This window comes from Pelophylax lessonae (genome assembly GCF_965119305.1).
Source record: "Pelophylax lessonae genome assembly, chromosome: 9".
NCBI lineage: Eukaryota > Metazoa > Chordata > Amphibia > Anura > Ranidae > Pelophylax > Pelophylax lessonae.
The window spans coordinates 76487456-76762893 of record NC_138776.1 but is presented as its reverse complement, the minus strand read 5'-3'; the positions used below and the strand labels follow the sequence as shown (position 1 = coordinate 76762893).

The window sequence follows — 275438 nt, the reverse complement described above, 5'->3', positions numbered from 1 at the left end:
CCTGATACGGGCGAGTGCGCACCTTTAATGCTAAAGGAGCCTTGTCCATGGGTCTGGAGAAGCCCACTCTCGGTTTACCAGACCAGGTTGGTTGGGATCATCCAGAAGAGGCCCTAAAAGGCTTCGAGTCCTTGTCAGTCGACCCTAAGGGACGAAAAAAATTTTGTGAGCCGAACAGGAAGGCCCACGTCTATGACGAGGTTCCTTGCCCTTAGTAGCCTACAGAAGGTACTCTTCCCCCAAGACCTTTAAATGTCATCCAGGGTAGCTCCAAACAGGCGATCTTAAAAGGGAAGATCAGTCAAGGCGCCTTTTTAGAAGTCTGGTCCGCAGACCAGCATTTGAGCCAAGAGACACGCTGAAGGACCACTGCCAAAACAGAGCCGAGCCACTAGGGGAGCCGAATTCCACAGGGGCATCACAAGCTGCAGCCCCTGGACCAGCTGGTCCGCCAGTTCAGCAAAGACAGAGGGGGAGCTGTTCTCCCTGCAGGTCACGGCAAAAAAGCTTAGCCCAGTGTACATATCACGGGCCACAGCCTCCGCCTTCCTGTCAGCAGGAGCCAGGGACTCATGGTTGCCTTGTTCAATCTGGAAACTGGAGGGTCCACCACCAGTGGAACATTCCACTTAAGTAGGGACCCCTCCTAGGGGTACCGCCTAGTAAAGCACTTATGAATCCTACGGGGGCGCTTTGGTCATCTCCAAACTTTAGCGACAATTTTGTCAAAATAGGCGGGGAAATTAAACACCTTTGCCACTCTGGATGGCTTATGAGCACCAAAGGAAACTTGCAACTCTGCCGCAGCTGCATCCTCCATCTTCAAGGTCTCATGCACAGCTACAATCAGTGCTTCCATCAGCGCCTTTTCCTGCACGGTTGCAGACGTGGGGGAATCATCCTCACTATCAGAGGATTCCGGTTGCAGACCCAGCAGGGAGACCCACGTCCACAGTGGCCGAATCGGATTCAGAATCTGATGAGAGAAGAGGCAGGGGAAGGCGCGGGGCGCTTTTTGCTAGACCGTCGCCTGAAAACCCCCTCCACCCGGGACACAAGACTCTGGGACCGCCATCAGTGCATCGATGGATGGTTGGGACCCGGAGGGCCCCGCAGTCTCCGAGGGGATCTGGTGGGGAGATGTGCTCTAAAGACTCCATGAGTCACCAGGGAGACCCCACAAAGCGATCCTCTGCAGAGGGGGAAAGCCCACCAGACTCACCATCCAGCAGAAACAGGCACCTGCAGCCACTAGTATAATCTGCACTCCACGCGTGGCGATTAGGAAGTGAAAGGATCCAGGAGTCAGCACCAAGGGATGAGGAGGGGCTCCCGCTGCCAAAATCGCCCCCCACAGGGCTCCACCATCATGGTCGCCACTATTTTCATTGACAAACCACCGCAAAATGGCCGCCGGAGCACACAAACATGGCCGCTGTGTATAGAAACAAAGGCTACAACAAAATGGCGGTTCCGCATGGCACCACTTACAGGGACCCAGGAGGGAACCCAGGCAGGACTGGTGCCATCCCCCCCCCCCCCGTACAGTCGATCATTTGGGCACCGGCGACGCGCCCTGCCCACACCCCAGGAGGTGGACCAAACCACCCAAACAGCCCCAACATTTATGGAGGGGGGGGTAGGATGGGGACAGATGACAAAGGGGGGTGCCTGAAGGGAAGGAGGGGAACCTGGGGGTCCAACTATCCCAAGGAGGGGCCTACATCCACCTCAAAACCCTCCAGGGGGAGGGGGGGGTACAGCTACTCACCATAACAGGAACCAGGCAAGCACCGTTCCAGACAGAACCCCTCTCCATCAAAATGGGAGGCACTCGGGCCAAGACCCGGTCCTATGCAGCCTCACGAGGCATTCAACTCGCAGGCTAGCCCCGGTCCAGTAGGGCTATATCACAGCTGACCTAGCACGTAGCTTAGGTCTGCGCACGCTCGCTGGCCAGACTAGGGTGACCACTGGATCTAGATTATCCAGCCCGTCGCCCAGTCCAGCAACTGAGTGTAGATCTCACAGGAAAACTCCAGGAGAAAAAAATATCTATAAAGGAAAAAAATTAATAAATAATTGCAAGGACCAAAGATCCCAGCAAGGAATTCCTACTCCTGACTAAGAGAAAAAAAAACAAAAAAAAAAAAACACGAGTATATCCCCCTGGGACTGCTAATAGGCATAGCGAGACTTTCTGCCTAGCGTCCTACTCCTGTGGGGGGCAGTATAGTCCAACAGTTATGAGGATCTGAAGCCATGTCCATCAATGAACAAAAGCAAAAATATACTTTAATGAATAAAAAAAAAAACAGTAAAGAAAGTACCCAATTTTTTTGTATAATGTGAAAGAGGTTTTGCTGAGTAAATACCCAACAGGTCATGCTTTCAAATTGCGCATGCTCGTGGAATGGCGACAAACTACAGTACTTAAAAATTCTCCATAGGCAAAACATTTTCTTCATTTTGGATAGAGCAATGGAGGGTTATAACTCGTCAGAATGTTTTTCACCATCTGTTTCATTGTGGAGATTTCCCTTCCTGTCCCATAGCCAAACAGAAAGTGAGTAAATCAATGTAAATCAAGGGAATTTCTTGGGGACCCCTAGGTATCCAAAACTAGTATACCCATTGGAATATTTCCCCTCCAATTACTTTTCTGGTGACAACACAACATTTGGGTATTTTTTTTTTTTTTTACTTTTTTTTTACACGGTCCCTTTGGCTTTTTTTATCACTTATTGCTGTCAAGGAATGTAAAGATCCATTGTGACAGTAATAGGCAGTGACCGGTACTCTTTATGGAGGGATCTGGGGACCCCCTCCTCTGCACTTGCAAATGTATTCAAAACTCCAAGATCTGCATTTTTTAATACTTTCAAATTTTCAACTGGCACGATTAAGACTATAGTACACTGGAAGTGATGTGACATCGTTTCCAGGTTACATCCAGGACCCGATCAAAGCCAATTCAGCCTTTGCTTTGGTCTCCAGTCAGCTGGCGGATGTGCCAGCTGGTCACTCCAGTCACCCAGCGGAGCGGTGGAAGGCAGCGAGGTGGACATCTCCTTCTGCTGCTTGTAACAGCCGAGCGGCTGCTTAGCTGCATCGGTTATTACAAGAAAGCCAACCATCGGCTCTAAAAACTGTACTGGAGCAGTACAACCACTTGAAGTAAAATGAAGTACAGGTACATGATTTTATGGCAAGTGGTTAAAGTAGGATTCAATTCCAAAACTAAGTAGTCTTAAAAATGCTTCCTACCCCTTTCCAACACCTATCCTGACTAACTCATCTGATATATGTATAAACTTAGCTATTTTCAGCCCATTCTGTTCACATGCTCCCCCCTGTGTTAGCCAGCAGTGTCTGCAGGGGAGAGGTGAAAGCGGACAATGGCTGGTAAAGCCTGGAGCAGTGAGATCACCCATAGGCTCCCATGACCCATATGGGTGGGTATTCATGCACATAATTAGTCTTTGTAAAACAAACAGCACAATAAAGGAGTACAAAGCACTGACACGAAAATCCCAATTCACATAAATGAAGTCAGACTAGCACAAGATTTAGAATGGTTACCATTAGATAAAGCATACTGAAAACTTAATTTAGAACTAAAGTACGAGCAGGCAGGCCATTTATTGCAGAAGAGACATGCAAGGTCTCTTCTGCAATAAAATAAACCCAACCTGCCTGCTGAGTTTAGAATATACATTGAGCTGCACATGCATAATTCAGTATACATTCCAGTGTGGTGGTGCCTGTGCCAGGACAACTCAACTCCTGCACATGCGTGTGAGTGACATCACCCCATGTTGGCCAATCAAGATGGCCAGCCAAGACCAGCATCCAGAAGAAGCCAGGGAGAAGATGCCAGTGCGAGACCTCAGTCAGGCTGTTGACACCAGTGTTAATTTTGGCAGCAAATTTCCATTTAGTTTTAGTCTTAGTCTTAGGACTAAAATGGCATTTTAGTTTTAGTCCCATTTTAGTCTTCTGCAAGTGTTTTAGTTTTAGTCGTATTTAGTCGACTAAAACTCCAGTATATTTTAGTCGACTAAAACGCCCTACATTTTAGTCGACTAAAACTCATTTTAGTCATCTATAATCAAATGGTGTCGTTCAATTGTAATTTGTAATGCATTATTTAAGCATTTCTCTACAATTTCCAAACTCATTATATACTACTGCTGGTCCTGGAGTGAAAAATCTAATATGTTATTATTTATGCTTTGGGCATGCACCAGTGTTAATTTTTGGCAGCAAATTTCGATTTAGTTTTAGTTATAGTCTTTTGACTAAAATGCCATTTTAGTTTTAGTCGTATTTTAGTCTTAAGACTAAAATGCCATTTTAGTTTTAGTCATATTTTAGTCCTCTGAATTGTGTTAGTCGACGAAAACGTTTTAGTCGGTTTTAGTCGACGAAATTAACACTGGTTGACACAAAATATAGTGAAGTTTAGTTCCACTAACAATCCCCACTAATGTCTGCACAACTTAAGCTGGTCATACAGTAGATTGTCGAATAACGTTTGTATAAACATTAATATGAAAATTGTTAGCACATTCAATGACCTGACTAATTTAATTTGAAAGTACCTTAAAACTTTTTACTCTAAAATTTGATTTTGGAATGAATGGACTTTCCAGAACAAAAACCACACACCTGGTTAGATATTCACTCCATTAAATATTTTCCATCCTGTTCTTTCAATTTTTTTTCTCAACATGGTTGGAAAGTAGCATCAGTTTGACCCCACTAGCTATTAGAAAACTCAAGAGGGTGGCTTTGTTGCTACATACAGTGGGACCATGGAGAACAAGTGTAGCCACCCTCTAACAGATCACAGCAACAAAGGAATCTGGTGATCCGAATGAGGCCGAGATATTGAAGCGTCTCTACATACTGAAGTGTTTAAAATTCAGACCCCTTTCACACTTGTGCAACTTGTCCTTCGACTTGGGACTGCAAAGTCGCATGACAAGTTGTACCCCATGATTTCCAATTCATACCATTCACAACTGTGCGACTTCAAAGTAGTCCTTGCACTACTTTGGTCAAACTTTGATATGACTTGAGGTCCAAAGACCAAGATTACACAGGCATTGCTTTAAGTCACGGCAAAGTCGCACGACTTTCAGGTCGTACAAGTGTGAAAGGGGCCTAAACCAGACTTGAGTCCCTTTATAAGTTACGTAGGCAGGCCTACATTAGTCTTTCATTCAGCCACCAAGTGCAAGTATTTCTCAGCAGGTTGGTTGTACAGAAGTCTATTGGTAGATATTCTGTACAACCAGCCTGCTCATACATGTATCAAAATGTAGCTGGTCCCTGCTGCACTAGACTATCAGTCCATGTATGGTCAGCCCTGGTCCGACGTTAGTACAGCGATCTCAATCACTAAGCTGTTTTCTTGCCCTCCCCCGCAAGAACTAGCCGATTAGTGCCAAGTCATTGGCTGAGCGCTGATTGGGAGTTGGTGGAAGTCAGTTGGCTGCTGGTTTTCCAGCATGTACGTCCGACAGAAGTCAGCCAAATAGCCGGCTTCTGTCGGACTGGCTGGCATACACAAGGCCGAATGTCAGCCAACATTCGGTCCATGTGTACATGGCTTAGAGCTTCAAGGCACTTTATATGCTATAGTTGTTGTACTTGAATGTTAACAAGCCAGCACAGGAGATAAATCTCCAAAATATAGTTTATTAAAGAGTCAAGTTACCCATAAACCATATTGTACAGCTTTCAGCCCAGAAGAGTCCTAAGGCCCATACACGATCATAAAATCATACGAAAAATACCGCTTTTGAAGCAATCGTACCAAAATCTGATTAGTACACAGCTTTCGAGAGCCAAACAGGACAACCAACACAAAATTATCTGATGGGACAAGCAGCAAAGATTCTATTGTATAATTTTCCTTTAATCAGTGGAGTGGTCATTCGAAAATACCATACCAATACACTACAACCTGGTGTTGTCCACCCTCTTCACAGTAAAATGGACCATAGACTGAAGTTGTAATTATCCCCTTTTACGAGGTAAAGACTCATCTCCATGGTTTGATGATCAGTGAAAAGCTCTCCAGTATCTTGAATACCCATGACCATTTCCTCTCCATGGTTACATTGGAACTTTCTGACCCTATGTTACTTACCACATTGTAACCAGATTCCTTGGTAACTACTCTGGGCCTGTGATGTGGACCACTGCTCATTTTCTCCCCATTACCCTTTCCCACTAGTCTGCTTAGACTCCAGTCTTCCTCCTTGCTTGGTCCTGCTCTTTGCTCTGATTTTTTCTGTCACCCAACCCTACATTATGGCCATCTATAGCCACCCCTCACCTGTTACATCTCTAGTTGTGTTTTGGTGGTCTGGTTCTGCCAAATATCTCCCTGTTCTATGGGCAGTTCACCCAATATGCCCATCATTTTAGGGCACAATCTTACCTGTGTTGGATGTGATCTCTTGTACTTTTCATGGTCCTAAAGCGGAGCTCCACCCAAAAGGGGAAGCTCTGCTTGTTCGCACCTCCCCCCCCCCCCCCCCCACTGCCACATTTGCCACTTTTTGGGAGGGGAAGGGACAGGTCTCAAAAGACAAACGGGAGCAGCGTAACTTGTGCATGCGCAGTAGGCCTAAAGGCTCCACTGCCAGTTTCCTTTACTTACAATGCTGGCGCTTGCACCCAAAGCCAATAGACGAATCGGCTCAGGGTGCCAACATCATGGGATCACTGGACAGGTAAGTGTCCTTATATTAAAAGTCAGCAGCTACAGTATTTGTACCTGCTGCCTTCATTTTGTTTTCCCCCAGACTGGAGCTCCTCTTTAATCTGCCAAATATATTTTTTACGAATCCACATCTTTTTGCCATTATTGCTCAACTCTTGTTGTCTATATTTTATACATGTATTTTGGGATTTTCCTTTTTTCCTCTATATTTGCTTTGAAAAACCGGAAAACGCTTCCCGAAAAGGAAACGGGAAAAAACGCTTCCCGAAAAGGAAACGGGAAAAAACGCTTCCCGAAAAGGAAACCGGGAAAAAAAAAAAAAAAAAAAAAAAAAAAAAAAACTTTTCTGAAACTGAAAAGGGAAAAAAAAAAAAAGCAAAAAAAACAAAGCGTTTATGAAATCGTAAAAAAGAAAAAAAAAAAAAAAACGAAAAAGGTTTCTGAAATGGAAGAGAAGAAACTAACAGCAAAACAAAAGTATTAGGCAGCCAGGAAGCGAAAAATCTGCTGAGCAGAGATACTGTAAACCAGCTGTACAGTAGACAGACACTTTAAAAAAAAAAAACACGACAACCATGCAGGCAGACACGTAGGTCGTAGCAGCGCAGGCGTATAAGTAGAAAGACAGACAAAGACTGTACAGAGCAGAGTATACGTAGTTAAAAACAAAGACTGGTTATTTTTTCTGGCAGTGTACAAGAAGTGCCACAGGCAGTGAACAGGGTGTGTCATAGTAACCATTTCATTGTAGATCTAAAGGAAAAAGTATTTACTACATCAAGGCAGAACCTTCACAACAGTGACTGCAAACATCTGCTAAAGGCTGAGAGAAGTCTATAAACTTTTTATCTATCTTGTCCATGAAGCAAAGAAACTCTCCTAGCCATGTGACATCACAGGGTACAAGGCTCCTCTGTCTGCCATTAGGAGGGATGCTGTGTGTGTATATATATATATATATATATTTATATATATTATACACACACACCCTGTTAGATAAACAATAGTGCAAATACAAACACTACTGACAAGTAATATTACCAATATGTACAAACCTACATACCCAAAAGTGCAATAAAAAATAAAGGCCATATGTGATATAAAATCCACCGGTGACAACGCAATCGTTTGTGTGCTGCATGCATCCCCACTGTGCAAAAAGTTGATTTGGCTGCTTACCAGACCTGCAAGGATCAATGGACATGTAAATGGATATGGGATGAATCCACAAACCAAAAAAAAACAATCAGCATCTGATGGAAGCTCTCCAACCCAGGAAGGAAGAGAAGTCAGGCTGCCATGCAATCATGGCTCACCATACAATTCGGAGGGATGGAAGAGCACCCCGAGCCACTTCCAGACACTGGGTGCCCATCAGATTACCTTTACCTGTGCTGTGCCGGTGGACAGGCCTAAATGAAAATGTAAGGCAAGCCATATATTATGCAATAGTCTTTTCTATAACCAGGGGTTGAAGGAAAGAAAAATCCCCCCATCAACAGTCTGTGTTATTAGGTGAATCCCTCCTGCTGTGCGATTGTATGCTGACAGTGGGAGGTTTCCCAGCCATCAGAATACAATGATCACTGCTGGAGGCTATAGCTGCAGGCAGTGATTGAACAAAATAAAAGTCTGACAGGTTGGTTGTACTGACATTGATAGACTTCAGTACAAGCCTGCCCAAAGATGGATCGAAATCAGGCCCGGTTCCTGATGAACTGGCTGAATTTGGATATTTGAATATGGTCATAATAGGAAGCATGTGGGGGGAATAAATAGGAGGGATATCAGCAGTGACCACTCCGAATCCTCGATGCCTGTGGTGACTACAGCGCTATTAAAGTATGTATATGCCCAACTTTTTATTTGTTACATTTTGGTCTGTTAAAGCCCACCACTGGGCACAACATACAAAACCAACTTGCATCGTCTCCCCCCCATACTCCGGTAGTCTCAGGTCCTCCAATGTCATCAAGATGGATGCGAGGATGCCGAGGAATATGCCACCATATAAGCCTGGGGGAGCGCTGTCTGCCGGGGGGGGGGGGGGCAGAGGATGTAAAAAAAATGTGCTTTTACCATCCCCTAGAAAATAACTAGCAATTAACCCTTGCAAGTGCAGAGGCAGCCCCATTATATAGGAGTGCTTACTTATCCCAGAGTTGGGCTTTAACATTACCATAGGCCATAAATCACTTCCCATGGTTTCTAGAGGAAAAAAAAAATCTACTCTGATTGTATAATGTATGGTCAGCCAAAAGCGTACAATCTGATTGTACAATATCCTTCAGATAAGCCAAAGCTATCTAGTAGGAGAAATCATATTGCACAGCACCCACAACCCACAGCTACCAAATCGCACAGCTCCCAATCAATCAGGCCTTCATAGTAAAGTAGAGGATGGTAGACCTAAAGGAGATGACACAATGAGATTGTACAATGTATGGTCCCCGCACAGAGAAGCATGGGATGGAGGGATGAAGGATCTCAGACAATGATGTAACCCGGCAGATGGCTGATAGGAAGCGAAGGCCCCGCCCGCCAGCATCCTCCCCTTATTAGCCATTTCACCAACCTTGGACAGATCCCCCTCCTCCCCCCATAATCTGATCTCGGTCTGCTCATCCCGCTCCGCCCCATTTACCTGGATCACCGATTCCCGATCACACACCTGCAGAGATCAGACAGCTAAGAAGAAGACCACGCCCCCTCCACCTCTTATATCCGAACCCGGGGGTGTGACGATAACCGCCGATTGGACACTCCGCTCTTTCTATGACCAATCATCTAGGTATATCGAGCCATCACCCCCTACCGGCCCTCTTCTATGTGACAGCGGAGGGAGGAGCAGGGGGCGTGGCCCCTGGGAATGCGCAGACTCTAGCGGGTCTATTTATAGGGAGTGTACCGTATACTATAATAGAGTAGGGATGACACTTCTTCCCTTTACACCAGGACAGGTTCTGTGACTGATAAACTCAGTGCCCTATGTGCATTATATCAGCCTCAGAACCTGTGGGATTTATATGTGTCCTGGATTAAAGGCATGAGGTGACAACCCTATAAAAGATCCCTTACTATGTACAATGTATCCAATCACTGTGTACTATAATAGACCCCTCACTATGTATACAATGTATCCAATCACTGTGTACTATAATAGACCATCACTGTGTATACAATGTATCCAATCACTGTGTACTATAATAGACCATCACTGTGTATACAATGTATCCAATCACTGTGTACTATAGACCGTCACTATGTATACAATGTATCCAATCACTGTGTACTATAGACCGTCACTATGTATACAATGTATCCAAACACTGTGTACTATAATAGACTGTCACTGTGTATACAATGTTTCCAATCACTGTGTACTATAATAGAACATCACTGTGTATACAATGTATCCAATCACTGTGTACTATAATAGACCCCTCACTATGTATACAATGTATGCAATCACTGTGTACTATAGACCGTCACTATGTATACAATGTATCCAAACACTGTGTACTATAATAGACCGTCACTGTGTATACAATGTATCCTATCACTGTGTACTATAATAGACCGTCACTGTGTATGCAATGTATCCAATCACTGTGTACTATAATAGAACGTCACTATGTATACAATGTATCCAAACACTGTGTACTATAATAGACTGTCACTGTGTATACAATGTTTCCAATCACTGTGTACTATAATAGACCGTCACTGTGTATACAATGTATCCAATCAATGTGTACTATAATAGAACATCACTGTGTATACAATGTATCCAATCACTGTGTACTATAATAGACCCCTCACTATGTATACAATGTATGCAATCACTGTGTACTATAGACCGTCACTATGTATACAATGTATCCAAACACTGTGTACTATAATAGACCGTCACTGTGTATACAATGTATCCTATCACTGTGTACTATAATAGACCGTCACTGTGTATGCAATGTATCCAATCACTGTGTACTATAATAGAACGTCACTGTGTATACAATGTATCCAATCACTGTGTACTATAATATACCCCTCACTGTGTATACAATGTATCCAATCACTGTGTACTATAATAGACCATCACTGTGTATACAATGTATCCAATCACTGTGTACTATAATAGCCCCCTCACTATGTATACAATGTATCCAATCACTGTGTACTATAATAGAACATCACTGTGTATACAATGTATCCAATCACTGTGTACTATAATAGACCCCTCACTATGTATATAATGTATGTGTCAGAGTCCGGACTGGTAGCAGGAGCGGTGCAGGGAGTGGATCCGCTGTGTCAGTGAGGGATTGGCGTGGACCGTACCGGAGGATCGGTTCTAAGTAGTTACTGGTTTTCACCAGAGCCCGCCGCAAGGCGGGATGGGCTTGCTGCGGCGGTAACTACCAGGTCGTGTCCTCTGGTAGCGGCTCAACCTCACCGACTGCTGATATAGGCGTAGTACAAAAGGGACAGGCAGAGGCGTAGTCAGACGTAGCAAAGGTCAGGGCAGGCAGCACAGGTTCAGAGGCGATAGTCGTTAGCAAAGGGTTCGGCAACAGGCAAAGGATTACACAAATAACGCTTTCACTAAGGCAAAAAGGCAACAAAGATCCGGCAATGGCTGGAAGGGGCAGGTCACTTATATAGGAAACAGGAAACAGGTCACAGGAAACAGGAAGGGAGGTTTGGACCAGGCACCAATTACTGGTGCACAGGCCCCTTAAATTTCAAACGACCTGCGCGCGCGCGCCCTATGGTGCAGGGGCGCGCGCTCCGGGAACCATGTGAGCGGGGAGCGGAGGAGGGAGCCAGAGCGGGCACAGGTGAGTGGATCTGGAGCGTTACAGTACCCCCCCCCCTTTGGTCTCCCCCTCTTTTTGGTACCCAGAAACCTGAGGATGAGGTTACGGTCCAAGATATTCTCCTCTGGCTCCCAGGATCTCTCTTCAGGACCGCAGCCCTCCCAGTCCACCAAAAAATATCTTCTCCCCCTGACCAATTTAGAGGCCAATATCTCCTGAACGGAGAAGACATCCGAGGTACCGGATACAGGCGTGGGAGGAAGATTCTTGGGGGAAAAGCGATTAAAGACCGCAGGCTTGAGGAGGGAGACATGAAAACAGTTGGGAATTTTAAGGGAGGGAGGGAGATGGAGTTGGTAACACACAGGATTGATCCTCTTCTTGACCTTGTAGGGTCCCAAATAACGCGGACCAAGCTTGTAACTAGGAACCCTGAAGCGGACGTACTTGGAGGAGAGCCAAACTCTGTCCCCAGGAACCAGGACAGGAGGAGACCGACGTTTCTTGTCCGCTTGGATTTTCATGCGGGATGAGGCCTGTAAGAGGGACAGGCGCGTCTCACGCCAGATGGCAGAAAAGTCTTGCACCAGGTCATCCACTGCAGGTACACCGGAGGAGGAGGATAACGGCAGAGGAGGCAGAGGATGACGACCGTAAACCACGAAGAAGGGAGACTTGTTGGTGGCGGAAGAGTCTTTGTGGTTATAGGAGAACTCCGCCCACGGGAGGAGGTCGACCCAATCGTCTTGACGGGAGGAAACGAAGTGGCAAAGGTAGTCGCCCAAGATTTGATTGACCCGCTCTACTTGTCCGTTGGTTTGGGGGTGGTATGAAGAAGAGAAATCCAGCTTGATTTTAAGCCGTCCACAGAGAGCCCTCCAGAACTTGGACACAAACTGGACTCCTCTATCGGAGACAATATGTGGAGGCAGGCCATGTAACCGGAAGATGTGTCGGAGGAAATGCTTGGCCAACTGAGGTGCGGATGGTAAGGCTGGCAACGGGATGAAGTGCGCCATCTTCAAGAAGCGATCTACGACGACCCAAATTATCGTTTTCCCGTGAGATGGTGGTAGGTCCGTAACAAAGTCCATCGCGATATTGGACCAAGGGGTCTCTGGTATGGGAAGTGGCTGGAGAAAGCCGGCGGGTCTTTGGCGAGGGGTTTTGTCTCTGGCACATACAGAGCAGGACTGTACAAATTCAGAGATGTCCTTCTCCAAGGATGGCCACCAATATCTCCTGGAGATAAGTTGTAGAGTCTTTCGGACGCCAGGATGTCCTGCGAGAAGAGAAGAATGTCCCCACTTAAGAACCTTTAGGCGAAGACGGGGAGAAACATAGGTCTTTCCGGGAGGGAGGTTACGCAAGTCTATAGGTGCCACAGTGACCAGACATTCCGGGGGCACAATGTGCTGTGGCTTGACTTACTCTCCTGTGACATCAGACGAACGAGAGAGGGCATCGGCCCTGAGGTTCTTGCTCGCTGGACGAAAGTGGATCCGGAAGTTAAATCTGGCAAAAAATAGAGACCAGCGAGCTTGGCGGGGATTTAGTCTCTGAGCAGACTGGAGGTAAGATAAATTTTTATGATCCGTGTAGATGTTCACGGGATGTACCGATCCTTCCAGTAAATGCCGCCACTCTTCCAAGGCCAGCTTGATGGCGAGTAATTCTCTATCCCCAATAGAATAATTTCTTTCAGCGGGAGAGAAAGTCTTAGAGAAAAACCCGCTAGTAACCGACTTGCCTCTCGTAGTCTTTTGCATAAGCAAAGCACCAGCACCAACAGAGGAAGCGTCTACTTCCAGGTAGAACGGCTTAGTAGGATCCGGTCTGGACAGAACTGGGGCGGTGGGAAAGGCAGACTTAAGAGCGCTGAAGGCCTTCTCGGCCTGGGGCGGCTAAGATTTTGGGTTAGCCCCCTTCTTGGTTAGGGCTACAATTGGTGCCACAAGGGTGGAGTAATGCGGTATGAACTGTCTATAATAGTTTGCGAATCCGAGGAATCGCTGGATGGCCTTAAGGCCAGAGGGACGAGGCCAGTCCAGGGTGGCAGACAGTTTGGCAGGATCCATTTGTAGTCCCTTGGCAGAAATGATGTAGCCCAGGAAGGGAAGGCTGGTACGGTCGAACAAACACTTTTCAAATTTAGCGTAGAGACGGTTCTTTCTGAGACGGGAGAGTACTAAGCGGACATGAGCACGGTGTTGATCCAAGTTAGTAGAGAAGATGAGGATGTCATCCAAATAGACCACGACACAGGTATAGAGCAGGTCTCGGAAAATGTCGTTAACAAACTCCTGGAAGACCGCTGGAGCGTTACAGAGCCCGAAAGGCATGACTAAGTACTCAAAATGCCCGTCTCGGGTGTTAAAAGCCGTCTTCCACTCGTCACCCTCTCGGATGCAAATAAGGTTATAGGCCCCTCTGAGATCCAACTTGGTGAAGTACTTGGCGCCTTGTAACCGGTCAAAGAGTTCCGTAATCAGGGGAAGAGGGTAACGGTTCTTTACAGTAATGCTGTTGAGACCCCGAAAGTCTATGCAAGGCCTAAGGGTACCCTCCTTCTTCGCAACAAAGAAGAATCCTGCTCCGGCAGGAGAAGAGGATTTCCTGATAAACCCTCTCTGCAGGTTCTCCTGGATATACTCTGACATGGCTAGAGTCTCTGGAGGGGAGAGAGGATAGATTCTTCCCCTTGGCGGCGTAGTGCCAGGTTGCAAGTCAATGGGGCAGTCATATGGCCTATGTGGAGGTAACACCTCCGCCTGTTTCTTGCAAAAAACTTCTGGAAAATCCGCATATGGTTCAGGCAGACCGGGAGGAGGAGAAATAACAGGTGTAGACTTGACTCGTACCGACTTGAGACATCTGCCGAAACAAGCCGAACCCCAGCTTCGAACCTCTCCGGAGGTCCAATCCAGAACGGGACAATGGCGCTGGAGCCAGGGCAGACCCAAGAGGAGTTCTGAGGTGCAATGGGGTAACACAAAAAACTCCAATCGCTCCGAATGCAGGACTCCGATGTCCATCTGGAGGGGTTCTGTACGGAACTGCACCATACCGTCGAGTCTCTCTCCATTAACTGTGGAGATGAAGATGGGCTTCAGTAAATGAACCACAGGGATGTGGAACTTGTTCACCAGCGAGGCGTCGATGAAGTTACCGGCTGAACCGGAATCCAGAAAGGCAGAGGCAGCAAAGGAGATCTTGGCGGACACGGAAATCCGCACGGGTACCGTAATGCGTGGAGAGGAGGTATTCACACCTAGCAACGCCTCTCCCACGTTGACTAGGTGCGAACGTTTCCCTGACGCGGTGGACGGAGAGGACAGTCCTTTAGAAAGTGCTCAGTACTGGCACAGTACAAACAGAGGTTCTCGTCTCTACGGCGGTTCCTTTCTTGCGTGGTCAGGCGAGACCGATCCACCTGCATGGCTTCCTCGGCGGGAGGCCCAGAAGAGGGTTGCGGTGGAGGCTGGAAGATAGGCGCCAGACGAGGAAAGCATCTGGGACAAGCACTTCCCTTTTCCTGTAGCAGTTCCTCTCGTCGCTCAGCAAAACGCAGGTCAATCCTGGTGGCCAAATGGATGAGGTCACTCAGGTTGGTAGGGACTTCTCGTGCGGCCAGGACGTCCTTTATGGCGCTGGACAAGCCTTTCTTAAAGGTAGCACAGAGCGCCTCGTTATTCCAGGAGAGTTCCGAAGCCAGGGTGCGGAAACGGATAGCATAGTCTCCGACAGAGGAACTCCCCTGGGACAAGTTCAATAACGCAGTCTCTGCTGAGGCAGCCCGGGCTGGCTCCTCAAAAACACTCAGGAATTCCACAAAGAAACTCTGGACACTGGCAGTGGCAGGATCGTTGCGGTCCCAAAGTGGTGTAGCCCAGGCCAGGGCCTTCCCCGAAAGCAGGCTAACGACAAATGCCACCTTGGCTCGCTCCGAGGGGAACTGGTCAGCCGACATCTCCAGGTGAAGGGAGCATTGGGATAAGAATCCGCGGCACAACTTGGGATCACCGTCGTACTTGGTCGGCATGGACAGACGGACTCTAGAAGTGGCGGTGGCCACAGGCTGCGGTGGTGAAGCAGATGCAGGTGGTGGAGGCGGCTGCTGCTGTGCTGGAAGAAGCTGCTGCAGCATGGCGGTCAACTGTGCCAGCTGTTGACCTTGCTGAGCGATCTGCTGCGACTGCTGGGCCACAACTGTAGTAAGGTCCGCGATACTAGGCAGAGGCACATCAGCGGGATCCATGGCCGGATCTTACTGTCAGGGTCCGGACTGGTAGCAGGAGCGGTGCAGGGAGTGGATCCGCTGTGTCAGTGAGGGATTGGCGTGGACCGTACCGGAGGATCGGTTCTAAGTAGTTACTGGTTTTCACCAGAGCCCGCCGCAAGGCGGGATGGGCTTGCTGCGGCGGTAACTACCAGGTCGTGTCCTCTGGTAGCGGCTCAACCTCACCGACTGCTGATATAGGCGTAGTACAAAAGGGACAGGCAGAGGCGTAGTCAGACGTAGCAAAGGTCAGGGCAGGCAGCACAGGTTCAGAGGCGATAGTCGTTAGCAAAGGGTTCGGCAACAGGCAAAGGATTACACAAATAACGCTTTCACTAAGGCAAAAAGGCAACAAAGATCCGGCAATGGCTGGAAGGGGCAGGTCACTTATATAGGAAACAGGAAACAGGAAACAGGTCACAGGAAACAGGTCACAGGAAACAGGAAGGGAGGTTTGGACCAGGCACCAATTACTGGTGCACAGGCCCCTTAAATTTCAAACGACCTGCGCGCGCGCGCCCTATGGTGCAGGGGCGCGCGCTCCGGGAACCATGTGAGCGGGGAGCGGAGGAGGGAGCCGGAGCGGGCACAGGTGAGTGGATCTGGAGCGTTACAGTATGCAATCACTGTGTACTATAGACCGTCACTATGTATACAATGTATCCAAACACTGTGTACTATAATAGACCATCACTGTGTATACAATGTATCCAATCACTGTGTACTATAATAGACCGTCACTGTGTATGCAATGTATCCAATCACTGTGTACTATAATAGAACGTCACTGTGTATACAATGTATCCAATCACTGTGTACTATAATAGAACGTCACTGTGTATTCCATGTATCCAATCAATGTGTACTATAATAGACCTTCACTATGTATACAATGTATCCAATCACTGTGTACTATAAAAAAAACAACTACCCACTAACTGCCCCCCCCCCCCATCCCAACACTCTTACCTGGCTCCTTTCACCACTCCAGCACTGTCCTGGAAATAGCTCTGCTCTCCTCTCTTCCTGATTTTCTCAGGAGACACTGAGGGCATCAGAGCCATAGGCTCCCGCTGCTGTCAGTCAAGCTCCTCTGAGGAGTAGGCAGGATAGGGAGGCATGGCTAACCGGTGCTGTGTGTGTCTGTGGATGCACATGGCTTGCTAAGGGAGTACCTGGAGGAAGAAATAGCGGACAATAGCGGGAACCACCAAAGAGGAGGTTTTGGACTGCTCTGTGCATTGAGCATTGGTTACAACCACATAGAAGTCATCCCGCTTCCGCGTACGCTGCCGGCATGCGTTCCACGGTGGTTTACAGGAAATGACGTTGTGCGTTGCCCCACTGCCCGGAAGTGCGTTGACGCGTTTCACCCACCTTTTTTGGGCGTTATCAAAGACGTCGGCAGCGTACACGGAAGCGGGATGACTTCTATGTGGTTGTAACCAATGCTCAATACATTCTAACGCTTGTGAGTAGTATGCTTTATTTTTTTTTTAAATAAAACACAGATAATGTCCTGATCAATTTGAGTAGTGTTCTGGACTTTTCTTTTGTCAAGGAGGAACCTCCTGCACCTGCACCTCCATATCTTCTGTCAGCCATTGTTTCGCCTTAGCCAATACATCATCAGAAGAGAAAGCATGGTTCTTGTATCGAGGATTCAAAAGACTTGCAAGCACAACATGTTTAATGTCTTCATGCTTCTCAAAACATATATCAAGCAAAGCTCTTTGGCTTGACACACCGTCATTTGAAAGTTGGAGGCCAATGTGTGCCATGATGACACAGAGGTCTGACGTATCAGCAAGCCTCACTCCTTTAGGCATGTTTTGCTGGTCATACACAATACAATTTTCTAGAAATTTACCTTCAAATATGTAGTACAAAGGCCTGCCTAATTAGATACAAGTGAAAGTGTTGTTTAGCTTTGACCTCATATTATGTGGTTTGTGGTAAATCTAACAGAAAGTGTACAACAAAAGTTGAACATGTATGGCCAGCCTTAGCTCCACTGTCTCTAAGTTGCTCAAGCATCACTCGGTCTTTGTTGATTCCCCATTCTTCAAGCATGCCTAGAAACATTTCTCTACTGTACTCTGTGTGGGATCCTTGCATCACTTTTGTATTCAACACCAATTGCCTTTTGTCCATCCACTGTCAATGAAGTGGCATGTAAGAATGAGTAGTGACTTGGACTCTGTTTGTGACCAGCAGTCCGTCGTGAATGAGAGAGAGTTGCCAGCATTCTCTGCTTGCAGCAAAGCCTTTACTTTGTCAACTACCTTTTGGTGTAGCTTTGCCAGCATTTTGGTTCGATAATGCTTCTCACTCTTCAGTGTGTAGCTTGGCTCAAGCATGGACATCAACTGCTTAAATCCTGAGTTAGACACCATTGTAAATGGCTGGTTATCAGTGACAATCATCTCTGTGAATACTCTGTCCAGCAGTTGGGATCTTCCATCTGAATCTAGACAGTGACATCTGTTTTTTTTTTTCACAAACATATCTGTTATTGTTGCCTGGGATTGGGATAGTGGAGGAGGTATTTCAAAATCACATTGATATTCATTTTGTTTTTTTCTGTGCTGCATGATACAATTGAATATGATGAACTCTTAGATGGGCCCAAAGATTTGAGGTATTTTTGTTTTTTGCAGTTACTGATCCCATGCTTATGTTGCTTGTACATGTGTTGCACACTGCTGCTTTTCCTGGAGATGGTTGAGACGAGAAATTGCTCCAGACCACACCTTTACTCTTTCTCTCCTCATCCATCTCCATTTAAACTTGAAAGACACAAAATAGATTAAAGAAATGGGCTGCTGAAGCTGAAGTTGCTGCTGATGCTGGCACTAGCACCCTGTTATGGGTTGGTGGTGGCTGACGCCTGGCGGTGTGGCTGGCTTGGTGTCACCCTGTTCTGGATGACTGGCTTGAAGGAACACTGTGGTGGCAATGGCTGGCTGGATTGGTGTCACCCTCTTATGGGTGGCTGGCTTCCAGGAACACTGTTGTGGCTGGCTGGCTGGCTTGGTGTCACCCTATTATGGGTGGCTGGCTGGCTTGGTGACTGGTTTCACCTTGTTATTGGTGGCTGACTTTCAGGAACAGTCTGTGGTGTGGTGTGGTGTGGTGTGGTGGCTGGTTTGGCGGTGTCACCCTGTTATGGATGGGTGGCTGGCTGGCTTGGTGACTGGTGTCACCTTGTTATTGGTGGCTGGTTTTCAGGAACAGTCTGTGCGTGGTGGCTGGTTGAATGGCTTGGTGTCATCCTCTCATGGGTGGCTGGCTTGCAAGAACACTGTGGTGGGTGGCTGGATTGGTGTCAGCCTGTTATGGGTGGCTGGATTGGTGTCAGCCTGTTATGGGTGGCTGGCTTGCAGGAACACTGTGGTGGCTGGCTGGATTGGTGTCAGCCTGTTATGGGTGGCTGGCTGGCTGGCTTGCATGAACAGTCTCTCTGGTGCCTGGTTGGCTTGCTTGGTGTCAGCCTGTTATGGGTGGCTGGCTTGAAGGAACACTGTGGTGGCTGGCTGGCTGGCTGGCTTGCAGGAACAGTCTCTGTGGTGCCTGGTTGGCTTGCTTGGTGTCAACCTGTTATGGGTGGCTGGCTTGCAGGAACACTGTGGTGGCTGGCTGGATTGGTGTCAGCCTGTTATGGGTGGCTGGCTGGCTGGCTTGCATGAACAGTCTCTCTGGTGCCTGGTTGGCTTGCTTGGTGTCAGCCTGTTATGGGTGGCTGGCTTGAAGGAACACTGTGGTGGCTGGCTGGCTGGCTGGCTTGCAGGAACAGTCTCTGTGGTGCCTGGTTGGCTTGCTTGGTGTCAACCTGTTATGGGTGGCTGGCTTGCAGGAACACTGTGGTGGCTGGCTGGCTTGCAGGAACAGTCTCTGTGGTGCCTGTGCCTGGTTGGCTTGCTTGTTTCAGTCTGTTATGGGTGGCTGGCTTGCAGGAACACTGTGGTGGCTGGCTGGATTGGTGTCAGCCTGTTATGGGTGGCTGGCTTGCAGGAACACTGTGGTGGCTGGCTGGCTGGCTTGCAGGAACAGTCTCTGTGGTGCCTGGTTGGCCTGCTTGGTGTCAGCCTGTTATGGGTGGCTGGCTTGCAGGAACACTGTGGTGCCTGGCTGGCTGGCTTGCAGGAACAGTCTTTGTGGTGCCTGTGTCTGGTTGGCTTGCTTGGTGTCAGCCTGTTATGGGTGGCTGGCTTGCAGGAACACTGTGGTTGCTGGCTGTATTGGTATCAGCCTGTTATAGGTGGCTGGCTTGCAGGAACACTGTAGTGGCTGGCTGGATTGGTGTCACCCTCTTATGGGTGGCTGGCTTGCAGGAACACTGTGGTGGGTGGCTGGCTTGCAGGAACAGTCTCTGTGGTGCCTGGTTGGCTTGCTTGGTGTCACCCTGTTATGGGTAGCTGGCTTGCAGGAACACTGTGGTGGGTGGCTTGCAGGAACACTGTGGTGGGTGACTGGCTTGCAGGAACACTGTGGTGGGTGACTGGCTTGCAGGAACACTGTGGTGGGTGGCTGGCTTGCAGGAACACTGTGGTCGGTGGCTGGCTTGCAGGAACACTGTGATGGGTGGCTGGCTTGCTGGAACACTGTGGTCGGTGGCTGGCTTGCTGGAACACTGGGATGGGTGGCTGGCTTGCTGGAACACTGTGGTGGTGGGCTGGCTTGGGGGTCACCCTGTTGTTGTGTGGGTGGCTGGCTTGGTGACACTCACTCACTCACCCCCTGGCGTGTTGTGGGGGGTAGCTGCTGATGGCTTGCTCGCTGGGCTGGCATCCTGTTGTGGTGGTTGGCTGAGGCCAGGGCCTGTGGGTGGATGGATGGCTGGCAGTGTGACCGGACCGGACTGCAGCTGGCTGTAACACGAGGCTGTGGGAGGCGGTCTTAAGTGCAGTGCGCGTGGTGAAATGGTGTCACGTACAGGCCGCGCAGGCGTGGGAGGCGGTGTTATAAGGCAGAACGTGTACGCGCAACATACGGAATGACGTCATGAAAATATCAGCAATATCGGTTAAAAAAAAGCCGATTCTGATATATCGGGGAAAGTCTATATCGGCATTGCCAATAATTGGTAGATCCCTAGTTTCTATTGATTCACAGTGTAGGAAGATACAACTCTAGTCCCTGCATGCAAGGTTGGCTCTGTTGGATACTGCCAGAGAAAGGAGTCACCCTGAAACACGAAAACTGGAGCAGCGATAATGACAACCCCTTAAGCCAAAAAGCAAACATTTATTATATTGCATCTTACCAATTCTTAGATGTGACGGCTGCATTCTCTTTTTTTAGGCTTCCTTTCTTCTGATTTCATATAGTGATCCAGCCAACAAGTCTGTTGGTTTTCAAAAGCACAAGCGGAACGTATTAGACTACATAGATTAAACCATTTTACACTGGCAGGGGTGCCTAAAATGATTCAATTTTATTTATTCATGTAAAACCTTTGCCCCAAAAGGAAAAAAACAGTTTGCTGTAACTAATTATAAAATGTGAGCTGAAGTTTAGCTTCAATTTGTTAGTGTATTTAAATCTAATACATTTAGCACTACCCCCACCCCCGAATGACTATGCTGCTGTGCCTCCTGTTCTCATTCGTCCAGAGATGTGTCTCACTATCTGTTGAAAGTGAAGAATTTATAAAGCTTGTCTGAGCTTCCAGAAAACAGGGGTCAGAGAACTGAAGTTACACTCTGCAGAGATCAATGAAAAGGGCTCTGAGAGCTCATTGGAGGGAAGGGACAGCACCCCCCCCCCTTCACACAGCATGCAGGAACAGCGTTGAGGCTGTCAATCACAGGCTGTGTGGAGAGATCCCTCCTCTGTTACCTTTTTTTCTATTGGCGTCAGGAAAACTCATCAAAAGTGACTGATAGCAGAGGAAAGAAGTAGGAGACAAAAATGACACTTAGTGCTCTGGACTGAGACAAGTACACATTATAGAGGGATATTCTTTGTTCATATTTCATGTCTAATGTTTACAACTACTTTAGTATACATTTTCTGTGTGCAGAGTAGGAGGGAGGGTACTTCCTGGGCTTTGTGTGAAACTGCTTGTGGTAGGCATCATTCAGACGGGTGAATGAGGGAGGATAGGTCTGCTGCGCGGCCGCAGCAATTTTAACCACCGCATGTCAAACTCACCAATTAAGGCCACATAATTGTGGTGCAGTAGTGCTGCATTATAGGGTTAAATTAATGAGGAGGAGGCATTATAAGGCCTCCTCAATGCCTGTCAAATGGGGATCGCTTTTCAGAGGTCACCACACTCCACCGCAAGTTTGAAAGAACCCATAGGCTGCTGCATTCATATGTGACTACACACAGAAACACTCTGTGCTATGACTCCGTACAAACCAATCAATTACCGCAGCCTAAAAATGGCAATGCTGGGCACAAACTGTGTCCAGAACCAGTCCCAAATCAGATGTAACTGTTTGGATGAATTTTTCCATGTGAACAGTGGCGGTGGCAGCGGCAGCCATTGATATGTGTAGCACTGCCCCCATGGGAGCTGCTTAACCACTTAAGCCCCGGAGGATTTGGCTGCTAAAGGACCAGACCCCTTTTTTCAACTTGGCACTTCGTGACTTTAACTGATAATTGCTCGGTCATGCAATGCTGTACCTAAACGAAATTTACGTCCTTTTTTTCCCACAAACAGAGCTTTCTTTTGGTGGCATTTGATCACCTCTGCGCTTTTTATTTTTTGCGATATTAATAAAAAAAGAGCGAAAATTTTGCAAAAAAATGACATTTTCAACTTTGTCTTTTAAAAAATATCCAATATACTCAATTTATGTCATTTTTTTTGGCCAAAATATATTTAGCTACATGTCTTTGACAAAAAAAAAATCAATGAGCGTATTTTTATTGGTTTGCGCAAAAGTTATAGCGTCTACAAACTATGGTGTAAATACTGAAATTTACGAAGCTTTAATTTCTGACTGCCTATCTCATTTCATGAAGTGCTAAAATGGCGGGGCAGTACAAAACCCCCCCAAACTACCACTTTTTGGAAAGTAGACATCCTAAGGAATGTTCTGAGAGGCATGTTGAGCTCATTGAATATTTTATTTTTTTGTCACAGGTGTTTGAAAAATGACTAAAAAACACAAAGTTGTCATTGAAATGATATATTGCTCACACATGCCATGGGTATATGTGTAATTACACCCCAAAATATATTCTGCTGCTTCTCCTGAGTACAGGGATACCACATATGTGAGACTTTTTGGGAGCGTAGCTGTGTACGGGAGCCGGAAAACAAATCACCACCATCAGAATTTCAAAGGGCGTACATTTTTCATTGCATTTTCTCACTACCTATAACGGTTTAGGAGGCCCTGAAATGTCAAGATGCCACAAAACCCCCCCAAATGACCCCATTTTGGAAAGTAGACACCCCAAGCTGTTTGCTGAGAGGCATGGTGAGTCCATGGAATATTTTATATTTTGCCACAAGTTTCGGGAAAATTACAATTTTTTTTTTTAATTTTTTTTTTTTACACAACGTTGTCACTAAAAGATAAATTTCTCACACATGACATGGGTATATGTGGAATGACACCCCAAAATACATTCTGCCGCTTCTCCTGAGTATGGGGATGCCCCATGTGTGAGACTTTTTGGGAGCCTAGCTGTGTACAGGACCGCGAAAACCAATCAACACTCTCAGGTTTTCTAATGGCGTAAATTGTTCATGTCACCTCTGCACTACCTGTCGCAGTTTCGGAGGCCCTAAAATTCCAAGATAGCACAAAACCCCCCCAAATGACCCCATTTTGGAAAGTAGACACCCCAAGCTATTTGCTGAGAGGCATGGTGAGTCCATGGAATATTTTATATTTTGCCACAAGTTCCGGGAAATATATATATATATATATTTTTTTTTTTTTTTTACACAAAGCTGTCAGTAAATGATATATTGCTCACACATGCCATGGGTATATGTGAAATGACACCCCAAAATACATTCTGCTGCTTCTCCTGAGTACAGGGATACCCCATGTGTGAGACTTTTTTGCAGTCTAGCCGAGTACAGGACCCCGAAAACCAACCTCCACTTTCAGGCTTTCCAAAGGCGTAAATTGTTGATTTCACTCCTGACTACCTATCACAGTTTCGGAGGCCCTAAAATTCCAAGATAGCACAAAACCCCCCCAAATGACCCCATTTTGGAAAGTAGACACCCCAAGCTGTTTGCTGAGAGGCATGGTGAGTCCATGGAATATTTTATATTTTGCCACAAGTTCCGGGAAATATATATATATATATATTTTTTTTTTTTTTTTACACAAAGCTGTCAGTAAATGATATATTGCTCACACATGCCATGGGTATATGTGAAATGACACCCCAAAATACATTCTGCTGCTTCTCCTGAGTACAGGGATACCCCATGTGTGAGACTTTTTTGCAGTCTAGCCGAGTACAGGACCCCGAAAACCAACCTCCACTTTCAGGCTTTCCAAAGGCGTAAATTGTTGATTTCACTCCTGACTACCTATCACAGTTTCGGAGGCCCTAAAATTCCAAGATAGCACAAAACCCCCCCCAAATGACCCCATTTTGGAAAGTAGACACCCCAAGCTGTTTGCTGAGAGGCATGGTGAGTCCATGGAATATTTTATATTTTGCCACAAGTTCCGGGAAATATATATATATATATATTTTTTTTTTTTTTTTACACAAAGCTGTCAGTAAATGATATATTGCTCACACATGCCATGGGTATATGTGAAATGACACCCCAAAATACATTCTGCTGCTTCTCCTGAGTACAGGGATACCCCATGTGTGAGACTTTTTTGCAGTCTAGCCGAGTACAGGACCCCGAAAACCAACCTCCACTTTCAGGCTTTCCAAGGGCGTAAATTGTTGATTTCACTCCTGACTACCTATCACAGTTTCGGAGGCCCTAAAATTCCAAGATAGCACAAAACCCCCCCAAATGACCCCATTTTGGAAAGTAGACACCCTGAGCTATTTGCAGAGAGGCATGTTGAGTGTTTTGCAGATCTCACTTTTTGTCACAAAGTTTTGGAAATTGAAAAAAGAGGAAAAAAAATGCATTTTCCTGTTTTTTCTTCATTTTCCAAAAAAAATGAGAGCTGCAAAATACTCACCATGCCTCTCAGCAAATAGATTGGAGTGTCTACTTTGCAAAATTGGGTCATTTGGGGGGGTTTTGTGCTATCTTGGAATTTTAGGGCCTCCGAAACTGTGATAGGTAGTCAGGAGTGAAATCAACAATTTACGCCCTTGGAAAGCCTGAAAGTGGAGGTTGGTTTTCGGGGTCCTGTACTCGGCTAGACTGCAAAAAAGTCTCACACATGGGGTATCCCTGTACTCAGGAGAAGCAGCAGAATGTATTTTGGGGTGTCATTTCACATATACCCATGGCATGCGTGAGCATTATATCATTTACTGACAACTTTGTGTTAAAAAAAAAAAAAAAATTATTTTCCCGAAACTTGTGGCAAAATATAAACTATTCCATGGACTCACCATGCTTCTCAGCCAATAGCTTGGAGTGTCTACTTTGCAAAATGGGGTCATTTGGGGGGGTTTTGTGCTATCTTGAAATTTCAGGGCCTCTGAAACTGTGACAGGTAGTCAGGGGTAAAATCAGCAATTTACGCCATTAGAAAACCTGAAGATGTGGATTGGTTTTCGGGGGCGCGTACACAGCTACGCTGCCAAAAAGTCTCACACATGGGGTATCCCTGTACTCAGGAGAAGCAGCAGAATGTATTTTGGGGTGTCATTTCACATATACACATGGCATGTGTGAGCAATATATCATTTAGTGACAACTTTCTGTAAAAAAACAACAAAAAAAAAAGAAATAATAATTTTCCCGACACTTGTAGCAAAATATAAAATATTCCATGGACTCACCATGCCTCTCAGCAAATAGCTTTGGGTGTCTACTTTTCAAAAAGGGGTCATTTGGGGGGTGTTTGAACTGTCCCGGCATTTTATGCTCAATCTTATCCACACATCACCCACTCTTCTAACCACTTGAAAACCAAGCCTTTTCTGTGCCTTTTTGTTTACATGAAAAAATATTTTTTTTTTACTAGAAAATTACTTTGAACCCCCAAACATTATATATTTCTTTAAAGCAGAGGCCCTATAGAATAAAATGGGGGATGTTGCAAATTTTTTTGTCACACGGTATTTGCGCACAGATTTTCCAAACGCAATTTTTGCGAAAAAAATACATTTTTTTTAATTTATTTCACAAATACACTATATAATTCCAATTTTTTTGGTAAAATTTAAAAGATGATCTTATGCCGAGTTCATAGACACCTGACATGACATGCTTTAAAAATTGCGCACGCCTGCGCAGCGGCAACAACGTACGTACATTTTTAAAAACTTTAAAAGTCTCTACAGGTTACCACTTTAGACTTACAGAGGAGGTCTACTGCAAAAATTACTGCACTCGATCTGGCGATCGCGGCGATACCTCACATGCATGCTGAAATTGCGGTTTACATATGACACTAGACCAACGCTTGCGTGTGCCATTGCGTGCAAGCACGGGGGGAAAGGGGGGGGGCTCAATTTTTTTTTTTTTTTTTTTTTTTTTTTTTTTTTGCTTTTTTATGTTATTTTGACACCTTTCCTTTAATTTTTTTTTTTTAAATCATTTTTATTGTTATCACAGTGAATTTAGATATCCCCTATGATAGCAATCGGTAGTGACAGGTACTCTTTTTTAAAAAAATTGGGGTCTTTTATACTCTAGATCTCTCCTCTGACCTTAATGTATCTGACCACGCCAAAATTGGTGTGATAAAATACTTTCCCAATTTCCCAATGGCCCTGTTTATTTCTGGCGAAAAAGAAGTCATGAAATGCTCGTAGCCTCCGGCATCTTAGGCCATAGAGATGATTGGAGCCATTCTAATCTTCAATTAGCTCTATGGTTAGATAACTGAACCACCGGCTGCACTCTCGGGTTAACCGGTGGGACAGGAGAGCCCGAGAAAAACCACGGAAGGCTTCGGAAGGCGGCGGTGGGGGGGGGGGGAGACCCCTCCCACTGCATGTAAAAGCAGTCTAGCGGCCAATTACCTGCTAGGATTGCTTTTACATGTTAGCCGACCGCTGGCTGTAAAAAACGATACCAAGATGATGCCTAAATCTGCAGGCATCATCCTGGTACAACCACTCAAAGTCCAGCAACGTACCAGTACATTGCTGGTCCTTGTTTGGCATATAGGTTTTTTTTTTTTCATGCAGCCTGTGGGCTGAACGGAAAAAAAGAGAACCTATCAGAAATCAGCACAGGAATAATGCGTAGTATTACTCATCATTAACCGCCCAAACAACCACCCACTGAATTTAATGATGGGTATACACGACACTATCCACGTATACCAAAATAGGATTTTAACTGCAGTGCTGAAATCAGAAAATCACCACAGCTGCTATCAGCAAAGGTATCCATATATGCTGAGCGCAAACGCTGTTTGTGTCAGAATATATAAAATCAATGCGTGGTAGCCGACGAGGGACCTGCAAGAGAAACAGGTCACAAAAGAATGAAAAAACAAACAAAGTACATTAAAAAAAGTACATTAGGAAGAGTAGGACATATAAAATGACTGACACAACAAAAGTTTTTGGATTCTCATCATTAACCGCCCAAACAACCACCCACTGAATTTAATGATGGGTATACACGGCGCTATCCACGTATACCAAAATAAGATTTTAACTGCAGTGCTGAAATCAGAAAATCACCACAGCTGCTATCAGCAAAGGTATCCATATATGCTGAGCGCAAACGCTGTTTGTGTCAGAATATATAAAATCAATGCGTGGTAGCCGACAATTACCTGCAAGAGAAACAGGTCACAAAAGAATGAAAAAACAAACAAAGGACATTGAAAAAAGTATAGTAGGAAGGAGTAGAAGGACATATAAAATTACTGACACCACAACAGTTTTTGGATCCTTTTATTTTACTTTCTAACTGTTCCTTTATTTCTTGATTTGGGAGGGAGTGCGATCTTCTGCGATCTTCTCTTCCAGCTTGGGTCTCTCAAAATGTCGATGGACATCCAACATCCTTCGAGACCCTGTGTTTATGTGCCCTACACTGTGTCGTGCTGTACCCTACACTAATACTCCACTAGTGTATGGTAGCGCTCAAAACATTCCCCGATGCAGAGACCAGGATGGTCAGGACATTTGGGACAATAATAACGGGTGTCACGCCTAAATCCGCGCTTGCTACAGACACGACATCGTCTTTGGGGTCGTATTTGGGTAGGGGTACTCGGGAGGGCATAAGGAAAATGCCTCTCATGCAGCCGGCTCACTGCATCTGGAAGGGGAAGTTGGGCAGGCATGCCTCCTGGGTACAGGTAGGCAAGGATGACCGCTTCCTGGAATTCCCGGAAGGGTCCAGTTCGTCCTGACGCCTTGTATAGGACAAAGGCGTTCAGCATAGCCAATTGGAAAAGGTAAACAGACACTTTTTTGTACCAGCGTCTGGCTTTACGGGCAACTAAATACGGCGCCAAAAGCTGGTCGTTAAGGTCCACCCCTCCCATGTTAAGGTTATATTCGTGGACACAGAGGGGTTTCTCCATAACGCCAGTTGCCGTAGGGATTTGGACTGTCGTGTCTGCGTGAAGGGAGGACAGAACATAAACATCCCGTGTATCCTTCCACTTCACCGCAAGTAATTTGTCCGTTTTCAAGCAGGCTCTCGCCCCCCGACTAAGACGGGAATTAACAAGCCGTTGGGGGAAGCCCCGGCGATTAGGTCGCACGGTGCCACATGCGCCAATTTGTAAATCAAGCAGGTGACTAAATAGTGGCACGCTTGTGTAAAAATTGTCCACGTACAAATGGTACCCCTTTCCGGATAAGGGTGACACCAAGTCCCAAACAATCTTACCGCTGCTCCCTATGTAGTCTGGGCAGTTCGGGGGCTCCACAGTGCTATCTTTTCCCTCATAGACACGGAAATTAACTGTATAGCCTGTGGCCCTGTCACAGAGCTTATACAACTTGACCCCGTATCTGGCACGCTTGCTGGGGAGGTACTGTTTGATAGCAAGACGGCCAGTAAATTTAATCAGGGACTCGTCAATGCAGACAACTTGTTCGGGGGTAAACAAGGCTGCAAACCGCTGATTGAAGTGGTCTATGAGGGGCCGAATTTTGTGGAGCCGATCGTATGCAGGGTCTCCCCGAGGACGACAGATTTCATTGTCGCTGAAATGCATAAATCGCAGAATTTGCTCGTATCTCCCCCTGGACATGGAGGCAGAGTACATGCGCATATGGTGAGCTGGGCTAGTGGACCAATATAGCCGCAATTCACTTTGTTTAGTTATGCCCATGTGGAGGGAAAGGCCCAGAAAGATCTTAAATTCGGAAACCGTTATAGGATTCCAGCCGAATCGTCTGGCAAGGTGCGAATTTGGGTTGGCGGCGATAAATTGTTGAGCATATAAATTTGATTGATCCACAATAGATCTGAAAAGATCTTCCGTGAAGAACAGCTCAAAAAAGTTCAGGGGCGTAAAACCAGCTGTCTCCACGTGGATTCCAGGTTGGGCGGTGAATGGGGGAAGTACTGGCGCTGTAGAATCAGTGGGTTGCCAATTGGGATATGCCAGCGCATCAGGGAGGGCACTATGGGCTCTACGGGCCTGTCTTCGAATACGCGGTGGCTGCGGGCCACTACTTGTGCTAGCCACCGCACCAGCTTCAACTGCACTTAGGGGACTCGCCACGTCACCAGGTCTTACTGCAGTGCTGGTTGTACTAGGTCCAGGTTGTACTAGGCCGCTGGCGCTTGCCAGGTCGCCAGAAGGATGAGCGGCACTAGTACCCACACTCTGCTCCATACGAGCACCCTGCGATTCCTGCATTTCAACAACACCAGAATGGGGTCGGGTACGCCTGGGTCTAACAGGGACCCATCTGTCGTCGGAGCTGTCTGTCAGGGAGCCGCTGCCGTCATCTGGTTCGTATAATGACCCTGATTCTGCCGGTGAGGCTTCCCCATCGCTCTCACCTGACATGGTCATCATACTGTAAATAGCTTCATCACTGTACGAACGTTTAGACATTTTGGTAACTAAATTTACCCGTACAGTGATGCGACTCACAGGTAATAAAAGCACCTGGTTGTCGAAGACTATTTCAAGCGCTACCAAAAAAACTGCTAATGCTAGCAGGGATCAGGCCTGACTCTGCTAACACAGCGGTTTTGTGTCTTGTGTTTTTTGTAAGTGACAGTAATCTATTGATTACTACACTTACCTGGGTGAAAGGGTTAAACGCAGGTGCTGGCCGGAATCAGTGCTGATCGTGCAAACACCGCGTTTTGGGAACCCTAAACTATGGGGGCGCTAGTATAGCTCTGATCAGATCAGATATTGATCTGTTCAAACACTATACTAGAAATGGAAGTGTAGGTGCGTGCGTGCGTGTGTGGTGATCAAGGGGTTACTTCTAAACTATGCGCCGGGGATCTGGGGGGGGGTGGCGGGGACCCTAAACCTCCTTTGGGAAAGAAACTAGCTAGCTAGAGCAACCTCAAGTCACAATGACACCAATACAAAAATACAGTAAAAACAGTATATTATGTGTGTATTAGTGCTAATGTGACAGAGGGTGTAGGGGTTAACGGGATGTGATCAGGGGGGGATCAGGGGTTTAAATCTTTATTGGAAGGGGCTGGCGGGTATCCTAAGGATAAAAGGAACGGTGGCAAGCGCTAAACCTGGTCACAAGTCACACTTATACGGGTATATAGAAAATGCTATATACTGTATACAGTGTGCGTTGTGGCAGGGGGTGTAGGGGTGATCAGGAGGGGATCAGGGGATTAAATCTTTATTGGGCGGGTGGGGGGGACCCTAAACCTGCTTGGGACACAAACTTAGTCGCCTGCGCTAATTCTGATCACAATGACACTAATACAAAAATACAAAAACACAGTATATTACGTTTGTATTAGTGCTGATGTGACAGAGGGTGTAGGGGTTAACTAGCGGTGATCAGGGGGGGATCAGGTGGGATCAGGGGCTTAAATCTTTATTAGGGGGGGGTGGCGGGTAATTCAAGTGGAAAAAGGGGGGTCGCAAGCGCTAGACCTGACCACAAATCACACTTATACGGGTATATAGCAAAATGCTATATACTGTATACGGTGTGTGTTATGGCAGGGGGTGTAGGGGTGATCAGGGGGGGGTCAGGGGCTTAAATCTTTATTGGGCGGGTGGCGGGGACCCTAAACCTTCTTGGGACAGAAACTTAGTCGCCTGCGCTAATTCTGATCACAATGACACTAATACAAAAATACAATAACACCGTATATTGCGTTTGTATTAGTGCTGATGTGACAGAGGGTGTAGGGGTTAACGGCGGTGATCAGGGGGGGTTCAGGGGGGATCAGTGGGTTAAATCTTTATTAGGGGGGGGTGGGGGGTAATTTGAGTGGAAAAGGGGGGGTCGCAAGGGCTACACCTGTTCACAAATCACACTTATACAGGTATATAGGTATATGCTATATGCTGTATATAGTGTGTGTTGTGTCAGGTGCTGTAGGGGTTAATTGGGGGGGCGATCGGGGGTGAAATGTGCCTATCTAACTGTGTATGTACGTGCTTGGTGCTGTACTTACAATTAGATGTGCTCTCCTCTCACGCTGGATCCAAAAAGACCGTTGGGAGGGGAGGGCACATCTCCTCTAAGCCTGTGTTTACATTTCACAGGCTTAGAGGGAGATCTGATTGGGCAGGACCGATCAACAGGTCCAGACCAAAAATGATTGGCCTGGACCTGATGACTGATCGGTTCTGAACCCAATCGAGTCATCGGCGGGACCGCGGGTGCGCGCGCGCGCGCGCCAGAGCGGCGAAGGCTAGTGACGTACCGCTACGTCACTCTGCCTGGCCGGGGCTGACCGCCGCAGTATATAGTCGTGCGGCGGTCGGCAACCGGTTAAAGTGGATTCCCCTGGGTTACCCATAGCAACAGAAAATTGAACTTGTAGCTTTAAGTCCTCGGCTCAGTCAATAAACAGTCCAGGGGATTTGTTTTTTTGTATTTATTTTGGAACTGGGATGGGAGAAGGGATGAGTGAGATACTCCAACTAACAACTATGCACAGATTGAGGACATCTATCTGCAGTGTGTGCGGCAAGGCCGCTGCTTCACTCTGCCACTGAGGTGAAGGTTTTAAATGATGAATAATACTTTAAGTTTCTCTTCAGGGTCTATCCTGGCACCTCCTTTCTGACCCACTGTGTGTGCTGTCCTTTGTCCTCTGACTTTCCCCAGAGTGGTCCCCTTCCTGGGCAGACCCCTGGCAAGCTCCATGCTACTCACTGATACTGCTTTCCACAGGAATCTCTGCCACTGCTCCACCGTCAGTTTCCACAGGACCTTGCATTTCAACCCCACATGTCTGGTCCACTTCCTTTCTGACAGGAAGAGAGACAGCCGTCACCCTCCTCCTGGGACTCTGCTTCCCGCCAAAGATGCCCTGTCACATGTGTCCCAGGCTTTTATGACCAATCCCAGGATGCACTGCGGTTGTGCCTTCCCACTGGGACTGTCACAAAAGCCTGTGTGTCATTGGCTGGGTTTCATCCACTGTCCAACAGGCTCCCCTATTGGATACAGTGGGGACACTCCCTCAGACCAAGTGAATCACACTTGGACACATGTAACAGGCAAAACTAGAAATCCTGCTCCCTGATAAGCAGAAGAGCACATAAATGCTTTCACCTAGCACCTGACTAGGAGGGTTCTACATATGCACAGGGTAAAAAATCTTCCTGTGGCTGTTTGCACACATTGTGCATGCAGCTAGCTTCTCCACCGACTAAATCGCTGATACTTCGCTGGTGACCTCTGTGAATGAAGTCTTAGAGTTAGTGAGCCGCATATAACATGACACGATGACTACATTAGGTAGCTGCACACTATATTACCAAAGTATTGGGACACTGCCTTTACACTCAATATTGAGTTGGCCCACCCTTTGCAGCTATAACAGCTTCAACTCTTCTAGGAAGGCTGTCCACAAGGTTTAGAAGTGTGTCTATGGGAATGTTTGACCATTCTTCCAGAAGCGCATTTGTGAGATCAGGCATTGATCTGGATGAGAAGGCTTGGCTCGCAGTCTCCACTCTAATTCAGCCCAAATGTGTTCTATTGGGTTGAGGTCAGGACTCTGTGCAGTCCAGTCAAGTCCCTCCACCCCAAACTCGCTCATCCATGTCTTTATGGACCTTGGTTGTGCACTGGTCCAAATAATTTGGTGGAGGGGGAATTATGGTGTGGGGGTTGCTCTTCAGAGGTTGGGCTTGGCCCCTTAGTTCCAGTAAAGGGAACTCCTAAAGTATAACTAAAGACAAAACTTTTTTTTTTAGTTTTGGATATAGTGTGGAGGAATTAGAACCCCTGTCAGTTTTTATTGCTGTCTCACCCCCGTTAATGAAATTCATTCACTCCATTTGTCCTGTCTACCATTATCAAATTTTGGGTTGTCCAAAGAAAAGTAATAGGAGAGGAACCTTAAAATGGGGACACTAGTTCTGGTGACCTGGGGGTCCCCAAGAAATTCCTTTAATTTGCAGGGATTTCCTCTCACTTCCTGTTTGGCTATGGGACAGGAAGTGAATGGAAATCTCCACAATGGAACAGAGATAGCAAAAAAAAAAAATCTGATAGGGGCTATAACCCCCCCCCCCCTTGCTTTGTCCAAAATTTAAAAAAAAAAAAGTTTTGCCAATAATTCTACTTTAAGGTGTCATACATTTTGGACAATTTCATACTCCCAACTTTACGGAAAAAGTTTGGGGATGGCCCCTTCCTGTTCCAACATGACTGCGCACCAGTGCACAAAGCAAGGTCCAAAAAAAGGAATGGATGAGTGAGTTTGGGGTGAAGGAACTTGACTGGCCTGCACAGAGTCCTGACCTCACCCTGATAGACTGGCCTTTGGGAATTAGAGTGGTCAGATGTGAGATCAATTAGAGCGGAGACAGCGAGCCGGGCCTTATCTCCAGTATTAGTGCCTGACCTCACAAATGTGCTTCTGGATGAATGGTCAAACATTTCCATAAACACACTCCTAAACCTTGTAAACTGCCTTCCCAGAAGAGTTGAAGCTGTTATAGCTGCAAAGGGTGGGCAAACTCAATATTTGACCCTACGGACTAAGACTGGGATGCCATTAAAGTTCATGTGCGTGTAAAGACAGGAAGTGAAGGTAAATCTTCCCAATGGGACACAGACTGAAAATCTCCAAAATAATCAAATAATCTGGATTAGTAGGCAGATTTGACATGTCCTTGCATTGATTAGGTCATACTAACCAGTGGCAGTGTGAACTTCACAAATAACATGAGAGATAAGATAAGATGATACAGAACATCAGCAGGACATTTAACTCAGTGAAGCAAATGTTCAGGAAATGGAGAACTTACATTTTTATTGTAACGTCATTTTCACACTTGGTGAAGAAAACTTTTATTTGCTTCCAATATCCAATCTGACTTGACTTCTGAAATAACCTTTTTACCCCCCACCCCTGTAATCCCTACTTACCTGCTTTTTTTCTTTAGATCCCCTTCACAGTTTTCGCTGCGTTTTTTCCTTGCAAGAAAAAACACAAGAAAAGTGATTCTCTTTAAGGGTCAGTTCTCACCATAGAAACGCAGTCTGAATGCTTTTCTGCATGCACGTTTTTGATGTGATCCAGTTCCTTTTTTATCCCTTCTTTTTTCTTAACCGTAAATAAAAGACGTGGGTTCCAGTGTGTTTTTGGTGTGTTCCGTTGCATTTCTGGTGCGTTTTACCGCATTCCAGTACAGTCCAGTGCCGAAAAAAATGCATGTTCTACTTTTTTTTCTGGAACTGGAACGCCCTGAAACTGACCACCCTCATGTGAGCTATGCCATTGAAAACCATATAACCTACTATCAATAAGTTTTTGAAGCAGAAAAAAAACACGTTGGACTGCACGTGGGGGGAATTGGCCCTAAATCCTATGGGACTTTTCACACCACTGCGTTACCAGTGCAGTGCATTTTGAAAAGTCCTGCATGCTTCATCTATGGTGCAGTTTTAAAACCCATTGAAATTAATGGAAATCCCAGTAAAATCGCAGTATGCACCACAATTTTGTGTTTTTGGCTTTCACAGGTGCAGGCAACCCAAAACGCACCATAAACACACAGCAAACACATCTGAAACACAGCAAAAATGCATATGAGTTTTTGCCACGATTTTGCTAAAGAGCAGTGCCCTTTTTCTTTATTTTTTTTTCTCTTTTCTTTCCTAAATTCGGTAATCCATGGCTGTAACCTACGGGGATATGGATATACAGTATTACTAACATCCACACTACTTACATACCCCTCCTTATTTAAGCATAATGCACAACTTATTTATTATATCACATACATACATTCTTAAAGAGTAACTAAACCCAAATACAAAAATGTTATCTATTGTAGCATACCAATCATTGGATATGGTGATTGCATTTGTTTTCTGTTTTTTCAAGCTTCTATTCCTTTATTTTTTATCTGGTGCTCAGCCAGCAACACATTTTCTGTCTAAGCACACGATACGAAAATCGGAAGTAAAATTTCGTCTGACGAACGATCTGTCGATTTTCGGATTGTTAGTACAGTGCTTTCGACAGCCGATTACGAATTTTCAGACAAAAACTGAATGTGCAGGCTATAAAATTGTTATCGTACCTCAACACAACGTCCGATTTTTGTTTAATTAGTACAGTTTTCGTCCAAAAAAAATCGTAAGAGCAAGACTAGGCATGCTCAGAAATGAAAGAACACATACAAAACAATTCAACACATGACATCACTTCTGAAGTAGAATTCTGTCGTACAAGAAATTTCGTATGAAAATAACCTCTTCACTTTAGATCTGAGACTAGCATGCAACAAAAAGCGGACGCAAGATCGTTCGATAATCTGATCGTGTGTATGAGGCTTTAGGCTGGATACACACTATACAACTTTTGTGGTTAGATTTCCTTTAGATTTACCTTCAACTATGTAGTGCAATGGCCTGCCTGATTGCATACACATTGAAAGTGTTTAGGTTTGACCTCCTATTATACGGTTTTGGTAAACCTAAAGGAAAAAATCTGAAGAAAATTGTATAGTGGGTATCCAGCTTTAGCGTGGCTACATTCACTCATCCACTGTATCTATGGAGGGCAATTGAAGCCACCCTTGGACAGCAGCATTGTCAATCAGTTAGGCATGGTTCACACTATTGCGGGTGGTTGTGTGAATCGGAAACTTACCTGCAGCCAAAACGTGCAGGGTGCTGACATTTATTCTTATTAGCGTCCCTACACATCTAAAAATGTAGCACATTTGCGGGTGCTGGAACTGCTGGGAAATTGTATATTGCAAAAGCTCCGTGCAATTTCTCTGCTGCTGCGTTTTAAAAATGGTGCAGGAACCTTTTTCCTGCATGAAACGCAGGCACAGCATCCCATTCAAATGAATAGGCTGCCATGCCCATGCAAACGCAGCTTGCAGAGCCGCAATAGTGGGAATCAGGCATTAGACACAGTAGTGTTGGATGGACTAGTTCATTTAACCACTTAAGCCCCGGAGGATTTGGCTGCTAAAGGACCAGGGGTTTTTTTGCGATTTTTTACTGCGTGACTTTAACGGACAATTGCGCGGTCGTGCGACGCTGTACCTAAACGAATTTGACGTCCTTTTTTTTCCCACAAACAGAGCTTTCTTTTGGTGGTATTTGATCACCTGTGCGATTTTTCGATCACGCGCTATAAACAAAAAAAGAGCGTAAATTTTGCAAAAATAACAATATTTTTCACATTTTTTTATATGAAATTCCCCAAAAAAAAAAGTAAAAATCAAAATTTTTTAACATTTTTGGCCAATTTGTTTTATGCTACCTATGTTTGGTAAAAAAAATCGCAAAAAGCGTATTTTGATTGGTTTGCGCAAAAGTTATTGCGTTTACTAACAAAGGGAAAGATTTTTGTCATTTTTGGTGTTTTTTTTTTTAACGCGTAATGGCGGCGATCTGCGATTTTTTTTCGGTACTGCGACATTGCGGCGGACAGATCGGACCCTTGACTGACATTTTTGACACTTTTGGGGGTACCAGTGACATTACTGCAGTAATCAGTGCTATACATATGCACTGTTACTGCAAAAATGACACTGGCAGGGAAGGGGTTAACTTTATTGGACAGGGAGGGGTTAAGTGTGTCCTAGGGGCGTGATTCTAACTGTGTAGGGACATTCCTATTGGTGTAAAAGCAAAGATCAACAGTTCTACATAGTAGAACGGACAGATCTTCACTTTTACACAGGGAGAACTGACAGGCAGCTTGTTTACACAAGCTGCTCTGTCTTTCTCCCTTCACAGGAGCGATCGCAGTGTGACTGGCGGACATCGAGTCCGCCGGTCACACGCACTGACTTGTCTGTGAACGAGCCGCGGCGGGCGCGCGCCTCGGCGGGCGCGCGCCTGCCCGCGATAGGCTCGCAAGTCAGTGACAGGCGAGTGACGTACCGATACGTCACTCTGCCTGGCCGGGGCTGACCGCCGCAGTATATAGTCGTGCGGCGGTCGGCAACCGGTTAAATTTGTTTTTTTGTAAGTGACTAACAATTTAAAGCCAAACTTCAGTTAAAAAAATTTTAAGCAGTTATTTAATGTCAGTAATAAATGGTTTGTCTTAACCCTCTAACTGCCACCTTTGCTGGACAACTTGGACTGTTAAAGGAAGATGAAAAAATAGCAGATTTACTGGCCAGTTAACTAAGTAATAAACTCTGTTAGGCCCCTTTCACACGGGCGGTGCGCCGATGGACTCCGTTTTGCTCAGCGGGGATTCATTTGCGGAGACAGACCTGTCAGATCCCCGCTCTGCTCTATGGGAGATCAGATGAAAAAGGACCGCCTGTCCGCTCTCATCTGATCTTATCCAATCCGATCCTCCAGACGGATGGAAAATAGGGTTTCCATCTGGCTGAATTTCACAGACTAGATCGGATTGGCTAGCAGCGGGTGTCAGCAGAGCATCCAACCAGGTCCTCCTGAAAAACTGACAGGTGGACGGATGGGAAAGCCCGTGTAAAAGGGGCCTTACAGGGGGACTGCTGTGTAAAAGCTAGTGGCCATAGTTACAATTTAATATCTGTACATATCAGTGGTGGCTGGTGCATGATAATGTGGGGGGGGGGGCAGCAAATCTACCACCAACTCCCCCCCAGCGGGATGGACAGCCCGCATTCTTACCTCCTCCGGCTGTGCGTCTCCTCCCTCTTCCTGGTCAATGGCCAGCAAAATCGCTTCTCTTTTCAGCCAATCAGGAAAGGGGTCTCACGATCCGCTCCCGGATTGGCTGGGAGGAGAATCAGTGTGATAATAGCGAATATTAATTCGCTATTGTCATACAACTGGGTGGGTTTAGGGCGCAGTGCTCTGCTCCCTAAACCCACCCTTTTTTTAAGCCTATTAGAGCCTCTGGCTCTAATCAGGTGCTTTGAAAAAAAAAAACCCTATTGGCCTGGAGCCCTGCATGAAGATTAGGGGGCCGGATGTATGGATGGGGGGGCTGTGCCCCTGCGCCCCCAATGGACGGGCCGCCCCTGGTACATATGTCTGTAGTTATGATTCACTGTAAATTTGCTTTATTATTGCTACTACTTCTATAGCTTTCTTCTGTTTTAATTTTACATGGTATAGTAGCCAACTCTCTTGTTAGTTGTATATTGTGAATTCTTATTTATAATGATACATTTACTGAAACATGAACAGCAAATCGCACAGAGAAATTCACATGTAGCACCTCGGTGTGTTCAAAAAAAAAAAATGCATAGTTATTTATTCAAGTGAAACTTGTGTTCTGTGCAAGTGGGCCAAAATTGCATGTTCTCATTCAATTTCCTTTACAGATCAAACGCTATTAAAGTGGAACTTTATCCAGAAAATATATTCCTGCTAGATCACTTCAGGCTGACCCCTTTTGTAGGTATAGCTATATAACCCATTACCCATTAAAAAAAAAAGTGCCTATACTGTTTAAAATCCAGAAATACACTGTATCACCCCGCTCTGCACATGCTCAGTCGCTCTCCATTTTTAGGCACTGCCGAGTTTGTAGAGGCCGATCTGCGGACAGCCTTAAAAGCGGAATGAAACGCTCCTATCCTTTACAACCAAAGGAGCTGCTTCTGTTTGATCTGCAACTGCCATGGTGCTGCACATGTGATCAGTTATGACACCAGACATTTGATGCTTTGACAGTTCGGTTGGGGACACAAGCAAATGTGACAGTTAGCAATCCCGGCATTCCAGGAATGTAACTTTTTTGAACCTGATAAATCAACAGGTTTAGTTCCACTTTATGATTTACTGCTGGGGCTTTGGGCTTAAGCAAAATCGCAGCCTCCAGCAAGAAGAAACAAGAGCAATGCTGGAGGCAGTTTACAGCATACACTATTTTTGGTGGCATAATAATATATGTAAAATGTATGTTTCTTGCTAAAGAACATTATTTTTTTGAATCATGTTGTTATGGGTAAAGTTCTGCTTTAATAGAAAAGAGTGGCATTATAAATAAATATATAGATGACTAAAATAAATTAAAATGAAAAATGTATAAAATAATATTTTAAATAAAATGGTGGTCAGTGCAACTTTTTATATCACACGGTATTCGCGCAGCAATTTTTCAAACGCCTTTTTTTGGTGAAAAAAAACTGTTTCATGAATTTAAAAAAACACTAAACTTAGATAGATTTTTTTGTATAATGGGAAAGATGATGTTACGCTGAGTAAATAGGTACCTAACACTTGTGGAATGGCACCAAACTTTGGTACTTAAAAATCTCCATAGGTGACACTTTAAAAAATTTCACAGGTTACCTGTTTTTTTTTTTTTTTTGTTAATTTTTATATTTTGACACTTTCCCTTTATTTATTTTTTTGTATTACTTCTATTCCTATTACAAGGAATGTAAACATCCCTTGTAGTAAGAATAGGGCATGACAGGTCCTCTTTACAGCAGGATCTGGGGTCTATAAGTCCCTAAGATCCTGCCTCTAGGCTGGAAAGCTAAATAAAAAGATTAAAAAAAACATCTCATGGTAAATGAACGCTTTCTGGCGGTGTTAAATAATAAAATTGCCTTTTTTGATAAAATTTGGGACCCATGGATTAAATATCTCTCGGATGCCAAATATGATTTTTATATTACTAATGTCTTGATAGGCAAGAATGCACACTTGTCTTTGTTTGGCTCTCCTACTTCCCTATTATTTATTTATTTTTCCTTCCTTTTGCTGCTCTCTAAGGCCACTTGGCCGTGTGAAGTAATGTATAGTACACTATGTGTTCATTTCTGTACACTAAGGATATGCTGCAGGGGGAGGATGCCAGGGACACTGTTCGTCCCCACTGGTCCCCCATTCATAGAGCCCTAGTACAGGGGCTGATTATTTGTCAGTACACTATAAAATCGTCCCCATCTCTTCCCCCCACGATAAACTGTTGGAGGGAGAGCTTAAATATGATTGGGCAGGAGAGGGTATATTTTCGTTGTGTACCAGGCAGGAACTTTATGAGTTCTGTGCATAGTGTAATTCATATTGACCCTATGATGATCTTTTTTTTTTTAATGTTAAAAACTTTTTTTTGTATTTTGATGCACAACTAATGTACCTTACGTTTAGTCTATGTACCTAATGAGTTCAACTTTTTCTACTGAATTTTCTTCTAAATTCTCAATAAAAACCATTGGAAACTAAAATAAAACAATCTTGGCTTCCCAGTCTAGGAAATGGCAGTGTTTTCATCTGTCGATGCCGGACGTGATGTCATAACGTCACGCCTGGCATCCGAAGGTCATAGAGATGACCAGGAACCATCTGGTCCTCGGTCAGCTCTATGATTCATTCTCCAGCTCGCTGATCGCACAGGGAAGCCGGTAAAAGCACTGTAGGGCAGTAGGAGGGGGGGGGGGGAGTTAACGTCTTCTCCCACTGCCTGTAAAAACAATAAAGCGGCTGAACAGTCATCATTCAGATTTAACCACTATACTCCAGGACCTCATAAGCCATCCACCTAAGGAGAAGTGGTTAAACTAAAGATTCAGTTGGACTTTAACGCTCATAACTTCCACTTTTTGCACGAAAAAATGTAAGCAGTATTAAAGCGGAACTATACTCACGTTCAGTCCCGGAGCTCCCCGCCAGCCGTTGATATTGGACGGTGCCCAGCTTCACCAGTATCAATAACCAGCTACCTTCATCGGCTGGGCCGGGAAAACACCTGCGTATGGGTAGGAGTTCTGTCAGCTCTGCATTGCTGAACTTGTACAATGAACTGAGCATGTGCAGCACACTGTACAGGGACAGCACTGGGAACGGAAGTGGGAGCAGGTACCTGTCAAAATCGGGTACCTGCTCCCCCCCCCCCCCCCACACCCACTCCTCAAAAGTGCCAATTGTGCTAGAGGAGTGGGGGGGGGGGGACGAGTCCTTAAAGCAGGACTTCCCCTTTTGGGTGAAGTTCCGCTTTAAGTCTCTTATATTGCATTGTCCTTTAACAGACCAAGCTGTCCATTAAAATTTGCAGTTAGAGGGATAGGAGAAACCACTTACCACTGAGAGGGGTACTTACACTGATTGGCATTTATCCATTTATGTAAAGCCTTTACCAAAGTCAATAAAATGTTGTAATTGTTTAAGGCAAGTCTTCAGTCTGATACAAAAAATTAAGTCAGCAGCTGCAAATACCGTAGCTGATGACTGCAATGTCCCCACCCAGGCCAGTTCTTTGCTGGTCTTCAGGTATCTGGCACCACCATGTTTACTGTGGGAAGCCGGCTTCCCACTGCACATGTACTAGCTACGCTGTGCACTGTGAATGGTCCCGCAGCCTCCTGGTACCGGTGATGTTTGGGGGGAGGACTTTCAGTGGAATTGCCTAGGACCTAGGTTATTCCAGTGGGAGTGGAAGCTATTGCATGCCAGAAATAGAAAGCTGCCCCCCCCCCCCCCAAAAAAAAAGTGGCAAAAAGAGGGAGAGGAGCAGGAGGATAGGAAGGCATAAAGGGGAACCTCACTTTAGGGGCAAAGTTTTGCTTCAAAAAGTGTCAGGGCTCTTTCAGACAGTGGCTTTAAGAACAGTTTACCCCCCCCCCCAACCACCCACTCAAATTGGAACAATTGGACTGTACACATGGTGCAGTTTCCATACTTTGTGGTCAGTACGATCACTTTTTACTCTATTTTTGTTTTCTCTAGCAGCTGTAAATCAGCCTAAAGGCTTAAGCAAGTTTTCCTCTTGGCATTCCACCCGGACCAGAATTTCCTATTTAGTAGTCTTTTACACTGAGTACGTTTGCACAAGTTTTCTAGCCGTTAATGTTTAATTCTAATATTTAGTATATACTATATATTTACAAACTTAACAACACACACTATTTTTCATTTTTTGATAGGCTTACCCATGTATACTCCTGATGAGTGGGCAACAGACCCACGAAACGCGTCGAGTTTCAATACATGATATGTCTCAACATGCAATACCATCATTGTAATTTTGTTATGCTTTATATGCAATTGACCAATGTTTATCAGTACATGCATTATACTCATCGTATGCTGTTACTTTATTCAATTTTATGACAAGATTCTTGACATTTATGCAATTTTGCTGCTGCAATTTTATTAGGTGTGTTTTTCTTGCACTTTGCTTGCCGGTTATGCTTTGTATATTTTTATTCAATAAATTACTATTTTTTACTTATATCCACCTCATTTAAAGTCCCACAGGGCTATCCTCTCCGTATTTGCTATATATTTACAAAAGGTCTGTTCATGATACAATTGAGGCTTGAAAATAAAGAACACTAAAAAAATACAAAATGATAAAATATTTATTATCACCTTCTCTCAATATATAACAGAAGAATACATATAAGACAATAATAAAGATGAGATTGTAAAAGTGCAGATTCCTATAGTTCTCACATCATAAGAACAAATACTGAGGGGGGATTTACTGAAACCCGGACACACACAGACCATGCAAATACTGTAAAGGTGCAGTGTAACTCTTACCAAAAATTAGTGATCAATAAATGGAACTATTCAGGCAGGAACACAAGGGCTGATATTGCTGGTATGCCTTTACAATTGATAGTTCTTTGCCTATCATGCTGATCCTATAGCTTCATTTCTTTTTGAGTAACTCAAACAGAACAAGTATGCAGATCAAAGATGCTGCATACGTTTCTCACTGGTGACTCAGAAAGTATGCAAGACACCGACAGACATAAATAGCATTTGTGGGTCATCAGGGGCAGTCCTCATTTTAGACAGGAGGTCCTTACAGAACTCCAGATGTAGCCAAAAAGCAATATATATCTGCATAGCTGTGTTGTAAATATGTGCAAAAATAATGCATTCTGGGGTGGCAACCCAAAACAGCATGATCACAATCTTTTTTATTTGCAAATCGCTGTACAGTTTTTAATTTAGACATTAAGATCTGATGAAAGGATTATTTTGAGCCCCGGAAATGTGTTGGCTTTTTCTCGTTATGCTCATAGATCTGCAGGGCGCCCTTGTCCTTCCTACTTTTTTTACACTCTAAAGCAGAGATTCCCAAACTACGGCCCTGCAGCTGTTGCAGAACTACACATCCCATGAAGCATTGTAAAACTGACATTCACATACATGACTAGGCATGATGGGAATTGTAGTTCCTGAACAACTGGTGTGCCATAGTTTGGAAATCCCTGCTCTAAAGGATTTAAAAAGAGTGAATGGAGACTCCACCAGCCCAGAGTCCAATGGACATCTTTTATTCCTGTTATGTAGTGTAGAATGCCTGCCCATTAACAGTTTGAACCGTGTATGGCCAGCCTAAGGAACCAAGTGAAGCACAATTTCATTTCCGGTCCTATGACTCAAAGTTGACTCAGGAGAGGAGGGGAAGGCTTACTGGACTCTTAACGATTCTGCATCTCAAGGCTTGCTATAGCCATTGGAGCACCATAGAGAGTAGGATATTTACATAGGTGAGGTTGCCATTTTTTCTAAAATTGCAGTGATTTTCCAATCAGTTTAGATATACACACAGCTACTTGGACTTTGTTTCACGTATGTCTGAGTACGTGTCTACCATTGTTGACTGCCTTCTAAAAATACTGGTTAATTGGTATATACCTTGCTCCTGTTTTTCTGAGTCATAGACCCAGGACAAGCATGAACCAAGTGAGTAAGGATAATGTCAGAACTCTATCTTTAGGCCTAATGCACACTGGACGTTATAAAAAAAAAGGCCAGTAGCTTTGCCATGTTAAAAATGCAATTTTTTCACGCATTAGCATTTGCTGTGTTTTTTAGCAAAAAAAAAAAGCAAATCTCTTAACCACTTAAGCCCCGGAGGATTTTCCTGCTAAAAGACCAGGGGGTATTTTGCGATTCGGCACTGCGTGACTTTAACGGACAATTGCGCGGTCGTGCGACGCTGTACCTAAACTAATTTGACGTCCTTTTTTTCCCACAAACAGAGCTTTCTTTTGGTGGTATTTGATCACCTGTGCGATTTTTTGATCACGCGCTATAAACAAAAAAAGAGCGACAATTTTGCAAAAATAGCAATATTTTTCACATTTTTTTTATATGAAATTCCCCAAAAAAAAAAATGTAAAAATCAAATTTTTTTAACATTTTCGGCCAATTTGTTTTATCCTACCTATGTTTGGTAAAAAAAAAAATCGCAAAAAGCGTATTTTTATTGGTTTGCGCAAAAGTTATCGCGTTTACTAACAAAGGGAAAGATTTTTGTCATTTTTGTTGTTTTTTTTTAAACGCGTAATGGCGGCGATCTGCGATTTTTTTGCGGTACTGCGACATTGCGGCGGACAGATCGGACCCTTGACTGACATTTTTGACACTTTTGGGGTTACCAGTGACATTTCTACAGTAATCAGTGCTATACATATGCACTGTTACTGTAAAAATACACTGGTAGTGAAGGGGTTAACTTTATTTGGGAGGGAGGGGCTGTGTGTGTCCCTAGGGGCGTGCTTTCTACTGTGATTGGCTGTGGCTTGAGCTGTAAGGACACTGATCAACGGATCTACATACTAGATCCGTGTGATCAGTGTCTTTACAGCAAGGAGAATGACAGGTGGCTTGTTTACACAAGCTGCCTGACATTCTCCCTCTCCCCCGACGATCGCCGAGTGACCGGCGGACATCGGGTCCGCTGGTCACACGCGCGGGGTGGTCCGTGACCGCGCGGGCGCGCGCTTGCTCCCCAGACCCTCCCAGGCTAGTGACGTTAATTAACGTCACTCTGCCTGGCAGGGGCTGACCGCCGCAGTAAATCTACTTGCGGCGGTCGGCAAGCGGTTAAAGAGAATATGTGTAAATACAAACAATATGTAGATACAAAAAATTCTAGTAGCGCAAACAAGGATGATAAGCTCACTCCCCAATCACAATCACTGAAAACTTGTAAAGACTGTAGAAATAAAAAATTATATAAAATATAAAATAGTCCCAACATGGATCAGTCCACCAAAGCAGCGTTGAAAAACATATGACAAATAACGATATTCACACTGATGTATCCCTTGAGAAATCCTAATCGGTGCAGAAATAAAGGATCACCTTGACCACCACCACTGTGCTCTGAAGGGGGGAAGGTAATGCACACTCACCGACTTCACTGGCCCAGTGATTCTCACCACTGAGCAAACAAGCCACAATACAGCCACTTCCGCTCGGGACTCCGGATTGGGACCAATCAGACCAATGACAGGCTCTGCTGCATCCACTTCTACACTGTGCTTGTTTAGACTTGTATTGTCTTGGATTCTTGTTCAGCTCTCACCTGTCCCTCTTCGGATAGAGAGTTGGGGATAATCTTTTGGATCCCAATATCTTTGTCTCGTTTGGATGATCAGGATCAGATAGCGTATTCGCGCCGGGATGCTTCCGCGTTCCACGGCCGATAACCAGAAGTGACGTTGTCCGTCAACGGCCGTGGAACGCGGAAGCATCCCGGCGCGAATACGCTATCTGATCCTGATCATCCAAACGAGACAAAGATATTGGGATCCAAAAGATTATCCCCAACTCTCTATCCGAAGAGGGACAGGTGAGAGCTGAACAAGAATCCAAGACAATACAAGTCTAAACAAGCACAGTGTAGAAGTGGATGCAGCAGAGCCTGTCATTGGTCTGATTGGTCCCAATCCGGAGTCCCGAGCGGAAGTGGCTGTATTGTGGCTTGTTTGCTCAGTGGTGAGAATCACTGGGCCAGTGAAGTCGGTGAGTGTGCATTACCTTCCCCCCTTCAGAGCACAGTGGTGGTGGTCAAGGTGATCCTTTATTTCTGCACCGATTAGGATTTCTCAAGGGATACATCAGTGTGAATATCGTTATTTGTCATATGTTTTTCAACGCTGCTTTGGTGGACTGATCCACGTTGGGACTATTTTATATTTTATATAATTTTTTATTTCTACAGTCTTTACAAGTTTTCAGTGATTGTGATTGGGGAGTGAGCTTATCATCCTTGTTTGCGCTACTAGAATTTTTTGTATCTACATATTGTTTGTATTTACACATATTCTCCTATTTCATGTTATTTTATTAAGTAGCAGCATCTGTTATCACACTGTATTAGAGGTAGTTATCCTCTCTAAGCGCTTGGTTGCTTGCAAACTAGTGTTGGTTCCGGGTTGTGTGTAAGCAATTTATAAGCGGTTAAAGAGGTTGTAAACTCAAATTTTTTGTTTTTTTTCTTTTTCACCCTGAAAGAGAAACACACAATGAGCTAGTATGCATCGCATACTAGCTCATTATGCAATACTTACCTTAGAACGTGCCGCCCCCTCACCTCTATGATGGGCGACATGTTCAGTCGCCCATCTTCCGGGATCGCGGCATCCGGCCATCTGATTGGCCAGAGCCGCGGTCACGGCACGGGACTCTGAAGGAACGGCACCAGCGGCCGTTCCTTTAGAGCGTATGCGCCAGTGACGTCACTGGCTGCATGTAAGGTAAATATCTCCTAAACGGTACATGTTTAGGAGATATTTACAGTACCTATAGGTAAGCCTTATCATAGGCTTACCTATAGGTAAGAAGTGTCAGAGGAGCGTTTACTTCCTCTTTAAACTCATCTAAACTATACAAAAAAACACTCTATATGAGCAATTTTTTCTGCCAAGGGAACTGGCATTTTTTTAAGCCCAATGGAGCCTAGAGAGTGTTTTTACAGCAGAAAAACACAAAACTGCTGATAACCACCTATGTGTGTACGGACACATAGGATAACATGCTGGGGAGTTTACTGGCTGTAGAAAAGAAAAAAAAAATGCCAGAAGCCAAAAACAGCAGCTGTAAAAATGTCCATTGTGCATGAAGCCAAACGAGTGAGTTTTGAGAGGAGTTTTTGAGCTGTAAAATGCTCTAATGCTTGTAAAAGTGGTAAAACGCGTCTAATCAGAGTTTTGAGCCCATAGCTTTTTTTAACCACTTGCCGTCTGAGTACGGTAGTACTACTGCGGCAAAGTGGTTCGTTATCGTCTGACGACGTAGTATTAACGTCGTCAGACACTCCCCCTTCTGGGCGGCGCTTGCGCGCCGCCGGAGGCTCGCTCCCGCTGTTTTCATTCACAGCGGGAGTCGGGCCAGGGGAGGAGCAGCAGCGATCGCCGCTGCTCTGCCCCGATCGCCGGGGATCTAGTGTGGACATCCGCCCGCCTGTGTAAACACAAGCGGGCGGATCTCCATAGTGACAGGGAGTGACAGATCGGACTGTTCAGCATAGCTGGACATCCGATCTGTCCATGACTCACTCAGTCACCTCCCCCCCTACACGTCAGTAAGCACCAGGCATACATTAACCCCTCCCTCTCCAATAAAATTAACCCCTTCCCTGCCAGTGTCATTTTTACAGTAACAGTGCATATATATAGCACTGATTACTGCAGTAATGTCACTGGTACCCCCAAAAGTGTCAAAAATGTCAGTCAAGGGTCCGCCGCAGTCCCACAAAAAAAAAAATCGCAGATCGCCGCCATTACGCGTTAAAAAAAAAACACCAAAAATGACAGAAATCTTTCCCTTTGTTAGTAAACGCAATAACTTTTGCGCAAACCAATCAAAATACGCTTATTGCGATTTTTTTTTACCAAACATAGGTAGCAGAAAACAAATTGGCCAAAAATTTTTTAAAAAATTGGTTTTTACATCTTTTTTGGGGGGAATTTCATATAAAAAAATGTTAAAAATATTGTTATTTTTTCAAAATAAACGCTCTTTTTTTGTTTATAGCGCAAAAAGTAAAAATCGCACAGGTGATCAAATACCACCAAAAGAAAGCTCTGTTTGTGGGAAAAAAAGGACGTAAATTTCGTTTGGGTATGGCATCGCACGACCGCGCAATTGTCAGTTGAAGTCGCAAAAAGTGGCCTGGACGGAAGACAGCAAAATCCTCCGGTGGTAAAGTGGTTAAGAGGTGTTTTCTTGCTAAAAACGCTAACGTGAAAAAGCAGAAAAACTCAAGTTTTTAACAAGGCCACGCTACCGGTGTTTTTAGAACGTCCAATGTGCATGATTCTTTTTCTGGGTCAGTGACTCAAAAAGCAATGACGTCATTACATGAACATGATCGGCAAGCAACTAACATTTTTATAGGCGGGGAGCTCAGCAATTGCTGACTACATATTTCTCATAGGACAGGTTTCTTTTAACTCTAGGTATGATCTGAATTGCAAGCTTAAAGTGGAGTTTCACCCGTTTTTGTATTTATGAAAAGTCAGCAGCTACAAAAAGTGTAGCTGCTGACTTTTAATAAACACACTCACCTGTCCCAAGACCCAGCGATGCAGACAGCTGAAGCCTCGGTTCTCTCCCTCTTCTCCCCGCAGTGCCGACATCTCTAGTGTGGGCACCCGGCTGTGACAGCTTGCGGCTTCACAGCCGGGTGCGCACTGCGTGTCCTGAGTGGTCGGGCAATTTTTTGGGACCGGTGATCGGGACCGAAGATTGCAGGGAGGGGGAAGAGGAGAACTTCAGCTTGGGCTGCCTAGGTGGGAGCTGGGTATCTGTCAAATTTAGGTACCCCCCCCCCCCAATGTGGCATGTCAGGGACTCAGGAGGCCTTAAAGCCGGAAGTTCCACTTTTTGATATGAGACTAGCATGCAACAAAAAAAAAAAAAATGGACGAAAATCCGTTCGATAATCTGATCATGTGTACAAGGATTTATCTTGGTCTAGCTTGGAACACTGTGAATATGTATATGTTTTTGTACATGATGGGAAGCTGACAATACAATAGTCAGCAATATAGTGACATCAACACCCCTCCAATCTATCTCATCCATTCAGAGAACATTGTGTAGTCATAAAAATAAAAAGAAAGTGTTTTATGAACGGCAGCAGAGTTGAACAAGCAGCCCCCTGTAGTCAGTGTGCAGAGGGGAAACCGTTTGACCCCTGAAAAAATAAAATAAATAAATTACTGCTAGGGACTTCCAGATTCCTTGGTGGCCCAGCAGGTAGGACATATGCAGAATTACAATGGTCCAAGCTGAACCGATGCAAGTGTTCAATAGAGCTCATACCTGGAGTTCAGTCCCTCTAGTGGGCAATAGTAAAGTTGCACCAGTTCTAAAACCCACAGCTGATTGAAAAGTCAACCTAAACAGCTTTGAAGTAGTATTAAACCCCCCAAAAAGTATATTGCAGCTTAACAATTCTTACATATGATGACTGCATTCCTTTTCTTTTTAAGCTCTTTTCTATTTGCATCTAGTGATCCAGCCTGTAAGTCTGTTTTTTTAAAGAATAAGATGTCCTGCAGATGTAGCACTTTACAGGGAGGATGCAAACAATTTAACACTAGCAGGGATGCTTACAATGATCATCTTATTTATGTAAAAACGTAATCCCAAAAAGTAAATAAAAACAGTTTGCTGTAACTGATTATAAAGTATTGGCTTCAATTAATGTATTTAAATCTGCTAGTATATCTGACACTCCCCTTCCCTCCAGACTGACAATGCTGCTGTCTGCTGTGCCCCTTCATCCAGAGTGAAGGCACTCTAATACAGGAGGTGTGCTATTGGCCAGATCACCAGGTGAAAAGAGGGGAAAAAGGCATAAAGAAAACCAATGCAGCCACCACATCTAATGTTTGGTAAGCTGCAAGATTTTAAACTTTTGGGTTTAATACCGCTTGAAGGGACAAATGTTACAATCGGATGTTATATTTGCCCTATTTTATGCAGTAATGTCACCGATAATGTTCTAATCCATATGGATCAAATGATGGCGCATGGATGGCAAACACAGAAAATGCTGCTAATGGTCTTGTACCTAAAGCACACTGTATTGTCTTGTCTGGGGTCCCTTTAAAACTTTAACGGCCGTAGTAAATTCCCTCCACAGAGTCCAGGCAGAGGACTAGAAGAGCTGGCTTTCTTGTCCATCTATCCAGGTTTCCTCTGTCCATTTAGTGCTCCATGTTGCCTGCTATAAGCAGCAAGCAATACACTTTGATGGCTGCAGGCTCCTAGGGGGTGGGGCTATAAAATGATGTCATGTTGACTGAATTTATAAACCGGGGGAATGGACAAGATGGAGAAGGTGGGAAGGAGCTGGAAGGAGAGAGGAAGAGTCTGGGAAATGGTGGCATTTGGTGGTTTGTAGTTGGGCACATGTGAGGGTGTTGTACAGAGCAGGGGAAGGATGGATAGGTTGGGATAAATTGTGGACCCGGACTCGGAGGACAACTGTGTGTATTACAGGATCTGGCCTCTGAACTTCCTGGAGGCTGCTGCTTCTTCCACTTTGTTCTCCGGTTCTGAAACCAGATCTTGACTTGAGTCTCCGTTAGGTGCAGGGTCAGAGCCAAGCTGAGCCGTTCACACACCGACAAATAACGGCTACTTCGAAAGCGACTTTCCAGGGCCACAAGCTGTTCATAGGTAAAGGCGGTGCGGGCCCGCCGGGGCTTAGAACTGGCCCCGGAGACCTTTGTGCTCTGTTGATTCTCTGTCTTCATTAACTCTTCTTTTGACCCGAAATCTAGGGAAGAAGGTCCAGCTTCTTCTTTTGGTCCAGACACAATGTCTTTGCTCACATCTATGAAGGTGCAAAAGAGAAACAATTAGTAAGGATTTCAGTGAATGATATAGAAAAAATTAAAATATTGGTGCTTGATAGTTTATACTCCTGATGCCCAACCAAGGCCTGGGGGCCACATGAGGCTCCTTTGGCACACTTTGTGTGAGCACCAAACCAAAAATATTATTCAATTAATTTTAATGATCAAAGCAAATCCCCCATCCATCCAGGTCTCCATTCTTTATTTTGTTGAAAAACACCCCTAGCACTTCTGGTTGTGGCCATCTTGAGCAAGGGCAGATGATTCATATAGCATTTTCTTCCTGGAATCCACCTCCCCTTAGCTCAAGCATGCATGTAGAAGGGTTTGCTTATCTGAGAAAATCCCTCTTCCTCTCATGAAGACACCTGGGATGTATGATATCATTTGTCTAGGAAAGAAACCCAGAAGTAATTGAAGAAATGTATAAAAAATGTTTTTAAAGCAAGTAAATATGATACTTTCCTATCAATTTACTAATGCAAGCAGCATAAGGATTAAAAATAATCAATGTTGATTGGGAGAGTGAAGCTCCACTTTAAGCGATTGAAGTACAGTCCCATTGACTTTAGTGGGTGAGTTTGACAGGCATTACATTTGTTCTCATTACAGGTGCAGACTCGACTTCCTTCTTAGAAGTACCGCATCACAATAGCTCTGCTTCCCCCTAACTTTGTTTGAGCGCTTCGCTTTCCCACTCCTCTCTCTGCATGACCGTTGTTATCACATGAGCACTGTAGTCAGTGACGGGACAAGGTCATCCAGAGCCGGGGCGACCATGCCAAATAGCGCCCCCCCCAAACAATATGAGCATTAAGCGTCAGCAAAAAAACCCCCACAAAAAAAATGAACGATAATCTGCATTCTTACCCCCAAAGCATAAATCCCCCCCCCCCCCCTTGCTGAAGTCTTTGTCCCCTATTCCCCAAAAAAATAAATAAATCACCCCTTCTAGCACAAATCCTTTACCCCTAAAATTCCCCTCCTAGTACACATCTTCTCCCCCCACTTCAAGTGCCCCCCCCCCAGTGTAAATTCCCTCAAATCCCGCCTCATAGAACAAATCTCCTTCCCTCCCAACACAGATCCCCCTAAATCACCGCTCTTAGCTTTTTTTTTTTTTTTTTTTTTTTGGGGGGGGGGGGTAGAGGGAGGATTTGTGCTAGGAGGGAAGATGGGGGGAGGGGAGGGGGATGTGTACTGTAATTTGAGGGATTTGAAGTGTAAGTATCCAACGATACTTGTTAGAAATCAGTGACTCGGAGTAAAACTGGCCATAAATCAGTCATTTTCTTTTGTTCGACCAGCGGATTGAACGAAAAAAAAAAAAAAAAGGAATTCTTGATTGACTCTTGATGGGGATGGGGGAATCCCTCCTGCTGAACTACCGTATTGTGACAGCAGAGAGATTTCCCCCACCATCGGAATACACTAATCCCAGAGTTGTATAAAGTACTCGAAACCCATACTTGGGTAAAAGTACAAGTGCTCGATCAAAAAGTGACTTGAGTAGAAGTGGAAGTGCTCGATCAAAAAGTGACTTGAGTAGAAGTACTAAAGTATTCAACATTTTTTGTACTTAAGTATTGCAAGTAGTTTTTTTTAAAAATGTTGCTACTCAAGCACTGAAAGTAAAAGTACCAGTAGTTTTGAAAAAAAAATTGCTACTCAAGTACAGAAAGTAAAAGTACAAGTACTGTGTTATGTAGTTATAAAAGAAAGAAGTCAAAAGTTTGAACATCATATTGTTTTTTATTATTTCAAATGCAGCTTTTATTCATACATACAGTAGCATTTATTTTCGTATGCGCTGATAATACACATGTTTTGAGCTTCATGAAACCTGCCATCTACTGTTCTGGCAATGGTAATTTTTATAATTATAACGAGTAACTATGCAGCACAAAAAAAAAATATCAGAGTAGAAGTATTGAAATCATCGAAAAAAATGTAGTGAAGTAAAAGTGGAAGTAGGAGAAAAAAATTCTACTCTAGGAAAGTACAGATACCGCCTTTCGGTACTTAAGTACAGTAGTGAAGTAGTTCTACTTAGTTACTATACATCTCTGACTAATCCGCACCAACAGCTATAGCCGCCGGCACTGATTGAGAGAAAAATTTTCCAGTGGGCTGGTTCCACACAAGTCAATTGATCAACTTGTGTACAACCAGCCTGCCCGTACATGGATCAAAATTTGGCTGGTCCTTGGTAAACCGACCCAATTTGGATCCATTTATGGCTGGCCTTAGTCAGGGATCAGCATGGCAACCTGCATTTTCAATAGTGGGTCAGCAATGGGAGCCTCTAACTAAAGGATTACTTTAAAGGCTGTTCGGTTTGATGTTGGCATCTTTACATACATAAATGTCACAATACTTCTTTAGGCTACATTCATACCTCTGCTTTTCAGTGTCCTGCATTAACAAAAATGGGAAATCTCCGGAAAATGAATAGAATTTGGTAGCATTCTCATCTAAGAAATTTGTCTTAAAGTGGTTCTAAAGGCAGAAGTTTTTTTATCTTAATGCATTGTGCAGCAGCCCCCCCCCCCCCCCCCCCAATACATACCTGAGCACCATCTCAATCCAGCGATGTTGCACGAGAGCCTCGACTGTCCAGGACTTTCCTTCCCGATAGGCTGAGATGCAGCACTGGGCTCCATTGGCTCCCCATGCTGTCAAAGTCAGTGAGCCAATGAGGAGGGGGGGGGGGCAGGGCCAGGCCCCAGCTCCATGTCTGAATGGATGCACACACAGCAGTGGCTCGGCTCAGGTGCCCCCATAGCAAGCTGCTTACTGTGGGGGCACTCGGCAGGAGGGAAGGGCCAGGAGTGACAGGGAGGGGCCGAGAGGAGGCGGATCTGGGCTGCTCTGTGCAACACTATTGCACAGAGCAGGTAAGTAACATGTTTGTTTTAAAGAAAAAAACACACAACACAAGATTTTAATATCACTTAAAGCTGGCCATACACAATCTGATTGTACAGTCTCTATTCAATCTCCTTTAGATTTACCAATACTATGTAACAGAACAATCCATTTAATTTGCATCAAGTCAGGCAGGCCCTTGCTCTATATCAGGGATCCTCAAACTACGGCCCTCCAGATGTTGCAGAACTACACATCCCATGAGGCATTATAAAACTCTGACATTCACAGACATGACTAGGCATGATGGGAATTGTAGTTCCTGAACTGGAGGGCCATAGTTTGAAGACCCCATCTCTATATGGTTGATGGTAGATTTAATGGAGATTGTACCATTGTATGTCCCGAGGACCTCAGAGGGCTGGTGGTATTCGTAGGGTGCAACACTGGAATAGCCCTCTCTTCTACTAGTTAGACTTACCTATTTGGAGGATAGCGCACACCAATTACATTGGTTTAGGTTTTTCTTTGTTTTGGTTGTCATTTTACATTGCGTTTCCTTATTGTCCAAGAGGAATATATATTCAATGTGCAATGTACAGGCTCTGAGAATTTATATGTACTAGAGAGAAAACGATTTCCTGTGTATTTTATACTTGCGTTGTCTGTACTTGTGGCATTTGGTTCAATAAAATATAATTTTATTTTCTTTTTTTAATTAAAAAGAGAAGGAGATTGTACAATCAGATTGTATAGTGTATGGTCACCTTTAGGTTTTAGTGGTTCTGTAAGTAAACACACATCTCAGAACCTCTTGTAGCATTTCGCTGGGACTTGTAGATCCTCAATCGTTGGAAAGCCAAAGCAATATTCAGAATATTCCTCCTATCACTGTCTTGTATAATAAGAAGACGCTGTCTGCGGTGACCTGTGTCCCTGACAAATAGGTGACAGGGCAAGCACAGGCTAGAAGATTTATTAGGCAGGGTTATTAAGGAGAAATTGCTGGCTTTCTAGTCCTGATGAAGTGACCGTCCCGTGATGAGGATCGATAGCTGTCATCTCTGCCATACAGGGTCTTCTCATCAGACAGGAAGCCTGTGCACAGAGATAGGCAGCAGCCAGTAATGGGATATTGATCACTGCCAGGGACAGCAGTCTTACAACTAAACCTACCTGCCCCTGCATCCCATAGGGGCCAGAGCAATTACAGGGGCCCTTCGCCTCCAAGTAATCAGCGAGATTTATCTCTGCTTCCGGACAATGGAAACCTAAAAAAAACGGTTGTCGTCTGAGTTCGCAAGTTTTGCAGATTGGTCCATGGAAATGTTTTTAACAACTTTAATTACTGTATTCCTTCTCTTCTGTACGTAAGGTTCACTGAATGTAAACGCCATCATTAAATGTCTCTTGATTTCTCCCTTTTGGTCTGTTAAATAAATCATTGGAAGCATTTTATTAAATCTGATGAACAAGTGCAAAAAAAAAAAAAAAAAAAATGCACATAGAGCGAATAGCTTCCTGTTCTCTCTGCCTCTGGACTGTTATCAGTTGTCATTTTTTCCTGCTACCTTTGTGGACTACAAAACACCTCCCCCTGCTATGAAGAAGTGAGGGAGGCGTTATGTAGTTTTCACATACTACCTGTTCTAGGGTGATAATGCTACTCAGTATAATTGCCACCCTTGAATAAAAGGAAACAAAGTGTGAAAAAAGAAAACAAATGCAGCCACCACATCTAAGGGTTGGTAAGCTGCAATACTTTTCCATTTTTGTTCTTGGAAAGATTGTACTACTGAAAAATCTTGGTGCCTCCTTTATGTGAAAGACACTATTTTGAAGTAGCAATGTCTGCTTTTGTCATAGGACTGTTTGATTTCTGAGTGCCGGTTCACATTAGTGCGATCACAGAGATCGCATGTAATTCAGAGCGCACTGCTCCTAAATTACCTGGGATCTCTGTGCGGTGCAAATTCAGCCATACAGTTTGTATGGCTGAATTCGCAGCACAATCGCACTAAACACACACATTTTTTTAATCTGCAGCAGAATTGGATTGCATAGTGGTTCACACTAGTGCGATCCGATTCTGTGCAAACTTGCAGATCGCACTGCGACATGCGATTTCAACTGGGGGTGTCATTAACTTTTAATTAACACCCCCTGCGTATCGTATATGGCAGTGTGAACTGCCAGGGGTGCAGATGCGATGCGGGAACACGCTGTATATTCGCAGCGTTGCCGCATCGCACAAATGTGAACCAGGACTAAAAAGATTTTGTTGCTGCAAAATCCTGCTAGAGAAAAAATAAACATATGTTGCAAATTTATTTTTCTTTATGGATTTGATGCATAGCCAACAAGGGCTCTGAGGGCAGGTAATGTCAGAGAACCCCCCCCCCCAACGTCTACAGACCAGTAGGTGAAACATCCTCTTTTAGGGGCCGTTGCACACCATGGATCATGCAGGAACATGCTGTGTGTTCCTGTGCGATTCTTATGCGATCCAGGTGCAGCGCAATTTCAGCCAATTCATTTGCATGCACTACCTAATACCATGGTCAGCAACCAGACCACATAGTACTACTATACCATGTGAACCAGTGCAGGCAAACGCACTGTGTTTGCGACCTGCGCTTGGGGTGTCATTGAGTTAACACTGACACCTGCTGCAGATCGCAACTGCAGTGAGTTTTGAACGCGGTGCAGGAAACTTGCACATATAGTGGTTTCCCCACCATGTTCTGGCATGAATTGGCCTTTTCAAATTTGTACGACCTGAAAGTCACACAACTTGAAGCAATGCCTGTGTAATTTTGCGGTCTATGGACCTCAAGTCACATCAAAGTCAGACCAAAGTATTGCAGAGAATACTTTGAAGTCGCAGTCGCACAGATATGAATGGTACTTATTGGAAATGATGGGGGAAAACTTGTAATGCGACTTTGCAGGACAAGTCGCACAAGTATGAAAGGGGCCTAAGCCAGAGAAAGGCAACCTGTAACCTTCCAACTGTTGTAGAACAAAAAAGGGTCAGAATGCCCAAAGAGATTAACCCCCTCAGTAACAGCACGTTTCTCCATAATGTCCTGACATTTATTTGATAGGTCTAGTAACAAAGTGGAAGGGACGCATTTTTTTTATATAGCAAAATAAATAGAAAATTAAAATAAAACATGGCTATTAAAGCGGTTGTATCCTCCTAAACAAAAAAACAAACCCTGCAGAAGAAAGGCATCGCATACAAACTCATTATGAAATACCTTAAAACTAAGCCCCGACACGGACCCCCGGACACCGCTGAGGGAGCGGTCCTGTTCCCTCAGCGGCTCTTCCGGGTTCGGCAGCTCCGGCGCTGTGAGTGGCCGGAGCCACGATGATGTTTTCTTTACGGCAAGGAGCCGGCAAAGAGCTCTGAAGGTCCGCCGGACCTTCAGAGCGCATGTGCCGCTGGTGTCAGCGGCTGCATGCAGGGTGAATATCTCCTAAACCGTGCATTCATTTTACCTACAGGTAAGCCTTATCATAGGCTTACCTGTAGGTAAATGTTTATTGGCGGACTATACTACCGCTTTAAATACTACCAAGCAAAAACTCTGTCTCAATAATAAATAATGTAAAACTAATTTGGGTGTCATGACAGAGTAATTGTCAGACAAACTATCACAACACTGGAAAAAAAATAGCCTGGTACCGAAGGGGTATTAGAAGCTGGAAAAAGTGTGGTTCAAGTGGTTAAAAATAACAAAAAAAAAGTGGACAAGCAACAAGTTACCTGTGACGGCCACGCAAACAAAGTGAGGCTGGATACACACTATACAACTTTTGTTGTTAAATTTCCTTTAGATTTACCTTTTCTATGTAGTGCAAGGGCCTTCCTGACTGCATACAAATTGAAAGTGTTTGGGTTTGACCTCATATTATATGGTTTTGGTAAATCTAAAGAACATTGTATAGTGTGTATTCAGCTTAGGTGCAGGAGTATGACAAATTGGAATTGGTCAGCCTCAAGCTAAAACCACCAACACATGCTCCTGTCCTCCTCCCAGGCTTTATTGTGAATTCATTTCAAAGTGAACTATTTGGGTCTAGGTAATACATCCCTTCTGTGTATGGTATAATGCAGAGACCTCTTCTTACCTAATATTTTGACTGAATATGCACAATAGAGGCTCATAATGTCATTACTCTTGGGTTGATTCATGAAACCTGGAGAGTGTAAACTCTGGTGCAGCTCTGCATAGAACCTAATCAGCTTCCAGATTGTATTGTCAAAGCCTAATTGACCAAGCTGAAGCTAGAAGCTGATTGGCTACCATGCACAGCTGCACCAGATTCTGAGTGCTCCAGTTTTAGTAAATAGTGCCCTCTAAAGCCCCGTACACACGCACAGATTGTTGGCCGTAAATTATTGGCCAACGTCCAATCTGCCTTGTTAGTATGATGCTTCCGACAACCAACTGCGAATTTTCGGCCAAAAAAAATCTGGTGTGCATGCTATAAAATTTTTGTTGGCCAACAAAGAACGGCCGATTGTTCCTCGGTCAGTACAGATTTCGGCAGACAAAAATCAGATGAGCAAGACTGGGCATGCTCAGAGAAGAAAAAAAACACGGAAAGTAAACCAGCACATGACATCACTTCTGAAGTTGGTTGTTGTTGGCCAACAAAAGTCCAGTGCAAGTCTAGAGCACATTTCAACCAACAAACAAACAACACTGGACAAAAGTTGGCCAACAATCTGTGCGTGTGTACGGGGCTTATGTCTATTTCAAGATGAAAAAAAAAAAAAAAAACAGCCAGGGTCAAAATAAATCCTAAATTCACATAGAAACATTACTCAAGCTTAAAAGCACTCAGCCAATGCACCATTTATATTATTGTCATTGGAAAAAAGGTGGTCCATGAACACAAAGAATACATTAAATCTGCTTAAAGACACGCTATTTTTATTTAGTGGGACTTTATGCTGCCCGAGATTAATAAGGCATGTTTTCCATTTAAAATATATATTTATCAATACATTGCAAAAAAAAAAACCTTCAAATTAAAGAATTGCTGTAACCATGATAACAACTATTGCAAATAAATATGTGAGACAGTAAACACATGGTAGGAGGCGAGCAACTGGGAATATTGTTTGGATTTTAATATATAGGTCTGAATTTTGTTGAATATGTTTGGGTACTACAGAAGTTCCTTTATTTTGTAAGGCTTTTACAATGTATCAATAAATATATATTTTAGAGAGGGGGGAAAATGCATTATTAATGCCTGTTTCCAAAAAGTCCCATAAATATATATTGTAAATAAATATTGTGAGGTTGATTTACCAAAGGAAAATAGAGTGTGCACTTTGCAAGTGCAGTTGCACTCGTTTTCTCCAGAGCTTGGTGAGCCCTCGTTTACATTGGAGCGACTTGTCATGCGATTTGACAGGTCAAATCGCACAAGTTGCACCCTATTGTCGGCAATGGCCATGGTCAAATCGATGCAATGCAGACTTTGCGGTGCCGCATCAATTTGAAAAAGTATTTTCTGCACTACTTTTGGCGATTTCGGGCATGACTTGAATAGACATCTGTGCATGAAACTTTAAAGTCGCACTGACATGCGGCTTTGAAATCATGCAATTTCAGATAAAGTCACATAATTTCAAAACTGCATTTAATGTGAACAAGAGCTTAATGTGGTAAAGCTCTGTTGACTTCCATCATTCAATCACGTACAAGCAAAATGCTTACACCTAATTGAGTATTCTTTACAAAGTTAATCTTTACCACATTGACATTTACTAAGAAAAAAAGAGTGTAACTGCACTTGCAAAGTGCACAGTCTATTCGGTTTTAGGAAATCAACCCCAGTGTGTCTTTGATATGGATAGGGATGTGGTGCCTATGATCACCCACCAATCCAATTCAAATGGTACATCTGCAGAAAGAAAATGTATACCACTCCAAAAATGTACTACTGATGTCTAAAATGCTAATAATGAACAGTTGAGTGCCCCACCATCTCACCTATTTCCTTTTCAGATTCTCGAGAACTCTCACTTGTTGGTCTCTTGTCTCCAACTTGATTGAGAATGTCCACAATGGAGAAAGGAGTGTGGAGATGTTTCCGATTGGTAACTTTTTCTTCTGAGCTATCACAGTTCAGCATGCCCATGGTGATCCAGCTGGAACTTGCCAAGCACTGGGGACCTGGAGTCCTACTTAGGTATCCTGTGAATCTGATGAAGAATATCAACTTGGGTAGATCCGAGTCAGGTCAGGGGCTCTGCTGATCCTTCCAATGCCCTCGGTGTCTGACTGTCTCTGATGACAGGTGTCTATGTGCATCTCTGCTTTAATGGGCATCCCATAGAGGAGGAGACACAGCAAGCAGCCACGAGACAGAAGGGAGGAGATGACACTAAACTGGAAAGAGAAGAGGGACAAGACAGGGGGCGGAGGAGAGAAGTCTATTTATCTTTGGTACCCAGTCCATTTTATTTGTCCTTGGTGTCCTGCTATTGTACTCTTTCATTGCCACAATTACCGTGCATTTACACTACCCCATCCTGTAATGCAGCTCTTTCATCTCACATCTGCCCCCCATCTCAATCATCCATTTAATTCCTCATCCATTTGGTCTTAATCTCTAAATTAGTGTTGGTTGGTTAGCTATAATGTGAATTTCAAGGTTTGGATTAAACCAAAGACATCAACTCATCATTGTTCTCCAGTTTTAGATTATTGTGGGCTCTATGTGATTCACAATAAAAGCATGCTGGGTTCGATTTCAGAGAGGGATGGGTGTGTAGGATCAATCCCGTAAGAGTTAAGCCCCGTACACACGTACCGATGGTCGGCTTACAAATGTTCCTCTTTTCTCCCCGGGATGTCGGTGTCTGCTGAAAAGTGCAAAGACAGCACAAGGACAGCACAAGAATTTTGTCCGCCGACTGCAGAAGTGATGTCATGTAATGGTTAACTTTCCCTGTGTTTTCTATTTTCTGAGCATGCCCAGTCTTGCAAATCTGCGGTCTGTCGGCCGAATTGTGTACTGACAGGCGAACAATCGTCCGTTCTGGTGTCGGCATACAAATATTTTCATGTTTGCACGAAAGACTTTTGTCCGCGGATTGTGCGCAGACATCTGTCGGAGGCACCATACTAACACGCGTACAATCGGCAGATCCTTCGTCCACCGACGTTTGTATGCCGACGATCGGTACGTGTGTACGGGCCTTTAAACAGATGCAGAAAATTTAATTAAGGGTTCTACAAATGACATACAAAAGAACGTTGTATGAAGATTTTTTTTTTTTTTTTTAATATAAAAAGATTTTTGTAAAGAGTAGAACTGAATGAATCCACTCACACATCACAATCATTTAATTTAAAGCGTTTGCAAAGGTAATTCTAAAAAAACATTATACTTACCTGCCCCAAACCTTCTCTTCTTGGGTCCCCTGCCGGCGTCCTGTCAGAATAATGCTACCCATCAGAAATTGTAACAGAAGTGACGTTCTGAGCTAAAATTCCTTAGTATGCATGCGTCATGCGTTCCTACATGGCCGCTATGCGTTCCAATAGGTTTCCTAATCTGACATAACACGAAGCAGCGGTGGTATCTTCAAACACACAGTGATGACCGCACACCGATGTAAATGAACATGTGAAGTTTATACACCCCTGTAGATTCAAAACTGGACATCAAAACATCACGGACAAGGACAAAAAGGTTGACGCGTTTCCTGAGTTTACACTCGCTTACTCATAACCACGAAGCAGCGGCGGACATCTTCTTACACCCACACAAGTCTTCAATTTCACACTTATTTTAGCAGTAAACTCACCTTATATACTGAATCACAGTATGACATTTGCATTATTATTGTATTATAGTAAAAATAGCCAGAAACCTGCAGGCAGAAGGTAGCGAAGGCCATCTTGGTACACGCCGCACTGCACAGTGACAAAGTGATTATATTGTGAAATAGACTATTTCAGTATATAAGGTAAGATACCTGCTAAAACAAGTGTGACATTGAAGACTTGTCTGGGTGTAAGATGATGTTCGCTGCCGCCTTCCTGTTCTGTCACTTTAGGAAACCTATTGAAACGCATAGCGGCCATGTTGGAACGCATAGAGCATGCACAATAAGCAATTGTGTTCACAACGTCTCTTCCGTTGCATTTTCTGATGGGTAGCAGTGTTCTTATAGAACACCGGCGCTCTTGGCTCCTCCTATTTTTTGTGTGCCGCTTGCTATGGGGGAACACCTGTGGGCTTGATCCCATGTGAGACTATGTGCGTTTATTGATGCACACAGCAGGGCTCAGCTCCACCCCTCACTCCGTACTCACAGGATTTGATTGGCAGAAACAGGAGAACCCATTGCTGCCTCTGTGAGCAGAGAGAGAGCTACTAAAGATTGGCACAGCGCTGGATCGAGATAGGACTCAAATAAGTATAAAGGGGGTGATACAAACACTGGGATATTTTTTTACCTTAATGCAGGGAATGCATTAAAGCGGAGTTCCAGTCCCCCAAATACTTTTTTTTTAAACACTTCTCCATACTTGTTTAAACATATCTAGCAACATTTAGAACATGGCCTAGTCTCTGTAGTTTGTGTTAAAATATTTAAGACTAACCAGATCTCAGAAGTAGGCAGGTTCCATGTCATCTGTGGGCATCTGAATCCCTTCTGTCTTAATTTCTGGGATTCGGTGCAGCTGGCTACCCAACATGTACCTCCCGATCTTGTGCCTGCGCACTGAGCAGCTTTCGCTCTTCCCGACAGGTTGCCATACCAATGGCGGCAGCGGAAGTTCCCGCCCCATTGCTATAGCAACCTGTCAAATCATGACATTCCGATCCTCCCGTTCACATAATTTCCGGTCTGGAAATAACGCGAGATTTTGTCACTAAGCGATATGAATGGGCTCCTGGGATACATGACACCGCCATCCCAGGAGCCCTTGCAAATTGCCTAGTGACGTAATCACCTAGGCGGTCGCAGCCGGAGGTGTTACAGATGAAAAGTTAAAAAGGTATGTACAAATAAAAAAATAAATGCTATTTATTACAGCATTCAGAATGGGCATGAGAGTAATTGGATCCTCAAAAAATGGGTGGAACTCCGCTTTAAGGTAAAAAATTCCCAGGCTTTAGAAACACTTTAAAGTGAACCTGGGATGAGTATTAGAATCTCTAGAAACAATTATTTCATGGATATATTTGTTCACACGTATCTGGCTCTCTGGACACGGGGTCTGATATACTTGAGAGCCTTTTTCCATAGATTTTTTCGAGGCAGGTCATCAGGTCTCTCCTCAACCCTCCCCAATTTCTCAGGATCGGTATGCACGTGTGGGAGGAAACCCACATAAGCACAAGGAAAACATGCAAACTCTCATGCATGTAGTGTCCTGGCTGAGATTTGAACCAAAACCCCCATTGTTGCAGGGCAGGAGTGCTAACCATTAAGCCACTTTGCTGCCCACCATAAAACATACAGGGACACATACATCACACACTCTATACATACCTGTATGCTGTAAGAAGATGATGTGATTAGTGGTGGTAGGGGCTGGTATGGAATTTGGGGGAACCCAAGGCACTGCACAGGCATTGCAGCTTACCACAATGTGGTGTATATGGACCCTTAAAGTGACACAAAACTATTTCCTTATTCTCCAAAAATAATCCATAAACATCTAAAAATGGGTGTACTTGCGAGCTGCTATGTTGTGCTATTGAGTGCTATGAGACTCCAAAACGTACAAAGCGGATCGCTCACACCTATACAAATTCTTTAAACGTTTATCAATGTGCAAAATTTTGTTCAAAAGTGGTGCTGTGCTCTCAAATGTTAATGTGCTAGTATCCCTTTAAGGGCTCTTTCACACAGGCGGACCGTTCAGATCCGCCTGTCCGTTTTTTTTTGCGGATCTGAACGGTCCCCCCATACATCCCTATGGGGCATCGGATGTCAGCGGAGACATGTCCGATGACATCCGATCCGATCTGTCAAATCTGAACGGATGGAAACACTATTTTCCATCCGTCCAGCGGATCGCAGGATTTCCCCCATAGAGATTCATGGGGAACTGACAGCTGTTTCTCCGCCTTTCTTCCACTTCCTCCCTCTGTGGCCGCGTCCTGCGCCGTCTCTTCCTGCTTGCATTGACTCCTGGGAGCTGAACGTCATTACTCCCAGGAATCAATGTACCGGCCCCGCTCGTCAGTTCCAGTGCAGGCACGTCATTCCCTACTAAACAGCTTCTGGGCATGCACGTGCAGGGATGACGCGCCTGCCCCGGAAGTGACGAGCGGGGCCGCTGCAGGGCATTCTGGGACCGAAGAGGACACGGAAGAGGATACCAAAGAAAACGCTCCTGCTTCAGCTGCCCACACCTGAGATGGCAGCGCTGGACAAGACATTTTCAAGGTAAGTATTTGTTCTAAAAGGTAAGTGCAACCTGGGACAGTTCAGAGGCTATCCATTATGAAATGCACTAGCCCTGACTGTCCTGGGGGTATTTTTATCTTAAAAACATTTCCGAGGCCAATACTCCACTTTAAACACTGTATATAGCTGGTTGCAAAGGAGCGGGCCAGGAAGCCGGATGCCATGTTCTTAACAACCGATGAGTCATCAGCTATCAGTGGGGTTGCCTGCTGACAGCTGAATGTGAAAAAAATGGCCGGAAAAAAAAAAATATGAAAAAACAGCAAGGGGTCCATACCGGGCCCTTCGAGTCTCACACCATTTTTTTAAAAAATGGTTCCCGATAGGTTGCCATACCAATGGTGGCAGCGGAAGTTCCCGCCCCATTGCTATAGCAACCTGTCAAATCAGGACATCCCGATCCTCCCGTTTGCATCATTTCCGGTCTGGAAATAACGCAAGATTTTGTCACTAGGCGGCGGGAACTTCCGCTGCCGCCATTGGTATGGCAACCTATCGGGAAGAGCGAAAGCTGCTCAGTGCGCAAGCACGAGATCGGGAGGTACATGCTGGGTAGCCAGCTGCACCGAAGTCCAGGTGTGAGCCCCCCCAAATTTCATACCAGACCCTTATCCGAGCATGCAGCCCAGGCCGCATGCCCTTCAACATAGGTGGATGGGTGCTTTTGGGTGGGGGGGCTCTGCCCCTGCCCCAAAGCACCTTGCCCCCATGTTGATAGGGACAAGGGTCTCTTCCCGACAATCCTGGGTGGTGGTTGTGGGAGTCTGTGGGCAGGGGGCTTACCAGAATCTGGAAGCCCCCCCCTTAACCACCTCCTTCCCAAGCCTATCCTGACACTTGGCTCCTACATGTAAAAATCTACTTTTGTTTGCTAGAAAATTACTTAGGACACCCAAACCCCCAAACATTATATATATATATATATATATATATATATATATATATATATATATATATATATATTTTTTAGCGGTTAGCAGAGACCCCCCTATAGAATAAAATGGTGTGTGTTGCAATTTTTGTATGTCACGCGGTATTTGCGCAGCGGTTTTTCAAAACGCAATTTTTTGGGGAAAAAACACATTCATGAATTTAAAAAAACAAACAGTAGCCCGATTTTTTTTTATAATGTGAAAGATGATGTTACGTCGAGTAAATAGATACCTAACATGTCATGCTTTAAAATTGCGTCTGCCTGTGGAAAAGCGGCAACTACGATGCTTAAAATTCTCCATAGGCGACGCTTTAACCAGGCTAGCGGTAAACCCGAGCGTGACTCGGGGTAGGAATTTCCTGTTATTATCGGTATCCCCGAGTCACGCTCGGGGTGAATGTGCAGAGCTGTGCAGACAGCGCAGCGGAGTGTCTTACCTTATCCTGGCGATCCAGCGATGAGCTCTCATTGCTGTGACCCCCACCCGAGATCTCCGCCGCTCGTCTGTTGGTAGGAGGACTTCCTAGTTCCGTTCCCTGCAGCAGCAATGCTGCATGGGAGCGGAACTAGGGAGGGAAATTATATAAATAAATATATATATATATATGCATATATATATATATATATATATATATATATATATATATATATATATATATATATACATATATATATATATATATGCATATATATATATATACATATATATATGTGCATATATATATATATATATATATATATATATATATATATATATATATATATATATATATATATATATGTATATATGTGTATATATATATATATATATACCTATATACACACACACATATATATATATATATATATATATATATATATATATATATATATAACATTATATTATTGATTCGATTATAATTCATGCGTATATATACACACACACACACACACACACACACATATATATATATACACATATATATATATATATATATATATATACACACACATATATATATATATATATATATATATATATATATATATAATATATAACGCATGAATTATAATCGAATCAATAATATAATTTTATTATATATATTATATATTCTAATTAAACAAAATAAAAAAAAATTATATTATTGATTCGATTATAATTCATGCGTTTGTGTTTCAAATTTATCACATCTGGGATGTCTACTAGAGTCTTGTTTTGGTCAGGTTTAAGTCAGTAATTACTAAGAATTGTAGGCCTATAATACATAACGCCAAATTTCCATGAAAAAAATTGTACCGCTTTTGGTACAGAATTCCTGACAGAATCATACCGCCAGGGAGGTTAAACAACTTTACAGGTTACCAGTTTAAAGTGGCACACAAGGTCTAGGGCTAGAATTATTGCTCTCACTCTGACATTTGCGACAATACCTCAGTTGTGTGGTGTGATCATCATTTACATATGCGTATTGGAATAACGTATGCATTCGCATTTGCGCGTAAGCACGGTGGAAAGGGGGCTCTTTACATTTCCTTTATTTATTTTATACACATTTTTTTTTTATTATTTTTTTGTACAAACTTTATTGCTATCACAAGGGATGAACAACATCCCTTTTGATAGCATGGGCCATGAAATGTTCTCTTGATGGAGAGATTTGGAGACACCAAATCTCTCCTCTGGCCCCCCCATGCAGCCGATCGGACCGAGATTAGTCCAATCAACTGCTTCTCTGGCTGCTGGTGGCCAGGTAAACAAAGGGGCGGAACCAGAAGTGACGAATACTCGTCTCTCCCAGTTTCCAGGGTTGCAGAATGAGGGAAATGACGTCAGTTCCTCTCTCTCTGTCCCAGGCAGCCATCACCATCGGCCGCATCTCTCCCGGCCTCCGCGATGGGAGCAGAGAGCCCAGGAGATGCGGCGGCGGGAGGGGGGTGGGACCCCCTTCCACCATCTGCAAAAGTGATCGAGTGGCTAATTAGCCACTGAGATCACTTCTGCTTTGTAGGGAATCGCCGGCTGAAAGTAACGGTACTGGGATGATGCCTGTAGGTGCAGGCATCATCCAGGTATAACCACTGAAACCCAACGACATACAGGAATGTCCTTCGGTGGTAAGGGTTTAAGAAAGGGGGCCCCCAGATCCCGGCCCCCCATGTGAATAATTATGGGGTACATTGTACCCCTACTTATTCACCCAAAAACGCAATGAAGTGTTAAAAAAAAAAATAAGAAACGGTTTTTGACAGTTCCTTATTGTAAAATGTCTCCCGTCGTAGTTCCAACGTGTCTTCTTTCTCCGGAACCTATGTCTTCTTCCTCTAAGTAAAAAAACACTCACATCTTCCTGGTGCTTAGAGTAAACCGTAAAAAGCATTCAGTTGGAGAGCACATGCGCGGGTGGACAGAGCGGATGCAAGCCTGAACTGCTTCACACACTCCCGGCACATACAGCCTTCATTAGCGGTCCTCTTCCCCTGCTCGCTCCAGTACTGTGTCGGGGCGGCCGACTGGCAACACAAGACCCTCTCCATGTCATCCCGGTCAGCGGGGAAGACCTTTAACAGTCCCCACTACCAGCCTCGTGTATCGGGGAATGGATCCAAGATGGCGACCAGCACCAGCTCCACACACACAGGGAAGGGGCAGCTGCAGCCACAGCCTCAGTGGGATAAAGTGAAGCCCCCTGGCTCAGGGGCACACACCACGGACTCTCCCATAGTCCCCTACATCTTCAAGTGAGTCGGCTGACCATTCAAATGCTCATTTCAGCCCTGCCAGATCCCCCTCACAAGCTTCTATGCAATCTCCAGGCCATGCTTCCCACACTTCCTCTGCTTTGGACAGGGGCATTGCAGACATCTTCCTCAGCCAAACCAGTAGCCAGGATGGGATGCTGACAGTTCTGAGGGGAGCTCCATTACCTGCACCATTACCATACTTTCCTCACACTATCCTACTTACCTGCTTTGCTGACATGCTACAGAGGGAATTAGAGAAAGCTACCACTAACTTAGCCTCTGATCTGAAACAAGAGTTCCAGGCACTGGAATGTCGCTTGAACCGCACTGAGTATAAAGTTGATGATACTGTCCACAGAGTGGTGCAAAATTCCTCCATGATTACTGATCTTTAAGATCGACTGGAGGAAGAGAACACTAAAATCGTTCCAGGTGGTATAACTTCCGTATACGGGGACTACCAGAAATGGTTAAAGATCTCACTTCTATCACCTACTTATTGATGCAATCTGCTGTACCAGATATTGATGAAATCCATATGGAGATCGACCACATTCACGGGGCCTTAGTTTCCCCAAAACCTGACAGGCCCCCTAGAGACATAATTGTGAAACCCCATTTCTTCAGAGTCAAAGAAGCGGTCATGAAGTATGCTAGGGTACATCCCGAACTGAAAGTTGAAGGCTATAAAATCCAGATATTTGCGGACATCTCACAAGCCATTATTCAAAAACAGAGAGCGTTCAAACCCCTACTTTCTTTGCTGATTCAACTTGACATTCGTTACCGATGGAACTATCCTTTCCGGTTGCAATTTACCTATAACAGCAGATCATATTCCTTCTCTACTTTTGCTGACGGTGAAAAAATTCTGGTAAAATTGGGATTCATCTCTCACAGCCCATGATGTCGGAATCAACCCCCCCCCCCCCCTCCACTTTCACCTCTTTGGTCTTCCCCATCATCAAAGAAAGATGCAACTCCACGCCAAGTTACCTGAGAATTTCCTGAACAACGCCAGCTGACTCTCTCTACTGTGGTGGCTTCTCAATGGTCTTATGGGACATTAGCCGCTACCTCTGCTTGATTATTGTGCTTTATATGCCTTAAACCTGGTGTTTTTATTCTTTAGGTCAGTGATGGCGAACCTTGGCACCCCAGATGCTTTGGAACTACATTTCCCATGATGTCCCACTACACTGCAGAGTGGATGAGCATCATGGGAAATGTAGTTCCAAAACATCTGGGGTGCCAATGTTCGCCATCACTGCTCTAGGTGATCTTGAAACTTTTGGTTTGCAGATTTACCTTTTTTGTTATGCACCATATACTCACTAATTGTTGACTTATAAAACTGTTTTACCCCTTTTGTTTTCTTGGCTGGTCAAGGGCTCCTAGGAGGGCCTTTTTTTTTTACTCACTATTTAATACCTGTGCCGGGAGGAGGCTATGCACTCTCCCAGTTTGGGGGACTCTTCCCATTGGTTGACTTTGGCGGAAACTCCCACATTCCCAGAACTTTGTTTCTGGACTACGTGGTAATAAAATTCACTGTTTTCAGTTGGTCAATTTAATTGCTATGCTACACTCTTTGATACTGGGCATTCTTAAGCCCATGTATCTCTTACACTATTTTCTTCTTGTTCATTCTGCTTCTAATCTTTTTCCCTCTTCCTTTCTGAGGGTCAGTTGGAATTTCTCTTGGATTCCCAAAATTTATGAACGCAGGCGTGGTGGGTAAGTCTGCCCTTTTACAGCTATTTTTATCCTTTGCCATGTCCAAATTAAATAACTCCACTGGAACCGTGTGACTGCTTTCCCCTAATGTTCAATGGGCTGGGCTCACCCACTAAATGTATTAAGTATTCAACTACTTTGGATTACTGGGTGCTGATATTGTAGCCCTTCAGGAAACGCACTTTACTTCTTCCTTCACTCCCCGCTATATACATAAAGACTACCCCCTTTTTTACTTTGCTAATGCTACAGAGAAAAAATGAGGGATGGCGCTCTGTTTGTCACGACGGCTTTCTTTTACAGAAACCAAAATATTAAAAGATAAAGAAGGGCGCTACTTATTGGTGAAGGGGCACCTAGGAGAGAACTTAGTAACATTTTTGGTTTATTATGCTCCTAATATGAACCAGGTGGCCTTTCCCCATTCCTTACTTTGATCATTAGCGCCAGAGTTTGAGGGAGATGTCATTTTGGCCGGGGACTCTAACTCAGCACCAGATCATATTTTAGACAAATCACACACATCTCGACTGCAACCCCCCCCTAAGCAGAGCTACAAATTTGCTCAACTGGTACATCATCACAAACTTATTGATGCTTGGAGGAAGGTCAATCCTACTGCTCGAGACTTCTCTCACTTTTCTAGAACTCACAATCACTACTCCCGTGTTGACCATGTATTTCTCCCTTCGGGACTATTACCCAAATTATTTTTGGCTAAGATAGTCTCGACACCCTGGTCCAACCACGACCCTTAAGTTGTATTGTTCTCTAGTTTGACGGTCAAATTGGCCAAATCTCATTGGCGACTGAATGAATCAACCTCAGTAATGAATCTTATTGCCTGGATATTATTACCCACTTGAAAACTTATTTAGACACTAATAAAGCAGAAGACACGAACCCCGCCATCAACTGGGCAGCACACAAAACTTCTATTCAGGGTTTTCTGATTCAGCTGTCATCTAGACTTAAGGAAGCTTGCAACGAGGTGATTACTACTAAACTAAGGAATACGAAAGCCCTAGCTAACCAACACAAACATTCCCCCCACCCAGATCTATTGAATAAACTTAAACAGGCCCGCATAGAACTTAATGTTTGCCTTAATACGAATGCAGAGAAATCCCTTGCTGGGCTAACCATAAATTCTTTACCTGGGTTTGTTGTTAGCATGTAAACTTACCCCTAAACACACATATACAGCTCTCCCAAAAATGAGACTCTCCGGAGGCAATCTCCCAAAAAATTCTCCCCGCCGAGTTACCTAAGAACGTTAGGTATTTTATACCGAACTATACAACCCACCTCAGGGTCCTGTTTCTGTTTCCATAAGTAGTTTCCTGAATACCTTATCCTTACTGTCTCTCACGGAATCCCATAGGGAACTCATGGACCAACCCATTACAGGTGAAGAAATTCACACCACTATTAAGACACTGTCCTTAAATAAATCACTGGGTCCCGACGGTCTCCCCATTAATTATTATAAAAAACTGTCTGAACAGCTGGCTCCATATATGGCTCTCTATTTGATACGGTGGTGAGGTTCCTTTTGAAGAAAACAGGGCCTTCATTAGCGTCATACCCAAAACAAATAAAGACTCCACTGACATCCTTAACTACCGCCTTATTTCATTGATTAATTGTGACCTCAATATTCTAACGAAATTTCTAGCTTTAAGTTTAGGTACATTTTAAGCGCAATATATCCATAAAGATCAATCCGGCTTTATAAACAAAACGCCAAATGTTGGATCAGATCCATCGGTCTATAGCATTGATTTCAGCGCTACGCTCCAAATGGGATACTCCTTTATCTAGGGAATTACTACTCCTATCACTAGACCTTCATAAGGCCTTTGATAGCCTAAATTGGGAATATTTATTTACCACTCTAGAGGCATTTGGACTTTATAGCAATCCGTCAGCCCAGGCTTCTGTTAGGGGTTTTAGGTCGCTCTCATTTCCTATTGTACGTGGAACACATACTTGAACAGATTTTTTTTAAACCAGTTTGGTGTTACTTTAGCACATTACCATGCATGACTGCCCCAACCATCAAATTCATCCTAAACAAAATATATACAGGCAAACTTGCATTATTGTACCTATAGGGGACAGAGTGATATAGGCGTGGCCTGGTTTTTGAGCTGTAAAACAAAAAAAGAAAACTAGATGCCTGTTTAATTTACATTGGAATTACTGGTTTACTGGATTACTGGTATCGGAATTGGTAAGAGCTGGTACTTGATGTGGAAAGAGCTGGTATTGGAATGGTACTTGAATTTTAAAGAGCTGGTACTAAAATGATATTGGAAATGGAGAGAGCCTTTATTGGAATTGGGGAGAGCTGGTACTGGAATTGGGGAGAGCTGGTACTGGAATAGGAGAGAGCTGGTATTGGAATAGTATTAGAATTGGCAGAGATGGTACTGGAATAGGAGAGGGCTGGTACTGGAATAGGAGAGAGCTGGTACTGGAATAGGAGAGAGCTGGTACTGGAATTGGAGAGAGATGGTATTGGAATAGTAGCGGAATTGGGGAGAGCCGGTATTGGAATGGTATTGGAATTGGAGACAGCTAGTATTGGAATTGGAGACAGCTGGTATTGGAATTGGGGAGAGCTGGTACTGGAATTGTGCAAAGCTGGTATTGGAATTCGGGAGAGCTGGTACTGGAATTGGGGAGAGCTGGTATTGGAAATTGGGGAGAGCTGGTACTGGAATTGGAGAGAGCTGGTACTTGAATTGGAGAGAGCTGGTATTGGAATAGTATTGGAATTGGAGAGAGCTGGTATTGGAATTGGAGAGAGCTGGTATTGGAATAGTAATGGAATTGGGGAAAGCTGGTGCTGGAATGGTTTTAGAATTAGAGAGAGCTGGTATTGGAATGGGAGAGCTGGTATTGGAATTGGGGAGAGCTAGTACTGAAATAGGAGAGAGCTAGTACTGAAATAGGAGAGAGCTGGTACTGGAATTGGAGAGAGCTGATACTGAAATGGTATTGGAATTGGAGACAGCTGTTATTGGAATTGTAGAGAGCTGGTACTGGAATTGGAGAAATCTTGTATTGGAATTGGAGAAAGCTGGTACTGGAATTGGAGAGAGCTGGTACTGGAATTGGAGAGAGCTGGTACTGGAATTGGGGAGAGCTGGTACTGGAATTGGGGAGAGCTGGTACTGGAATTGGGGAGAGCTGGTACTGGAATGGTATTGGAATTGGAGAGGGTTGATACTGGAATTGGAGAGTGCTGGTATTGTAATTGCAGAGAGCTAGTAACACAAGTTGCAGAGATGTCTCCATCAGTGCACAGCTATCGTCCCTGCAGTCCCTGATATTATCCTATCCAGATAACATCCATCAAAAAGTGAAGCATAATTTTCTACTAGCACAATAATTTTTCTAAAGCATGTCAGAAACAAAAGAATAGGTCTGGTTACTATGGGTAAAAACCAAGCTCTTCATAGCCTGTATCAATCATATCCCTACCTTACCTATCCTGGGAAGGGGGGCAGGTAAAGTAATCATTCTTCAAAATTATCAATTAAATATCAAGCTGACTGCGAGGTGTATTAATCTCTCCATTATCATGGTTCCATAATAGCATTCTTATTCTATTACATCTTATTCTTATTACTGATCTAATAATATACAAAATTCTTCAAGGGCTTACAAATGCCTTCCTAAAGAAAGCTGATATCATTACTGCGTCATAAAAAAGAGAATTTCAGAATAAGGTATGATTTATATTTGTTCTATTATCATCATTTCTTCCTGAGTTGAACTGATTATTTGACCGTGTACCGTCATATATATTCTGTCCCCGTGCCACCTTAAAATTGCTTTGATCCTGGGTGTGTTTCACCCCCGACCTGTCCTGATGACTCCGGCAAGCTGAAATCGATATTCTCAGCGTGTGGCGAGCTCTGATAAGAGCACACGGCGCAGCTTGGCCTTCAGAGAGGTGGTGGCCTGGCTTTCGTATTAGACATCATGTACATCAGCTGATACTGGAGCTTGTACCTACGTGAAGAACACATCAACACTTTTCAGAATGATGAACTCCCTATCAGTCACATGTTTATTTAGGAATCTTTACTTTCCCAGTACGCTCAGGCTACTGCGACAAATATACTGCTAAAAAAAAATTAAAGGAACACTTTTTAATTAGAGTATAGCATCAAGTCAGTTAAACTCCTGGAATGTTGATTTGGTCAGTTAAGTAGCAGAGGGGATTGTTAATCAGTTTTAGCTGCTTTGGTGTTAATGAAATTAACAAAAGGTGCACAAGATGGGCAACAATTAGATGACCTCCAAAACAGAAGTGGTTTTACAAGTGGAGGCCACTGACTTTTTTTCTCTACTCATCTTTTCTGAATGTTTTTCACTAGTTTTGCATTTTGCTAGGGGCATGTCACTACTGGTAGCATGAGGCGATACCGGGACCCTATAGAGGTTGCCCAGGCAGTCCAACTCCTCCAGGATGGCACATCAATACATGCCATCGCCAGAAGGTTTGCTGTGTCTCCAGCTCCCAGTCTCAAGAGCATGGAGGAGATTCCAGGAGACAGGCAGTTACTCTAGGAGAGCTGGAAATGGCCGTATAAGGTCCTTAACCCATCAGCAGGACTGGTATCTGCTCCTTTGTGCAAGGAAGAACAGGATGAGCATTGCCAGAGCCTTAAAAAAAACAACCTCCAGAAGGCCACTTGTATGAATGTCTCTGACCAAACAATCAGAAATAGACTTCATGAGGGTGGCCTGAGGTCTCAACATCCTCTAGTGGCCCTGTGCTCACTGCCCGCACGTTGGAGCTCGATTGACATTTGCCATTGAACACCAGAATTGGCAGGTCCGCCACTGGTGCCCTGTGCCTTTCACAGATGAGAGCAGGTTCACCTTGAGCACATGACAGATGTGAAAGGGTCTGGAGAAGCTGTGGAGAATGTTATGCTGCCTGTAACATCATTCAGCATGACCGGTTTGGTGGTGGGTCAGTGATGGTCTGGGGAGGCATATCTATGGGGGGGACGCACAGACCTCTACAGGATAGACAATGGCACTCTGACTGCCATTAGGTATTGGGATTCATTTCTTGGACCCATTGTCAGACCCTAAGCTGGTGCAGTGGGTCCTAGGTTCCTCTTGGTGCATGACAATGCCCGGCCTCATATGATGAGAGTATGCAGCCAATTAATGGAGGATGAAGGAATTGATACCACCGAATGGCCCCCACGCTCGCCTGGCCTAAATCAAATAAAACACCTTTGGGACATTATGTTTTGGTCCATCCGACACCGCCCGGTTGCATCTCAGTCTGTTCGGGAGCTCAGTGGTGCCCTGTTCCAGATCTGGGAGGAAATACCCCAGGACACCATCTGTCGTCCCATTAGGAACATGCCCTGACATTGTCAGGCATGCATACAAGCACGTGGGAGTACCATTTTGAGTTGCTGCAATGGAAGTTCAGCAAAATGAAGTAGTCTGTTGCATCATTTTTTCACTTTGATTTTTGGGGTGTCTTTGAATTCAGCCCTCTGCAGGTTGATCATTTTCATTTCCATAAAAAAAAGTGGCATCCTTTCAATCCTAGCACATTACCCAGTCCATATCAGTATAGATATCCAACATGAGATTTTTCCCCATTAAGATCTGATGTGTTTTCAAGTGTTCCCTTTTTTTGAGCTGTGTATATTCAACCACTCACTGTATACCATAACACCATAACAGGAAAAATGTGAATTTAGGCAGACACAGTTATACACTTTCCATTGGTGCACAGCTTCTTCTTAATTCCCATTAACATATACATCTTTATACACTCTCTGCATTATAAAAAGACCCTGTCACCATTGCAAAGCTGAAATCTGGGCACAAAAACTTTCACGAAAGCTGGTCATACATTATATAGTTTTCTTGTACAGCTTTCCTTTAGATTTACCAAAACCATATAATATGAGGTCAAACATAAACACTTTCAATTTGTATGCAATAAAGCAGGCCCTTGCCCTACATAGTTGAAGGTAAATCTAAATGAAATTGAACAAGAAAAGTGTATAATGTATGGCCAGCTTTAACCACTTAAGCCCCGGAAGATTTTACCCCCTTCCTGACCAGGGCCTATTTTGCGATTCGGCACTGCGTGAATTTAACGGACAATTGTGCTGTCGTGCGACGCTGTACCTAAACGAATTTGACGTCCTTTTTTTCCCACAAACAGAGCTTTTTTGCGCAAAAGTTATCGCGTTTACTAACAAAGGGAATGATTTTTGTCATTTTTGTTGTTGTTTTTTTAACAAGTAATGGCGGCGATCTGCGATTTTTTTTTTTGCGGGACTGCGACATTGCGGCGGACAGATCGGACCCTTCACTGACATTTTTGACACTTTTGGGGTTACCAATGACATTACTGCAGTAATCAGTGCTATACATTGGCACTGTTACTGTAAAAATGACACTGGCAGTGAAGAAGTTAACTGTATTGGAGAGGGAGGGGTTAAGTGTGTCCTAGGGGCGTGTTTCTAACTGTGATTGGCTGTGGCTACTAGTGTAAGAACAGAGATCAACGGTCCTACATAGGAGAACCGTCTGATCTCCATTCTTACACAGGGAAGAATGACAGGCGGCTTTGTTTACATCAGCCGCCTGCCTTTCTTCCGGTGTAACGGACGATCGTGAGTGCCCGGCGGACATCGGGTCTGCCGGGCACACGCGCGGGGGGAGGTCCGTGACCGCGCGGGAGCGCGCCTCCGGCGGCGCGTGCTCGCTCCCTAGAACCTCACAGGCTAGCGACGTAGTACTGCGTCACTTTGCCTGTGAGGGGCTGACCGCCGCAGTAAATAGTCGTGCAGCGGTCGGCAATCGGTTAAAGTGGTTCTAACATCAATGGGGTTGATTTACTAAAACTGGAGAGTGAAAAATCTGGTGCAGCTGTGCATAGTAGCCAATGAGCCTACAGCTTGTTTAGGTAAGCTTTGACAAAAATAAACTGGAATCTGACTGGTTTCTATGCAGAACTGCACCAGATTTTGCACTCTCCAGTTTTAGTAAATCAACTCCAATATGTTTTTCATCTTATTGCATTCCCTACATTAGGGTAAAAAAATGCCCCGCTACTGGTCCTACCCCTCCGTCCCTAAATACTTACCTGGATCCTTTCACAAATCCAGCGCTGTCCCAGCTGCAGTACCACTCCTCTCACTTCCTGGTCTCACAGGAGACACTCACTTCCTGGTCTCACAGGGGACACTCACTTCCTGGTCTCACAGGGGACACTCACTTCCTGGTCTCACAGGGGACACTCACTTCCTGGTCTCACAGGGGACACTGAGACACTTTGGGGGAGATTTACTAAAACTGGAGCACGCAGAATCTGGTGTAGATGTGCATAGTAACCAATCAGCTTCTAGCTTTTAGGTCCGGTGTGTCCCTGTTCACTGGTTTAGATGCGAATTAGGTACGAATTTGTGCCTGAATTCACACCTGAATCGTACCCAAAGACGCACAGGACCCTTTTTGAATTTGGACCGTGGCTGCCCTGGACCTGTGTAAACCGGCTCCATTAAAAGCCAGTCACACTCGCCTGTCATGCAAATTGGATGCGGGGAAACCTGCATCCAATTCGCATATATGTGAATCCAGCCTCATGGTCAAAGCCTAATTGAACAAGCTGATAGGTTGATTTGCACAACTGCACCAGATTCTGGGTGCTCCAGTTTTAGTAAATCTCCCCTTTTCAGTCAAACACCTGTGAGGAGGGAGCAGAGGTGTTGCTTACCGGTGCTGTGTGTGGCTATGCACACACACAGCCCAGCTTGGGAGCATGCACGCATGGGTGCCCTCTTATCACCCGGCTTCCTAATGGGGCACCGGGAGGAGAAAGGAGCAGATAGTGCTGGCAATATTGTTGCACAGAGCAGGTAAGTATAACTTTTTTATTTTAAAGGAAAAAAAAATAACCTTTAGTATCACTTTAAATTTATTCCTAAATAGATACAAAGATAGAAATACATTTTGTGGGCACCAAATGCCTTTGCGGACTTAGATATTACCTTGTAAAAGTAGGAATGACATTACCATTGCGTTGTACATGGCCTTTTCAGAGAGCAGAACAGTGGGAGGGAACCAGCAGCCCCCCAAGCAGCAGTGACCAATCTTTATCACAGGAAGCTCCTGCACAGAGGTGAAGTATTAAACTGGATTAGGTTCTTTCACACCTGTACGCCCTGAAAGACGTGCAACTTTGACGCGACTTGAAGCAACGCCTGTGTAATCTTTAGGTCTATGGACCTCAAGTCGCATCAAAGTCATACCAAAGTAGTGCAGGGACTACTTTGAAGTCACTGCGACTTGAAGTCACACAGATATAAATTGTACTCATTGGAAATCATGGGGTATGACTTGTCATGGGACTTTGTACACCAAGATCAAAGAAGAATGCTCCTTGTATTTAGACCAGGGGTCTCCAAGCTTTTCCGTTTAAGGGCTGCATTGTATATTTTACAGATAATCACAGGCTGAAAAAAGTCTCCATCTAGGTCATCCCTACATCTGAGTCTATATGAGAGTCCCCCATTACAGCTGGGTCCCCATCAGAGCCCACCCTTACATTAGGCTCCCCATAAGAGACCTCTAAAGCCTCGTACACACGATCAGATTGCCGGAAGAATTTTTGTCCGTTTTTTTGTTGCATGCTAGTGTCATATGGAAAGTGAAGGTTACTTTCATACGAAAATTCTCGTACGACAGAATTCAAATTCAGAAGTGGTGTCATGTTTTGAATTGTTTTGTATGTTTGCTTTCATTTTTGAGCATGCGTAATTTTTTTTTTCAGACGAAAACTGTACTAATAACTGAAAATCGGACTTTGTGTTGACGTACGATAAAATTTTTTAGCCTGCACATCCAGTTATTGTTGTACGAAAATTCGTAATCGGCTGTCGAGAGCACCATACTAACTATCCGAAAATTGGCAGATCGTTCGTCAGACGAAATTTTATTTCCGATTTTCCTATCGTGTGTCAGACCTTTACATCAGAATCTGACTCAGGAGTTCCCCTTACAACATTGTTGCCAACAGAGTCCCTCACTTACATCTGGGTCCCCATTAGAGATCACCAAAGAAGTATGACTGGCTAAAGAATGCAATCTTTCTCTGAAATTGTTTAGCCACATTTTAATGTGTGTTGCTACTTGCCAGTTATTAGCAGACTTGTAAATTTTATATATATGGCATTGACTCATGGAGTTTATTGATGTCTATTCTTTGAAGTACCTCTCAAGCCGCCCATACATGGGTCGAACTGCTGAACCGGCGGAATTTTAATCCATGTATGGGCTAGCTGGTTGTACACAAGGTGATCTATCAATCGACTTGTGTACAACCAGTCTGTCTGTTTTTACCTGAACAATCAGTGCTGCTGGCTATAGCCATTGTATTCTGTTGGCGGGGAAGGCTCCCTGCCCACAGAATACAACGGCACCCCAAGAAGGATTCCTCTATCTACATCGAATGTGTGGATGAAGGGATTGTCTCATTTTTTTATTTTTTATTCAACCTGCTGGTTGAATGGAAAAAAATGAATCATATACGGTCTCTGGTATGGTGGGTAGGTCTCCTGTGGATACAGTCTCCATATCAATCAGAGTCTTTGGAGTAGACAATACCTGAATGGGCTTTTTTATAGGTCGCCCCTGTTCATCTCCGAATACAGCCAAAGCCTCTATTAACTATTTTCCTAATAGTTAAAAATAGTTAAATTCCTATTAACCATTTGCTTCAAAATCTCTGCTTCTAAAGCCAATATAAGGTACGCCTGACTTATTCCTCTGCAAATGAGAATAGATAGCAACATAATAATTAGCCATGCTAATCGCTGAATGGTAACATCAAGGTGACTCATTAGTATCGGCCATAAAACAGCTTGAGCATATTACCTAATAAGTAAATTATACCGAGCATCAAAAATAAATCCTGATGAGGAAATACTCAGGAAAAACATATAAACATACTATATCAAAATAAAATCAGCAAATAAATCAAAATGTCTGTCCATTTTTATTAATGAGCAATACTAAAAATCACATAAAACAAGTCATAAAGGGCTCTTGCACACCCTCAAAACGTTGGCTTTGTTTGAGCCACATGATGTTACATAAAGCCTCGTACACACGCAACGATTGTTGGCCGACTGATTGGCCGTCTTTTGTCTAGTGCTGTTGTGTTGGTTGAAATGTGCTCTAGACTGCACACAAATTTTTTCGGCCAACAACAACCAACTTCAGAAGTGATGTCATGTGCTGGTTTACTTTCCGTGTGTTTTTTCTTCTCTGAGCATGCCCAGTCTTGCTCATCAGATTTTTGTCTGCCGAAATCTGTACTGACTAACGGAAAATCGGCCGTTCTGTTGACAGCCAACAAAAATTTTATAGCCTGCACACCAGATTTTGTTCGGCCAAAAAGTCGCAGGCGGTTGTCGGAAGCATCATACTAACAAGCCGACAATCGGCCGATCGGACGTTGGCCGAAAATTCATGGCCAACAATCGTTGCGTGTGTACGAGGCTTAAGTAAAAATGTGTTGTTTATTCATCTACAGAGCAGTAATGGCGGCTTTCTTCCTTGTCCTGTGGTTATGCACAGCGCCATCCACTGAGGTCACCATGGGAACCATTTAGCTAAATGGTCACAACACTGTAGAGCAGGGGTTTTCAAACTATGGCCCTCCAGTTGTTGAGGAACTACAATTCCCATCATGCCTAGTCATGTCTGTGAATGTCAGAGATTTACAATGCCTCATGGGATGTGTAGTTCGGAAACAGCTAGAAGGCCGTAGTTTGGGGATCCCTGCTGTAGAAAATGTAGCCCAGAATTATACTACAAACCATAGCAATACAGAAGATATCTAGATAATTTGAATTGTTGGTATAAAAAAAAAAAAAAAATGATATAAAAACATGACAAAACAGTCAATACACAGATCTACATTAGAACCGGTATTGAACTGTCCTCATTTTATCCGATTTTGGCTCTGTATTTCTATGGTTTGAGCTACCGTTGGCCCATTGAGGGAAGCCTTGCTGTATAGGAACCGCCTCGTCAGAGCTGTTCAACTTGTTTGACGCTTTTCTTCATCTGACTTTGGGTCCTTTCACACAGTGTTAATTTTGGCAGCAAATTTCAATTTAGTTTTAGTCTTAGTCTTAGGACTAAAATGGCATTTTAGTTTTAGTCCTATTTTAGTCTTCTGCAAGTGTTTTAGTTTTAGTCGTATTTAGTCGACTAAAACTCCAGTATATTTTAGTCGACTAAAACGCCCTACATTTTAGTCGACTAAAACTCATTTTAGTCATCTATAATCGAATGGGTGTAGTTCAATTGTAATTTATAATGCATTATTTAAGCATTTCTCTACAATTTCCAAACTCATTATATACTACTGCTGGTCCTGGAGTGAAAAATCTAATATGTTATTATTTATGCTTTGAGCATGCACCAGTGTTAATTTTTTGGCAGCAAATTTCGATTTAGTTTTAGTTATAGTCTTTTGACTAAAATGCCATTTTAGTTTTAGTCGTATTTTAGTCTTAAGACTAAAATGCCATTTTAGTTTTAGTCGTATTTTAGTCATCTGAATTGTGTTAGTCGACGAAAACGTTTTAGTCGGTTTTAGTCGACGAAATTAACACTGCTTTCACACGGGCGTTCCACCCTGCAGACTCTGCTTTGCTCAGTGGGGGATCGATACGCTGATCCCCGCTGAGCAGGCGGACGACAGCTCAGTCTCCGCTCACTGTGCTGAGACAGACCTGCCAGATCCCTGCTCTCCTCTATGGGAGTTAGGATGAAAACAGACTGCCTATCCGTTTTCATTGGATTCTATCTGATCCTGCAGACGGATGGAAAATAGGGTTACCATCCAGGGGCTGATTGGCAACTTTTGGCCCAGGGGGCAAGTACAAACCAGAAGCTCATGGTGCAGCAACTTGGCCCCCCTCCCACTCTTGCTCTTCCAGCCTCCTCCTGACCCCCAATCCAGACTGAATCTCTGCTCCATGTACTCTCTACTCACAGACCAAATCCAGGTTCTCAACGTGGCTAGCAAGGGATGGTTGGGGGGAGCTGGGACAGCTCATTGGGACTCCAGTGGGGCAGGGAACCGGCCTCTGCTCAGAAACAGTTTACACCATCCATGCTGGGGGGTAGGGAGGTCTGCGCTCTGTCCTTGTCTTCAACCCGCACTCAGTAGGTCAGCCGCAGGGACTTTTTACTTCCCTTCACCAGGAATCCTTTAGGCATGTCTGTGGCAGAAGTGGTGCCGCCATTTTACAGGGCATCAGAGCGGCCCAGGGGGCAAATGCCCCTTCCCCCTGGCCCAGTCCTCCCCTGTTACCATCCGTATGGATTTCACTGACAAGATCAGATCGGAGAGCAGCGGGTATCAGCGGACATGTCACGGCTGACATCCGCTGCCCCATAGAGGCGAACGGAGTGTCCGATCAGGTCTGCCTGAAAACAGACAGGTGGACCTGATCGGGAAACCCATGTGAAAGGGGCCTATTACTGCAAGACTAAAAATTCCCAGCACCTCTTTCTTATGTTGTTCTATATACTGTATATCACACCCTCAGCATCAAAATACCAGTATCCATCTATGCTATCTATCCTATATTAGAAAAATATTTGTATAATTACAAGTACACAAATTATGCAACTATGATTATGGATGCACCTAGTATTTGTTAGGGTAGATTCACGCCACATGCGACTGCGTTGGGTGGCTACTCCAGCGCAGTCCCACCGCATAGACAAGGCAAGACGCGTTGCAGTGGTGTGTGGGCATGGTGCGATAAAAAAAAATATTGCATGCATTACTGCACAATTTTAGAACAAATACAGTATTCCAAGATTCATCGTGAATAAAGTGGGTCAGAACATATGTGGGTTAAGACACCACTCAAAAATGACCCAGTGCTTGAGATGTGGATATGACTATGTATGGCATCAGCTAGTGCTGCTCCGGCCACGCCCCCTGATATGTTTCACCCAGCCTACCAGAGCTTGGTCAAACAGTAGGCGGGGCGAAACATGTCAGGGGGCGTGGCTGGAGCAGCACTGGCTGATGCCATACACAGCCATATCCACATCTGAAGCACTGGCTCAGTTTTGAGCGGCCTCTTACCCCACATATGTCCGCTCTTGTTATAGGTGTTGGCTATTTATGTACCTCCCGAAGTCTTGCCAAGAAATTTGTTGGACAGGATGATGCCATCTCAGTCTTGTTGCTAGGACACTCCCAGCTGTTACTGCTCATCCCCATCATCATAGGAGCAAGCTCTCAAACCCGCACATGTGTGGTCCACTATCTCTGCCATTGCAGCAATGCTGAGCTCAGAGCTAGTGCGACATGGGAGAGAGAGCGCATATGAGGGGGTTTCAATCGGCTGGGAGTGTCTTAGCAACAAGGCAGAATGGGACGATGAAGAAAAGAAATTGCTGCTATGCACCAAAAACACCTGCGCAAAGGAAAATGAATTAATTGTGTGTGAATGAATAAATGGGTGAATAATAAAAAATATATAATAAAAAATATATAATATTTTCAATGTGTGTGGAAATTATTCCTATTGGGAGCTGCAACGTAAACGTGATAAACGTAGATGTGGAAAAACCTATATAGTGATATATAAAAACCGCGCTCAACCAATCAAACACACTTAATATATTAAAAAATGAATAAATGGATGATATCAGATATAAACCATAATACAAGCGCAATAGGCATTATGCAAAAAATACATGAATAAATGATATCAAATAAGAACCATAGTGAAAGTGTAATAGATCAATACAATGTGGGATAACGAATATAGGAATGGTGTGAATAGTGTCTTGATTCCAAGATGTTCTTAATGGCACAGATCTTAATGTGTCTTCCCACCTCCACCAGATCAAGACCACCCAGTGTGCACAAACTGCTTACCAGAATGAACAGACCCCTTAATTACAGGGGGTCAGTTATAGCTATAGCTGTAGCTCACAAACTGTTAATACAGGGTAATGGCAGGCAAACCAATATGTATATTCTCCAGTGAACACCTTGGCTAGGCGCTGACGAAACGCGTCGAGACATTGGATCGTAATCACGCAACTACGCCACTTCCGGCTCCAGTTGGAACGCGGAAGCGGTGTTCTTCACCTGGAAACCGCGGCTTTTATTTCTCTATGTCATTTGCAAGCAACTTATATGTAAGTGCATCCTTTTATCTTAATAAACACCATGTTAAACGTACTTCACCATGAGAGCCTTCCTTGTCTTTTCTATCCTTGTTAATCCATGGTATTCGAGAGGATAGTCTTCTGGGTATAAGGATTTAAAAAAGTGGATGTTGGAGTTGTTTGGAGGTGTTCACTGGAGAATATACGGTACATATCGGTTTGCCTGCAATTACCCTGTATCAACAGTTTGTGAGCTACAGCTATAACTGACCCCCTGTAATTAAGAGGTCAGTTCATTCCGGTAAGCAGTTTGTGCACACTGGGTGGTCTTGATCTGGTGGAGGTGTGGACACACATTAAGAACTGTGCCATTAAGAACATCTTGGAATCAAAAGACTATTCACACCATTCCTATATTCGTTATCCCACATTGTATTGATCTATTACACTTTCACTATGGTTCTTATTTGATATCATTTATTCATGTATTTTTTGCATATTGCCTATTGCACTTGTATTATGGTTTATATCTGATATCATCCATTTATTCATTTTTTGCACATACAGTGCCTTGCAAAAGTATTCGGCCCCCTTGAACTTTTCGACCTTTTGCCACATTTCAGGCTTCAAACATAAAGATATAAAACTTTAAATTTTTGTGAAGAATCAACAACAAGTGGGACACAATCATTAAGTGGAACGAAATTTATTGGATATTTCAAACTTTTTTTACAAATAAAATACGGAAAAATTGGGCGTGCAAAATTATTCAGCCCCCTTAAGTTAATACTTTGTAGCGCCACCTTTTGCTGCGATTACAGCTGTAAGTCGCTTGGGGTATGTCTCTATCAGTTTTGCACATCGAGAGACTGAAATTTTTGCCCATTCCTCCTTGCAAAACAGCTCAAGCTCAGTGAGGTTGAATGGAGAGCGTTTGTGAACAGCAGTTTTCAGTTCTTTCCACAGATTCTCGATTGGATTCAGGTTTGGACTTTGACTTGGCCATTCTAACACCTGGATATGTTTATTTGTGAACCATTCCATCGTAGATTTTGCTTTATGTTTTGGATCATTGTCTTGTTGGAAGACAAATCTCCGTCTCAGTCTCAGGTCTTTTGCAGACTCCATCAGGTTTTCTTCCAGAATGGTCCTGTATTTGGCTCCATCCATCTTCCCATCAATTTTACCCATCTTCCCTGTCCCTGCTGAAGAAAATCAGGCCCAAACCATGATGCTGCCACCACCATGTTTGACAGTGGGGATGGTGTGTTCAGGGTGATGAGCTGTGTTGCTTTTACGCCAAACATAATGTTTTGCATTGTTGCCAAAAAGTTTGATTTTGGTTTCATCTGACCAGAGCCCCTTCTTCCACATGTTTGGTGTGTCTCCCAGGTGGCTTGTGGCAAACTTTAAACGACACTTTTTATGGATATCTTTAAGAAATGGCTTTCTTCTTGCCACTCTTCCATAAAGGCCAGATTTGTGCAGTATACGACTGATTGTTGTCCTATGGACAGAGTCTCCCACCTCAGCTGTAGATCTCTGCAGTTCATCCAGAGTGATCATGGGCCTCTTGGCTGCATCTCTGACCAGTCTTCTCCTTGTATGAGCTGAAAGTTTAGAGGGACGGCCAGGTCTTCGTAGATTTGCAGTGGTCTGATACTCCTTCCATTTCAATATTATCGCTTGCACAGTGCTCCTTGGGATGTTTAAAGCTTGGGAAATCTTTTTGTATCCAAATCCGGCTTTAAACTTCTCCACAACAGTATCTCGGACCTGCCTGGTGTGTTCCTTGTTCTTCATGATGCTCTCTGCGCTTTAACGGACTTCTGAGACTATCACAGTGCAGGTGCATTTATACGGAGACTTGATTACACACAGGTGGATTATTTTTATCATCATTAGTCATTTAGGTCAACATTGGATCATTCAGAGATCCTCACTGAACTTCTGGAGAGAGTTTGCTGCACAGAAAGTAAAGGGGCTGAATAATTTTGCACACCCAATTTTTCAGTTTTTTATTTGTTAACGAAGTTTGAAATATCCAATAAATTTTGCTCCACTTCATGATTGTGTCCCACTTGTTGTTGATTCTTCACAAAAATTACAGTTTTATATCTTTATGTTTGAAGCCTGAAATGTGGCAAAAGGTCGCAAAGTTCAAGGGGGCCGAATACTTTCGCAAGGCACTGTATATTAAGTGTGTTTGTTTGGTTGAGCGTGGTTTTATATATCACTATATACGTTTTTCCAGAATGGGACGATGGGGGAGTTTTATGGGAGTTTTTCCACGAGGCTTCAGGAGGTACGGAAATGGCCTACACCTATAGCAAGGGTCTTATTCGATGCTGGTCAAAGCTGCACAGTTTGGTTTTTTTTTTTTATCTACAGACATTCCTTGCCTGCATAGGCTGTTTTTTGGTAAAGGTGAACTACGCTTTACATAAAACACTTAAAGACATACATATCCACTGAGCCCAGTGTTGCCCGGCTTCAATTTGCCACCACATTCTGGGTCCCACTCCACCATCTTCTTTACACACATTGTCAGTGGTCAGTCATCTCTTCCAGGTTCTTGCAGCTGGCTCCTGATGGTGCGCATGCGCTGTAGCCCCCGTTCACACCGATTCCGACTTTGAAATATTGAGACTTCACTTGAAATCGCACAATTTTAAAGTCGCATTTCAGTGCAACTTGGCAGACATCTGTGCGACTTCATGCAGAGATGTCTATGCAAGTCGCACCTGAAATTGCTAAAAATAAATGCAGGAACTGTTTTTAAAACAGTGTGGCACCCAAAGTCGGCATTGCACCAATTTGAACAGTTCCATTGGCAACAATAGGGTGTGACTTGTCATGCGAGTTGGACCCGTCATAATTTTCCTATCTGATGGATCAAATCTTATATTATACTGAAAGACAATTTTGTTAGTTTTGGATCCCTGTCAGGTTTTTATTGCTATCTGTGCCCCTGTTGGGGAGATTCATCCTCTCGATTTATCCTGCTGGGGAGATTCATCCTCTCTATTTATCCTGTTGGGGAGATTCATCCTCTCTATTTATCCTGTTGGGGAGATTCGTCCTCTCTATTTGTCCTGCTGGAGAGATTCTTCCTCTCGATTTATCCTGTTGGTGAGATTCATCCTCTCTATTTATCCTGTTGGGGGATATTCATCCTCCCTATTTATCCTGTTGGTGAGATTCATCCTCTCTATTTGTCCTGTTGGGGAGATTCGTCCTCTCTATGTATCCTGTTGGGGAGATTCGTCCTCTCTATTTGTCCTGTTGGGGAGATTCATCCTCTCTATTTATCCTGTTGGTGAGATTCGTCCTCTCTATTTACCCTGTTGGTGAGATTCATCCTCTCTATTTATCCTGTTGGGGAGATTCATCCTCTCTATTTTTCCTGTTGGGGAGATTCATCCTCTCTATTTGTCCTGTTGGGGAGATTCATCCTCTCTATTTATCCTGTTGGTGAGATTCGTCCTCTCTATTTATCCTGTTGGGGAGATTCGCCCTCTCTATGTATCCTGTTGGGGAGATTCGTCCTCTCTATTTGTCCTGTTGGGGGAATTATCCTTATTACTGAGAGTAAATATAACATTTTTAGTGGGCACCAGAACAGGAATTGAATGGAAATCTTCCAATAGGGACACTAGTTGTGAGGACAACCTATCTCTTCCTGTTTTGGCTATAGGAATGGGACAGGAAGTGAAGAAATATCTCCCCAGTGGGACACAGATAACTAAAAACAAAAAGAGATGACACCAAACCTCCCAACTTTTTGAGAAGGGAACAAGAGACACGGTATTAGGAAACAAATGTAGGCATAGTACAACCCCCTCCCCCGCCATAGTACAACCCCCCTCCCCCGCCATGCCCCCCTCAAAAGAGAATTATACAAAAAATAAATTACTCAATAAAACCCAATAGTGTTTTTTTTTCCCCACTTCTATTCCTTTATATTGGCTTTTGAAATTTACAAATGCAGCAATTTATAAATCAGATGAAAGGTTTTGCACTGAGAAACACTTTTAAAAAAATAAAAAGTGCATTTTTTAACAATTCTATAGATCAGACCAAAATGAGGGACAAATGAGGAGGCGGGAGGGACAGAGGGACTTTATTCCCAATCAGGGACAGTTCCTCCAACTCAGGGACAGTTGGAACCCTCCAAAATAGAGAAAGAAAAAGTTTTGCCTTTAGTTTTTCTATACAAGACCTGTGTGTAGAGATCAGTAGCTCTGACATGTACAGGATACACTATGATCACACATCCGCCTCTCTCCTCCCCCTGCAGGGTGCTGCTCTAAGACTACATGTCCCATCATGCACCAGCGTCATTGCGTCATCAGAGGCGGGGCCGCTCCCAGTCGCAGCGCTTACCAGTCATGGCGTCCTGGGCTGGAGGGGTCCGGGCGGTGCTGCTGGATGTCAGCGGTGTGCTGTATGACAGCGGGGGGCCGGAAGGGGGCGCCGCCATCCCTGGCTCTGTAGAGGCGGTCAACAGGTGAGGGTCACGAGACCAGAAAGGTGGGGGATTGTTAATGGGCGGGGTTTGTATTAGTTAAAAGGCGTGGCGTGCTGTGAGGTGAGGGGGATTGGCCAGCGGACAGGGGCGGGGTAGGAGACACGTGCTGCTGTGTTGTTATTATAGATTGGGGTGGTGACAGAATGTATGGAGATCAGCAGACACCAATCATCATTCCTAGAGCATCACAGCAGAGTGAGGTGTGATTGGTTGTAGTAATGGCTTCCTGTGTATGAATTATATGGTGTGCACTCCCATAGGAAGCATTGTATATAAGTACTGTACATGTATCACCACCCCCTACTGAAGAGAACCTGTCATACTGCCAGCACTGCTTGTCCCTCGAGGGCGGTGCCAGCTCCTGGGCGGAGCAGCATTGGGTACAATGATACAGGGCCGCTGATAGGAGGGGAATAGCAGTCCTCCTGTAGGGGGCCCCGAACAGCGGTCGCACAGAGGGGAAATTGTAGGATGCCCTGTGCGGCTCTCTGCAGCAGCTGAAGATCAATTTCTCTTCTGCCGACTTTCAGCTGCTGTAGGGAGAGACGCAGGGCCCCCACAGAAGCTCCTGGCTTCCCTGTCCCATAAAAAAATAAATTGTAAAAATAATTTTAAAAAAATGTAAAATAATTCTAAAACATTTAAAATCTTTTTTTTTACTTATAAAATGTTTTTGAAAAATGTAAAAACCTATTTATAAAAAGGGGCTAATTCACACAGCTACTTTATTATCTTTATGTTCCCCAAGAACGAATTTAGTATATTTTCAGTCAAAATGTTGTTTTGATATATTCAAGGGGGGGCCCTGCCAGGTAGGCTATACGGGGCCCCGTGATTTCTATCAGCAGCCATGCAATGACATACCTGACCTGTACACTGCTTCTGACAATGGCAGACTCCAGAACTGGGGGGAGCCCTAGCTGTGCCAGGAGGCTTCTAACCTGACAGTTTCTCTTTAAATGCCTCTTGTCTGTAGTCTTGTTCTCAGGGTGGGCAAAAATTAATTTTTTTTTTTTTTTTTTTTTTTATCTGATATTTTTTTTTTAATTTAAATTAAATTTTTTGATTTAAATCTGATTTTTTTATTTATTTATATCAATAAAATGCTTTTGGAGTAAAAAAAAATCTATCTAAAGATAGTTTTCTTTATAAGATCCAATAATAATTGAGTTCAGCATGAAATGGAGCTTAGTGATGCAACAAATATTTACATTTTTGGTAAACTCATTCAATGAATCCAAGCTCTGCAAGCAGAGATAACATGCACTGCATTGATGCATTCACACAATTTCACACTAACTACAAGCAAGAATGAGTCTTTACAATAAAAGATCACCTGTCACTTCAGATCCATCATGGCAGCGCCTGTTAGCGGGCATCCACTCACCTGCTGCCACCAAGTCCCATACCTTGTTGTGTCACTGCCCTATCACCAGCCATCGCAATTAAGTGAATGGGACTGTCGGTGAGTCAACAGCAGGTCAGAGGAGGAGCCGCTGTGGGACAGAGATGACAGCTGCTCTTTAAAAATTATGATTTACATCGAGTTGATTTTAATCAAATCCATCCTGCTTGTTCGTTAGAATGGGAGATGGAGAAGTTGTGCTGATCGATCAGGAATTGCTGCGTAATGCATTAATAAACCCAAAAATGTAATATATTGCAGCTTGCCAATCAGAAGTGGCTACAGTCGTTTTCTTTTTTCAAAGTGTTACTAAACCCAGGAGCCTGCATTCAGTTTATCTGGTCTCCCACAGTACACAGAACATGTCCAAATCCAATTATTTTAGTAAACATAAACTGCTAAATACCTTTTCTCATCAGCAGTACAGTATATGGCAGTCTTGTGACTTCTATCAGTGTTTGGTTAACACTTGTAGGAGGAGTTTTCATTTGGCACTGACTGTCATATCAGGACCCCTGTACAGTGCTAATTGGCCTTGTGCTGATCACATGCACCCTCCTGAGAAAAAAAAAAAAACGAACTGTAGCAATGCACACCAAACTGAGCATGTGCAGCCTGTCCCCTGGCTCTATATTATCAGAAAATATTTTGGGGACAGAAGAAGGGGAGGACCAGAGTAGACAGCAACAAACAGCCTTTTTACACAATTTAGAGAATTAACCCTTTAGGGCCCTTTCACACGGGCGTTCCGCATGTCCGTATATCATCCTATTTTTTTTGCGGGTGATATATGGACATAATGTAAGTCAATGGCATTGCGGATGTCAGCGGATGACCATACGCAATGCCCATAGACTTACATTATGTCTGTATATCATCCGCAAACGGATGGGATGATATGCGGACATACGGAGCGGATGACACAAGTGTGTGAAAGAGCCCTTAGGTTATAACAATCATGCTTTACTGCATATACACACTGATATTACTGTAGGCTTTTTCACCTGGTAATTTGACCAGTAACACACCTCCTGCATTTGAGTCCCCCTGCTCTCCTGTTCCCTGATGACCACGCCATGTAAGCTTCGGCTACTTACAGAACGTCCCTGTGCTGTAATACTCTATGTACCGCGCTGAGCCAATCACAGCAAGCGGTGTATTCTATTAATGCATACAAAGCCGGCTCGGATTGGCAAAGGTTGTATAAGCCCGCGCCTCTGACTCAGCCAATCCGAGCAGGCTTTGTATGCATTAATAGAATACACCGGTTGCCGTGATTGGCTCAGCGCGGTACATAGAGTATTACAGCACAGGGACGTTCTGTAAGTAGCCGAAGCTTACTGTATACACATCCCGCGGGCTAAAATATTATTACCTGTAAGTCATAACCAGGGCTTTTTTTTTCAGCAGGAACGAGGGGGAACGCAGTTCCAGCACCTCCAGGCACAGACTATATGTAACGGCAAGAGGTGCTGGGGTGTGATGGAGGGTCTACTGATGCTAGCTGCTAGGGTATCTATTGTTGCTGGCGGGGATCTATATTTGTGTGGCAATCTATTGTTGTTGATGATGGGGGATCTTTAGTTAATGGGGGGTCAATTGTTGCTGGAAGGGATCTACTGTTTAGGGATGGGGTCTACTGTTGCTTGCTGCTGGAGAGTCTATTGATGCTGGCTGCTGGGAGATCTGTTGTTGCTGCTGGGGGTCTACTGTTGCTGAAGGAGGAGGGATCTATTGCTGCTGGTTGTGGGGGATGTATTTTATTGCTTTTCTTGTTACTACCAAATCCCATACAAATTACTTAGTGCTACAAAATGATACTTGGCTCTCTATTCTCTAAAAGGGGCCATACTAGGAGTTGGGTAGGGGGTAGAACCAAGGGTCAATGCTCAGAGGTGGGTAGGGGCAGAACTAAGGGTCAGTGCTCAAAGCTAGGGGGCGGAGACATGAAGTGGCTTAGAAGGGGGGGGGGGGTTCCTGCACCTATTCTCTGAGAAAAAAAGCCCTGGTCATAACCATTTTAATTATTTACGGTAAATCAAAACTGATGTTATGAAATGGTGTTGCCTCAGAAGAGGGGGTAGTATTATATGGCGAGTATAGGGCAAAAACCTATGTTATAACTGAAAAATTAGGGGTTCGTCTTATACGCCAGAAAGTACGGTATACTGCATAGTATTATATTGCATGGTGTGTCAAACGTGTATTTTTAGGGCGACTTCACACTCCCCCACTGCACTCCTGCATGCTGCATCTTTGGTGCAGTTTCTGAAACCTGGGGACATCATGGAAATCCATAGGAAAGCGCAGCTAACTCGCATTAAACCTGCAGGTTAGCTGCACTTTGTCCAAAGTGCAATGGGACCGCACCGGGGCAGTATGACGCTGCCTTTTGGGGTTCAAAGAATTCTACATTTTGGCTGCTTCTGTACACTGACATCTCTGTAGTAACATTAGCCTTCCCTGTACGAGAATCTCATATCCACTATATTTAGCCCTTGTCTTCCCTATAATATAGGTCAGTCAGTGACAGATGACACCAAGCCATTACAGCCCAGTTACGGTATTTCCAGTTTACTTGGCTACTGGAATAATTACTGTAACACAACCAGCAGAATTGTCTTGCTAGTGTTTGATGGGTGATTTTTTTTACATTAAAGCGGAACCACAAAGCATCTGAGCATCACAAACCAAAAATGTTATTTAACTAAATTCTAATATTCAAAGCAAACTCCTCCGTCCATCCATGTCCCCATGCTTTATTTTGCTGAAAAATCACTTTGAGGAACACCCCCTAGCATTTCTGACTGTGGCTATCTTGAATAAGGGTTCGTGTAGAATTTACTTCCTGGAATTCATCTACCCTTAGCCCAGGCATGCAGGTGGAAGGGTGTGCTTAGCTGAGAAAACCCCTCCTCCCCTCCTGAAGACTCCTGGGATGTATGACACCATTTACGCCATATATGACGCCAGGAAACCAGAAAGTAACTGAAGAAATGTTAAAAGCAAGTAAATATGATATACTTAAAGTGGAGTTCCACCCTATTTTTATACTTACCTCCATCTTCTCGCTCCGGGTCACCTGAAAAAGAAATGGATAATCGCATATTTTTTTTTTTTTTACTTACCTCGTAGCGAACAAAATATACTTACCTTACTTCCTTCTTCCTCCTTCCTCGGCCGCGGCCCGTCGTCACTTCCTGGCTCTGCAATGATTCCTGGGAGCTGGACGTCATAGCTCCCAGGAATCATTGCGCCTGCACCGGCCCCGACGTCAGTTCCGGGTCGCGCGCGTCATCCCCTTCTAAACAGCTTCTGGGCATGCCCAGAAGCTGTGGAGGGGTGACGCGCGCGACCCGGAAGTGACGTCGAGGCCGGCGCAGAGCATCGTGGGACCACAGAAGGCGGAAGAAGACGCCGAAGAGGACGCGCTGGCTTCAAGCTGCCCACATCTGAGATGGCAGCGCTGGACAAGACGTTTGCAAGGTAAGTATTTCGTCTTGCAGGTAAGTGCAACCCGGGACAGATCAGAGGCTAGCCATTGTGGAATGCACTAGCCCTGACTGTCCCGGGGGTATTAAAAAAAAAAAAAACCAAATCCAGGGTGGAACTCCGCTTTAACTATCTATTTACTAACGCTAGCAGCATGAGGATTAAAAATAGTCAAGTGTTAATTGAGAGAGTGAAGTTCTGCTTTAAGTGTTCAGTTGTCCTTATGGTCAGATTGGAATTGCCTTGTCATACCTCCTACTCTTCCTTTAACTTCTTCCCTCTGGCCGCACGCATACATGCAGCCTCTCTGTGGGTTGACTCTATTGCTGAGCAGCTGCGTATATGTAAAAAGTTTACTGTGCTGAGAGCGCCCTCCCAGCACATTAACCAACTGTAAGGCATACTTGAGATTGGGAGCTTTTGATCATGTAACTGATGTGACTGCCAATCACAGCGATCACATTAATGCCCTCGGCCTCTGAGCATTTTGATCCACTAAAAGGGCTGGAAGGTGGTGGCAGGAAGGGGTTAAAAAGTAGTTACAGATATGGATTTTTTCACATAGTCACATTGGTCTAGCTTGGGCCAATCACAGCGGCCCTTTACCATGTGATCAGCTGTGTCCAATCACAGCTGATCACAGTGTAAACAAACTTGCTGGTTATTAAAGCGGAGTTCCACCCAGTGCACATTTTTTTTAAAAAAAATACCCCCGGGACAGTCAGGGCTAGTACATTCCACAATGGATAGCCTCTGATCTGTCCCGGGTTGCCCTTACCTTTTAGGAGAAATACTTACCTTGAAAAAGTATTCTCCAGCGCTGCCATCTCAGGTGTGGGCAGCTTGAAGTCAGCGCGATCCTCTTCGGTGTCCTCTTCCTTCTTCTTCGGTCCCACGATGCACTGCACCGGCCCCGACGTCACTTCCGGTGCGCGCCCGTCATCCCTCCACAGCTTCTGGGCATGCCCAGAAGCTGTTTAGAAGGGAATGACGCGCGCGCCCCGGAACTGACGTCGGGGCCGGTGCAGGCGCAATGATTCCTGGGAGCGATGACGTTCAGCTCCCAGGAATCATTGCAAAAGCCAGGAAGTGACGAATCGCCGCGGCCGCCGAGGGGAGGAAGAAGGAAGTAAGGTAAGTATATTTTCTCTACAAGGTAATTAAAAAAAAATAAAAATTGTGATTATCCATTTGTTTTTCAGGTGACCCGGAGCGAGAAGATGGAGGTAAGTATAAAATTAGGGTGGAACTCCACTTTAACAGTCTTCTCCACATGCACTGTGACATTGTGAGGAGAAAAGAGCCACTGATTCTCACAGGAGACATCAGGGCACTGATCATCAGTGCAGCCTTATAAGTGCCAATCAGTGCAGCTTATCAGTGCGCATCGGAGCAGTCTCATTAGTGCCCTTCAGTGCAGTCTATCAGTGCCTCCTCCTCAGGGCAACTTATCAGTGCACATCAGTGCAGCCTATCAATGCCCATCGGAGCAGTCTTATCAGTGCCCATCAGAGCAGTCTCGTTAGTGCCCATCAGTGCAGCCTATCAATGCCCATCGGAGCAGTCTCATTACTAAAACAGCTGTAATTGGGGCAATTCCATACTGGGTAAATTGGACTCTTTTTAGCTTGTTGACCCTTTTGGGCTGAGGTGGAGAAGCATGCAGATGTCACAATCTCTACCTCAGCCAATCAGAGGAAGCCTTGTGTTCATTCGTGAAAATACAAGGCTTCCTGTGAATGGCTGAGCAGCGTTCAGCCCAACTCAGTTGTGTTCCGAGAACGCAACGGGAAGTCCCTGCGCCACTGCTGGAACACGCTGCTGTATATTGTAACACAAAACCTGGAGTTCATATTTAAGTAAAGGTAAATCTCTGCAGTAGATGACAAAAAAAAAAAAAAAAAACGAACACGACAGAGGTTGTAATTCTTTTCAGGTCTTATCAAAAGCTAAAATGACCCATTTACAGTATCTATCACCCCCACCAGCAAAAAGGTCAACAAACCAAAATGTTTCCTGGATCTGTCAGTAGGGTTACAGGTAGCTCTGAATCTCTGGTCCATTGTCCTCTAGAAGGGTAAATCTAAAGCATAATCTGCAAATGATTAAACAAATACCATGACATTTTAAATGATGTATGTTGGAGGTGAATACAAACAGCCATTGTATGAACAGTCACAGATAAGACAGGGGTGGAACTGGCTGAGCTCTGTCAATAGTGTGACAAGTATAGGGCTTGTTTGTCATTTGCATTTGTAAGTGTGCCAGGGCAATAGGGAGCAGAAGGCGGTGACACGCTTACAAGAGCTCTACAAGGCTCCTCTGAACATATGAATGAGCTAGTTGGATATTTACAGCGTATTGTTGGAGAGCCTGCAGTAAAGATATGGCACAAGTGAGCATCTGCTGGCTGGTGTCCATCTTTGTGTCCCACCAGGCCAAACATGCCAGTAATTGTAAAGAAGGCCACCAGACATGGCCTGTAAAGTTCAGCCACCCTTGGAGCTTCTCTACTGTGATGTGCTGAACCTAGAAATTATACCTCATAACGAGGCCTTCAAAGTGTCATGGAGGTTGCCGGGTATTGTGCTTTGTTGTTAATGCTGTCTGCACCTTATAATTGTATAGCTAGAACTCTGTGGGGGTTCTTTTATATGTAAATCTGAGGTTAAGTGGCAATAAACTAGTGATAGGCTCCTTTTTTTCCCCTTTTTCAATTTCAGCTAGTCAGGCATTGTCCTATCAGGTCCAAAGTTGTGATTACAAAGAGAGATTTCATCTCGGTGTCAGTGTACCCCAAAAATAGATTCCAGTGGTGCCAGTATTATTACTATAAATTAAGGGTTGGGTTGGATAAGGGCAGGACATCATATCCTAACCCCATTTGAAATAGTGTTGCTTGCTTTTCAGAGGTTCTAAATGGAGGTCAAAGTTTGTATTTGCCTGCCATGTAACACAATAAGTTAGTGGTTCTGGGCCCGGAGTTATGGTTTTGTGATCAACTTTCAATGTGCACTGTAAAAAAGACGCTTACACAAATAGAGGGTAGACTCTACTTGATTAAAAATTAAGGTTTTTTTGCATGCAAAAGAGGCTAAAGAACAACCGCAGCCTTCGAAGAAACCAGAAAAGACATTGCCCAAGATCAACCAAGATGCGATCAAAATTGAAAACATTAAAACAGTTGCCATTGTTGATCTTATGATTCAAGCATTATATGTGCAGTGGCTTTTATTTAGATTTACATCTGCTGCTGCTTGAAATATAAAAATACCAACCAGGACTGTGCAGCAAGAGGAGAAAAATTAGGAACTGCATGGGTTCAACCGCAAATCAATTTGGGAGTTGTAAACTTTAACATGCGATATTTGCAAGAAAGAATGGAAACAGCTGAGAACATTGAGATAGCTGAGAACAACTAGCACAACTTATAAGGCCCTTTAAAGTTCAAGAAACATGGAACATCTCTCTTTTTCTTGCTTGGTGGTCTGTATCCTAAAAAAAAGTACCTCTGCCAGAGACCAATGGCCTCCATGAGAAAGAGAGGAGAGACACTTCAACGAGATGTAACCATCAGCAACATTCTATGTATTTTTTGAGGAGATTCCCAGGAACCTAGATTCCACTTCCACACTATGGACTCTTACCTTTTAACCACTTGCCTACTGGGCACTTATACCCCCTTCCTGCCCAGGCCAATTTTCAGCTTTCAGCGCTCTCACAATTTGAATGACAATTGCGCGGTCATGCTACACTGTACCCATATGAAATTTTTATCATTTTTTTCACACAAATAGAGCTTTCTATTTAGGTGGTATCTAGGTGGTATTTAATCACCTCTGGCTTTTTTATTTCTTAAAAAAAAAAAAAGAAAAAAGACAGAAAATTTTGAAAAAAAAAAAGTTTTTTTCTTATTTTCTGTGAGTACATTTTGAAAATAAATACATTTTTCTCCTTCACTGATGAGGCGGCACTGATGGGCACTGATAGGCTGCACTGATGGGCACTGATAGGTGGCACTGATGAGCACTGATAGGTGGCACTGCTGGGCACTGATAGGTGGCTTCTGGGCACTGAGATGCGGCACAACGGGTGGCACTGATGGGCACTGAGAGGCAGCACTGATGGGCACTGATGGGTGGCACTGATGGGCAGCACCATCAGTGCCCATCAGTGCCTAGATGAGCAGGCACTGATGGGCACTGACTGGCAGCACTATGGGCACTGACTGTGGGCACTGATGGGGGGCACTGATGGCGGGCACTGTGGGCAGTTATGGCATTTTTTTTCCCTTCTTCTGTAATCAGGGCACTGGTGATCAGTGCCCTGATTACATTCCTCTGTGTCCCCTTACCGGTGATCGGCTCTCCTCTTCCTCACACTGCAGTCTCTGTGTGAGGAAGAGAGCTGGCGATGAGAGATGATCTCATATGTTTACATATGAGATCATCTCTCATTGCATGGTCCGATCACGTGGTAAATGGCCGCTGCGATTGGCCATTCACCATGATCTGTGATTGGCTGTGTCCAAGGGACACGGCCGACACAGATTTTCCCCGATGCGCGCTCGCGGGAGCGCGCGGGGAGCCTGTCACTGGGAGGCCGTATAAAGACGGCCTCCTGGAAATTAGAGCCCGCGCTGTAGCCGTCTTTCGGCTATAGCGCGGGCGGGAAGTAGTTAAGAAGATACACAATTAAAAATCAAGCTTCTCCTTCATGCAGAAGAGGCTGCTCCCTAACCTTCCAGCTCCATTTGAAGGGCTACAAATTTTTACAGATTTGTCATAGTACACTCTTCAAATGAGGAGACAACTAAAGACCATTAACAAAGCACTCCACAACCATAAAATAACCTATTCATGGCAATATCCTGCTGCACACAATCTACAATGTGCTAAAGGTATGAGACTGCTCAACACCTGGGGTATCATACCCGACCAACACCATGTCGCTTCTACTCCAACCGTCTCCAACAGGCAACCACCAAACGACCGCATCTATTCAAAAAAATGTGGATCCAAATATATGACTCTTTCGCTTATACTGTTTAATTGTAACACCACCTCCGGCCCAGACTATGGCTCATTGTCTCTTTCACTAACTTAGCCCCAAAATATCTAGCAGCTTCACCGCTATTCAGTTGCTTCATTTTTTCTGTTAAGTTTGTATCTTTTTTTCTTTGCTGCTCTGTTTTTGCTTGCAAATTTAATTCCAGTTCCAGTACTGGCAACAAATACGATTCTACAACTCATAAAGTACTAAGTAACTAACTCTCTTACCTTAGCTTTAGGTACAACTCTATACTGAACTACAACCATACCTATCTTGCATACAGAACTTAAATACTGTGCTAACTTACACAGTAAGTTCACCTACAGCATGATCTGTATGTGAAAAGCTTGTTAAGTGTGTTTTTAGCTTTTAAAACTTCTACTTTTCACTGTAAAAATTACAATATTTCGCATTCTGTTCATGCATGATAAATGCATCTTGTGATTTTTACATGTCATTTTGCTTCTTTTTTTTTTTTTTTGGTCTGAATTGAATTTAAAAGATGAAAATATATAAAAAAAATGATTATATGAAAGTTATATAAATAAATAGGTGCAAAAATCAGTGTTAGGTGAACATAAACAAGTCCTTTTAATGAAAAAGTCCTTTTCAATATTAAACAAGAATGTCCATAAAGTGCAAAAATGTGTATAAGTAAGGTTTATTGATGAAATCCACCACCAAGCACCAACACTTAGCATACTAGATGGCATGGACCATAAATTATAATGGTCATAAAAACACAAAATAACCCGGCATCCGAGATAGGCGGGGGCTGCTCAGCAGCAGCTCCAAATGGATCGGGAATAGAAAAAATGAACAAGCATAGTGAAGCCTTCTAACATTAAAGTCTTCAATTCGGCCTGCCTCTGGGAAGACGTCATCGATGACGAAACATGTCGGAGTTGGCTGTTACTTAAGACATCTGGCTTGCTTAGCCTTTACTCACAGCGTTCCTTTCTCATGAGCTGACAGTCTGCTGGTTTTGGACTCCTTTGTGCCTGTTTACAACTCATTGAAGGTGCTTCTTATATATTTTAACCACTTAAGGACCAAGCCTATTTCTGACACATGTTGTTTACAAGTTAAAATCAGTATTTTTTTCTAGAAAATTACTTAGAACCCCCAAACATTGTGTGTGTGTGTATATAGCAAAGACTCTCGAGAATAAAATAGCGGTCGTTGGAATCTTTTTTGTCCTGCGGTATTTGTGCAGCGGTCTTTCAAATGCAATTTTTTTGGAAAAAATACACTTCACTGAATTTAAAAAAAAATAAACAGTAAAGTTAGTTAGTTTTTTTGTCAATTGTGAATGATGATGTCATGCCAAGTAAATAGATACCTAACATGTTACGGTTTAAAATTGCACACACTCGTGGAATGGCAACAAACTACGTTACTTAAAAATCTCCATAGGTGATGCTTTAAAATGTTTAATGGGTACCAGTTTAGAGTTACAGAGGAGGTCTTTTGCTAGAATTATTGCTCTCACTCTAACAATTACGACGATACCCCACATGTGTGATTTGAACACCATTTATATTTCCTTGCGTGACTTAAGTATGTGTTTTCTTTGGTGTGCGAGCTGACGGGGACCCTCTAAAATTTATTTTTTTTCCTATTCTTTTTTAACAATGTTCCTTAAAGAAAAAATCTGATCACTTTTATTGCTGTCACAAGAAATGTAAACATCCCTAGTGACAGTAATAGGCAGTGACAGGTACACTTTATGGAGGGATCTGGGGTCTAAAAGACCCCAAACCCCTTGTCAGAGAAACCTTCAGCTGCAGACTGGTCATCACATGACAAGCACCACATGACTTCCACATGACTTCCTGGCTGCCTATAAAGGCTGAGCAAGTGCTCAGAGGAATTGCTGGTTTGTCTTTCAGCTTCCTGTACCTGAGTTCCTGTTTCCTGTGTGATCGTTTACCTGCTGTGACCCGGATTGACCCTGACCTGCTCTGCTCTTCTCCTGGACCCGACCTTGGCTTGTTTTATGGACTTTGCTTTTGCTTACCTGTGTTTGACCCTCTGCCTGCGACCCGGATTTACCTTCAGTCTCCTGTGCCTTGACCCTCTGCTTGTGACCAAGTCTTGTCTCCTATCTCCAGTGCCTTGACCCTCAGCCTGTGACCTGGATTGTCTGCTTACCTGTGTTTGACCCTCAGCCTGCTCCGGACTTTTACTGCTGGATCCTGATCAGTCTCTGCTCCAGCTCTACAGGACCTCCACGCAAGCTCTACCCTGCCTGCTGGTAGCTTGTGCCTCTTTGTGCCATCCACCCTCTGTATCACCTCCAGAGGGGCGGAGTGCGCTTAGTCGCAACAGCGAACCGCTCTCGGCATCTCGGCCTCGGTGAGTACCTCTATTCTGATAGTACAAACCAGCCATGTCAGAGGCCGACAGAGCGCGTTCTCCTCTTGAGATCCTGTGCCAGCAGGTCACAACCCTCACTGATGCAGTCCAGAAACTGCAGGAAGGCTATGCCCAGATTGACGGTCGTCTCCAGCAACTTTCAGGGTCATCTGCATCAACAGCCGCAGCCCCTGCGCCCACCAGCGGAGCCTCCTCTTCTCAAGTTGCATCAAGCCCCACAGTGATCATGGCTACCCCTGAGCCCAGGGTTCCCACACCGGAGCGTTTTTCAGGCGATTGCAAAAAGTTCCGGGCCTTCAAAAATGCATGCTCCTTGTACTTAGCCCTTCAGCCCAGGACTTTTTCGTCCGAAGTAGTTAAGGTGGGATTTGTCATCTCCCTGTTGACCGAAGAGCCGCAGGCCTGGGTCCACAGCCTGATGGAACAGAGGAGCTCTCTTCTGAACTCTTTGGACCTTTTCTTTGAAAGTATGTCTCAACTATATGATGACCCCCAACGCACCGCTACTGCAGAAGCCGTGCTACACTCCCTGTCCCAAGGAAAGAGACCAGTGGAGGACTACACTGCTGAATTTCGAAAATGGTCAGCTGACACAGGGTGGAACGAACCCGCTCTTAAATACCAGTACCGCCAGGGGCTGTCAGAAGCTTTGAAAGATGAGTTGGCCAGGATTGAAACCCCTGCCACTTTGGAGGATTTAATCCAATCCGCTACCAAGCTAGACAGGCGCATGCGCGAGCGGCGTTCTGAGCGCTCCCAGGGTCCCCGACCTAGTTGGATGCTCCCTAAACCTTCTCCCGTTCACCCATCCTTTCCAGTGACTCCTGTCACCTCTGCTCCAGAGGCTGAGCCCATGCAGCTTGGATTGGTCCGTGCTCCTCTTACCCCTGAAGAGAAGCAACGACGGCGACAGGCCAATCTCTGTCTGTACTGTGGGGGAACTGGACATTTTCTGCGTACCTGCCCCGTGAGACCCAGTAAGTCACGCTCGCAGTTTTTTATGAACTTTCAGAACCCTGGTTTATCCCAGACTTATGTCACCCTCTCTGTCTCCTTACAGCTAATGGAAAAGGAAGTTCATCTACCAGCAATTATTGATTCCGGAGCCTGTAGTTGTTTTCTAGACACTTCACTGGCCCAAAAACTGCACATTCCACTGCAAACCAAAGAACAAGGCCTCCAAGTCTACCTGGCTGATGGGTCTCTCCCTCGCTCTGGATTTGTCACACAACAGACAAGGCCCATCCTTGTCACCACGGACTCCGGCCACCAGGAGCTTCTAAGCTTTGACATCATCTTCTCCCCCATGTTCCCCATCATTTTGGGGCTCCCCTGGCTACAGGCACATGAACCTGACATCAATTGGAACAAGAAGAAAGTCTCCTTTTCCTCTCCCTACTGTTCCCAGCATTGCCTTCCTCCAGCTCCAGCCGCCTGTTTAACCGTAGCACCTACACCTGACAATCTCCAGCACGTCCCTCCGGTATATCTTGAATTTAGAGATGTCTTCGATAAACAAAAAGCTGATTGCCTACCACCTCATCGGTCTTACGACTGCCCCATTGATTTGCTACCTGGTTCTGAAATACCCTTTGGCCATATCTTTCCACTATCAGAGACTGAACTAGCGGCTCTTAAAACGTATATTGATGAGAACTTGGATAAGGGTTTCATTCGTCCATCATCTTCACCGGCCGGAGCCGGCATCTTCTTTGTGGAAAAGAAAGATGGTTCCCTAAGACCATGCATAGACTATAGAGAACTGAACAAAATAATGATAAAAAATCGCTATCCTCTTCCACTTATCCCAGAGTTGTTTCAGCGTTTCCGTTCTGCCCGAATCTTCTCCAAGTTGGATCTGCGAGGTGCCTATAACCTCATCCGAATCAGGCCTGGAGACGAATGGAAGACTGCCTTCAGGTCCAGGTTTGGACATTATGAATATTTGGTAATGCCCTTTGGGTTGTGTAACGCCCCGGCCACATTTCAGCACCTGGTAAACGACATCTTTCGAGAATATCTGGACAATTTCCTAGTTGTTTACCTGGACAACATTCTTATTTTTTCTGCCACCATTGAGCTACACCGGGTTCATGTAAAGACAGTCCTTGCAATTCTCAGGAGACACAAATTGTACCTTAAAGCAGAGAAATGCGAATTCGAAAAATCTGTTGTGCAATTCCTAGGCTTTATCATTTCTACCAACGGGGTCGCAATGGATCCACAGAAGGTCAAGGCAATTCAGGAGTGGCCGGCTCCAGTAGACAAAAAGGGGGTACAGCGGTTTATCGGATTCGCTAATTTTTACCGGAGGTTTATCGTTGGCTTCTCATCCATTGTTGCACCCATCACCCAACTAACCCGCCAACTTAGTCGTTTTCAGTGGTCCCAAGAGGCCCAGGAAGCTTTTACCAAGCTCAAAGCCCTGTTCACCTCTGCACCAATCCTACGGCATCCGGATCCAGCCCTGCCATTTGTGTTGGAGGTAGACGCCTCGGAAACCGCCACTGGAGCCATCCTCTCCCAGAGACAGGGCCCCAAGGCTCTCCTCCATCCTGTAGCTTTCGCATCTCGGAAACTAAGTTCCCCGGAAAGGAATTATGATGTGGGAGACCGGGAGCTGTTGGCCATCAAGTTCGCTCTGGAGGAGTGGAGATATCTGTTGGAGGGTGCTTCCCATTCCATCATGATCTTCACCGATCATAAAAACCTAGAATACCTCAGGACAGCCAAACGCTTAAGACCCAGGCAAGCCCGGTGGGCCCTCTTCTTTTCTAGGTTCAACTTTCATATCTCTTATAGACCTGGCCTCAAGAATGGGAAAGCAGACGCACTCTCCCGGATGTTCCCTGAATCTCCCCAGTCAACGGAACCTAGCACCATCTTATCTCCACAAAACTTCCTTCTGCTCACAGACACTGATCTTATGACCACCATCAAGTTGGCATCCAGCCATTGTACTGACCCAGAAATATCCTCCTTGGAGAAACGAGATGACTTGTTCTGGTCCCAAGGAAGAATTTTTGTCCCACCGGAGGCTAGACCCATGACGTTAAAGTTGCTTCATGACCATAAACTGGCTGGTCACTTTGGGACTCAAAAGACTTTGGAATTGGTTGCCCGTTCTTTTTGGTGGCCTGGTTGGAGGCAGGACTGTAAAGAGTATGTCCTCTCTTGTATTTCTTGCCAGCGGAGTAAAGTGGCTAACACCAAATCTTGGGGATTACTTAGACCTTTACCCATTCCAGAACGCCCATGGGCTGAAGTTTCTATGGACTTCATTGTTGATCTTCCTCCCTCGGAAGGTTTCACCTCCATTCTGGTTGTTGTCGACCGCCTTTCCAAAATGGCACACTTCTTGCCCATGGTGGGCACCCCCTCTGCTTTGGAGACAGCTAACATTTTTATCAAAGAAATAATAAGGCTACATGGAGTACCCGACAGTGTTGTTTCTGACAGAGGGGTTCAGTTCACCTCCAAATTTTGGAAAGAACTTTGTGAAGCACTACAAATAAAGGTCTGTCTCTCCTCTGCGTATCACCCTCAAAGCAATGGCCAGACAGAGAGAACGAACCAAACTCTGGAGCAGTATCTCCGCTGTTTCTCTTCTGGCTCTCAGGATGACTGGTCCTCTCTGCTACCCTACACGGAGTTTGCGTATAATAATTCAGTTCATTCAGCCACCAACCAAACGCCCTTCTGGTCTAACTTTGGGTTTCACCCTTCTTTCCTTCCAAACGCTACCCCTGAATTATCTGTTCCTGCTGTCCAAGATCGCATAGCCTCCATCCAACAGAACTTTCAAAGGATTCAGGAAACCATGCAAAAGGCCCAGGATGACTATAAGAAGTACTACAACAGGGGAAGGAAGGAGAACCCGGTTTTCAAGGTCGGTGAGGAAGTTTGGTTATCTTCAGCTAACCTCAAATTACCTTTTCCCTCACGGAAGTTGGGCCCAAAGTTCATAGGGCCGTTCAAAATCAAGAGGATGGTTAACCCTGTGGCCTTTGAATTGGCCTTACCCAGCTCTTACAGGATTCATTCTGTCTTTCATGCATCCTTACTAAAACCAGTGATTCCTAGCCCCTTCCCGGGAAGAGAGGAGCCGCCTCCTCCACCGGTCCAGGTGGATGGAGAAAATGAATTTGAGGTTGAAGCCATACTGAACTGCAGGAAGAGGGGTAGACTTCTCCAATACCTAATCAAGTGGAAGGGGTACCCTCCTGAAAACAACTCTTGGGAACCCTCAAGAAACATACACGCCCCTCGCTTGATCCGAGCTTTTCATGTGAATCACCCGGAGTTGATGTCCAGTTTGGGCGTCCAGAGGCTGCCCCTCGGGGGGGGGCACTGTCAGAGAAACCTTCAGCTGCAGACTGGTCATCACATGACAAGCACCACATGACTTCCACATGACTTCCTGGCTGCCTATAAAGGCTGAGCAAGTGCTCAGAGGAATTGCTGGTTTGTCTTTCAGCTTCCTGTACCTGAGTTCCTGTTTCCTGTGTGATCGTTTACCTGCTGTGACCCGGATTGACCCTGACCTGCTCTGCTCTTCTCCTGGACCCGACCTTGGCTTGTTTTACGGACTTTGCTTTTGCTTACCTGTGTTTGACCCTTTGCCTGCGACCCGGATTTACCTTCAGTCTCCTGTGCCTTGACCCTCTGCTTGTGACCAAGTCTTGTCTCCTATCTCCAGTGCCTTGACCCTCAGCCTGTGACCTGGATTGTCTGCTTACCTGTGTTTGACCCTCAGCCTGCTCCGGACTTTTACTGCTGGATCCTGATCAGTCTCTGCTCCAGCTCTACAGGACCTCCACGCAAGCTCTACCCTGCCTGCTGGTAGCTTGTGCCTCTTTGTGCCATCCACCCTCTGTATCACCTCCAGAGGGGCGGAGTGCGCTTAGTCGCAACAGCGAACCGCTCTCGGCATCTCGGCCTCGGTGAGTACCTCTATTCTGATACCCCTTCAATGCACTTCAAAGTATTCAAAACGCCAAAATTGTAATTTGCGAATACTGTCAGTTTTTTTAAATCAGCGGCGTTAGCAGACGAGTAAACCGGAAGTATCATTGTGACATCACTTCCAGGTTACTTGATCGGAGATCCGATAGAAGCCGAATCCAGCTTCGTTTGGGAATCTAACCAGCTGGCAGACATGGAGACCCGCGCAGAGCGGCGGAAGGGGGGGGGGGCGTCCCCTCCTGCTCGCTGGGATAATGACTGATCGGCTGCTTAGCCGCATCGGTTGTTATCACCAGAAAGCCGACCGCCAGCTCTAAAAAAGGGTACCAGGTTAATGCCTGCAGCTGCAAGCATCACCCCGAAACAACCGTTTCTTCAAGCCGACGTACAGGTACGTCGATTCGCAGAAAGTGGTTAAATAAAAGGACTTAGATGTTAGCAGGCTTCACTGTGCTTGTTCATTTTTTCTATTCCCAAATTATTTGGAGCTGCTGCTATGCAGCCACCTTCTATCTCAGATGCTGGGTTATTTTATGCTTTTATGACCATTATAATTTATGGTTCATGCTATCTGGTAGGAAGTGTATGCTAAGTGTTGGTGCTTGGTGGTAGATTTCATCAATCAATGTTACTTATACACTTTTTTGCACTTTTATGGAAACTTTTGTTTAATATTGATTAGGACTTTTTCATTAAAATGACTTTATGTTCACCTAACACTGGATTTTGCACCTATTTCTTTATATCTTTTTCATATGATTGATTTTTTTCAGTAATATATTTTACTCATCATTTATTTACTGCATGTTTAGTTTTCATGCCACATTATTTACCATATGATTATTAATGATTGCACTATTAGGATTTAGCACCGTTTTTTATTTTTATTGATCATTTACAGCTGGTATCATAGTTGGTTAAGTGGCTGCTTAACTTTTTAGTTTTTTGCTTGTTTTTTCCTGTTTTATATCACCTAAATATGAAAATCTTGTTTGTTTGTTTTTTCAGAATTGTCGCTCGTTTTTTTTCTTTTTAGCACAAAAAATAAAAATTGCACAGGTGATCAAATACCACCAAAAGAAAGCTCTATTTGTGGAAATAAAGCGCATTAATTTTATTTGGGTACAGCATCACACAACCGTGCAATTGTCAGTTAAGGTAATGCAGTGCCGAATCACAAAAAATGGCCTGGTCATTAGGGGGAAAATCTTCTCCAGAAGTGGGTAATAAAAAATATTATATTTCAGATCATGATCCAGCAGTCATCTACTGTCTATGGCCAGTCTAAACTGAGATGACGGTTTAATGCAGGGGTTGACTTAAAGAGCGTAGTCATTGACATAGTGAATAATAATAAATTTAACCTCGATGACAATTGTAACATGTAATATAGGAGGAAAATAAAATAATATAGCAGGAAAAATTGCACATTTTATTTTTGTTTACTCTCGTTGAATGGCCCTCAAACGCCCCACTTTTTACCGCTCCAATAAAAGTAAATGCTGCTGATTAGGCTTTTGTGTCTCTTTAATGAGATAGCAGATGCCTCGATCACAATTCAGATTCCTGTCAGCAGCCAATTAATGATTAAACAGCACACGAGCATCTCCACACCTAATTGTTTTACCAACACAGATGTTATGTGGAAGTCATAAAAGATCAGAAGAGCTGATTGTTTTCTGGAATTGGGATCACATTAACCTCCTGCCATTCAAACTCCCCTCTTCAAAATGAGCGGGAACGAGCGCAGGCGGCATTACTGGACACGCTGACGTACAAAAATGTGATCATATAACTAACAGAGCTAAGCATGAGGGGACCCAAAAGAAACCCACAAATGCCAGTTTATAGCAAGGATATGGCCTGCTATATAGAGCCATTTATATAACTTGTATACAGCGTCTCTTTGCGTCAAAATTGAAGCCTAGTCAGGAGGCGTTTGAAGCCCTTTAATGCCTCCCATTGAAGTCTATAGTGCTCTGGCAGGCATTTGTGGTGCTGTTGCAGTGCAGGTGCATTAAAATCAGTTTATTTCTGTCACTTTCAATTGTGGAGCAGTTTTACCACACCTTAGTGTTCATCAAACGCTTCACAATTGCGCATGGGACGTTTAAGATGCGATTTTAATGCTTATAAAAGCCCCATACTGAAGTTCATTGTAGGGCTGCCACGACGTGTCGACTACGAAAAATCGTCGACGTGTCAACACGTGACGTCACACGCATACCAAAGATACGGCCGGTTCTTTCAACTTCACTTCCGCCGCGAGTACGAGACTTCTAAAAAGACTTCCAATGCAATGCCCTCGATGCCCGTGCACAGTGTTCTCCACTGTGCACGGGCATCGAGGGCATTGCATTGGAAGTCTTTTTAGAAGTCTCGTACTCGCAGCGGAAGTTGGATTTTTCAGCAAGATGTTTCCGCAGCGCCGCTTTAAGCATTGCCTTAAGCATTGTTTGTACTGGGAGGGGGCTTACTGAGGGGTCTGTGCTGGAAGGGGGCTTACTGAGGGGTCTGTACTGGGAGGGGGGCTTACTGAGGGGTCTGTACTGAGAGGAAGGCTTACTGAGGGGTCTGTACTGGGAGGGGGGCTTACTGAGGGGTCTTTATTAATTACAGGATTAATTAGCTAATCAAAAAAAACACTCAATTAAGCCCAAAAAATAAAATAAAAATAATCGTTAGATTAGTTGACAAATCGTAAAAATAATTGATAGATTAGTCGACAGCCAAATTAATCGTTAGTTGCAGCCCTAGTTCATTGGCCCCAGTCTGTCGCTCATACTAATGCCATACAAATGCTATAGGAGCTTTTGTTGATCGTTAGAAATTTAGTCAAGTGTGAGCAAGCCCTTATGTTAGGCAAAAGGAACAACTTTACTAATTCTTTATAGTGTGGATTACAGTATATAAAAATAATGCACTCTGTATTTGTATTGTTCATTTAAAGTCTAAGTTTACGTAAAAAAATGTTTTAAAATCAGCACAAGGGAAGCTACTTGGATTTAAAAAGAAGTATCCTAGCTAGTGCCGGCTGTCCTAGTTTAACTCTAAAGTCCTCTGCCAGCCCTCCCTTTACCCTCTGGCCATAATCTTCTGGTTTTGCAGGGGTTAGAGTAGATTTCTGGGCTAAATCTCTCTAGTCCTAAAAATGCTGACTAACCTGTGTAAAAAAATATGTATATACCTATTTTCAGCCCAGTCGGGTCACTTGATCTGGCTCCAAAATCATGGCGGCTGCAGGGGAGAGGAGGGAGCGCCAGCAAAGGATAGGCCATAGAAACCTTTGGGTGACATCACCGCTCCCAGACATTCCTAGCTGTTGTCAAGCGCTCTCTCCTCTCCCCTGCAGCTGCCACTGGCTGACACAAGGGATCACTTGACCAGAACAGAGCAGGCTGAAGTTAGGTAAGTATATACATCTTTCTTACACAGGTCAGCATAGGTGTTAGGAAGAGGGAGAGAGTTTTTTAAGACCAGTTATGTTTAGCCTGGAATTCTACTTTAATACGAGACCTGGACCTGTCACAGGCACACGTCAAAAGTGCCCACTATGCCCACCCTTTCTGCCTCCCTCCTCCAGTCACATAAGCTGTACTATAGTTTCCATCAAAGAAAAAGCACTCTGTGGATTGAGGAGGTGCTCTTTTCATTTATCTGTCCATCCTCCATTTATAAATCACTTTTCATTCATCAAAGCTATAGTATAGCTTCTTTGAATGGAGGACGTGGGCGGATTGATGTAAGTCCTGATTTATAGAAAGGCCAAACTTGTATGAGCCCTAAGTGGTAAAAAGTCTCCCCCTTGATTAGGCTCCTCGGAGCGAAGTGCGTTGGTGCAAGGCCTGGCCGGACCCTGGGCTGAGACTGCCACTTATCCTTTCACACAGGTCTGCTTCCTAAAGTGCCGCTCGTGGACATTCTTCCTGGTAAAAAGTCACGTTTGAATAATTTTCCCATGTTTATTTTTGGTGTTAAACTATAGTATTGAAGGAATCGGCAATTAAAAGGTAGAACTAACCAAGAAAAATAGAATGTCTCAATCATGGTCCCCCAAAGGGTGGCTACATTTATAGAAGAAGCTTCTCTTAACGCCTTTCAGGGATGTGCTACTGCGGGTAAACTGTGGGTAAAAAATTTGAGTTTTTAGATCGGGGTTTATCAACTTTTCGACATAGTCAAGCATTCAGTAAAAGCCCTGGAAAACCTAACTAAACCTTAAACATGATAGTTGTACTGCAGCTTACCTTAAACTTTTATATACGACATCCAAACAAATCTTGGCAAGGGTTTAGAAGTTGGCTATCCCAACTGTTCCACAGCCCAAAAGGAAGATGTTGTAGAACCTAGTAAAAGAGCAATTGTCAGTGATATTCTATGACTCTGCATAAAGCCTAACTCCGGCAAAAAAAAAAAAAAGTTTTCCTGGTTATTTTGGAAATTATCTGACAACCCGAGGGAATATCACTTTTCTGACAGCTCAGACAAGCTTTATAAATTCTGCACTTTGAACAAATGTAGAGAAGAAGAAGACTGCAGATAAACATGTAAACTTATGTAGAAGGATTTGTTTAATCCCTGTGTGTCACCTGGGGCCAGTCACTTCAGTGGGTATATGTAAGGGTTTACAACTACTTTAAAGCCCTTGCAGTGGTTAATGGGTTAATTGGTCATTTTTGTCTAGAGGGTTGGAGACATACCACCAGATCCTCCAATCTTTCCTGCACAAGACTGGTCCCTTCAGCTCCTGCACACCCCCCCCCCCCCCCCCTGCAGTCTAACAGTCTTATGCGGTGGACTGTTCCAGAAGTTATGAAGCCCATAACCCCGCTCTGTATGTGAGGACATCAGGAATAGTTCACTGCTGCATTGTGGGGGAGTGCTGTGTGCCAGTTGAACAGAGGATTGGGTGAGTATAGGCTTTCTACTCTCCCCTGGACAAAACGAGCAGTTATTCCTTGTAGTGCGGGCACAGCCCCACTGCAAGGGAAAACTTTCTTTGTTTCCAGTAATTTTTATTGGCAGAATTTAATTTAGATGATACGCACAAAACAACTATAAATGGTTAAAAAAGCCGTTATCAAGCATAATCAGCCAATTGTAACATTCAGCATAGTAGATGACATATTATTATTATTATACAGGATTTATATAGCGCCGACAGTTTGTGCAGCGCTTAACAATATGAGGGAAGACAATACAGTTACAATACAATTCAATACAGGAGGAAATAGAGGGCCCTGCTCGTTAGAGCTTACATATAAAGGGACATTGCTTCTACACCTCCTTGATAAAAGGGAGTGGAGAACGGAAATTACACCCTGCGATGCTCAGGGAGGAGAGCTCTGAGAGCTGATTGGAGGGAAGAGATTCTCCCCCTTTACACAGCAACAAAGCTAGGGCTGTCAATCAGCTGTAGCTCCCTCCCCTGTCACCTTTTTTTTTTAGGTGTCAGGAAAGCTTGTCAGAAGCGATTCATGGTGATAGTAGAGGAACAAAGCAGCAGACAGAAATTACACTTAGTGCTCTTAATTGAGACAAGCACAGAACTGCACAATTCTGGCTAAAATGAGAATCACAATTTTTTTTGCTTAGAATAAAGATCCTGATTCTCAGCCTAACATTATCTTTTACATTCTACAAAAAATTTGGGCTAACTTTACGGTTTAGTTTTTTTTTAATTAATTAAAGTCTGTTTTTTCCCCCAAAACCAGCGTTTGAAAGACGTCTGCGCAAATATAGTGTGACATAAAAGATTGCAACGATCGCCATTTTATTCTCTAGGGTCTCTGCTAAAATATATATATATATATATATATAATGTTTGGGGGTTTTAAGTAATTTTCTAGAAAAAATACTGATTTTAACTTGTAAGCAAAAATTGTCAGAAAAAGGTTGGATCTTTAAAAGGTTAAACTGTCCTCAGTTACAAAAGGAAGTTCATTCCTTTGATCTTAAAGAACGAAAAGATACATTGTAAAATTGTGTTTATAGTTATCTTAGCAGCTCTAACCATGTTGATAAACATTTGCCGGACAGCTGCTAGTAAGCAGAGAACAGCTCTAAGGTACACATTATAGAGGGATATGCTTTGTTCATATTTCATGTCTGAGGTTTACAACTACTTTAGGCTCTGTTCACATGTGAGCGTATGGATCGCGGGCAGAACCGCCGCGGTTCTGCCCGCGATCCGGAGATTATTGCAAATCGCGGGACGCCTAGCGTTGCCCGTTGATTTGCAATAGCCCCCCAAACGCCGAGCGATGTTGCCGCGATTTCCGCCTGCCGAATCGCGGCAACATCGCGCAAACAAAATCTCCAGACGCAATACGCTCCAAAGAAGCTCTTGTACTTCTTTGGAGCGTATTGCGTCCCGCGATTTTGTTTGCGCGATGTTGCCGCGATTCGGCAGGCGGAAATCGTGGCAACATCGCTCGGCGTTTGGGGGGCTATTGCAAATCAACGGGCAACGCTAGGCGTCCCGCGATTTGCAATAAATCTCCGGATCGCGGGCGGAACCGCGGCGGTTCTGCCCGCGATCCATACTCTCACATGTGAACGGAGCCTAAAGTCCAAAAATTTGGGATCCCTGGATTATTCATTATATTACCCCAGAAGTGGGAAGGATGCTAAATGCATGGGCAACTGATAGCGAGATCAGGGTTTTCCTGGGCATTCTATTCCCCTCCTTTGCCAATCTCCCCACCCTCCCCTTTTTATCCAGAACCTCCTGGTTTCATTTAATCTACATTTCTTTTCTTTTTTTTTTACCTATCATTAATTAGTCTTCTGTACTTTTTTCTATTTGTCCACTTTACATAAAAGGTACAACTGGGACATTTGAGGTATTGGAGTCTGTTCAACCGCCAAAAGTTACTAAATGACTAAGGCTCCATTCACACCTGGGCGTTTTTGAGTGTTTTTCAGCTCCAAAAACGCTCAAAAAAACATTCCAAAACGCCCAACAAGTAAAACCCCATTCATTTAAATGGCCCCTGTTCACATCTGAGCATTTTGCAAAACGCCTGTAGCTGAAAAAAGTATATGAGCTTCTTTTGGGCTTGGTACCAGCATTTTTGATAGATGTCAATGCCTGCCTCCAAAAACGCCTGAAAATCGCGGTTAAAAATGCGGTAAAACGCTACGCTCAAGTGTGAATGCAGCCTAAGAGAACAATGTGGTTAAAGTGGTAGTAAAGTCATTTTTTAACTTGTACCTACAGATAAGTCTATAATAAGGCTTACCTGTAGGTACAGTAAATATCTCCTAAACTTGCACTGTTTAGGAGATTTTCACACTGGATGCAGCCAATGACGTCACTGGCGCATGCGCAGTATGCCAGACCTTGAAAGCTCCGTGCCGCAGCTGAAGGCTCCCCCATGCATGCACAGGAGTCACCCAGAAAGAAGACCGGGGGAAAATAGAAGCGCACCACTGGAGGGCTTTGTTCTAAGGTAAGTATATCATATTGTGCTAGTATGCGATGCAGGGGATTTTTTTTTAACCACTTGCCTACTAAGCCTATTTTTGACATTTGGTGTTTATAAGCTAAAATCAGTTGTTTTTGCTAGAAAACTACTTAGAACCCCCAAACGTTATATATTTTTTTTAAGCAGAGACCCTAGAGAATAAAATGGAGATTATTGTAATATTTTTTATCACACCGTATTTGCGCAGCGGTCTTCCAAACGCAATTTTTTTGGAAAAAAATCACTTTTTTGAATAAAAAAATAAGAATCCAGTAAAGTTAGCCCAATTTTTTTCCATAATGTGAAAGGTAATGTTATGCCGAGTAAATAGATACTCAACATGTCAAAATAGATAAATAGATACTCAACAAGCTTCAAAATTGCGCACGCTCACGGAATGTCGACGAACTTTGGTACTTAAAAATCCCCATAGGCGACATTTTAAACATTTCTACAGGTTGCCATCTTAGAGTTACAGAGGAGGTCTAGGGCTCAATTTATTGCTCTCGCTCTAACGATCGCAGCGATACCTCACATGTGTGGTTTGAACACCGTTTACATATGTGGGCGGGGTTTCCGTGTGCGTTCGCTTCTGGCGCGAGCTAACGGGGACAGGACGCTTTAATTTTTTTTTTTTTTACTATTTATTTCATTTATTATTTTTTATTTTTACACCGTTTTTAAAAATAAAAAAAATTGATCATTTTTATTTCTAATACAAGGAATGTAAACACTCCTTGTATTAGAAATAGGCACGACAGGACCTCTTTTTTGTGAGATCTGGGGTCAAAAAGTCCTCAGATCTCACAAGTACACTAATAAAGTTGGAAAGGAAAAAAAAAAAAATGACAAAAAAAAAAAGGGACCTTTAAGTCGGTTGCTCGGCAACGACGTTTGCCGTCGCTCCGGTCCTCCAAGACAATAGAGTCGAGTGAGGGCAAGCTTGCCCTCACTCGACATCCTGTCTGTGAGGATCCGGGACCCGATCGTTTTCCCCGCTGCCGGCGGGTCCGGTAAGCGGGGAAAAGGACCGGGACGCAGCAGGAGGGGGGGGGCACCCCTTCCGCCATCCCGGAGTGTGATCTCGCGGCGAATCCGCCGCTGGGACCACCCTTATCGGAAAGCCCATCGCCTGCAGTTTCAAAAAATACCGGGGTTATGGCAGCTATCTGCTGCCATAACACCGGTATTTAGCTTTAAACTCAGGACGTATATGTACTATGGGCCGGTATTGAGGTTAAAGGCTGCAGTTTATTACAACTTAAAAGGTGTTGTAAAGTCTCGTTTTTTTTTCACCTTAATGCATTCTATACATTAAGGTGAAAAACCTTCTTGGTTGCAGCTGTCCTCCAGTCGCCGTCGTCATCGCCAACCCCCACCCCCCCCCCCCCCCCCCGTTATTCTTAGCTGAATCTAAACGTTCCAGCGACGAGCACGAGCCCAGCGGCTCCAGCTGCTGTCTTGGGTCCTCATTGGCTCCTGCTGCTGTCAATCAAATCCAATGACATGGGAGCGGAGGGGGGGGGGGGGCAGAGTCCTGCTGTCTGTGTCAATGGATTCAGCAGCGGGACTCGTGAGCACGCCCGCACGGAAAACGACTCTTTGTGGGGGCATCCAATGAAGAGGAGGAGCCAGGAACGCCGCCAGGGCACCCCCAGAAAAGGAGGATCTGTGCAAAAACCTTTACAATCACTTTTAAATTAAGGCCTTAAACCTATTTCTGACTTTGTTGTTGTAATTGTAATGTCATTACTAATCTTCCATATCTCTGTGTTGTGCTTCTTATACTTTTAAAAATTAATTAAAGACTATCGTGAAAAGGATATTTCAACCGTATGCAGTTAAGATTGACACCTTTTCTGAGAAAAATGGCTGGCTCTTACTCTTGATGGCTTTCCTATTAATAACAGTAATCCCAATGTCCCATTTTTACTAGCCAGGTCAGTAAATTACTGGCGGGGTGGCAACCCTTTGTGCAGTTATTCTCCTCTGCCTTTCATGTTTTCAATCCCTTAATTGCAGAGAAAAAAAGGCGCCTTTTGGATTCTGCAGTGGACTTCTCCAAATCACCTTCTGACTTTAGGTCTTCAAAGGTACCTGTCAGAATAAAAATTTGGGAGCTATCAATGCTTACTTGCATTTAAAGGAGCAAGTTCTGAGAGGGTCATGTTAAATCTTTGCTTTACTATTTAGTAATTTGCTGATCTAAAACAGGTACTGTCCTTACCTAGTAGGAGAACCTGACACCGTACCCTGAATGGTCAAGGTGACATGGCCTTTTTAAAGTACCTTATAGTTTGCCAAACACAATAAACTGAATGCTACCACATATAGTTTTGTGAAATGTGTATTTTATACCTGACACAGTAAGGTCCATGAAGTTCTACGAGGCTGCAGTGATGGTTAAGACCATATTGTATTTACGCCCCATTTACGATGTACCTTTCCCTGTGTTCAGCCAGGATGGGAGGGCCCTTGTTGGGAGGATTTTACTGTTACATGGAAGAACAGATGTTGTTTCGGTCTCATCCTCCTCGTCACACCCGCTGCTCACTGTTCTGAGAAGGTCGCATACTCATTTATTAGGTATAATTGGTCCCTCATCTACGTTGCTCACCTGCATCATTACCCTCCAAGTGCGCCACGCTTCGCTGGCATATTAGTGGCGTACTTTGGGACCTCGTTATCTCTTTATCCAAATGGCCTCATTTAAAAGAGAAAAGCTCATGTTATGAAGGGCAATTACACATTAAATGTTATGTATAATTTTCATCTGTCTGATGTCTGGAGATACAAGCCACAGGGCTGTATTTAACCTCGGGATGTGGAGCCCAACCTGCTGCAAGGGCTGAGCCACCGTGCCGTCATTTCCCACTCTGCCAAAGTGTAGACTTTTCCCTATTTCCAACTCTTTTGTACCTTGGAACCGAATGTCTGATGGTCAGTCTCAAACCCAACTCTAAAAGCTTATTTACACCAAACCATTAAGTGGATCAACCCAGGCAGGGCACAAGGGCACACAGAAGGCAATTGTTTTCTGTGTGCCCTGTTTGCTTGCACCTTTAATCTGCTTTGAGTTGTGTCGTGTAAAAATATCGCTTGTCTCCATTTTTATGCAGCTCAATGTATGGGCAGCGCATGTCACCGCAGCACGGCACTTCACAACCTGCTGTGGTGCATAGAGTCAAAAAATGTAAAAAGACAGAAGTAAACAGTGCCCTACATGGCAACAAAGCATCATACAGCCCTTTACACACCAGAGGACACCTTGTATATGGCATAATGCGTGCTGGCTGGTGTGGATGAACCCTAAAACCCTCAGCCCAGGCTATTTTATTTGAATACTCTAAAATTCTTTTGCGTTTATTGCTGGTATTGTGTGTGTGTGTATATGTGTGTATATATGTGTATATGTGTGTGTGTATATATATATATATATATATATATATATATATACATACAATGCCTGGCCACCAAGAAAAATGGTCACACAATCTAATATTTAGTTGGCTTTGATTACGGCACGCATTCGCTGTGGCATTGCTTCGATACGCTTCTGCAATGTCACAAGATTTATTTCCATGCAGTGTTGCATTCATTTTACACCAAGATCTTGTATTGATGATGGGAGAGTCGGACCACTGTGCAAAGCCTTCTCCAGCACAACCCAAAGATTCTCAATCGGGTTAGGTTCTGGACTCTGTGGTGGCCAATCCATGTGTGAAAATCATGTCTCATGCTCCCTGAACCACTCTTTCACAATCTGAGCCCGATAAATCCTGGCATTGTCATCTTGGAATATGCCCGTGCCATCAGGGAAGAAAAAAATCCATTGATGCAATAACTTGGTCATTCAGTTTATTCAGCTGAACTCATTCTTTAGGCACTTGCAGTAACTATCCAATAGGATAATTACTGCATGCTTAGTTTAGTTAGTTGCTTAATAAATTCCAGGTGGCAACATTTGTTTTTAGCCAGGCAGTATATATATATATATATATATATATATATATATATATATATAAAGGGTTGCACCGATACCACTTTTTTATTGGTGAGTATGAGTACCGATACTTGTGCTCAAGTATCGATACCGATTACTGATACCTTTGCGGTTTGATTTGATCCCATACAAATTGAATAAACTCAAATTGCACAGCAAAGAATCACATGCAATTTTAACAGGAATGCATGACGAAGGGGCCCTACATGGCTCCAAAACATTGCTGTATATTTATCATGTGACCACGGAATAAAGCTTTGGGCCCTTTCAAGGAATCCTCGTGTGCTGATGACACTTCCTCACTTTGAAAAGGAATGAGGTGCGATTCCTGTCCGAATCGCATGCAGTTTCCTACACTGCTCCTATGTGAACCCAGGGTGAAGTCACTATGACAAGCCTGGGACCACATTGCTGGATCAAACTCAGGAGAAACACAGAATCATAAGAGATATCATAGGCAATAATGCCTCCTGATGACATCTGTATGACGAAACGCATAGGGGCGGGCTCTTTGGTTTCACATCTTGTCACTTTCACCTTGTGGAATGCACATTTGCTCCTAGGGACAGCAGAGCAGCAGCATCTTCCTTTTTACACAATCAGCAGATCATTCCTGGTGCCAGGAGGCGGCACCTATTCTTGTTAGTGGACATCATTTTTAACTTTTATGCTTTTTTAAAATAAATAGTATTGCCCTATGATATCTGCTATGATTGTGTTTCCTTTGAGTTTGATCCAGCCATGTGGTCCCCATACCTCTGGATGTTATAATGTTAAGCCTTGTAGACATGCGTAGGTATACACCTAATGGGTCTATAATTGCAGGTGAGAGCACACCCTGGTGGAAGTCTGAACGGGGACCTGCAGTGATACACTTACACGTATGGAGTTACCTTGAGGATATATTTCCACTGCCTTCACTGGGAACATACTTGGAACATATTTTATGGACTGTTCATTGCCTCTTGCCTGATACTGATATATTTCATGCACTAGTATCTTAGCATTGGGCAAAGCAACTTTGTATGTAACAATTAGCACTTTATATACTTGAATTTGAATTGAATTTGTTTGCCCTACAATTGAATTTGTTTCACAATTGAATTTGTTTGCCCTACAGTATTTGCACATGTGAAAGCACTTGTCACTTTAAATATGAAAAAATATACACTTATATATATAATTTTTTTAGGGTAGTTCATTTTTGATATTTAACATTTTATCTATGGCCTATATGCCATTCTAGCTGCAGCAACCCATTTCTTTTTCTTCTTTTTTTTATTTTTTTTATTTAGGATTTGACACCTTGGCGCGAGTGAATATTAAATTTTTTTTTACTGCAAAATATATACTATATATAATGTGTGTGTGTATGTATGTATATATATATATATATATATATATATATATATATATATATAATTTTTATTTATTTTTTTAAATTGACCTTTTTTTTTTGTTTTGTTTATAGGGCAAAAAAATTAAAAATGTAGAAGTAATCAAATACTACCAAAAGAAAGCTCTATTTGTGGGGAAAAAAGGATATAAATTTTATTTGGGTACAGTGTCATCAGTGAAAGTTACCATATTGCAAAAAATGGCCTGGTCATGAAGGGGGGGGGGGGTAAATCTTCCAGAGGTCAAGTGGTTAAATCGATATATTAGGGTAGTTTTTCCTTGCATTGGATTTGAAAGTTTGTTTATCCAGTTTTTTGAGCCAACTTTTTTTCCTGTTGCAGTTAAAAAGGACCCCCCATCCCATCCTCTGTCAATAATATGTAAAGGGAAAAATAAGCAATTGTTACCAGTTTTTGTCCTGCCTCTGTGCTCCCTGGGTCCCTGTTCCTGCGCTGCGGTTTTGAAAAATGTACTTCATATTACACATGCACAACATAAAACATATGACACTACATGCATCTGTTGCAATAAAAAAAAACTTTCCCCCAAGATCTAGAGACATCCCAGTGATTTTTATTTTATTTTTTGTATCGCGTCACCTCACACATGCGCAGTATAACAATACTGATAGATATCGCAGTTTAGGTAGGATATTTTCCTGAAGACACTGGTGATGTTGCTGTCCCGGGGCATCTGTGCAGCTTTTTATTTAGCACAAAAATTGATAGAATTTTTTAACTTTTCTTCCTTAAATTTTAGGATTCGGCAGGCTGGCCTGAAGTTGCGGTTTTGCACAAACGAATCACAGGCCACACGGAGACAGTTTGTCCATAAACTACAGCGATATGGCTTCAGCATCTCTGAAGAAGAGGTTACTGCTCCTGGCCCTGCAGCAAAAAAACTGATGCAAGAACGGGGACTGAGGCCACATTTGCTGGTCCATGACGGTAATATACTTCTCTATCTTGAAAAAAGCTTTATAAACACACATTTGCTGTCCAAAACAATAGATAAAATCTGGCCACCATATGTATTTTTTTTACCTTTTGGGCGAGTGGCTGGGCGTTGGGCAGCCCCCTTCTCTTTGCCTGTGTGAAAGACCGAGAGACCTTAGAGAGAGTCTGTCCCAAGTCTGTCCTTATTTACATACAACGCAAGAAGCCCAGCTTCTAAGCCTTGTTAGGACATACAATGTTCAAATCTAGTTATAATCGATGATGAATATCTGCTTGCACAGAGCTGACCTAGCTACCCAGTCCCCTCATAAACAAAGAGAACCACCTACTATTTTTCTTGCTGGAGTTTTCAGGATAGAGCATTTAAAAAGGTAAGCTTCAATTTAAAAAAAAAAAAATAAATTATGCTATGTAAACATGTAACAAATACAAGGTAGGTGTAATCCCAAACTGGCTGCAAAGTTGGAAATATACTTTCCACTTTGCTTTTAAACCACTTTATTTTATCAGCTGAGTTATATGTGACACATCTGTCCATCTATGGGTGCTTTAGCTTTGACTTCCTCCCTTCTCACAGATCTCCTCCCGGAGTTTGACTCTATTGATAAGTCGGAGCCCAACTGCGTTGTGATTGGAGATGCAGCTGAAAACTTTTCCTATCAGAATGTGAATAAAGCTTTTAATGTGCTGATTGGCCTAGAGAAAGGAGTTCTCATATCTCTGGGAAAGGGGTGAGTGCTTTGTGTTTTTTCCTTTTTTCCTATCTAGCCCTATAAAGAAGAAATCAGTATACATAGCTTTTTTTGAAGCCGATCTGATCCGGTCTCCAGCGGCGGAAGCTCTGCAGAGGACCCGGCCGTTGCAACCTGATCCCACGCTGAGCTGTTAGCTGCGGCTTCGCTGTGTAGGCGGGTGCAAAACTCCAACCTGCCAAAATCTCCAACCACGTTATTTCCGGTGAGTTTACACTGGGAATAATTGGAAATTTCGAGCACTTGGTGTTTTCACATAACACCGGCAGCCTATACACCCGAGTACATGGTATAATTAGCACAGATTCTTACACCGCCCACTAGTAACCAAAAACATGGCCGCCTCCAAGGCAGCGACAACTACTGGGCAGAGTAAGAATCTGCACTAATTATACCATGTACTCTGGTGTATAGGCTGGCGGTGTTGTGTGAAAACACCAAGTGCTCGAAATCTCCAATTATTCCCAGTGTACACTCACCAGAAATAACGTGGTTGGAGATTTCGGCAGGTTGGAGTTTTCGGCAGTACACCGGCAACGGAAGCCCCATAGTAAGTCTAAGGGTGATGTCACTCCCCATTCATTTCACAATCGTTGTCGGCTGTGTCCTCTGCAGAGGTTCCACTGCTGGAGACCGGATCTGATCAGCTTCAAAAAAGGTATGTATACTGATTTCTTCTTTACAGGTCTAGATGGGTTAGTCTTAGATCGTGGAGGTCTGTAGATGCAGCGATTTTATTTTTAGGGTGGACTTACACTTTAAGTTGTACCAAGAACACTCTTGTAATAAAATCTTCAACTGTATCAAGCAGAGTTTGGGCCCTTTCACTCGAATGTGTCAGTTTTTCAGACGGATCCAGACTGAACCGCAATGTATGTCTATTGGCGGGCAGACGTAAATGGACGCACCTCTGTTTACATCTTTTTTATAATTCCAACATTTTATTATTTTTCCACAACAATACAAGATATAAGCATACAATACAATCCAAATACAAGTTGTCAATACTTAATACATAAATCCATTTAACATAAAAAAAAAAAAAATTCCCTTCCGTAGATTCACCCAGGTATCCCCAAATCCCCCCCAAAAAAAAAAAAAAAAAACGGGGCCTTACCAATTGCCCCTGGTGCTTCCAATCCACCTCTTTGTGTAAATTATTTCCAAAATAGTGTTGACCGTACACTAAAAATGCCACATTGCACCGCAAAAAAAAAAAAAAAAAAAGGGGCCTTACCAATTGCTCTGTTTACATCTGCTTACATCCAAGTCAGTTTATGCTTGCAGAAAAAAAATGGAAAAGACCTGCTTCCTTTTCCATTTTTATGGATATAAACTGATGGAACTGGACATCTGTTCCATTTACTGTATATCTGTTTTTAGACAAGAAATATATTTTTTTGTTTATAGGTTTGTCATCTATGACTAGTTTCTTCAACAACAATTTCAGCTGAACACCAGGAATTCAGCCACTTTGTAAAACAGACAGGCATGCTATGAGTTAAGTCCAATGAGGTGCATGTCACCTGTGGACCTCCCTTTTTTTTTTTGACAGTTTTGTGGAGCTCCTGGAGAATAGCTATCGTCATACTAAATAAGTATTAGGTCCAAATGAACATATCAGCTTTATATTTATTTATGTTTATATCCCTTTATATTTGTGTGTGTATATGTATGTGAACAGCCGGCTCAGAGACAGTCCAGTGAAATTAAATATGCTTTTATTCAATATGCAAAAAGGCAAAACAAACCGAAAAATTAACAGGCTTGTCTTGTAACATAAATCCACCAAAGAGTAAAGCACAGTCTTTACAGCAAGCAGGCTTAGAGGCAACTATTAGACAGCTCTAGCCAGAGCTGCAGTCTCTCATAAGGCTTGGCTCACCCAGCAGGTCACAGTCCAGCAATGGAGCTTCCCTCTCGGTGTGCTGATGTCTCTTCCACTCCAAGCAAACAGCTCCACTGATACTTTCAGACCAGCTGCTTCATAAGCAGATCTGAAAGGGAAGTACCTGCCCTCTATAATTAACCATCTCTTCAGCTTGTCTCAGGCTGACTCTCTACATATCCCCCCCCTTGTTCCAGGCCAGGGGTCTGGACACCACGCTCTATGACAGAGGTTAAATCAGGCAGGTTTGAAAATATTTCTCGATTCCTCTGGGGACCCGGAAGCGACGTGTAAAACTCCATGTATGCTCAGCTCCTTCCCCTCTACCTGGTGGCATCCACTATGCTAGTCCTGGGCCCACACACAGATGGGCAAGCGGAGCCCAGAATACATGGCAGGGGAGGGTGCCGGGGGGGGGGGGGGTCGTAGCCGTTCCTGGTGGGGTGTGCAAGTAAATTGGCGCCAGCAGAGGCACCGGACTCGGACTGCATCCATCTGACAGCCAGAAATTGGCTTGTCAAATATACAGAACACACGCTCCCGGTAGCTGCAGCCCCTGGGAGTGTTTGGAAAACCCCCAACTGTCTGGTCCGTACGACGTATGGACCTGGCAGCGAAAGGGTTAAGGGCATGTTCACACCAGGTGCGGTAGGACTGCGTTTGGCAATTATTTCAGTGCAGACCCCCCAAATAATTGATAGCTTTGCCCCCTCCATTCATAGATTCTGTTTCATGCATAGAAGCTGTAGTATGGCTTTGCACCCATGATCCACCGATCAGGGTTGCAATGTTTTGCAGGCTCCCATGCAAAAAAAATATTTGATTCACAGTAAACTATCTAAGAAACACTGAAGCTATTCTAAAGTCAGAAAGTCCACTTAGTGTCACCTTTATGTAATGCTGCTCAATTCAACATATTAGTTAAAAGGACTGCTGTATGTCCTTCTATGACTTTGTCCTGTAGCTTGGTCTACAAGGGGTGGATTTGGGAATACCTGGCCTGCCTGATCAAAAAATAAGGATAAAAAACTGCGCTAACTAGAAACCAATATAAGCAGCTAGCGCACTAAAACAGACATGTGTTGTTAACCACTTGCCGACCGCCGCAAGTACATATACTGCAGCGGTCAGCCCCTCACAGGCAAAGTGACGTACCGGTACGTCACTAGCCTGTGAGGCTCTGGGGAGCGAGCGCACGCCGCCGGAGGCGCGCTCCCGCACGGTCCCCCCCCCCCCGCGCGTGTGAGCGGCGGACCCGATGTGTAAACAAGCCGCCTGTCATTCTCCCCTGTGTCGAAACAATGATCATACGGTTCTACTATGTAGAACCGTTGATCACTGTTCATATATCTGAAGCCACAGCCAATCACAGTTAGAATCACGCCCCTAGGGACACACATAGCCCCTCCCTCTCAAAAAAAGTTAACCCCTTCACTGCCAGTGTAATTTTACAGTAACAGTGCATATATATAGCACTGATTACTGTAGAAATGTCACTGGTAACCCCAAAAGTGTCAAAAATGTCAGTCAAGGGTCCGATCTGTCCGCCCCAATGTCGCAGTACCGCAAAAAAAAATCGCAGATTGCCGCCATTACGCGTAAAAAAAAAAAAAACAACAAAAATCTTTCCCTTTGTTAGTAAACGCGATAACTTTTGCGCAAACCAATCAAAATACGCTTTTTGCGATTTTTTTTTTTTTTTTTTACCAAACATATGTAGCATAAAACAAATTGGCCGAAAATGTTAAAAAATTTTGATTTTTACATTTTTTTTTTTGGGAATTTCATATAAAAAAATGTGAAAAATATTGTTATTTTTGCAAAATGGACGCTCTTTTTTTGTTTATAGCGCATGATCAAAAAATCGCACAGGTGATCAAATACCACCAAAAGAAAGCTCTGTTTGTGGGAAAAAAAAGGACATCAAATTCGTTTAGGTACAGCATCGCACGACCGCGCAATTGTCCTTTAAAATCACGCAGTGCTGAATCGCAAAATACCCCTGGTCAGGAAGGGGGTAAAATCTTCCGGGCTTAAGTGGTTAAGCAAAATAGAAAAAAATACTGTGCAGCGCTAAAAAATATACTGTATAATAGTATATATATATATATATAATAGTATATATATATATATATATATATATATATGTGTGTGTGTGAAGAAGCTATCCCAAGTCCCAAGTGAAATAACACAAATCATCCAAGGTGAAAAAAGTGATCCAAGAAGGACATCTGATCCCAACACCAACAGGGGAGGTAATGGTTGAGCGCTCACCGGAACATGTGGACCCAACTTATATGATAAAAGGGTCAGGAAGGCTCATTTATATCCTGCAATTCTTCAAGCTGTAACACCGGATATTCCAGTTTGTAGTCGGGGTCAAATTGAGACGAGTCTCCTCTTTCTCTCCAGATCACATAAAAATGACAATCCCAGACAAAACAAACATAGTGTAATTCCGCTTTGAACGATTTAATAAATGAAAAATACACTTACAAACATCCGGGATCAAAAAAGCAGTGAATACAGGTATACAGATCAGGCAATCTGTGACATAATCCTGGCTGCATAAGGCTAAGTCCTGACTCATCACAACTGATTTCTTCAGAGGTAAATGCCAAATGTAATGTGGAGCCTTCTAGTATATATATATATATATATATATATATATATATATATATATATATATATATATATATATAGATAGATAGATAGATAGATAGATAGATAGATAGATGGATATATATATAAAATATTTAATTCTAAAATACTATCCCACCTGTTTTAGGCTGCCCATCACCGCTGTGTCGGAGTCAAAATGGCGCCGGCGTGCGGACCGAGCCTCGTTTTCATACGGAGCCAGTGTCTCCCAGTCACTTCCGGGTTAAACCGGAAGTACAATAGAAGACCGCATCATCTCCAATCGGCTCGCCGCAATGTCATTGCATAGAGCGGGGCCATAAATACAAGTGGTATACTACTAACTAGATATAAGAGATCGCCCAATATTGAAACAGGCTGTATCGATCCACAATATCTAATTATAGGATGTAAGAACAACAATACATGTAAAAATGAAACTGAGCATGCATATAATAGACTGACATCTAGTGGACAATTGCTATTTTTTTTGTGGTCATCGCGTTCTGTTTTTTAATTTTTTTAAATATTTTTTTGCATTTTTTTTAAACATTTTTATTATTTCAATATAATTCTTTCTATTTATTGTGGGTTTTCATTCATTCTTGTGAATCCACTAGTGTGTTTCCAGTTGGAACTACACTTTTTACTTAGGATGCATTTTAATAGAGGATTTTACATTAGAGTCTGTTTATGACAGTTCTCTAATTTGTCTATTTTGCCCGATCAAAAGACTGAGGCGATGATGTTCCCTGAACTCCAGATTGCCAGTAGTAGGGAGAATTTTGGATGCAAGGTACCTGGTACACTACAGCTATACCTGGATGAAAAAACAGAACTTGTGGACAGGCTGGCTCTGTCTCTTCAATGCATTCCAATGCTTGACTTTGAGTCAAAAAAGGACATGTCAACTACTAAGTCTAAAAATGTTATTCAGAAAATCCGTACAATAACCAGTCAGCCTAACTCATAGCAGATGCTAATGCACATTATGTTCAACCAGTCCTGTGATCCACAAAGCCCTGCTAGATAGTACAGCCAGGTCAGTTTGATTAAAGAACCCCCGTTTCTCCTAAGCTGCTATTTGGACAATAAAAAGAGCTGTAGCACAATGATGACGTAATTTCTGTTCTCTTTACTCCTGTATATATGTTGACCGTGTTAGGTCAGCCATTGGTAGTTCGAATCTCGGCTGGTTAAGCAGGGACCAGCCGAGATTTGATCCACCTATGGGCAGGCTGATTGTACCCAAGTCGATTCAGCGATCTTCTTGGGTACAACCAGCATGTTGGATTTTTTTTTTTTTTTTAAAGGTATTCTATTGGTGTTTGCATAAAATAAAAAAAAAAAAAAAAACACAAACAGTAATTCCAAACCAATGACAACGAATAACAGGTACATCAAATAATAAACGATAGCAGATACAAACCAGGAGTACATACCATCCAAACAGCCATCACAATAAAACAGCAAGGAATGGAATCAACAGAAAAATAACCAACCCAAACCCGCCCCCCCCCCCTCCCTCCCTACCCAACCATCCGACCATATAGAACCAGAATCTAACAGTAGTACCAGCATAATAGCACATTGCACAGGACTAGGCCAATGTCTGGCCAACCCCCGTAACACAGGCTCTCCATGGGGACCGCCCAACTACACCTCCAAGGAGCCTGAGACCGAGTTCACCCATACCAACCAAAGCTTGTTAAATTTTTTGGGGCAACCCCTAGCTAGATAGGTAAGTTTATAAAGAGGTAGAGCGCCATTGACAATAGAGACCCAAGCCTCCACAGAGGGAGGGTCAGGACTCTTCCACCGTAGCGCAATCAATTTTTTGGCATAAAAGAACAAAATTCTAGTCAGTACCCTCTGAGACTGGCCAAGGCTCTCCTCTGACAAGTTGCCCAGGAGGCACCTATCCGGAGAACAAATATTCGGAAGAGCCAATTTCTCCTCCATTAGACGACAGACCCCTTTCCAAAAGACCTGAATCATAGGGCAGGTCCACACCATATGAAAAAAGTCCCCCTTAGGGGCCTGACATCTGGAACATGCAGCAGAAGGGAGCCTACCCATACAGTGTAGTCTATGCGGAGTGTAATAAATCCTGTGCAAATAATTAAGCTGAATCACCCTATCACCTGCCGCAATAATCCCTTCAAACTGGGATTCCAGTAGTTCATCCCACGCCTCCACCTCCAACTGTGGCAGGTCCCTGCCCCACCTTTCCCTAATTTTGGCCATCCTACCGTCTCTATCCAGACTGATCAGAGCATAATATCTGGAAATAAGCTTACAGTGATCGTCAGCCAAGAGCTCCTTCTCCAGGCGGGCCACGGCCAGGTGCACCCCTCTAAGACCAAATTGTACCGCCACTGCATGCCTAAGTTGCTGGTACAGGAACCAGCAAGAAGAGGGAACCCCCAGCTCCAGCCTCAGGATTGGGAACGACTTGAACTCATGGCCTTCGAACAGTTGATGAGCATACTTCAGATCAAAGGACGCCCACCTTCGGGGATCAGATAGCTTGTACAATTCAGGGAGACCAGGGTTATACCACAGCGGAGCATTAGGCGAATTATTAAAGGAGGAACCCCCAATACGTTTGTTGCAGATCATTGCAATTTTATATGAAAGCTTCAGAATCTCCGCACCCCCCGACGGATAGGGACCCCTCCGGTATAAGGAGTTGAGAAGGGCCTCATAGGAACCCATCACCGCTGCCGCGGTCGTAACCGCAGCATTGGGGAGGTCCGGGAAGAACCAGGCATGTACATGGGTCAATTGGGCCGCCAGATAGTACGCCTGAAGGTCAGGGACCGCCAGCCCGCCAGCAGTAGCAGGGAGCTGCAGAGTCCGGAGTGATATCCTCGCCGGCTTCCCCCCCCAAATAAACGTTAGTAATAGAGACTCTATAACCCTAAAAAGAGACTTGGGTAGGTACACCGGAGCCTGCCAAAATAGATACAGAAAGCGGGGTAAGTATACCATTTTAAAAATATTGACCCTCCCCATCAAATTCAGGGGCAACTTGGTCCACGTGGACAGCGTCAACTTAAGTCTTTGAATCAGCGGAGTAATATTATGGTCCACGTAGGAGCTGACCGGCTGTTGAACCGTCACCCCCAGATATTTAAATGAGGAGACTACCTTAAGCGGATGCGGAGTGTGGATCGTAGGGACAATGGTAGGATCAAATGGAAAAATCACTGATTTGGTCCAGTTGACCCTGAACCCGGAGTATCGGCCAAAATCATTTATCACCTGTAACGCAGCTGTCAGTGAATCAGTACAATCTGCCAGATAGAGCAGCATATCATCAGCATAAAGGGAAGTTTTTTCAACCAGATCCCCTATCCTACAACCCTTTATCCTCCCATCCCCCCTCAGTAGGGCCGCCAAAGGTTCAATGGCCATGGCAAACAGCAGGGGAGACAAAGGGCACCCCTGCCTAGTGCCACGGCCCACGGAAAACGAGTCAGAAACAACATTATTAACCCGAATCCGCGCCACTGGTGAGTTATATAATATCTTAACCCATCCTATAAATGTAGGGCCAAAGCCCATCCGAGCAAGGACCGCAAACAGGTAAGGCCATTCCACTGAATCAAACGCCTTATGAGTATCCAAGGACACCACCACCCTAGTGTCCACGGCCTCCGAAGGCATCTGGAGATTCGTGAAGAGTCTGCGCAAATTTATCGCCGTAGAGCGCCCGGGAATGAAGCCGGTTTGGTCCGGGTGGATAAGTTTAGAAATAACCGAGTTCACTCTATGGGACAGCACCTTGGCTAGGATCTTAACATCCACATTAATCAATGAAATAGGACGATATGACTCACAGTGTGTGGGATCCTTGCCCGGCTTTGGAATCAAGACAATAAGGGCCTCCCGGAGAGAGGGAGGGAGCTCACCCGCCTCGAAAGCCCCCCTATACATGTTCAACAGACGCGGAGTGAGGAGTTCCGAATAAGCGCGGTACCACTCAACCGGAAATCCATCAAGGCCCGGAGTTTTATTGGCAGCAAAAGAGGCAACCGCGGCCCCAATTTCTTCAGCAGAAATCGGAGCATCCAGTGCCAACCTGTCCTCCGCTTCCAATTCAGGCAGTTGTACCTGCAGCAAGTATTCGTCCAGCTCCGCCGTGGTATAGGAAACCTGAGAGGTATACAAGGACTCGAAGAAGGCCACAAAAGCCGTCTTGATATCCTCCCTAGATGTGCACAAGTGAGACTCCGCATCATACACAGCAGATATGGCCGTAACAGGGTGTTCAGAGCGGGAAAGATAAGCCAAAATTTTACTATTTTTATCCCCATATTCAAATACACGTTGTTTTTGATAGAGAAGTTTTTTCTGAGTTTTTTCAAGGAGTACCAGGTCTAGTTGTCTCGCACTGTCTCGCCAGAGGGAGTAATTAGAGGAGGAAGGGTTCCGAACATATTCTAGTTCCGCAGCCGTCACCTCCTCCTGCAGAGACTCCACCCGCCAGGCCCTATCCTCTCTCAACTGATGGATAATCCCTGCAACCGTACCCCTCATAGAAGCCTTGAAGGCATCCCAGACAATGTCCCCAGCAGCCGTCTCCGGATTAACCCGCCAGAAGTGGGCAATCTCCTTAGCCGTAGCATTAAAAAAGACCTCCTCCGTTAGCCACAAGGGGCTGAGCCGCCATGTTTGGAGGCCACGTGTCACAGAAAGACCAAATCGTAGCAACACAGGAGAATGGTCCGAAATGGCCCTAGGCAGATAGGAGACAGCCACAAGTCTGGGGAGCAAATCCGGAGACAGCAAACACATATCAATCCTAGACAGAGTTTTATGGGTGGCAGAGTAACAGGAATATTCTTTCCCAAGTGGATTCTTCCAACGCCAGCAGTCCACCAGGTTATACCTGGCTAGAGAAGCTGCTAACGATGAAGGAGGACCATCCTCTCCAGGACACCTGTCTAACCCAGGAGACAGTACAGAGTTGAGGTCCCCAGCCACTATCACTGGCCCCTCCGCCACCTGGAGGAGCTGGGACATCAAGGCGTCCCAGAAACCCATGGTAAACGGAGGGGGGACATAGACAGATACAAAGGTATACACCACCCCATTAATGAGTAACAGCAAAATTACATATCGACCATAAACATCAGTGACCACATGTTTAACCGAGCAACCCAAGGAGCGAGCAACCAAGACAGACACTCCCCTAGCATGAGTAGAAAACGTAGCATGAAAGGTGTACGCCACAAAGGCCCGTTTAAGAGCCATAGTCTTGGAGCCAGTCAAATGAGTCTCTTGCAAAAAAATTATATGCGGTTTGTATTTCTGAATATAAGTAAATACCAAAGCCCTCTTAACACGGTCATTCAGTCCCCTGACGTTCCAGGACAGGAGTGTCAGCGTCTCCTCAGCCATCCGAGCAGATGAGACAACAACAACCCCCGCCAGGGAAGGCAGCGCCCCCACGGGGACCATAGTAGGAGTTCTCCATAAAGGCCTCCAGGAAGTCAGCCAGACAGAGAAGAAGAATAAAAAAAAGCATACTGGTATAGCACAAAAGTACATAGGTCGGATAACAGTCCCCAAAAAAGAACAAACCCCTCCCTCCCCCCACCCTGTTCATGACCCCAACTGTCACAAACCTACACCCCAAACCAAACCAAAGGTAGAACCGTAGGAAAAGTACACGAATACTCCTAGATCAAGTGGACCTCCGGGGCCACAACGAAGTTCACGGATATGTAGCATCCAGCTTGCAGGAGTATAGAAGCCTCAAACACAGGAGTCCACTGGTTCCAGCAGCCGAAAAAAAATAATAATACAAAGTTCAGTGCTCATTAATGTCCCAAAAACAACAAGACTGTGGAAAAGGAACCTGGGCAACAAATCTCCCGAAGCAGCAAAGCCTCCCGGCAAGGGAGGAAGCACAGCACAGTAGGTATCGCATGACATTCAGCAAGGGATTAGGCTCTACCCAGCGAATCCATCCATTGGTCAGCATCAGCAGGATCCAGGAAAAAATGCACTTTGCCTCCGTGCACCACTCTCAGCTTCGCAGGATAAAGCATACTATAGGGGAGATGACGGTCCCGGAGCCTTTTCTTCACTCCCATAAAGGCCGCAAGCTGTTTTTGCGTAGAAGCAGAGAAGTCAGGGAATATGGTAATAATACTGTTGTTGAATCTCAGATCAGGAAGGTCCCTGGCTCTGCGCAGGGCCGCGTCTCTATCCCTGAAGTGCAGGATACGTGCCAGCAACGGTCTGGGCCTAGCCCCGGGGACAGGGGCCCTGGAGGGGACCCGGTGTGCCCTTTCGATTGCAAAGAGCGGGGAGAAAGTGTCAGGACCCAGGGACCTACGCAGCCAGTCCATCAGGAAATCCACTGCCTGTCCCCCCTCAGCCCCCTCAGGGAATCCTAAAAAGCGGAGGTTGTTACGGCGCAGGCGGTCCTCCATATCGCCCATCTTTGCAGCCTGCGCCCTCTGCTCATGCTGTAGATCCCGTATGGCAGCGGGGAGGGGGAAGACATCATCCTCCACAGCGCTAATCCTCTGCTCCGCAGTCGTCACCCTCTGCCTAATTTTACTCACGTCTTCCTTAAGGAGCGAGAAGTCCACACGGAGGGTGTCTATCTGAGACGTCAGGGAGGCCTGGCACCCCTTAATAGCGTCCATGATCTGGCGCAACGTGGGCTCTACCGACCGTCCAGATGACTTGCCACTCGCCCCCCCCCGGAAGGCCAGGGGAAGGCGGCAGTGCCGGCCAATCACCCCCCTCATCCGACCACGGCAGGAGTGGGCTATTAGAGGCCTCCAGGCCCGGCGACCGCGGGTGGCCGCCATCTTGGGCCTGCTCCGGACGGTCCGAGCTGCAGCCTGCCGGGGACGGGGGCACATCCCTGCCGTATTTTACCATCTCTGCACAGGTCCGGGTGGTTCCAGGAGTAGAAGAGAGGCCGATCCAGGTAAGTATATCGGCGGATGGAGCAGGATTGCTGAAAGGATTAGTCAGTGGCAGCGGAGCTCTCTAGAAACGCTCCTCACATCCCGTAAGTCGGACACGCCCCAGCTGCTCGCATGTTGGATTTTTAGCATGCGATTTCTGCCAGCGGTTATAGCTACTAGCAATCATCGTGATCTCCTGGCAGATATGGACAGCTCCCTGGGAAAACACAATAGGTCTGTGAGAGGGATTCCCCCTGTCAACTATGACAGTGTTGATGAGGGAATCAAACGTTTTTTTCTTGCAACCACAGGAAAATTGTATGATCTGTGGCTTAGACTGACAGCACTGTGCAAAGCAAAAGAACTATCATCTGATTGGCTCAGAACTGCCCATCCCTCTCCAATGTGAATACTGCTGTGCAGGGAAAGAAGCTGACGTGAAGAGATTCAGCTACTTCTACTAGTTGCATCTAAAAATCCATCTATGTGTTCTTAATACTTAACTTCACCAAAGAGTGTTTTCTGTCTAGATTTTAGCTTGAAGTCAACTTTGTACATCATTTTATGCCTTTTTTTAGTTACCTTTCTTTATTTTTTAATGTTGGACTAAATGCTATAAGACAAGTGGCATTAATCTTTGCCCCTTTTTCATTACAGACGTTATTATAAAGAAACCGATGGATTGAAGATAGACGTAGGTGCTTTCATGAAAGCTTTGGAGGTAAGGATGCTTTTTCCCCCTCTCCTGCGAATACGGTTGACTCATTACAATTCAGTAATCTCACTTCTCTTTTCACCAGTATGCCTGTGATGTCACGGGGGAGGTTGTGGGAAAACCATCAAAGAATTTTTTCATGTCTGCCCTGGATGAGATGGGAGTGAAGCCAGATGAGGTAACATGGCCGAATAAGGGCCGATATATCTTCAAGAATAATGGCAATAGACCTGCATCTGCTCAGTGGTGCACATGCATTTATTTAGACCCTCAAGTTAGAGAAATGAAAGGTTGGGTTCACTTGTAGGGAATCTTTCTATGTAGTTGTAAAATCTTCCTTGAGCCAGGATCACCTCTGATTGCTAAAGGCAATTAATATTGTCCCAAGGAGATCAGGATCATTCAGGTTATCACAAGTGATGTTTGAAATGAGGATCATTAGGCTGGTTATGGCCACCATCATTTAAAAGAGAAGCATCGGTTCCCCGGCGCCTCTAACACTGAGAACTGAGCGATCGAACACCGCAGACGGCTCGGTACTCACAGCTCCGTGAGCAGAGAGCTGCTGACTATTAGTCAGCAGCCCTGTACTCTGCCCCATCCTTGCTCCCCGGAGCGCTGGGCTATGGAGGGGGTGGGAGCGGCCAGCTCATGCTCTCAGCGGCTCGCTGAGAGGCTGAGCCAGGTGTCGGTCCAGGCATGTGGGCATGTCCCGACTCCATGGTTGTGATGACGCCCAAACCAGGAACCGGCTCTGTGACGTCAGCAGAGAGCGGACTTCAGCCTACTCTTTGCTGAAAACGGGTCACAGGAGTGCAGAACGAAAACAAGCTTTGGCTGTACTTCTCCTTTAATAGGATAAGTAGAAAAAATAGAATATTTTTTAATTTATTATTACCTTACTTTTAAATTATTATTACATTAGGTATAATTTAAAGCTTAAAGTAAAACTACAGGCTAAATTTTTTTTTTTTTTTTTGTTAGCCTTGAAAAGGACACCTGTGCCCTTGTTAAGGAGATTTGTCCTCTCTATTTGTCCCGTGTACCATTATCATTGAGAGTGAAAGTAAAAAGAAAAAAAAAAAATCACAAATTTTGGATTGTCCCCAGAAAACAAATAGAAGGGAAATCTTCCAGTTGGGGATACTAGTTCCGGTGACCAGGGGATCCTCAAGGATTTCCCTTAATTGTCAAGGATTCTCTCTCACTTCCAGTTTTGGCTATGGGACAGGAATTGAAGGGAAATCTCCCCAATGGGACACAAATGGCAAAAAATAAACTGACAGGGGTTATAACACTCCCTTACTCTATCCAAAATGGAAAAAAAAAGTTTTGCCTATAGCTCTACTTTCATTGGAACTTCAGTTTAAATCATCTAAATACATTCAGCTGCATTCATAAAAAAAGTATTCAAAGTCTTACAGTAGTTTTGTTTCTGAAGCAGCCACAACCTGAGTAGAAAAGGCTGTCCCATTCCACCATGTTGCAGAGACAGAGGGTTGTTTTCTGCAGGGAAGCTGTGGTCTTATTACAGAGGTCCAACACTCCCTTACTGAGTCAGACCTATAGCTCTAAGCTCTATAGTCAGCAAAGCTTATGGTTCCTGCTAATTGGACATCTCTGGCTCTGACCAGATCTTTGGTATGATACATGTTGTAGTTGAGTGCTTACTTAAGCCTTGTACACTCAAGTAGTTTTTTTTTTTCGTTTAACCCAGCAGGGCTGAATGAAAAAAAAAACTGACAGCTAACTAGTAATTAGTACAGTGATCTCCCTGCTGTGCTATTGTGTTCCGACAGGGGGACTGCCCTTCTGTCAGAACACTAAGGTCAGCGCTCTCAGCCATTGGCCAGCTTCTGTCGGATCAACTCCAATACACACGGGTCGATGTCCGGCAATAAAAATCGACTGATGCCGCCCGACATTCGGCCCGTGTGTACTAGGCTTTACTAAAAGGTCCTTAAATAAATTCAGTATAAATGAAGTTAAGGTTGCACCATGGTAGTCTTGAACACTACTTCTATTGTCTTTCACAGGCTGTAATGATTGGGGACGATGTGGTCAATGACATTGGTGGCGCTCAGAGCTGTGGCATACGAGCAGTGCTTGTGAGAACTGGAAAGTACAGGTTGGATTTTTGTGTGTGTGAGGACTACTTCTCAATGTATGTACAGTGTATATATATATATATATATATATATATATATATAAGAACACAGCCTAATGTTCCTCTTTTCTAGGCCTAGTGATGAAACCCATCCTCAAGTGAAGGCTGATGGATATGTGGACAACTTGGCCCAGGCTGTGGACATCCTACTGGATTCTGGAGGACCTGGTCACTGACCCACTGACAACTTATGTTCTAGCATTAGTGCCTCCAAATGGCTTCAGATGTCACCGCTGGAGGATATCATTAGGACTAATAATTGTATACTTGAATAAACAAAGCCAGAACTAATAGGATACCTCAATGGAAGTGTAGTACAGTTAAAACTAATGGATGGCCACTGTGGCCTTTTTGGGAGATAAGTTGATTTTGGAATGTCAGAAGATGTTAAAAATGTGAAACATTCAATCATCCAGTTATGTGCAAGAAAAAAAAAATTGCGTATGACTGGGTATTTAAAGTGAACATAACTTTATCTTATACACTAAGCTAAGTAAAAATTTACTTTGTAAAGAAAGCATGATTTTTTCCTTTAGCGAATGAATGAACCCCATTGTCCTAATTGATCAGATGGAGGTGTAAACACAAGTGGAACCTGCAAAACTGAACCAAGAGCAAGTGTATGTGAATCACAAGCATAGGTGAACAGATATAAAAATCATTTGGCAGGTAAAGCGGGGTGCTGTCTCACCACTTGCAATGATTTGTCTAAATAAAATGTGCCTCTTATGCTCCCCACCAACACCACCATGTACCCAACCTACCTTTGTCTATGAGATATAGTTTCTAATCTTGCAATCTTTGGCAGAGACTTCTCCACTTCCTATTATTTCCCTGTTGTCTCTCTTCTGTAAAGATGGCCAGAGACAGGCACTTGTCTTACCGAGACTTTATTTCTCTACGTGTCCTTAACTGCATCACTTCATCATTTGGACCTGTGATTGTGTTCTTCTTAACATGGTCCACAAGTTAGTGCATCTTCCAGTCTAAAGCAGCCTTTCTCACCATTTTTACACAGAGAAACCCTTGAAATTTTCTGGGGTTGAGGAACCCTTGGTAATAATTACTATATCTACAGCTGATGGTACATTAGTGTAATGATCAGTGAGAAGAATGCTTTTTAAATTTGTGGTAATTGGGAAGAATCCCCTCTTACAGAGATAACTAACAAGAATATTGGTGTCAGTGGTTACTTATCTGAGAGGCAGAACTTGCCCATTGCTCAAATAACCCCTAGCAGTCTCTAAGACAGGGTTTCTCAACCAGAGGTTGTGAGGGGTTCCTTGAGCATTAAGCGATTTCTGCCTCTCAGATAAATAACCAATGACACCAATTATCTTTTTAGCAATCTGAGAGGATTATTCCCAATAGCCACAAAGGTAAGGAGCATTCTTACCATTGATCATTACACTAATATACTGTGAGCTGTAATATAATAATTAGTAGCAGAGGTTCCCTGGAGACAAAAAGTTATATCAAGGGTTGCTCCATATTAACAAGGTTAAGAAAGGCTGTTGGAACCGTATGGTTCCAAAGGTTGAGAAAGGCTGTTATAAAGCATTCATCAGAGCAGTCCTACATAATCTGTCACAAGCTCAAATTGGGTGTATTGCTTGCAAATGCCAAGTACACACGATCCGAAAATTGGACGACGTTCCGTCCGTTTTTTTTTTGGTTGCTAGGAACTCTCAATAATATTCGCAAACGGGAGAGGTTACTTACGATACGAATTTTCTCGGACAATGATTCAAAAGCTTCCGGTATGCGTAACCACGCTGTAGCATGTGAGGGGAAATTATGTCTACTGCTCATGCGCTGTCTACTGCTCACCATTTTTTTCGGACAAACAACATACTGATAATACGATTATCGTACGATGTGTTATAATACGATCAAAATTTTTATGGTTGCACGACCGAATAATATTGGGCGAACTGTCGTGATCGCCTCTCGTAAGCTGTGTACTAATGATCAGATTATCGTCCGATCTTTTCAAAAGCGTTATTTTTCGCCCGATTTTCGGATCGTGTGTACGGGCCAAAAGGTAACACCCAGTATGATCCTAAGACTGTAGAGCTGTGTTGGACAGTTAAAAAACACAATGGTGTTAAAACTTATGCCAGCATGAGCTCTATAGTCCTTGTACATAGAAATTATTGGGTGATATCCTAGCCATGTGATAGGACCACAGAGCTCAGCATTTACCTCTGTAGCACTCAAGATACTGGGGGAGATTTAATAAAACTGGAGCACTCAGAATCTGGTGCAGCTGTGTTTTATAGCCAATCAGCTTCTAACTTCAGTTTATTCAACTAAGCTTTGACAATAAAACCTGGAAGATGATTTGTTTCTATGCAGAACCGCACCAGATTTTGCACACTCCAGTTTAAGTAAATCCCCCCACTGTGCCAAAATGCTGCATGTAGTGTTTTTGTCATTGTATGATCCACTGGCTCCATTAACATCATATTGGTGGATTACATTGCAGCAAACATAACATCCAATTGTATTTTTAATTACTATTGCTATGTCTTTATTTACAGCAAAGGTGTAGCCAAAAATCATCAGTCGTACATTAGACTTATTTGAGGTGTAATAAATGACATTGATTTATCAAATTTCTTTAGCAAAAATTATAATTCTTTATGTCAAAGAGAAATTCATTTTATTTTAACATGATTGAGTGCAGTTGCTTTTGTTTCGTCAGTAATGCTGTCATAGGTCGTTAAAAGCCTCAGTTCACACAAAGTGATATTTCAGTGATGTACCTTGTCAAGAGACAAAAAAGTAAATTGGGTTCTCCTGATTTTTAAGGCTCCATTCACATATTGGCGTCCCAGGTCTCCGGCAGAATTCTGCCTGCGATCCCGAATCACGGTAAATCACGGGACGCCTTGCGATTCCTGTAATTTTCAATGCCCCCCCAAGCATGGCGCGATTTTGCCGCGATTGTCACCTGACGAATTGCAGTAAAATCACGAATTGCAGTAAAATCATGCAAAAAGAATTGTGGGTTGCCTGTCACCCAAAAGAAGTGGAAGTGACCGAAATCGCACGGGCGTCCCACGATTTGCCATGATTCGGGGAGGCCAATATGTGAACGGAGCCTAATACCTCTCTGGCAGCCATATCTTCTACCTCCACTTTGTTCCTTCTTGGAGTGTTGGATGCCTGTGTGCCCTTCCAGGTGCCAAGGTTCCATCCTCCCACCCCTACCACTACAAGACTAAGAAGGTTGATGACGAGGTGAATATAGAAGGTCTTCTACTGTGGCGACTGTGGAGGAATTTCAGCAAGGATCTTCAGATATACCAACTTCTATAAAATATCTTCAGATAAAACAACAACTATAAACCTAAACCAAAGAAAAGCAAAATAAAAAGGAGGGGGAGGCAGAAGATAAGAAGACAAAGAGAAAGGAGAGAGGTAAAGGGTCCCCCAGTCAGGGGATCGGAAGATTTTAGTTAGGGAGGCCAAAGCTGGTTGGGTGCAGGGTTGGAAGAGTATAGGACCACCACGAGGATCACACCTTAAGAAATTTGACATAGGAGTCGCGGAGGTTACTGGTCATCTTTTCTTTGATCATAAGGGTCATCAAGATGCTCTTCACCTCTGCAAACGAGACAGCAGGCTTTTTCCAGGCCCTGGCAATCACACGCTTGGTGGCAATAAATAAGTAGGTGGCCAATTTCTGTTAGTAGGAAAATAGGGTTGGGATCGAACACTGTGGCATTGCTAATTTAGCATCCTTGCGGATAGGTATATTAAAAGGGTGTACAAGAGTCCAAAGACCCTGGACTAGAACCCCACCCACGAGGCGGTGACAGTACCACCAAATGTGCATTTTGTCTCCTTGCTGGCCACATCCCCGGAAGCATCCATCACTGTGCAACGGATTCGATTTGGTAATACAGGCCGGGACCCAGGCCCAGCGGACCTTGTAGGCCGCCTCAAGCGTGGCCATATTGAAGGAGCATTTTGCTATGCTGGACCAGGCTTTGTTCCAATATGCCAGATCAATACGGGACAGGTCTCGCTCCGACTTGAGCTCATAGGAAGGTGACGCAAGGAGCTCCACTTGCATTGAGGGAGGAATAAATCATAGAGCTGGTACCAGGGGCACCTGGGGAGTGTAAACAGATGTGCTCGAAAGCCGTTTTCTGGTAGGGAAAGGTATAATGGCCCGTAAGAGGTTATCCAGTGTCGCAGTTGAATGTTGCGGAAAGTTCCACCGAGAATGCCTCATGGGTCTCTTGGATTGAGGACCACGAGGGGCAGGTGTGTGACCCAAGAAAGTGTTGGATGAAAAGCAGATACCAGAACTAGTGCACTATAAGGAATCTCTAGTAGGACCAAATATGGGATGTGCGTGGTGGCCTGGAGCATGGCTAGCAGGGCAATTTGCGCTGCAAGGTAGTATTTTGCAATATCCGGAACACCATGTCCGCCGCGCAACCTATGGGTATATAGGGTGAAATGGGAGACCCTAGGGCATTTGTAGGCCAGAATAAAGGACAGAAGTTTCTTCTGGAGCAGGGGCAGGTAGAATGCTGGGACCTGGAATGGTAAGGTCCAGAAAAAGTATAGAATCTTTGGATGGATGGTCATCCTACATAGTTACATAGTAGGTGAGGTTGAATAAAGACAATAGTCCATCCAGTTAAACCTGTGTAGGTGTGTGTGGACGTATTCATTTCTCATACCCCTGAATGTTTCGATCCTTGAGATGTACGTCCAAGAGTCTTTTAAAAATAGCCATACTCCCCGCAGTTACTACCATTTGTGGTAGGGGATTCCACAGTCTTGTAGCCCTTACAGTAAAGAACCCCCTGCGTAGCCTGTGGTTAAATCTCTTCTCCTCTAAACGCATTGTATAACCTCGTGTACTCATGCATTCCTTGCGACTGAATAGTTTTTTTTCTATGCTCTGATCACCGTTGAGGTATTTGTAAATCGCTATCATGTCCCCTCTCACGCGTCTTTTCTCCAGGGAGAATAAATCTAGTGCTTCTAAACGCTCTTCGTAATTAAGGTCCTCTTATCCCCTAATAAGTTTTGTTGCCCTTCTCTGTACTCTCTCAAGCTCCAATACATCCCTTCTGAGGACTGGCGACCAGAACTGGACAGATTACTCAAGATGTGGTCGGACCAGAGTTTTATAAAGTGGTAGAATTATAGTTTTATCTCTGGAATAAATCCCCTTCCTTATGCATGCCAAAATTCTGCCAGCTTTGGCAGCTGAAGCTTGACATTGCATGCTATTGCCTAATCTATCTTCCACTAAGACTCCCAGATCTTTCTCCATTTTTGATACCCCCAGAGGTTCCCCCCTAGCTTGTATATTGCTTTTATGTTATTGGTCCCTAAGTACAATACCTTGCACTTATCCACAATAAACCTCATTTGCCATGTAGTTGCCCACTCTGTTATTTTGATCAGGTCATTCTGCAAGATTTCTGCCTCACGATGTGAAGTTATTGCCCTGCTCAATTTTGTGTCATCTGCAAAAACTGAGATTGAGCTACTGATTCCGTCCTCAATGCTACTTATGAATAAATTGAACAAAATTGGTCCCAGAACTGAGCCTTGGGGGACCCCACTTACCACCCCAGACCAGTCTGAGTATGCGTTGTTTATTACCACCCTTTGGACATGCCTCTTTAACCAGTTCCGTATCCAAGAGCAAAGCTTGCGGTCGATGCCTGTCGCCCTTAATTTATAAATCAAGCGTTTGTGGGGAACTGTATCAAACGCCTTAGCAAAATCCAGGTACACCAGATCCACAGGTCTCCCACTGTCAAGCTCACAACTAACCTCCTCATAGAATGTTAACAGATTGGTTTGACAAGAACGCCCCTTTGTAAACCCCTGCTGATGATGTTGTTTTCTTTAGCAAACTCTTGGATATATTCCCTTATCATCCCCTCCAGAAGTTTACATACAATTGACATCAGGCTCACCGGCCTATAATTTCCCGGGACATGCCTCTGCCCTTTTTTGAATATCGGTATCACGTTAGCTTTTCTCCAGTCCCTTGGTACATTTCCTGTCAAAATACTGTCAGCAAAGATCAGGAACAGTGGTCTAGATATAACCTTACTGAGTTCTTTAAGTACTCTCGGATGTACGCCACCTGGGCCTGGTGATTTACTTGTGTTAATTTTATCTAGCCTTTCCCTTATTTCACCCTCTGATAGCCATAGTGGCAAGTCCTGTGAAGTACTGCTAACCAAACCATCATGGTCAGTGTACCCCTCCTTTTCTTGTGTAAAGACTGAGGAGAAGAAAGCATTAAGCACAGTTGACTTATCCGTGTCCTCTGTAACCATCCTCCCATCATCGTTAATTATGTGAGCAACATGTTCGGACCTCGTTTTTTTTGCTGTTGATATATTTACAGAATTTCTTAGGGTTCTTTTTACTATCCTCCGCTATTTGTCTCTCAAAGTTGATTTTAGCCATTTTGATTTTGGATGTACATTTCTTATTTAATTCCTTGTATAGCTGGAAAGCCGATAACGTCCCCTTTGATTTATATTTCTTGAAGGCCATTTTTTTCCCTAATACGTTTATTTACATTACGGCTAAGCCAGCCAGGTTTGGCTTTGGCTCTTTTAAATGTATTTCCCATTGGAATGCACTGTGAGATGCATTTGTTTAATATGTTCCTAAAGCATTCCCATTTTTCCTCTGTGGTCAGTGATCCTAGGGTTTGGTCCCAGTTTATTTCCTCTATCATTGAGCACAATTTGGGAAAGTTTGCCCTTCTGAAGTTTAGGGTTCTTATGTTCCCCTCATGCCTTGCTATGTTGTGATTTACGCTAAATGTGATCATCCTGTGATCGCTAGAACCCAGGTTGTCCTGGACTCCTACATCTGAGATTAGATCTGGGTGATTAGTAATTAATAGATCCAACACTGTATTCATTCTAGTAGGAGAATCAACCAACTGAGACATGTAGTTGTCCTGTAAGGTTTCCATAAAGAGACGGGCCTTTAGTGAGTGTGCAGTCCCCTCTTCCCAGTTAATGTCGGGATAGTTGAAGTCCCCTAATATGATGACTGGCCCCAGCTTTGCCACGCTACCCAACATTGTCATAAATTCCAACTCTACCTCCTCCCTTTGGTTTGGTGGCCTATAACAAACCCCCACAATTACTTTCCCCTTTTCACCTTCCCTACGGAGCTCTACCCACACGGATTCTAACTCCATACTCATCCCTTCCATAATATCACTCCTTTCCACCACCCTCACATTATTCCTGACATAGAGACATACCCCTCCTCCTCTTTTTCCTTCCCTGTCCTTCCTGAACGCGTGGATGCAGCCAATCCAAGTAAATGTAGAGAATTGCCAAGATAACATGAGCGTCATAATAAATCATAAGAGGGGGTAGAAATTAGTGGCAAAAGGAGGAACAGGAAGGAGTCAGCTTAATGCCCAGGTAGTGCAGGGAGGAGCTTGCCCAATGGTGTGGGAAGATCAATTGAAGGCAGGGGCAGACTGGCAACTTTCGGCCCAGGGGGCAAGTACAAACCAGAGGCCCATGGTGCAGTGATTAGGCCCCCCTCCCACTCTGCCTCTTCCCATCCTCCTCCTGACCCCCATTCAAAGCTGAAGCCCTGCTTCAGATACTCTCTACTTACCGGCCGAATCCGGGTTCCGACCTGGCCAGCAGGGGGTGGTTGGGGGAGCTGGGACAGTTTGGTCGGGGGAGAAGAGTCTCCAGTGGGGTATGGAACCGGCCTCTGCTCAGAGACAGTTTACACCATCAATGCGGGGGGGGGGGGGGGGGGGCGTGTGCTCTGTCCTTGTCGTCAACCCGCCCTCAGTAGGTTAGTGACAGGGAATTTTTACTTTTCTTCACCAGGAATCCTTTAGGCATGTCTGTGGCAGAAGCTGTGCATTTTTTTTATGGGGCATCAGACAGGCCCAACGGGCAATTGCCCCCCTGGCCCAGTCTTCCCCTAATTGAAGGTGTGGGGCCAAGGAATCTGGGAGGGTAATGTTTAGCCTGGTTGTTTTGTGCGGTTTAACTCGAAGCCCAGAAATGTCTGCAAAGTGCAATAGAAGAGTCTGTAAATTGAGCAGGGAGACTATCGGATTAGTAAGAGTCAGAAGGGCATCATCTGCAAACATGTTTACTTTATAGCATTCATCTGCATACGGAATTCCATTAATGTTGGGGTCAACTCGTACAGCATTTCAGGGGTTCAAGGACAAGGATGAAGAGGACAGGAGATAGTGGGGATCCCCTGTCTCGTTCTTCTGTAAATGGGGAATGAGGGTGAAAGGCAACCTGAGTAGCAAACGGTGGCAGAGGGGGTATGAGTAAAGAGCTGCCAACCAAGTGAGGATTGAGTCCCCAACGCCCCAATGTTGTAACACGTATCACAGGTATTCCCATAATAGGGAGTGGAAGGCTTTGTATATGACAAGTAAAAGGAGGAAACCAGGGATTTTGTGTTGTTGTAACAAAGTGATTAGATGGACCACTTTCCGAACATTGTCCGCCGCTTGATGTCCAGGTACGAAGCCTACCTGATCCTTATGAATCAGGGTGCATAAGTACTTATTGATTTTTTAAAATCATTAACTGTTTATTTATAGGAATAATGGAAAACAGAGAGAACACATATATTACAAATCATTTTCTACAGCTTTTGATATATGAATGAAATACCCAAGAACAAACAGGGTTGCAAAACTCAAAAAACTAGAAATATAGCGATAAACACTGCCTAGGTTCGGGCTAACGATACATAATAAACGTAAGTCAATTATCATAAAGAAAAAGATAAGGAATGTGAAGGTTAATGAGAGAGGAAAGAAGAAAAGGCTGAAAGCAGGTGGATTATACCTAAAATCATACAAAATACCTGAAAGGAATACATTGAAATTAAAGGGATTGTAAAGTATTGCCCTTTTTTTTTTCCATAAAAATTATAAACATGTTATACTTACCTCCTCTGTACAGTTGGTTCTGCACAGAGCAGCCCAGATTCTCCTTTTCTCAGGTCCCTCTTTGGCTCTCCTGGCCCCTCCCTCCCTTTGAGTGCCCCCACAGCAAGCAGCTTGCTATGATGACAGGTCCAACAGGTCCACATCTGGTGACCCCCACCTAAGACACAGTTGATGAAAAACTTCCGGGTGAAGGGACTATTCGCCCAGACACAGAGCCTGACTGAGCTAGTCCGCCTGTCAATTTTCCACCCCTGGAATGCGCACTGCCGATAGTGCCGGAAAAAGACGTTCCGCCCATTGTAAAATACCGGCCACTTTGTTTGCCACTAAGGCACTTCTGGTGCCCTCTAGCATTCACATGCCATCCCTGAGGCTGACACTGGACCCTGTGTCACCCAGCATCCCCATGCCATCCCTGAGGCTGGCACTAGACCCTGTGTCACCCAGCATCCCTGAGGCTGGCACTGGACTCTGTATCACCCTGCACCCCTATGCCATCCCTGAGGCTGGCACTGGACCCTGTGTCACCCAACACCCTCATGCTATTCCTGAGGCTGGCACTGAACCCTGTGTCACCCAGAATCCCCATGCCATCCCTGAGGCTGGCACTGGACCCTGTCACCCAACACCCTCATGCCATCCCTGAGGCTGGCACTAGACCCTGTGTCACCCAGCATCCATGAGGCTGGCACTGGACTCTGTGTCACCCTGCACCCCTATGCCATCCCTGAGGCTGGCACTGGACCCTGTGTCACCTAGAATCCCCACGCCATCCCTGAGGCTGACACTGGACTCTGTGTCACCCAACACCCTCATGCCATCCCTGAGGCTGGCACTGGACCCTGTCACCCAGCATCCCCATGCCATCCCTCAGGCTGGCACTGGACCCTGTGTCACCCAGCACCCCCATGCCATTCCTAAGGTTGGCACTGGACCCAGTGTCACCCAGCACCCCCATGCCATCCCTCAGGCTGACACTGGATCCTGTGTCACCCAGCACCCCCATGCCATCCCTAAGGTTGGCACTGGACCCTGTGTCACCCAGCACCCCCATGCCATCCCTGAGGCTGGCACTGCACCAGGTGTCACTCAGCACTCTCCATGGCATTCCTGTCACTGTGCGTAACACTGCACCCCCTATCACCGAGCATCCCCCATCGCCTTCTCTGTTAGCAAATAAGCACACACTTTTCCCACGCTCTCAGTGTTTACTCCCTTACACCCCGCCCATATCTTCCTCCCTTTCCCGACGTCATATCCGGGACTTGCTAGAGGAAAGATTTACTTCTACCATAGCCCAGGCTTGGCTTCTCTCATAGATTTGGCCGATTTCGAGTGGTATGAGTGGCACGGAGTTTTGTCCTTCTGCACTGGGGACCAAGAAGCAGTGAGTAGACTGTAATACACTACGGACGCCATATTGGTACACCCGCCGACACGTTCTGCTGCCGTGTGAAGCCACTGCTATTCAGATGTGTTACACATACATACACAGCACGGGCGCCATATTGGTACACCCACAGACACGTTTCGCTGCCATGTGAAGCCACTATTAGATGTCACTAAAAGAATTCACAAATTAATAGATGGATAAAAACTATAGGTTTGTGAATAGCCACATAGTTTCAGTTTTGGACAGTGTGGGAAGGGTTAAAACTCCTGATTATTAATTCTGTTTATATCCTGTCGGGGAAATTTCCCTTCACTTCCTGCCCCCTAGATTTAACAGGAAATGAGAGGTAATTCACCTGTTAGATTTCTCACCACTTCCTGTCTGGGGGGGTCAGTAATCATCTGGGCAAATAGTAAATCTCCTGGATGGGGACACAGACATCAGTAAAACCTGGCGGGGGCTCTAACCCCTCATCACACAATACAAAACTTGTATAGGACACACCCAATACTTACCTGTATAGGACACACCCAATACTTACCTGTATAGGACACACCCAATACTTACCTGTATAGGACACACCCAATACTTACCTGTATAGGACACACCCAACACTTTCACTGGCAGGGCCTGATTTTCTGAAAGCAGAGACACTGGACAATTAATTACATGGTGGCATTTCCAATATTTTTATATCATATGTTATTGGCACCATGATTTTTCAAACAAACATTTTCAATAAATTCACAAGTGCAATAAATTACTTTTTTTTTTTTTATTGTAAACATAAAAGATGAGGTTGCACTAAGTAAACAAATACCCAAAATGTCAAGCCGTAAAATTGCCCACACCTGTAAAATGGTGACAAACTTTGGTACACAGAATTGTCTATAGATGACGCTTTAAAATCCTTTATAGATCATCAGTAAGGATAAGCTTAGGTGCATTTGGACACGAGGCCAAACCTGTCTTAAAGTGGCTGTAAACCCTCACATATAACATATACCCAGTGAAGTGACTGGCCTCAGGTGATACACCGAAATTAAACAAATCCTCCTACATATGTTGTACCTGTTCATCTGCAGTTGTCTCTTCTCTGCAGTCATTCAAAGTCGAGAACTTTAAAACTTGTCTGAGCTGTCAAAAAAAAAGTGGGCGGAGAGCTAAAGTTACACTTTGCAGGGCCCAGTGAGGAGAGCTCTGAGAGCTGATTGGAGGGAAGAAACACACCCCCCTTCACACAGGAAAGGAGCTGAGGCTGTCAATCAGCTGGAGCTCTATCCCCTGTCACCATTTCTCTCTTGGTGTCAGGAAAACTTTTCAGCAGTGACTTATGCTAATAGCTGAGGAACAAAGCAGCAGAGAGAAATGACACCTAGTGCTCTGGGTTGAGACTAGTACACATATGTTTTGTTCAAATTTCATGTCTGAGGTTTAGGGTTCTTTCACATGGTCCGCCTCCGTAGGCGGATCCGTGTTGCTCAGCAGAGGATCGTAAACACAGATCCCCGCTGAGCAGGAAGGTGACCTCTCCCTCTGTGTGCGGAGAGGGAGGTGTCAGAGCCCCATGCATCTCTATGGGGGAATAGGATGAGAGCTGTCCGCTCTCATCCGATCCGATCCCCTGGACAGATGGAAAATAGGGTTTCCAGCCGTCCGGATTTCAGGATCGGATGCGGATGGCAGTGGGTGTCAGCGGACATGTCTCCGCTGACATCCACTGCCCCATAGGGATGCATGGGGGATCCGATCAGATCCGCCTAAAAAAACTCACAGGCGGATCTGATCGGATCGCTCGTGTGAAAGGGGCCTAACAAGCACTTTACCTATCCGGCCAGGAAGGTGTCAAAGCTGACAGCCAGACAAAGGCAGCAGAGGCATTCCCTGCCTTGCAGCCGCATATAGGCACCCCCGCATGTGGGATTATGTTCTTACAGTGGGTACGGAAAGTATTCAGACCCCCTTAAATTTTTCACTCTTTGTTATATTGCAGCCATTTGCTAAAATCATTTAAGTTCATTCTTCTTCCTCATGAATGTACACATAGCACCCCATACTGACAGAAAAACACAGAATTGTTGACGTTGTTGCAGATTTATTAAAAAAGAAAAACTGAAATATCACATGGTCCTAAGTATTCAGACCCTTTGCTCAGTATTTAGTAGAAGCCCCCTTTTGATCTAATACAGCCAGGAGTCTTTTTGGGAAAGATGCAACAAGTCTTTCACACCTGGATTTGGGGATCCTCTGCCATTCCTCCTTGCAGATCCTCTCCAGTTCTGTCAGGTTGGATGGTAAACATTGGTGGACAGCCATTTTTAGGTCTCTCCAGAGATGCTCAATTGGGTTTAAGTCAGGGCTCTGGCTGGGCCATTCAAGAACAGTCACGGAGTTGTTGTGAAGCCACTCCTTCGTTATTTTAGCTGTGTGCTTAGGGTCATTGTCTTGTTGGAAGGTAAACCTTCGGCCCAGTCTGAGGTCCAGAGAACTCTGGAGAAGGTTTTTGTCCAGGATATCCCTGTACTTGGCCGCATTCCTCTTTCCCTCGATTGCAGCCAGTCGTCCTGTCCCTGCAGCTAAAAAACACCCCCACAGCATGATGCTGCCACCACCATGCTTCACTGTTGGGACTGTATTGGACAGGTGATGAGCAGTGCCTGGTTTTCTCCACACATACCGCTTAGAATTCAGGCCAAAAAGTTCTATTTTGGTCTCATCAGACCAGAGAATCTTATTTCTCACCATCTTGGAGTCCTTCAGGTGTTTTTTTAAGCAAACTCCATGCGGGCTTTCATGTGTCTTACACTGAGGAGAGGCTTCAGTCGGGCCACTCTGCCATAAAGCCCCGACTGGTGGAGGGCTGCAGTGATGGTTGACTTTCTACAACTTTCTCCCATCTCCTGACTGCATCTCTGGAGCTCAGCCACAGTGATCTTTGGGTTCTTCTTTACCTCTCTCACCAAGGCTCTTCTCCCCCGATAGCTCAGTTTGGCCGGACGGCCAGCTCTAGGAAGGGTTCTGGTCGTCCCAAACGTCTTCCATTTGAGGATTACGGAGGCCACTGTGCTCTTAGGAACCTTAAGTGCAGCAGAAATCTTTTTGTAACCTTGGCCAGATCTGTGCCTTGCCACAATTCTGTCTCTGAGCTCTTCAGGCAGTTCCTTTGACCTCATGATTCTCATTTGCTCTGACATGCATTGTGATCTGGAAGGTCTTATATAGACAGGTGTGTGGCTTTCCTAATCAAGTCCAATCAGTATAATCAACACAGCTGGACTCAAATGAAGGTGTAGAACCATCTCAAGGATGATCAGAAGAAATGGAAAGCACCGGAGTTAAATATATGAGTGTCACAGCAAAGGGTCTGAATACTTAGGACCATGTGATATTTCAGTTTTTCTTTTTTAATAAATCTGCAACAATGTCAACAATTCTGTGTTTTTCTGTCAGTATGGGGTGCTATGTGTACATTCATGAGGAAGAAGAATGAACCTAAATGATTTTAGCAAATGGCTGCAATATAACAAAGGGTGAAAAATTTAAGGGGGTCTGAATACTTTCCGTACCCACTGTATGTAATCCCCTTTAAAACGACTTTTACCAATGGAAACTGTTTTTTTTTTTTGCTAGTAAATACCTCATTTTCTTTTTTATTCCTCCTCTCCTCACTTCCGGGTCCGATTGGCGATGACGTCATTCGGTGATTCGCAGTGTGAGCTGGGATTTATTCCATGCCAGAAATCTCGCAGTATTACCCAGGAGCTGAGCTGTATTGAGGCCGTTCCCTGCCCCGCCTCCGCCCCGCCTCCTCTCAGTGAGTTGTACTGTATGCATTATATTCAGGCCATTCTCTGCCCCGCCTCCTCTCAGTGAGCTCAGTGAGGATATAATGCTTTCAGTCCTCGCTCACTGAGAGGAGGCGGGGCAGAGAATGGCCTGAATATAATGCATACAGTACAACTCACTGAGAGGAGGCAGGGCAGGGAACGGCCTCAATACACACAGTACAGCTCAGCTCCTGGGTAATACTGCGAGATTTCTGGCATGGAATAAATCCCAGCTCACACTGCGAATCGCCGAATGACGTCATCGCCGATCGGACCAGGAAGTGAGGAGAGGAGGAATAAACAAGAAAATAAGGTATTTACTAGCAAAAAAAAAAAAAAGTTTCCATTGGTAAAAGTCGTTTTAAAGGGGATTACATACATCTATGTAATCCAACATATTAAAAATGGGTGGAACTCCGCTTTAATGGCATCCCAAACACAGTAGCAGTTAAGCGTCTTGTTGAGCATTTTACGCATTAAAAATGTGTGTCACAAAACGCTATTGGATTTCTTTTGCTTGGCGCATTTTTGGTAGCAGAGGGAGGCCCATTCAAATGAATAGTGCTGCTACAAAAATGTACAAAAAACACAACATTGGAGCGTAACTCAGAGAACTGGGCCAAATGGAGCACAGATCACACTTCATTAATTTATTCCCCAGCCACAGTATCTGAGGAAAGTGAAAACTGAAGCCAGAAGTGACATAATAAAGATGGCTTCCGACTTCTTGCTAGCTAGAGGTGATTAGCTGATGGTGATTAGAGGTGATCCTTCACTGCTACCTGATAGCACCCACTATACCAGTTCTGGATGGTCCAGGCACATTACTATGCATTGTGGCAGTGCCACAACACACAAGTTTGAATGGGCACTAAATCTTCAGTGGTCATTTAATATATGTTCTATACACTATCTTATGTCAATTTAATTGGTAGTTTGCTATCTTTCTTCCCCCGCCCCATAGCTGGGATGCTGTCTACAGTCGTGAATTGAAAAGTTTCCAGGAGTATGGTGATGAAGGAGAGATCTGGTGAGTGACAGATTAGCACCATGAAATGTGATTTATGTAAAGCTGTATTACATAGATTTTCTTTTATCATTGGTGTAACTGGTGATGTAGTGTTCATTCCCATGGAGAGTATGGAAGGATTACAGCCCCTGTTGGGTTTTTACAGCTATCTGGACTGACTCTCTAATGTAGCCTGGGATAGCAGTAAAATCCTAACAGGGTTCTAATCCTTCTCCACCTGTTTAACAAGAAAAAAAGTCTTTGCTAGATTTACATTTTATGTGATTATGCAAACCCTAGGCCTCTTGCACATGGAGCATCTAACCCCTGTGTGTCCAATCCTGGAATTGTCCATGGGATGCACAGGTGCAGCATCCAGCCCAGCTGTCTGCAGGCTGCTGTCTAAGGCATGCAGATCACTGTCTCGAGTGGTACTTGCATTAAGGGTCCTTTCACATGAGTGATCCAATCAGATCCACCTGTCAGTTTTTTAGGCGGATCTGATCGGATCACCCATGCATCCCTATGGGGCAACGGATTTCAGCGGAGACATGTCCACTGCCATCCGCATCCGATCCTGTCCGTGAAATCTGGATGGATGAAAACCCTATTTTCCATCCGTCCAGGTGATGGGATCAGATGAGAGCAGACAGGCGGTCCGCTCTCATCCGATTCCCCCATAGAGATGCATGGGGCTCTGACACCTCCCTCTCCGCACACAGAGCAGAGAGGGAGCTGTCACCTGCCTGCTCAGCGGGGATCTTTGTATCGATCCCCTGCTGAGCAGCACGGATCCGCCTACGGAAGACTTAAGCCTCGTACACACGTACCGATTGTCGGCCGTAAATATTCGGCTGACGACCGATCGGCCGATTGTAGGCTTGTTAGTATGATGCTTCCGACAGCCGACAGCGCATTTTCGGCCAAACAGAATCTGTCGTGCAGGCATTAAAATTTTTGTTGGCCAACACCAAAACGGCCGATTGTTCGCCAGTCAGTACAGATTTTTGGCCGACAGACAGCAGATTAGCAAGACTGGGCATGCTCAGAAAAGAAAAAAGACAAGGAAAGTTAACCATCACATGACATCACTTCTGCAGTCGGCTGTTGTTGGCCGACAAAATTCGTGTGCAGTCTTTTGCAGTTTTCAACAGACACGACAGCCCTGGACAAAAGACGGCCGATCGTTCGGTCGACGATCGGTACGTGTGTACGGGGCTTTAGGGCTCTATAAGTTCAAGGACGAATGCCTGGAAAGCATGTATTCTGCACACAAAAATGCTGGGATTGTATGCACAGGGACTAGAAGCACCAGGAATGATTTATTAAAACTGGAGAGTACAAAATCTGGTGCAGCTGTGCATAGAAACCAATCAGGTTCCAGGTTTTTTTGTCAAAATTTAATTGAACTAGCTGAAAGTCGAAGCTGATTGGCTACCATGCATGCTGCACCAGATTTTGCACTCTCCTGTTTTAGTAAATTAACCGTACTGTGTGTAAGTGGCCTTTGCTACTTACAATGGGGAATTGTTACGTGGTTGTATTTGAAACATTTGTGTCTCCTTTGAAACAGGTTTGGTGAAGGAAGCATGACTCGAGTGGTTCGATGGTTAAATGCCCAGAAAATACCACATAGCTCCTCAGTACTGGATATTGGCACTGGGAATGGCATGTTGTTGGTGGAACTGGTAAGACAAATATTGCTGACAGTGATTCTAATTAAAGAGACATTGGGGTTGATTTACTAAACCTGGAGCATGCAAAATCTGGTGCAGGTCTGCAAAGAAACCGATCAGCTTCCAGGTTTTATTTTCAAAGCTTAATTAAACAAGCTAAAGGTGATTGGCTACCATGCACTGAGTGCCCCAGTTTTAGTAAATACCTTCCATTGCCACCGAAGTGACGTTGAGCTCCATTCACAAAAGCAGATCGCATGCGGTATTTAGGTCTTTTCACAAATACCGCATTCAATCTTGAAATTCACTATTGCTTTATGATGTATTTACCACATAGAGCAAAAACACACAGTAAATACCACTTAAAACAGGAGTTAAAGTCAATTCACAAAAGAAAAAAAGAAATGCATGTAAATAAGTAATAGTCCCGGCATGCGATATTTAAGGAACCAGCAGTCGCCGGCATCCTTAAAAGAAGTATGGGAATTTTTTAAATTTTAGAATCACACTTACCAAGGTGGATGCAGCATCGGTCTGATGCTGCATCTCTGCCCTGCTGGCTCTGAGGCTGAGAATTGAATAATCAATCAGAGCCCTGTGAGCAGAGAGCTGGTGTCAGTCACCAGCTGTCTGCTCTGCCCATCCAGTGATCACTGGAGTGCTGGTCTGTGGAGGGGGTGGGTGCGGCCGTCTTAAGGCTCGTACACACGATAAGAAAATCTGTAGGGAAAATTTGTCCGACGACCGATCTGTCGATTTTCGGATTGTTAGTATGGTGCTTTCGACAAAATCCCGATGTGCAGGCTATATTATTTTTGTCGTCTGTCAAAACAAGTCCGATTTTCGTCTCATTAGTACAGATTTAGACGGAAAAAAATCTTAAGAGCAAGACCAGGCATGCTCAGAGACAAAAGAACACATACAAAGCAATCCAACACATGACATCACTTCTGAAGTAGAATTCTGTTGTACGGGAAAATCGTATGAAAATAACCTCTTCACTTTCCACATCAGACTAGCATGCCACAAAAAACGTACGACAGATCGTTCGATAATCTGATCGTGTGTACGGGGCTTTAGTCTCTCAGCAGCTTGCTGAGAGGCAGAGTTGGGTGCTGGTCCAAGCATGTGTAGGCGGATCCCGACCATATGGTCTCCTATGCTACATTTGGCATGTCATTTATTTTTTGCTGGGGGGGGGGGGGGGGAGCGGGTACCTAGTTTTGACAGGTACCTGTTCCCACTTTCGGTCAGGCCGCCTAGGCGATATGAGTGTAAGTTCTCCTCTCCCCCTCCCTTCTTCAATCTTCTGGGACACATCACAGGTACCAAAAGATTGCCCTACCATTGGGGAGGCGCAGCACAACTCGCACAAAACATGCCTGGGAAATATTGGGAGAATATTGTCTGGTCAGATGAGACCAAAATTAAACTCATGGATTCCATAATACACACCATGTTTGGAGGTCAAATGACACTGCACATCACCCCTAAAACACCTTACCAACAGTGAAGTTTGGAGGTGGGAACATCATGGTGTTGGGCTTTGTTTTAGCATATGGTACTGGCAAAATTCTTTATATTGAAGGAAGGATGGATGGAAAAATGTACCAAAACATTCTTCTTAAAAACCTGCTGCTACCAGGATGAGGAAGATGAAATGAGGGTGGACATTTCAGCAAGACAAAGATCCCGAACACAAAGCCAAGGAAACGCTCAATTGGTTTCAAAGAAAGAAAATAAAGCTGCTAGAAAGGCCCAGCCAATCACTTGACTTGAATCCAATAGAAAATCTATGGAAAGATCTAAAGATCAGAATTCACAGAAGAGGCCGATGGAACCTTCAAGATTTGAAGACTGTGTGGAAGAATGGGCCAAAATCACACCTGAGCAATGCATGCAACTAGTTTCTCGATACAAGAGACGTCTTCAAGCTGTCATTACCAACAAAGGATTTTGTGTTTTAGTATTAAATACATTTCTGTTAGCGTGTTTAATACTTTTCCCCTGTGTCATTCCATTTTATTACACTTAATTTCATTTCTGAACTTACTTGTTTTGGCTTCTTTGTATGTATGGATTGCATGGGTTGTTACTGACGTATGGTGAAAATATCATGTCAATCGCATCTTTAGAAATATATTTACCTAGACAAATGGTGACGTGTTCAATACTTATTTTACCCGCTGTATGTGGTTCCTTGTCACGAGTGGTAATCACTTGCAGTGTCAGGGTTTTGCACTATGGAGTAAATTGATGTTCTTTACTTTTATTGACAGGCAAAAGTTGGATACAGCAATCTTATGGGCGTGGACTACTGTGCTGATGCAATAGCCCTTGCTAGAAATATATGTGAAAAAGAAGAGGTTTCCCAGAGTGTAAAACTCCAAGTGAGAAAACTACAATTTTGTTGGATATTTTGAATATATTTTCCTGTCATTTCAATTTTTGTTATGCAGCTGCTGAACATTAATTTCACCAGTTGCTGTTAAGCAGACATGAACTTGAGAAATGTTTTCATACAGTCTCTCCCCCCACCAGCCTTGTTTTATTAAAAGTAAAACCAAAATTTATCTTATACAGTAGGAAGATTTATTTCTAAAGTTGATAAATAGTGTACCCAGAAAACACCAAAAAACCTGGGCTTTTTAGGGCTCTTTCACACGGGCGGTCCGATCAGATCCGCCTGTCAGTTTTTTAGGCGGATCTGATCGGATGCCCCATTCAGCCCTATGGAGCAGCGGATGTCAGCGGAGACATGTCCGCTGACACCCGCTGCCATCTGCATCCGATCCTGTCCGTGAAATCCGGACGGATGGAAACCCTATTTTCCATCCGTCCTGGGGATGGGATCGGATGAGAGCGGACAGGCGGTCCGCTCTCATCCGATTCCTCATAGAGAGCAGCGGGGCTGTGACACCTCCCTCTCCGCACTGCAAGCGGAGACAGAGCTGTCATCCGCCGGCTCAGCGGGGAGCGGACCGTGTGAAAGAGCCCTTAGGGTGCTTGAATTCTCAGGAAGGAAAAACAAAATTACATACAGTATATAGATAAAACATAAAGTTTATTTTGTGTATCACATCAAAATCAATATAATAAAAACATCAAATTCAATATAATAAAAACATAAAAAATAACTGGGTATAATGTTCCTATCTACAGTAAATATTACAGTCGTATAACCCAAAGCTAACACCTTATATCGAGTATAATCCACTCCCCAAAGATGCGGTGTTGGGGGCAGTTATAAGTACCAATCTCCCTGTATAGCTTTCAATAAAGCAGCTGACAGCTGCTTCCCCTCCTCTCCCTCCCACAGCTGTCATCTGCTTTATTGAAAGGGAGATTGGTGCATTATAACTGCCCCCACCACCGCACCGATCACCCCCACCCCCCCCCCCCCCCGACTGTCCCCTGAGACCTCTTCCAGCTCCCCATGTCCTCCTCCGGCTCCCCGGGTCCTCCCCTGGCTCCAAGTGTCCTCTTCCCCTCTTCCGGCTCCCTGGGTCCTCTGTGTGCTCCTCCGGTCCCCCCCTCGTCCCAGATCAGAAGAAAGAGCCTATATATATGTCATTTACCATTTCCTTTCTTTTCTGAATTCGTCCGGAAAAAGAATGTGATCACTGACTCTGTCCATTCATAACTGTGTTTACTCGCCTTCAGTTTATGAATAAAGAGGAGCCTCTGTCTCCTGTTCATTCATCTTCAGTGCAGCCGAGGCTGCAGAGAAAGGGGCTGGGGAATCTGTGTCCTCAGTCTCTTTCCCTGTCTGAAAAGGGAGATGTCAGGGGTCTGTTTAGACCCCTGATATCTCACCAAAGCCACCCCCCCCCCCAACAGGACTGATAAAAAAAAAAAAGAGAGAATTGTAAATAGGTGTAATGTAAAATAATATAAAATAAAAAAAACGTCCGCTATCTTCCCCCCCACAAAAAAAAAAAAACGAACAAAAATATATAAATTGTAAAAAAAGAATGCAAAAGATAAAATGGTAAAAAAAAATACTGACAGTCCACGCCTCATCAGTGCCACTTATCAGTGCCCATTGGTGCTGCATATTAGAGCCTCCTCATCAGTGCTGCATTTTAGTGCCACTCCATCAGTGCCACCTATCAGTGCCCATAAGTTTTGTATAATAGTACCACTGTCACATGACATTAAAAAAAAGTATCGGTACTTGTAATCGGTCTTAAAAATATGGTATTGGTGCAGCTCTAGTTAAAACTGACATTTCTGATCACTGCTGACAATAATACAGTTTAATGTTCTATGCGCGTTCTGTTCTGTGTTTTAGGTTACAGATTTTCTGGGCTCCTTCAGTCCTTCAGAACAGTTTGACATCTGTCTGGATAAAGGCACCTTTGATGCAGTGAGCCTGGATCCCAGCAATGCACAGGAAAAACGTAGTCAGTATGTAAATGTTCTCTGTACAATTTTAAAACCCAAAGGCCTTTTTATTATCACATCCTGCAACTGGACCAAAGAGGAGCTGCTCAAACAGTTTGACAAAGGTAAAGAATCAAAAGAGAACTAGATGTACAGATACAGTATATGTATAACACATGCTACTGGTTTTCATGGGTGGAGTACGCAAAGCACTTATGGTGTACAGTGGATATAAAAAGTCTACCCGTTAAAATGTCAGGTTTCTGTGATATAAAAAAATGAGTCAAAGATAAAAAAATTCAGAACTTTTTCCACCTTTTAATGTGAACTATAAACTGTACAACTCAATTGAATAACAAACTAAAATATTTTAGGGAGGGGTAAAAATAAAAACTAAAATAATGTGGTTGCATAAGTGTGCACACCCTCTTATAACTGGGGATGTAGCTGTACAAAATAATTTCCAAAGCATTAGGTATATCATAGAGCACAGTCACCATTAAGTGGAGAAAATATGGCACAACAGTGACATTACCAAGAACTTGACGTCCCTCCAAAACTGATGAAAAGACGAGAAGAAAACTGGTCAGGGAGGCTGCCAAGAGGCCTACAGCAACATTAAAGGAGGTGCAGGAATATCTGGCAAGGGCTGACTGTGTGGTACATGGGACAACAATCTCCCATGGTGGTGGCAGGATCATGCTTTGGGACTGTTTTTCTTCAGCTCGAACAGGGGCCTTAGTCAAGGTAGAGGGAATTATGAACAGTTCCAAATACCAGTCAATATTGGCACAAAACCTTCAGGCTTCTGCTAGAAAGCTGAACATGCAAAGAAACTTCTTCTTTCACGGTGACAGAGCATGACCCAAAGCATACATCAAAATAAACAAAGGAATGGCTTCACCAGAAAAAGATTAAAGTTTTGGAATGGCCCAGCCAGAACTCAGACCTGAATCGGATTGAAAATCTGTGGGGTGATCTGAAGAGGGCTGTACACAGAAGATGCCTTTGAAATTCTATCAGATTTGGAGTGTTTTGGCAAAGAAGAGATGGCAAATATTGCCACGTGAAGATGTGCCATGCTGATAGACTCATACCCAAAAAGACTGAGTGCTGTAAAAAAAACAAAAGGTGCTTCAACAAAGTAATAGCTTAAGGGTGTGCACACTTATGCAACCATATTATTATTATTTTTTTTTATTTTTACTTCCCTTTTCAGGATTTCAATTTGTTGTACAGTTTATCGGTCACATTAAAGGTGGAAAAAGTTCTGAAATGATTTAGCCTTGTCTAATTTTTTTACATCACAGAAACCTGACATTTTAACAGGGGTGTGTAGGCTTTATATACTGTATGTGTACAGAACAGTGATTACCCTAATCTAATTGTAACTGCCATTTATACATTGTTCAAGTTCACAACACCATCATATAAGACCAGACTTTTAGATGCAGAAAGTCACCACTTCAGTGATATATACGGAATTCAGTCACTGAAAACGAAGGTCATTTTAAAATAAGGAGTAAATGTATGTAATTTAATAAAATATATACGGTAATCCCCTTGGAAGCATATATGATTTTCCTTGAGTGTAAAGTTGGCACAGTTCCATTTACAAAACTTTAGATAGCATAATTGCTACTTTATTAGTTACATCAATCTAATAAAAGGGAGAACCCCACTTAGCCAAGAGAACATCATGTGGCATGTAGGCAACAAGACGCTGAAAATTTTTCTTTGGTGTTTCGTTCAGAGCTGACTCAGTAGCATAACACAATTCCTGCAATTCTTTTTGATCACCTAATTATGCTGCAAACCTTTCATTCCATTTCATCCCAAAGGATTTATACTGCATATGACAAATTCTGATCCTACTGTTTGCATGTCCCAGCAAAAATTGGAAATAGTCAGACCATGCAGTGTTTTGCCGATTTTCCCATCCTTGGAGTTTTGGTGATCTTATGCCCACTTCAAATGCCCAGACGTTGCCATTTCTGTACTTTTTTTTTTTTTTTTTTTTTTGAGAATCTTAGTTCCCTGGCTTTCATGGTTTTTCTCTCTGAGTCACTGACCTGACACTTTTCTGACACATTGCAGCATGCTTGTTCTAGATCTGTGAAATAAAAATCCCCAAATCAGGCACAGCCTGTCGACTAGCATTTTTAAAAGGGGGCCTGAATTGGCAGCCATCAGACATCTTTCATAATGGTGTCACTTTTAACTGCTGCCCTTCTTAGCTGCACATGCTCTTCTTTCTTTTGCTCCCCTCTTGTTTTGTCCAGCTTCTGAGAGCAAACATAATGCCTAGTACACGCGATTAGAAAATCGGATGAAAATTACCAGATTGTACGATTTCCGTTTAAATAGTACAGTATTTGTCCAAAATGAATCAGAAGAGCAAGACCACGCATGCTCCGAAACGAAAGAATACATTACAATACAATACATTACATCACTTCCGAAGTTGTATTCTGACGTATGAGAGTTTCCATAAGTTTAGTAACCTCTTCATTTTCCATATGGGACTAGCCTGCAAAAAAAAAAAAAATGGACAATCATTTGTCTGATATTCACATCTTGTGTACAAGGCTGAAGAAGCTCTGCGTAAGCTCTACCTTGGCTTTAAGTGGTACTCTTACCGCAGTAAGTGACGTTTACACAAGGCTTGGAAATTCCTTGTTTCTACACTGGGTGCCTGGGTGGCCAATCACCAAGCACCAGTGCTGTCACTTGAGAGAAAGGGGGAATGAGTCACCTGACCCTCCACCAACATTCATTTGCAGGGTATTCCCAGCAGCCAAATCGAGGAGTCCTATAAGGAAGTAAAGGTGAAAATATTCACCAGGGGAGGATGGCAGTCAAAATATTAAAATTGCTGCTTCGCCTAACATAGATAAACAAGAGTTCCTGTTTAGCTGGCAGGGGTGTAACCCAGAATGGCCTTCTGTTTCTATAGCCCATTTTCTTTAAAGTTCAGGTTGTTGTGCAGGTGTTGACTTCTTATGGGCTTGAACAAGTTTGCTACTACTTCACTGACCTGTCAATAACAAGACAATTTTGGACTTGCATTTTGTAATACCATTTCTGTAAAGTCAGTTTGTGTCAGGAGATTCTGATATTTTTCTACCTATCAATGATTTGACAGGTCAGATCCTTGTGTATTTGAGACTACAATCCGGTTGTAAATCCTTGCACAATTGTGTGCACAATCTTTTACAAGCCATGCCACTCCCTGCTCTCCTCTATATCCTCAGCCCACACAGTCTACTTACCATCAAGTTGTGATCATCGTCCTAAAAGCCGGTCATTTAGCATTTTGGGGACTTTCACAATCTCCCTTTCTTGTAATATTCAGTCCCTAGAAGCCTGTGGATTAGATGTTCTCAGTCTTTTATAGCAGGTGTCCGGTTAGTTAGAAGACCATACGGGGGAGTTCTTTGTGTGATATGTTTATTTCTGAAGCACTAAGGAGAATACTTCTGGGGCAGTTTATATGTTCCTACAAAGGTAAAAACAATTAAATTACCCAGATACACAAGGAATAAAAATTAGGGGCAGGCTTTACTTTAATTTTAATTTTTTTCTCTTGCAGAGTTTGAAGTTAAAGATGAACTTCCCACACCTACCTTTAGTTTTGGAGGACAGTCAGGTCATAGCGTTACGGCTCTGGTGTTTCAGAGGAGGGACAACTCTTAAAGGGAAAAAGATATTTCTTTATGAGACAAGGATCAGCCACTGAGTGGCAAACTGAACCTGCAATTATTTCCTCTGCAGAGCGTGAACACAGATCTCTTACACAGAAATCTCCAATAGCTGTAGATTTTCAGTAAAGAAGCTTTTTATACAACTGGTTTTATGTCTCATTTTGTATTTCAGTTCTGATTATAAGATGTTATATGGTAAATATTGGGTTTCATACTTAAGACATGACCATGGTGACTGCATGAAGAGTTTATTTTCCATCATCAGAAAGTAATAGGTTGGACCTGTGTTTCTGACATCACCTAAAGTGACTGTCATGAGAGAAGTACATGGCTGCCATTGCTGGCCATAAAACTCTGTTTGTCTGGCTGTGTCTGACTTCGTATATCTAAGTCACAGACCAGGAACAAGTCTGCTGTACATAGATGTCAGGATTTTTTATCTCAATACTTATTCTGGGTCAGTTACCTTATTCCTGACACTAGCAGGTTTCTGAGGGTTCTGCTGCTCTTCTCTTTTGGTTGTAGACAGGCCCTCTCCGTCCTGTACAATGCAGGAGTACCGGTCCTGCATTGTATATGATGAAGTCAGAGTGCCACCGCCTGCCGAAGTGCCTTGGAGAAGAGGCTTCTTTGGACAGGTCGCACAGTGTGAATGAAGCCTGCCCGAAAGAGGAATGAGATAAGATTTCCAGCTTATTATTCTACCCCCAGACATACCAAGCATTTAATCCTTGCAGTGCAAGAGCCCTTCACTGCAATGGTATTCTTTTAAAAAAATCCTGAAGTTCAGCTTTAAATTTTCAAATTTTTTGCCTAAGGTAAGATACAACAAAGTGTGTGCTTTAATCTTAGCTAGGTTTGCTTTGTTACTATGGCCCTTAGTGCCAGTAAGGGCATTCTAAGTGCATGTAGGAGTAGCACTTGGTGGAGCTTAGTCCTGAACTCAAACTCCACTAATGTGGTGCCAAATTTAAAAAAAATATTGTTGCAGATACAGTGGGTACGGAAAGTATAAAGACCCCCTTACATTTTTCACTCTTTGTTATATTGCAGCCATTTGCTAAAATCATTTAAGTTCATTCTTCTTCCTTATGAATGTACACATAGCACCCCATACTGACAGAAAAACACAGAATTGTTGACATTGTTGCAGATTTATTAAAAAAGAAAAACTGAAATATCACATGGTCCTAAGTATTCAGACCCTTTGCTCAGTATTTAGTAGAAGCCCCCTTTTGATCTAATACAGCCAGGAGTCTTTTTGGGAAAGATGCAACAAGTCTTTCACACCTGGATTTGGGGATCCTCTGCCATTCCCCCTTGCAGATCCTCTCCAGTTCTGTCAGGTTGGATGGTAAACGTTGGTGGACAGCCATTTTTAAGTCTCTCCAGAGATGCTCAATTGGGTTTAAGTCAGGGCTCTGGCTGGGCCATTCAAGAAGTCACGGAGTTGTTGTGAAGCCACTCCTTCGTTATTTTAGCTGTGTGCTTAGGGTCATTGTCTTGTTGAAAGGTAAACCTTCGGCCCAGTCTGAGGTCCAGAGCACTCTGGAGAAGGTTTTTGTCCAGGATATCCCTGTACTTGGCCGCATTCATCTTTCCCTCGATTGCAACCAGTCGTCCTGTCCCTGCAGCTGAAAAACACCCCCACAGCATGATGCTGCCACCACCATGCTTCACTGTTGGGACTGTATTGGACAGGTGATGAGCAGTGCCTGATTTTCTCCACACATACCACTTAGAATTAAGGCCAAAAAGTTCTATTTTGGTCTCATCAGACCAGAGAATCTTATTTCTCATCATCTTGGAGTCCTTCAGGTGTTTTTTAGCAAACTCCATGCAGGCTTTCATGTGTCTTACACTGAGGAGAGGCTTCCGTCGGGCCACTCTGCCATAAAGCCCCGACTAGGGGAGGGCTGCAATGATGGTTGACTTTCTACAACTTTCTTTCATCTCCTGACTGCATCTCTGGAGCTCAGCCACAGTGATCTTTGGGTTCTTCTTTACCTCTCTCACCAAGGCTCTTCTCCCCTGATAGCTCAGTTTGGCCAGACGGCCAGCTCTAGGAAGGGTTCTGGTCGTCCCAAACGTCTTCCATTTGAGGATTATGGAGGCCACTGTGCTCTTAGGAACCTTAAGTGCAGCAGAAATCTTTTTGTAACCTTGGCCAGATCTGTGCCTTGCCACAATTCTGTCTCTGAGCTCTTCAGGCAGTTCCTTTGCCCTCATGATTCTCATTTGCTCTGACATGCATTGTGATCTGGAAGGTCTTATATAGACAGGTGTGTGGCTTTCCTAATCAAGTCCAATCAGTATAATCAAACACAGCTGGACTCAAATGAAGGTGTAGAACCATCTCAAGGATGATCAGAAGAAATGGAAAGCACCTGAGTTAAATATATGAGTGTCACAGCAAAGGGTCTGAATACTTAGGACCATGTGATATTTCAGTTTTTCTTTTTTAATAAATCTGCAACAATGTCAACAATTCTGTGTTTTTCCGTCAATATGGGGAGCTGTGTGTACATTCATGAGGAAGAAGAATGAACTTAAATGATTTTAGCAAATGGCTGCAATATAACAAAGAGTGAAACATTTAAGGGGGTCTGAATACTTTCCGTACCCACTGTATCATGCCATAGTTTCATAAACCTGATAATCAGCATATGATGTGATACTCCCACCATGTAGTTCTTGGGGCCTTAGGGGACAATCACTAGGTCTGAATGGTCACAGTTGGGGAAGCATACATAGCCCTGAGCAAATTTCAACTTTGAAAGTTCCACAGAAATGTTTTAGGAGGCTGAAATAGTGGCTTAAAGAATAACTCCACTTTTGTTGACAAAAATTTTTTTTTTAATTTGCAATTTTTTTTTTCAGTTGAAAGTGGAGTTACACTTTAAAGGAATGTGGGGAAAAATAATTGGTATAATGATCTTATTTCTATCTACAACACGGGTAAGAAATCACGTTTTTACTGGCCTGGCAGCACCCCTAACTTACTAAATACAAATAAGCCACATACACTTCAACATCATCATTTCCCATAACCCTGAATGTTGTCATCTGTGAGATGCACGTTCAAGAGGCTTTTAAAAGTAGCAGCTACCACCAATTGTGGAAGAGAGTTCCACATTCTCACCGCCCCTACATTGAAGAACCCCTTAGGGCTCTTTCACACGGAGCGGACCGCATTGCGATCCGCTCCGGCACTTTTTTTTCACGGAACGGATGACACTTGTATGTCCGTTTGCGGATGATATACGGACATAATGTATGTCTATGGGCATTGCAGGTGACACCGCTGACATCCGATTTTGCATCCGTTCCGTTTTTTAAACGGAACAAAAATAGGGTTCTGTTCTGTTCCAAAAAACGGAACCGAACTGAAAGGATGAAAATTGGATGTCAGCGGATGGTCATCCGCAATGCCATTGACATACATTATAGTATTATTATCACCCGCAAAAAAATAGGATGATTTACGGACATGCGGAACGCCCGTGTGAAAGGGCCCTTACACAGCTTAAAGCAGAGTTCTGGCCTCAAGGGTCAAATTTAGATACAAATACCCCCGGGACAGTCAGGGCTAGTACATTCCACAATGGATAGCCTCTGAACTGTTACAGGTTGCATGCCCAGAAGCTGTTTAGCAGGGAATGCGGCGCCTGCACCGGAAGTGACGTGCAGGGCAAGTGCAAGCGTATTGACTCCTGGGAGCGATGACGTTCAGCTCCCAGGAGTCATCGCAAACCGGAAGAGACGGCGCGGGCCGTGGCCGCAGAGGGAGGAAGTGGAAGGAAGGTGAGTATATTTTCTTCAATATCAAGGTAAGTGACCAAAGAAAAAAATTGGGAGCATCCATTTCTTTTTCAGGTGGCCCTCAGCAAGCGGATGGCCCAAAATCGATTTTTTTTTTTTTTTTTTTAATTTTGAGGCCAGAACTCCGCTTTAAGGTTAAACCTCCTCTCCTCCAATCTCATTGTGTGGCCAAGTGTCTTCTTGCACTCCTTGAGACTAAATAGTTTATTTCCTATGCTGTGATCGCTATTGAGGTATTTGTAAATCACTATCATGTCCCCTCTCAGGTGTCTCCTCTCCAAGGAGAATAAATGAAGCGCTTGTAATTCGCTCCTGATAATTAAGGTCCTCCAATCCCCTTATTAGTATAGTTGCCCTTCTTTGGACTCTTTCCAGTTCCAGCACATCCCTTCTGAGGATTGGCGACCATAACTGGACAGAATACTGCAGGTTAGAGCTGCACGATTAATCGTTAAAAAAAGAAAGAGCCTCCAGCAAATGTTTATCAACATTTTAAAGCTGCTAGATAAGTGTCGGTTCACACTATGGCGATCCGACTTCGGGGGCGACCTGTGAAGTCGCGTGCACCGCTACTTCGGAGCGACTTGCACGGACTTCACATAATGGAAGTCAATGCAAGTCCCTCCGATGTCGCCCCGAAGTAGTACAGGAACTATTTTCTAAGTCGGAGCGACTTGAGTCGCTCCTATTAGAACGGTTCCAGTAGCACAGAATGGACGCGACTTGTCAGGCTGACAAGTCGCCTGACAAGTCATGGTAGTGTGAACCGGGACTTAGTATAAACAAAATGCTTTACAATGTATCTTTTCGTTCTTTAGAGCAAAGGAATGAACTTCCGGCTGTAAGGCAGAGCAATTTAACCTCTTAAAGACTAAGCCTTTTTCTCCTTTTTCACTTGCTGCTTACAAGTTAAAATCAGTTTTTTTTTTTGCTAGAAAATTACTTTGACCCCCCAAACATTATATATATTTTTTTAGCAGAGACTCTAGAGAATAAAATGGCGATCGTTGCAATCTTTTATGTCACACGGTATTTGCGCAGAAGTCTTTCAAACACAGTTTTTTGGGGAAAAAATACAAGTTAGCCCAATGTTTTTTGTATAATGTAAAAGATGATGTTGCGCCAAGAATTGTGAGAGAATCAGGATCTTTATTCTAAGCAAAAAAAATGGTGATTCTCATTTTAGCCAGAATCCTGCAGCTCTACTCCCAGGTGTGGCTGCACCAGGGTTTTAAAAAGTGGTAGGATTATAGCTTTGTTTCTGGAATATATCCCCTTCCTTATGCATGCTAATATTCTGGTGGCTTTGACAGCTGCAGCTTGACATTGCATGCTATTACTTAGTCTATCTTCCACTAGAACCCCCAAATGCTTCTACATCCTGGATTCCCCCAGAGGTCCCCCCCCCCCCAGAGCATAATTCACGTTTATATTTTTTACCCCCAAGCATAATACCTTACACTTCTCTACATTAAATCTCATTTGCCACGTAGTTGCCCACTCTGTTATTTTGTTCAAGTCATTCTGTAAAATTTCTATATCTTGATGAGAAGTTATTGCTCTGCATAGCTTTGCGTTATCAGTGAAAACTGAGATTAAGCTACTGATTCCGTCCTCTATGTTATTGATGAATAAATTGAACAAAATTGGTCCCAAGACTGAGCCCAGGGGGACCCCACTTACCACTCCAGACCAGTCTTAGTACACGTTATTTATCACCACCCTTTGGACACGCCCATGTAACCAGTTTTCTATCCAAGAACAAAACTTGAGGTCGATGCTTGCAGACCTAAATCCCCGTACACACGTACCGATTGTCGGCCGTAAATACGGCCGTCGACTGATTGTAGGCTTGTTAGTATGATTCTTCCGACAGCGCATTTTTGGCCGAACATTATCGGGTGTGCAGGCATTAAAATTTTTGTTGGCCAACACCAGAACGGCCGATTGTTCGCCAGTCAGTACAGAATTCAGCCGACAGACAGCAGATTAGCAAGACTGGGCATGCTCAGAAAAGAAAAAAGACAAGGAAAGTTAACCATCACATGACATCACTTATGCAGTCGGCTGTTGTTGGCCGACAAAATTCGTGTGCAGTCTTTTGCAGTTTTCAGCAGACACGACAGCCCTGGACAAAAGACGGCCAATCGTTCGGCCGACGATCAGTACGTGTGTACGGGGCTTTAGTTTGTAGATTAGGCATTTGTGGGGAACAGTGTTGAATGCCTTAGCAAAATCCAGATACACCACATCCACAGGTCTAGCCCTATCTAGCTCACAACTCACCTTTTTGCAAAATGTTAACAGCTTGGTTTGGCAAGAATGTCCTTTTGTGAACCCGTGCTGATTACTACTGATGATACTGTTGTCCTTAGCAAATTCTTGGATATAGTCCCTTATCAACCCTTCCAATAATTTACATACAATTGATGTCAGGCTGACTAGTCTATAGTTTCCTGGAATATCCCTCCTCCCTTTTTTGAATATTGGTATAACATTAGCTTTCCTCCAGTCACCTGGTACAGTTCCTGTCAATATACTGTCTGTGAAGATTAGGAACAACGGTCTAGATTTAACCCTACTGAGTTCCTTGCAAGCCATCCGGTCCTGGCGATTTATTAGTATTCATATTATCAAGTCTTTCCTTGATTTCGCCCTGATAGCCACTGTGGCAAGTCTTGTGATGTTGTGCTTACCAGACAGTCCTGTTCTGTATACTCCTCCTTTCCGTGTGTAAAAAACGAGGAGAAGAAAGTATTTAGCACAGTTGCCTTCTCTGTGTCCTCTGTAACCATCCTCCCATCATTGTTTATTATGTGTGCAACGTGCTTTGACGCTTTTATGCTATTAATGTATTTAAAGAATTTCTTAGGGTTTTTTTTTTACTCTATGTGTCTCTTGATATCATTTTTAGCTATCCGGGTTCTTTTTTTTACATTTCTTGTTAGATTCCTTGTATTGGTGAAAAGCTGATAATGTCCCCTCCGATTTGTATTGCTTGAAGGCCATTTTTTTTTGCTCTAATAAGCATTTTTACATTACGGTTTAGCCACCCAAAGCCAAATTTATTTCCCATTGGAATGCACTGTGCGATACGTTTGTTTAATATGTTCCTAAAACATTCCCATTTTTCCTCTGTTTTCAATGTTCCTAGGGTTTGGTCCCAGTCTATGTTCTCTATTATTGAGCACATTTTAGGAAAGTTTGCCTTTCTGAAGTTTAGAGTCCTTTTCTTCCCCTCGTGTCTTATTGTTCTATGATTTACTTTAAATGTAATCATCCTGTAATCACTAGAGCCCAAGTTGTCCCATACTTCTACATCTTAGATTAGGCCTGAATCATTCGTAATTAATAGATCTAGCAATGCATTCTTTCTAGTAGGAGAATCTACCATCTGTGATATGTAGTTGTCCTGTAAAGGCCCGTACACACGTGGCGATTGTCGGCCGTAAATATTCGGCCAACGTCCGATCGGCCGATTGTCGATTTGTTAGTATGATGCTTCCGACAACCGACTGCAACTTTTCGGCTGAACAGAATCTGGTGTGCAGGCTTTAAAATTTTTGTTGGCCAACACCAGAACGGCCGATTGTTCCTCAGTCAGTACAGAATTCGGCCGACAAACAGCAGATGAGCAAGACTGGGCATGCTCAGAGAAGAAAAAACACATGGAAAGTTAACCAGCACATGACATCACTTCTGCAGTCGGCTGTTGTTGGCCGACAAAATTCGTGTGCAGTCTTAAGCACTCTTCAACCGACAGGACAGCACCGGACAAAAGACGGCCGATCGTTCGGCCGACAATCTGTGCGTGTGTACGGGGCTTTAGACATTTATATCATGACGGGCCTTTACGGAGTGAGCTGTCCCCTCTTTCCAGTCAATGTCGGGATAATTGAAGTCCCCCATTATGATGACTTGTCCCTGCTTAGCCGCTATTCCCAACTGTGAAAGAAATTCCAGCTCTACCTCCTTGTTTTGGTTGGGCGGCCTATAACATACCCCCAGAGGCGGCTCTCTAATTAGGCCGGTAAGGCGGCCGCCGAAGGCCTCGCAGTTAAAGGGACCTCGCATGATCTTTCCCAAACATTTTTTTTTTTTTTTTTTATTGAATAGATCCGGGGTCCTCAATAGGCGGACTCCGGACCCACACGGATTAAAATCTGGACCGCCGAAGCGGTCTGCTTCCTTCTGTCTCAGCGGGGGACAGAATGGAGAGGATCGGGAGGATCGGAGTGGCTGTGTTTACCGCTGCATGATTACAAAAAGCCGAGTACAAGTTCTTCTTACCCGGCGGAGAGGATGTCCTACAAAGTCCCGCCTCCTGGGCCGGCTCTTACCTATGATAGACAGAACACTGGTGACGTCTATCATAGGAGCCAGTGTCCAGGAGGCGGGACTTTGTAGGACATCCTCTCCGCCGGGTAAGAAGAACTTGTACTCGGCTTTTTGTAATCATGCAGCGGTAAACACAGCCACTCCGATCCTCTCAATTCTAACCCCCCCGCTGATGACAGAAGGAAGCAGACCGCTTCGGCGGTCCAGATTAATGGGGGCACACACACTGGTCAATCTGCAATATTGGGGGCACACACTCTGGTCAATCTGCAATATTGGGGGCACACACACTGGTCACTGCATTATTGGGGGCACACACTGGTCACTGCATTATTGGGGGCACACACTGGTCACTGCATTATTGGGGGCACACACACTGGTCACTGCATTATTGGGGGCACACACACTGGTCACTGCATTATTAGGGGCACACACTGGTCACTGCATTATTGGGGGCACACACACTGGTCAAACTGCAATATTGGGGGCACACACTCTGGTCACTGCATTATTGGGGGCACACACACTGGTCACTGCATTATTAGGGGCACACACTGGTCAATCTGCATTATTGGGGCACACACACTGGTCACTGCATTATTGGGGGCACACACTGGTCACTGCATTATTGGGGGCACACACACTGGTCACTGCATTATTGGGGGCACACACACTGGTCACTGCATTATTAGGGGCACACACTGGTCACTGCATTATTGGGGGCACACACACTGGTCAAACTGCAATATTGGGGGCACACACTCTGGTCACTGCATTATTGGGGGCACACACACTGGTCACTGCATTATTAGGGGCACACACTGGTCAATCTGCATTATTGGGGGCACACACTGGTCAATCTGCATTATTGGGGGCACACACTGGTCAATCTGCATTATTGGGGGCACACACTGGTCACTGCATTATTGGGGGCACACACACTGGTCACTGCATTATTGGGGGCACACACATGTCACTGCATTATTGGGGGCACACACACTGGTCACTGCATTATTGGGGGCACACACACTGGTCACTGCATTATTGGGGGCACACACTGGTCACTGCATTATTGGGGGCACACACTGGTCAATCTGCATTATTGGGGGCACACACACTGGTCACTGCATTATTGGGGGCACACACTGGTCAATCTGCATTATTGGGGGCACACACACTGGTCACTGCATTATTGGGGGCACACACACTGGTCACTGCATTATTGGGGGCACACACTGGTCAATCTGCATTATTGAGGGCACACACACTGGTCACTGCATTATTGGGGGCACACACACTGGTCACTGCATTATTGGGAGCACACACTGGTCAATCTGCATTATTGGGGGCACACACTGGTCACTGCATTATTGGGGGCACACACTTGTCAATCTGCATTATTGGGGGCACACACTGGTCAATCTGCATTATTGGGGGCACACACACTGGTCACTGCATTATTGGGGGCACACACTGGTCAATCTGCATTATTGGGGGCACACTCTGGTCACTGCATTATTGGGGGCATACACTGGTCACTGCATTATTGGGGGCACACACACTGGTCACTGCATTATTGGGGGCACACACTGGTCACTGCATTATTGGGGGCACACACACTGGTCACTGCATTATTGGGGGCACGCACTGGTCACTGCATTATTGGGGGCACACACTGGTCACTGCATTATTGGGGGCACACACTGGTCAATCTGCATTATTGGGGGCACACACTGGTCACTGCATTATTGGGGGCACACACTGGTCAATCTGCATTATTGGGGGCACACACTGGTCACTGCATTATTGGGGGCACACACACTGGTCACTGCATTATTGGGGGCACACACATGGTCGCTCTGCATTAATGGGGGCACGCACACTGGTTGCTCTGCATTAAAAGGGGCACGCACACTGGTTGCTCTGCATTAATAGGGGCACACACATGGTCGCTCTGCATTAATGGGGGCACGCACACTGGTTGCTCTGCCTTAATAGGGGCACGCACACTGGTTGCTCTGCATTAATAGGGGCACACACATGGTCGCTCTGCATTAATGGGGGCACGCACACTGGTTGCTCTGCATTAATAGGGGCACACACATGGTCGCTCTGCATTAATGGGGGCACGCACACTGGTTGCTCTGCATTAATAGGGGCACGCACACTGGTTGCTCTGCATTAATAGGGGCACACACATGGTCGCTCTGCATTAATGGGGGCACGCACATGGTCGCTCTGCATTAATGGGGACACGCACACTGGTTGCTCTGCATTAATAGGGGCACACACATGGTCGCTCTGCATTAATAGGGGCACACACATGGTCGCTCTGCATTAATGGGGACACGCTCTGCATTAATAGGGGCACACACATGGTCACTCTGCATTAACGGGGGCACGCACAATGGTCGCTCTGCATTGGATGAGGGCAAGTTTTGGGGGAATGCCTTTTTTTGTTACTGGCGTTCTGTATAGCACATGGTCGCTCTGCATTAATGGGGGCACGCACACTGGTTGCTCTGCATTAATAGGGGCACGCACACTGGTTGCTCTGCATTAATAGGGGCACACACATGGTCGAAATGTTTTATCGCGCAAGGGGGGCCTCATATTTTAATTTTGCCTAAGGCCTCTAAAAGTCTAGAGCCGCCTCTGCATACCCCCACTAGTACTTTCCCCCTTCCTTCTTCCTTATGGAGTTCTACCCACACGGATTCTACCTCCGCCCACATCCGTTCCATAATGTCACTCCGCTCTACCACCCTTACCTTAATTTAGATATAGAGACATACCCCTCCCCCTCTTTTGCCTTCCCTGTCCTTCCTATACACAGAATACCCTTCAATATTTGCCAGCCAGTCGTGTGACGGGTCAAACCAAGTTTCTGTTATTCCTACCAGGTCTATGTCCTCCTCGTGTATTAACAGTTCCAATTCCTCCATTTTATTTGCTAGGCTCCTGGCATTTGTGTATACCCCTCTTAGTAATTTTTCAAAAGTAATTTTAAACATTTTTCAACCTGCAGTGTCTTATAGAAATAATGCCAGATGATTCTGCTTTTGAGGTTCTCTGTTCCAGCATTTCCTGTTATATGGTGACAACACTGTTCCCAATTCTCCTGATTCACTGTTCTCTCTAACAGAAAATTCCCCTGAGAAATACCAGGCAGTTATCGCTGGGGTGTGTGTGTGTGTGTGTGTGTGTGTGTGTGTGTGTGTGTGTGTGTGTGTAGACAGGAAGTGGCTGCAATAGGCTGCCGCAGATCAGCAACACTGAGATGAAGGATAAAAATGTTAAAATGTTATTTTATTTTGAAAGGAAATTGTTTAATATATACAGTGCTCAATGGTTCTAAACCCAGATAAGTGGTTTAAAAACATTTGAACCAATGCAGGTGTTTATGCATGAGTTGAAAACACTAAAACGATGGGATGAGGTCTACACGAAAGTTCTTAAAATGGGATTAAAGTGATATAATAATAAGCCCCTACTTTGGGACAGTCTTTATCCCCTAGTTACTTTTCATCAAAGAGACCCGGTAACACACATTGGTTAACCGCTTGCCGACTGCTCACAGTATATTTACTGCGGCAGTCAGCCCCTCACAGGCAGAGTGACGTAGGTCTACGTCGCTCGCCTGTGAGGCTCTGGGGAGGGAGCGCGCGCCCGCGGAGGCGCGCTCCCGCGCGGTCACGGACCCCCCCGCGCGTGTGACCAGCGGACCCGATGTCCGCCGGTCACTCGGCGATCGGCGGGGGAGAGGGAGAATGTCAGGCAGCTTGTGTAAACAAGCTGCCTGTCATTCTCCTCGCTGTAAAGACACTGATCACACTGATCTACTATGTAGATCCGTTGATCAGTGTCCTTACAGCTCAAGCCACAGCCAATCACAGTAGAAAGCACGCCCCTAGGGATACACACAGCCCCTCCCTCCCAAATAAAGTTAACCCCTTCACTACCAGTGTATTTTTACAGTAACAGTGCATATGTATAGCACTGATTACTGTAGAAATGTCACTGGTAACCCCTAAAGTTTCAAAAATGTCAGTCAAGGGTCCGATCTGTCCGCCGCAATGTCGCAGTACCGCAAAAAAAATCGCAGATCGCCGCCATTACACGTTAAAAAAAAAAACAACAAAAATGACAAAAATCTTTCCCTTTGTTAGTAAACGCGATAACTTTTGCGCAAACCAATAAAAATACGCTTTTTGCGATTTTTTTTTTTTTACCAAACATATGTAGCATAAAACAAACTGGCCGAAAATGTTAAAAAATTTTGATTTTTACATTTTTTTTGGGGGAATTTCATATAAAAAATGTGAAAAATATTGTTATTTTTGCAAAATGTACGCTCTTTTTTTGTTTATAGCGCAAAAAGTAAAAATCGCACGGGTGATCAAATACCACCAAAAGAAAGCTCTGTTTGTGGGAAAAAAGACTTCAAATTCGTTTAGGTACAGCGTCGCTCGACCGTGCAATTGTCCGTTAAAGTCACGCAGTGCCGAATCGCAAAATACCCCCTGGTCGTTTAGCAGGAAAATCCTCCGGGGCTTAAGTGGTTAAGCTTCAGAGGCAACTTCAAATGTGGTGCAAATGATTGTCCATGTTGTCTGGGAATTATTGAGGGGGACAAATTTTAGATCTAGCACAAGTGGAAGAGAGTATGGTGTAAAATCTTTCATTAATTGCATTACAAAAAATGTGATATATCTCATCACTTGTGCTATATGTAATGTCCAGTATGTCGGGAGAACAACCAGGCGGTTACGTGACCACCTGAGAGACCATGTATATGACACAGTCAAACATCATGATGCAAGTATGGCACGTCACTTCAAGGAACATCATATGGGGAACACAAGGGCCATCCGTGTCCAGGCTGTAGAGAAGGTGGGTACTCCCAGACGTGGTGGTGACAGGTTTAGGTCGCTTTGTAAACGTGAGGTTTATTGGATCTTTCATTTGTGCACTAGAGTTCCACAGGGGGTATGAGTAGCACCTTACACACTTTTATGAATAAATCTGGAGGGTGTGTTGGTCTGTATCCTTGTATGGTGGTGTGATATATATATATATATATATATATATATATATATATTAAAACAGTGGCATTTTAATATGAATAATTTTATGAACAGCCATTATGGTACTGACGTTCTTTTACATCACACCACATTTAACACATTATATTGAGTCAGTATGTAAGTTTGGTATAATACCTGTGTTTGATTCATACAAGGGTCATTCCTTCTTTTTTTGTCCAACTGTACCATTTCTTGTGTCCAACGGTACCTTTTGTGTATGGGGTTCCCAGGGGTCCGTTTTTCCTTGGATTATTTTGATCTTTCTTTGATCTTTTATTCATATTTTGTTTTAATTGATTCTTTTGTATGTTTTTGAAATTGTGGACACTCTATTTCATCTAACATATTTTGTTGTTTTCCAAACCGTTGCATTAAAGAGGATGTAAACCCCCAAAAAAAAATAAAATAAAAAAAAAAACCCTGTAAGACAAAGGCACAATGAGCTAGTATGCATTGCATACTAGCTCATTATGAAATACTTACCTTAGAACGAAGCCCTTGCAGTGCCGCCCGCTCAGTAGAGACACGGGCCGACATGTTTGGCCGTCCTGCTTCCTGGTTTGCGTCCTCTGGCCATCTGATTGGCCAGAGGCGCGATGACCTCACTACTGTTCACGACACAGGGCTCTGAAGGAACAGCACGAGTGGCCATTCCTTCAGAGCGCAATGCGCCGATGACGTCATCAGCGGCGTTAAAAGTAAATATCTCCTAAACGGTGCAAGTTTAGGAGATATTTACAGTACCTATAGGTAAACCTTATTAAAGGTTTACCTATAGGTACAAGTTATAAGAGAGAGTTTACAACCTCTTTTAGTGCTTATAGGTCATCATTGTCTGTCTGGCGTGCTGTGAATGGCTTGTTAGCCACGCAGCCTGCCAGAGGAGAAAACAAAACTTAATGTGCATCCCTCACATTATTGCATTATGTGCACTTAGTTTGTGAGTGTTTCCTGCTGTCTTTGGCTCACTATCTCCTTCCCTGCGCTTTCCTGCGTGGTTATCCAGCAGTGGCTGCTGGATGTGTTGGTGGGCGATGGGTTGAAGGAGATTTCTGTGGCTTGTTTTGTTTGATTTTTTATTTATTTATTTTTTTTGTTTTTTGATTTATGTGTTATATGACATGTTATTATGGGAAGGCAAGGAGCATAGACTCTCAGTAGTGTAGTGGGAGTGCATCTTTAATTGATTTATTGGTTAATTGTTCAATGGCCATACCACGCTTACTTGTATGATACATATATATAAATTTAATGCAGTGTATGTGAGGTTTGAGTAAGTACTGACTTTAGCACGAAACGCGTTACCTTTTATGTTCTTGTCATACCTGTGATGTGATTTTAATACTTCAATAAAGTTACCAAGGAGTGCAGCAATATTCCGGATTTTTGCATGTCTCCAAAACGTCCTTTCCCTAACTTCAGTAGCAGCCTCACCATCATACCTGCATAGGTAAAGTCCATGACTGGCACGACTCCACTGGAGAAGTCAATAGCATGAGTGTATTCGGAGAGTCTGGTGGTCCATACATGAACTACAAGTCTCAACAAGGTTCTTGTTCTTTAGCCCTCCTACTCCGAGCTTGTGTCCCCTTGGGACCCGAAGCTCTCCCTTCTATACAGAGCATCCGGAAAATAATCACAACGCTTCACTTCCACATTTTATTATGTTACAGTCTTGTTCCAAAATTGAATGAATTCATTATTTTCTTCAAAATTCTACAAACAATACCCCATAATGACAATGAGAAAGAAGTTAGTTTGAAATCTTTGAAAATGTATTACAAATAAAAAACTATAAAATCACATGATGTACATAAGTATTCACAGTCTTTGCTCCAAACTTTGTTGAAGCTCCTTTGGCACCAATTACAGCCTCAAGTCTTTTTGAGTATGATGCTACAAGCTTGGCACACCTATTTTTGGGCAGTTTCTCCCATTCTTCATTGCAGGACCTCACAAGCTCCATCAGGTTGGATGGGGAGAGTCGGTGCACAGCCATTTTCAGATCTCTCCCGAGATGTTCAATCTGGTTCAAGTCTGGCTGGGCCACTCAAGGACATTTACAGAGTTGTCCTGTAGCCACTCTTTTGTTATCTTGGATATGTGCTTAGGGTCATTTCTTGTTGGAAGATGAACCTCCACTTAATTCTGAGGTCAAGAGCGCTCTGGAGCAGGTTTTCAACAAGGATGTGTATGTACATTTCTGTATTCATCTTTCCCTCAATCCTGACTAGTCTCCCAGTTCCTGCCGCTTAAAAACATCTCACAGCATGATGCTGCCACCACCATGCTTCACTTTAGGGATGGTATTGGCCAGGTGATGAGCAGTGCCTGGTTTCCTCCAGACATGACACTTGCTATTCAGGCCAAAGAGTTCAATCTTTGTTTCATCACACCAGAGAATTTTGTTTCTCATGGTCTGACAGTCCTTCAGGTGCCTTTTGGCAACCTCCAGGCAGGCTGCCATGTGCCTTTTACTGAAGAGTGGCTTCTGTCTGGCCACTCTACCATACAGGCCTGATTGGTGGAGTGCTGCAGAGATTGTTGTTCTTCTGAAAGGTTCTCCTCTCTCCACAGAGAAATACTGGAGCTCTGTCAGAGTGACCATCGGTTTTTGGGTCACCTCCTTGACTATGGCCAGGCGGCAGTTCTAAGAAGAGTCCTGGTGATTCCAAACTAGTTCTATTTACGGATTATGCTCATTAGGACCTTTAATGCTGTAGAAGATATGTTTCTGTACCCTTCCCCAAATCTGTGCCTCGATACAATCTTGTATCTGAGGTCTACAGACAATTCGTTGGACTTCATGGCTTGGATTGTGCTCTGACATACACTGTTAACTGTAGGACCTTATATAGACAGATGTGTGCCTTTCCAAATCATGTCCAATCAACGGATTTTACCGCAGGTGGACTCCCATCAAGTTGTAGAAACATCTCAAGGATGATTGGTGGAAACAGGATGCACCTGAGCTCAGTTTTGAGTGTCATGGCAAAGGCTGTGTATATTTATGTACATTTGATTTTTTATTTTTGATATATTTGCAAAGATTTCAAACAAACTTCTTTCACGTTGTCATTATGGGGCATTGTTTGTAGAATTTTGAGGAAAAAATTGTATTTAATCTATTTTGAAATAAGGCTGTAACATAACACAATGTGGAAAAAGTGAAGCGCTGTGAATACTTTCCGGATGCACTGTATGTCACAAGACAGGAGACCGGACCCAGAGGCGTAACTAGAACCTTCAGGGCCCCAGTGCAAGAAACCATGAAGGGCCCCCTGGCCAGGGCCCTTCCCTTAAAGCCTGGGGCTCTTCCCACTGATCCTGGGGCCCTGTACTCTCGTCGTGGGGCCCTTTATTATGGTCCCACAGCGGGACCCTTTCATAAGTTCTGCAGTGGCCCCCTTCCTGCCATCTTGGGGCCTCCTCACGGTGGTGGAATGCCAGAGCCCGGTTGCAAGTGTGACCTTTGCGATCCTGGAAGTTCACCCACTGGTGTCAGTAGTTTTTATTTTTTGGTATTTTAATTGTATTATTTTTTATCATTTTATTTTATTTTTTTACAGTGTCACTGACTATGACTCGGTCTATTCAGAAAAGGAAGGAGCTGGTAAATTACATGTTTACTGACCCCCTTCCTGTTTCTCTATTGTGACACATCCCCTGCAGCAGCCGGCAGGAGGGGGGAGGAAGCACAGTAGGGGGGGGGGGACCAGGGGAGCACACAGGGGCCTAGAGACAGCAGAACACAAGTAAACTGGATAGGAGGAGTGGCTGGGGCAGCATACAGAGGAACCAATCTCCTCCATTTTCCTCCTGCAGGACCCCAGAAAAGCCCACAAAGGAGAGCAGGGAAGGATGCAAAGCAGTAGGAACCCCTTTCCTCTGTCCTGGGTAAACCTAGCAGTAAACCTGCCTACAATTTGCTGTATACAAAAGATTGTGGTTCCCCTGGGGTGGGACTTTATAGGCACGATAGAATGTAAATACCAAAAAGGTTGTATTAAAAAGTTATAATTTATTAACAAATAGAATATACAAAAAAAAAGACAATTGTATCGCATTAAAAGCATAAGCAAGCATATGTAACATGTGAAAATTTATGGAAACTCAACCATCCAGTCCAAAGTGGATACCCGACGCGTTTCGAGGTCAATCACCTCTTCATCAGGGATAACTCTGGAAACTTTTATGGTTGGTTTGCAAAGCAAATGACAAAGTACTTGCTAAATAAAAACAGGAAAAGGTTGAGCCCAGCCGGTGCTGCGTGGTCATGAGGTGAAACCCTTATGGATGATTGTAGCCAGACACAAGGAGTTAATGGAGAATGCGCCCATGAATCACTCGGAAAAGCTGAAGTCCAATGGGGCTTAGCAGTTCAAACCAGACCAAATCATGCAAAGCTGAAAGCAATGTATGTAACAGAGGGTCAGAATGGTGTAAGTTGTCCCAAACCCGGCTCCCAAAACGGGAGCACACACAGATACAATCTGCTGTATGTGCATTGGCTGTTTCTGTAACAGAAATACTGTATGGTTTTGAATGTGGCATTTTTAACTTCCCTAAAAATATTCCTACATACACACATTAATTCAAAGCTGATTATTTTTATATCAGGCTCATCTTTATTAAAAACATATGTTAAAAAAAAAATAACTGAAAGGATCCCTCAATCACTCTCTTTCTGTATGGTGGGCATCTCCATGCTGGAGGGCTGATTTCAGACTACAACTTCCAGGGGGCTTAGCGCCAGAGTGCGTGTGACGTCATGACAGGGCGGCGGCGCGCTGCGTTGTGGGAGGGAGCGGCTCCACCATCATGGCGGCTTCCATTTCGGGTTATACGTTCAGTTCCTTGTGTTACCACAGCGCCAACACTAACTCGGATCACGTAAGTGTGGGCAGCCGGGGGGACGGGGCCCGGGGTGCGCGGTGTGGGGGGCCTGTCAGCAGGGGAGGAGGAGGCCGGGGTGACCGCTGGGCTGTGACAGGGAGCAGGGGGTCAGGGTGTGGCTGTCATCCTCCACTGTGACACCTCTCTGTGCAGGCTGTGAGCCGGGGAGAATAGCACTGCTGGAGGGGGGCACAGAGCATGAGAGGGGGTGAGGACTGTCACTTCTCCTAGGGGGGCAGGGAGATGGGCACTGAGGGTGAGACCATCAATGGGGGGGCAGGGAGATGGGCACTAAGGGTGAGACCATCCTGGGGGGATCTGGGGTCAGCTCTGTAGGAGGACACAGGGTGACGGTAGGTAGGTGGATCTGGTGTTGGTTTTGAAGGAAGACCCTGGGGGACGGTAGGCAGATCTGATAACAGTGGAGAATAGGAAGAAACAGGGTGATGGTAGGTGGATCTGGTGTCAGTCCTATAGAAGGACACAGGGGGATGGTAGGTGGATCTGGTGTCAGTTCTATAGTAGGACACAGGGAGACAGTTGGGAGATCTGGTGTCAGTTCTGTAGGAGAGCACAGGAAGACAGTTGGGAGATCTGGTGTCAGTTTTGTAGGATAACACAGGAAGACAGTTGGGAGATCTGGTGTCAGTTCTGTAGGAGAGCACAGGGAGACAGTTGGGAGATCTGGTGTCAGTTCTGTAGGAGGACACAGGAAGACAGTTGGGAGATCTGGTGTCAGTTTTGTAGGATAACACAGGAAGACAGTTGGGAGATCTGGTGTCAGTTCTGTAGGAGAGCACAGGAAGACAGTTGGGAGATCTGGTGTCAGTTCTGTAGGAGAGCACAGGAAGACAGTTGGTGGATCTGGTGTCAGTTCTGTAGTAGGACTCAGGAAGACAGTTGGTGGATCTGGTGTCAGTTCTGTAGGAGAACACAGGAAGACAGTTGGGAGATCTGGTGTCAGTTTTGTAGGATAACACAGGAAGACAGTTGGGAGATCTGGTGTCAGTTCTGTAGGAGAGCACAGGCGATTGTAGGTGGTTCTGGTGTCTGTTGTGTAGAGAAGGGGGGCACATGGTGACAGTAGAGGGATCTTGTGTCAGTTCTGGAGAGGGGCACAGGGTGACAGTAGAGGGATCTTGTGTCAGTTCTGGAGAGAGGCACAGGGTGACAGTAGGTAGACTTGGGGTCTGTCAGTTTTCTATATAACACAATGTAACAATAAAGGCTATGTTCACCCATAAAAATGCACATGATTTTCCAGGTAAAAAAATATGCATTTATTTTTTACACAGCAGCCTGCAAAGCATTGTACTCGGGATCAATGAATAACGGGTGTAACATCAGGCACCTGAAGACACTCGGCTGTTTCCTGCCCATACCTATGTATGCTTATCAGCGCTCTGGTTGTTAATTGAGATTTGCGAGCCGTATGCTGCAGTGGCAGACAGGACTTGTAGTTCATTCAGATTACTGTGAAGGAATGATGCGGCTGTGTGGATTTTGCCCTTCCCAGCTGTACTGTTTTTAAAATGTTCTAGCAGGTGTGGGGAGAAGATCTCCTGCCTGCTGTCACAGGTTGGGTTGAGGAGGAGAGGTCGTCTGCTGCATAGTAACATGTTACACCCTAAATACAGGTGTAACCTGTTACAAAAGGTGAACTCGCCCTTTACATCTGGTGTCTGTTCTGTATGGGATCACATGGTGATAGTAGGTAGATCCAGTGTCTGTCAGTTCTTTTGGTTGTACTGGGGGACAGCAGGGAGATCCAGGATCACTTCTTTGGGGGAGGGGGGGGGGACAACTATTTATGGATTTATGGGGTGACAGTAGGGAGATCTGATCTATAGGTGTTTATGGGGTGATGGTGGATATCTCATAATAAGGAAACGGGTGGTTGGCACTCATGATGACATCCAAAAAATATTACAGTATTCCTTCATTAACAAGACATATACAATGCTGTAAAAACAGCCTACGTATTGCGGATGTTAGTCCTTAGTCATGGCCAAGGAGTAATGTCTGAAATGTGTAGGCTGTTTTTACAGCATTGTATCTGTTTTGTCAATAAAGGAATACTATTTTTCAAATGTCAACCTTTGTGCTGTCCATCCCTTTCCTTATTCTGGTGTTTTGGAGGTGTTTGCAGTCTCGAGGTCTGAGCACCGGGCGAGGCTGTTAGGTGGGAAGGTTGTAGTGCCTATACACCTGTTTTTTGTTTAGTAGATATCTCATGTATTTTGTTTTTAGAATTCTCTATCTAATTACATTGGATTGATCTGGTTTCAGTTTTTTTTTTTTTTTTTTTTTAGGGAGCCACAGGGTCTGGGTCAGGTTATTTTTAATTCAGTAATATGGAGCTTAGTTGATTTGATGACTGTCGGGTATAGATGAGGTTTAGTCTGATGGTCCATAAACAGGAGACACTTGGGGAGATTTATTAAAGCAGGAGCACACAAAATCTGGTGCAGCTCTGCATAGTAACCAATCAGCTTCCAGGTTTTTTTTTTTGTCAAAGCTTAATTGAACAAGTTTAATTTAGAATCTGGTTGGTTATTATGCACAGCTGCACCAGATTCTGTGTGCACCAGTTTTAGTAAATACCCCCCCCCCCCCAACTGGGTGTCCTTATGGGACCAATGTCCTTTCTTCCTGGTCAGTTCTTTTAGTCCTAAGTAAAGACCTTTCTACAGTATGTCATTGTACTTTTCATCTACCAGAAGTATTTATAGTGAACTAAACGTTTCTTACTTCCTCAAAAAAAGTTAGTTTGGTGTTTCGTAATGTTACAGTAGCATAAAGTTGAAGTGAAAGAAGAAGAAAAAGAACTGGCTGTTCTTGTTCTTGGAGTCTGTATGGTTTGTGCGGAGTGTATCTTTAATCACTTGCCGAACAGACCATAGCCGAATGACAGCTACAGCATGGTTGGCTAGTTCTGGGAGGGCCTACATTGATGTCCTCTCGAACTTGCGCTTCCCGCGTGCACTCGGAAGTGTCCATGATGGCCGGGTCTTACGGATCGGGTAAAAGGCCAATGACAGTGTGAGGAGAGGTGGGAGCCAGTGCAGCAGCGGGAGTGGGCTGGATCACCCGTGCCCCATTGGGCTGGATCACCCGTGCCCCATTGGGCTGGATCACCCGTGCCCCATTGGGGTGCTCACCCGTGCCCCATCCATGCCTCGTCAGAAGTAAAGCTGAGTGGAGTATCTAAAGAGCTACCAACACTATACAAATACAATTGTTGCATAGCGACACCCCTCAGGGGCGTTGAGGCAGTTACAGAGTAATAGGTTTTAAAAGTCGAACAACAAATTTTATTTTTTAATACAATAATAGAAACAGACCAACGTCCCTAAAACATGTACATACATAAATGCAAATGCAAAGATTTAACTTGAGTACCATAGACTGGAAGGTACAACCTACAATAGCTGCCCATATATATTAGACTTGCTAGGGGGATCTCACAGTCCATCCCAACTTGTTTCAGAGTGATTCCTTCTTCTGGGGATTTTGGGCTACAAAAAAAATCTACGAGGTAATAAATGACAATTAGCATAAATCATCTGTAATGTACATAGTGATGTATATAAGCATCATAATATAGTACAAGGGGCTACTTACATTTGGTAGAAAAATCACACCTTCAAATGGAGCTGGAGTGACACATTTTCTGGTTCAATGAGGGGGTTACAGACGCCCTTGCCAAATGTGTGCTACCGCAAGGGCCCACTCAGAGGGTCACAGCCAAGTTGTCAAAGGCAAGTACAAAACAGGAGGGAGAGGTGAAGGATTTGAAAAAAAAAAAAGGAGGGGGAGTCTGCAAATAAAAATATATATATAAAAAAAATCACAAAGTTATGGAGTTATGATGTGCTATAGGGAAAATTAGCAGTGCAAATCAAGTAGCAAAAATATATACGGAGTCTCACAAAAGTGAGTACACCCCTCACATTTTTGTAAATATTTTATTATATATTTTCATGTGACAACACTGAAGAAATGACACTTTGCTACAATGTAAAGTAGTGAGTGTACAGCTTGTATAACAGTGTAAATTTGCTGTCCCCCCAAAATAACTCAACACACAGCCATTAATGTCTAAACTGTTGGCAACAAAAGTGAGTACACCCCTAAGTGACAATGTCCAAATTTGGCCCAACTAGCCATTTTCCCTCCCCGGTGTCATGTGACTCGTTAGTGTTACAAGGTCTCAGGTGTGAATGGGGTGCAGGTGTGTTAAATTTGGTGTTATCGCTCTCACTCTCTCATACCGGTCACTGGAAGTTCAACATGGCAAAGAACTCTCTGAGGATCTGAAAAAAAGAAATGTTGCTGTGCTGCAGCACGTTGGCCAAGACCATACAGTGGTTTACCAGGACAGGTTCCACTCAGAACAGGCCTCGCTATGGTCAAACAAAGAAGTTGAGTGCAAGTGGTCAGCGTCCTATCCAGAGGTTATCCTTGGGAAATAGACATATGAGTGCTGCCAACATTGCTGCAGAGGTTGAAGGGGGGGGCAGCCTGTCAGTGCTCAGACCATACGCCGCACACTGCATCAAATTGGTTTGCATGGCTGTTGTCCCAGAAGGAAGCCTCTTCTAAAGATGATGCACAAGAAAGCCGCAAACAGTTTGCTGAAGACAAGCAGACTAAGCACATGGATTACTGGAACCATGTCCTGTGGTCTGATCAAACCAAGATACATTTATTTGGTTCAGATGGTGTCAAGTGTGTGTGGCGGCAGCCAGGTGAGGAGTACAAAGACAAGTGTGTCTTGCCTACAGTCAGGCATGGTGGTGGGAGTGTCATGGTCTGGGGCTGCATGAGTGGTGCTGGCACTGGGGAGCTACAGTTCATTGAGGGAACCCTGAATGCCAACATGTACTGTGACATACTGAAGCAGAGCATGATCTCCTCCCTTCGGAGACTGGGCTGCAGTCCAGTATTCCAACATAACGACCCCAAACACATCTTCAAGGTGACCACTGCCTTGCTAAAGAAGCTGATGGTAAAGGTGATGGACTGGCCAAGCATATCTCCAGACCTAAACCCTATTAAGCATCTGTGTATCATCCTGAAACAGAAGGTGGAGGAGCGCAAGGTCTCTAACATCCACCAGCTCCGTGATGTCATCATGGAGGAGTGGAAGAGGACTCCAGTGGCAACCTGTGAAGCTCTGGTGAACTCCATGCCCAAGAGGGTTAAAGCAGTGCTGGAAGATAATGGTGGCCACACAAAATATTGACACTTTGGGCCTAGTTTGGACATTTTGACTTAGGTGTGTACTCACTTTTGTTGCCAGCGGTTTAGACATTAATGGCTGTGTGTTGAGTTATTTTGAGGGGACAGCAAATTTACACTGTTATACAAGCTGTACACTCACTACTTTACATTGTAGCAAAGTGTCATTTCTTCAGTGTTGTCACATGAAAAGATAAAATAAAATATTTACAAAAATGTGAGGGGTGTATTCACTTTTGTTGGATACTGTAATATATAGTGGAGGAGGGGCCCGGAGCGCCGGTGGGGCACCACATACGAAAAGGATCAGGATTGCACAGAGGAGGTAAGTATAGGCATGTTTGTTACCTTTGTAAAAAAAATAAAGGGTTTACAACCACTTTAACCTCTTAGTGCCGGTGCTTCCCAGGCCTTTAGGAGGTTTATGATGGCGGGAGGCAGGGCGTGGCCTAAGTTCACATGACCGCCTTGATTGGCTGTCATGGCGGTCACGTGGTCTGAAAACTCAAACAAGGAGTGTTAGGCGAGGGTAACTGTGCCGGGAGCATGCAGCAGACGTGCGCTCGGCACAGGTGTATTGGCTGCAATTCACGCAAATATGGGGCCTCGCGGCTCTAAGGACCAGACCCTGAGAGGCCATATATTTGCGTACAGCCAGCGCCAAGGGGTTAAGGTATAAGGGAAATTGTTTGTTTTTTTTAGGTTTGGACAGAGTGCTAAGAGGATATAACCTCTGTCAGGTTTAGATTGCTGTTTGTGTCACCATTTGGGAGATTCGCTTTCTCTATTGTTCTATTTACCAGTGTCATGGGGAATAAAAGTGGCACCAGAACTGGAGATGAAAGGAAATCTTCCTTTTAGGACACTTGTTCCTATGTAATATAATTTAAGAGGGGATTTTCCTGACATTTGACGTGTTTAGCGGTTTGCTCGGAGTTTAGCTTTAAGGAGGAACAGAGTGACAGTGTATATCGGATCTGCTGGTGTCACAGGGTGACAATATGCAGGTATGATGACTGTTCAGTAACTGTGTCAGTGTAGTTATGTCTTTATGATGAATCTTGTTCTTCTCCTCCTGTCTGTAAGAAATAGGCTGTGGATTCGATGGCTGACATTTCTTTTGATAAGACAATGTATGGAGCTCATCTATGAGACTTCTTCTAGGGACCACATACTGTAGCTGCTGACTTTGAGAATAAAGACACTTACCTGTCCAGGGAACCGTTGATTTTCTCACCCGAGCGAATTCTTCAATCTGCTTCGGATGTAGGCGCCGACATTGCAAGTAAGGGAAACTGGAAGTGAAGCATTGCGGCTCCGTAGCCGGTTTCCTACTGCACTTATGCGAGTCGCGCTGCACTCTGTGAATGGTCCTGTAGTCTTATGGGACCTGGATGTGTCCAGAAGACTGTGGGTAAGGGGGGGGTGAGTTGAACTTCTCCCGGTACCCCCCCCCCCCAAAAGAAAGTGACAAATGTGCCAGTGGAGGGGGGGGGGGGTGCAAACAAGTGGGTGGAGCTCTGCTTTAACTCAAAAAGTACCTTCAAAAATTCCCTTTTTATTTTATGTAGGAATGCAGCTAATTAATTTTCTTTTTTTTCTTTTTCAACTTTATTGCAATGTCACACAATGACATTTAGTTTGCAATGCAGTGGAGGGCACTGCAAAAAAGTACAGCATGTCCTACCTATTATTAGTACGGTGTCTGATGTCGGAACTCAAGGCAAATTGCCTTGTTTGTGCAATGGAACTACATTGGGCAAGGCCCACAGTGTCCTCCGTTCCCTTTCACATCACAGGCGCCCCCTTTACAGTTCAGTCCCCACCCATTACATTAATGTAACAGGGACTTCACTATAAAGGGGCATGGTAATGTAATGGGAGCTGTGCTGTAAAGTGGCATTCTGATACCGGCAACTGCACAGTAAAGGGGTACTGTGATATAAAGGGGACAGACCTGTAAAGGGACACTGTAATGATGTTAGTGCCCCTTTACAGTACAGCCCCCCTGTCACAGTGCCCCTTGTGATCACAGCCCCCCTGTCACAGTGCCCCTTGTGATCACAGCCCCCCTGTCACAGTGCCCCTTGTGATCACAGCTAGGGATGCACCAATCCGATATTGGGATCGGATATCGGTGCACATATGGCCATAATAGCTGGATCGGGGGATCGGTAAAATTAACAGATCCACGGGCCGATCCGGTTTTGCTCTTTAGATAGCTGTGAGGGAGCAGAGAACAGCTGTCAAAGAAAAAAAAAAAAAAGAGCCTCCTGCAAATGCCTGTCAGTCTCCCAGTTAAGTAAACACAATGAATCTTTTCGTTCGGTCTGCCGGAGGAGGGAAGTTTAACCTCTTAAATGCACAATTGTTATAAGGTATCTGCCAATACCGATCCGGAAGTATTATTTTGTTATAAGCTCACAAAACAGTACTTCCGGATCGGACTCGGGATCAGCGATTTCACAAAGCAAAAGATCGGGATCGGGACCAAAAAAGTCGGATCAGTGCATCCCTAATCACAGCCCCCCCTGTCACAGTGCCCTTTGTGATCACAGCCCCCCCCCTGTCACAGTGCCCCTTGTGATCACACCCCCCCCCCCGTCATAGTTCCCCTTGTAATCACAGCTCCCCCTGTCACAGTGCCCTTTCCCCTTACTGCCCCATTTCAGTCTCTGCCTCCCCTGCACAGTCCTACCTATGACAGGGTAGAGGCAGTTTTCAGCCGTATGTCCTCTCTCGGTTTTCCCCCGATGTCAGGAGGCCAGGGGGCGGGAGGAGCTGCAGATCTGGACGGAGGGCAGGAGCTGCCAAAACTCATCTTAAAGCGGTAGTATACTCCACTTTTTAACTTTTACCTACAGGTAAGCCCTATAATAAGGCTTACCTGTAGGTAAAATGAATATCTCCTAAACCTGCACGATTTAGGAGATATTCACCCTGCATGCAGCCACTGACACCAGCGGCGCATGCGCTCTGAAGGTCCGGCATATCTTGCCGGACCCTCAGAGCTCCTTGCCGGAAAGTTAAACCGCGCGTACGTGACGTCATTGTGGCTCCGGCCACTCACATCGCTAGAGACGCCGAGGGAACATGTCAACTACCTCATCGGTGTCCGGGCGCTCGTGTCGAGGCTTCGTTCTAAGGTATTTCATAATGTGCTAGTATGCGATGCATACTAGCACATTATGCTATTGTCCTGCAGGTTTTTTTTATTCTTTATTTGGGAAACAACCGCTTTGACAAGTGGGTGATTACCCGCTTGTTTATATGAGAGACTCCCACTCTCTAGCTCCTCCCACTTGCTGATAGGATGACACCTGGGAGAAAACACATAGGCTCAGTGACACAGCTGCACAGCAGGGGGTGAGCGCAGTCTGTGCTAGTCCCATCGGGACCGCGGCAGCTGTTCACCTCCAGCTGCATGGCTGGTCCGCGGCCTGGGGTTTGGGGACCCCTGCTCTATATGATTGGTCCTGCGCAAAATAAAAATCTTGTTGCTGACTTGTGTACTAGGTCCACACCGTGACAACATGTCAATCTTGATAAGGGGTTCTCATTGGATTATGGGAAGAGCAGTAGCCACCAAATCCGGCTCTGGTAGGGTTGATGCAGCTTTAAGAAATAATTGACAGCATTTGGAATGGGTTTCTGTCGGTTGTGTGTGGAAAACATTAAACTAAATCCATACAGATGTGGTGGCAGTCAGTTCTGTAAGGAGTCCAGAAAAACCTTTCAGAGAGGCGCTACCATTGCAAATTGTGTTTGTGCAATCCAGAGAAGGAAGACCTTTTTTCTAGTTTTAGACAGTGGAGAGGGATTAGAACCCCTGTCAGTTTTTATTGCTATCTGTGCCCCCATTAAGGAGATTCACCCTCTGTCCTGTATCGCTGCCCCCGTAAGGACTGCCAGTTATTCACTCTACTGAGTTACTAGCACACAATCATGACAGATACAATTTCTTAATTCCTCCACTCGGCTCACTCCAATAATCAGTCCAGGGGTATTCGGTTGTTTTGTGGTTTATTGTAAATTGGGGATAGGAGAAGGAAACTCTGGGATACTCCAATTTAACTATAGACAAATTTGAGGACTCCTATTTTCTCATACAGCCAAGGCTGTTGATTCACCCTGCCACTCTGGATGAATTTGGATTGAGTCTCTTTTCCTCAGACGACTCGGTGAACAAACAATTATCTTCAGGACACTCCCCAGCATCCTCTTTTTATTCCTCTGCTGACACCCTTCCTCTGACTATCCTGCCATCTGGGGTGGCCCCCCTCAGGTCATGCCCCTTGACACAAGCTCCTGTATTTACGATACTGCAGTCCCAGGGTCTCCGTGTCTCCCCTCTCAGTCAGCTCTCCTGGACCTCTGGGTTCAGCTCCTCTCAACCGCTCCTCTGGTCCTCAGGATGACCTCCTGCAACCGCATGACACCTCTACAGAGGAGGAGGCAGCCACCCCCCCCCCCCTCCCTCCGGGACTCTGCTCTCCAGCCAAAGACCCCCGCCAAGACCCCGCACCACATGTGCTCCTGGCTTTTTTACAGTATCCCAGAATGCACGGAGGTGACCTGCACTCTGCCAGTCATCAGGACTGTATCAAAAGTCCATGCACCCATTCGTCAGGTTTCCTCCCACTGTACAACATGCCTCCCTATTGGACCAGCGTGAAACACTCTTCAGACTGAATGAATTGCATACTGAGCACATTGAGCAGACCACACTAATAGATCCTGCTCCCTGATAGGCAGAGGGCAATGTAGATTTACCTGCAGCTCCTCTGGTAAGCAGAAAGAGCCCAAAACAATACTCTCTCACTAGCACCTACCTAGGAGGGTGCTACAGTCCTATTTACCATTATCATTGCAAGTGAAAGTAAAAGAAAATCCCAATTTTTGAGTAGTAGTTGCAGGGATTTACACTAACTTTCGGTTTGACTATGGGACAGGAAGTGAAGGGAAATCTTCGCAATGGGAAACAGATGGCGAAAAAAAAAAAAGACAGGATTTATAACCCTCCTTTGCTCTATCTAAATTGAAAAAAGGTTTTGCCTATAGTTCTACATTAATATCTCTGGTGAGACGGCTCTTACACAGCAAGGCTACCTTCAGTGGGTACCCAACAGTATCTCCCACCATATAAATAGGTGTGCCAAACCAAAATGATTGAAAGAGTCCAAGATCGATTGTGTTGTCCGATACAAACATCCTATGCATTTTAGGAGCCAGAGCACTCCCCTTTCATCAGGACTAAAAAAAAAAACCTAATACACATTCATAATAATGGGACTATAATAAGAGAGTATGAATGTACACCACAAATTCTAAACCAAAAATGACAATGAAATTGTTGGGTGACCCCTCCCGATACTTACCGGAGTCTTGTATGGATCCACCGCTGTGCTCGTCTGCAGGTCTTCTCTCCGCTCCCTCAAGGCTTAGCTGAGAACAGCAGGAGCCATTGGCTCCTGCCGCTGTTCGTCAAATCCAGAGAGAAGGGGGCAGGGCCAAGCCGCACTGTTTTTCAATGGACACACGCAGCCGTGTTTGGAAGCGAGCCCACATCTTTGCCACCATAGGAAGCAGCTTCCTATGGTGGCAGACAGAGAAGAGAAGGCGCCTAGATCACCCGCGGGGGACCCCAGAAGAACCGGTTTTGGGCTGCTCTGTATCATTGTGCCGAGTAGGTACTGTAAGCATTTTGGGAGAAAATAAGCACTTTACAGCCACTTTGTAGAACATGCAATGGGCTTTTAGGTGGAAGAATTCCGAAGATCACTTCCACAGCTCACCAAAGGCACCATCCTTCTCTCCCGCCTGATTGCCCTTGCCATGTATCCCAGGCTCTGCTGTTCCACCTGCAGACCTGTGACTGGCATGGCGGGTGTCAGTGGGTAGAATAGAGGACCAATGTACGTCTGTTCGCTGACCTCCCCTCTGGTGACTGTATCACTTCCAGGTTTGTCTTCACCTTCTCGGTCTGCTGTGGCCATGGAAGGCGCTAATGGAGTGCCTTCAGTTAAAGGCAGCAGAGACATTGGGGGTTCTAACAGACCCTTAATGTCTCAGTAAAGAGAACCTGTCATTACAGTATGCTATCACATAAAGTCTATTGGCCCCAGTGCACAGATTAGGCAAATTGGCTTTAGTCCTGATTTAAAAGGACTAAAGTCCCGATAAAAGATAGGACATTTTGTACTTTTTTTTTTTTTTTTTTTTGTATGTGTGCAGCATAGGGCTGAACGATAGTCGATATGATATCTACTATCGTTCTGCGGCCGTAGGCGATATTCATATCGCCGAGGTCACGATATTTTGCATAGGCATTTGCATAGGCAGGGGGAAGGGACTTGGAGGAGGACGCACAGACTTCCGTTAGGCAGGGAGAAGTCGGGACTCGGAGGAGAACTCACAGACATCCATCCCACTTCAGCGGTGAGCAGAGCGCCGTGAGCAGCTTCACAGCTAACCAATCATGCGTGCCTGCACACCTGATTGGTTCGCTGTGCCGCTACTCACGGCGTGATTGGTTCCCTGAATGTGCCATTGAGAAAACTAGGGCGGAGAGTGAGAAAACTAGGGCGGAGAGTGAGACTCACTGAACGTGTGGGCTGCCGTGCACGAGTGAGTCAGTGTATGCGGCTGTGCTGTGATCCTTTCCCGGCTCCTAGTCCACCGCTCCAGCCTCCTACCACCACTGTGAGAGACTGAATAATCCGATCGATTCCACACTGTCACTGATTGTCACTGAGACTGAGTAATTGATTTGAGTACCATTATTAACCCTGACCTGCCCAGTGCCCTGTATCTGCAATTAAAATTTAGAAGGCTGCCTGCATGCTTCATGATTAACATTCCCAGCATCCTTCCCAATCCCTACAGTGTCGGTAACACTAACCCTATGGTACAAGGCTGCAGTGTGCACTGAATCCCATTCCCTACAGTAACATATATTAACCCTGTATGGTCAGAAAGACTGGATTGACGGGTCCCTCAATATCGCAATATATATAGTTGAAAAAAAAAATATCGCAATATATTTTTTTTCCAATATCGTGCAGGCCTAGTGCAGCATGTTGCTACTCCTACCTAATAATAAAGCTATCGTTTCCTTTTTTTTTTTCTATACTTTGGAAGAGAACACCTTGACCCTCTTTGCTATTGGCAACCATCATCTGTATTGTAATAATGTATACAAGGTTCTAATTTATTACAGCAGGAACCGTCAGGAGTGAATGTTTTGCCCCTTGCAGCACCTTTAGAATTCAGATCCTTTTTGCTCCAACTAGGATATAAATTGTAAAGTAAACTAATGGCGGATGAGTTACTAAGCACAATGCCCATGCTTAGTATTGGTTCCATTGTAAACCAGTATCTGTTTGTACTGTAATTTGTGTCATGATAGATTAGAACATGTTTTCTTTTTAATGTTCTTCTATACTTCTTTTTCAGGAAGGTTTTCTGCTGGGTGAAGTGAGGCAAGAAGAGTCCTTCTCTATAAGTGATTCTCAGATTAGTAACACAGAACTACTGCAAGTAATAGGTGAATCGAAATCATATATTATCACTATACAGTCAAGGCCAAAAATATTGGCACCCCGGCATTTCTGTCAGATAATGCATCACTTCACCCAGAAAACTGTTGCAGTTACAAATGTTCAGGCACTCTCATGTTTATTTCTTTTGGTTTGACACATAAAAGTGGAGAAACAAAAAGCCAAATCTGACACATTCCAAACAAAACTCCAACAATGGACTGGCCACAATTATTAGCACCTTCTCAAAATTCTAATAAATAATTGCATTCCAAATTTGTGATGCTCCTGTAATTTGTAATTAAACTCATCTGTATCCATTAACAGGTGCTGACAATATAGAAATCACACCGGCAGCCAGTTAAAATGATGAAAAATTGACTCAACCTTTCTGTTGTGTGTCTGTGTGCCACACAGAGCATGGAGAGAAGAAAGGACAGCAAAGAATTTTCTGAGGTTTTGAGAACAGAAATTGTGGAAAAGCATGGACAATCTCAAGGTTACAAGTCATTCTCCAGAGATCCTTATGTCCCTGTGTCCACTGTGCGCAACATTGTCAAGAAGTTTACAGCCCATGGCACTGTAACTAATCTCCCTGGACGTGGATGAAAGAGAAAAATTAATTAAATTAAAGATTACAACAAAGGATTGTGCGAATGGTGGATGAAGAACCTCAGTGAACTTCCAGACAAATTCAAGCTGACCTTTAGGCACAGGGTAGAACTGTGTCCGCTCGCACTGTACGTTGCCATCTGAATGAAAAGGGATGCTATGGTTGGAAACCCAGGAGGACCCCACTGCTAACACAGAAGTATAAAAAAGCCAGATTGCCAAAACTTACCTGAGGAAGCCAAAATCCTAGGAGAATGTGCTGTGGACAGACGAAACAAAATGACAGCTTTTTGGTAAAGCCCATCATTCTACTGTTTTCAGAAATAGAAATGAAGGCCTTTAAAGACAAGAATACAGTCCCTACAGTCAACAATGGTGGAGGTTCACTGATGTTTTGGGGTTGCTTTGCTGCTTCAAGCACTGGATGTCTTGACCTTGTGCATAGCATTATGAAACCTGAAGACTACCAAAGAATTCTGGGGTGCAATGTAGGGCCCTGTGTCAGAAAGTTGGGTCTCCGTCAAAGATCATGGGTCTTACAGCAGGACAACGAGGACCCAAAGCACACATGAAAAGCACCCAGAAATGGTTTAAGACCAAGCGCTGGAGAGTTCTGAACCATGCCAGCAATGAGTCCAAATCTAAATCCCCTAGAGCACATGTGGAGAGCTTTCAAAACAGCAGTTGGGAAAAGGAACCCTTCCAATCTGAAAGACCTGGAGCAGTTGGCGAAAGAAGAGTAGTCCAAAATTCCAGTAGAGAGGTGTAAGAAACTCATTCATGGTTACAGGAAAAGATTGATTTCAGTTATTTTTTTCCAAGGGGTGTGCGACCAAATATTAAATTGAAGGTGCCAATAATTTTGTGCAGTCAGTTTTTGGAGTTTTACCTGGAATGTGTCAGATTTTTGTGTCATACCAATACAAACAAAAGAAATAAACCTGAGAATGCCTAATGATTTGTAATTGCAACAATGTTCTGGGCAAAGTGGTGCATTATCTGACAGAAATGCAGGGGAGCCAGTAGTTTTGGCCATGACTTGTGTGTCTATTTGTCTGTGCTGTTGTGTCAATTATATATAACCTGATTTTTTTTTTTTTTTTTTTTAATCTTTCAGAGATTCATAAACATGAGCCATGTACAAAATTATTCAGGTTAGTGTTCCAATATTCCAATTAGGGAAAACATACTGTCAAGGAAATTTAAGGGGAAGGGGTTGAGCCTAAAGTTGGTGAAATTGTGGTTACGTGTATTTTTCCTATTGTTACTCTTAATCCCTGTAATTAAATAATGTGAATGGGTCACTTTAACTCACTAATAACAAAGTAGTTGAAATAACTCAGTTGGTCAGAGTAATTTAAGGCTCAGACTGTGCAATGGATGTGGCACTTTCCACCTAGACATGAAATACTGCATGCAGTCTATATTGTACAAGGATATCAACCGTTATTCTATAGCAGGGGTCTCCAAACTATGGCCCTCTAGTTTTTCAGAAACAATTCCCATCATGCCTTGTCATGTCTGTGAATGTCAGTTTTACAATGCCTCATGAGACGTGAAGTTCTTCAACAGCTGGAGGGCCGTAGTTTGGAGATTAAGTTGTAATGATGTTTTCATCAAATTTGTGATAATGTTTTTTCGGATAACACTTTATCCAAGTGTGATTATAATTTTCTTTTTAATTCCGTCAGTTTCTATGATTACGCTGGCACTGTCAACGAGGAAAGGCTTGATCAGATTCTCAAAGACAGACGGAAAGTATGATCCTTGTTCCAGTATGGCGTTATTGAAAATATGTTTCAGATTATCTCTTTGTAATTAATGACTGGCTTTATCACTGACTGTTTACATCAGGGTTGATTTGATAATCCAAAAATAATGTTCCGGGATGCCATGCAGCAACAGACTTTGAAACCAGTTATACCAATCGCTTCCTATCAGTTTCAGTGTGCAGCCATGTGCTTATTTGAAGAATGTGATTATGTTATGGCATCATTGCTTAAGGCTGAACTGCAGACAAACTGCTAAATACAGTCCATAGATGAAATACATATGTGGATGTTGTTTACCTACCAAACAATTTTTAATTAACACAGTCCCCCTCATACAGTAAAGCCAAAAGGATGACACCACTTACAGTTAGAGGAGCTCCAGGCACCTAGCAAAGAAATAAGTCAGCAGCTACAAAAAGTGTAGCTGCTGACTTTTAAAAAAACAGCCACTCACCTGTCCCACGGTCCAGCAGTGAGCTCACACCAGCCATCTTCTTTCTCTGTCCTCCCTCAGCGGCATCTTCACTATGGGCACCTGGTTGTGACAGCTTGCGGCTTCACAGCCAGGTGCCCACTGCGCATGCGCGAGTCACGCTGCAAATCCTGACTGGTGGATGCAGTCTTCTGGGACTTGCCAGTGTCTCAGAAGCCTGCAGGGGGGAGGGAGAGAGGAGAAGCTCTGTTGCCGAGTACCGTGGCGCTTGTAACGGAAGTGGGAGCAGGTACCTGTCAAAATCAGGTACCTGCTCCCCCACCCCCGCTCCTCAAAAGTGCCAATTGTGCAAGAGGAGCGGGGGGACGAGTCCTTAAAGCAGAACTTCTCATTTTGGGCGGAGTTCTACTTTAAGAAGTACTGTGGTGCCTTCTTTCCAACCCCAGTTTTCTGATATGTCCAACACATTTTGCATGCGACATATCTAATTGTCTCCCATTTAATTAATATATTTGTTATTACCGAATACATAGCTACATTAATTTGTCTTTTTTTTTTTTTTTTTTTTTTTATATCTTTCTGGAGTTCAGCTTAAAAGCATATGTAAACCCTCACCTTGTAAAACAACCGATTTCAGTTTCAAATAGAAATAAAAGACAAAGCATTTCTATATAGATATAAAAAACATAACTACCTTTCTCTTTCGTTCATTGACGGACACCGCTCCTGATCTTCTTGAAATTTGGGTTATACTGCCCCCTACAGAAGTAGGACACTAGGCAGGAAAAAGCTTGACTATGCCTATGGGCAGTCCCAGGTGGTATACGCCCACTCAGCCATAGGCACTGTCTTTTCTTTCTGCCTAGACAGGAGTAAGGACCTAGTTCCTTGCTGGGATCTCTGGTCCTGGCATTTTTTTCCATTTAAATGGAACTTTTGACTATCTGCTATTTTATTCCTGTGAGAATCTACAATCAATTGCCGGACTGGGCGACGGACTGGATAATCTAGATCTAGATCAGTCAGGCCAGCAAGCGTGCACAGGCTTTAGCTCTGCGCAAGGTCGGCTACAACATGGCCCCACTGGACGGTTGCTGTCCTGCGAGTTAAACATTTCGCGAGGGCGCATACGACCTGTCCTTGGCCTTAGTCGCAGCGTTCCTCCTGGCCAACAGCCCCCCCATTCCAATGGTGCGGTGGTCTGTCTGAAGCGATGCGCACCCTGCTCCTGGTATGGTAAGTAGCTGTCCCACCTCTTCCCCTGAAGGGTTTTGGGGTGGATATGGGCCCCTCTCTGGGACGGTGGGACCCTCCTGGTTCCCTTTTTTCCCCCCCAGCCCCTCTAAAATTTTGGTGGTCAATGTCCGTCATGCGGCCAAGTCGGGCGCCTCCATTGGGGTGAGGTGAAGCCCCTGCTCTTTATTTTGGGCATCTGCCTGGCTGGGATCCATGCACTTGCGGCTGGGCCTCCACAAAAACGTAGGGAGCGGCTTGCGGTCTACTAGGCCATGTGGCTAGCTTGGCGCCTCCCCTAGAAGGGGGGGGCAGTTTTTTTTTTTTTGGATGGCAGCCATGCTGCCATTATTGTGTCCCTTTTTAGCGTTGTGGGACCATCAGGGTATCCTGCCTGCGCATCCACGTCGCGGCGGGCGCCCCCCGCTTGTTTTTTTGCGGGGTCCAGTAGGTGGTCCATTCCTGGGCCCTTGGTTGGCATCACCTTTGTGGGATCGCAGTTGGCAGCCCTCCCCTGATTATGTTTTCCGGGTGAGCTTAGTATATAGCGCCCCCTCCCTCCCCTGCCTCATCTGTCTCATCAGATCCTAAATCTGTTTCAGCCAACATGGACACGAGTCACCCTACTGGGTCTGCGTCCACACACCCTGAGTGCTTAGATAGTGAGGATGATTCCTCTGCTGCTCTAGCGCGCCTAAAAAGGCGCTGGTGGATGCACTGATTGTGTCAGTGTGAGAAACTTTTAAAATGGAGGATGCGGCTAATGCTGCATCAGAAACGCCAGTCCCTTTTGGCACCCACAGGCCCTCCAAAGCGGCGAGGGTGTTTCACTTTTCGCTTACTTTGACAACATTGTCACGAAACAGTGGGGTTGTCCAAAACACACTCTTGTGGTCCCTAAGCGTTTTGTTGTACGACATCCTTATGAGAATTCCCTGCTTAAAAAGTGGACGGTCCCCCCTGTAGTGGACTTGCGGGTTTCCAGGTTAAATAAAGTTACCTTAATTCCGGTTGATAGGAGGGTGGAGGCTCTGGCCCGCCATATGTTCACTGTGGCTGGTTTGGCACTTAGGCTGGTATGGATCAGTTGGTCCAGGGGCTAAAGTTAATCTGTGATGCCTCTTTGGATGCGGCTCCTTTGATTTCCAGGCTGTCTGTATCAGCAGTGGTCCTTCGGTGTATTATCTGGCTGAAATGCTGTTCTGCGGACCAGACTTCTAAGAAGTCTTTATCTGATCTCCCCCTTGTAGAGGATCACCGATTTGGAGCTTCCTTGGATGACATCATTAGGATCTCTCAGGGGGGAAAGTACTCTTCTTCCACAGGCTACCAAGGGCAAGGAGCCCCGACAAAGACATGGGCCATTCTTCTTGGCTCCGAAGAGGCTTTTTCGTCCCTCAGGGTCTCAAGACAAAGGATCAAAACCCTTCAGGGCCTCCACTGGAGATTTCAAGAGGACCTGGTCTGGCAAGCCACGAGCGGGCTCTTCCAGGCCTGCGGACAAGGCTTCCTCTGCATGAACGAACGCCCTCATCCGTATCTGGGGTCGGGAGGGGGGGGGGGTCTTGGGACGGCTGGTTTTTGGATCCGTGGACCTCTCTGTTACAGGACAAGTGGGTCCACAAAGTCATTTGGTTGAATTACAAGATTGAGTTTCGATCTTATCCTCGAAAGGTTCTTTCCTTCCAACCTGCACTTGTCCCCAGATGGCTTACAGGGTCTCTTTGGGGCAGTGAAAGACTGTTACTTCAAGGGATGATTGTTCCGGTTCCGACTTCGGAACGTTTTCATGGGTTTTACTCAAACTTATTTACAGTTCCCAGGAAGGAAGGAAGGTGCAAGGTATGTCCAATTCTGGACCTCAAGGCGCTACACTGCTTTGTATGGGTACAGACGTTCTGAATGGAGTCCATTCGCACGGTAGTGGCGTCCCTACATCAGGGGGATTTTTCTCGCTTCTATTGAAATCAAGGATGCTTGCCTTCACATTCCAATATGTGCCGGTCATAAGCGCTTCCCCTGCTTTGCTGTGGGCAAGGAGCATTAGCAGTTTGTGGCGTTACTCTTTGGTCTCACCTCTGCTCCTCGGGTCTTCACAAAAGTGTTGGCCCCAGTGCTAGCATTGTTGCGTCAGCGGGAAATTGCGGTACTGGGGTACCTGGACGATCATCTTCTGTGAGCAAAGCCTCCAACTGCTCTGATGGACAAACTGGAGATTACTCTGCGAACTCTAAGGTATGTTGTTTGGATTCTGAACCTTCAGAAGTCTGCACTGGTTCCACAAATCTGTACTATCTGGGTCTGACTCTGGACTCTGCCTCAGCCAGACATTGCAGAAGGCGATTCAGCTTCTGTTGGCCAGCAGATAGTCATTCCTCCGGGCTTGCATGCAGGTGCTGGGCCTGATGGTGTCTTCCTTGAGGCGGTTCTGTTTGCACAGTTCCACATGAGAGCTCTGAAAAAAGAGATTCTGGTAAAATGGGACAAGAATCCATTAATTTATGTACTGGAACTCCAAGCGATCCGACTTTGTCTGGATCATTGGACAATTAGACTTCTGGGGTGTCCGGTACGAATTCAATCAGACAATGCCACGGCCGTCAATCACCAAGGGGGCACAAGAAGTGTCCTGGCGGTTTATGAAGTAGCTAGAATTCTAAGTTGGTCAGACCAATTTGTTCCAGCCCTCTCTGCTGTACACATTTCAAGGAAGGTACAGAGGTTTGTGGCATGGTCTAGGAATCCTCTGGCCGACGCCACAGACGCATTCTAGATTCTCCAGACTGGCCTCGCCGGTCTTGGTACGCCGATCTGGTGCGGCTGGTCGCCGATGCTCTTTGGAGACTTCCTCTCAGGGAAGGTCACTGTCCCAAGGGCCAATCTTCCATTCTGCTTTACAGTTGCTGACTTTAAGTACTTGGAAGATATACATTGCATGGTGTGAGTCTCTTGGGGTTCCCTCTTTTCCTCCAACGAGAGGGTAAGCAGCGCCTGGCCTTGGGTACCATTAAGGGCCAGGTTTCGGTTTTGGCAGTTTTCTTTCAACATCCATTGGCCACACATTCCTTAGTGCGTACCTTTTATCCAGGGAGTTTGACTCTTGGCTCCTCCAGTGCGGTCTCCATTGCCACGGTGGGACCTGAATTTGATTGTCAGTTCTCCAGAAACCTCCCTTCAAAATTATTAGTGAGGTTCCCTTGCTTACCTTGTCCCAGATGGTGGACTTTTTGGTGGCTATTACTGCTGCGCGCAGGTTGTCGGGGCTGGCAGCGTTGTTTACCTTACCTGGTGGTTCTCAGAGATAAGGTGGTTCTTTGTCCATGTCCGTCGTTCCTTCCAAAAGTCGTCTCTGATTTCCATTTGAATGAAGACATTGTGTTGACTTTCCTATGTCCCAAGCTTAAACATCCTAAGGAAATTGCCTTGCATTTCCTGGATGTGGTTCAGGCAATCAGGGTGTACCTGGCAGCTATGGAGTCTTTTAGGAAGTCAGACTCACTATTTGTACTCACAGATGGACCTCGGCAAGGGTTGGCCACTTCTGCTGCGATCTTTTGCAGATGGATTAGACAGACGATCATTCAGGCCTATTCCATTTGGTGTCACGTCCCTCATTTCCCTGTTTAGGCACACTCTACACGGGTGCTTAGTGCCTCCTGGGCCTTCCGTCATTGGGCGTCAGTGCTGCAGGTTTGCAAGGCCACCACCACCTGGTCGTCTGTGCCCACTTTCACAAAGTTTTATAAGGTGGATGTGTTGGCATCTGCGAATGCTTCTTTTGGCCGCAAGGTTTTGCAGGCTGCTGTTTAGAGGACCTGGTCCTCTTTGAAGGTGTATTGTTTTTTTCAGGTGAGCTCCAGTTGTTTATGGTTGAGCTCCATGTTACCTGGTTAGCTACAGTTTAGCCTTGGGAATGTTTTCTTGCTGTTTCCACCCCACATGTTGGACACTGCTTTGGGATGTCCCAATTGTCAAGAAGATAAGCAGTTGTCTGTCAATGCACGAAAGAGAAAATTGGATTTTTGACTTACTGTAAAATCCATTTCTCTGATCATTGACGGACACAGCACCCACCCCATTGGGGAGTTGGCTTTCTCCTGACACTGCTTGTAACAAAAGTGCCTATGGCTGAGAGTGGGAGTATACCCCCTGGGACTTCCCCCATTGGTGTAGTCAAACTTTTTCCTGCCTAGTGTCCTACTCCTGTAGGGGGTAGTATAACCCGGTGGTCAAGAAGATAAGGAGCTGTGTCTGTCAATGAACACCAGAGAAATGGATTTACGGTAAGTCAAAAATCTCTTTTCTCTTACGTCCTCCGACAGTCGCCGCCTCTTCATATTCGTCACATATGGGGTATTAGACTTTGCTCCGAAGGAGTAGCTAGGCAACAGAATATGTTAACAATAAAGCTTTTAACATATCCCACCCTCAAGGGGTGGTCCCCTCAGTCAATACCCTCCTACTTCCTGCAACCATATCTCAGTTTTAATGTCTAGCTTGTCAGGAGTGGCTGGCTTTTTCTGTGCTGGGGCTTTCTGCCCCAGACTCTTTCTTCTTTTTAAAATTTTGTTTGAGTTTTCTCTCTACCTTTACTTAGCTGTTGTTTTTGTCAGCATTAGTTAGTTCTTCGGATGAAGAGGATCATGCAGACTGGGTCTCGGGCTGATCCCCCTGATCGCAGGTCGTGGGTCAGTGGCTTCCCAGTCTGCCATTGAGCGTTCAGCCAGGTAACGCTCCTGGCACAGTGAACGACCCATCCCTGTTCGGTGCAGGGATGATTGGTGAGGTGGCTACCTCACTGGACGCTGTGCGGTTTCTTAACCCCCATTTTGTGCGTCTTGAATGCGACTCTCCCTGCCTCATGTGCAGCGGCTTGTTCGCCTGTGCGGGTCCCCCACGCCATGTGAGGTAAGTGTATTTATGTGGGGACCTGTCTGTCTGGGGGGGTGTCAGTCTGGGACTGTGTAACCTGCCTTTAATCACACTGCTTGTCTCCCTATCTCTCGGCTGCATGCTGTGGGCTGCAAGGGGGGGGGGGGGGGGGGAGATGTGTGACACTGTCTGTGTCAGGCTGATCAGTGTGTGAAGCTGTGTGCTGTGGGGCATGTTTTTTGGCATGTTTGGGCACTATACAGCGATCGCTGCGGCGATCTGACATGTATTCTGATACTGGAATGTAATGTGTGTTTTTTACTGCACTGTGGAGCGGCGGTTTCGGCGCCAAACGGCGCCATTTTGCCTACACCCGCTCCGGCCGCATGTTTTACATGCATGGCGGCCATTTTCTTGTAGCCTCCATAGGCTTACATAGAGCGCCCTGGCAGCATCACTTCCTCTTTCCAGGAACACCGATCGAGGCAGCAGCAGCGGCGAGGGTCTCCTCAGGTTTTACCCTTCTGTTCTTGCTATCCATTGCCTGTGTTCAGTTTGCATATTCCCTGTGGGGGTCTTATTGTGCTTGAGTGTGGTGCGGTGGGCTTCGCTTGCCGCGCTTGCTTAAAAGGGGCAGTTAACCCTTTGTTGTCTGGCATTACAGGGGCAATGGATTCTCAGGAGGGAAAATTTCCTACAGCCTTGGTGGAAAGCCAGGGGACCGCTGTCTCCCCCCCCAGGGGGGGATTTGGCCACTATTGTGGCTGGCCTTGCTGCTCAGGTGCAGATGCTGGTGGCTGCTCAATCTACTAAAAGGCCCAGAGTTGCTCTTTCCTCTGATTCTGAGGGTGAAGGTGATAGGGCTGTTATGGCGGGGGCCTCCTTATCGGGGTCCCGCTCCTCTCTTGATCTAATAGGGTCTGAGGTGGAGGCTGAAGTTGAGGGGGTTGATAATTCTCCCCCTGGCTCGCCTGAAGAGCTTGCAATCATGGATGAGTTGATTGCTTCCATAAAGCAAACGCTGCGTTTGCAGGATGAGGTGTGTCCCCCCGCCGCCTTGGCGGCTTATGGGACGCAGAGAAAACGCAGGACGCCGCAGGTTTTTCCCTGCAATGATGATTTTCAGCGCGCTGTTAAGGAACAATGGCGCAATCTACGCAAACCTTTTGCTGTACCAAGTAGATTCAAGCTGCGTTATCCTTTTTCACCTTCCACTGATGAAAGGTGGTGTGTGCCACCCCCAGTGGATCACGCAATTGCGGTTTTAAACAAAGCCACTGCGATTCCTGCAGAGGATTCCCCTGTGTTCCGTGACGCCACGGATAGGAGACTGGAGTCTCTTACCCGTCATACTTATTCTGTTACGGGTTCTATGCTTAAGGCTCTGTTTGCTTCTCTCATGGCGGCCCAGGCGATCGCAAGTTGGACGCAGATGCTTAGGCGCGTCCTAGTGGCCGATTCGGCCTCACCGGCGACCCTGGATATGGTGGATCAAATCCACCAGGGTGTCATGTATCTGTGTGATGCGGACCGGGACCTGGTTCCGTTGGCTGCACGTGTGCACAGTGTGGCGGTGTTGTCTCGCCGCCTGATTTGGTTAAAATGTTGGTCGGTGGACCAGTCTTCACGTAAGACCTTAGCCAATCTACCTTATGATGGGTCTCGCCTTTTTGGGGAGTCCCTGGATGTGTTGATTAAGGGGATCACCGGGGGTAAGAGCACTCTCTTGCCCCATTTCCCCAAAGCTAAGGGGGCTTCTGGGAAGAAGCATGCTAATTTTCGGCCCCCTCAGGGGTCCTTTCGTGCCTTTCGGCCGCACTACAAGGGCAAGCCGTTCAAAGGTCAAGGCTCTCAGAAGAAGCCCTGGTCTGGTAAACAGAAGTCCGGCCAATCCGGATCTGCAGCCCATAACAGTGCGGCCTGAAGGGGCGCCCTCACCCAGTTTTGGGGTGGGGGGACGCTTGCTCGGTTTTCTTCAGCCCTGGTTGGCCCGTGTGCGAGACAGATGGGTTCAGGAAATCGTTCGATCTGGTTACAAGATCGAGTTTCTCTCTCGGCCAGAGAGCAGATTTTTTCCCTCAAATCTTCAACTGTCTCCAGAGCGTTTGCGGGACCTGCACCTGGCGGTGCGGGACCTGAGGGCTCAGGGAGTGGTGGTTCCGGTGCCTCATCGGGACAGATTTCGGGGGTTTTATTCCAATCTGTTCACCGTGCCCAGGAAGGAGGGCATGGTTCGTCCAATTCTGGACTTGAAGGCTCTGAACCGCTCTGTGCGGGTTCGCAAGTTCCGCATGGAATCCCTGCGGTCGGTGGTGGCTGCCCTGGTTCCGGGGGAATTCATGGCCTCCATCGATTTGAAGGATGCGTACCTTCACATCCCCATTTTCGAAGGTCACCAGAGGTACCTTCGATTCGCCATTGCGGAGGATCACTACCAGTTCGTGGCCATGCCTTTTGGTCTCGCCTCGGCTCCGCGGGTCTTCACCAAGGTGCTTGCAACGGTTCTGGCATTGTTGAGGGCCCAGGGCATTTCTGTCCTGGGGTATCTAGACGACATCCTGGTTCGGTCTGCGACCAGCCAGGGTCTGGAGGAGGACCTGTCTGTCACGATGCAAACTCTACAGGAGTTTGGTTGGACGATAAATTTTCCAAAGTCGACGCTGAGTTCGTCGGTTCGTCTTCCCTACCTGGGAATGATTCTGGACTCGGTACAAGCGAAGGTCTTCCTGCCGGAAGACAAACTCAGAACTCTTCAGGAGGAGGTCAGGTCCCTCAGGGACGTTCCGCACTCGTCTTTAAGGACGTGCATGAGATGTCTGGGATTGATGGTCTCGGCCTTCGAGGCGATTCCCTTCGCCCAGTTTCACACGCGGGGTCTCCAAGCGGAGATTCTGTCCAAGTGGGACGGGCGACCTCAATCTCTGGATCTTCAGATCTCGTTGAGTCATCGCACCAGAAGAGACCTTCTGTGGTGGCTCCAGTCCCCGATGGTGTCCGGGGGCAAGTCGTTTCGTCCTATCTCGTGGACGGTGATCACCACGGATGCCAGCCTGTCGGGCTGGGGTGGTGTTCTGGGCGTTCTGTCTGCCCAGGGGACTTGGTCGGAGGGAGAGTCTTCCCTTCCGATCAACATTCTGGAATTACGTGCGATAAATCTCTGTCTTCATCGCTGGACGGACCGGCTGCAGGGCTGCCCGGTTCGGGTGCAGACGGACAATGCCACGGCGGTGGCCTACATCAACCACCAAGGGGGCACCAGGAGTGCCCGGGCAGCTCGAGAAGTGGCCGACATTCTGTCTTGGGCCGAGACTCATGTCCCGGCGATAATGGCAGTTCACATTCCGGGGGTGGAGAACTGGCAGGCGGACTATCTGAGTCGCCAGACCCTGGATCAGGGGGAATGGTCTCTTCACTCGGCTGTCTTCCAGATGTTGTGCGCGAAGTGGGGTCTTCCAGCTGTGGACCTGTTCGCGTCTCGTCTCAACAACAAGGTGAGAAGGTTCGTGGCAAGGACGCGCGACCCTCGGGCAGACGCGTCGGACGCGTTAGTGGCCCCGTGGCATCAGTACAGGCTGATGTACGCGTTCCCACCGATTCAGTTGCTGTCCAGGTTCCTTCGCAGGTTACTCTCGGAACGCAGCACGGTGATTCTTGTGGCACCGGACTGGCCTCGCCGGTCCTGGTACGCAGACCTCGTGAATCTGGCGGTCGACGCCCCTTGGCGTCTACCTCTTCGAGACGATCTACTGTCTCAGGGACCGATTTACCATCCTGCTTTACAGTCGCTGGCTTTGACGGCCTGGCTGTTGAGACCGAGGTCCTGAAGGAGAAGGGTCTCTCTCCAGAGGTCGTTCATACTTTGATCAACGCGAGGAAGTCTTCCTCGGGGAAGGTTTATTACCATACATGGAAGGCCTATTTTGCCTGGTGTGAGTCCAGGGGGTTTTCACCCCGCACGTACTCGGTTTCCCGTGTGCTGTCTTTTCTTCAGACGGGTGTTGATCAGCGTTTGGCGCTGGCTACGATAAAGGGTCAGGTGTCTGCGCTGGCCGTTCTGTTTCAACGTCCCGTGGCTTCCAACTCCTTGGTTGGCACTTTTATTCAGGGTGTGCGGCATCTGGTTCCTCCTAGGAGGGATCCTTTGCCCCCTTGGGACTTGAATCTCGTTCTATCTGTGTTACAACGTGCTCCTTTTGAACAGATCAGGGAGATCTCGTTGTCTATGTTGTCCAAAAAGGTCGCCTTTTTGGTGGCGATCACTTCGGCTCGCAGAGTGTCGGAGCTGGCGGCTTTGTCCTGCAAGTCTCCGTACCTGGTTATTCATTTGGATAAGGTGGTCTTGCGACCTAATCCTTCTTTTCTTCCGAAACGAGTTTCGGAATTCCATCTTAATGAGGATATTGTCTTGCCTTCGCTGTGCGCGAAGCCTAAACATCCAAAGGAGGTGAGATTGCATTCTCTGGATGTTGTTCGGGCGATAAGGGTTTACCTTAAATCGACTGAGTCTTTTCGTAAGACGGACTCCTTGTTTGTTCTTCCAGAGGGTCCTCGGAAGGGCATGGCGGCTTCGGCCTCTACCATCGCCAAATGGATCAGGCAGACCATTGAACAGGCCTATGCTTTGCAGGGTAAGGCTCCTCCTGTCCCTGTGAAGGCGCACTCTACTAGATCTTTGAGTACGTCTTGGGCCTGTCGTCATGGGGCTTCTGTAGCCCAGGTGTGTAAGGCGGCGACCTGGTCGACCGTGCACACTTTCACAAAATTCTACAAAGTAGATGTTCAGGCATCGGCGGATGCTTCCTTTGGCCGCAAGGTTCTTAGTGCGGCTGTTCCATAGGGTCCCTTGTTGGGGACTCCTGGCTGTTGGGATAGTTTTTTGTATCCCCTGGTTTTTTGTCTTTTCCTGGGTTGTTGCTCCTGTTGAGCACTTGTTTTTTACTGTTGCCCAGCTGGTTTCCTTCCTTTGGTAAGGTTCCTTTCTTTGATGCGGAGACTGCGTTGCCTTTTCGGCGCGGATGCGTTTCCCACCCCTCATGTTTGCACTGCTTTGGGACGTCCCCATATGTGACGAATATGAAGAGGCGGCGACTGTCTGAGGACGTAAGAGAAAACGGAATTTTTGTAAAATCTTACCTGTAAAATTCCTTTCTCTGAGTCCTCCGACAGTCGCCGCCCCCGCCCCTCTTTTGGGGTTTGGTTGTATACTCTACTGCTATTCCACTAAAACTGAGATATGGTTGCAGGAAGTAGGAGGGTATTGACTGAGGGGACCACCCCTTGAGGGTGGGATATGTTAAAAGCTTTATTGTTAACATATTCTGTTGCCTAGCTACTCCTTCGGAGCAAAGTCTAATACCCCATATGTGACGAATATGAAGAGGCGGCGACTGTCGGAGGACTCAGAGAAAGGAATTTTACAGGTAAGATTTTACAAAAATTCCGTTTTTTTTTTGTGTGATCACATAGCCTCTGTTCTCAGCAGCATGGGGAGGACACATGTTGTTCCCAGCACAGCTAGAGAACTGAACACACTCTGATCTCCTGCTTTGTGTGGCCAATTTTTTTATAGGAAAGCAAGGGGACTGGTAGGAACACTAGGTATTATACAGAAAGAACAGAATACATTTTCATACAAGTACATGATACAGCAGGTACATATCAGGAATATGAAATGTTGGGATTAAGTATTCTTTAATGAGTTACTAATTGAACAAATATGCAGGTTGAAACTTTTGTCTTTTAATGGCCTTATGCTAATTTCAGGTCAGCGAAAGCTCATTAGCCATGGGATGAGCATGATGGAGAGAATAACCAAAAAAGGACAGTAGTGACATTTTTACCTGATTGCTTTTTCATAGTATACTGCAGATCCCTAATAATAACCAAACTTTTATATTTTATGGGGCATATCTATAGAGTGGAGAATGTGACATTTACTAAATCTTCCATGTTGGAGAATGTCGTCTGCTGCGTGTGTTTTTAAATGACTGACTGATCCACCACCAGTGAATATTTGGTGAGTCACACTCGCAGCTTTATAAATATGCCCCTAAATGTAGGTCCACTATTAAATACTGTAATTAAATTTGAGTGCAGCCTCAGTCTGTCATAACTGTGATTTTGATTCTTTCTCACCTTTCATTTTGTCCACTGAAAATACACCTTGATACATTGTGACACATTGTAAAGGGTTATTTGTCTTAATCTTGTGTTTTGTGTAGAACGTGATTGGTTGGTACAGGTTTAGAAGAAACACGCAGCAGCAGATGTCATACAGAGAACAGATTTTGCACAAACAGCTAACTCGTATCCTCGGAGTACCTGACCTCGTCTTCCTTCTCATCGGCTTTATCTCAACTGCCAACACTTCCACTCATGCCTTGGAATATGTGCTTTTCAGACCTAATCGCAGGTAAGGTTCACTGAACTGTGAATTTAGAACCAAACCCAAACTGATTTTCGAAAACCGTTATATTCAAGGCATGCCATGAATAACTGTGACAGCTGCTTCTGTAACTGTGACAGCTGCCTCTATCAGCCAAACTGTTAAGCCATCAATTGGCTGGTTTTGTAACTGATCAGATGTGCACCATGGCAACTGCAAATCAATACAGAGGCTAAGATGGCAGCTTCCTTGGCTGTAAAGGATCAGAGGGTGAAGTTTCAGTTTAATGATCATGGCCAGTAGTGTTCATAGAAGCTGATCACCGAAAAAAAAGGACCCTGATTCATCCGGAGATCGTGCAATGTGTTTCCTATATTAGTCTTAGTCTTATTCAACACTCTACAACCTAAAGCGGAACTTTGCCCTGAAATAAAAAAATTGGGAGAAGGACACATGTTTATTGCAGAAGAGACATACTTGGGGATATTTGCTAAAACTGGTGCACCTAGAATCTGGTTCAGCTGTGCATGGTAGCCAATCCGCTACTAGGTTGGATTGTCGAAGCTTAATTGAACAAGCTGAAGTTAGAAGCTGGTTACTATGCACAACTGCACCAGATTCTGTTTGCACTGGCTTTAGTAAATCTCCCCCAGTATGTATTTCTCTTACATCCTCTGACAGACGCAGCTCTTCAATGTTTCTTCACCAATGGGTTATGCGCCCTCTACAGGAGTAGACTAGGCAGTGAAAGCTTTCACTTGGCACGCCTATAGGGGCTGTCCTACACACATAACCCCTGGCACACTGTGCTTATAGATCAGTTTCTTGCTGCCTAGTTTAGGAGTAGGACCTAGGTTCCTTGCTGGGACTTCGGTCTCAGTTTTTATTTTCTTTTGGAAATGTTTGTTTATTTCTCTTTACTCACTATCACTAGCTAGTTTCAGGGGGGATCCTCCTGGTGAACTACAAGCGACAGCCAGGCTGAGGTTTCACACTGGATAATCTAGATCCTTATGGTCTCCCAGCCTGGACTACGAGCGTGAGCAGGTTGTGGTCCGCCCAGGCCTCGCCACGACAGAGCCCCGACGGATAGGGACGAGCCCGCGAGCAGATGCTTTGCTGGGACGCATCATCCTGGAACGCCTTGAGTTGCAGCGTACCCTTTTCTGGCTGGCAGCACCCCCACTCAGGGTGGGAGGCGAGCTGTCTCGGATCGGAGCCCCAATGTCCAAGGTATGGTGAGTGATGCAATGCCCCCTGTGTCCCTGGGACGGATATCTGAGGGGGTGATGTGGGCCCACTCCTGGGGATAACAGGGCTGTGTCCTCTGAAAGATCCCCTGGCCTGTCAGGACAGGTCCTGCCCTACCTGCTCCCGCTGGGGGCAATGTAGCGGCGTCTAACGCCTGGGTGAGGGTGTCAAGCTGTTACCTTGTCCTGGGGGGTCCACTGAAGTGGATTCCCACGGTGGTCTCCTTCCCTGGGCTCCTGAACGCTTGGCGGCAGCAGACATTTTCTTGCCTTCCTGAGTGTTTGGCGCCGTTTTCGGGCGCCATCTTAAGTGTGGGCAGGCCGCGCTGTATGGGCAGTAGCCATTTTCCCTGTGCTTCCCTTCTATATTCTATTGGCACCATTTTCTTGTGGTTACAGGAAAATGTGCTTAGTGCGGACGGGGCCTCTAGTGCTTGTTTGGTCACTTCCTCCCAGAAGTTTCACTTGCTGAAGACACTTTGCAGAGCAGTTGCTTCTCTAGGTTGCTGGCACAGTAAGGGGTTTTTAGTACTTTGGGCATTCCTCGGACACACTTAGCTCCTGTCAGGACTCCTGCTAGCTTATAGGGGGACTCCAGCTATAGCGCGGTATAGCGGTACGGACCGCGATCGCAATTTAAAGGGCCAGTGTACTCAAAATTTTTGCTTTGCTAAAAATGGAGTCCCAACGTGAAAATTTTCCCTCTGAATTTATTTGTGCATCCGGCCCATCCGGATCACCTTCTCTGGTGTCTGCCTGCAGTCATAGAAACTCTGGCATCCAAAGTGGATCTTGTAATCAAACAAGTTGCTATCCAAAAAACTGCCGATGCCCTCTGATTCAGAGCCTAATGTGGTTGCCACGTACACTGCCCTCCCCGAGGGATCCCTGTCCTCACAGTAAGACGGCGAGGAGGATGAGTCCTCCCCAGCTGCGGCACGGGAACGCGCTTTGGTGGAAGCACTGATTCGATCAGTAAGGGAGACATTGCATATAGATGATAAACCCACACAGTCAGGAAAGCGGGTTGTCTTCAGCTCCCGCAAAGCCCAGAAGTCGGGTCAGGTTTTCCCTTATCCTGAGGATTTTTTACAATATCGTGAATGAGCAATGGCGGCACATTAAGCACATGCTGGTGGTTCCCAAGCAACGGACAATTCCTCCTCCTGCATGGAGGGACGCCCTCACCCGATTCATGGGTGGGGGGACGTCTGCGTCGCTTTCGGGAACCCTGGACGTCTCTGATTCAAGACAAATTGGTTCACAAACTGATTCTTACGGGGTGCAAGATCGAATTCCGGTCTCGCCCAGCAGACGGGTTCTTTCCATCAAATCTCCGTCGATCTCATGGGGGCAGTGCAGGATCTCCTTGCACAGGGCGTTATTGTCCCGGTTCCTCAGTGGGACAGGTTTTGCGGTTTTTACTCAAACCTGTTCACGGTGCCCAGGAAGGAGGGCAAGGTGTGTCCAATTCTGGACCTCAAATCGCTGAACCGTTTTTTGCGGGTGCAGAATGGAGTCCATTCGGTCGGTGGTGGCGTCTTTACAACAAGGAGACTTTCTGGCCTCCATCAATTTTTAAAAGACGCGCATCTGCACATCCCTATTTTCGAGGGTCACCAGCAGTATCTCCATTTCGCGGTGGTGGAGGAGCACTATCAATTTGTGCATTACCCTTTGGTCTAGCTTCTGCTTCCAGAGTCTTCACCAAGGCTTTGGCTCCGGTGTTGGCTTTGCTCTGCAAAAAGGGGATTGCTGTGCTCGGTTATCTGTACGATCTCCTGTTAAGGGCGAGCTCTTGTGTCGCCCTGTCAGGCGACCTGACTTTCACAGTTCAGACGCTGCAGGAGTTTGGGTGGACCATCAACTTCTAGAAGTCTGCGCGGACTCCGTCGCAGACGCCTGAGTTATCTGGGTATGATCTTGGACTCCTCTCAAGCAAGGGTATTTCTTCCAGAGGAAAAACTCCTAATCTCCATCAGGACCCTGATCTCACCCTGCAAGGACGATCTCTCCTCCCTGCGGATGTGTATGAAGGCCCTGGGCTGATGGTGTCGGCCTTCGAGGAGGTCCCGTTTGCCCAATTTCACACAAGGCCTCTGCAAGCGGAGATTCTTGCCAAATGGAACAAGGATCCACAGTCCTTCGACAGGATGATATGTCTGAGCCGTCTCACGAGGTCGGAGCTCTCATGGTGGCTTTTGTCGCCCGCTTTGAGCCAGGGCAGGTCGTTTCTGCCACTGTTGTGGACGGTGATCACCACTGATGCCAGCCTGACGGGGTGGGGTGCTGCACACTCTGTGCCCAAGGAACATGGTCGAAGGTGGAATCATCTTTACCGATAAATGTCCTGGATCAAACTATGCCTGTTCCATTGGGCGCCTCGGTTGCACGGTCTCCCGGTTCGGGTCCAAACCAACAATGCCACAGCTGTGGCTTACATCAATCATCAAGGGGGCACCAGGAGTGCCCGAGCAGCCAAAGAGGTGGCAGAGATTCTGACTTGGGCCAAGGCGCACGTTCTGGCTCTCTCCGCAGTTTACATTCCAGGAGTGGAGAACTGGCAAGCGGATCACCTGAGTCGTCAGGCTCTGGATCAGGGAGACTGATCCCACCATCCGGAGGTTTTTCGTCTCCTGTGTGCCCGATGGGGCACTCCGGAGGTGGACCTGTTTGCATCTCATCTAAACGGAAAGGTCGAGCGGTTTGTGGCCAGGGCTCGAGATCCTCTGGCCGACGCCGCGTACACACTGGTGGTGCCTTGGCACTGCTATCGGCTAATTTATGCCTTTCCTCCGTTACAACTGCTGTCTCGGTTCCTCCACAGGGTGGCGGTGGAGAAGATGCAGGTGATTCTGGTGGCAGCAGACTGGTCTTGCCGGTCTTTGTACGCGGATTTTGTAAAGCTGGACGTCAAACCTCCCTGGCGTCTGCCTCAGAGAGAGGATCTGCTGTTGCAAGGGCTGATCTTCCATCCTGCTTTACGGTTGCTGGCTTTAACGGCTTGGCTGTTGAAGGCCAGGTTTTGAGAGACAGAGGTCTCTCTGATGCGGTGATTCCTACCTTGCTGAGGGCTAGGAAGGCTACTTTATCATTGTACTTGGAAGATGTATATATCCTGGTGGGAGTCACAAGGGTTGCATCCTCGCTCCTTATCGGTGGCGAGGGTCTTGGCTTACCTGCAGAAAGGAGTGGAGCAACGTTTGGCTTTGGGCACGATTAAAGGTCAGGTGTCGGCCTTAGCCATTTACTTCGCACCTTTATTCAAGGGGTGCGTCATCTGGCCCCGCCGAGGAGATCCCCTTTGCCTTTGTGGGATCTGAATTTGGTTGTCTCCCTTTGAGATTATCAGAGAAATCTATCTGCCTTTGTTGTCTCAGAAAGTTGCCTTTCTGGTGGCTATCACCTCTGCTCGCAGGGTGTCTGAGCTGGTGGCTCTGTCTTGCCGTTCGCCTTATCTGGTCGTTCATAGGGATAAGGTTGTTCTGTGACCTAACCAATCTTTTTTCCCTAAGGTGGTGTCGGCTTTCCATCTCAATGAAGATATTGTTTTGCCTTCTCTCTGTGCGAAGTCCAAGCATCCTAAGGAATTTGCCTTGCATTCGCTTGATGTGGTTCGGGCGATCAGGGTTTACTTGTCAGGCCTATTCATTTGAAGGGTCAGGTTCTGCCCTTCCCCATGAGGGCGCATTCTACTAGAGAACTGAGTGCCTCTTGGGCTTTTCGCCATCAGGCTTCTGTGGCTCAGGTGTGTAAAGCGGCGACCTGGTCGTCTGTACACACTTTTACAAAATTCTACAAGATTGATGATTTGTTGATTGAGTCCTCTGACACACGCAGCTCCCGCCCCTCAGTTCTGGGGTTGGTTGTGTTTTTTTTCTTTCACTGCTTGCTACGAAACTGATCTATGCGCACTGTTTGTCAGGTTATGTGTGTAGGACAGCCCCTATAGGCGTGCCAAGTGAAAGCTTTCTCTGCCTAGTCTACTCCTGTAGAGGGCGCATAACCCATTCGTGAAGAAACATTGAAGAGCTGCGTCTGTCAGAGGACTCTGAGAAAATAATTTTACGGTAAGTTCTTAGAAAAATTATATTTTTCTGCAATAAAGGCTTCCTCCTTGCAAGATGCTTTGGAATGTATGCTGAGATGTGCATGCTCCACACTGCACATGTATTTTTGAAGTTTGATTGCTTCATTTATTATGGAATAAGATACATGTAATCCAAAAACATTTTTATAAAGGTTGCTTGAGCATAATGTGAAAGTCATTGATATGGGTGTTTGGAGCTCTTTTCAGTTTCTTCACTAAGGAATTTTACATAAATGATTAAACTAGAACTGTGGCCAGGCTGTGAACTTTTAAATATTTACATATCAAAACAAGTAGTAATTGAGTTTTAAAACAAGCCCTCACTGATCTCTGTAGCTGCAGGCATTATGGAGTAATTATTATGCAATTTCTCAAGAGAAACTGTGCAGTCCACCAAGTCACCCTCTTAGCAGCTTAGCTCCCCCCTCCCATCAGTCACTTTAGCAGTCATCTAAATTTAATGTAAAAAAGAAGCTCTGGGGAGAGGGGAAGCTAGGGTACTGAGAAAAAGACTTGGATAACTTCACTGCATCCTTTTGTGACCTTAACCACTTGCTGACCGCCGCACGACTATTTACGGAGGGAGGGAGCGAGCGCGTGCCGCCGTAGGCGCGCTCCCGCGTGGTCACGGACCCCCCCCGCGTGTGACCGGCGGACCCGATGTCCGCCGGTCACTCGCGATCGCCGGGTGGAGAGGGAGAAAGGCAGGCGGCTAATGTAAACAAGCCGCCTGTCATTCTCCCCTGTGTAGGAATGGTGATCATACGGTTCTACTATGTAGGACCGTTGATCACTGTTCCTACACCTCAAGCCACAGCCAATCACAGTTAGAAACATGCCCCTAGGGACACACATAACCCCTCCCTCTCAAAAAAAAGTTAACCCCTTCACTGCCAGTGTAATTTTACAGTAACAGTGCATCTGTATAGCACTGATTACTGTAGAAATGTCACTGGTAACCCCAAGAGTGTCAAAAATGTCAGTCAAGGGTCCGATCTTTCCCTTTGTTAGTAAACGCAATAACTTTTGCGCAAACCAGTCAAAATAGGCTTTTTGCGATTTTCATTTTTTTTTACCAAACATATGGTAAAAAAAAAAAAAATTGGCCCAAAATGTTAAAAAAATTTGATATTTACTTTTTTTGGGGGGGGAATTTCATATAAAAAAATTTGAAAAATATTGTTATTTTTGCAAAATTGACGCTGTTTTTTTGTTTATAGCGCAAAAAGTAAAAATCGCACAGGTGATCAAATACCACCAAAAAGCTCTGTTTGTGGGAAAAAAAAGACGTCACTTTCGTTAAGGTACAGCGTCGCACGACCACGCAATTATCCGTTAAAGTCACGCAGTGCCGAATCGCAAAATAGGCCCTGGTCAGGAAGGGGGTAAAATCTTCCGGGGCTTAAGTGGTTAAAGTAGAAGTCCACCTTAACACTAAAATCCCTGCATCTACAGACCTCCACAATCTAACACTAACCTATATAGCCCTGTAAAGAAAACGGTATACATACCTTTTTTGAAGCCGACCAGACCCGATCCCACACTTAGCTGTCAGCCGCGTCTTCACTGTGTAGGCGGGTGCAGAGGACACATCCGACAACGGAACCCCTATAGTAAGTCTATGGGTGACGTCACTCCCCATTCATTTCACAGCCATTGTTGGCAGTGTCCTCTGCAGAGCTTCCGCCGCTGAAGACTGGATTGGCTTCAAAAAAGGTAGGCATTCTTTTTTCTTAATAGGGCTAGATAAGTTAATTTTAGATCGCGGATGTCTATAGATGCAGGAATTTTAGTTTTAGGTGGACTTAAAATTTAAAGGATCAGTTGCCTCTAGTGCCTGCAGCTACAGGTTGCTGAAGGCATGTTTAAGGTTTACTTACTGCTTGTTAGGAATATGTAAATTTATTTGAATGTTTATAGCCTGGCCACAGTTCTTGCATACAAACTGGCTTCTGCCTGAGTCGCAGCATTTTCTCCTGGCCGACAGCACCCACATTACGATGGAGCAGTGTCCTGTTGGGAGCGGTGCCCACCCTGTTCCTGGTGTGGTCAGTTAGCTGTCCCCCCACCACTACCCTGGAGGGTTTTGGGGTGGACGTGGCCCCCGGGTTCCCAGCCCTTCTAAAATTTTGGTCACTGTGGGTCTTTGCTGCCTCCTGTTTGGGCATCCGCCTTCCCCTCTGCTGCCCCTGGGTGGTCCGCACTGCTGGCGGCTGGGCGCCTTCAAAAATTTAAGTCGCGGCCTACTAGGCCATGCGGCCGAGTTGGGCGCTACCGTTGGGGGGTGGCCTCAGTGTGTGTAGCTGTAGCCGCCACTCTTTTTTTTGGGCACCTGCCGGGCTGAGGATCCGTGCAATTGTGGCTGAGCCTCCACAAAAATTTAGGCCGCGGTCTGTGTGGGCGAGGAGCACTATCAATTCATGGAGTTACCCTTTGGTCTCGCCTCAGCTCCTCGGGTGTTCACAAAAGTTTTGGCCCCGGTGTTAGCTTTTCTCAAGCAGAAGAAGATTGCGGCACTGGGGTTCCTGGACGATCTCCATCTGTACGCAAAGTCTCCGACTCCAAAGCTGATTTGGACATCACTGTGCGAACTTTGCAAGAGTTCGGCTAGACACTGAATTTTCAGAAATCGGCTCTGACTCTGTCCAACAAACTGGACTACCTGGGCCTGACTCAGGATTCAGCCTCAGCCCGGGTTTTTCTTCCGGAGGCAAAAATCGTGAAGTTGCAGCGTGCGATTTCGGCTCCTGTTATCCAACCGGCAGCCATCTCTCAGGACTTGCATCCCAAGGCGGTTCCGTTTGCTCAGTTCCATATCAGACCTCTGCAAAAGGAGATTTCTTCTTGCCAAATGGGACAAGAACCCACAGTCCCTAGTCCCTAATCTGATCCTGTTGACCCGGTATACGAGGGAGTCCTTAATATGGTGGCTCCGCTCCCTGGCGATTCGACAGGGAAAAATCCTTTCTCCCCCTGTACTGGACGGCGGTTACCATGGATGCCAGCCTCTCGAAGGTGTCTTGGGCACAGATCCGGCTGGGCACAGATTTGGCTCAAGGGGCTTGGACTTGGAAGGAGTTCAGTCTGCCAGTCAATGTCCTGGAGATTCGGGGGTTCAGGCTTTGCCTGTCCCTGTAGATGGATTGTGGTGGTGCGCGGTAAGGATTCAATCGGACAACGCCACGGCTGTGGCATATGTCAAGCACCAAGAGGGCACCAAAAGCGCACTGGTGGCCAGATAAGTGGGCAGAACGCTTTGTTCAGCTCTCTCTGCTGTGCACATTCCAGGGTTGGAAAATTGGCAGGCGGACTACTACAGTCGGCAGGCGCTGGATCTTGGCGAATGGCCTCTTCACCTGGAGGCATTTCATTACCACTGTCTCCGGCGTGGGACTCCCGATGTGGACCTGTTGGTATCTCGTCTCAACCATTTGTGGCAAGGTCTCCGGATTCTCTGGCCGATGCCTCGGACGCTCTGGTGGCACCCTGGGGTCGGTATCGTCTAATGTATGCCATTCCTCCATTACAACTTCTGCCGAGACTTCTGTGCAGAATCGAGGCAGAAGGGATTCCAGTCATTCTGGTGGCCCCTAGACTGGCCTCGCTGGTCCTGGTACGCAGGCCTAGTAAGACTGGTAGCCGATGCCCCTTGGAGACTCCCTCTCAGAGAAGATCTTTTGTGTCAAGGACCGATTTTCCATCCTGCTTTATGGTCGCTTGCTTTTGAAAGCCAGGTACTGAGGGAAAGAGGGTTGCCAGTTTTGGTAATTCCTACACTGTTGAAAGCTAGGAAGTCTACTTCTACGAAGATTCATCATCGAGTTTGGAGGGCGTACATTACTTGGTGTGAGTCTCAGGGGGTTTCCCCCGTTCTTTTTCGGGGTCCCCTCTGCTGGAATTTCTAGATCAGCATTTGGCACCATCAAAGGCCAGATTTCCGCTTTGGCAGTCTTCTTCCAGCGCCCGTTGGCCACAAATTCCGTGGTTCACACTTTTGTTCAGAAGGGGGTATGCCACCTGGCTTCTCCGGTAAGGTCCCCGCTGCCTCCGTGGGACCTCAGTTTGGTACTGTTGGTTCTTCAAAATCTGCCCTTTGAAAATACCTATGGACTTCCTCTGCTTACTTTGTCACAGAAGGTGGCTTTTTTGGTGGCTATTACTTCTGCACGCAGGGTGTCTGAGTTGGCTGCGTTGTCTGTCGGTCACCTTACCTAGTAGTTCACAGGGACAAAGTGGTGCTATGTCCCTGCCAGTCATTCCTTTCTAAGGTCGTCTCGGGTTTCCACTTAAATGAAGACATTGTGTTGCCTTCCTTGTGCCCTAAGCTGAAACATCCTAAAGAAATTGCCCTGCATTCCCTGGATTGTTTTCGGATAATCAGGTTGTTCCTGGTGGTGACTACGTCGATTCGAAAATCAGATTTCTTGTTTGTCTTTACGGATGGCTCTAGTAAGAGGCAGGCCACATCTGCTGCGTCCATTTCCAGATGGATCAGGCAGATGGTGGTGCAGGCCTATTCCATCAAAGGTCAGGTTCCTCCATTCCCTGGTAAGGCGCATTCAAGCAGGGCGCTTAGTGCCTCCTGGACCTTTCGTCATCAGGTGTCAGTGGTCTAGGTTTGCAAGGCAGCCACCTGGTCGTCTGTGCACATATTCACAAAGTTTTTACAAGGTGGATGCACTCGCATCTGTGGATGCTGCTTTTGTCTGCAAAGTTTTGCAGGCTGCTGTTGCAGAGGCTCCTGCCTCTTGATGGTGTCTTTTTTCTTTGGTAGGTGAGCTTCAGTTCTGGTTTACCTGGTTGGCTACATTTAGTCCTTTTGGGAAATATGTTTATAACTTTGTTTTTTCCCCACCCTCATGTTGACACTGCTTTGGGACATCCCAAGGGTCAAAGAAGATATGGAGCTGTGTCCGTCAATGAATGAAAGAGAGAACTGGATTTTTGTCTTACCATAAAATCCTCTTCTCTGATGTTCATTGAAGGACACAGCACCCACCACTCTGTTGAGTTGGGTTATGTATTCTTCTGACACTGCTTGTTACAAAACCGAAGTCCTATAGCAGGAAGTGGGAGTATACCCCTAGGACGGCCCTATGGGCGTAGTCGTTTTTTCCGCCTAGTGTCCTACTCCTATGGATAACAGTTTAACCCAAGGGTCAAAGAAGATATAGAGCTGTGTCCATCAATGAACATCAGAGAAAAGGATTTTACAGTAAGACAAAAATCCATTTTTTTCTGATTATCACTTAGACCCCTCCAGACTGCAGTGTGCCCCCTGAGATAGAGTTCATCTCCACTAGACACTATGATTAAGCACCCAAGTTGGCTAAAATGTGTCAGAGCTGAGCAGCATGATAGTTGTTTCTACCTATGTGAAATAAAATAGTTTGCCTGAATTGCATGGTTGATGCGGCTTGAATCTTTTGTGAGATACCTGTTGTTTTTTTATGTGCCTGATTGGAAAGTGAAAACATCACCTTTGTTTCAGAGTTTGCCACCTTAAATAAGATGCTATGTATTTGAAACAAAAAATGATGTGCATTTGCAGTGCTTTAAAGTGTCTATCAAGGAGAATACTATAAAACAAATTTAGGATTTTCATGTAAAATGAATACAGAGACGCACCGCAAAGCAAAAGTACGCTTCCGTGGCTTGTGTGTACAAAGCTAATCCTAAAAGATCTGTTGTGTAAGGTCAACTCCCACATTCTAGCTAGCTCAATTTCCTGCCATCTGTGGTCCAGAAAATTGCATATTTAAAAGTTATCGAAGTGCTTTGTCATGGCCCATTATAGAGCACTTTGAAGCAGACAGACAAGTCCAACCTTCATTACTGTAGTTATGGCTTATGTTGTGTCTCAGCTTTCCTTTTATATGTGCTTCTGATAGATTGCCAAGGCTTGTATGGCAGCATCCCAACCGTAAATGAACACAGAGAAGGAAATAACTCAGAAAGTAGAGTAGTCTATATGGAACGCCTCAAAAATGAGATGTTAAATAAATTATTTTTTAATGCTCATTGTTCTCTAATCCAACCTCACTCTATGGTTTAAAAAGTTATTTGTCTTCTTTATTATCCAGGTATAACCAGAGAGTGTCTCTTACAATTCCAAACCTGGGCACAACCAGTCAGCAGGAATATAAAGTGACGTCGGTGCCAAACACATCTCAGAACTATGCCAAAGTGATCAAAGAGCACGGGTCAGTATGCCTATTATGTGTAACAGTTTATTATAATATGAGGGTGCTATTGTAGACCGTATTTTGAAAATGCAATTGGTCTGGCTGTTATGTTGACCTACTGTCTTCAGTAGTCTGAGTCACTGACCGAGTGCTTAAGGCTCCATTCACACCTGAACGATCTGAATTGCCGGCCGCTTGTGCAATGCCATTACTTCTTAATGGCTCCCCAAGCATGGCGCAACAGCTTCGTGCATTGGGATTTGTCGCGATTGCAGCGCGATTTATCTTGGCAAAATTGTGCCGCTATTGGGGTGCCATTAAGAAGGTGTAAATGGAGTTGAATTGTTGTGGGTCAGCGTATTAAAGCATTGAAGCAAGAAGTTTGAAAGATTTCTTTAGGCAAAAATAAATAAAAGCCCAAACTATATTTTGCACCTTTTTTATATGTATACATTATCAGTATGCTTATTAAAATTATTCTTATTTAATATAAATATCTGGTGATTCTTCCATTTCCCTGCTTATGGCCTTAAGTCTGGTTCTAGCCCAACAGCAAAAAATCCGCTATTGAATTGGCTTCTTCCCGTAGCATTGTTGGTACTTTGATATTAAAATGGTTCTAAAGCTTTAAAGGAAAAGTACAGCCAAAGCTCGTTTGGCTGTACATATCCTATGGATTACAGGAGTGTGGTTTGTTCTGCACTCATGCGACCTGTTTTCAGCAGATGCAAGTGCATGTGCTTCCATTGTGGAAACTCTCATAAATTAGTAGGGTTAGGACTGCAAGTAATACAGGGTGCCATGAGAGGGCCTTGCAGCTTACGCATGCATTTGCAAATGTGTCCTAACTAAACCCCTGTCTTTAACGCATACTGTTGGACAGGTTTTTTCGGTGGGTAAGCAGACTGGTTGGTGAGTTGAGCTGGGAATTTTCTTTGTTTTTGTCTTTCGTGCGTTTGCCCTTCCATGTGCTCCATGCTCTGAAGACCAGTTATAGATGAAGGCAGGGGCCATTTCTTTGTTACTGGAGAAAAAAAATCAAACCCATACTTCTCTTATGGTTTTATTCCTTACTGCATTCTATGCATTAAAGCGGGTCTTCACTGCATCAGCACCACAAACCAAAAAGGCTATTTAATTCATTTTTAATATTCAAAGCAAACTCCCCCATCCATCTATGTCTCCATGATTTATTTTGGTGAAAAATCACTTACAAAAACACCCCTAGCATTTCTAGCTGTGGCCATCTTGAGTAAGGGCAAGTGGATCCATGTAGCAATTACTTCCTGCCCTTTGCTCAAGTATGCATGCAGGAAAGTGTGCTTAGCTATGAAAACTCCTCCTCTCCTCCCCTCCTGAAGACTCCTGGGTTTTATGACATCATTTGCCTAGTAACCAGGAATTAACTGAAGAAATGTAAAAAAAAAAAAAAAAGGTTTAAAACAAGTAAATGATCTCTTTTATATCTAATTACTAATGCTAGCAATATGAGGATTAAAAATAATCAATCAAATAATTAATGTTGATTGGGAGAGTGGCTTTCCACTTTAAGGTAAAAAACCTTCTGTACTGCAGGATCCCCCCAGCCACCCTTTTTTCTTGCCTGATCCGATCCAGCGATGGGCTGAAGCAGTGGCTCTTGTTGCGGTCTCCCCCCTCATTGGGCACATTGATGACAGTGGAAGCCATTGGCTCCCGCTGTTGTCAATCAAATGTTTTGATGAGGGAGTTGGGGGATGGGGCCGAGCCATCTGCTCTGTGTCAATAGACTCAGACAGGGCAGCTGAGGAGCTAGCTCGCACTGGTGCCCCCATGGAAAGCGACTTTCCATGAGGGCACTCGCCAAAGAGGAGGGGTCTGGAGTGCCTTTGGGGGACCCAAGAACTAGAGGATCGAGGCTGCTCTGTGCAGGTAAGTATGACATGTTTGGTATTTTAATCAAATTAAAACATTTATGTCACTTAAAAAACACTGTATCCTTGGAATGCTCCCTCCATTCCATGTGCACTGGATTTGTCAGACAGAGCTTTGGCTCTGCTCAGTCTTGACGGGCATTGCAGCTCCTCTTCCTCTTTTCCGTGCTGATGTCAGTAATTTCTGTCTCTCACCAGGAAGAGAACTAGGAAGGAGGATTAGCAGATGTGACTGCAAATAAACAGCGAAAAAAGTTAATTAAATGACAGTCTAATAAACCTTAACATCAGAAAGTTGCTGGACATTCCTATGCATGTTATTTTGGTAGCTGATCACCAGTAATAAGCAAGATGAGCCTGAGAGAGAGCGTTGAGAGTTACATGAGCACCAGAATGTATATGGGCCATAGGAGCCTATGGGTGACATCACTGCTCCTAGAAATTACTAGACATTGGCTGACATAGGGAATCACGTGACCAGCCCGGAGTGGGCTGCAAAGCACTAAGTATATACAATGTCTTTCTTACACAGGTTAGTCAGCATAGGTGTTAGAAGGGGGGATGTAACATGTTTATGACTAGTTGGGGTTAGCCTGGAACTCTCCTATAAATTATAACTAAAGGCAAAACTTTTTTTTTTTTTTGTTTTGGATAGAGGGGAGAGGGATTGGAACACCTGCCAGTTTTTTTGCTGTCTGTGCCCACGTGTATACCATGCTTACTATTATCATTGAAAGTGAAATAAAAGAAAATTCCAAATTTTGGGTTGTCCCCAGAAAAGTAATAGAGGGGAAATCTTCCAAGGGGACACTCATTCTGGTGATCTGGGGGGCCCTAAAGGATTTCCCCTAATTTGCAGGGATTTTCTCCCAGTTCCTACTTTGGCTGTGGACAAGAACTTAAGGTAAATCTCCCCAATGGACACAGATGGCAAAAATAAACCGGACCGGGTTTATATCCCTCCTTTACTCTATCCAAAATGAAAGAAAAATGTTGCATATATTTCTACTTTTAAGGCTGTGTTAGCACTACTAAATAGAAATAAAAATGCTAATTTCATATTTGTGGATAAATTGTCATATTCAAAGTAACTTTTCTTTTTGTTTTTAGTACCAATTTTTTCGATAAAGATGGTGTAATGAAGGACATTCGATTAATTTATCAGGTTTATAACGCTTTGCAGGAAAAAGTGCAGGTAAGCATCTCTCAATGTGGTGTGATGTTTGTATTGGAAAATGTATGTATGTATGTGCCACTCATTGCCCCCCGTGTCTTGTCCCTGGCCAGGCTGTGTGTGAGGAGGTGGAGAAAAGTGAGAGGATTGTTGAATCCCATCAACTAGAAGTAAATGAGCTGCAAGCACAAATTGCCAAGAGGAAAGCAGAACAGCAGCATAAAGAAAGTAAGTCTGGCAACCAAATTGGAGGACCATTGGTGCCCTTTTAAGCAGAGATGTTGTGTCATTGAACAGTAGGCATCCTGTATAGGGACACCATCATAGAGACCTTGGAATAATGTGGGGCATGTTAGGCAATACATGGCTATAGTTATTGGGCAAAAAGCAATCCACTAAGAACAGTGACTTTTTCTAAAGGTGTTTTTTTTTTTTTTTAATTTTTTATTTACTTGCATATACTGTAACATGTTAAATATGAATTATAATATAATATATAGAAGCCTCCATGTCAAAATGTGGGGAAAAAGGAATAAAAGTTTGGCCATGCAGAAACACAATTATTAAGAACATTCATTCTTACATACTATGCTTATACTTTAACACTACAGCTACCCTTTAAAAAATGTAAGCAAAGTAACAGAACTGTAAGGGTCAAACACACTCCATGCTGTTACCTGCATTTTTCCTAAAGGAAAAACACAGGTAACTGCAATGACACGCTGAAAACAATAGTTTTTTGTGTATTATGTTCAGACTACAACACTGCACAGCAAACGCAGAGTACCGCGCTGCTGTACTGTAACATAAATGAAGTGTCATTTTGCACACTTCATATAAAGTTCTGTCAAAAAAAAAAAGGGGGAGCTGTATGTTGCGACAAAATGTGCATCACACTGCCCCCTACTGCATGGCTCTGCAGGCTAAAACAATGTGCTGGCAGCAGAGTTTTGGGCAGCAGGGCAGTGTGAATGGGCCCTAAAGGGAATACATCAGAAGGTGACGCATCAGCAAAGAGCAACAATGATGAAAGGTGACCCTGCCATGTATCCTGAGGGATTAAGGACGCCACTGATTTATCAGAATTAACCCAGTTTCTCATCCTAGATTTAGACATGTAGGAGTTTTGTCTAATTAGGAAAGTATGGACCAAAATCCAATTTGATACATAGTTTCTCAAAGGAAAACCTAATAGACAGTATCAAAAGTTTTTAAAACATTCGTAGTAATTGCTAATCCACTACGTTTATATATGTAATTGTAATATGGATATTAAAGCGGAGTTCCACCCTGGATTTTTTTTTTTTTTTTTTTAATACCCCCGGGACAGTCAGGGCTAGTGCATTCCACAATGGCTAGCCTCTGATCTGTCCCGGGTTGCACTTAACCTGCAAGACGAAATACTTACCTTGCAAACGTCTTGTCCAGCGCTGCCATCTCAGATGTGGGCAGCTTGAAGCCAGCGCGTCCTCTTCGGCGTCTTCTTCCGCCTTCTGTGGTCCCACGATGCTCTGCGCCGGCCCCGACGTCACTTCCGGGTCGCGCGCGTCACCCCTCCACAGCTTCTGGGCATGCCCAGAAGCTGTTTAGAAGGGGATGACGCGCGCGACCCGGAACTGACGTCGGGGCCGGTGCAGGCGCAATGATTCCTGGGAGCTATGACGTCCAGCTCCCAGGAATCATTGCAGAGCCAGGAAGTGACGACGGGCCGCGGCCGAGGAAGGAGGAAGAAGGAAGTAAGGTAAGTATATTTTCTTCGCTACGAGGTAAGTAAAAAAAAAAAAAATATGCGATTATCCATTTCTTTTTCAGGTGACCCGGAGCGAGAAGATGGAGGTAAGTATAAAAATAGGGTGGAACTCCACTTTAAGATATGCTCTCGAAATATTTTCATGGGTACATTTATCCGGCATAGAACTGGATGGTGCTAGATTTGGGTGAGAATCCTCTTGGAGGAAGCTAGAGGCCAGCATTTGGCTAAACATTTTATATCCAACAGATACAAATTGAATGGTAGGATTTATGCTTGTAGTTTCTCTTTACCCATAGTAGGTAATAGGATATTGAGGGCCTCATTCAAGGAGTCTGGCACGTGTAAAGGAACACATCATAAAGGAGGGGGTAAGCATATCATTGGGGAAAAAATGTAAGTGGTATCCGATACTTCCTCTTGTGTAATTGAATTTTCTAAAGATAATTTCTCTTTTGTTCACTGACACACTGCTTCAATTCTTCAGACCAGTGGGCTTATGCTGCTCTCACTTCAGGAGTAGGACTAGGCGGAAACCTTTTTGGTTATGCCCCTGGGGTGGTCCCAGAGGGTATACCATCACTTCCTGCTGTATGACTCTATTTTGTTTTGTTGTTTTGCCCCGTCAGGAGTAAGGACCTGGTTCTCTGCTGGGATCTGCGATTCTGGCATTTTTTCCTATTTAAATAGAATTTTTTACTTTTTTCTTTATTATTTTTGTTCCTGTGTGAACTACAATCAACAGCCGGACTGGGCAATGCACTGCATATCCTAGATCCTTACGGTCTTCCCAGTCTGGCCTGCGAGCGCGACTCAACTATTAGCTCCGCGCTAGGTTGGCTGTGGCATATCCCCACTGGACCGGGGCTTACTGGCGAGTGAAACACCTTGCAAAGTCGCATAGCCCTGGTCACGTGGCAGCGTACCTCAGGCCGCAGTACCCCCATTCCAACATGGCACGGTGGACTGCTGGGAGTGGCGCCCGCCTGGTGACCATAGTATGGTGAGTAGTGTCCCCCCTCCTTTCCTGAGTAATTGCTGGGGTGGTCGGCCATGTTTGTGTAGTCCAGCGGCCATGTTTTTGGTTTCCCCATAGTTTCAATGGCTGCCATTTTCCTGTAGTCTGATGCAGTGCTGAGGCTGCGGGGGCCTTTAGTGTCAGGTCAGCGTTTTCCACTTCCTCTTTCCAGCAGTGTGGCAGACCGTTTTGGCGCTCTCCAGCTCGGGTGGTAAATCTCTAGGGGTATCTATCCTTAATCTGCTTTTTTCCCCCACCCGATCCATTCTTGAAAGCTGTGGGACCACGACGGCAACCCTGCAGTCGCTAGTAGGCCGACCCCCCCCCCAGCGTAAGCGGGGTCCCTTCTTTTCAACTCAAAGCGGCCCTTTCGTCCAGCTGGCTTGCAGGAAAAGGGCTCGAGATCCACCCGTAACTTTGCGGGAGGCTCCAAGAGACCCTGGAATGGTAAGTCCAAAGTGGGAGCTTCTGATTCCGCAGACAAGCCTTCCCCAGCTTGAAAGGGTGCTCTCGCCCGCATTTGAGGTGGGACGTCTTCACTTATTTTCGGATCCGTGGACCTTGCTCATTAAGGACAACTGGGTCCACGAACTGGTTCTGTTACAAGATCGACTTTCGGTCCTTGCCTCCAGCAAGGTTCTTTCCTTCCAACTTACGCCTGTCTCCTGAGTGACTACAGGGCCTCTATGAAGCAATGCAGAAACTGTTAGCACAAGGAGTTATTGTGCCGGTTCCAGAGTCGGAAAGTTTTAAGGGTTTTTTTTAAAAATCTGTTTACAGTTCCCAGGAAGGAAGGCAAGGTTCGCCCGATCTTGGATCTCAAGGCTCTGAACCACTTTGTGTGGGTTCAGAAATTTTGAATGGAGTCCATCCACACAGTAGTAGCTTTCCTTCATCAAGGAGATCTGCTGGCTTCTATCGATCTCAAGGACGCTTACCTTCATATTCCAATATATGTCAAGCATCAGCGTTTTTTTTCGTTTTTCCGTGGGCGAGGAGCAATTTTGATTTGTGGCGTTACCCTTTGGTCTCGCTTCCGCTCCTCGAGTGTTCACAAAGATTTTGGCCCCAGTGTTGGCCTTGTTACGGCAGAAGGGGATTGCGGTACTAGGTTACCTGGACGATTTGCTTCTGCGTGCAGAGTCTTCCTTGGCTCTAGAAGCCGACTTTGAAGTTATGGTGCGAACTCTGCAGGAGTTTGGTTGGACACTAATGCCCCATACACACGTGCAGATTATCTGCAGACTTTTGTCTGCAGACTTACCTTTTCTATGTAGTGCAAGGGCCTGCCGGATTGCATACAAATTGAAAGTGTTTAGGTTTGACCTCATATTATATGGTTTTGGTAAGTCTGCAGACAAAAGTCTGCAGATAATCTGCACGTGTGTATGGGGCATGAATTTTCAGAAATCGGCACTGTGTCCGTCCACAAAGCTGGACTACTTGGGTCTGACGCTGGATTCAGCGTCAGCCCAGGTGTTTCTTCATCAGACAAAACTTCTGAAGCTACAGGATGCTGTTCAGCTCCTGTTGTCCAACCATTGATCGTCACTCAGGACTTGCATGCAAGTGCTGGGTCTGATAGTCTCCACCTTTTGAGGCGGTTCCGTTTGCACAGTTCCACACCAGACCTTTGCAAAGGGAGATTCTGATCAAATGGAACAAGGATCCGCTGTCATTTGACAATCTGATTCTGTTGAGTCGGGGTTTGAGGGAGTCTCTCCTCTGGTGGCTCCGCTCCCCTGCTCTACGTCTGGGAAAATCTTTTCTTCCCCTGTATTGTACTGTAATAACCACAGATGCCAGTCTGCCTGGATGGGGAGGTGTCTTGGGAGTGTGTTCAACCCAAGGTGTCTGGACTCGGGAAGAATCCAAGTTGCCGATCAACATCCTGGAAATTTGGGCGATCAGACTTTGTCTCAATGGACGGATTGTCTGCGGGGATGTCCTGTGCGGATACAGTCGGGCAATGCTACGGCTGTAGCATATGTCAATCATCAAGAGGGCACAAAGAGTGCACTGGCAGCCCAGGAAGTGCATCTTGAGGTGGGAAGAACGATATGCCCCGGCCCTCTCTGCTGTGCACATTCCGGGGGTAGAGAAGTGGCAAGTGGATTATTTCAGTCGGCAGACGTTTGATCCGGGAGAATGGTCTCTTCACCTGGAGGTTTTCCATCAACTGTGTCTTTGATGGGGACCCCCTCCATGTGGACCTGCTGGCTTTCTGTCGCAACAGGAAGGTGCAGAGGTTCGTGTCAAGGTCTTGGGATCCTCTGGCAGACGCTCTGGTGGCCCCTTGGGGTCAGTATCATCTGATTGACGCCTTTCCTCCAATACAACTTCTGTCGAGACTGCTACACAGAATCGAGGTAGAAGGAATTTGAGTCATTCTGGTGGCACCAGACTGGCCTCATTTGTCTTGGTATGCAGGCCCGGTAAGGCTGATAGCAGACATCCCTTAGAAACTTCCTCTCGGGGAAGATCTTCTTCTGTCTCAGGGACCAATCTTCCATTCTGCTTTACGGTCGCTGGTTTTAACGGCGTGGCTGTTGAAAGCCAGGTGCTAAAAGACTGAGGGCTGTCGGAGTCGGTGATTCCTACGCTGTTGAAGGTTAGGAAATCTACTTCCAGGAAGGTTTATCATCGAGTTTGGAAGGCGTACATTACTTGGTGTGAGTCGTGGGGGGTTTCTCCCCACTCCTTTTCTGTGTCTCGCTTGTTGGAGTTTCTACAATTGAGTGTAGATCAAGGTTTGGCTCTGGGCACCATAAAAGGGCAGATTTCTGCCTTGGCTATTTTTTTCCAAAGGCTGTTGGCGGCGAAGTCCTTGGCTCACACCTCTGTGCAGGGAGTTCACCATCTGGCTTCTCCGGTGCGATCACTGGTACCTCCGTGGGATCTCAATTTGGTTCTGTCAGTGCTTCAAAGGCCTTCCTTTGAAAATATTTGAGAAATTCCTCTGCTCACTCTTTCGCAGAAGGTGGCTTTCTTAGTAGCTATTACTTCTGCACGTCGGGTGTCAGAGTTGGGTGCGTTGTCCTGTCGGTCACCTTATTTGGTAATTCATAGGGACAAAGTGGTGTTGCGACCCTGTCAGGGGTTCCTTCCTAAAGTTGTTGTCTCTGGGTTTCATTTGGATGAAGGCGTGCTACCGTCCCTATGTCCTAAGCCTACATATCCTAAGGAAATTGCCTCACATTCCTTAGATGTGGTTAGGGAGATTTGGGTTTACCTGGCGGCGAGTGAACCGATTGGGAAATCCGATTCTTTTGTTTCTTACGGATGGACCTCATAAGGGGCAGGCCGCATCTGCTGCGACCATTTCCAGGTGGATTAGGCAGACGGTGGTGCAGGCCTACTCCATTAAGGGTCAGGTTCCTCCTTTCTCTGTTAAAGCGCATTCTACGAGGCCGCTTAGTGCCTCCTGGGCCTTCCGTCATCAGGTGTCAGTGGTCGTCTGTACGCACATTCACAAAATTTTATAAGGTGGATGTACTTGCATCTTCGGATGCAGTGTTTGGGCGCAGAGTTTTGCAGGCTGCGGTTGCCGAGACTTCTGCTTCTTGAAGGTGAAAATTGTTCTGGTTGTGAGCTCCAGATGTTTCTGGGTTGAGCTCCTGTTGTTACCTGGTTGGCTATGTTTAGCCTTGTTAGGAATTCTGTGTTTGCTGTGTTTTTTCCCACCCCTCATGTTGACACTGCTTTGACATCCCACTTGTCTGAAGAATTGAAGCTGTGTCTGTCAGTGAACGAAATAAAAAGAAAACTGGATTTTTGTCTTACCATAAAATCCTTTTCTCTGAGGTTCACTGACAGACACAGCACCCGCCCCTCTGTTGGGGTTGAGTTATCTGTTGTGACACCGCTTGTTACAAACTGGAGTCCTACAGCAGAAAGTGATGGTATACCCCCTAGGACTGCCCCAGGGGTGTAACCAAAAAGGTTTCTGCCTAGTCCTACTCCTCGAGAGAGAGCAGCATAAGCCCACTGGTCTGAAGAATTGACGCTGTGTCTATCAGTGAACCTCAGAGAAAGGGGTTTTACGGTAAGACAAAAATCCAGTTTTTTGCTCCTCGTCAGTGAATGTTAAAGGATATATTCACCTTTTGAAACATTACATGTTCCACCCATATTTAGGGTTGAATTTGTAACATGTTCCAGCTCCTGCCACTGTTCCCTCGATCCCCCCTTTAGTGTGACAGCGGGTGGGGGATCATCTTCCTGCATTTGCTGTCACAATTCAAAAACAGGGCTCTAATCACATGACCATGTCATTCATAAATTCACAGTTTCCTGTGAATGAACTACAAGTACTATCTGTCCACCGCAGCAGACAGTTTGTAGTTCTGAATGAACTGCGAGGGCACCGATGAGTGAATGCCCTTGTAGTTTATTCACAAGCCCTGCAGCTTTCAAACTGACAGCTGGTAGGGGCTGAAAACTGCAGGGCTTGTTTGCAGATGCCTTTCATTGTACCTCTGATCCCACTGATCATGGGTGCAATGCTTTCCAGGCTCCTGAAAGAAAAAAACAAATACACTTTTCTCTTTTGTTCATTGACAGACACAGCTCCTGATTAATAACCATTGGGTTATACTGCCCCCTACAGGAGAAGGGAAACTGTGCAGAAAGTCTGGCTGCACATTTGGGCAGTCCAAGGGGGTATACTCCCTCTCTCCTGCTTTTTTTTTTTTTTTTTTGCTGCCTAGTCAGGAGTAAGGACCTAGTTCCTTGCTGGGATCTCTGGCCCTAGCAACCTTTTTTTTCCTTTTTAGATAGAAGATTTTTCTCCTGGATCTTTCCTGTGAGATCTACAATCAAATGCCGAACTGGGCGACGGGCTGGATAATCTAGATCCAGTGGTTACCCCAGTCTGGCCAGCGAGTGCATGCAGACCTCAGCTCCGCGCTAGGTCGGCCGAGACAAAGCCCCACTGGATGGGGGCTGGCCTGCAAGTTGAACGCCTCGCAAGGTCACATATGACCGGGTCTCTGCCCGAGTCGCAGCGTTCCTCCTGGCCGACAGACCCCATTTAGATGGAGAGGGGTTCTGTCAGGAGTGGTGCCCGTCTGGTTCCTGGTATGGTGAGCAGCTATCCCCCCCCCCCCCTCACCCTGGGTTTTGGGGTGGAAGTGGGCCCCTTCTTGGGACGGTCAATCCTCCGGGTTCTCCTTCCCGGCAGGCATCCCCCCTCCAGTGCTCCGGTGTCCCCCATTATGCCCCCCCCCTTCACATATGCTGGGGCTGTTTGGGTGTTCTGGTCCACCTCCTGGGGTGGGGGCAAGGTGCTAGCTGCCGATGGGGGCAGGGAGGGTGCGCGACCGGACGCAGGACTTTTCCGCAGGATCAAGGCAGAAGGGATTACGGTCATCTTGGTGGCACTGGACTAGACTCGCCCGGCCTGGTACGTTGATCTAGTGCGGCTAGTCGCTGACATTAATTGGAAGCTTCCTCTCAGGCAGCATCTACTGCTTTACAGTCGCTGGCTTTGACGGCTTGGCTGTTGAACGCCAGGTGCCAGAGGATAGAGGTTTGTCGTAGTCGGTGATTCCTACGTTGTTCAAAGCTAGGAAATCTACCTATAGGAAGATCTTAACATTGTACGTGGTGTGAATCTCTTGGGGGGGGGTTGAACAGAAATTGGCCTTGAGTACCATCAAGGGGCAGGTATCGGCCTTGGCGGTCTTTTTCCAACGACCTTTGGCCACACATTCCCTGGTGCATACTTTTCTTCAGGGTGTCCTTCATTTGGTTCCTCCAGTGTGGGCTCCGTTGCTGCTTTGGGATCTTAATTTGGTGCTTTCAGCTGTCCAGAAGCCTCCCTTTAAAAATATTCAGGAGATTCCCCTGCTTACGCTTTCCCAGAAGGTAGCCTTTTTGGTGGCGATCACCTCTGCGCGCAGGGTGTCGGAACTAGCGACATTATCCTGTCATTCACCTTACGTGGTGAGTCACAAGGATAAGGTGGGGCTTCACCCCTGTCCGTCATTCCTTCCTAAGGTGGTCTCTGACTTTCATTTGAATGAAGACGTGTTACCTTCCCTGTGTCCCAGGCCTAAAAATCCAAAGGATATTGCCTTGCATACCTTGGATGTGGTCCGGGCAATTAGGGTGTACCTGGCAGCTACGGAGTCTTTCAGGAAGTCAGACTCTCTTATTTGTGCTCGTGGATGGACCTCGCAAAGGGTTGTCCACTTTCTCCAGATGGATCAGCCAGATGGTGGTTAAGGCCTCTTCCATTAGGGGTCAGGTTCCTCCTTTCCCTGTCTCTACACTTAGTGCCTCCTGGGACTTCCATCATCAGGCGTCAGTGACGCAGGTTTGCAAAGTGGCCACCTGGTCATCTGTGCACACTTTTACAAAATTTTACAAATGTATGTGTTGGCATCTGTGGATGCTTCCTTTGGCCGCAAGGTGATGCAGTCACCGTTAAGAGGACCTGATCTTCTTTTAGGGTGTATTGTGTTTTTCAGGTGGGCTCTAGTTGTTTGGTTGAGCTTCTGTTGCCTGGTTGGCTAATGTTTAGCCTTGGGAATTTTTTTGCTGTTTCCCACCCCTCATGTTTGACACTGCTTTGGGACATCCCAATGGTCAAGAATGACAGGAGCTGTGTTAGTTAATGAACAAAAGAGAAAATGGGATTTTTGACTTTCCGTAAAGTCTATTTCTCTGCTGTTCATTGATGGACACAGCACCCACCCCTCTGTGGAGTTGTGATTCTCCTGACACTGCTTGTAACCAAACTGAGTGACTATAGCAGGAAGAGGGAGTATACCCCCTGGGACTGCCCATGGGTGTAGCCAGATGTTTTTTCTGCCTAGTGTCCTACTCCTATAGAGGGAAGCATAACTCAGCGGTTAAGAATGAAAGAAGCTGTGCCCGTCAATGAACATCAGAGAAATGGATTTTACGGGAAGTCAAAAATCCCATTATTTTTTACTTTCTGCTATAAAACCTATCCAATAAAAAAAAAATGAAAAAATTGAATTTCTTCATACATTTAGGTCAATATGTATTTTGCTACTTTTTTGTGGTAAAAAAAAATCCCAATAACTGTGTATAAAATGGTTAGTGCAAAAGTTGTAGCGTCTACAAACTATGGTGTACTGAAATTTTTATTTTTTTATTTATTTTTTTTATACTAGTAATGGCGGCGATCAGTGACTTATAGCGGGACTGCAATATTGTTGCGGACCAGTGACACTAATACAGTGATCAGTGCTAAAAATGTTACTGTACTAATGACACTGGCTGGGAAGGGGTTAAACATCAGGGGCGATCAAAGGGTTAACTGTGTGCCTAGCCAGTGTTTTTGTGTACTGTTAGGTGCTATTACTAAGGGAAGTGATGGATTTGCAGGAACACAATCTGTCACATTCCCCCCCCCCCCTGTCAGAATCAAGCTCTGCCTTGTTTACATAGGCAGAGCTCCATTCTGTGTCAGTGCCTGACGATCGGCGGAATACCAGCAGATATTTAGTTCCCGGCACCTGCAGATCGGCTTCTGCTGTGAGCGGACGTAAAGCTAAGTGTTGCTTAGCTTTGTTACTTCAGTAACATGAATACAGACACAGTGGAGGCTTTATAAGCAACAAAAGGCAATAGCAGGCATAACCTGCGATCATCTTTATTGTCTGCCTTAGGGCGGGACTTTTTACAGTTTTTAAAAGGGAGTACAGGTTAATTTTAAAGAACCGTAACCGCTCCAAAAACAGCCAGTTGTGCTTGTACACAGATGACCCACAGCTTGTATAATTCAATTATTCCTATAAGCAGCAGGTGAGTCAGACTGCACTGACTGTGTTCAATGCACTCTGATGCAGCTAAGCCTTGGGCAGCCTCTTAAATGCTTTTAGCGTCCTTTACCATTCATCTGTGTGAGTGCTAAGAAATATGTTATTTCCAGCTATTGGGTAGCATATGACTTGCTCCCAAGATGCAGAGATCAGTCCTGAGCAGCTTATTGCGAAGCCTGAATGCTGACATGCAAGGGAGGGGAGAAGGTCATTAACCTTGTGTAAGGCCTGCCACAAAGCTTACCCAGGATTACCATGAGTTGCAGGAAATAAATTTGCTTGATTCCCTCATTAATGCAGTCGAAAGGATTACAATGCCACTTCTAAGGCTTTGGGACTCCAGCGAATCATGGTGAGAGCCGTTATCCACAAATGGAGAAAACTTGAAACATTGATGAACTTTTCCAGGAGTGGCCATCCTACCAAAATGACTCAAAGGACAAGAGGACGACTCATCCAGGAGGTCATAAAAGGACCCAGAACAGCATCTAAAGAACTGCAGGCATCACTTGCCTCAGTTAAGGTCAGCGTTCATGGTTCAACAATAAGAAAGACTGGGCAAAAATTGCATCCATGGGATAGTTCCAAGGCAAAAGCCACTTCTGACCAAAAAGCGCAAAGGCTCATCTAACATTTGCCAAAAAATCTTGATCATCATCAAGACTTTTTGGCAAATATTCTGTGGACTGATGAGACAAAAGTTGAACTTTTTGGAAGGTGTGCATCCCATTTACATCTGGCGTAAAAGTAACACAGAATTTCATGAAAACAACATCATACCAACAGTCCAACATGGTGGTGGTAGTGTAATGGTCTGGGGCTGCTTTGCAGCTTCAGGACCTGGATGACTTGCCATAATTGATGGAACCATGAATTCTGAGCTGTACCAGAAAATCCTGAAGTAGAATGTCCAGCCATCAAGTTGTGACCTCAGGCTCGAGCACTCTTGGGTTATGCAGCAGGACAATGTTCCGAAACTTAACAGCTAGTCCACTTCGGAATGGCTCAAAAAGAAAAGAATTAAGGTTTTGAGTGGCCTAGTCAAAATCTGGATTGAGTTGTCAATAGATTTTTTTTATCTTAATGCATTAAGATAAAAAGCCTTCTGTGTACAGCAGCCTCCCTCAGCCCCCCTAATACCTACCTGAGCCCCATCTCTATCCAGCGAGACGCTCCCCCTTGATTGGCTGAGACGGCAATGCGGCACCATTGGCTCCTGCTGATGTGAATCAAATTCATTGAGTTAATCAGGGGAGAGTGGTGGCTGGGCTCGGGCCATGACTCAATCTCTGAATGGGCTCAGGGAGCTGCAGCTCTTTTTGGGTGCCCCCATAGCAAGCTGCTTGCTGTGGGGGCACTCAACAGGATGGAAGGGCCAGGAGCAGCGAAGAGGGACCTGAAAAGAGGTGGATCCATGCTGCTCTTTGCAAAACCCTTACACAGGGCAGGTAAGTATACCAAAAAAAAAAAAGACTTTACCATCACTTTAACCACTTAACGGACCGCCCGCCACTGTTTACGTTGCTACTTTGACGTTAAACACCGGGGTTATGGCAGCAGATGGCTGCCATAACCCCAGTATTTTTTTTACAGGACAGGTGATTTTTTCACATAAAAGTGATCCCAGCAGCAGATTCCCTGCAGGATCACTTTTTATGGGTGGCGGGAGAGGTGCCCCCTCCTTCCTGCCGCTTCCCGGTCGATTTCCCTGCTTACCAGAGCCGTTGGTAGCAGGGAAGACGATCCGGTCCTTTCCCCCCCTAGGCAGGAAGTCGAGTGAGTGCTCCCTCCCAACAGCCTTAAAGGACCCATTTTTATTCATCATTAAAATAAACATATATATAATATATTACACTTTTTTTTTTGCTTTTTTAGTGTAGATGTGAGATCTGAGGTCTTTGACCCCCCAAATCTTATATTAAAGTGGACCTGTCCTGCTTATTTCTATTACAAGGGATGTTTACATTGCTTGTAATAGGAATAAAAGTAATCAATTTTTTTTTTTTTTTTTTTTAAAGGGACAATAAATGAGAAAAAAAAAAATTAAAGCGCCCCGTCCCTCTGAACTCGTGTGCAGAAGCGAACGCATACGCAAGTCATGCCCACATATGTAAACAGTGTTCAAAACGCACGTGAGGTATGCCCGTGATTGTTAGAGCAATAATTCTAGCCCTAGAACCCCCTCTGTAACTCTAAACTAGTAACCTGTAGAAATTTTTAAAGCGTCTCCTATGGAGATTTTTAAGTACCAATGTTTATCGCCATTCCACGAGCGTGCGCAAATTTTGAAGTATGACATGTTGGGTATCTGTTTACTTGGGGTTTTTTTAATTCAAAAAAGTGTTTTTTTCCAAAAAAAATTGTGTTTGTAAGACTGCTGTGCAAATACGGTGTGACATAAAGTATTGCAATGATCTCCATTATATTCTCTAGGGTCTCTGGTAAAAAAAAAACATATGTTTGGGGTTCTGAGTAATTTTCTAGCAAAAAATACTGACTTTAACTTGTAAACAACAAGTGTCAGAAATAGGCCTGATCATTAAGTGGTTAAACAGGCTGTACATGCTTTAAAACCCTCCAATGTGACTGAATAAAAACAATTCTGCAAATAGGGGTGGGCCAAAATGAGTCCATAGCTATGTGAAAGATTTATTGTGAGTGATTGCAAATGCGCGATTGCAATTGTTGCCGTTAAGGGTTGCACCACCAGTTATTGGGTTTAGGGGGCAATTACTTTTTCAAATAGAGCCAGGCAGGTCTGGACAGCTTTTTTTCTCCTAATAAATGAAATAATTTAAAAACTATTTTTTTTTCCTTGTGTAATATTTAAAATTAGTTTGATCTGAATCATTTAAGTGTGACAAATATGCAAAAAAATTTAAATCAGAAAGGGGGGGCAAATACTTTTTCACATCACTGTAACTGATCCCATCCTAGCCAACATATTATCAGTCAACATTCCATATTTTACAGAAGACAGTGTGAGCTGTAAATCAACTGAAGCATTGCTTTGGTAAGATACAGATATTAACATTCTTTTGATATCCTTCATTTGCCAAGAAGAGAATATTCCACATCAAATCATACCGTTTCAGATGACTAAAAGGGATCTTTCCGTATTCTTAATAAGCCTTTCAAAAAGTTTAAACTATTTAAGACTGAATGATTTGGTGTAAATCTGTCAGTTGAGAAGGAATTCTTGAACCTAAAAAAGAATGCTGTTGTCCACTATTTGCTTCTAAACTGGTCACATAAAATAACTTCAGGCACGTTTCAGAAAACAAGAAATCCTTTTTCTCTTAGGTACTTTGCACAGGGGGCCATCTTGGAGCTGTTTGACCCTCCCACCATTCTAGCAGAATCCAGCCTGCCAAAGTCTATGGCAAAGTTTACCTTCATTCCAGACCTTCCCCACTGAACACATGGGGCTCTAAACCTGGGAACCGCTCGGTACAGCGTTCAGCTCTGTCTAGCCGCAGCCTGCCATTGACTTTGACTGGTTCCCCGTAGCGGGGTTGGATGCTGCACCTTTGCCTGCAGAGCACACTAAAAGGCTGGGAGGGGCGCAATACTCCTAGACAACCCCATGAGCAAGGGGCCTATGAAAAAGCTGTTACCAGTGTGGGCAGGTACAAACACTGCATAACTTAAAGCGGAGTTCCACCCATAAGTGGAACTTCCTCTCATTTGCTTTCTCCCCCCCCCCCCCCCCCCTCCGTTGCCACATTTGGCACCTTTCAGGGAGGAGGAGGGAACGGGTACCTGTTTTTGACAGGTACCCGTTCCCCACTTCCTGGAGACTGCGCTGTCCCTCGGAAATTTGGACCCCCTCCTCCCCTTGCCGCTGAGCCAATCCGAATGCGCAACGCTCTTCGCGCATGCGCATTAGGGACCTGCCCGTGAAGCCGTAAGGCTTCACTGCCGGGTTCCCTCACCGGCAATGGCGGCGGCATCACCTGACAACCGATGGAGACATCGGCTGCGGTGCCGACATTGCTGGACTCCAGGACAGGTAAGTGTCCTAATATTAAAAGTCAGCAGCTAAAGTATGTGTAGCTGCTGACTTTTAATTTTTGGAGGTGGAGGCTGGAACACCGCTTTAAGAGCCAATTCCTTTAAAAAAAAATAGGCATATAAAGCAAGTTATTCTGTCTGATTTAGGATTGAATCGTTTGTAGATTGTATATTTAGTAATCTCAATGGCTACTGCATTTGAAGCTACAGAAAATATTGTTTTTAAATTGAAGTTCCATGTCGGTATGTTTAAAAATTCAGGCAACAGCCAGGGCACTAGTATTTATAGAAGCAGAAGTAATAGCAAAACTCCTGTTTCCCTCAGTATAGGATTCCTTTGAATCAGTGGATAGCTTAAAGGATAAAACCAGGCAAAACTCTAAACCTGCTCTGTGCCACATTCTAAACCTAATCTAACTCTGGAAAGCAAAACTCGATGTACTTACCTAAACTGCACCCAATCCAGTCCTGTCTCCAGGGAGGTTATGAAAAAAGACAAACCTCCATACTCGCCTCTATGCTGCAGCATCGTTGTGATGCTGCAGCTGTCTCTTGACAGCTCTAAGACCGAGAAATGAGCAATCGCATGAGCGCTGATCAATCTGTTTCAAGGACTCATTGGAGCGCTGAGCTGGAAAAGTAGCTGTAACTCGGGGAGCTTCCAGAGACTGGAGTGGCTCATCAGCTGATAGCGGGCAATAGCTGACTATGGGTCAAATGATAACAAAAGTAAGTGTAATCCTGTGATCCCAAGAGAAGTATGGCCCAAAAAACCTCTGCCCATACTTTGTTTTAAACTCAATTGCAGTTTGCCAATTCTTAAGTGTGACTGCTGAATTTGTTTTCTTTTTTAGGCTTTCTTTTATTCTCCCTTCGTGATCCAGCCAGTAAGTTTAACAGACCAAGATGTCCAGCAGCTGTTGCAGTTACAGGGTTGAATCAAACCATTTAGTACTGACGGGTGCTTACAATGATCCACTTTTATTTATAAAAAAATCTTTATCCCAAAAGGAATACAAGTGTTTTCTATAACTGCTTATAATGTGTTAGCTGAAGTTTGGCTTCAATTCCCCCCTAGACTTACAATGCTGCTGACAAAGGGTGCCCCCTGTGTTTCTTCATCCATAGTGGGGGCACACTAATACAGGAGGTATGTTACTGACCAGATCACAAGGTGAAAACAGAGGGGGAAAAAAAGCCTAAAAAAGAAAACGAACACAGCCACCACATCTAATGATTGATCAACTGCAATGTTACTTAAACAATGTTTTAGGTTTTGGGTTTAATACCGCCACTGGGACTAGAAATTGTGTCCTGGCGCCTGGTCTTTTGTCAGCCTATTCACTGTTGGCACCAGGTGCAGGGATGCACAATTACTACACCTGGGACATGAAGTCCTGGGCGCAAGGCAGTTTACTTGTCGAACGAAAGCATTCCTGCTATGTATCCCGGGCTCCGATTGCCCATCTGCGGGACCGGCATGTAATACAATAGCGGGTGCTGCTGGGTTGAGGGAGGGGAGACATGTCCGCTCTCCTCCCCTTCTTGTTGCTGACCTTTAAGTGACATGTATGACGTCTCTTCCGGGTCCCTGTTGACAGTTTCCCCGCCCATCAAGGCCGGTAAAGAATGTATTGCAGTGCGATGTGCATTACATTACATTCAGTGGAGCCCAGGGGAGACATGCGGGGTCTTTTAGACCCTGGATGTCTCATTAAAGAAAAACTGTCCCCAACAAAAGCCTCACATAGAGGACTTTAATTGTAAATAAAATTTACACCAAAGCACATAAAATCCCCCACCCACAAATATAAAAAATTGGAGCGACCACTATTTTATTCTCTAGGGTGTCATAGGGCTACATGAGAGAAGGGGTTTTGTCGTTGAATATAAAGCTTTGTTAGTTTAAAAAAAAAAAGGCTCTTAACTTTTTTTTAGCTGGTTCATATAATTTATTTACTTTCATTGTGAGTTTAAATCTGCATTCGTCAACCCCCCTATACCCCCCCCATTTACAGCTGTCCTTGGTCTGCTGTATTCATTTTGATGTGTCAGTGGTATTAAAACATTTAATTTTAAATTGTTTTCTTAATTTTTTTTTTTTTTTTTTTGTAGACCTGCGTCAGTCCATGTTAATCCAGACAGAAGTGCCTGCAGAGAACATGGTAACGTTTCCTTCTGGGGACAGTGAAGGTGCCACATCAAGACCACAGGACCTCCTTCCGCCACCTTATTCAGAAGATCGCGTCAATGCGGACGACGGTGTGGATAGCCCACCTGACATGCCAAGACCGCAGGCTGTGGGCGCAGCATGCCGCCTCCTTCAGGATATCAAAGACGGCGTTACAGGTGCCTCTAAGACCTCCGTGAATGAAGACACAGACAACTCACAGAGCGATTATAAAAAGTTGCGGCACCGTTCAGATTCCCCTGACAGCGAGATGGCAGAGGAGCAGACATACCATGGCAGCACGCAGCCAGACGGAGAGCTGGCACAGCAGTGACTGTCCCCCTTTGTGCCCTGAGACCAATAAATAGGGATTCTGGCAATGTAACGTGGAATGTAAGCAATGTGAAGCTGTCAGCTATTTGGGAGTTTCCCAGCCACTTATGTGTGAGCTTTTAACTCCCATCAGCTTCCTGTACTCACTGATTTCTGTTGAGCTGAAAGTACACTGAGCTGCCTGTCGTATATCTCATGTATATTTCGAGCCAGTACTGTCAACCTTGTGGAGACATTATGTAGATTAAAGGGATGACTTGGTAAATAAGGGAGGCGGGACATGCAATTCACAGCCTACCTTTTTTTTTTTTTTGCTCAATTATTACAATTAACCCCTCTGCTGCCAAAAGCATTCACACAGCAGCCTGGGGGTATTACACATCATGACGGAGCACAAAAAAACACAAACATTCTCTCTGCTCTGGTTCCTTGGCCAATTCAGGATCCATTTTACCATCTATTGCTTATTCCTCCTAATGCCTCATTCTGTATTCACTGATCCATGCTTCTTTTAAATTATACGACCGATTTACTAAATTGCACATTAGCCCTTACCCTTGGAAATTGGTGTTTTTAGTTTTATTTCTATTGGTTGAGTTATTGTTATAGATAAAGGTTTCACTGATTACAACTTCACATTAAACGTGAAATTCCGCTCAACTCTTCCTAGATGGAATACAACTGTCTTACCAACCTCATCTTTTAGCTACTGCCTGAGCAGTAGAAACCAAAGTGTCCACTGTCTGCATATGCTATGTGGTAATGCGAACAGAATAAGATGCTGGAAACCTTTTTTGTTTTTTGTGTGGGGGCTTAGCTTGACATAGATCCTGCACAAGCTTTCAGGACATGCCACCCCGCGTGAAGACATCACTTGCATAGTTCTGTTTTGTTGGTGTGAATACAGCAATGCATCCGTCATTTAGCTGCCTGCCATATCACTTGTTATCCAGTTTCTCAATTACAGGTAACATCGCAATCCATTCTTCAGTTTCTTCCTCTCTACCTTTTGATAATGTGACAGTGAGTACAGCGGTTCAAATGTTTGATAATTAGTTGCACTTTTTAAATAAATTGACTAAATATTCATTATCCCTGTAAATCCAAGAAGAAGGAAAATCTATTTGGAGCAACATAAATCTAGAGAAGACCACAGAGGGGCCACTGCTGGTTGCCGGACTATGTTCTTTTTGTTGTTGGCGCATCAAAGCTGGAAGTAAAGGAAACCATTTCAGTTTACTGCCGATTAAATTTGCCAGGACGATGGTATCAAAATGCCTGTCTTATCCATGGACTGGTGCAAATGTTTTTCAGCCTTAAGACTGGTACAAATCAAACATAATAAATGTGCTTTAGTTTATTGAACTTGGTCCCCGATTATGTGCCTAATCAATATTTTCTCTTTCTCTGAAATCAGTTTATTGGGGACAATTTTCATGAAATTTATAAGATCAAGAAAAGGGAGAGTTGTTGCCCATCTTGGCTGTGGGCTGTTCTTAACTAACATGACAATTACAGCCTGTGTTTCATTGCTAAGAGCAATATATGATTCATTTCTAAAGCCTCGTACACACGCGTCGAAAATTGGCAGGGAATTTTCGTCTGACGACCGACCTGCCGATTTTCGGCTTGTTAGTATGATGCTTCCGACAACCAACTCCGACTTTTCGGCCGAAAAAAATCTGTGCAGACTATAAAATTTTTGTTGCCCGTCAACACAACGGCCGATTTTCGTGCAGTCAGTACAGATTTCGACAGGGGAAAATCTGATGAGCAAGTCTGGGCATGCTCAGAGAAGAAAGAACACAAAGAAAGCAAACCAACACTGAAGTAGAATTTTGTTGGGCGAGAAAATTTGTGTGCAGTCTAGGCACATTCCAACCAACAAAACACAACTTGGACAAAAGACGGACGATCGGTCGGCCGATAATCGTTGCGTGTGTACGGGGCTGATCATCTCAATTGCACATCTTCAAGGTTAATTGAAGGGGCTTTATTTCATTATTGGCTGACTATATGCATGTCATTCAGTAGTTGCCTAGCTAATGTTGCAGGATGTTAAAAAAAAAAAAAGGGTTACATCGCTCTCTGATGTCACTAATCACTTTTATTCACTGAATATTTAAATTGTATTGCTGCTTTAAAAACACATTTAAAAGAGATTTTGTTTTCAGATTTGCACACTGTCAAATACTTAATAACCTCATTAAAAAAAAAAAAAAAAAAAAATGACATGGTCTGCAACTGGTAAGTACTCATATGCTGCTCAAAGAGTGTCAATCAAGAATGCTCCAGGTTCTGTTTAACCATAATGGGTTTTGTATCTTTTTTTATTTACTAATTTAGTATGAGAAAGGACTCAAAAAGCATTATGGGTTACCTAAAGAGGCAGCACAGCAGTCAAATTGTGTTTTATAGGTTCCTTTGATTTTAAATTCCTTCTTTAGTATCTGATAAGGGATATCAGTTTTGTGATGAATACAGCTCCACCTGCTGGCAAAATAGAAGACTACATAATACTCCATATTTAGCAGAGTAAAGTGAAAAACATGTTTTAATCACTGACCATAATAAATGAATAGAGAAATAAAATACAAAACTGCTATACATTCTGTTGATATAAACTAAAAAAGGCATAGCTATTGAAAGTGCATGTACATCGCCAAGTGGACCTTGATGTGCTCAGGAAGGAACTACTCATTTCTGGCATGTCAGTCTGCAACATGTTCAGTGAATTCTGCAATGAATGACTGCATTTACAAGAATGGAGAGTGTTTGTTTGTTTTTTAATTGCTGCAAAATATTTCTGGTCATTTGTGAAAGATGTCTGGGGGCTAAATAGATGGAGCAATAAGAGTGTCAGTTTCGTTACCTTTTTATGCTTAAACATCATTCACATGTTGAGCTTTGGACATTCATAAAGCTGAACTCCAGATGTAAAGAGAGTAGGACAACAGAGGTGGGTGATCAGGAAAGGGACATCCCAGAGGCTGTCAAGGAGGAATGCCCTAGAAGTGGAAGGATAGCAAGGACATTAGTGTTGGAAGAACATGGGGTTTAGAAGAAAAGTAGTACAAGAAGGGATAAAAGATGGGGAAGAGGGAAGTTCCAGAGCGTGGGACAAATTGGTGGATAGGAAAGGGGAGTCCCAGTGGCTGTAAAAGAGGGGAGCCCTAGAAGAGCTAGGTCTAGGTAATAGGGGTTATAACTAGCATTGCAATGTTACTGTTATTGGTGCAAATGCTCCAATACCTTCAGACTGGCTGGTTTGCAGTGCAATTTCAAAGCCCAGTTGAGTGCCATTTTGTTCAGCGGTTCAGGTGCAATTCCAATGCGAATTGTAGTGCATGAGATTAGAAATCACACAGAGTCTTTTTCAAATCGCACTGCGGCTGGCCCGCACATATGTGAACAGGCTGTAAAAACTCACTGAGTGCCGGTTCACACTTATGCGATGCGGGAAGGCTGCGAATTCGCAGCCTGTTGCCGCATCGCAAACGCACCCTTGGCAGTTCACACTGCCATATGCGATATGCTGGGGGTGTCAATGAAATGTTAACGACACCCCCAGTTTGATCGCATATCGCAGTGCGATCTTTACAGTTCGCACAGGATGGATCGCACAAGTGTGAACCACTGTGCGATCCGATCCTGATTCGGCTAAAAAAAAGGGTCATGTGCGACTTTGCTGCGGGTGCAGTGCGAATTTAGCCATACAAATTGTATGGCTGAATTCGCACCGCACAGCCGATCACATGTAATGAAGGAGCAGTGCGCTCCGATATTACATGAGATCGCCGCAGCCGCACTAGTGTGAACCGGCACTGAAATGCACATAAAACTGATGCCTCTGCAAGTGAATAGAAAAAAAAAAAATTGGCATGTACTTGGAAAAAATGTATTAGTACTCAGACTTAAACTGATATCGTTGCATCCCTTTTTATAACTGAAGCAGGTACATTGGGGTAGATTTGTGAAGACATATGCACTCAGAATCTGGTGCAGCTGTGCATGGTAGCCAATCAACTTCTAACTTCAGCTTTTTCAAGTAAGCTTTGACAAAAAAAAAACTGGAAGCTGCTTGGTTTCTATGCAGAGCTGCACAAGATTTTGCACCCTCCAGTTTGAAAAAAATAACCCCCACTGTCTGTTGCAAAGGCTGAGAATGGGTAGGCCATGGTTACCTTCTCTGTAGTAATTTATCTACGGAATACTTCAAAAATATAGTCCATTTTTCATTAAGTGGTTTTGGCTTTTAATTTCAAGAAAGTTGAGGAAGGGAGTTTATTTCATGGCTATATCAGTGGGGGTTATTGGTATCCTGTCTGTGGGGGAATGTTGTCCATGGGCTTCTGAAGAAAAGCCTTCAATAAAGCTTTGCAGAGGTTAATCACAAGAATGAAATATACTTAATGATGTAGACCCTAATCCATAAGTGTTATACTTTGGGGCAGATCACCATCTGTGTGTCAGATTGCCTGCATCCGGACAACCTCGGAAGCAGGCCTGGACTGGCCATAGGGCACACCAGGCACTCAGGCACTTGCCCAGTGGGCCAAGGCCTCTGGGCTGCGTGTGGGGTCCAAAGCAGCTGGGCTCAGTGAGCTGTCCCTGGAGCCCACGCCATTCTCCCAGCATCTTTGCGGTCGCCCAGCTGGGCTGTCTCTGGAGCCTGCGGCTGCCCATTCAGTTCACGGCATGGCCAGGGGGGGGGGGGGGGGGGACTGGAGCACAGCTGACCCAGGAGGACTGTAAAGCGGGGGGCTGCAGGAGACCCTATCTTCGGATTTCAGCATAGGTGTCACTGCTGCCAGACACTGGAACCGGAGATGTAATGAAGCCAGAAACACAGTGAGTAACACTGACCCCCCCCCCCCCAGCACTGCCACTGACACACACCCCCAGCACTGCCACTGACACACACCCCCAGCACTGTCATTGATCCCACCCCCGTACTGCCGATGATCACAACTCCCACCCCCCCCCCCCCTTCGCCTTCTCAGTCACCAATGGGTGAGCAGTAAAAATGTGCAGTAACCTCTAGCAATCAGTGAGCAGTGACTACAATCAATCAGTGACTGAGGCCGTCTAAACAGAACTAAAAGACATCAAGAAACTGGTAGCTGTCATTATTTGAAATGTAGTTAAAAAAAAAAAATAAATAAAAGGCTGCTCAGTCTATTTTTTGTCTCAGTCCGGGCCTGCTCAGAAGGATCCGGAACAGTACATGCATGCTATCAAAGATTTTTGTAGTAGTTCTGTAAAGCCTAAAGCTTTTAGGGAAGGCGAGCCATATGTCGTCCTATTCTGATTAATTTTTTACTTGGTTCCATCTCCCAGCGAGACCAATTTGGGGGGAGGGGGTGAAGGAAGAGGGGTGTGTGTAAAATATGGCATGGAGAGTGCTCCCTTCCCAGCAGTGTGGTATTTGCAAGAGGTTCCAAAAGCTGTTCAAGATTTATATACAGTAGTTAGTGGCATATCTGTATATATGGAACAATTTTCCCAAATTTTTGGGTTGTTAAATTGTTTGGGTGCCTTTTTGATTTAGCATGGTGTATGTGTGTATATGTATGTATGTGTGTGTATATATATATATATATATATATATATATAGAAGACACTTTGGCTCCACTAATAGAACTAGAGGAAGGAAATAAGGGGCAGTGTCGTCGTACATAAAGAAGTGGATGGTGAGGCCATATTAATCTCTAGTTTATCTACTACAGTCCAAAAGGTATATCCACTTCAGACTGTAATTGGATCATGGGTGTAATTTGAGCAACGTTTTAGTAGAGGAGCCTTTTGCAACCTTTCCAGCACATAGGAACCCTTGAAAAAATGTCCAGTCTCAGGAAAACCCTGCTAAAAATGACTATATCTACAACTCCTGGCACATTAGTGTTAGGGTCAGTGGGAAGAATGATCCTTACACTTGTGCTCATTTGGGAAGAGTTACCCCCTTGCAGATAGCTAAAAAGATCAATGATGTCAGTGGGGAGTTAAGAGCGTCAAACTGGTCATTGCTTAAGGAACCCCTGGCAACCTCTGGAGGAACCTTAGTTGAGAAACCCTGTAGCAGAGGCGAATGTTCAATTTTGATTTGCAGAGAGCGGTAATTAATTATAATTTTTTAAATGCAAGCAGGGTAAGAACGTGTATCTGACCTGATATAAGCATCTTGCGGTTTCTGTATAGCAGGATTGAGGTGTGAGAAGAACGAAGCAGAACAATGAGCCAATCATGCTGATAGGATGAGAAAGCAAAGTCCCAGAGATAGGCTCACTGCTGCGCGATATGACGCGCTGTAACTTAATTGTTCTGAGAAGATGCGTTGGGGTGCCATTCAAAATGAATTGTATTGCATTGCACCAACGCACAAAAGGCATTACAGTGCATTATGGTTCGTTCATGTTACTGCAATGGTGTGAATGGGCTTAAAGGCTGTTATTGTCAACCTCCTCTTAAACTGTTGGTTGCCTGGCTGTCACATTGACCCTCTTGCTTCAATACTCTTGTAATAAAGCTAGAAGGTTAGCATTACAGCCAGTCAGCTAAAGCCTAGTACACACTGCTAGTTTTTTTTTTTCTTTTCGTTCAACATGAAAAACAACTGACAGCCCTGATTGGAGCCGCTGTACTAGCAATCCAATGTTAGGCTCGATTGACATGTATGCATGTTACTTTAGAGCGTTTCTGCTGTGCTTTTTGCGTTTTTTGAACACATGGTTTTACTGGGATTTTGCCGCGTTTTGTGTTTTATTTATTTATTTTTTGCTAATTTTTTCTATGCCAGATTAAAAATCGCAAATTCCGGTAAAAACACTACATGCGTTTCTGCAACTTCTCCATTGAAGTTTATTGAACCACAAACACAAAAAAAAAAAGCACTGTGTAGCATAAAAAAGTCCTTGACCCTTTCCAAAAACGCAGAAATGTATTGTCGTGAACGTGTTCCATAGGGACCCATGTTAAAGCGGAGTTCCATCCTAAAAAAAAAAACTTTGCAGCATCAGGTGGAGTAAACAAACCTGAAAAAGAATTGGATAGTTTAATATTTTTTTTTCACCTACCTTGTTTTTAATGAAAATTAAGTTCCTCTTCCTCCTTGTGCGGCCGCGTCCCCCGACGTCACTTCCTCCTGGGAGATCCTTGCGTCCTGGGAGATAAGCGTCATCAATCCCAGAATGCATTGCGAATGGCCGGCCGCTACCTTGATTGCCGATCACAATCTACTGCGCGAGATTGCGATCGGCATTCTGGGTTGCTGAAACCAGGAATGGGGACACAGCGGCTTCAGACGCCCACACCGGAGATGGAAGCGCTCTGCAATCAATTTTAAAGGTAAGATTTTATCTATATTCATTTACTGTATACTACTGTAATGTTGGGTTACTGTTAATGTAATTGGGGTTAGTTTAGGATTAGGGGGGTATTTTTAGGTAAAAAATATGTATGTGGTCGAAACTCCGCTTTAAAAAAAAAAAAAAATGTCCTGGAGCCTTAGTACAGAAATCTTCCCTGCTGTTCTATTGTGTTCTGACAGGTGGACAGCCCCCATCAAGAACACTATGGTAAGCGCTTTCAACCATTGGCTGACAACCCTGACCTGGAGTCAGTCGGCAGACCTTTTTCAGCCATGCCCCTTCAATAGAAGCTGCCCAAACCAGCTGCAGTACACATGGGTCAAATGTAGGCTGCTTTCTATTGAACCGGCGGATGCTGTCCGACATTCAGCCGTGTGTACGAGGCTTTACATTTTCACGAGATGGTCAGCAATGGCTGCCCCATTTTTCTGATCAAGTACCTTTAAAGAATAACTCCACTTTTGTTGAGAAAAAAAGATCATTCCCCTCTGGGTGATCAATGTACATAACAAGCATTTTTAAAGCTACACTTTTTAAGAAACACACATTCTGTCCCACAATCCAGCGATGCGGCTGCCCAAACCCTCGGTTCTCTCCTCCGCCTCTCCCCGACGGTGGCATCACAAGTGTGGGCACCTGGCTTTGACAGCTTGCGGCTTCACAGCCGGATACGCCCTGCGCATGTACGAGTCGCTCTGCGCCTCAATGGAAGGCAATCTTCTAGGACCTGTGAGGTGTCCCAGAAAATTGCAGGAAGGGGGGAGAGGAGAATGTCCGCTTGGGGTGCCACGGCGCTCCGAGCAAAAGTGGGAGCGGATTGCCTGTCAAAAACTAGGTACCCGCAAATCCCTCCCCCCCCCCCCCCCCAAAAAAATGACATGCCAAATGGCATGTAAGGAGTCCTTAAAGCAGAACTTCCACGTTTGTGTAAAACTCTGCTCTAGCAAACTTTGGTGCAGATTCCTAACTTTTGTTATTCTAAACGCAGGGGTCTCCAAACTATGGCCCTCCAGTTGTTCAGAAGCTACAATTCCCATCATGCTTAGCCATGTCTGTGAATGTCAGAGTTTTACAATGCCTCATGGGATGTGTAGTTCCGCAACAGCTGGAGGGCCTTAGTTTGAATATCCTTTTCTAAAGCAATAGCTGTTTATGTTCATATGAAGCGGGAATCTGTATGGTACTGGTTTTATAATTATCAATCAGCTGCTGCACCTGCAGGGCTCTGAGGAAAGTGGCAGGGCCTGCATCCCTTTAGTTGTGATTTCCCTTTGGGAGTATCTCACCAAAAATTAAATTTTGTGTTGCAGAGGATGCCAAAAATCTGATTTCTCTGATGTTCATTGACGGGCACAGCTCCTGGTATTCATAACAATTGGGTTATACTGCCCCCTACAGGAGTAGGACACTAGGCAGAAAAATGTTTTGGCTACATCTATGGGCAGTCCCAGGGGGTATACTCCCTCTTTCTGTTATAGCCACTTTTTTTTTTTTTTTTCTGCCTAGTCAGGAGTGAGGACCTAGTTCCTTGCTGGGATCTTTGGTCCTGGCAAAATTTTTTAGATAGGAAATTTTTTCCTCCTGCATTTTTCCAGTGAGATCTCCAATAAACTGCGAGACTGGGCGATGGGATGGAATAACAAGCTCCAGTGGTCACCCCAGTCTGGCCAGAGAGCATGCGCAAACCTCAACTCTGCGCTAGGTCGGCCTCCACTTAGCCCCACTGGACGGGGTTGGCCTACGAGTTAAGAGCCTCAGAGCCTCGCGGGGTTGCATACGACCGGGTCTCGGTCCGAGTTGCAGCGTCGTCCTGTTTGACAGCCCCCCATTTCAATGGAGAGGGGTTCTGTCTGGAGCCGTGCCTGCCTGGTTCCTGGTATGGGTGGGTACCTGTTCCCCCCCCTCCCCCTCTGAAGGGTTTTGGGGTAGACGTGGGCCCCTCCTTGAGACAATCGGACCCCCGGGTTCCCCTCCTTCCCTGCAGGCACCCTCCCTTGCTGAGTCCCTCATCCCGCCCCCCCCCCACATACGCTGGGGCTGTTTGGGTGGTCTGGCCACTTTCCAGGGGTGGGGGCAGGGCGCTGACTGGCAATGGGGGTCGGGGGGTGCGCCACCGGCAACTGGATAATCGACTGTGTGGGGGGGTTGTACCTGGCAGGGGCAACTGCCAGGGCCTCCTGGCCTGCCTGGATCTGTCCTTGAGACCTGGTCTCCCAATCCTGGGTCCCTGTATGCATCGTGGTGCCGCCATTTTGTTGTAGCCTGTGTGTTCTATACATGGTGGCCATGATTTTGTAGTCCGGCGGCCATTTTGCTGTGGTTTCCCATTAAAAATAGCGGCAGCCATGACAGCCCTGTGGGCGGCAGATTATCCTGGTGGCTGCAGGTGCTTGTCTCTGTGGGTGGTGAGTCTGGTGGGGTCCTCTCCCTCTCTGCTGAGGATCGCTTGGTGCTTTGTGCCTGGCGACTGGGTGGCGCTGCTAGCGCAGTGGGGGTTGTCCCTTAGCAGTGTTTTACACTTTTTTGTGGGGTCCCCCTGGTGACTCATGTAGACTTTAGAGCACATTTCCCCACCTGATCCTCTCTGAGGCTGCGGTGTCCTCCGGGCCCCAACCATCCATCCATCCATGCACTGACGGCGATCCTGGAGTCCCTTGTGTCCCATGTGAAGGTAGCTTGCGGGAGACGGACTAGCAAAAAGCGCCCCCTGCCTTCCCCTGCCTCATATATCTCATCAGATCCTGAATCCGATTCGGACACCATGGACGTGGGTCACCCTGCTGGGTCTGAAACCACACACCTGGAATCCTCTGATAGTGAGGATGGTTCCTCCACGTCTGCGACCTTGCACGAAGAAATGCTGGTGGATGCACTGACTGATTCTGTGCGTGAGACCCTGAAGATGGAGGACGCAGCTGAATCTGCGACGGAGGCGCAGGTACCCTTTGGCACTCACAAGCCATTCAGATTGGCAAAAGTGTTTCCTTTCCCTGCCTATTTTGACAAGAGTGGGGACGACCTAAGCATCCCCATGGAGTCCCTAAGCGCTTTACTGGGCGTTACCCCTATTAGAAGTCCCTTCTTAAGAAGTGGACTGTGCCACCGGTGGTGAACCCTCCTGTTTCCAGATTAAACAAGGCAACCATAATTTCAGATTGAAGAGTCCCCGGCCTTTAAGGATCAGGCTGGCTGGAAGGCAAAGGCTGTGGTCCGCCATAAGTACACTCTGGCTGGTTCGGCAATGAGGCCGGTATTCACCATTGCCCTATTGTCGCAAACTCTGACCGAGTAGGCTAAGCTCTTACGCCGTGACCTGAAGGGGGAACCGCTCCCCCTGCCTTTGCCAAGCTGGCAGACCTGCTGGTCCAGGGGCTGCAGTTTATCTATGATGCCTCTTTGGATGCCGCTTCCCTGATAGCTTGCCTCTGTTTTGGCGGTGGTTCTTTGGCGTGTCTTTTGGCTCAAGTGCTGGTCTGCGAATCAAACTTCAAAAAAAAGGCTTTGACTGATCTTTCTTTGCAAGGAGATCACCTGTTTGGAGCTACCCTGGATAACATCACTAAAGGTGATCAGGTGTCTGTGTGGACAGTGGTCATCACAGATGCCAGCCTGTCTGGCTGGGGAGGCGTCCTCGGCAAGCATTCTGCTCAGGGAATCTAGACTACCGATCAATGTCTTGGAACTCCGAGTGATCAGACTGTGTCGGGATCATTGGACGGATCGTCTTTAGGATTTCAATGTGCGCATTCAATCGGACAATGCCGGCCGTGGCTTATGTCAATCATCAAGGGGGCACAAGAAGTGTCCTGGCAGCTCTGGAAGTAGCCGGCATTCCAAGGTGGGCAGAACGGTTTGTTCCAGTCCCCTCCGCTGAACACATTCCCAGGGTGGAAAATTGGCAGGCAGATTATCTCAGTCAGCAGACATTGGACCATGGGGAGAGGTCCCTTCATCCGGAGGGGTTTCATCAGCTATGTCTCCGGTGGGGCACCCCTGAAATCGATCTGTTGGTGTCTCTGGCAGGGGCCACAGACACGCTGGTGGCTCTGTGGGGTCAGTATCGGCTGATTTATGCCTTCCCTCCTCTCAAGCTTCTGCCAAGACTGCTACGCAGGATTGAGGCAGAAGGGAATCTGGTCATCTTAATGGCTCCAGACTGACCTCGCTGGGCTTGGTACGCCGATCTGGTGCGGCTGGTCGCGGACGTTCCTTGGAAGCTTACTCTCAGGGAGGATCTTCTGTCCCAAGGACCGACCTTCCATCCTGCTTTACAGTCGCTGGCTTTGATGGCTTGGCTGTTGAACACCAGGTGCTGAAGGATAAGGGTTTATCTGATTCGGTGATTCTTATCCTGTTAAAAGCTAGGAAATCTACTTCTAGGAAGATCTAACATCGTACGCGGAAGATGTACATTGCGTGGTTGGAGTCTCTTGGGGTTCCTCCTCGCTCCTTTTCAGTGGCTTGGATCTTTACCTTTCTTCAACTGGGGGTTGAACAGAAATTGCGGGCTCCGTTGCCGCCTTGGGATCTGTATATGGTGCTTTCAGCTCTGCAGAAGCCTCCTTTTGAAAATATTCAGGAGATTCCCCTGCTTACATTGTGCCAGAAGGTGGCCTTTTTAGTGGCTATCACTTCTGCGCGCAGTGTGTCGGAACTGGTGGCGTTATTCTGTCGTTCACCTTACCTGGTGATTCACAGGGATAAGGTGCTTCTTCGCCCCCCCCTGTCTGTCGTTCCTTCCAAAGGTTGTCTGACTTTCATTTAAATGCAGACATTGTGTTGCCTTCCCTGTGTCCCAGACCTAAACATCTGAAGGAAATTGCCTTGGATGTGGTCTGGGCAATTAGGGTGTACCTGGCAGCAACTGAGTCTTTCAGGAAGTCAGACACTCTATCTGTGCTCACGGATGGACTTCAAAAAGGGTTGTCCTCTCCCTCTGTGAGGATTTAGAGATGGATGAGACAGATGGTGGTTCAGGCCTATTCCATTAGGGGTCAGGTTCCTCCTTTCCCTGTCGTCGGTGCACACTTTTCACAAAGTTTTATTAAGTGGATGTGTTGGCATCTGCGGATGCTACCTTTGGCCACAAGGTTTTGCAGGCTGATGTTTAAGAGTGAATATGTATTATATGCAGATTGGTGGAGTGGGACATTTTGAGTTACATATGGTTATCCGATCACAGGACCATATAACGCTTGACCAAATTATTAATTTTAAATTTTGGCTATAATTAATTCACTATCCCCTCTCTCATTTTTTCAATATTTAAACGAAATAGCCTTTGATAGTTTTTATCCGCTGATACCTTGTAACACAAATACCCTTCATAATGATATACTATTCATCTACCTCTCTATTGACCTTGATATTACACATATTTTAATAGTAACACTAATAATAAGCTTTATTGATATTTGCCTGTATTACCACTATATTTTTTACATATATATATTAATATTGTCCAGTAAAGAATTTTATATATATTTTTTATTCTTATTTTATACCACTAATAGTCCTATCCCGCATTAACAATTAATTATTAATATATTTATTACTTTGAACATCCGTTTTAAATTAAATTAATTAATTAAAATATGCACACTATATTTCCTTTGAAAGTACATTCCATTAATTTCCCCTGTTTAAAATATTCAGATCCGTTTCTGGAATTCCTTTCTATTCCGCATGATTCTAATTTACATATATATTTTTTCCTTTTCCCAGAGCATTCTATCTGCGGATTTAACATTTCCACTTTTTCCCTAACAACACATCATGCAATAGCATTAGTTTTGTTTTTTCTATTGGCCGCCTTCTGATTTAATTTTTTCATTGGCAATCATACTGTTTGCGGAAGAGGCTTATCACTATTCTGCCCAGCAACAGACGACACATTTTGGTTTATTTGTACGATTGGCCCATGTAGTCCGGTTGCCTGGTAACCATTTAACATAAAAAGACAGCGGGAATGGCGCAACCTTACGCACCTGATGACGTCAGCTGTGACGAAACGCGTCGTGCGTGGTTACGTAATTTCTGCCCCACTGGAACGCAGATCCGGTCGCTGGTTATCGTAGCGTCCCGGAAGTAGCCGCCAACGAGGGACTCGCGGCCCCTACTGCTTCCTATACCTGTTTTTACCTCGTTTAAATGTGAGTACGTTCTTTGATTTTTATGGTTAATAAACATATCAAACGGTACATTACTATATGAGGTCTTCCTTTCCATATACCACCTCGGGATATCTCCCCATATGTGAGAGAGGAACATTATGGTGATCCTGTCTGTTGACAATATCTGATCGCGCCGAGAGAAGGCACCCAGGGATATTCTCTACATAAGAGCCCACCGCTAGGATTTGCAGAGGAGAGGCTATTATTCTAAAGCTTATTACCCCTGTAGGGGTACATATCTCTGGTGAGTGCGGGATACACTGGAGGGGTGCATGTTTTCCTTCACCCTACACCTATCACCCGGATCACTTCCCGAATAATATTGAATCACCATTTGGTCTCAGGAATCACTTTCTTGCAAGCACTTTATGGACTGTTTTTGGACTTTTTCGAGTTTATATATATATATAATAATAGTTTTGGTGTTTCCACTGGATATTATCACTTTGGCACTTTGATATTTTATTAATTGCACACATCACTTTATGCTCACGATTTATGTGTAAATTTTATTCTTGATTTTATATTCGTTTGGGCATTAATTTTTCATATCGCGATTTTATATATTCATATTTTTATTCACAGCATTGTACATTTACACATTAGTATTTCTCGATATACAATCCCTTCCACAATATATATTTTTATTCACAGTATTTTATATTGCACATTAGTATTTTTACTACCCGATATTTAACCCCTTCCACACCAGTATATATATATATATATATATATATATATATATATATATATATATATATATATATATAATTTTAATAGGCAGCGCCATTTTACCTCAGTTCCTCTCGAACTCTCAGATCGTCCACCTGAGGTCACATGGCAACTTCTATAGAGGGGCAGCTTCCCCCTCTGGGACCCAGAAAGTATATTTATTAGCGCTCACAAGGGGTGCTACTCTCTGTTGTGGCTGCTAGTATGAGCAAACGGTCAGGTGGAAGTCAATCAAGGCACTGGCACATCAAAAGGCTGCAAGCTGGAGGAGCCTTGGAGGGGGTGGGATGAAGGGTTCAAGTGCCTGTGGTGTAAACTGAGGATATTGGGCTGACCTCGGTACAGAGGAGGGAGGGGTGGGGGTGTAAAAATCCACTGTTCTTCAGGTGGATGGGGGGAGTAGGGCTGGGCGGCACTCTGGGCTACTATCCGGGTGAGCGAAGCAGCTCAATGTTTAGCATAAAAGAAGAGGGGAGAAGCGCCACTGGAGTGCAATTAAAAAAAAAAGGTTTATTAAGAACAAGCAGGTTATGGTGACTCACATCTGAGCTCGCATCTGAACAGTCACTGTGGTGCCCTCCGTGGTGTAGTCAGGTAGCTGGGTGCCTGCTCTGGGTCCGGTGCGGTCCGATCGTCCGGGAGAGGTCCGGGGGTAGTCTCAGGCGACTTCCGGGTCGGATCGGCGGAGGAACTGCAGAGAGCTGTTGTGGCTGCGGCCGGCAGCGTCTGACGTCACGGGCAGTCTGGGCTTAGTGGGCGTATCCGGGCTTCACTACATGTTTCGGAGCATGCGCAACATGCCGCTGTTGGGCATGCGCACTCCTTTGTCAAGTGTCCGGATATGGGGAAGCAAGGAGGGTTATATAGGAGGCAAGGGGGCGTCATTCATAATAAAAGCGGCAATATCAAGGGCGATCTTAAAGCGGCATGTTCTTAAGAGGCAGCGGGGGAAAAAACACAAATGTAAAATGTCCATCTTATCTCATATGACATTACTGTTCAAATGATCTGGGAGCATAATCAAAGAACAAGATGGAAAATAAAACAATTTAACCATTTGACAATTTTAAAACATTAATAGATGTTTAAAAATATTCAGTATAGGAAGACCATAGAACGCATATCTAAATATACATGGACATGATCATAATAATGGGAGATTTAAAATAATAGATAAAATGTAGCGGCTGAAGGATACTAGCAGCTAATAGAAGTATATCGGTGGAGCGGGCCCAATACCAGTATGGGTCTGATGGCTGTGTTTACTATTGTGAAAGGGGGGGGGGGGAGGAGGGGTAATGGGGTTGATACATACTTACAGATGGTGTTCTTGATGGGCATAAATAGTGTAAGGTATAAATAACCTGAAACCTGTCCTTATTTCAGGTTACTTATACCTTACACTATTTATGCCCATCAAGAACACCATCTGTAAGTATGTATCAACCCCATTACCCCTCCTTTCCCTTCCCCCCCCCCCGACTCCCCCTCCCTTCCCCCCCCCCCCCCCTCCACAATAGTAAACACAGCCATCAGACCCACACTGGTATTGGACCCGCTCCACCGATATACTTCTTCTATTAGCTGCTAGTATGCTTCAGCCGCTACATTTTATCTATTATTTTAAATCTCCCATTATTATGATCATGTCCATGTATATTTAGATATGCGTTCTATGGTCTTCCTATACTGAATATTTTTAAACATCTATTAATGTTTTAAAATTGTCAAATGGTTAAATGGTTAAATTGTTTTATTTTCCATCTTGTTCTTTGATTATGCTCCCAGATCATTTGAACAGTAATGTCATATGAGATAAGATGGACGTTTTACATTTGTGTTTTTTCCCCCGCTGCCTCTTAAGAACATTGCCGCTTTAAGATCGCCCTTGACATTGCCGCTTTTATTATGAATGAAGCCCCCTTGCCTCCTATATAACCCTCCTTGCTTCCCCATATCCGGACACTTGACAAAGGAGTGCGCATGCCCGACAGCGGCATGTTGCGCATGCTCCGAAACATGTAGTGAAGCCCGGATACGCCCACTAAGCCCAGACTGCCCGTGACGTCAGACGCTGCCGGCCGCAGCCACAACAGCTCTCTGCAGTTCCTCCGCCGATCCGACCCGGGAGTCGCCTGAGACTACCCCCGGACCTCTCCCGGACGATCGGACCGCACCGGACCCAGAGCAGGCACCCAGCTACCTGACTACACCACAGAGGGCACCACAGTGACTGTTCAGATGCGAGCTCAGATGTGAGTCACCATAACCTGCTTGTTCTTAATAAACCTTTTTTTTTAATTGCACTCCAGTGGCGCTTCTCCCCTCTTCTTTTTTTCTCCCTCTGGGACTCGGCTCTCCAGCTGAAAGGCCCCAAGCACATGCACCCTTGGCATTTATACAGTATCCCAGCATGCACCGAGGCACTTTCCTATGTCAATCACCAGGGCTGTACTAAGTGCCTGCGCACTCATTTGTCAGGTTTCCTCCCACTGTCCAATATCCCTCCCTATTGGACCAGTGTGAAACACTTCAGATAAACTGAGCTGCACCTCAGCACCATGAGCAGACCTCACTAAAAGAGAACAATATAGATTTACCCGGCAATCTTTCTGGTAAGCAGGAAAGATCCAAAACTATACTCTCTCTCTAGCACCCATCTAGGAGGGTGCTACAATTACTTGCTAATTTATTTTTCCCACGAGAGTGAAGTTACCCTTTAACGACATTGTGGTGTAACTTCCTGAAGGCAAAATAAAAGCATGTCAGATTAATCTAGAACAGGCATTGGCAACCCCCTGCACTCATTGCCATTGACTATGATTGACTGCTCACTAGACAGGTAATTACAAAGCATGGCCCACCAATATGCTTGCCATCACTGAAAACCTGCTGCTGGCTGAGGACATCGGCATGTCTAAAGTGGGACCCTGCACTCATAAAGGTTCAGGGCTGATGTGAGGTCTGCAGCGCATGCACTGGGGTTGATATACAGTACGATCTAAAGTGCATGCACTGTTGCTGATCTGAGGTCTAAAGTGCATGTGGTGGAGCTGATTTGAGGTCTAAAGTGCATGCATTGGGGCTGATGTGAGATCTAAAGTGCATGCATTGGGGCTAATCTGAGGTCTAACGTGCATGTACTGTTACATAGTCGTTAAGGTTGAAAAAAGACACCAGTCCAAGCAGTTCAACCTGTGTGGGTGTGTATGTGTTTATTTCAATAGTAAATTGTATATCCCTGTATGTTGTGATCAAGATGCCTACCTAAGAGTTTTTTTTTAAACAATCGATGCTCCCTGCCGACACCACTGCTTGTGAATTCCACATCCTTACCACTCTGACAGTAAAGAACCCTCTACGCTGATTACGGTATAACCGCTTCTCTTCCAATTTTATTAAATGGCGTCTTTTTTTAAACTCCCTTTCTCTTAAAAGTTTTCTCCCTAAGCTGAGGTCACCAGTAAAGTATTTATTTGTACATCGCTATCAAACCCCCTCTAAATTGTCTCCTCTCCAGAGAGAATAAGTTCAATGTTTGTAGTTTTTCCCCATACCTGAGGTCCTCCAGTCCCTTTTATTAGCTTTGTTGTCTTTCTCTGAACTCTTTCCAGTTCCAGCACATCTTCCTTGAGGACCGGCGCACAGAACCTGGGTGGCAAACTGTTGTTGATCTGAGGTCTAAATGAGTACAATTGTATAGTAGGAATTTAAATACCCCTCCAGTAAGGGGTATTTAAATTCCTACAATACAATTGTACCACTTATGAATTTAAGGATGAAACCCTTCACCAGCACATGTGACCAGAACTAACCTCCCCCACACACACATTCAAAACTTTACCATGATCTGAGGTATAAAGTGCATGCATTGGGGCTGAACATGTTTTGTGTGTATACTAGTTAATCCATTTTGAACTGGGGGAATCAATGGTGGAGAAGGATCTTGGGGTTTTGGTAGATCCTAAGCTTAATAATAGCATGCAATGCCAAGCTGCGGTTTCCAAAGCAAGCAAAGTCCTTTCTTGTATTAACAGAGGTATGGACTCCAGAGAGAGAGAGCTATGCAGATCATTAGTAAGACCTCATCTGGAATATGCAGTTCAGTTTTGGGCACCAGTTCTTAAAAAGGATATCGGGGAACTGGAGAAAGTGCAGAGAAGGGCAACCAAACTGATAAGAGGCATGGAGGAGCTCAGCTATGAGAAAAGATTAGAGAAACTGAATTTATTCTCTCTTGAGAAGAGGAGATTAAGGGGGGAATATAATCAACATCTGTAAATACATAAGGGGTCCATATAGTGAACTGGGTGTTGAGTTATTCAGTTTAAGGTCATCAAAGAGGACAAGGGGGCACTCTTTATGCCTAGAGGAAAAGAGATTTCATTTCTAAATACGGAAAGTTTTCTTCACCGTAAGAGCTGTGAAAATGTGGAATAGACTCCCTCCAGAGGTAGTTCTGGCCAGCTCAGTAGACTGCTTTAAAATGGCCTGGATTCTTTCCTAAAAGTACATAATCTAACTGGGTACTCCCATTTATTGGTAAAATTGATCCAGGGAATATCCGAATGCCTCTCGGGATCAGGAAGAATTTTTTTTCACCTGCTGGAACACATTGGATCATGCTTTGCTTGGGGTTTTGGCCTTCCTCTGGATCAACTGTGGGTAGAGGATTGTGTATATGGGATTGTATGGTTATGTGTTTTTTTTTTTTTTTATTGTTTGACCTGGATGGATTTGTGTCTTTTTTCAACCTGACTGACTATGTAACTACAGTTGTACCACTAATGGCAAGTTAAACTTGTTAATAATTAGATAATAAATTAGCTTAACTTGCCATTATCAGTACATCTATGGGTGCAAAAATTGTAAACAAAGACTTCAAAGCGCTTTTGTTCACTGGCACGCTGGTTGTGAGCATGACAGGTATGAGTAAAGGTTGCTGACACTGATCTAGAACTCTGTCATACTCTTATCAAAGTAAATGATTGTTAATGATCTTTTTTTTTTTCATTGTACATTGTTTAATATTAACAGCTATAAAGCATTTTATCCGGGCCAGTTAGCCCTTGGTTAGAACCAGTATCAGGTCCTCATGACCTTTGATAGATGCTGTTGCTAAGACAACTGTAAACAATCTGAAATCCTTTATGGCAAGGTATTGGTACTGGTACCGGTGCCGGGATCCTGCTGTTACCTGTCTTATACAGCACCTGTTATGATACAAATGGTTCTTTCATGCTGGTGGCTGGGAGGTGGTAAAAAAAAAAGGGTGACTGAGATGCAGTTTTACCACCCCCTGGATGTCTAACATTACAGCCTTACAGGGCTTTACACATGCCGTGTGATGCTTTGCTCTGTGGCAGTTTTAACTCAGGCCGAACAGCTTGACAAGCAGCACTGTCTGTCAAACTTGCCCTTTGAGATCAATGGAGCACCACAAACCAGTTTGCAGTTGCAGCGTGGTCATGCAATGTAAACTTGCCATTCAGCATTTAAAAAAAAAAAAAAAAAAAAAGCCTGTCAGACACCGCTATACCACTCTCTGAAAAGCAATCCACCATGGATCACTTTTAAGGAGGCTGTGCGAATTATCACCTGTCTTCTGAAAGAGCCCTACAGCTAAGTACAGACCTGCGGTTGAGCTGCATTTTTTTCAGCCCTTCCTAAGCTACAAAGGCAGCTAGAGGGGGTTGCATACTTCTGGCAGCAAGAATACTACTCCCATTGTGTTAAACAGGCAGTACCACCCGCGAAATGAGACCTATTCAGTTGAATAGGGCTATGCCACGACTGCCCTGCAACCCAGTGCAATGCACAAGCTACTAGCCGTTAAAATGGCATTGAGGAGGTGATATAATGCCCTCCAGCTGCCTGTCAAATGCCCTTTGAAAAGCAATCCACCACAGATCACTCTTCGGAAGGCAACCCTAATGTAAATAAACCCTAATGTACTGTAGAAGCTGCATTTGCTACCTTGTTTTTAGAAGCTTATTAGAACCCTTCAGGTGCAGCAGCTGATTAATAATGATAAAACCACTCCCATACAGATTCACTGAGTACATGGACACAGACAAACAAACAGCTATTCCTTCAGAATAAGATCACCCAGAGGGCCATGTTTTTTCTTAACAAAAAGTGGAGTTACACTTTAAGCTGTGTTGGCACATTCAGCGGGTTGAACACAAACAATGTGGATGCAGGGCTCTCCCTTGCCGCGCTTTTGTATTCTGACAGCGGGGATTCTAGCAAGACTGCTAACAGAAGTCGTTCGTTAGACAGGATCGGCAGGATTACCCTGCTTTACTTTGTAAATTGTAACAGTTTGAGGCTTCATTTAGACGTGCCTTTGGGGATGCAGAAAAAATGCAAAGTTGAGCCGCATTTATGTTGCCCCCCCCCCTCCCCTTCCTTTAAGTTGCATTAGGCAGCAGAGGAATGTTTACATGTCGCTGGAGTGATGCTTCGTGCTCACAGCAAAGTTTACCCAACGTAGCAAATGGCATGTAGCAAAACTGCCAAACTCCACACACTCAAGTAATGGGGAAACTGCAAATGCCATGCCTAGCACATTTAATGGCAAAATATGGTGTAAAATAGGTAGTAAGGAGGCATTGCATCGCTTCCTCACCACCTGTCAGTAGCATCTGAAGCGTGTTCCGAATGTGGATCAGGCTTCAGAGGAAAGGGAAATTTAGACTCATGGCAGAGGTTGCCAACAGGATAGGGCTGAATACAACATACGTTACGTAGAGAATTGAGGAGCTATGACACATGCACCAGCATTTAGGGTACATGTACACAGGCCTTTATCCATGTATATTGTAAAAACAGGGTGTATTTCAGCACTCGGGAGTAGGGATGAGCTTCAAGTTCGACTCGAACATTGGTCGTTCGCTCCTTCGTCAAATGAGGAATAAATGTGCTTCTTCGCGGGAAATTTGAGCACCCATAATGCTCTGTGCGCACGTGGCGCGTGCAGTGCGTTATGTGATTGGCCAAATCATGCACCCTGACCTCCTTGCTTTGGCCAATCAAATAATCTCTGCCATGATTGGACAAAGGCAGGTTGCCTTTAGCCAATCATGGCTCAGGGGCTAAGTACACGCCCCACACTATATAAAGGCTGCTCGCACAGCCGCAGTGTGATTGTGGTGATTGTGTGGGCGAGATAGGAGACAGGGAGAGAAACGTGTTTGTGGCAGGGAGAGAATAGTAATTTTCAGTTTGTCAGAGTGCAGTGTAGTCTAGAGACATTGCTAGTAGTGAGTTAGGGAGGGAGAGGATCGTGTTTTTCAGACAGGGAGAGCAAAGGAATTTGCAGTTTTTCAGACAGTGCAGTGTAGTCTAATTAGAGACATTGCTAGCAGTGAGTTAGGGAGGGAGAGAGATTTGTGCTTTTTACAAGTTAAGAGCAGTGGCGGCCGACTCATTAGGGGCGCCGCCCCCCCCATCCATGCGTCCGGCCCCCTAATCTGCATGCAGGGGCGCCGGACGCATGGAGTTCAATGGGGATTTATTTATTTTTTTTATCACCTGATTAGAGCCAGAGGCTCTAATAGGGCGATGCAAAGGGTGGACCCGGGGCGCAGAGCAGTGCGTCCCGAGCCCACCCATTGTGTGACAATAGCGAATGAAAATTCGCTATTGTCACACCGATCCTCCTCCTGGCCAATCAGGAAGCGCGTCCGATACGCCCTTCCTGATTGGCCGCAAGGCAAACCCCATGCCATTGGCCGAGGAGGAGGCGGGACCGGAAGGACTGGAGGAGATGCGCTGGGACCGAGCAGAAGAAGCCGGGACTGAGGAGGAGCCGATCTCCGCCGCTGCTGCTCCAGGTAAGTAAGGGGGCACGCACGCTAATCTCTGCATTGGGGACATGTATACTGGTCACTGCATTGGGGGCATGTATACTGGTCACTGCATTGGAGGCACGCACGCTGATCTCTGGATTGGGGACATGTATACTGGTCACTGCATTGGGGGCATGTATACTGGTCACTACATTGGGGGCACGCACGCTGGTCACTGCATTGGGGGCACGCACGCTGGTCACTACATTGGGGGCATGTATGCTGGTCACTGCATTGGGGGCATGGATGATGGTCACTGCATTGAAGGGGGCATGGATGATGGTCACTGCATTGGGGGCACGCACGCTGGTCACTGCATTGGGGGCACGCACGCTGGTCACTGCATTGGGGGCACGCACGCTGGTCACTGCATTGAAGGGGGCATGTATGCTGGTCTCTGCATTGGGGGCATGTATGCTGATCTCTGCATTGAAGGGGGCATGTACACTGGTCACTGTGCATTGAAAGGGGGCACGCTGGTCACTGTGCATTGAAAGGGGGCACGCTGGTCACTGTGCATTGAAAGGGGGCACGCTGGTCACTGTGCATTGAAAGGGGGCACGCTGGTCTCTCTGCATTGAAAGGAGGCATGCTGGTCTCTCTGCATTGAAAGGGGGCACACTATACCTTAATTACTGAAGGCCCCTTTCACACTTTTGCTACCTCAAAGTCACGCAATTTTTTACAGCGTTTTTTGCCGCAAAGCAATGCCTATTACATTTTTCTGTTTGCACCCCCCCCCCCCCAAATTTTGAGCACCAGCCGCCACTGTTTAAGAGATCAGATAGTAAAGTATATTCAATAATGCAGTCTGTACCATAGACCATATACCATACATTGATATATAGTGCAATTGATTAGATCATATCAGGTCATTGAGTATCTATCGGTCAGTTGCGCATACTAATGTATTGATCTCTGTCTATATATAGGGCTATGGATTAGATAGAATCAGGCCTTTGAGTATCTATCGGTCAGTTGCGTGTAACCTATATTGATCTCTGTCTATATATAGGGCTATTGATTAGATCATTTCAGGCCATAGGAAATCTATCAGTCAGTTGCGTTAAACCCTATATTGATCTCTATCTATATATAGGGCAATTGATTAGATCATATCAGGCCATTGAATATCTATCAGTCAGTTAGGTATACCCTATATTGATCTCTATCTATAGGGCCATTGAGTATCTATCGGTCAGTTGCGTATACCCTATATTGATCTCTATCTATATATAGGGCTATTGATTAGATAATATCAGGCCATTGAGTATCTATCGGTCAGTTGCGTATACCCTATATTGATCTCTATCCACATCATGTCCGAAAGGCCGACAAGGAGAGGCAGATGCTCACAGGCCAGGAAAAAAGGGCAAGCAGCCTCTGTGTCCACAGTGAAAAGTGGTGGTCACAGTTGACATGGTGCATCCTCTGCAGGCGGGGCACGCCCGTCCTTTATTTCCGGTGCTGCCCGTGTTATTCAGCCACAACATGTGGAAGAATTGGTGGAGTGAATAAATAAGCCATCCTCATCCTCTGACACCCACGCTCACAGTAGTTTGCCTCCCAGCGCAGCTGCCAAAGCAGCCCGTTCTACAGGCTCCTTCTCCACAGCTACTCCTTCTGTCGCCCCACCATCATGCACGGAGGTGAGGAGTCATCTGAACTATTCGATCATAGTGTTAGTGACATGCTGCTGGAGGATGAGCAGCATGTCACTAACACTATGATCGAATAGTGTTAGTGACATGCTGCTCATTCTCCAGCAGCATGAGCAGCATTTTGAAAGCTGTGATGTTGGTTCGCAGGTTGATGAAGGGAATAACGTGAGCCTAGAGAGAGGGGATGACAATGACTGACAAGAAACTATCAGTCATGTTACCACAGCCATAAAGCATAAAACACATACAGGAAATACAAAAACACAACTTTAAGAGAGCAAATTTTCCAAGGAAGAGGGCTGCTCTCCAGGATTTAGACTGGGAGGGAATATTGGCATCGATAAGCACAGAACAGAAATGGGAAATTTCAAAAAGACTTTATGCAAACTCGCTGCAAAGTATACTCCCATGGGTAAAAAGTTTAAAGGCTAAATAAAACCTATGTGGCTCACGGCCAAAGTTAAAAAAGCTATAAATAAAAAGAAAAGAGCTTTTAAAAAATATAAAAATGAAGGAACACTATCATTGTTTAATTGTTACAAAGGGGGGCGGAGCCAACGGCCGGCATGTGAGGACGTACAGGGGGAGAGCTCCGTCTGTGTGCCTGTGATCCTGCTGTTATCCTGTGCACAAACTTGGCTTCAGTTGCTGCTGGCTGCTCGGGAGGGTTCCCTGGAATCGACGGGGTGACTCCTGTGATGGTGAAGTACGGGAAGGTGCCTCCAGCGGCCCCGGGGGACAGGCTGGCTCGGTTCGCATGGGGAGCTCAAGATGGCGCCGGCCATCGGGCGGGGGAGGCGCCGATGGCGCGGGACGATGCGCACCCTGGCAGGGATGTCTGGGATGATCCAGTGGCTCCTATACCCGCTCCTATGCCTCCTAGGAAGGGAGGGAAGCAGAGGGGGCGATCGCTGGACAGACATGTGGAGTCGGTGAGTGCAGGGCTGCCGGGTTCCCCCCCCTCGGCCCCCGGGGAACCATCCTTGTCCCAGATCATGGAGGCCATACAGTTCTGCAGGTCCTCCCTTACTGAACAAATTGATAGCCTTAAGGTTGAATTCTCCTTTCTCAAACAAGATGTGGCAAAGGTGAGGGACAGGACTCATGCTGCAGAGAGGAGGATTACTGATGTGGAAGCTGTACTGAGACCTATGGAGACAACGGTGCAGGTCTCTAAACAACATATATCTGATCATACATTGAAGCTGGCTGACATGGAGGATCGCATGCGCCGCAATAATCTCAGATTTGTGGGTTTTCCTGAGGGTGCGGAAGCTGGGAAGCCGGAGGACTTTTTGGAGGGATGGTTAAAGGCGAACATGGATTCCGCTACTTTTACCAGACTGTTTGCCATTGAGAGGGCCCATAGGATACCTGCCAGGGCTCCCCCGAGGGGGGCTATCCCTCGCTCTTTGATTGCGAAGCTGCTACACTTCCGGGACAGAGAGAACATTCTGAGGGTGGCACGCAATGGCCCTCCGTTGGAGTATAATGGCTACCGCATTTCCATTTATCCTGACTTTTCGGCGACTACGCAGAAGCAGCGTGCTAGCTATCAGCCGGTGAAGAGGCGCCTTAGGGAGCTCAACTTGGGGTACAGCGTGCTGTACCCGGCTAAGCTGCGGGTGCTGGATGGGGGCAAGACCCATTTCTTCAACAACCCTATGGAGGCGACTGAGTGGCTGGATGCGAGGGGATCCTGAAGGAGTTTTTTGTTTTTTTGGTCTGGAGGCTGATTGGGACTGAAGCTTGTCAACTGGAGTTTGTGCACCTACATGTGGAACTGTTTTTTTTTGCAGGCGGACAGACGGACTCTTTTTGGTTGGTTCGATTTTTGCTGCTCCCCTTCCCCTTTTTTTTTGGGGGGGTTTGTATTGTTGGATTTTTTGGTCGGGGAAAAAGAGAAGGGTTTTTTTTTCCTTTTCCTGGCCATTCCCTTTGCCGCCCCTGGTCTCCCTGTAGTTTTTTTTGCAGGGGGGGAGGGGACCGGCTGTGTTTTTTGTTTTTTTTTCGGAGACTGAGAGACTGCCTATGTTGGGTTACTAGGTCTTTGGGACTGGAGTTGGGGTGTATGGTCCTCTTTTAGGAGAGGGACTCTGCCTGTTTGTACTGTTGGGTGTTACGGGATGAGGCACTTGGCGGGTTGGGGCTGGGTGCAGGGGGGGGGGGTGGGAAGGGAGTTGGGACGGGTTTTTGTTTTGTTTTTGTTTTTTTCATTTCAGGTGACCAGGGAGGCTTTACTGTGGCCAGGACTTGTGGGGGGGCATATGATTACTGTGATGCTGTGTTGGGGGGTTCTCTGGGGCTCGGGGGTGAGGTTCCTGGAGCTTTTGCTTGGCGGTAGGGCCCTGGATGGGGTCAGGGGCGGGAGCCTTCTGCTTGCGGTACATTCAGATGATGGCTGAGCGGCTGAAATTGGTGTCCTGGAATGTCCGGGGCTTGAACTCTAAGTTCAAACGTTCGTTGATTTTTGATTATTTGAAAACGCATAAGCCTCATTTGATTCTGTTGCAGGAGACTCATTTGCAGGGCTCCAGGATCCTCTCCCTAAAAAGGGCACATATTGCTCAGGGGTATCACTCTACTTATTCTTCCTATGCTAGGGGGGTCTCCATTTTAGTTACAAAAGCGTTGCCCATAACGGTGCGCACTGTTAAAACGGATGTGTTTGGGAGATATGTCGTTCTGGTTTTTAAGGTTTGCCTGAGGGTGCTAACTATTGTGAATGTGTATCTGCCTCCTCCATTCTCCCTGGCTCTCCTTGACGAGATATTTCAAGCAGCTATGGAGGTGGCGGAGGGTCTGGTGTTTTTTATGGGGGATTTCAATGCTGTCTCGAATCCTGAACTAGACAGGCTGAGAGCTGTGGCTGGTTCTCCGGCCCCCCTTGCGGGGTGGTTGACCACTTATGGCTTTCGGGATGTGTGGAGATATGCGCACCCGTTGGCTAGAGAGTACTCGTGCTACTCGGAGACGCATAAATCGTTGTCTCGGGTGGACACGGTACTTGCTGAAGAGGCGGGGTTGGGCCTGGTGGACTCGGTGGAATATTTACCTAGAGTTCACTCGGATCATTCCCCCCTGGCCCTCTCTCTTCGGGTGGGTTTTCGGGATGGGGTTCGTCAGTGGAGGATGGAGGCCAGTTGGTTGCAGGAGGAATACATAAAAATAGCCTGTTCCAAAGCCATAGCTGCCTATTGGGGGGAGAATGGGGGGTATGGGGAGGTCCCGCTTCAATGGGAGGCGTTTAAGGCTACTTTGCGGGGGGTTTACATGACTGAATTAAAAAGTTTTAAACGTCAGCTGGCCTCTACGAGGGTGGAGAAGGAGTTGGAAGTTTCCGGGGCGGAAGAGCACTATGTGGATGCTCCAGACCCAGCTGGGTTGCTTAGGTGGAGACAGGCGACTAGGGACTTACAACTGTTCCTGACTGACCAGACGACTAGGACGATGTTGGCCCAGAGGAGGAGGGTATTTGAGTTTGGGGACAAAAATGGGCGATTGTTGGCTTTCCTGGCCCGCTCGGATCGGGTTCCGGTGCATGTGGGGTGTGTTCTGGGGGAACAGGGACGGGAGGTGACGGATCCTGCTGGTATCCTCCGGGAGTTTGCCAACTATTATGAGGACTTGTACAAGTCCTGCTCGATTAGGGAGCAGTCGGAGCTGGATGATTATCTGCAGGGTGTTGAGTTCCCGCAGTTGTCGGAGGAGGACAGGGGCTTTTTGGATAGGGGGTTTTCGGTGGGGGAGATTGAGAAGGCAGTTGCGTCCTTCTCCCCCAGGAAATCCCCCGGCTTGGACGGTCTGCCGTCGGAATGGTATCACACCTTCCGGGATGTCTTGTCTCCCCGTTTGCTGTCTCTGTATAACTCTGCGAGGGAGGGTGGGGTTCTTCCCCCTTCTATGAGGGAAGCGCTGGTGGTCCTTATTCCGAAACCCGGGAAGGATCTCCGGGAATGTGGGGCGTACAGACCAATCTCGCTGATTAATGTAGACACCAAAATTTTGGCGAAGGTCCTGGCTTTAAGGTTACAGACGGTTATCCTGAAATTGGTTAAGGCGGATCAGACGGGGTTTATGCCGGGGCGGTGTGCGCAAATGAATGTGCGGAGACTTTTTGTTAACCTTCAGGCAAAACACGACGTGGTTGGGGAGAGGGTTGTGGCTTCTCTGGATACACAAAAGGCCTTCGACTCCGTCGAATGGCAATATCTTTTTAGGGTGTTGGAGGCGTACGGTTTTGGCCCTATCTTTCGGTCGTGGGTGCGGTTATTGTACACAGAGCCTACGGTGAGGGTTAGGGTGAATGGGCAGATCTCTGAATCTTTCCGGATGCATAGGGGGACCAGGCAGGGGTGCCCTTTGTCGCCCCTGCTGTTCGCCCTGGCTATGGAACCTTTGGCTATGAGGTTGAGGGAGAGTATGGTCTTTCGTGGCTTGCGGGTGGGTCACATGGAAGAGCGCGTTTCTCTATATGCGGACGACATGCTCTTGTATTTGCAGGATCCGGGGCCTTCTTTGAATTATGCCATCCGAGTGATTCAGGAGTTCGGGGAGTTCTCGGGCTTTTGTATCAATTGGACCAAATCTTCCTTGTTTCCCTTGGACGAAGGGGTTGTGGCTCCGGCTGGGTGCCCCATCCCTTTGACCGATTCGTTTAAGTACTTGGGGATTGTGTTTCAGCTCCCGATCTCCAGGTTTCTGGAGAATAATCTTGTTCCGATAGTGAATGCTTTTAGGGATAGAGTGGAGCGGTGGCGGTCGCTCCCCCTCTCGCTGCTGGGCAGAGTTAACATTTTTAAAATGATATTTTTGCCCAAATTTTTGTATGTACTCTCTAATGCCCCGGTCTATGTTCCTAGAGGGGTGTTCCGGAGGATAGATGCTATTCTTACTACTCTGCTTTGGGGTAATAAACCTTCTAGAGTGGCCTTGTCGGTGCTCAAATGCCCGGTGGCGAGAGGGGGACTGGCGGTGCCGGATCTGCGTTCTTATTATTTTGCTTCGCAGTTGGTTTTCCTACATTGGAGATATTTTCCGCAGGTGCCTAACGCAGCGGTTGAGGTGGAGGCGGCCCTGGCCTCCTCCTTTGAATCGCTGATTAATGTCCTATATCGGGGGGGGGCTCCTGGGCGGGACCTGGGGTCGGTGATGCGTTTGCCGGGGAAAATCTTTCGGCTTTGTGCCGCGCGGATCGGGGACGATTCTTTGGTGACTTCGCCGAATAGCCCTTTGTGGTTTAATCCGGCGCTGAAGGAGTTTGTCCGTATGCAAGATGGGGGTAGTTGGGCTAGATATGGTCTGAAGTACCTACATCAGCTCTTCTATCAGGGTAGGTTGGTGTCCTTCACACAGCTGAGGGAGACCTTTGGGATCCCCGGGACGTGGCGCTTCAGGTACTTACAACTTCAGCACGCGGTGCGGGTGCAGTTTGGGGGGGGGGTTGTGGTTTTGACTAACCCCTCGCTCGAAGCTCTGTTAATGGATCCGGAGCCGATGAAACGGATTTCCAGATACTACGGGGCGCTGTGTCCTGGGGGTTCTGGGGCAGTGGATAGGGCCAGGGCTAGGTGGGTGACCTTTATTCCTGACTTGACCGAGGAGCAGTGGGAGGAGGTATTGGAGAATTATTTGGGCACGGTTATTTCTTCGACCGACAAGATGATACAGCTGAGATATCTACACCAGACCTACTATACTCCGGTTCGTCTGTTCTCTATGCGTAAGAGGGATACTGATTTGTGCCACAAGTGTTCGGGAGATCGAGGCTCCTTTCTGCATATGGTCTGGGACTGCCCTAAGGTGCGACCACTGTGGTCTCAGGTTACGAAATTTATTGCGGATAGCTTTGGTCTCCCGAATATTTGTTCTCCCCTGGTGTGTTTACTGGGGGTCGTGGAGGTGGAGGGTCTAGATATGGCCACCAAGCTGTTTCTCCGCATTCTTTTTTTCTGCGTTAGGAAATTGATCGCCAGGAGTTGGATCTATACTGCGGAGTTGACTCTTGGGATGTGGATACGGGTGGTGAATGCCGACATTGTACTGTACAGGATGACTTATGAGGCTAGGGGGTCACCTAAGAAGTTTAGGAAGGTGTGGTACCGATGGGTGGACTCGGAGGCTACTTTAGTGGAACCGCAGGTTAATGGTTAGGATGGGTCTGGAGCGATATGGGGGGCGGATTGAGGCTTAGATCATTCCCCTGATGTGTGACTGTTGAGTGATTGGTGTGCTCTGCCACGGACCTGGTGGATTGGTATGGGGGGTTTCTCTGGGTTGTCACCTGTGGGGGGTTTGTTCAGATGGCCAGCTCGCCTGCTCCTCCTAAGGGAGTGTGGGTGGGGAGGCCTGGTTCTTGGTTCTGGGCTGAGGGGTGGGGGGTTCCGGGATGTTGTTTTTCTTTAAAAATGCAAAACTTGGGGTCCTACTGGGCGCATGGTTAGTGCGAGCTGATCGGCGGCTGTCTGAGGGGTTTTTGCCTTTTTTACTGTATACCATATGTGTTATGGAACATTTTTTGTTTCTGGATGTTTACCCCTTGGAGGCTGTTGTGCTATGCTGGTTATGTAATGTTTCTGTTGCACTGTGTGCCTAAGTTGGACTTCAATAAAAATCTTTTTCAAAAAAAAAAAAATTGTTACAAAGAATATAACAGAATATGTAAAAGGAAATCAGGGACGCAAAAATTAAAAATGAATGACAGATTGCAAAAGATAGTAGGACAAACCCCAAAAAATTCTTCAAATATATTAATACTAAGGTTAGGTCTGAGCATGTAGGCCCTGTACAAAATAATCAGGAGCTGGTGGTGACTGGGGACAAAGAGAAGGCAAATTTATTAAATACTTTCTTCAGCTCTGTATATACAAAGGAGCATGGGGGAGCTCATGATCATAATGAGGATGATATTGACACAGCCCCAAATGATCCACAATGGCTCAAAAGTGATATGGTCCAGAAATATTTAGACAGAATAAGCGTGGATTAAACGCCTGGACCAGATGGCATCCCCCTGCGCATCCTAAAAGAATTGAGCGCTGTAATTTCAAAGCCTTTGTTTCTAATTTTTAGGGAGTCGTTAAGGACTGGAATAGTACCACTGGATTGGCATAGGGCCAATGTGGTGCCTATATTTAAAAAGGGATCAAAGTCTTTGCCAAGTAACTGTAGACATTTAAGTTTAACTTCTATAGTTGGGAAGATATTGGAGAATTTAATAAAAGACCACATAGATGAGTTCTTGCTGGAAAAAAATATTTTAAGCAACAGACAGCAGGGATTCATGAAAGACAGAAGTTGTCAAACAAACCTGATTTCTTTTTATGAGGAGGTAAGTAAAACCTTGGACAGAGTGGTGGCTGTGGACATAGTATACTTGGATTTTGCAAAAGCGTTTGACACAGTTCCCCACGCACGGCTAATGTGTAAGGTAAAGTCTACAGGCTTGGAAAGATCAGTTCGCAAATTGATAGAAAATTGGTTAACAGATAAAATACAGAGAGTAGTGGTTAATGATTCTTACTCTGAATGGTCTAAGGTTATCAGTGGTGTACCCCAAGGTTCAGTGTTGGGACCCTTACTTTTTAATATCTTTATAAATTATATAGGGTCTGGGATTAAAAGTATGATTTCAGTCTTTGCAGAAGACACCAAGCTTTGCAGTAGAATAACTTCTTTACAGGATGTCTCCAATTTACAAGCTGACCTCAATGCACTGTTTCATTGGGCAACTATGTGGCAAATGATATTTAATGTTGATAAATGTAAAGTTATGCACTTGGGGGCTAAGAATATGCATGCATCATACATACTAGGTGAAGTAGAACTGGGGGAATCCATATCGGAGAAGTATCTTGGTGTTCTGGCAGATCATAAGCTTAACCACTTGCCTACAGTACACTTTCAACCCCTTCCTGCCCAGACCGATTTTCAGCTTTCAGCGCTCTCACACTTTGACTGAGAATTACTCAGTCATGCAACACTGTACCCATACAAAAATTGTGTCCTTTTTTTCACACAAATAGAGCTTTCTTTTGATAGTATTTGATCAATACTGGGTTTTTTATTTTTTGTGCTATAAATAAAAAAAGACTGAAAATATCGTGAAAAAACGCATTTTTCTTTGTTTCTGTCATAAAATTTTGCAAATTAGTCATTTTTCTTCACAAATTTTGGCCAAAATTTATACTGCTACTTATCTTTGGTAAAAATAACCTAAGTAAGTGTATATTATTTGGTCTTTGTGAAAGTTATAGAGTCCACAAGCTATGGTGCGAATCATTGAAAATTGATCACACTTGCTCACACCTGATGTACTGAAGGCCTATCTCATTTCTTGAGACACTAAAAAGTCAGGAAAGTACAAATACCCCCCAAATGACCCCTTTTTGGAAAGTAGACATTCCAAGGTATTTAATAAGGGGCATGGTGAGTTTTTTGAAGTTGTAATTTTTTCCCACAATGCTTTGCAAAATGAAGATTTTTTTTTTTTTTTTACAAATTGCCATATTAACAGGTTATTTCTCTCATACAGCACATCTATACTTGCAACTACACCCCAAAACACATTCTACTACTCCTCCTGAGTATGGCGATACCACATGTGTGAGACTTTTTCACAGCCTGGCCACATACAGAGGCCTAACATTCAAGTAGCCCCGTCCGGCATTCTAGGAGCACAAATTACACATATAATTTCCTGACAACCTATCGCACTTTTGAAGGCCCTGGAGCACCAGGACAATGGAAACCCCCATAAAATGACCCCATTTTGGAAAGCAAACAGCCCAACGTATAATTTTTGAGGCATAATGAGTCTTTTGAATATGTCATTTTTTTCCACAAGTTTTTGGAAAATGTGGAAAGAAAATGAAAACACATTTTTTTTTACACAAAGCTGTCCATTTATGCAATATTTCTAACACATAGCATGTACATAGCAAAAATTGCACCCCAAAATACATTCTGCTATTCCTCCTAAGTATGGCGATACCACATGTGTAACACTTTTTCACAGTCTGGCCACACACATAGGCCTAACATCCAAGTAGCGCTTTACACAAAGTTGTCCATTTATCCACTTTAAGACTGGGCCTATTTTTGACACTTGGTGTTTACAAGCTAAAATCATTTTTTTTTGCTAGAAAATTACTTGGAACCCCCAAACATTATATATTTTTTTTTAGCAGAGACCCTAGAGAATAAAATGGAGATCGTTGCAATATTTTTTATCACACCATATTTGCGCAGCAGTCTTCCAGATGCGATTTTTTTGAAAAAAATTCACTTTTTTGAACTAAAAAATAAGAAAACAGTAAATTTAGCCCAATTTTTTTCCATAATGTGAAAGATAATGTTACGCCGAGTAATTAGATACCCAACATGTCATGCTTCAAAATTGCGCATGCTCACAGAATGGCGCCAAACATTGGTACTTAAAAATCCCCATAGGCAACATTTTAAAAATTTCTGCAGGTTACTAGCTTAGAGTTACAGAGGAGGTCTAGGGCTCAAATTATTGCTCTCGCTCTAACGATCGCGGTGATACCTCACATATATGGTTTGAACACCGTTTACATATGTGGGCGGGACTTGCGTATGCGTTTGCTTCTGCGCGCGAGCTAACGGGGACAGGGCGCTTTAATTTTTTTTTTTTTTTTTCCTATTTATTTTATTTATTTTTTTATTTTTACACAGTTTAAAAAAAAAATGTTTTGATCATTTTTATTCCTATTACAAGGAATGTAAACATCCCTTGTAATAGAAATAGGCATGACAGGTCCTCTTTATTGTGAGATCTGGAGTCAAAAAGACCTCACACCTCACAACTACACTAAAAAAGAAAAGAAAAAAAAAATTGTTGAAAGAGGAAAAAAAAAAAAGCGGCCCTTTAAACCGGTTGCTAGGCAACGTCTTTTGACGTAGCTCCGGTCCTCCAAGACCATAGAATTGAGTGAGGGCCATCTTGCCCTCACTCGACTTCCTGTCTCTGAGGATCCAGGACCGGATAGTTTTCCCCGCTGTCGGCGGGTCCGGTAAGCTGGGAAAACGTCTGGGACGCGGCAGGAGGGGGGGGGGGGGGCACCTCTTCCCCTGCACCGTAAGGGTAATTCCACGGCGAATCCGCCACTGGGACCACCCTTATCTGAAAGCCGACCGCCCGCCGTTTCAAAAAATACCGGGATTATGGGGGCTATCTGCTGCCATAACCCCAGTATTTAGCTTTTAATGGCCGACGCATATAGTCGTTAGGCGGTCAGTAAGTGATTGCATGTATATGGCAAACAGGTGACGATGACTGATGGGGTGACAGGTGACGATGACTGATGGGGTGACAGGTGACAATGACTGATGGGGTGACAGGTGACGATGACTGATGGGGTGACAGGTGACGATGATTGATGAGGTGACAAGTGACGATCACTGATGGGGTGACAAGTGACGATCACTGATGGGGTGTCAAGTGACGATGATTGATAGGGTGACAGATGACGATGACTGATGGGGTGACAGGTGACGATGACTGATGGGGTGACAGGTGACGGTGATTGATGGGGTGACAGGTGACGGGCGATGGTTACTGATGGGTGACAGGTGAATTTTAGGCTACGTTCACATGTGAACGTAGCGATCGCGGGCAGAATCACTGCGATTCTGCCCGTGATCCAGAAATCATTGCAAATTGCGGGACGCCTGTGCATTGCCCGTGATTTGCAATAGCACCCCAAACGCTGTGCGATGTTGCTGCGATTTCCGCCTGCCGAATCGCGGTAACATCACGCAAACAACGCATGACGCCCCAAAGAAGCTCTTGTACCTTTTTTGGGCGTCATGCGTTGTTTGCGCGATGTTACCGCGATTCGGCAGGCGGAAATGGTGGCAACATTGCACAGCGTTTGGGGTGCTATTGCAAAAAACGGGCAACGCACAGGCGTCCCGCAATTTGCAATGATTTTCGGATTGCGGGCAGAATCACGGTGATTCTGCCCGCGATCGCTGCGCTCACATGTGAACGTTATGGGTGTCAATTTCTGGGCACTGATGAGGTGACTGTTGGGTGACAGGTGACATTGGGGGGGGGCTGAGGACTGTGTGGGGGGACCTTTATTAGTGTGATTTTAGTGTGATTTTTACTTTTACAGGTACACAGAGCAGTAACTCACTATTTCTAGTTCTTCTCCCCTCATACTGGAAACTGTATGAGGAGAGAAGAGCTAGTAACAGTGAGTTACTGCTCTTTGTTTACATTTTCTGATCGGCTGTGAATGGATTCACAGCCGATCACATAGTAAACAGTCACTGTCAGTGACTGTTTACTACTGCCGGTGACAGCTGTGTTCCTACGGAACACAGTGCCACCGACATGACCGCGCTGCGCGCTCCCGATCGCGCATGCGCGGTCATCTCCCGGCTGCCTCCATTGTGATCGGCTGTGTCATTGGAACACAGCCGATCACGTGGGAAACAGCCACGCCCAGTGGCTGTTTCCCCCCTGCCGGTGACGGGGGGTGTCCCGGGGACACCCCGACACCGGCAGTGCACGGCGGCGCGCCCGCGATCGCGCGCCTGCCGTGCATTTCCTGGGTCACGTCATATGACGTCCGCCCAGGATAATAGCCGCACCGCCCCGCCGTCATATGACGGCGGGCGGGCGGGCAGGCGGTAAGTGGTTAATAATAGCATGCAATACCAAGCTGCGGTTTCCAAAGCAAGCAAAGTCCTTTCTTGTATTAACAGAGGAATGGACTCCAGAGAGAGAGAAAACATTTTTGCACCTGTACAGATCATTAGTAAGACCTCATCTGGAATATGCAGTTCAGTTTTGGGCACTAGTACTTAAAAAGGATATCTGGGAACTGGAGAAAGTGCAGAGAAGGGCAACTAAACTGATAAGAGGCATGGAGGAGCTCAGCTATGAGAAAAGATAGGAGGATCTGAATTTATTCTCTCTTGAGAAGAGGAGATTAAGGGGGGATTTGATCAACATGTATAAATACATAAGGGGTCCATATAGTAAACTTGGTGTTGAGTTGTTCACTTTAAGGTCAACACAGAGGACAAGGGGCACTCTTTACGTCTAGAGGAAAACAGATTTAGTCTCTTCACCGTAAGAGCTGTGAAAATGTGGAATAGACTCCCTCCAGAGGTGGTTCTGGCTAGCTCACTAGATTGCTTTAAAAAAAAGGCCCGGATTCTTTCCTGGGTGGACTTAATATAAGTGGGTATTAATATTTATAGGTAAAGTTGATCCAGGGAATATCAGATTGCCTCTCGGGGGATCAGGAAGAAATTTTTTTCCCTTTCCCCTGCTGTAGCAAATTGGATCATGCTTTGCTGGGTTTTTTTTTTGCCTAACTATGGATCCATTGCGGGTATAGGATTGTGTATATTGGATTGTATGGTTGGGTTTTCATTACTGTGTTTTTTTTTTTTAATTGGTTGAGCCAGATGGACTTCTGTCATTTTTCAACCTGACTAAATATGTAACTGTATATAGCTGCAGCATACTGCCAAGTTTGCTCCAGTGATGAGGAGGGAGGGGATGATGAGGTCACTGACTGTACTTGGGTGCCTGACAGGATAGAGGAGGAAAGCGAGGGGGGGAGGAGGAGGAGGAGGAACAACTCCAACGAGGCAGGATGTGCTCCAGGGGCCGCCATAGAAGTAGCCAACCTATTGCATTACAGCACAGAGCTCCACAGGTGCAGGGTGCTGCAAACTTCAAGCGGACTTCCAAAAGTTAACTAGTGTGGACTTTTTTCAGCACATGAGCAGTAGACCGCAGTGTTGCTGTTTGCAACATCTGTCTGAAGCTGATCAAGCGTTGCCAGAACACCAGCTGCTTGGGCATTACATGCTTGACAAGGCATATGACGACCTGCCATGCAGTCTCTTGGCAACAGCACCTGAAAGAGCCACAAGATCAAAACAAGCATGCTGCACCTTGCTCCTCATCTGGGATCTCTAACCCTATACCTCATGTATTCTCAAATACCTGCATTGAGAGGGATGATGGTATAGCAATGAGTGCCACAGAGATTTGCACCCAATCTGCTAGCAGTACACCACCGCTTGATTTGAGCAGCAGGCAAATTTCACTATCCCAGTTGCTGAACCGTAGAAAGAAATACTGTCCCAGCCATCCACATGCTCAGCGTCTTAATGCTAGCTTGGCCAAATTGCTAGCATTACAATTGCTGCCTTTTCATCTGGTAGAATCTGCTCCCTTTCGCAAATTTGTAGAATGTGCTGTACCACAGTGGCAGGTACCAAAAAGGCATTTATTTTCGCATAAGGCCATTCCGGCTCTCTACCGTCATGTGGAAGGTAGTGTTTTGGCCTAATTGGACAGAGCAGTCAGCAGGAAGGTTCACATTACTGCTGACTCTTGGTCCAGCAGGCATGGACAGGGACGTTACATTTCTTTTGCGGCGCATTGGGTAACTGCTGGCAGCTGGGAAGGATGCAGGACAGGGTTAAGTGTTGCAGCTTGTTTTGCCACCACGCCTCCAAAAAGCTGGTGCTGGTTCTACCACATCTGGCTACTCCACCACCACCTCCTCCTCCTCCTCTTCTTCTTCCTCCATGTCCTCTTCTGCTCAATTGTCCTCTGAAGCAGCAGTGCTCCCTAAGCTTTCAAGGGCCTATACAAGCAGTTGGGCTAAAAGATGCCACACCGTGCTTCAGTTGGTCTGTCTAGGGCAGTGGTCCACAACCCTGGTCCTCAGGGCCCACTAACAGGCCAGGTTTGCAAGATAACTGAAATACATCCCAGGTGATATAGTTTGCTGCTCAGTGATTGCAGTACTCTAGTCTGCATCTCCCCAAGGTAATACTTAAAATCTGGCCTGTTAGTGGGCCCTGAGCACCGGAGTTGAGGACCACTGGTCTAGGGGATAGGAGTCACACCAGGGCAGAGATTCTGTCAGCTCTGCAGGGGCAGGCTCAGAGATGGTTGACGCCACGACAGCTTGAGCCAGGAATGGTTGAAT

The 275438-nt window shown here is 45.1% G+C and overlaps 4 protein-coding genes across 5 annotated transcripts; 3 read left to right on the top strand and 1 right to left on the bottom strand.

Moving 5' to 3' along the window:
• Positions 1–50350: 50350 nt before the first annotated feature.
• On the bottom strand, positions 50351–60723 carry NKX1-2 (NK1 homeobox 2). Its single transcript, XM_082268286.1, has 2 exons — positions 59970–60723; positions 50351–51059 (listed from the first exon to the last, which is right to left on the bottom strand). Exons 1-2 carry the CDS (start codon positions 60115–60117, stop codon positions 50488–50490), a joined length of 720 nt encoding a protein of 239 aa, XP_082124412.1. The 5' UTR covers positions 60118–60723; the 3' UTR covers positions 50351–50487.
• Positions 60724–88372: 27649 nt separating this feature from the next.
• LHPP (phospholysine phosphohistidine inorganic pyrophosphate phosphatase) lies at positions 88373–135205 on the top strand. Its single transcript, XM_082267348.1, has 7 exons — positions 88373–88536; positions 119480–119667; positions 120254–120407; positions 132552–132615; positions 132695–132787; positions 134646–134737; positions 134850–135205. Exons 1-7 carry the CDS (start codon positions 88418–88420, stop codon positions 134950–134952), a joined length of 813 nt encoding a protein of 270 aa, XP_082123474.1. The 5' UTR covers positions 88373–88417; the 3' UTR covers positions 134953–135205.
• A 9784-nt stretch (positions 135206–144989) lies between these two features.
• Positions 144990–159879, top strand: EEF1AKMT2 (EEF1A lysine methyltransferase 2). 2 transcript variants are annotated; one of them, XM_082266697.1, is made up of 6 exons: positions 144990–145128; positions 149926–149991; positions 151544–151658; positions 153926–154036; positions 155941–156157; positions 159625–159879. In XM_082266697.1, exons 1-6 carry the CDS (start codon positions 145082–145084, stop codon positions 159726–159728), a joined length of 660 nt encoding a protein of 219 aa, XP_082122823.1. In that variant the 5' UTR covers positions 144990–145081; the 3' UTR covers positions 159729–159879. The 2 variants fall into 2 exon arrangements, with proteins under 2 accessions (XP_082122823.1, XP_082122824.1); XM_082266698.1 differs by lacking the exon at positions 149926–149991 and having other exon boundaries at positions 144998–145128.
• A 17874-nt stretch (positions 159880–177753) lies between these two features.
• ABRAXAS2 (abraxas 2, BRISC complex subunit) lies at positions 177754–238011 on the top strand. The gene is made up of 9 exons (XM_082269298.1): positions 177754–177876; positions 190579–190669; positions 192391–192427; positions 192965–193031; positions 205805–205995; positions 217392–217511; positions 220517–220601; positions 220694–220808; positions 237274–238011. The coding sequence occupies exons 1-9, from the start codon at positions 177805–177807 to the stop codon at positions 237660–237662; spliced, it is 1167 nt and encodes a 388-aa protein (XP_082125424.1). The 5' UTR covers positions 177754–177804; the 3' UTR covers positions 237663–238011.
• Positions 238012–275438: the final 37427 nt, after the last annotated feature.

Coding starts and splice junctions, on each gene's coding strand:
- NKX1-2 (XM_082268286.1), bottom strand. CDS start 60,117: ATGGGCATGCTGAACTGTGATAGCTCAGAAGAAAAAGTTACCAATCGG. Junction 51,060..59,969: donor AGAATCTGAAAAGGAAATAG/GTGAGATGGTGG, acceptor GCACCTTCATAG/ATGTGAGCAAAGACATTGTG.
- LHPP (XM_082267348.1), top strand. CDS start 88,418: ATGGCGTCCTGGGCTGGAGGGGTCCGGGCGGTGCTGCTGGATGTCAGC. Junction 119,668..120,253: donor ACATTTGCTGGTCCATGACG/GTAATATACTTC, acceptor CCCTTCTCACAG/ATCTCCTCCCGGAGTTTGAC. Junction 120,408..132,551: donor CTCATATCTCTGGGAAAGGG/GTGAGTGCTTTG, acceptor TTTTCATTACAG/ACGTTATTATAAAGAAACCG.
- EEF1AKMT2 (XM_082266697.1), top strand. CDS start 145,082: ATGAGTGGCACGGAGTTTTGTCCTTCTGCACTGGGGACCAAGAAGCA. Junction 145,129..149,925: donor GCACTGGGGACCAAGAAGCA/GTGAGTAGACTG, acceptor CCCGCCCCATAG/CTGGGATGCTGTCTACAGTC. Junction 154,037..155,940: donor CCCAGAGTGTAAAACTCCAA/GTGAGAAAACTA, acceptor TCTGTGTTTTAG/GTTACAGATTTTCTGGGCTC.
- ABRAXAS2 (XM_082269298.1), top strand. CDS start 177,805: ATGGCGGCTTCCATTTCGGGTTATACGTTCAGTTCCTTGTGTTACCAC. Junction 190,670..192,390: donor AGAACTACTGCAAGTAATAG/GTGAATCGAAAT, acceptor TTAATCTTTCAG/AGATTCATAAACATGAGCCA. Junction 220,809..237,273: donor AGAACAGCAGCATAAAGAAA/GTAAGTCTGGCA, acceptor TTTTTTTTGTAG/ACCTGCGTCAGTCCATGTTA.